Genomic DNA, 278,628 nt, shown 5'->3' on the forward strand with positions numbered 1-278,628 from the left:
ACCCACGGGGCTGCTCCTGGCAAACACACGCAGACTGGAATGACCCAGGCTGCTTCCTGCTCCGCTTCTCTTCCACAGCTTCCCCTCCCCCACGACCACCATCTTAAAGATCACAATTAATCTAATTTAATTAATGAAATCACAATTAAGCTAGCCTATGCAATAACCTTCTGTACCAGGGAGTCTGTAAACTGAATACACAGAGGTACACAACAACAGCCGGTACGCCCTGTTGCCACCATCAGCTTAGGAAATGAGCTCTTAACAGAACAAGCACGTTTGAAGCCCCTGGGAGCCCCTTCATGATTGTGACCCCCCACACCCCGCACACACTATAGGTTCCACACTCTCCTGAGCTTCCAGTGAATCTGAATTAATCATTTCCTGCTTTTCTTTAGAGTTTTCTAAAACTCACCCTTACAGGTGTCCCTGAACAATGATCTAATCCTGAAACACCAAGGCGCGAGCACACACCGAGGTGTAAGAGTATAATATTGCCCCAGTTGGACGGAAGCTCCCAGGAGAAAACAAAGAGAACAGTCTCCAGGTTACAGCCTGACTCCAGCCTCCCTGGGAATCCGCCAGAACTTCAACGTCCCCAGTAAGTCCCGGGGAACGTAGGGTATCCTAAGACCACAGCAAGGGCAGGAGTGCGGGTAGGGAGTGTGCTGCTCTGTGTTCATCTGCCGCTAAGGTGACTGAGTCTGGGGACAAATCTCAACACGACATTTCTGGAGAGAAGTAAGACTCCTCGGCTAATCAGAAGCAACAGCTAAGGCAGAGGGAGGAATCTATGACACAGCGAGCTCTGAATAGTTCCTGCAAAATGGGCATTAGGAAAAAGCTGTGCCTGGGTTTCAAAATGCTTTTGCACCAAGATAAGCTTATCTTTTAACTTTATTTTCATGTGAACTTTTTAAGTACTTTCTTGTACGGGTCAAGGTATGTTACAAATGCATTAGAATCTGGGTCAAGTTCTCCCAAGCATTTAGTCCTTGTGTCAAAGGAAAGGGGCAACGGCAGGGGACAGTGCTCGCTGCCTGGCTCCTGGGCGGCGCTGTTGCACTGACCGCTGGCTGCCCGGGGCGTGGTTGATGCCCAGGGCTCCCTGCACTGCCTCCGGGGATTCTGGGGATTCCGAGCCCCGGCCTCCACCTCACGTCTTCGCTTTCTTCCATCCTGTGTCCGCCTCATTCCTCCTTCACTTCCCGGTGGAACTCAATTCCTGGCAAAGTGTGCGTGGGAGGTCTATTAGCCTGCTTTTCTGTTACGACAACAAAATACCTGATGTAGCCCACCTTTTAAAGGAAGGAGGGTTATTTAGCGCAGAGTTGTGGAGTTCCCAAGTCCAAGATGAGGCATCTCTGACGAGGGCCGAATGGTGGCTGGGATCACAAGGGCAGAAGAGGGTGTGAGAGGGGTCACATCCCCAGACAGGGAGCCAGGGATAGCCTGGGCCTTCCTCCCTCCGGAGAGCCTGCCCGTGATGACCTGAGGAACCCCCTAGGGCCCACCTCTTAGGGGCTCCAGCACCTCAACACTGCCACACTGAGGACCAAGCTTCCAGCCTGAACTCCTGGGGACACCCTCAGCCCATCCCCAACCATGGCAGAACGTAAAGGTTTTTGAGGCCGTGCATGGAAAGCATCTTATCCTGGGGCCAACCTTGTGGTGCAGTGGGTTAAGCTGCCTCTTGCAAAGATGGCATCCCACCTGGGAGCGCTGGTTCAAGTCCTGACTGCTCCACTTGCAACCCAGCTTCCTGCTGTCACGCCTGGGAAGGCAGCAGAAGATGGCCGAAGTACTTGGGCCCCTGCCACAGAGGTGGGATGGCCAGGGTGGAGCTCTAGCCTCCTAGGTTTAGTTTAGCCCAGTCCTGGCTATTGTGGCCATTTGAGGAGTGAACTAGTGGATGCAAGAATCTGTCTCTCTCTCCCTCTGTTTCTGTCTCTCCCTCTCTGTCACTCTGCCTTTGAAAGGAAGATTCTACCCTGCACTGACAGATGACGTAGTAGGTGTGGAGGTCTCAGCTGGAAACCATCTCCCTTCTACTTTGAAGGTGTTGTGTCATCGTCTCCCTCACGCAGAAGTGCTGTTGAGGAGCCTGAAGTCACCCTAACCCCTTCTCCGTTTCTTGCTCATCCTGTGCCACCTGGAAACTGTGTCCTTCAACTCTGGAGAATTTCATTTGTGTATTTAAGTTTTACTCCTGTCAATGTTTGGACACAAACCTTTGTTCTGTGCCTAGGCCTTTTTTTTTTTCTTTAAAGGTTTATTTATTTATTTGAAAGGCAGAGTTACACAGAGAGAGGGAGACACACACACACACACACACACACACAGATTTTCCATCTGCTGGTTCAGTCCCCAGCTGGCTGCCACAGCCAGGGCTGGGCCAGAACGAAGCCAGGAGCCAGGAGCTTCCTCCGGGTCTCCCACGTGGGTGTAGGGGCCCAAACACTTGGGCCCTCTTCTACTCCTTCCAGGCCATAGCAGAGAGCTGGATCGGAAGTGGAGCAGCCGGGGCTCTCCCATTCCTTAGCATATTATTTCCTTTGTTGATTACCACACAGAAGCTTTTCAGTTTTGGGCAGCCGCCTTGCCTATTTCTGCTTTTGGTGTCATATCCAAGAACTCTTTGCCAAGGTCAGTGTCAAGAAGCTTCCCCTGTCTTGCTTTATTCTAGGAATTTTATCATTTTGGGTCTTGTATCTAAATCTTTAATGTAACCTGATTTGATGTTTGTGTGTCATGTAAGGTAGGGGTCCAGGTTCTTTTTTTTTTTTTTTTTTTTTTTTCAAGTGAATATCTAGTTCTCCCAATACCATCTTCTGGGAGACGACCCGGCCCCTGATCAGAGATCACCTGGCCACATGCGGTGGGTTTATCCCTCAGCTCTCTTCTCTGTCCCATGGGTCTGTGTGAGCAGCTTTCATTAGCTGCGTGTTTTGCATTCACAGTTTGTTCATGGCTCAGATTATAGGCTGAAAGTCTGGGAACTCGGAGCACAGGATTGGGTCTGGTCTCCCAAAAGGAAAGCCCAGCAGAAAGAGTTCTGTGGGGCTGGTCCATTTAGGAAGTGGCCGGAGAACTCAGGAGTGACAAAGGACGGACGGAGAAGCGATGCAGCGGTGTGTTACGGGGACGGCCACCACTGCAGGTTTCCGGCTCTGTCCCGTAAGTTCTGTCTTGGGAGCCGTGTCCCGCAGCTGTCCACGCAGATGGAAAGGGAAGCGCTTGTCCTGGAAGGTGGCCCACAGCGGCTATCTCCCGTGAGTGCCAGGGTGGCATGTGGCTAATGCCGATGCGAGGCTCTGTAGACTCTCATGGGTGAGGGCCAGGCTTTGGGAAAGCGGCGGCTGGGGGTGGAGTCAGGGGCAGGCAGGAGGGGGCACACAGTCCTCCCACACTGACCACCAGCTCACTGAAGGGTGGCCAGCTTACACCGCTTCTTGGGGGTGGCCCCCAGTGGCCCGCCCTGTGGTTTTGTTCTTGGGTTGATCTCATTCCTCAGAGCAGGGTCTTCCACGCCCCTGGCTGGACGAGGCCGGCCTCGTTGGTAGAAATCAGAGAACGGACGGGGGCGGAAGTTTCTCCACACATTTCTCCCCGCAGCCTCCTCCTCCAGCCTCAGTCCCGGGAGCCCTTGCGTGTGGCGATGCCGGTGCCTTCTCTGTGTGAGCCGGGTTGGCTCCCCGCTTTCCCGAGTTTGCTCAATCAGTGATCGTGCAGCTGCTTCCCAGCTTCTCAGCGCGTGTAGCTCTCCTCCCCTCTCCTGGCCTCCTCTGCTTGAGATTTTATGACTTAGAAGAAGAGTGCAGAAGAAGAAGTGCGAACGGAAAGGTGCGCGTGCAGCGCGCGGTGCCCTGCCTTGGCCCGCAGGCTGGGGGCCCTCCCTGCTTTAGCTCCATCGCTGCCGCCCCGGCCCTCCCAGGAAGTCGTCATGCCCTGTACCCCCGCCTGGCGTTTTCTTATTTATTGTCGGCACTAGAGTGTGAGCTCTGTGAGGACCACAGGCCCCGTCTCCCCCTGGAGCAAGGAGGAAGCGCACTCCTTGTGCCTGGGAGCAGCATTTTGAGTATCACACGGCCTTTGACCCTGTGTGCACCATACCCTGAGTGAGCCAAGGAAATGAAGGCTGGCGCAGGTGGGGCGGGGAGCGGGGCCGCAGGCTCAGAGCAGGCGCCTGAGTCCCCTGCCCTTGAAAGCTGGAGTTGCCCAGAGCCTCCAGGAGGGGCCGGGCTGCCGGCTCCCAGAGAGCAGGGCCGGGAAGACAGGCAGCCCAGAGGGGAGCACACCCTCCCGGAGGCCCCGTCTGGCCTCCCCCTGGAGCTGAGGAAGGGGTGCAGAGGCAGGAGCTCAGCCCCAGAAGCCTCAGGGACCCAGGGAGGACGGGTGGGGGGGTGGGGCATGTGCAAGGGAAGACTGCTGCCTCCTGTGTCACGTACCAGGAACCAGATCCCATCAGCCAGGAGCACTGCAGGGGCTGCTCACCTCCCTAGAGAGGAGAAGTTCCGCGAGACCTTTATTTAAAACACGCGCGCACACACACACACACACACCCCAGAACCCAGGTGCTCACTGTAACAAACTCAGACACCAGACATTTATAGAATAAAGGAAGAACAATTCTCCAATAGAGCCGCCATTTAGCACAGCCCTCCCTCCCTCCCGCCTTCCGTGTTTCCTCCCTCCCTCTCAGAAATGAAGAAAGGTAATAAATTCACGTCATTCAAAATGCGCAGCCAGGCCAGGAACAGAGGGACGGGGCTCTTCCTCTCGCTCCCCCACTCTTCTGCAGCTGCCTCCGAGGTCTCTCCTTTCAGGCAGCCAGGTGTAAACACGCTCTCTGCCCACCCGGGTTTCCTACCGGACGCTAGGGAACAGGAGCAGCACCACTCAGCGCAGGCACAGCCGTCCACCAGGAGCCCGGGCTCGGGTCTGGGCTGTTCGCTTCCTGTCGAGTCGGGGCTGGCCGAGCCGGGGTGGCAGCGGCTGCGTCTCTTGGGACTCAGAGTGAAAAGGAACACACAGGGGTCGGGGGCCTTCAGCCAGGTGTCAGGGGCTTTCCATTTAGGACGGAACTCTCCCAGCTGTAAGGAGGGCTGGCTCAAGACATCCGCTGTCATTTGTGATGAGAAACTAAGTTTCAAGGTGGCAGATGTGCACTTCAGAGAGGCAAGCAGCCCAGGGCAGGGGTGCGTGACTCCCTGGTCACCCCACAGCTGACCTGCAGGGTCCCCCCTCAAAGCAAGAGGCCGGGACACTGCCCCCAGGACTGGCAGCAGCGGGGTGGGGCCCAGGGCCCGGAATTCCATTCCACTGGAGGTGGAAGCCGCACTGAGGCAGGGGAGGAAGGAGCTGGCAGACCAGGAAGAGCCACAAACAGCTGAGTCCTCCATTCAGCAGGGGATGGTTTTGGGGGAACTCGGAGGGGCTCAATCCTGGCTCTGATGCTGCTCACCGGCGATGGCCGACCAGGTCTCTGGTCCGAGCGCCGCGTGACAACCGAGTGACTCCGCGGGGAGCGCTCATCTCAAGCAGCTCCAAGGATTTTCAGGTCCTTTTTGAAATGCAGACCTGTTCAGGCCTGTGTGGCTGGCTCAGAACCCCTTAGGGTGTGGGAAGGCAGAGTCCTAGCCCGGGTCTCAGGTATTTGGGGGGTGGGGGCAGAGGAAGGGGCAGGGGCGACGAAGCCGGGGGACCTCTGGGAGGACGGGGAGGGAGGGCCCGCTGGGGGGCTGTTTCCCGGAGGGGCCCAGCTTGGAAATTCAGCTGAGGGCGGCTCAGGCCTGTCGGAGCAGGGTGTGCATGTGCGTGTGCGCCCCGTACCCTGCCTAGGAGCGCGGCCAGGCTGCCCAGGAGGGGCCCACGACGCCCAACACGTCCGGAGACTCGGATCCCGCCCTAGCCCCGTCCCAAGAGGCTGGCGGCACGCCGACCAGGGGAACGAAGGCCCTGTGTGTTTTCCACAACGTGCCGGAGCCAGCTCCGTGTGTCACCCTCCCGGCATCTCAGCGAGCCCCGCAGCGGCTCCCCTCCCCCCGAGCACGTGCGGCTCCCTTCCGCCCCAGGCCCCGGCGAGAGTGCTCGACGGCCCGGGTCTCCATTTCTCGCCGCGGTGTGCCCGGGGCCGCTCTCGGGGGAAGTCGGAAGAAGCAAAGCGAGGTGGGCTGACAGGAAACCCGGCTTTTCCCCCCCCCCTCTGAGTCTCTGGGTGAAGGGCGGACAGGTAGACCGCGCTGGTGTGTTCAAGCCACTCCTCTGGCGAGCACTCCCCGCGCTGGTCCCGGCGGTGACCCTGACGGGAGGCCTGGCTGCTTGCAAGAAAAATCTGGAGGACATGGCTGCTTGCCCAACCGCTGTGGCCCTGCATCGTGTCTGCTCATCGCTTTTTATTTTATACGAAGACAAGAACCGGAACCCTGGAAGTCTGCGCTTTTCGCAGAGGCAAAGCCATTAACTGTACGAGTGGTTGCAGCCTGGCCAGCCCAGCCCTCACCAGAACCCCCCAGCAAGCCCGGAGGGGTCCGCACTGCGGGGCCAAGAGCAACATCCAGGCTCCGAACCCCAGGTTTCCTCGTCAGCCAATCGCGGCGCCGACACAGGAAACGCCTTCGGGTGGTGAGTGGCACCGAAGCGAGCCTATCGGCACGGAGGCAGCGAAAGGGGTGCGGTCAGAACCAGCCAATAGGATGGAGGCCGCTGCTGCTGGGCGGGAGGAAGACGGCGGGCGTGCGCGAGGCGGCGCCCGGGAAGGAAGCTCGCGGAGCCAATGGCCGCGGCGGGCGGGCGGCGGCGCGCGTGCGCCCTGGCGCCCCGGGCTGCAGGCGGGAGGCGGGGACGGTGGGGGAGGGGAGCGGGCTGGGGCCCGGCGGAGCTCCTGCCGCCGCCGCAGCCGCCGCCGCAGCGGAGAGGCCATGTTGTGTGGTGTGTGGGGCGGGGGGAGGAGGAGGAGGGAGTAAAGCCGAGCGAGGAGACGGCAGAGACACCACACACACACGGCACAAGATGGCCGGAGAGGCAGCAGCACCCCGAGCTGTCAGGCGCTCCGCCGCGGCGCGGCAGGGCCCAGCGGCCGGCGGGGAGCCGCGTCCGGCCGCCCCGGGCCCGCGGAAGCCGGGCGGCGGCGGCTGAGGCCGGCGGGGCGCGCGCGGGCTCGGGGCCCGGGGGCGGCTGAGGCGGCTGAGGCGGCCGAGGCGGCGGCTGAGGCGGCGGCGGCTGAGGCGGCCGAGGCGGCGGCGGGGCCCGCGGGGCGGCGGCGGGGGCCGCGCGCGCGGCGGCGGCGGCGACCGGAGGGCCCGGCGGCCGCGCTCGCACCGGTGAGTGGCCCCGCTTCCCTCATTGTCCTTTGTCCTTGGGAGCCGCGGCGGAACGTCCTTGAGCGCGCCGGGCGGGCGGCGGGGCCGGGGGCGCGGGCGGGCGGGCGGCGGGGGCCGCGCGCGTCTCGGGGTCCCCCGCCGAGGCCCCGCGCTCGCCGCGAGCTGGCTGGGGTCGGGAGAACAATGGCCGCGTCCGAGCAGGAATCAGCTTGGGCTTTCACCCCCGTTGGGTGGTGGCTTTTAACTCTTCGGCGGCCGCGCGGCGGGCTCGCGGGCCGGGGCCGGGGGTCCCGGGGCGCCCTGCGCCTCGCGCTCCGCGGAGAGGGCGAGGGGGCGGCGGTCGGGGGCACTGGGCGCCGCCTCGGGCCGGCCCGAGTCTGAAAGTTTGCGTCCATCGTCGCGTCGTGTTAAAGGACGGTGTCGCAGGGCGCGGCGCCGAAACTTCCACAAAGGGCGGCCGGCGCCGGGCTCGGGCGCGGCGCCCTCCCGGCGGGGCCCGCAGGGAAGCGGGGCTGCTCTCGGCCATGGGCGCCGGAGGGAGCCATGTTGGTTGCATTTGTTGCATGTGGAAGACCCAGACGTGCCTCAGACGAACTGCGCGGGGAAGAACAAATCGCAGCTCCGCAGGCGTCTGCGGAGCTCCCTGTGTGGGGTTTCTGGTGGAGAGATGGTCGGGAAGGGGATCGAAGCTGAAGGGTTGGAAGGGCGAGCCGCGAACGCAGCGACCTTTGTGTGTTCGAGACGACCCCCCCTCGCTCCGCGGAGCCCGTGTCGGGGAAGGTGCAAATGGTGGGGGCAGACCCACCTCGCCCCTCCGCGCCCGGAGCCGCCGCCGGCTCGACCGAGCACCTAGGGGCCTTTCGCCCCCAGTAAAATTGCTTTGTTGTTTTGAACAGCTTTCCGATGGTGGTACAGGTTCCATCAGTTGCGCATATCTTGATCTTACAGAATCTGCCGTTTAAGTGCAGTTCTGGGTTTGTAGATGGCCATTTTTGAGATTTTAAAACCCGAAAAGTGGTTTTAAACGGATACTCGGAATCTAGTTTTTTTTTTTAAGAGTCCTTTTGAATAGTAAAATGAGAAATAATTGCTAGCAGTTTAACCTCAAGATCTTTTCACATGATAAATGGGGGAGGGGAAGACAGAAAATATGCAAGACCCTGGTTTGAGATTGAGTAAAGGTCATAGATACCCTAAGTTCTAGACTTGCTTAAAAGACAAAGCTAATATCCCACTTGGCGAGATCAAATAACTTGTGCTTTAAAATTTAAAGTAACCAGTGGCCATTTTAACTTCACTAATGTTTCTTTGAGGAGTCAATTTTTAATTGTTCAAAATTGTAAAAGATCTTTCTAGCTGGCGAAGGAAATTTTCAGGTGATTTCATTCTATAAAAATAATGAACTTTACCCTTTGTTTTTTTCCTGTTATCAAAAGAGGGAACAGAAAAACAAGGTCATAATCTGAAATCAGTCTAGATATTCGAATTTTCTATAATTCTTTTTCTGATGCCTTAATCTATAGTATTTGTCAAAACAGCCAAAGAGATGAGGAAAGCGACTGCTGATAGATACTAAAGATAAGAAATGATTGCAACCTTCAGTGTATGTAGGTTGTGTGTTCTGGAGCTGATTCTTAAATTTGCACGTACATCTTCTCTTTCAGATGTTTTATCATTGTTTCAGCATACTGAATCTTTGGCCAAGAAATGTTTTAAAAATCGAAATGTTGATATCATCTTTTTTTCTTTTTTTTTTTAAAGGTAACTTACAAGATTAAAATCGATTTGATTGCTGATTGTTCTGAACAAATACATCTTTTATTTGAGGTAAGATTGGGATCTTTTTTATTGCTTTGACATAAAAACTGATTAGATTTTTGTTTTGCTCTTTGAGAAATTATATTTTAAGAACCAGTATTTACATACGACTTTTTAAAAATCTAGGGATTATGAATATGAGAAAATACTTGAAATAATAATACCGGGCCTTGAAACCATTTCACTCAGTGAAATGCTAAAAGTATATGAGCATAGCCATTGTAACAATGTATCCTTTAAATAGTTTAAACTGCTGAAGGCCCTTTAAAAGCCTTTGTTTAGTTTTGGAAATAGGGAAAAAACTGAATTATACTGAAGGAAACCATTAACCAAAGATACATTTTTTTTCTTTTTACGTCTGTATTACGCCATGCAGACAAGTTTAAATCTTTTAAATATTTATACAACTAATTTATTGGAAAATTTGAATATTTTGCTATCCATACCAATAGATTTTAAGGAAGAATATTTTAAACAGTTTAGAGGGTAGATTTTAGTATAAATTTTGTATAATTATGAAATTTTACAACATTTACTTCTGCTTGCTGTTGATAACTTCTAAAGTAAGTTATTTATAGAGTATCTTTTTTCCTCCAAAAGGGATGCCATTTTGAAGACTGATACCTTGACATTTTATCCTTGGGGATAAAGGAATCTTTGGGAAACCTGTGTTTCAAATAGCAAGTAAGTAAATGTTTTTACTCAACATCTGAAATTCAATAGTTACTAGCATTTGAGTAGAAAAATATCATTGTTAGTGAAACAAACTGTAGACTGTTATGTATGAAAGAGGATGAGAAAGACCCATCACATTACCTTACCTCCAAACACTTTGTTAATCCCGTGAAAGCAGCCAGTGTTTGTAATTTATGTCAGCAGTAGGACATGAAATACTTCCCAGCAGGTGCTGCTTTCGGATTACAGTTACGTCTGCATTAGAGTCCTTCGAATTATGTCTTGTAATCTGAAATGTGTGTTCTTTAGCTTTCTTTTAAGTAATACAGTTCATGTTTTAAGAGTGGGTGAGAATTTTACATTTGCTGATGCATTTCAAAAGCTAAATAGATAGGCTTATATTTATAGTTACTTAAATGGGCTTAAAATATTCATTTTGCCCATTTTCATGAGTTTTCCAAGAACCTAGAGTATTGTGTCCCAATGAGACCTTTAATTTAAAGCGTAAAAGGTGGAAAAATTCACAAGCGCGGTAGGCATTGGTGCCAGCATTCCGTGTATATAATACAGTGATGGCTTAAAATTAGAAACATGGAAAAAGAAGATGTCCGCTGATGTTTGCGGAAATGAGTCTTTATTCTTAACATTGAAGCTGGGAATTCATTTCAAGTCATTATTAGTGACTGACCAGAGAAAATACATAGTAATGAAAGAAACATCTTGGGAAACAGAATAGACATGACTAGTTAATTAAAAACAAAGGCAAGTTTACCATGGGGAAAAGTCTATATTTTAGTCTTTGAAGTTTATGTTGAAGATAAAGTGCAATCTTTTGTTGGTTGGTGTTGCCTCTGTATTGGTTCAAATAGATAACAGCAATATTTTTATTGCCTTTGTTTTATTTTAGCTTTTTCTTTATTATCCTTTTTGTAGTTTAATCAAATTTATGTCTTTTAATGGTGTGCAAAAGGAAACTAAAATTTGGGTTTTTAGTGATATTAAAAAAAGACAAAACGGCCATCATCTCAAGCTGCTTTGGCACAGATGTCAAGATGAAGCGTCCCTACTGATGAAACATGAAATTGGCATTCATGGCATTGGGCATTAGAAAGATTGAGAGTTGGGTTTCTCATGTGAAACATAAGTCACTTTGAGTGTAAAAGGCAACATATTTATAATGGACTACAAGAATATTTCCCCTCTTTAATGGACCAAATCATAAACGTCTGAAAGAATTGTTACATAAAGATTTTTATGTTTTTAATCCTAGTATCAGTAGTTAACAAAAAAAAACTTCTCTATGATAGACTATAATTCCTAGCCTAATGGAATGCATCTTTTTATCACCAACAAAACACTAGAAAATCATATTTTATGAAAATTTATGTTTACTTTTATGATAATACTTTATATAATATTTTCATATATACTGTTTGAGCCAGTCTTGTATTGTGGACAAAATTGGTTGATAAATAAGAACAACTGTAAATGTAGGTACTATTATAAGTAGGTAACATATAATCTGTAAGATACATGTGTATATATAGTAGATAAGTAGATACATTTTACTCTCAATTATTTTATTTCATAGGAAAAGTAAGTTGTTATTTACCACTGTTCTCTGCTTAAAAACCAGAATGATTGTATACTTAAATATATGCTTGTATTTTAGCATTTTGGATTAGTTGATCATAAAAATCTTTGGATCCTGCTGGTGGTTGGGTTAGATTGCATTTATTATTATGATAACTGTTTACAAAGTGAGCTGACATTCCACAGAGTGAAAAGAAGCCATGTTGTACTCATAAGGTTTTCATGAGCCATAAAATGACTTTCAAAAGAGTCTGGGTTATATGACATAGGTCAGCTCGAATGTAATTTTCTTTAAAACTAAGTTTACTGTTATTCAGTTTCATGATTTTTTAAAAATTGGGGTATGAACAATCAATTGATTTGCTTTTTGTCTGATTTTGCTGAAGTGTTAGGGAAAAAGTGGTACTAAGAGGACGCTTCTGTCTTCTGTAATCAGGTGTGTGATGGGAACATGTAACTGAGATTCAGCTTCTATGGAAGTCAGCCCTGCAGTCTTGACATTCTGCTTTCTCTAGACCTTCATCTGCTAATTTGTTTGAAGGCTTTGGAGAGTCCAGTCTTTTAGGATCCTTCTTAAGTTTTGTGATAAAAATAGTTGTAAGAAGTGTTTAATTCTAGTATACAAACTAATTTTTGCTTTGTAATTGATCATGGGTTATTTTTCTGATGAAACTATTGGAATAACGTAAGACTGAGATGTTAGTGTACTTGACTTCCCTGCTGATTTTTAGGCATTTGAAACTATATTAGTAAGTAGTGTAAAAGTAAGTAGTGTAAAAGCTGACATATTGGAAAATAGGCCTTAGTAGAGCAATTAACGTGTGACATATTTAAATAATAAATCAGCATTCTAAATTTCTTTTAATACTTCCTTATCTGATCTAAATTGGGGTATATTTTCATATATCACATTATAGTTTGCAGCTGGCCAAGACTATAAATAAGAGGACTTAAAATTTGCATGCCTGATATAATCTATTTAATTTTGTTTAAGAAATGTCTGCACTTCAAAGATAAGCATCCTCATTTTACCACCTATCTTCTCAAATGGAGTGGTTCATTGCAAACTTTTATTTTCAAATTGGCTTTTTCTACATGTAATTAACTTCTACAGTTTTAAGTGGAAGCATGTAATAAGATACGAGCTATTTACAGCATTCAAGCAGCCTGTTTTGTATGTTTGAAAACAGTTTTGATTTATACATTATGTAGTGCTCGATCTGTGTTTGGAAAATATTTTTTTGCTCTTTGAAACTAAGCCGTTTATTTGAAATTGCATATTTCTTAAACAAGCAATTAAGTCTTCAACATGTACTTCTTGGTAATGATACTCATTTTATTTTAGTTGGGGTGGCCCAGCTGAGTATTTTGTAACTGATGTTTTGTGAGTTGTCTTACAGCAGGTTTCTTGGAAACATTCATTACTTTATCTTTACCCTGTTTTTTGTAGATGTCTTATATTTCATAGTGCTCATAGCTTTAATTCTTTAATTTTAAAATGAGGAATTAAGGTGACAAATATTGTAAGAAGAACAGGAACAGGCTAATGATAATATAAGAATTGAAGACCAGCAATCAAAATTACATTATATCTGTGATTTATCATTGAATCAGAAACCATAGTATTTCAAGATACTAATGATAGCTGGAAATAGAAAATTATCAGCATTTAAGTTGAGTTCTGCAACCCTGTGCCCCTTTTCAAAGACTGGCAAAAAACTATTGCAAACTTGGTCAGGTTTGAGGAAGTAGGTGCCATGGTGGATTGCATCTCCACGAAATCTCTGACACCAATGCAAAGCGAGGTCAAAGTCCTTTTCTGTTCCGGTAGTTTGAGAACTCAGAGTCAAACAGTGCTTGGGGCCGGCCCTGTGGCAGCTGTGGTAGAAGCTTAAGCCTCTGCCTGCACAGTTGGCTTCCCGTTTGGGCGTCAGTTGAGTCCAGGCTGTTCCACTTCCACCCAGCTCCCTGTTAATGCGCTTAGAAAAGCAGCGGAGAATGGCCCAAGTCCTTGTGCTCTGGAAGAAGCTCCTGGCTTCGGCCTAGCCCAGCCCATCTGGGGAGTGAACCAGCCGAGGGAAGATCTTTGCCTTTCAATAATTAAATAAATAAACCTTTAAAAAAATCAAACACTGGTTGAACTCGTAGGTTACTTATTTGTAAGCACATTATCTCTAGCCTAATTCTATAAACATAATTTCCATAAATTTTTCAGGATCAGACCAATGCGATAGATTTATCAAAGAAATTTCTTACATCAGCATTTCAGTTAGTTTTAATTAGTATTTAAATTAATTTATTTTACTTCATTGGTTTAAGATTTGTTAACAAAATCCTGCCTCATCAGGTCAGGTAAAATTTGGAAGCTTAAAAATAATGTTTCTTTTCAGTTTCATTTGCTAACTTTTTGAGAAGGTATTTGAACACCTGTTCTTACAGTAACTTTGAAGCACCTTTGCTCTATTAATTTGAAGTTCTAAACTTACGGCATACTACTTTGCCTTCTAAAAATCTTACTTTTATCTTGAACTTTTAAATAACATTTAAAACATTCTGCATGAATTTTATTATTATTATCATACTTAGGAACAAGCTGGCTGGAAAAGCAATACACTTGCATGCAGAGGTATTTCAGATATGAGTAACAGTGTTTCCTTTTGTAGAGAGGAGATATTTAAATGTAGTGAAAAGTACAGCTACAATATTTTGTTATCAAGTACATGTCTTAGAATGGGTTAGTGTTGCCTTGGGTCTCCAGATCATTAGCATGCTAGTGGTAGATGACCACAATGATTGTGTGTATTGTGTTGATTGTAGTATGTAATGGTGGCAAATAATACTAAGTGGAAAAGTGACCTTGCAGATGGGTAATGAGAGCTCTCCTTTGTTTAGAAGGCTTGAAAATAGATTAGATGAGAACCAGAAACAAAAAAAAGAATGATGTTGGCTCTGTTAAAAAACAACTAGCTTTCAACCCTTGATGACTATCCGATCCCAAAGAGAGGGGGCCGAGTATTTGCATACTGTTTCAGAGTTCTTGAGGGTTGAGCCTGAAGCTTGTGGTTTTATAGAACTTGCTCTACACTGAGCTTCCTGTGCTCCTAGAGTTACAATCTTCTCAGCTTCTCTGTGCTTTGTTTGGAATAGGTTGTTCATCATACAGGTGTGCTTTGGTTTACTGATGAGTGAGCCTGACAGGACGCTGAAGTTCTGGTGGACACCAGGGCATTGCACTTGTCTTTGCCTGTGAGTAAATGACGTTCTTTTGTCTTCTGCAGGATGTCGGCACTCCAGCGGCCTGCACAGTGTAACGGACGGTGGAAGCCTTTAGTGAGTATTTAATTTGTATGCTTGATCTATTTAAATGAGTTTGGGAATTTTTGAGTAATTGAGGCAGAATTGTAAAAAAAAATAGAGGGATTTAGCAAAACGTTATAAGAACATCAAAACGGTTGGATTTGAAGTTTATTAATAAAATTTTGCTTATTAATTTATTCCAACCTATTTCTTCACGTAGATTCTGCCAAAATTCAAATGTAAACTCACTCACACTTGAATATGCGTCTAACACTGTCTTTGATCTGGTCAAGGCCCTTGATGTTTTTGTAAATAAAGTTTTATTGCAACACAGCTGCTGTTTGGTTTAGATAATTGTTCATGGCTACTTTCCAACTTGATAGTTGTGCTACATAGCTGTACAGCCTAAGACATCTGCCATATTGTTTGATAAGGAAAGCTTGCCAACCTTCACTGGATCTCCCCCAGCTGTCAGCTTTATCTGTAGAACTCAGAAGGCCTTTGGGCTTCTCTTTTGGTACTAGGACATGCTTTTAAGATTTTCAGTGTTATAATTAATTACTTGTAATAAATTAATTCTAAACTTTCCTAAAACTTGAAAGTTCATCAAAGAGGTATTTAGCTTGACTGACACTGAGATTTTACTTTGATACTGGGAAATATGTTCCTTCTACTACCATGGAGTGGGTTTTCTTTTATTTTTTAAAAGATTTATTTATTTGAAAAGATTATTTATTTGATTAAAGATTATTTATTTGAAAGACACTTTTAGAGAGATCTTCCATCTACTGGTTCATTCCCCAGATGGCTGCATCAGGCAAGGATTGGCCAGGCCAAAGCTGGGCCACCTTCCACTGCTTGCCCAGGACCATAAGCAGAGAACTGGATTGGAGGCCTAGCAGCTGAGACTCAGATGGGCATAAGAGATGCCTGTGTCCCAGGCAGAGGCTTACCCCACTGCACAATAACATGGTCCCTGGGAGTAGTTTCTCTAATTCCCAAGCTGAGAAACAGAATAAAGTATGAAGTTTTTACAAATGAGTTAAATTATTGAATTATTACTGACAGAACTTTTTTAAGTAATTGTATACTAGCTGTTTCATAGGAATAATTCTTTGTGAAACTTTGGGAATCTGAATTTTAGATGATGATTTTTGCCTCTTATTACTACTAAAGCTTTCATTGTATAAGTGGCTACTAGCCTGAAAAATGTTTTTTTTTTTTTTTTTTTAAAGAATTATTTTATTTATTTGAAAGAGTTACAGAGAGAGGTAGAGCCAGAGAGAGAGAGAGAGAGATCTTCCATTCTGCTGGTTCACTCCCCAAATGACCGAAACGGCCAGAGCTGAGCTGATCCGAAACCAGGAGCTTCTTCCAGGTCTCTCACATGGGTGCAGGGGCCCAAGCACTTGGGCCATCTTCTACTGCTTTCCCAGGCCATAGCAGAGAGCTGGATCGGAAGTGGAGCAGCCGGGACTCGAACCGGCGCCCGTATGGGATGCTGGTGCTGCAGGCTGGGGCCTTAACCCACTGAGCCACAGTGCCTGCCTCAGTTTTTTTCTTTTTTTATAAAATTTATTTGAGAGGCAAAGAAAAAGTAACAGAGTAAAAAAGAGTGTCCTTCTTTTCTCTGTGTGTGCTGGTTCACTGCTCAGATGCCCGAGTTGGGTTGGGCTGAACACAGGAGCAGGAACTCAGTTCAGGTCTGACACGTTGGTTGCGGGAACCCGTTTGGAGCTATCATCACTGCCTCAGAGATCACACATGAGCAGGAAACTGGAACCAGCAACAGCCAAACCCAGGCATTCGCGTGTGCACGGATCAAACACCGGCCCAAGAAAATCTTTGTTTTTAACAAGCAAAGGGGAGGGCAGAGATGAAAGTGTAACTAATGTAGTGCAATTATTAGCTTAATGTCTGATTTTATATATATATAACTTATTTTTGAAAGAGTGACAAAGCAAGGATAAATGGGGAGAAAGAGCTGAAGCCAAGAACTAGAAGCTGGATCTGCTTCTCGCCTGTGGCTGGCTGGGGCCCAAGGATCGGGCAGTCACCTCTACCTAGGCCCATCAGCAAGAACCTGGGTGGGAAGCTGTGTCCCAGCTGGTGGCTTCCTGTGTTGTGCCACAGTACCCACCCTAATAGTTAATGTTTTTGTTTTTTTAAAGATTTATTTTATTTATTTGAAAGAATTTCAAAGAGAGGTAGAGACAGAGAGGTCTTCCATCCGCTGGTTCACTCCCCAGATGGCCACAATGGCCAGAGCTACGCCTATCTGAAGCCAGGAGCCAGGAGCTTCTTCCAGGTCTCTCACGTGGGTGCAGGGGCCCAAGGACTTGGGCCATCTTCTACTGCTTTCCCAGGCCTTAGCAGTGAGCTGGATCGGAAGAGGAGCACCCGGGACTAGAAACGGTGCCCATATGGGATGTTGGCGCTGCAGGCCAGGGCTTTAACCCACTGCGCCACAGCACCGGCCCCCCTAATAATGTTTTGAAGAGATGATTTGCCTGGCACATAGTAGGTGCTCAGGAACTACTTGTTGATTTATTATATAAATACAGCTGCTGTTAAACATGTTTATCAAGTAGTGTTCTGGGTCTGTTTTTATAAAAAGCAAAGTGAAATTCACTATTAAAACAAATTTTGCCTGAAAGCCAAAATTTTAACTCAGTAAAATTAAAAGTGAGGAGAGCTGGGTCTTTCTAGTTGTTTCAAGCCAGTAGTGACAGTTGGAAGATTTTATTTGATAGTAAAACTTTTCAAAAAGATGATTTCTCATTTATAATCGAGATCGGTCTCTTAGAAACGAGCAGCTAGTTGGTCTTTTCCAAATCACGTTGTAGTTAGTTTTTTATTTAAGACCCAGATTTGTTAACACATGTTCTGTTGGGGATGCAAGGTAATAAGACAGACTGTATGAATTTACTTTTTAGGCTTCCATAAATGTCAAATTTACAGTAAGTGCGAAGAAGATTGAAATCAATCATAAGTACCAAGAATCTTAACACATGATTGGAAGGATGCATATTTACTATTTGACCCTTTAGTTTTAAAATAGGTGTTAAAAGTGTTAAAAGTTTCTTAAATAACACAGAATGCATCAGTTTAATAACAGCTTTATTACTAATTTATTTTAAAAATTAAGAATCATTTATTTTTCCTTGTACTCTTCTGTCATGTTTTTCTTTATTAAAAATGACAAAGATTGCGGGCAGTGCCACGGCTCACTAGGCTAATCCTCCGCTTGCGGCGCCGGCACCCCGGGTTCTAGTCCCGGTCAGGGCACCGGATTCTGTCTTGGTTGCTCCTCTTCCAGGCCAGCTCTCTGCTGTGGCCAGGGAGTGCAGTGGAGGATGGCCCAAGTGCTTGGGCCCTGCAACCGAATGGAGACCAGGAGAAACACCTGGCTTCTGGCTTTGGATCAGCGCAGTGCGCCAGGCGCAGCACGCCAGCTGCAGTGGCCACTGCGGGGTGAACCAATGGAAAAGGATAGACCTTTCTCTCTGTCTGACTGTCCACTCTGCCTGTCAAAAAAAATAAAGAAGGAAATAAAAATAGTTTAAAAAAATGACAGATTGCTGAGAACATAGAGGTAAGAAGGTGGTTTATTGTGGGAGAGCCTGCCTTAAACCCCGTGCTTGCATTTCAGCCAACAGCGTATTTTTATAATGTCGCAGTGTTTTTGGAACCAATTTACTGAAGTAGAATTTAAAGACCGTCACGCTGTTTCAAGGTCTTCAACTTGTGGATGTACCAGATGAGGATTTCATGTTTTTGCAGTTACTCATTACCTGTTGGTCTTCAAAGCTTTTACTTTTGTTTGTTGGAATTATCAGAGCAAGCAAATTTTCCTTAAAAAGGAGATAAAATCTACTGACTATCAGAGTGGAAAAGTTTCCCCAATCATTTATATTTTCCAATTGAAATGCACAGACGATCAAGGTCTGTCTGATGGGATTCTGGACCCCAGCCTGGTCTTCCGGGGTCTGCAGGAGTCCACATATGACTGGAGAAGGGATTGGAGTAGGGCTGGAATGCCTCATCCCTACCCATTTCTATTGGGGCACACTGATTTTATTTTAATTTGAAACCAGAAGGTCTTTAAATACTTGACCCCTTGTTTCTTCAGAAGATTCCCTTATTGCACTTTTTGCTACACAAAGTAAGGTTAGTTTGTAGTTAAGTACCTTGGCTGTTATGGCAGATCAGCATGGCAGTTCACATTTATTGAAATCTTTTTCTGTGTACCAGTGATATAATTGCTAGAAATGTACAAACTCATTTTACCCTCACTACTGCCATAAGAGGTAGATGGCGGAACTATTCCTGTTTTGATGTGAAGAACTGGATTTTATTGTCAGGAAAATTTCCAAGCCCAAAGAACTTATGCCTGATTCTGGTTTTTAAAAAAATTTAACCTAACTTGCTTATTTGCAAATTTCACCTTTATAAGAATTTGAAATTCCATGAAAATAAATAGATTACTCCTAAATCCCTCATGGATCTTTTACCTTTTTACCAACTTTGATGCTTGACTGAGCCCTTGTACTTGTTAGTAAAAATTCTTTCTTGGCTTGGATTGGCTTTGCAGGAATGTGAATTGAACGCCACTTGGTAGGCTTTTTAATGTCTAAGAGTTGCCTGCCTTTTTCAGTAGCATTCTTTTTGGTTTTTACCTTTTCCCCTCCATTTTCTTAAATATGACTGTGATAGTAGGACAATTTGCTACTATTTTCCTAATTGTCACATAAACCAGTGCATTTTATTTAAGATTTTGGAATAATTTTTAATATTAGGCTTTCTTTTGATATTACTGTTTTCAAATAATGGGTTTGGAAGGAAATTTTATACACTGTTATGGGAAGATTTTACTTCTTGTCCCATGACAGAAGAATATTAAGCATTGAGCTTATCATTTACTGTCACATTGAATAAATTGCACCTGTCACTATTAAAATTGAATAAAACATGAAATTAATGCATTCTTAAGTGTCATTGTTCACCATAAATAGTATTTATAACTCCAACTCCATTTAGAGCTTTACCACCCATTGTAACAATAGAGATTGAGGAGAAGTTTGTTTATAATAAGAGGAGGATGATGAGATTATTCTCAACATCTCTTAAGAAGTTCATGTCCCTTAATTTTAAGAAATGAACAAGGAAAATGGAAGGTATTTGACTAATACAGGGAATGATTTATTTACTTCTCCTTTTGAGGTGTTGGAGAAATCTGCAGAATCTATTAAGGAGAAATAGTTTGTTTTGATGTTTTATTGATGTTCTGACACTTTCTCAATCAACACTTTTAAACATGGATGTTTGTATCTGTTGGTTGAATAGTTTAGAAAAGTATATTGTATGTAGGGGATAGTATGTGCCAATTATAGTTAGGGAGGCAAGAAGGTTAACCTAATGAGCAAAAATACCCCAAATTTATCTTTTAGTCAGTTACAGTGTCTTAAGATATTCAGTAGGAAAGCTGTAAGATTTACAAGAGAGGACTAGAGTTTACAACTTGTTTTGGGTCTGTTTGATATGATGAATATAGATCATTTACTTAATGTTAAAATACCTGGCTTTACACTTCTCCCTTCAATTCAGATTATTTAAAGAACAGATTTTTCTGTAGGAACACATTTGAAATGCAATTTTATTTAATAGTCTGGAATTTGAAAAGTGATAGCCTTTTGGGGCAGGTGTTTGGCTCAGAAGTGATGATCCTGCTTGGGTGCCCACTTTCCATATTGTAGTGCCTGGGTCTGAGTCTGCACTAATTCCCATTTACCTTCCTGCTGTTTTGTACCCTGGGAGGCAGTAGGTAATGGCTCAAGTACTTAGGTCCCTCCCTGCCACCCACATGGGAAACCTGGATGGAGCTCCTGGCTCCTGTTTGGCCCAGCCCTTTGCTGTTGTGGGCATTTGGGGAGTGAACCAGCAGATGGAAGATCTCTTTTTGTGTGTCACTGTTCTCTTTATGTTGCTCTGCCTTTCAAATATAAATAAATAAAACTTTTAATGAAAAGTGATAGCACTTTATTTCAAATATCAAGTAAGCATGGCAGAATTTTCACATTTTGATATTTTTTTCTATTGGCTACATGTTTTTCTGCAGCCCTAGATGCATAGCTAATATGTTGCCTTCTTGTATTGGCCACTTGTGTTACCTAAATAAATTAACATTTGTTGTCTTGGAAAACTATGCTGTGATCCACTGCTTTGTTTTTTTTTTTTTTTTTTAATCCCTTAAGATTCTTTTCTATAATTAGTTTTCTTTGAAGAAGCTTGGAAAGTTTTCTGCATTGAGATTCAGAATCCACAGTGCTTCTGTAATGTAGCTTTCCAGGAATTTTGAATTTTAATTTTTGTTTTTACTTTGCATACACACAGTATAATGATGTTAAATATTAAAAAATTGGCTCTTAACTGCCACTTTTTTGTGGATACAAATGTATCTGTGACAGTAGAAGAACTTTGTTTCCTGTATATAGTATTTCTGTTGATTCCATCTGAGGAATTGTATGTGTGTATTGCATACTACTTTTATACAGTTTCACAGTGGAAAGCTGTTACTAAATTAAAATTGTGTATGATAGGATATCTTCAAGGTGGGTGGATGTTTTCTATTTGGAGGAGTAAGATAATTGGTATTCCAACAGCATTTTTTTCTTTTAATTTTTGTTTTATCAAGCACCCAGTCAGCTTGAAGAGTCTCAAATGGACCCTACTACTGAGAAATCAAGATGGCAACCCACTATGGGGAAGTGTGGAAAATGGATTAACACAAGAATGCTATACAACCAAGACAGGGCTCTTTTAACATGGATTCCATGAAGTGAATGAAGACAATAGGTTTCTTACCCAACATAAATGGACAGTGGATTTGACTTTCTAAAGACTTTTTGTATCATTAGAAGAAGTACATTTTTGACATTTGGAGAAGAAAGATGGCACATTAACATAGGTGGTAGTATCCTTGGAATTTTTTGCAATTTGATTTGTATGGAATCATGGAATGTTAACTTTAATAAAATTTCTAACACTTCAAAATTTCTCAGTTTGAGCCTTTTTTATTTGAAAGTGGAAGTTTCATTTTAAATGTTCATTTATTGCCTTCATAACTCTCTAACCTTTACATTTACCCAGCAGTAGAGTGTACTGAATAAAACTGAAAGTGGAAATGGCATGTTGGAAAATGGTGGATTTGATTAAGACTTGTGGTTTTTTTTTTTTCAGAGTTGTTGAAATTTATTTGTGCTTTGAGATGGTCATTTGGTTGCAATGCTGATATGTGCTTTCTTGAAACACCTGGGGCCGGGAACAATTTAGTTTATGAGTAATAACAATCTTTGATCAACCATGAGATTTTAGAGAAGTTTGTAAGGGAATGCATGTTGCCTCAAAATTGAGGATGAGTGATGTGTGTGATTTATTTCTGAATTGTTTTATGTTAATGTAAATGTTCCTTTTTACTTAGGGCTTTTAATATAATAACTTGTGGTAAGATATACATGTGAAAAATGAAACTGATGTCTCCTATAAGCTTACCATTGGGAAAAGGTATTAGATTTATAGGGAAATATCCTTTGAGTCAACACAAAACATTTTGTTGACAATAATGTATAATATATTTCATATACATTTGAAATAGAGTTAATATCTAGCATTTTCCTCACTCTGTACAATTGAGGATTTAGAATAAAAGCATCACACTATGCCATTTGACTTTCAGGGGCCAGGTTTTATTCATTTGTTGATATCAACTAATAGCATTTCAGTAACTGATGATGAAGTGGTGGGCTATTTTGGTAAATCAAATGAATCATTGCTTGTATTTTCCCGTTATTCAGAGAACAAAGAACAATTCAGGTTACTTTTTTTTAATCATGCTACTTGTAACTAATGCCAAATGTCAGTATACACGTCTGTGATCAGAACATGTGCCTTATTCCCATTGGCTGATGAAGTGGAGGGTCTTTGTATAAATTAAAAAGTGGAATTTTGGGCTTTGATTCTGTTACGGAAGTTATCTTTTTGTGTAAGGAAGTATGAATTCAAATAGATTTGCTGATGGATTTTATATTTATCTAGATTCAACTATGTTGCTTTTGTTGGGTGTGACCTAAAATTGATTTCCTCAGTGAGGATGGAGAAGGTTCTGGTAGATTATCATGTTGATTAAGGAACGTTGATTGGATTTGGGGAGTATGTGGATGGATGAGTACTTGTCTGCCTGAGGGGCTTGAGGATATTTAATTATTGCTTTTGGCTCAGTAATCATTTTGTTTCTGTTGATCTCATGGTTTTGGTAACTTACGGGAACTTGTCCTGTGATCTTTCCTGGATAATTTGCCATCAGATTTGACTGTTGTTAATAACTTGTTGCAATGGATTTAGTTTATTTGATTGAAATATGAGGGGAAGGTTTGAGTATATTCTGTTGGTTTTGGAGGTGGAGTTTCTTGGGTTTTTGATGTAAAGGTGACCATGGTTGGTTCATGCTATTGAGTTTGAAGAACGTTGTTGTGCTTGAATTAGTGTGGGAAATAAATATATTGTGGTTATGAGCATTTTTTGGGGGGTGACACTAACAGGATTTTAGATGGATTGAAGAATTTTTGTGAAAGTACAAAGAAATATATTGAGATTCTTGAATAAAAGCTAGTTGTGTTAACTTTTGCTGTAATGCAACTGAACACTAGGGAGGCGCTCTTGAGTTATAAAAAATTACCCCTTCCAGTTGGGATTGGAAATTCCCCCTTAAATTTTGTCTTAAGATGATTTTTAGGCATCATAAAGAAGACAAAACTTCAATTTAATTTATGAAATAAAGGTTTTGCTTTTATTTGGAAACCATTTTACCCTTGGGGGGGTTAATCTTTCAAAAGATTAGTACTTAATATGGGCTTTAGATTCTCAAAGAATTATCCCTTTTTCAAAATGGCTTGATAAAACACCACTTCCTGTCCAGGGAGGAAGTTATTTTAGCTCAAGGACTGAAATATTTAGCAGATCTTTAGACAAAAGGAACAAATTACATTTCTCTCTGGCTTAAAAAGGGTGCTTGAGCTAGAGGGGGTTAAGAAGCCCTCCCCCACCCCTGATGGGGTGGTCTGGAGGGACTGGGAGGTGTGGAGGTGGGGGTCCTCAGGCTCCCTGGGATGGTGGATTTTTTTTTTTTTTTTGGTGGAGATGAAGGGGTGGGTCTATGGTACATCACCTGAGTTGTGGGGTAAATGTAGAGAGTGTCAATCAAAGGCAGAGCTCTCAGAGCTGGGAAGGAGGCTCTAGATGGCGGCTGTGCCTTAGAGAGAGCGCGCTCTGCTCCCTGCCTTCGCCTCACTTTACGCAACTTTCCCTAACTTTCGGGCAGCCTCAGGGGGCCCCCGCAGCCCCCTACCTCTCCTAGTGACTTACTAGGGTCGATTCGGACCTTTTTTAGGGAGAAAAGCAGCTTTTAGGAGCTTTCTTTTCGTGCCTTGTTGGAAAGAAGCAGCCGTACTGAGAGCCCAGGTCGTTGTTTTTTCCAGCTTAGAAGCCATGGCGCACCTCCATTTTTGTGCGCTCGCCTAATGAGGTTTTTTTCCTTCCGGACTCGTTTTGGTATTAATTATTGCTTTATTTTTTTGACCAGTTAACATATTTGAAGATTATTTTATTTATTTTTCGTTTTTTAACGGAGAATTTTGCCTTTATTTTTAATTATTTGGGATCTGTATTTTTCTACTACTAGATAGGACTCTTGCTTTGGACATACTACATGGATCAGGTAAGTTCACGATCATTAATGATAATTTCAAAGATTTGTATGCTAAACTTTGCTTTATTTTTTGTAAATATGAGAAATTCCTGGATGACGCAATAAGATACAGAGATTGTTAATTTGTATCCAGTGTGTTACTTTGAGAAACTTTCTTTATTGATAGTGATGCTTCGACTGTTCGGTTTCTCTTTTTTTTTTTTTAAGGAAAAAATAGAATTATTTTGGTTTTTCTGGTTGCTTACCGCTGTTGTGTTATATCAGTATCGTTCACATCGTCAGGACTTTGTTCCTGATGATAAAAAACCGTCCACAGAAGCCGGAGCTTACCTTTCTTTCAACTTTTGACAGTAAATACCTGGGCACAGGACTTCAAAGCAAACAGATTCCCCCTCCCCCTTACTATTTAAGAATTAAAAGATGATGAGAAATAAGGACAAAAGCCAAGAGGAGGACAGTTCGCTACACAGCAATGCATCGAGGTATGAGCTATCAACTTTCTTCCTTTTTGTCGTTTTTTTGGGGGAAACCTCAGCTTACAGTTGTTTACCTTGACAGACATGGATTGTTGTCTGTGCTATTAAAAGTATTTTTCTAATTTGGATTCGTTTTTTAAAGCATGACCTTGAGATTGCTAATATGCCACACCCTAATTTTTTGGTAGCAATTTATGAAAGTTGAGTTGTGACTTAAGGCCTCTTACAGCAGTCAAAAGGTAAGGTACCTTTATTCCAAGGGGCCTTTCCCGTAAACTACAGTTTTTCTGTCAGTAAATTTCAGTTTTTAGGTTTTTGTGTTGCAGAAGAATGACCTTGTCGGTTTAGCCATTGCTGCATTGCACCATTTTACATACAAGGCAGATTTTTTCTTTGAAGAATCTAGGATATCCAGACTTGTAGCTGGGGCCACACAGGAGCCTAGCAGTAGTAAATTCTAGTAAATAGACGTTTGGGAAAGTTATATGAATGAAAAAATGTACATTTAAAAGTGAAATTGCAAAAAAGACCCTTTGACTGATGCCTCTCAGTTTGTATTTTTATTTGACTATTTCTTTTGATACACTTGGCATTTTAGAAAATTTTGATTTATCAAAACATTTACTTGATGGTTACAGTTTTTGCATTTATGAAATCAAACTTATAACCACAGAAATCCTGGAACACTGATCAGATACTTTTGTGTTTGTTTCTGTGATTATAATTGTATATATTATGTTTAAAATATTTTAGGGTGTGTAATTGTATGCATTATGTTAAGTGCTTTCTGGTTGGGAAATGTATATTGCATTTTAGTTTTAGCTGCTGTAAATTTACTGACTTATTTCAAGAGTCATCTGGAATGCTTTATCTTCTGAAGTTTACAAATAATACTATTTGTTCAAATCGTGATTTCTTTCACATTCCTGGGAGTACATTCTTAGTGACTAAGGAATAAAGCCTTAATCTTAAGATATTTTTGTATCATCTGTGTATATTAATTTTTAGTGAATGCCCTTGTTTTTTCTTATGAATTGCCATATTACAAATTTTAAATCCTAGCTAATGTGATTGACTTTTTCCCCCAATTTTGTTTTAAATACATTTTTGTTAGGTTAGTAAATTTTAAAGTTGTGGGCACAGTTTATCACAAATGTTGGATTTTGCCTTATTAGACCAAAACTGTTTCAGCTTCGCTTTGAAAACACATTTCCAATTCTTTGGCAAATGGACTTGTCCGGGCCTGGACTCGCCCGTCTTCTGGACCGAGCTGCCCTGCAGCTGCCGGTTCCTGTGTGCAGGCAACTTCGCTGCCGGCCCTGCGTGCTTTCCTGGAAAGTCGCGGCAGTTCGAGGGGCCCGGCAGCCCACAGCTGACTCGCCAACCGGCCGGGCGCCGCCGCTCCCGGCCTGTGAGATTTGCATGGGCGGCTGCGGCCGGCGGCGGCGAGCTGCGGCCAGCCCGCCCCTGACCGCTGTCCAGGGGGCCCGGCGCGGCGCTCCCGACCTCGACCGCGCGGCCCGGCGGGCGGGGAGCCGCTTCCTGTGGGCTGCCGCGTCGCGGGCCCCAGCTGTGCTGTGTGCGCTCCCGCGCGTGGGGCCGGCCGCTCCGGGCCCCGCGGCCTGACCCCGCTCTCGGGCCTCCCTGGCGGGCCGCGCGGCTGCGTGGGGCTCCGGGCTCGGGGGCGGCAGCCATTTTATGGCGCCGAGAACGCCCTGCAGTCGGCATTTTTGAGGAGGCCGAAGCGGGGCCCGGAGCCCCGCAGCGCCCAGACGTCCCTCCGCGCTGCCCTGCTCGGCGCCCTGGTGCCGGCTGCAACGGGCAGCGCGACGGCGGGCGCAGGCAGCAGCGCCCGAGCCCATGGCTCTTGGTGCGGGGCCAGCGCAGTCACAAAATGGCTGTTCCTTTGTGCCGCAGCGCCGACAGACATACTGCATCGCACCGTGCGCTCGCCGGCAGCAGGAAGTTGCCGTCCGGGTTCAAAGGGCGGCCGGGGCCGGCGCCGGCCGCTGATTGGCTGCGCGCGCGCCTGGCAACAGCCGGGTCGCTGGCGGCGCCTGCGGGCGGCCCCGCCCCGTGACGTCGGCGCCGGCCGCGGGAGGGGCGCGCTGACGTCGCCGCGAGCGCGCCGGGCGCTTCCTGCCGGGCTGGCGCGTCGCCCGCGGGCGGGGTCGGCCGCGCTTCCGGTGGACGGGTCGGGACGTGGGCCGGCGCGCTGGGCCTCGCCCGCGGCGCGTGTCCCCGAAACGGCTTCGGCTTCTGGGGAAGTGCAGGGCGCGGGTCGCACAGCTTCCAGTCGGAGAGCTGCCCGCCGTCCCGGCTCGCGGTCTCTCCTCGCCCCCCGCGTGTAGGTCGGCCCCGGCGCCGAGCGCCCTGGCCGGAGTCCCCCCGCGGCACGGCCATGGCCCAAAAGCGGAGGGGCGGGTCCCTGAGCTTGCCCCCGTGCGTTTTCACTTGGTACCGCACGTTCTCTCAGTTGGCCTTTGACGGAGACAAACTCAGGTCAGTACGTGCCGCTTGGTTTGTCTCAGGGTCTCGGTGGAGAGGCCCCCGCCCGCCCCGGCCTCACGCCCCCTGCCGCCCCGCCCCCTGCCGCCCCGCCCCCGGCTCGCAGGTGCAAGGGGGCGTGTGCCGTGGGAGCCGGCCGCAGCGGTGTCGTCAGCGGCGTGACGTCACGCGGCTGCTCGCCGGCCCCCTCCCCGAGGGAACGTGGACTCGGGCCTGTGCTCCGGTTGGAACCTGCGGTCCCGCCGGGGGTCGGCGCCCGGGGCGCGGGCTCAGGTTGTAGGAGCGGCCCCCGCCCACCGCCCCTGCCGGAGCCCAGCGACTTTGCGGCGCTGCACCCGGGCGCTCAGCCATCCTTGCCGGGATAGCGTTTCAATAGCTTTTAGCTCTGCTGAGGATTTTCCTTGTCGGTTGGCTTCTGGCAGAGCAACGTAAACCCGAGTGAATTGAATGCAGGGAGGCTGCTCTGCGGGTTTGCCCTTGCGGGGGCTGCGCGCCGCAGAGCCCCCAGCCCCGGGCTTGGCCTCCAGGTTGGCCTTGTACTCTAACGAGGCTGCAGGCGCGTCTTGGACGCAGAGCCGGCCCACCAGCCCAGGGACATCGAGCCCGGATCGTGGAGAGCGCGGTGTGCAGCTCCGCTTCCTTCCCTCGTAGTGCGCTCTGAACGTGGGGTACGGTCCCCAGCTCAGCCCGTTTCTGCGGGATACGGGTCCCCCGCTCAGCCCTTCTCTGGGGTTATGGGTCCCCCCGCTCAGCCCTTCTCTGGGGTTATGGGTCCCCCCGCTCAGCCCTTCTCTGGGGTTATGGCCCCCAGCTCAGCCCGTTTCTGCGGGGTTATGGGTCCCCCCGCTCAGCCCTTCTCTGGGATTATAGGTCCCCCGCTCAGCCCCTTCTCTGGGATTATGGGTCCCCCCGCTCAGCCCCTTCTCTGGGGTTATGGGTCCCCCGCTCAGCCCCTTTTCAAGGTCTCCAGTGCAGTTCACCCCGACAGCATTTCCTTCCCTTTGCTGGAGCCCCTGCTGTCGGGGAAACGAGACCCCCGTCTCTCGGGAGTCCCGGCGTTCTCAGCACAGCCCTGGATTTGTGCTCCCGCCTGCCTGGCAGGAGCCGCCCCCATGAGGGCTAACGTTCCGGTGTTTGCTTTCGCACTGAGGTCTCTGTCCCCAGCGAGGCCAGCCGGGCCCTCCTTGCTGGACCTGGGGTTTTCCGCGTGTGCAGTGAGCTCCTGGCACCGTGCATTGGTCGCGAAGGGGTTCGCGAAGCAGCCGCAGCGCCCCGCGTGCCGAGCCATCGCGCCGGCCTCGCTCTTGCCCCTTCCACCTCTGTCTCGGGGAGCCGGCGGGGGCACGTGGCTGAGCCGGTGGCGAGTGAGAGAGAACCTTGCGTGCACGGTGCGTGGTTCCCTCTTGGGTGTGCGGAGCGGCTCACCGGGCTGCGGCAGCCTCGTTGCCAGAAGGCGGGCACCGAGGGCCGCCCCCGCTCGAGCCGGCGCTGAACCCCCCTGTCTGCCCAGACGCCCTGCATCCTGGCGAAGCTGTGCGCTCAGGGTTTGCGTGGGGTTTAGGTTCCTCTTGTCCTTTTGGGTTCTGGTTTAGCTGAGTTTCCCGTTTCAGACCTCAGAGGGAGGCTGGGAATGGGCGTGTTGGAAGCTCTCCCTGTGTCTCAGGTCCGCGTGGTGGTGTCTCCTTGGTCTCCAGTCTACCGCGGGAACTTCCTGCCTGACTTTGCTGAGAACTCCGGGTCTTCCCGCCGCCTGCCCTGTTTTCCTACTCCCCTCCGGCCGGTTCCACCGCTGGCTTGAGTTTGAAGTTTTGTGAGGAGGCTGGTGCGGGGTGAGAGGGGCTCCAGGCGGTGCGCGGTGGCCTGAGGGCCGGCCTGGAGGGACCGCAGAGCGCGGGTGCTGATGGGTGCCGCCGCGCCAGCGGTGGCTCTTGCCCACCGTGTTCCCTGCTCACACCCTTCATGCCCGAGCTTGGATGCTAGGATTCTTTGGATGCAGTCACAGTCCATTGTGAGCCCGAAACCAGGGCTGCAGCCCTGACCCTGGGCTCTGCCGCTGCACTGGAATTGTTAAGCAGCATTAGAAACACAAAACCCCATCGTGGACTATGGGGGTACAGTGCAGGCTGCCTCCTCTGTACGAGATGTTTCCAAGTCAGGCAATCCCTGGTAGCAGGTGATCTTCCATCTTGCATTTTACCGTGAAAGAAAATTGCACGCTATGAATATCCTGCAGTCAGCACCGGAGTCCATTGAGTTCGAGGGTGCCTTCTCTTCCGTGTGTGGGGGGTGTGTCCGTCCGTGCAGCAAAGGTGTTGGTGACCTGCTTCAGCCAGCGGACTCCTGACCGCAGCTGCCTGCTATTGTAGCCCCTGTGGGGTTCCTGCCACCCAAGGGGGAGACCTAGTTCCCTGCTCCTGGCTCTGGCCCAGGCCAGGCCACTGCAGATATTTGGGAGAGTGAACCAGTAGAAAGGGAGCTTTCTCTTTCTGTTTGGTTTGCTCCTGTCCTCTCTGCCTGTCAAATAAATAAATTCTTTTTCTAAAAAATTTTTTTATTTATTTATTTGAAAGAGTTACACAGAGAGAGGAGAGGCAGAGAGAGAGAGAGGTCTTCCATTCGCTGGTTCACTCCCCAATTGGCCGCAATGGCTGGAGCTGTGCTGATCCGAAGCCAGGAGCCTCTTCCAGGTCTCCCACACGGGTGCAGGGGCCCAAGCACTTGGGCCATCTTTTACTGCTTTCCCAGGCCACAGCAGAGAGCTGGATCGCAAGAGGAGCAGCCTGGACTAGAACCAGCGCCCATATGGGATGCTGGCGCTTTAGGCCAGGGCATTAACCTGCTGTGCCACAGCACCGGCCCCCAAATAAATAAAATCTTAAAACAAAAGTAAAACCACGGAGGGGGCTGACGGTGGGTGGCTGTGGGGTCTTGGCGACCACAGGGAAGCTTGCCTTTGTGCCGCTGATTCCCAGTGCCACACACACACTCCGGGTTTGGCCACGGCTTAAGGAGATTTGTGCTCCTCCTCCTCCTCTTTTCTTTTTTTTAATGTTGTTGTTGGTGCTCGTAAGTTTATTTCCCTAATAGATTTTGCTTGCAAATCACTTGGAGTGTTTGAAAACACAGGCCCACACCCAGCTGGATTTCCAGGGTTATGCAGTGTATGAGGTTGAGAATACCCTCTGCGTTTTGGGTTCTGTGTACGCAGGTGTAGGTACGCATTTCGGCCCTCAACTGCACTTGCTAAGAATCACCTGGGTGCGCTTAATCCCGTCGGCAGCCTCTGCCTGGAAGCGACTCCCCAGCCTGTGCTGAGCACCACCACCCAGGAAGCCTGGGCAGTAGGGCTGGAGAGTGCGCACGGTTTGTTTGGGTCTTTGTTTTGCTGCTTTTCAGCATTAGGATCTTAGGAGCCTCTGAGCCTGCTTACCTTTTAAAAAGTAAGATGAAGAATGAGATTAGTAAGTTTTCCTTCCTCAGAGAAATTAAGAATGTCTCCAAGGCAGTGGTTTGGGACTCGGTGTTTCCGTTTTTGCAGTGCCTGGAGACAAGTTGGTAGTGAACATTTGGGCTTGAGGGTGCTGTGGGCAGCTGTTGGGTGAGGCCGGAAATGCTGCCACACACTTGCAGCAGCACCAGGAGTCATCCAGTCCAAGACATCAATAGCACCATGATTGAGAAAATGCCGGGAACAACTTAGCAAAGTGCTTGCCGCGTGAACGTTGGTGGCTCTTAAAGCTGAGGCCCCTCACCTTGCCATTTCTCTGCCCTGAGCCAGGAACTCGTCTAACTTCCTGTGACATTGTGGGCCTAAGTTTTGCATTGACTTCGGGTCGCTGTCTCGCTGTGTACCTTACAGCGCCTCAGGACAGGTTAGCCAGTCAGGAGCTGTGAGACTCCTGGGCCCAGGGGACCCTGCCCGTCAGGACAGTGCAGCTGAACACTGACGGGGTGGAGACGAGGTGTGGAGTTGGCTAGGTAGACCTGTGTTGGTGAGTTGAAGTCTAAGGAAAACCTGTGTCCTCAGAGTTGCCTCTCACCATGGGGTCAGTCCTGTTTTTACCACGGTGGGAAGTTGGGTCCTGACTAGGTACGTATTTCCAAAGTGGTCACTCTGGCTTATGCCTTATCCACGCTCCTTGCCATAATGGCTATAACGATGAGAATGCCTTTGTGTTTTTTTGTTTTGTTTTTGTTTTTGTTTTTTAAGATTTATTTATTTGAAAGGCAGAGTTGGAAAGAGAGAGGTTGGTCTTCCATCTGCTGGTTCACTCCCTAGATGGCCAAAATGGCCGGAGATGTGCTGATCCAAAGCCAGGAGCCAGGAGCCTCTTCCAGGTCTCCCACACGGGTGCAGGGGCCCAAGGTCTTAGGCCATCTTCCACTGCTTTCCCAGGCTGTAGTAGAGAGCTGGATCGGAAGTGGAGCAGCCGGGACTCGAACCGGAGCCCACATGGGATGCTGGCACTGCAGGCAGCAGCCACTGCACCGGCCCCTGTGCCTGGTTTTTGATTGCCATTTGGTCGGTGCTTCATAAGCTATTTAGGATGACTCAGATGTTCATTGTTCATTGTTTCTTGGGGAGCAGAGTAGCGTGGTAAAGCCAGGCTGACTTCTGCCTGATTCCAGTGGAGAGTTTTAGAAACATGTTTCTTAAAGGTAGTTTGATTGTTTTCCTTTTTACTACAGCTTTTTTCTTTTAACAGTTATTTGTTTATTTGAAAGGCAGAATTAAAAGGAGACAGAGAAATCTTCCATCCAGTGGTTCACTCCCCAGATGGCTGCAGTCACCAGGTGTGGGCCAGACCTAAGCCAGGAACCCCAAACTTCTGGGTCTGCCACGTGGGTGCAGGGACCCAAGAAGGTGGGCCATCGTCTGCTGCTTTCCCAGGTGCATTAGCAGGAGCTGGATTGGAAGTGGAGCACCTGGGAATTGAACCTGTGCTCATAGGGGATGTTGGTGTTGCAGGCAGTAGCTTAACCCACTCTGCCACAATGGCAGCCCCGCTACTGTTTATCTCTCTCTCATTTAATGATTTATTTTTTATTTGAAAGGCAGAGTTAAAGAATCTTTCATCCATGGTTCACTCCCCAGACAGCTGCAAGGGCCCCTGGCTGGGTTTGTCTAGAGCCAGGAGCTGCTTCCTGGTCTCCCATGTGGGTGCAGGGGCCCAAGGACTTGAGCCATCTTCCACTGCTTTCCCAAGTGCATTAACAAATATCCGGATTGGAAGTGGAGCAGCCAGGTGTGGGACCATTGTGCCCATATGGGATGCTTGCATCCTAGGCTGTGGCTCTACCCTCTAGGCCACAACACAGGTCCCCTACAGTATTTCCTACTCTGGGAGGTAATGATAGCAGTCAGCCATTTTACTTCCTGAAACCGTTAAGCCGCATGTGTGCATTTTTTGTTACTTGAGGTTATTGTAAAGTTTGTGGAAAATGGGATTAAAAGATCATTTTAGCTAAAGTTATTTTTAGAGATCCATGCACATGAGAAGTCTTCACGAAGTTTGTGGGGTGGGCACGTGGCCTGACAGCTCTAACACCTGCAGTTGGAGTTAGGGCGCCCGGATCTGCGTCCTGGCTCTGCTCCAAACTCCAGCTTCCTGCCGATGTGCACCTTGGGAGGCAGCAGGTGATGGCCCGGGTACGTGGCTCCCTGCCACCCCTGTGGGACACAGACTGAGTTCCCGGCTCTGGCTCTGGCTGGGCTGCTGCAGGCATTTGGGGAATGGACTAGTGAATGGGAGGTCTGTCTCTCCCTGTTTTTCTTTTATCTCAAGTAAATTCTCTTTACATTTATGGAAATGCACATTGTGGATTCCAACATTTTTTGTACCAGAATTAAAATACTTTTCAGTTACATTTTCCATGAACTTTTATTTATTTGAAAGAGTTGACAGGAAGGGGGGGGGGAGGGAGAGAGAGCGAGCGAGCGAGCGCGAGTGAGCTTCCATATGCTAGTCCACTCCCCAGATGGCTGCAAGGCCAGTGCTGGGCCAGTCCAAAGCCAGGAGCCTGGAGCTGCATCCGAGTTTCCCGTGTGGGCGGTAGGGCCGCCGTCACCTGCTTACAGGGAGCTGGACTGGGAGTGGAGCAGCTGAGCCTGCTGGTGCGCTGGCTGCACTGCACGCGGGGCCCCACCTGCCGTGCCCCAGCGCCAGCCCCTGCCACGAACTGCTGACGTATCCTTGTAGATGGGCCTTTTTCAACAAATGCAGTTTAAGGATCTGATTGGATTTTGTTAGCAATTCAGGGATTGATTAGTGCCCTACCTTTAAGGACATGGGGAGCAGTCTGTGTAAGGTAGTTTGAACAGGAATACGGAAACAGCATAGTGCGAAACAAGCCGGTTGGTGAACGCGAGGTGACTGCTTGAGGTTCAAGTGAGGACACTTCCTCATCCTCGCTAGGACTGGCCTGTTGGGGGTGGGCGGGCTGTCCTGCAGGTACGATACTTCAGAAGGCTAGCGCGAGTGACTGGTTTTGGCTTGGTCGTTGCGGCCTCCTGCTGGACTGTCTCCTGTAAGTCCGTGCAGCTCTGGGCAGACGTTCCAGGAATCTAGGCAGAGCCCTGCTCCTGAAACCAGGCGATCCTGTTGCTCTAAGGCACCGCGAGGAATTTAGGAAAGGTCCCAGGAGACAAAGGTGCAAAGTCAGACGTAACCAGAACTGCTGGTCACCCTCTTGGCAGTCTCAGTCCGTGAAGCTGGCATTTAAAAAATGTGCGTGGTTCTTGATGTAGTTCATAACTTTAATTGTTTTGAAATTGTCATTTAATCTAACTCAGTCCTAATTTAACTGCTCTATTCAGCTACGTATTATGAGTGATACACATTTTACTTTGCATTTTTATACATGAATATGTAGAGTATATTTTGAGTAGAAGGCCAAACATTTGTTTTTTTTGAAAATTTATGGGTAATACCTTTATTGCGTCATCTGGTTTTTGCTTGGAAACAGCTACTTTGAAATCCCAGCACTGCCTGAGCCCCCCTCGGTGTCCGAGTCTCACTGGCAGCCCAGCACAGGTACCTGCTGCTGCTGGGAGCGGTGTGGGCGCAGCTGACGCCCCGATTGCTCAGGGAGGCCGGCCTCCCGCGTCGGACCCGGACTGCGCTGCGGCATGTGCGCCTCTGTCTCGCGTGTAAGCGACCCCTTGCTTCATCGCGCTGCTGTCCGCTCCTTAGGCTGAGGCGTCAGGCATTCCCGCAGATGTTAGGCTCGGCTCCAAATGTTATTTATAAAAGAATGATTTATTTTTATTTGAAAGGCAGAGTGATAGAGGGAGAGACAGAAGCCGTCCACCCACTAGTTCATTCCCTAAAAGCCTGCAACAGCTAGGGCTGGCCCAGGTGGAAGCCAAGAGCCAGGAACCCCATCCAAGTCTCCCTGGTGGGTTGCAGGAACCCGGATTCTTGGGTCATCATCTGCTGCCTCCCATGGCCATTTAGCCAGAAGCTGACTTGAAAGCAGAGCAGCTGGGACTCCAGCCTGCACACTCTGTTACGGGATACAGGTATCCCAAATGGTGACTTAACCTTACTGTGCCATACAATGCCTCTCCTCTGTTGGATTATTTTTAAATTTATTTATTTGAAAGGCAGAGTTAGAGGAGAGACTGAGAGAGAAATTGTCCATCCACTGGTTCACTCCCCAAGTGGTCGCAAACCCGGGGCTGGGCTAGGCAGAAGCTAGGAGCTTCTTTTGGGTCTTCACGTGGTTGCAGGGGCCCAGGCACTGGGCCATTCGCTGCTGCTTTCCCAGGCGCGTCAGCAGGGAGCTGGATTGGAAGGAGAGCAGCTGGGACTCGATGACACCCGTAGGGGCTGCTGGCTACAGGCTGTGGCTTAACCCACGTGCCGCTATGCTGGCCCCTGGATTTTAAACAAATTATGTATTTGAAAGACAAAGTGATGGGGATTGAGAGGAGACAGATGCAGGTATACACACACAGGAGGTCTCTTTCCTTTGCTGGGTCACTCCCCGATGGCTGCAACAGCTAGGGCTGGGCCAGGCTGAAGCCAGCAGCCGAGAATTCTGTCCTGGTCTCCCACATGGGTGGCAGTGGCCCAAGTACTTGGGCCATCTTCTGATTCCTTCCCAGGCACATTAACAGGGAGCTGAATTGGAAGTGGAACTGCCAGTACTTGGTGCTGTGGTATGGAACGCTGGCATTGCAAGTGGGGGCCTAACCTTAGCACCACAATGCCGGGCCCCTCTATTGACATTAAAAAAAAAATTTAAGACTTATTTATTTATTTGAAAAGCAGAGTTAGAGGGAGGGAGGGAGAGAGAGAGAAAAAAAGAGAGAGAGAGAGAGAGAGAAGTCTTCCATCCGCTGGTTCACTCCTCAGATGGCTGCAAGGGCTGGAGCTGTGCCAGTCTGGAGCCAGGAGCCTGGAGCTTCTTCCGGGTCTCCCACGTGGTGCAGGGGCCCAAAGGCTTGGGCCATCTTCTGCTTTCGCAGGCCGCAGCACAGAGCTGGATGGGAAGTGGTGCAGCTGGGACTCGAAATGGCACCCATTTGGGATGGCACTGCAGGTGGCGGTTTTACCCGCTATGCCACAGCATCCCCCCTCCCCCCACTTTTAAGAAAGATTTATTTTTACTATTTATTTGAAAGGTAGAGTGATAGAGATCTTCCATTTGCTGGGCCAGGCCGAAACTCCGAGGCTGGAACCACATCCAGGTCTTCCATGTGGGAGGCAGGACCCCAAGTACTTGGGTCATCTGCTGATTTCTAGGTGCATATCCCGGGAGCTGGATTGGAAGTGGAACAGCCACTGACACTCCTGATATGGGGTGGTGGTGACGCAGGCAGCAGCTTAATTGCCATGCCACAACACCAGGTTCACTGGAGTTTTGATATGTAATTCTTCACATGTTATATGTATAACACCAACATACTTTGTTCTTGAGAATCATAGTACATGGGGTCTGGTGCTGTGGCACAGTAGGTTAATCCTCCACCTGTGGTGCTGGCATCCCTTATGGGCGCTGGTTCTTGTCTTGGCTCCTCCTCTTCCAATCCTGCTCTCTGCTGCGTCCTGGGAAAGCAATAGAGGTGGCCCAAGACCGGGAGGAAGCTCCTGGCTCCTGGCTCCTGGCTCCTGGCTCTGGATCTGCTCAGCTCAGCTGCAGCTCTTGCGGCCCTTTGGGGAGTGAACCAACGGATGGAAGACCTCTCTCTCTGCCTCTGCCTGTCACTAACTCTACCTGTCAAATAGATAAATAAAATTAAAAAAATCACAGTACTTGAATTAGAGGCGGGGATGGCCTTGGAGATGCACGTTCCTGAGGAGCTACTGCCTCCAATATTCTTTACTGATAACAAATTTGTGATTAATAATCTTTGCCTTTCCTTCTTAAGACACACAGAATTGAGAGAGAAAGAATAGTTGTGTATCGTGTTGGTGGGTAGCGTGTGTGAGGAGGCAGCAGTGGCGCTCGGCTGGTGCTGTGGAGTGAGGTCTTGCACACACAGAGGCTTCGTCTCACCTGCTCACGGAGGCTGGGTTTCTGCAGATGGCTCAGGCTGTCCCATCACCGATCAGCAAGTAGTCATGTAATTCCAGTGTAGGTTACTTTGTGTTTTTGCCAGATTTTGCTTTCACCCACCACAGAAATACCACACTCTGCCAAGCAGTTCAGCCATTTTGTAAATTGTTAGAGGAATAAGCCTTAGGAGAATGGTGAAATGGCCGCTCTTGGCAGAGAACCGGCGGGCTTGCTCTTAAATGGAATGTTGCTGTGCTGCCCCCTTGTGGCTGTTTGGGAAATTAAATTGGTGTTGTAACTTAATCTGGCATGCTTTCAAAGTCCCATTTTAAGAATTATTTAATCACTCCATTTTTACCTCCTTCAGAAAGCATTTTGAAGTGTACCAGATCCTTTTTATCCACAAACTAAACGAAACATTATCTTCTTACAAGCATTTTTTTCTGTCGGAACCTGAAATCCTAGTTTTGATTTCTTGTTTTCCTTTGTTTTTGTATTTCCCTTGTAGTTATTTGTTCAATCAAATTTATTTTTTTTATTTTTTAAAAATTTATTTGACAGAATTATAGACAGAGAGAGACAGAGAGAAAGGTCTTCCTTCCGTTGGTTCACTCCCCAAAAGGCCGATACAGCTGGTGCTGCACCAATAAGAAGCCAGGAGCCAGGTGCTTCTGACTGGTCTCCCATGCAGATGCAGGGGCCCAAGCACTTGGGCCATCTTCCACTGCCCTCCCGGGCCACAGCAGAGAGCTGGACTGAAAGAGGAGCAGCTGGGACTAGAACCCGGTGCCCATATGGGATGCCAGCACCACAGGCAGAGGATTAACCAAGTGAGCCACAGTGCCGCCCCTCAATCAAAATTTATAAAGCTTGTTTGCAACTTAGGTTTTATTATTTAAAAGAGATGTGTTTTATTTACTTGAAAGTTAGTAGAAGGAGAGAGAGAGAGGAAGAGGAAGACACAGACATTTATCTTCCGTCCATTGGTTCATTCCCCAAACGGCCTCAGTGGCCAGGGCCAGGCCAGACTGAAGCCAGGAACCAAGAGCTGTCCCAGATCCCCCACCTGCGTGTAGGAGCCTCAGCCTTCCACTGCTTTCCCAGGTGCATTAGCAGGGAGTTGGGTTGGAAGTGGAACGGCCAGGATTTGAACCTGTGCCCATAGGGGATGCCTGTGCTGCAGGTGGCGACTCTTCCCACTGTGCCACAGCACCAGCCCTGCACTTAAGTTTTGAGTAACTTTCAGGTAAGTATGTTTTTTTGGTGAGGATTCTGTGTGTTTTTTTTTTTTTTTGCACCAAAATAAACATGCCTTTTAATCCATTTCCATGAACTTTAAAAACAAAGATTTATTTATTTGAGAAGTAGAGTTCCAAGGAGAGACAGAGAGAAAGGTCTTCCATCTGCTGGTTCATTCCCCAAGTGGCCCGAGTGGTCAGAGCTGGGCCAATCTGAAGCCAGGTGCAGGAGGCTCTTCCAGGTCTCCCATGCGGGTGCAGGGGCCCAAGCCCTTAGGCCTCCTCTGCTGCTTTCGCAGGCCATAGCAGAGAGCTGCATCAGAGGAACAGCTGGGACAGGAACAGGCGCACGTATGGGATGCCAGCACTGCAAACAGAGGCTTAACCTATGCCACAGCGCCGTCCCCTCCATGAAATTTTTAAAATAAATTTATTCATGTCATTGAAGAGATAGGTACGCCATCTGTGGCTTCATTTCCAAGTATTGAGCTGAATCTCAGTCTGGGTCTCCTGTGCATCTAGAGCCCCAGCTGTTGAGCCAGCACAGGCTGCCTCCTAGGACGCAAATGACCCGGAGGCCGGAATTGGGGGTGGAGCCTGGTGGTGCTCTGATCTGGGACTTGGCAGCCCCAGGAGGCATCTCCCGTACGCCAAATACCTGCCCCTCTCAGACTTTCTGTAGTACTGTGTGTGGTGAGTCGTCATTCCCCCAAATCCTATTTTGGTTTCCTTACAGATATTAGGCCACCACTGGAAATTAGGCAGTTTTATTACTTTATTAAGTATTACCCACCAATGCAGTTTAATATTTTTATTTACTATGTTGTAGGCTCTTTTTACCTCTTCTCCTCTAAATCAGCTTGAAAACCACAATTTAGTACTCACAGTGTTTAATATTATAATTAAGGGTTAATAGCAAATTGACATCATCTTTCAGGGAATACTTTCTTGAGGAAATAATTAGACTACCCTCAATGTGGAGCATTTTCAGAGTTTTTCTTCTTGTCAGTGAAACTTTATACTACAGAGCATATAATGTTTCTTTAAAATATGTCCATATTGTTGTGATCCCTCTCCCCCTCTTTTAAAGATTTATTTATTTGACAAGAGTTAGAGAGATCCTCCATCTGCCGGTCCTCTCGCCAGATGGCTTCTGTGGCTAGAGGTGGGCCAAGCTGAAGTCGGGAGCCAGGAGCTTCATCCAAGTTCGTACGTGGGTAGCAGGGACCCAAGCACTTGGGCCATCTCTTCTGCTGCTTTCCCAGGTGCCTTAGCAGGGATCTGGATTGGAAGTGGAACAGCCAGGACACAAAATCTGGTGCCCATGTGGCATGCCAGTGGATTTGCCCACCATGCCACAATGCTGGCTCTGACACTTTTTTTTTCTTTAAATATTTATTTATTTGAAAGGCATAGTTACAGAAGAGAGGCAGAGAGAGAAAGAGGGAGGGAGGGAGGTCTCCCATCCACTGGTTCACTCCCCAAATGGCTACAGTGGCCGGAGCTGGTCTGATCTGAAGCCAGGAGCCAGGAGCTTCTTCCAGGTCTTGCACGTGGGTGCAGGGGCCCAAGGACTTGGGCCATCTTCTACTGCTTGCCCAGGCCATTAGAGAGCTGGGTCAGAAGTGGAGCAGCTGGGTCTTGAACTGGCACTCATGGGATGCCAGCACTGCAGGCGGTCACTTTACCACTATGCCACAGTGCCAGCCCTGACCCTGACACTTTGAAAAATGTATGTTGACTTTGATTGGACTCATTGTTAGATCCTCAAGTAAAGGGTCATATGCTCAGGAGCTCCATCGTTACTTAACTTGTTTTGTGCTTCCCATATCTTTACTTAGGCCTGAAGGCAAATTTTGTTGAAAATAACTATAAAGATTAATCCATTTATTTGAAAGGAGTTACAGAGAAAGAGAGTGGTCTTCCATCTGCTGGTTCACTCCCCAGATGGTCGCAACAGCCGGAGCTGGCTGATCTGAAGCAGGAGCCAGGAGCCTCTTCCAGGTCTCCCACGTGGGTGAAGGGGCTCAAGCACTTGGACCATCGTCTGCTGCTTTCCCAGGCGCGCTAGCGGGGAGCTGGATTGGAAGTGGAGCGGCCGGGACTTGAACCAGCACTCACGAGGGATGCCGGTGCTGCAGGCGGTAGCCCCAGGTTGACTGATTTTGTGACTATTCTGGAAAGCTTTTTTCCATAAGCTTCCAATGAGAGCATCCTGGGAGTATGCGTGCCCAGGGGGCCTGTTGTGCTGTGCCGCCGTCTGGAGGTGAGACCCCCCCCACCGAGGTTGTGGGGTGAGAGCTCTGCCGAGCAGTCAGCTCTCAGCACAGTTTCCTGGCTTTGTGACTGCGGTAGTCTTCATAGGAAGAGAGCTGGTTAGTGAGCTGGTTAGTGAGCTGGGCCATTGTTTCTCCAGGAGAAATTGAGTTCTGACCCTGCTAGCTGCTCGTTAGTCTCATCTAGTTTACTTGACGAGGTTCTTCTTTTTTTTTTTTTTTTTTTGACAGGCAGAGTGGACAGTGAGAGAGACAGAGAGAAAGGTCTTCCTTTGCCGTTGATTCACCCTCCAATGGCTGCCGTGGCCAGCGCACCGTGCCGATCCAAAGGCAGGAGTCAGTTGCTTGCTACTGGTCTCCCATGGGGTGCAGGGCCCCAGCAGAGAGCTGGACTGGAAAAGGGGCAACCGGGACAGAATCCGGTGCCCCGACCGGGACTAGAACCCCGTGTGCCGGCACTGCAAGGTGGAGGATTAGCCTAGTGAGCTGCGGCGCCGGCTGACGAGGCTCTTCTAACAGGGACTTCGAGATACAGTTGCTTGTATTTCTCTTGCTGGCTGGATTCTTCCTGAGCAGCTTTCAGCTTGGGGAGTTCAGAGTCCAGATCTTTGATTCTGTGCTCTGACTGCTTGTTGACGTGCGAACACGCTGAGCTTCCTTGAGGTGAAGCGTGCACCGGCTGCTCATGTCCAGGAAGAAGGTGCAGCCGGCTGCTTGAGCTGGAAGATGATTGTGTCCTTGATCGTGGTGCCCAGACAGCTGAACTTTTGCATTAGGGCTAGATCTAGGTCCATGACTTCCAGGACAGGGGCTGGCCACCTGCTTCCCTGCCTACACTCAACGGAGACACCACCACTGGGCCCAGGAATTGAAGGGGGCTGGCTGCCAACAGGTCCTGAAACCTGATCCTTTGGGGTAGACCCCAGGCCTCTCACCCCCTCCTGGGGAGAAACTCACCTACTCTGGGTGTTCCTCATGCCACCACCTGACGCTTCGCCACCTGCTGTAGTACCTATCCTTTTGCGTTTCTTTTTCTTTTTTTTAAAGACTTACTTATTTATCTGAAAGGCAGAGTTGGGGGTTAGAGAGAGAGGGAGGTATAGAGGTAGAGGTAGAAGTCTTCTAGCTGCTGGTTCACTTTCCCAGTTGGCTGCAACAGCTGGAGCTGCGCTGATCCAAAGCTAGGAACTTCTACTCACATGGGTACAGGGGCTCAAGGACTTGGGACACCTTTTTTTTGTTTTTTAAAGGTTTGTTTATTTATTTGAAAGTCAGAGTTACACAGGAAGGAGAGGCAGAGAGAGAGAGAGAGAGAGTCTTCCATCCCCAGTTGGCCACAACGGCTGGAGCTGTGCCAATTCGAAGTCAGGAGCCAGGATTTTCCTCTGGGTCTCACAGGTGGGTACAGGGGCCCAAGGACTTGGGCCATCCCCCACTGCTTTTCCAGGCCATAGCAGAGAGCTGGATCGGAAGTGGAGCAGCTGGGTCTCTAACCTGCGCCCTTACAGGATGCTGGCACTGCAGGTGGAGGCTTTACCCCTTGCGCCACAGCGCTGGCCCCTCCTTTTGCATTTCATAGTGGAGCTTGTCCTATAAGAAATATGAAAAATGAGTAATGCCTTTATTTTTTATTTATTTATTTATTTATTTTTTAACAGGCAGAGTGGACAGTGAGAGAGAAAGAGAGAGAGAAAGGTCTTCCTTTGCCATTGGTTCACCCTCCAATGGCCGCCGCGGCCAGCGCACCGCGCTGATCCGATGGCAGGAGCCAGGTGCTTTTCCTGGTCTCCCATGGGGTGCAGGGCCCAAGCACCTGGGCCATCCTCCACTGCACTCCCTGGCCACAGCAGAGAGCTGGCCTGGAAAAGGGGCAACCGGGACAGAATCCGGCGCCCCAACCGGGACTAGAACCTGGGGTGCCAGCGCCGCAAGGCGGAGGATTAGCCTAGTGAGCCGCGGCGCCGGTGAGTAATGCCTTTATTAAGACTTAAGATTTTCTCTCAAGTCTTCATCTGTCTTGATGGTTCTGCAGTAACTTAGACGGTCAGTGTTGACATGCATTCAGATCTCCTCCTCTTGTGTAGGTTTGAGGTGCTTGCAACCCTTGCCCTGGGGTTGACTTGGTTGGATTCTTTCAGTGAACTAGTTCGGACGTTGAAAACGTGTGACATACAGTGAACAGCAGTGAGCTCAGCCTCAGCTCAGTCATGAATGTCACCAGTGTCCTCTGATCACATCTGCCACTCGGCCCCCAGAGCTGAATCAGTCATGGGTTTAGTGTTTACGTTTCTTGGGGGTTGAGCGTCTCATGTATACCTCAGATAACCTACCCAGCAGAGACAACCTCTGCTAACCGCTGATTAAGTGCATTTATAGGGCCAGCACCGTGGCTCACTTGGTTAATCCTCCGCCTGTGGTGCCGGCATCCTATATGGGCGCCAGGTTCTAGTCCCGGTTGCTCCTCTTCAGTCCAACTCTCTGCTGTGGCCGGCTTGGGCCCCTGCACCCGCACGCGAGACCAGGAAGAAGCACCTGGCTCCTGGCTTCGGATCAGCACAGTTCGGGCCATGGCGGCCATCTGGGTAGTGAACCAATGGAAGGAAGATCTTTCTCTCTGTCTCTCTATGTCTTTACCTGTCAAATTAAAAAAAAAAATGCATTTACATGCCAAGGTATGCACTGATAGAAACATGGCTGTGTTTACCTAGGGCATGCTACTGTGTGCGTTGTGCATGTCTGAGGGCTGCGCCCCCGTGGTTACAGAGGGGAAGCAGAGCTGGAAGGTGTGTCTGGATGTTCGGAGTTTTCACAGTGAGCGGTTTGGAAGCAGTCTTCTGCCTGGTGGCATAGAAGTCTGCGAGTACATCAAGGACACTCGTGTTTTGTCTGTTAGGTGAGCCATTTGATGATACCCTAATGTCCCCTCGCTGGGGAATGGGAGTTACATGTGTGCATTTGTGCGCAGGGCTGCCAGGGCGGGTGAGGCACTCAGCCGGCCAGAGTGTTCCTGCCTGACCCCTGCGTTGCCGTTGCAGAGCCGCACGTAAGCACCGAGGCCTACGCCTGTGGTCATCAGTGGCCTGACGCTGCTCGCTCACGTGCTGGTTGAAGATTTGCAGTCTTTGTTGATGTTGGGCTGTTTGTTTGTTTCGTGGGAGAACGTGGATCACACGGTGGTCCTGGGGCAGTCTTAGCTGCTGATGGTTGCTGCAGTCGATTCTGCCCTTAAGCCTTCTCTGGAGGTCAGCGTTCTAGTGATTGCAAGACTAAACCAGCCATTCCGAAAGGTGGGCCGATTGGGTGCTCCAGCAAGGCAGCCAGCCCCTCCCTGCTTTGCCAGGGGCAGAGGACATTGAAGAAGTTCGGCTCAGCCATCAGGTCTGGGGACGCCAATAGGGGACCGGAGTGTTCTTAGAGGATGGGCATCCTGGAGGCAAGGTAGTGTAGCGGCTAATGGCCGGGTCAGCGCACGGCCTTGCTGAGCCCGGGCCTTGAAGCTGCAGCTCCGACTCGAGCCTGCTGTTTCCCTGTCTGGAAGCACCTGCTGAGGGTGGGCTCAGGGAGGGTGTTCTCCGAGAGAGGGTGCTGCTTGGAGTCAGCTGCACAGGCCGTGGGTGCGGGGCGTGCAGGGGACAGTGCAGTGGCCTGCTGGGCTGAGGGAAGGAATCGTTAAGTGCTGGACCTGGAGAAAGTGGCGGAGGCCAGGTTCAGCCGGGCAGGCTGAGGTGCCTGGGAGGTTGTCTGTGCGCTGGGACTCCGTGCGGGAGACGGCAAGGCCGGGCCTCTGCGGACACTTTACCGTGAGGAATTTCGAGGAGAGTCATAGGGCAGTTCTTCAGTGTTCTTCAATCTCTCTTTTTACCTTAAGTCATTCAGCCTCTGAAGAAGCCTCAGGGTCAGACTCCGGCAGCCAGTCGGAGAGCGAGCAGGGCAGCGACCCAGGAAGCCGACATGGCAGCGAGTCCAACAGCAGCTCCGAGTCTTCCGAGAGCCCGTCGGAGTCCGAGAGCGAATCCGCGGGCTCCAAGTCGCAGCCGGTGCTTCCAGAAGCCAAAGAGAAGCCGGCCTCTAAGAAGGAGCGGATAGCGGACGTGAAGAAGGTATTTCCCCTGCTGCTAGATGCGAGTGTGCTGCCGCCGTCGTGTCCTGTGGGACGCGGCACGCCTGACCTGACCTTGCTGCTGCCTTTCCGACCTGCAGGGACCCCTTCTGGATCGATAGGACTCAATTGCACGAGCCATCCTGCTAGCGCACAGCAGGACGCGGTTTTGTAGTTTTAGCCTTTACTTTTCAAGAAGATGGTTACTTTTTTTCTGTACTGTGCTGATAAAAGAAAAGTCATTGGCAGATAATGGTGACTGTCCTTTTGATCATGGGACACAGTTGTAGGGCTTAGTGACAGATAATCACAATCCAAGAGAAAAGATAGTTTTCATTATCTGATAGACAGGAAACACTTCTCACAGACAAAAAGTGACCTATAATTAGGCTTGTAGGGTGTTTTTTTTTTTTAAAGATTTATTTATTTATTTGAAAGAGTTACAGAGAGAGAGAGAGAGAGAGAGAGAGAGAGGTCTTCCATTTGCTGGTTCACTCCCTAATTGGCCACAATGGCCAGAGCTGTGCCGATCCAGAGCCAGGAGCCAGGGGCCTCTTCCGTGTCTCCCATGTGGGTGCAGTGGCCCAAGATTTTGGGCCACCAGGCTATAAGCAGAGAGCTGGATCGGAAGTGGAGCAGCCAGGACTGAACTGGCTCCCATATGGGATGCTGGCACTGCAGGCGGCAGCTTTACCCGCTACACCACAGCGCTGGCCCCAAGCTTGTAGATTTTAATTGCTTAATTGCATAGTGTCTTCTATCAAAGAATAAAAAAAAGCAGAGATTGAGTTGTGTAACATTTTCCCATCGATGCCTAAACTTGAGTGTGCAGCCATTTTGTAGGAGACATCATCAGAAGGCAGCAGAGCCTTGTCAGTTTCCATTTTCAGAGAACTGTGTTTGGGGTCGTTGTATTGCTTTACAATGTAGAATAGCTTAATGAAATAAAATGTTGTATGCTAGTTATTTTTAGTTAAGCCTTGCTTGTCTAAGATGTGTCTATATATACTTCTTACTCAGATCGTTGTAAAAATACAAACAATTTTAAATTATCTGCAAGTCCCACAGAATACCTTGGGAAACCTGAAATTAAAAGCGAAGCAAAACTACTTTTTTCACTTGAGATACACTTGGTATTAACCGTGTTGCTTTAGTTCTTACCTTTCTGGTATGATCGTTGATTAAGGATACGTGAACTTTAGGAGCTGGTGGGAGGTTGGCGAGTGCCGAGAGCTAGGAAAATGGAAGTTGTGCTTGCTAATAAATGTGTTCTTTGTTGCCTGCTCAGGTGTAGTGTACTTTTCAAAAAGACAGTTCAAGTATTGACTTTTTCCCAAATAACCCTGCATACAAAATACCACCTAGAGATCCTGCCCCATGAATCATTAAACTCAGAAATTTGCCACCCATGCACGTGGCAGGAGGCCCTGCTCAGAACTTGGTGTCTGAGCCTGGTTTCTAGTGTACATGTATTTTATGTTATTATTACATTTTTTATTTGGGAGACACAGAAAAAGAGGGAGCAAGGCGGCATATGGAGTTCCCCTTCATGGGTCACTCCCCATGTACCCAGACTAGCTGAGCCTGAAAGCAGGTGCTCAGTCCAGGCTCCCGGTGGGGACAGGCACCCAGCTCTGGGAGCCATCACAGCTGCCTTCCAGGGGCTGCATTAGCAGGAGGCTGGGGTCCAGACCTCACTGGGAATTGAATCCCAGCTCTCTGGAGCTCTCTGCTAAGGGACTCGGCACCCTACCTGCTGGGCTAAGCACCTGCTGTCTGGTGCAGGTGTTCTTCTCAGAAGACTCCAGTTTGTGTCTGAATGAGATGCGATGACTGCAGATTAGCCTGGGTATAATTTTCTTCTCTACAGTGTGGAGTTATTTACAGGTAGAGATGAAAGGACACTGTAGAGGCCGTGAATTGTAGAGTAAGTTTCCAGTTTCACTGAAGTCCTGGTTGATTATCTGGGATTCATAGCTGGGATCTCTAATACCGTAAATATTTAACTTTGTTAAAGAAGACATCAGGAAACGAAGAGCCAAGAGAAAGTGTTATTAAAATTGGGTTTCGAGGGCCAGGCCTGCACGCCACAGGGACGTGCTCTGGCGCCAGTGCGGCTTCTGGCTGGTGCACGGCCGGGAAGACAGCAGGCGATGGCCCAGTTATTGTCTCTCCCACCCCTGGAGGAGACCTGATGGAATTCCTGGCCCAATCTCTGCTGTGGCAGGTATTTGAGGAGTCAATAAATCAGGAGATGGGATCTCTCTGTGTCTGTATGCCTGCTTTTCAAATAAGTAAATTAAAAGAATTTTTTAGTTTAAAACTCAAAGTGTTAAGGAATTAAAAAATTCCTCAGTCAGTGCTGTGTCTTTAGAAGTAATTGCTGTCTTAAATGGCCATGTTTCTTGGTTGTGAGTATATTTTAATAATGGGTAAGCAGTATTGTTTAATAACCATTAGGTAATGAAGGACATTGGTAAACTTTGTCTTGTTGGATCATAAACAAAATCAGGGAAACAACCCTTTTGATACTTAGTTATTTCTCTTGAAACATCTTGAAGTAATAAATGGAGGTCTATTAATTTAACAGATGTGGGAAGAATATCCTGATGTTTATGGGGTCAGACGGTCAAACCGAAGCAGACAAGAACCATCACGCTTTAATATTAAGGAAGAGGTAAGAAAAACGATGCTGAAAGTCCTGCCTGTGTTCCCTCGTCCTTCCTGACTGCTAACTAGGCTGAGCTTGAGGCACGAGAGCCGAGGGACTTCGATATGGGCTTTCCGTGACAGATAGAGGAGGGCAACAAGGTTTACTTAAAAGACATTTATCAGCAAGTACAGTGTTAGAATATTATACAAAACTGGCCTCAAATTACTGTATTTTTTTTGAAAAGATTATTTAGTTATTTGAAACGCAGAGTTACAGAGTGGCAGAGAGAAATTGGTCTTGCATCTGCTGGTACACTCCCCAAATGGCCGCAGCAGCAGGAGCTCGGCCAGTCAGGAACCAGGAGCCAGGAGCTTCCTCTGGGTCCCCGACATGAGTGTAGGGGCCCAAGGACTTGGGCCATCTTTTACTACTTTTCCAGGCCATAGCAGAGAGATGGATTGGAAGTGGAGCAACCAGGGCTTGAACCGGCACCCCTATGGAATGGCGGCCCTGTCGGTGGTGGCTTTACCGGCTACACCACAGTGCCTTCCCAAAATTCATGATTTATTAAGTTGCTTATAGTGAAAGTAACCTCAGCGCGTTTACTCTTTTAAACCTCTAGCTCCTATGTTTTGTTCAATGAGTGAACTTGTTTGGTAAGCAAATAGAGCAAGGGACATACTTTTGCAATTGTTCCTAAGAAAGGAGGAGGGAGTGATTACTTATGTTGTATGTTTTAAAAATGTCTATAAATTTGGTTTCCTGGCTTTTTTAAATACGAGATAGAAAGGAGTTTCAGACACTTACTCTATGAACTAATTGTGAGATACTGAATGTGACTGTTAAATTGTTATTACTGGATTTGCTTGTCTGTAGAATCAGACTTGTTTTTGCCTTTCTGTGTGTGTGCTATTTTTGTGGATTCTTTGTTCTGTGTCAGGTTTATAGACGTTCTTGTCTCAGGGAAATGTCCCCTTTCTGCCTTCCATGGGGACTTTGCTGATAAGCAATACAGTAGTCTCCTGATAAAAGTTAAATATTCAGCTGAGGGTTCGGTTAGCTGGTTGGATGTGGGCTTTCGGTGAGTGGCCTTGAAAATCTCACGCACCCTCAGGTCTGTATCAGGCTGGGGGTGCTCTGCTCTGAGCGTCCCGAGCTGGCCTGCCTGTGCCTCCTGTCTCTGAGTGTCAGGCACGAGGTGACTGGGCCGTGTGTAGGACAGCGTCACGTAGCTGGCCAGGTCTCCATATGATCACGTATTCTCAGGGCCTCAGACCGACAGCGAGAACAGAGCTTGCCAGTCTGCTGAATTTGGGGGAAAAAGAGCTGTCGAGGTGTTTGTGACTGTAACGTCCCTCGGCCTAGTGCTGGGAGCAGAGCACTGCTGGCTGGGGCGTGGACACACGCTGTGATGAGTCAGTGTCTAGAGGCGCGCTGACTGAATGTGACATTTTCACCGGGTACTTTTGATCTGCAGCACCAGCCGCTGGGCACCTACGGAGTTTGTCGTTTAGCTGACATTACTTAAAACTCAAAGTTCTTCTCCATCGCACCCGCCACAGTGCAAATAATCAGTCGTCACCTGTGCCTGATGGCGCCCGCATTGGGCATTGTAATAGAGAGCATACACGTCACTGCAGACAATACTTTCAGATACCGCTGTTCTGAAGTCAAGCGTAGAGGTTTAGGTACAATTCAGTAATCACAGAGAGACTGATTGTCACAGCAGAAGAGTGGGCTCCACTGGACAAGTGCCTGAGCTGCCTTTTGTCTGAAAGCTCATGTTTAATCATGTTGTGTTGAGTAGGTCGTTAAACAGGAGGTGGTGTTGTCCCGAAAAGCTGTCGATTAACGTCTGTGATCGTTTCTCCCCCTCGTACGCTGAAGGCAAGCAGCGGGTCTGAGAGTGGGAGCCCCAAAAGAAGAGGCCAGAGGCAGCTGAAGAAACAGTAAGTCTCTCGTGGGGGAAATGCGCAACGTGTCAGCGGTTTTAGGACTGCCCTCACTGTGCCTCAGTCCATGCCAGGCTGCGTCTGCTGTCTCCGGCCAGCTCCCACTGCCTGTGCTGATCTGCTGCCACCACGGCAGCCTCTGAGTGCAGCCCGGGTCCCGCGGGACACATGCACGGCTCCACAGGCGCCAGGCTGCTGCTTGGCCAAACCCCAGCTCTCCCTCTGCTTAGCCCAGTTAGCCCAGCTGTTTTTCCCTTTAAAATGTGCATAAATGCCAACTATATATGTAGGCATTGGGTGTACTAGGAGAACAAGGAACAAATTTAGATTTGCCATTTTTCATTCCTTTTGTTTTTTTTTTTGTATTGGTGTGGCAGAATGATACTGTTTGGGTTCCCATTTTGGTCTGAAAATCCATGTTGTCATTTCTATATAGTTACAATGCAGTTTAGAGACTAGACAACTTGTGATTCTTGGGCTTAGTGTGAAATTATAACAGATTACAAGTTTGCTGTTTTTTAATTAGAAGACTCTTTCATTGAAAATTTATTTTGAGAAATACTTTTAAAAGTCTTTGTGGAAAAGATGTGGGTCTTTTAGACTATGAATTCCAAAGATCTCCCAGAAAAATAAAAATGGAGGTATTTAAAACTGCAAGCCATTTCAGGAGTTGTCATACTAAACAAGCGTGTGTTCATCTGTGATTCTAAGATGCTGGCAGTGTCTTTAATCAGTGACAGAACAAGTAATTTGAGTTTTTAAAACCCATTTTCCCCATCTCCAAACTGGAGGATTATTCTGCCTCCCCAGGAAGGTTCTTAGGAACTGGTAGACTGTGAGTCAGATGTCCGTGCTGAAAGAGAACTGCAGGGAAGGCGAGCACTGAATGTCCCCTGTGTTTTGAATGTGTGCTTAGCGTAGGAGAGGCGGCAGTCGTCAGCAAGCTCAGCTGTGCCGGCCCAGAGGCGCTTGTTCTGCCTCGGCCCCGTGGCCTGCCTGGGAGCCTGTTCTCGTGTTACTGCTGCTGCCTAGTAGCCTTTGAGGTCGCTTTGAGATGTTCACCTTGACCATGTGTCGGGAGCCCACGCGTGTCTCTTTCCTCTGCCATCTGGCTACTTCCTGCCAGTCTCTTGACTCAGCTCAAATGGTGCTGTGCTTGAAGTCCTTGACTTCCCGCTTTAGTGACCTTACCTGTGTGTGAGGCGGTCAGCGTTTTCCACCTGGTGTGCTGCGTACTAGGCTTAGTCCCGTGGCCAGCTTGTAAGCGTTCTCCCGAGTTGGCGGCCCTCTGATGTCTTCCTGGACTTATTTCCCTTACAGGACGAGGTGTGTCTTCTGGTGGTCTTGCTGCCTCCCCCTGGGCTTTGCCCCGGGAACTCGCCGTGGGCACAGGAGGTTGTGCTCATGCTCGGGTGTTTGTGCACGGGGCCAGCCTGCCTTCCCGAGTGCTGTCCCCTGAGTCTGAGAGAAGTCAGAAAGGCCCTCTCACTCTAAGACTAATGTAGTGTGCCCCAGCTGCAGGGCCACGTCTGATCTGAGGGAGCCCAGGTGAGACTCAGCACCGAGGGAGACTGACGAGGGCCGGACCTCGTGAAATATTGTGCAAGGAGCTGCTTTTCTGAAACCTTTCAAGTTGTACTTACACACTGTGGAGTTTGTAGGAAAAATATTTTATTAAATATTTTTAAAGTGATTACTTCAAACTTGAGAAATACTACAAGAATACTTTTCTGAGATTTAACAATGACTACCGTTTTTGCTGCATTTCTTTGTTCTTGTGGGTGCTCTCTTGATACATATTTATACATACATGCACACATACATGCTGTCTGAACCATTTGAGACTAAAATTCATACACCATACTTTTTATTTATTTATTTATTTATTTATTTTTATTTGACAGATAGAGTTAGACAGTGAGAGAGAGAGACAAAGGTCTTCCTTCCATTAGTTCATCCCCCAAATGGCCGCTACGGCCAGAGCTGTGCCGATCCAAAGCCAGGAGCCAGGTGCTTCCTCCTGGTCTCCCATGTGGGTGCAGGGGCCCAAGCACCTGGGCCATCCTCCACTGCCTTCCCAGGCCACAGCAGAGAGCTGGACTGGAAGAGGAGCAAGCGGGACTAGAACCCGGCGCCCATATGGGATGCCAGCGCCGCAGGTGGAGGATTAACCAAGTGAGCCATGGCACTGGCCCAATACACCATATATTTTAAAAAGTTTTCTGTGAGAATTTTTTTAGCATATAATGCTGTACACCTTTATGTGCACAAAGCGTGCAGTGTAAACTTCACATCGGGCACACGGTCAGCATGCTCTGCTCCCGCCTCCCGCCGAGTCTGGTGCCCGCCAACTCTCCCTCAGGTGTGTGTGCCGCGGTGGCCCACTGGGCTGGAGCCCTGGCGCCCGCTCCACCCGTTACCGTGCCTCCCTTGCCCTCCTGCTGCCACTGCTCCAGGCTGACTTCAGGTTGCTCCACCGCATGACGGAGAAGCGTGTGCATTTGTCTGCTTTCACAGTGGGCCTTCGTGGTAATGAAAACATTTTTTAATTAGCTAGCACCCTTGAAAATCGGAAGTCGGTGTATGTATGAGAAATCTGGCTTTCTGCCCTCTTTGAGCCTGTCAGCGCTGGCTCACAGCACGGTGGTGGGCCCTGAGTTCTCCAGTGGACTCTGTGTTCCTCACCCGTCCCCAGCACGTGTTTGAGATGATTTAGTCATATAAACAAAACTCTGATGTTTAGTCAGCCCATTCATGCTCTTTGATCATCTAATCCTTTTCCATATAGCACCTGCTGCTGCTTCCCAGATCTGGGCAGTGTTGTGTGGGGTTTCTGCTGACTCCCGATCCTGGTTCTAGACCTCTTCCCTAGTACAGAACCCTGTCTCCCTACCAGAATGCGAAGATAGTGAACGCATGATTGTGTGGAGCTTTTCACTTACAGTTGTTGTTACTTATTCCTTTCCAGTGTGTGTGTGTGTGTGTGTGTGTTTTAATGATTTATTTATTTACTTGAAAGGCAGCGTTACAGAGGCGGAGGCAGCAATGGCCGGAGTTGGGCCCATCCAAAGCCAGGAACCAGGAGCTTTTTCTGGGTTTCCCACACAGGTGCAGGGGCCCGAGGATTTGGGCCATCTTCTATTGCTTTCCCAGGCCATAGCAGAGAGCTGGATCAGAAGTGGAGCAGCTGGGACTTGAACCAGCGCCCATATGGGATGCTGGCACTGCAGGCAGCGGCTCTACCTGCTGCTGGCCCCTACTGTTTTGAATTGGGACTCTTACCACAGACCTGCGACCTAGTGGAAGGAAAGTCCTCCTAGTCCCAGATTTTCCTTTTTTATTGGAATTGGAAGCCCCTCCTTCTGTCTTTCCCGGATGTACCTGCTCATGTGTGGAGGAAAACAGAGGTCGTTTTCGGCCGTTAGGCTCCTGGAGATGTGAGCAGTAGACCCTGGTCACTCTTGTCTGAGGCTCGGGCCCCTTCTGGGGAAGAGTGGCTTTGTTCATTGTCGCGTCACTGTTGCTTCAACTTGGCTGTCTCAGGACAAGCATTCCTCTCACCACCCTTTCCCAATGAAGGAAAAAAGTACACCCAGGCCGGCGCCGCAGCTCACTAGGATAATCCTCCGCCTTGCGGCGCCGGCACACCGGGTTCTAGTCCCGGTCGGGGCGCCGGATTCTGTCCCGGTTGCCCCTCTTCCAGGCCAGCTCTCTGCTGTGGCCAGGGAGTGCAGTGGAGGATGGCCCAGGTGCTTGGGCCCTGCACCCCATGGGAGACCAGGAGAAGCACCTGGCTCCTGCCATCGGATCAGCGCGGTGTGCCGGCCGCAGCGCGCTGGCCGCGGCGGCCATTGGATGGTGAACCAACGGCAAAGGAAGACCTTACTCTCTGTCTCTCTCTCTCTCACTGTCCACTCTGCCTGTAAAAAAAAAAAAAAAAAAAAAAAAAAGTACACCCAGTTCACCTTCATTCTGACTTTTCCATGTCAGTTTACATTGCCTTGGGGCCTCACTGGCTAAATCTTGTTATTTTTCCCCTGATTCTTAAAATCTTGGAGAAAAATACGTACCTTCAGAACAGATTTATGTATTTGTTTGAAAGGCAGAGCTACAGAGACAGTTGGAGAAATAGAGATCTTCTGTTGGCTGGTTTACTCCCCAAATTGGGGCCGTAGCTGGGGTTGGGCAGGGGGGAAGCCAGAAGCTTCATCCTGGTGTCTCCCATGGGTGCAGGGCCCACCTACTTGGGCCATGTTCTGCGGCTTTCCCAGGTGCATAAGCCGGGAACTGGATCAGAAGTAGAGCAGCTTTGCACGTGCACACACACACCACACATTTAGTCTCTCTGTCTCTCCATCTGTGTTTCTCTCTCTCTGTCTCTCTCCGTCTGTCTCTCCCCCGTCTCCCTCTCTGGCCCACAACCCATTCTCACTGGGCCTCAGACCGGCTCATGTTGAGATTCTGAGTCTTCCTGGTTGTCTGTAAATCTTTAATTGGAAAACTCTAGGCTTAACATCGGTTTCCCTGTGTCTGCTTCTGTTTGCCTCCTGTGCTTGCGGAAGTGGGCCTCTTTGGTGGGCCTGGTTTGGATCTCAGCTCCTGAGGGGCTGGTGATTAGACCTGCTGCTTGCCTGTGGACCTTTCTCACGGCACTGCTCTTCTTGGGTCTCATTTGTTTGTGGGCTTTCAAGGTTGGTTTCCAGCTTGTTGGTGTGAGCTGCTTCTGGACTTACTCGAAGAGATACTGCAGACCACGCCCCATTCTCCCAGTAGCTGGAGAAATCTTCTACCTCCGCACCTGGCGATCATCTTGGATTCTTCAGCAGACATTTCCTCGGCTCTAGGGAAGCAGGTGCCTGGTGCTGGGGAGATGCGAGAGGTCTTCGTTCAGGAGAGACTGTCAGGCAGTACTAGCAGGCCTTGCTGTCTTCCGATCAGCTTTGGAAAGCCCTGTGTCTGCCTGACCGGTGAGCTGAGGAGACCGTTCCTTGATTGATCCATTGTTTGAGGAAGGAATCCTCCATTTGCCAGGCAATGTGCTGTGCCTCCCTCCCTCCCTCCCTCTCTCTCTCTCTCTCTCTCTCTCTTAAGATTTATTTATTTATTTGAAAGGCGGAGGGAGAGGCAGAGAGAGAAGTCTTTCATCTGCTGATTCACTTCCCAAATGGCTGCAATGGTTGGGGCAGGGTCAGGCCGAGCCGGGAGTTTCTTATGGGTTTCCCTCATGGGTTCGGGGCCCAAGCACTTGGGTCATTTCTGCTGCTTTCCCCGGAGCATTAGCAGGGAGCTGGACTTGACGTGGAGCAGCAGGGAGTCGAACATGTGCCCATATGGGATGCTGGCACTGCAGATGGTGGCTTAACCTGCTGCAGCACAACACTGCCCAACCACCTTCTGTAACAAGCTCTCATGATTACTTTGACCCATTACCCAAGGAGAGTATTGATTGGATTTTGCAGTTCTGCCAACAGGTATCTTTAGCATGACTTCTTTTCCCTAAATGCACTAACAGGCAATGTGATCATTGTTTTGTCTTCAGAGAAACCTTGGGCACTTGCCTGCTGGGTTTATTGAGTGTTCCATGCCCTGTAGCTCTTCCTTGTTCCTTCTTCCCTGCAGGTCCCTGTGGTGTCTTGTTTGGTCTTCAAGTAAACTACAAGTAGCTGGGTAGTAGGATATGTAGGTTATGTGTGTAGCAGGGTATGTAGGTTATGTGTGTAGCAGGGTATGTAGGTTATGTGTGTAGCAGGGTATGTAGGTTATGTGAGTAGCAGGGTATGTAGGTTATGTGTGTAGCAGGGTATGTAGGTTATGTGTGTAGCAGGGTATGTAGGTTATGTGGGTAGCAGGGTATGTAGGTTATGTGGGTAGCAGGGTATGTAGGTTATGTGTGTAGCAGGGTATGTAGGTTATGTGTGTAGCAGGGTATGTAGGTTATGTGTGTAGCAGGGTATGTAGGTTATGTGTGTAGCAGGGTATGTAGGTTATGTGTGTAGCAGGGTATGTAGGTTATGTGGGTAGCAGGGTATGTAGGTTATGTGGGTAGCAGGGTATGTAGGTTATGTGGGTAGCAGGGTATGTAGGTTATGGCTCTTCCCAGCCTTCTGAGATTCAGGGAGCAGATCTACCTTTTCTAAAAACCACTTCTTTAGCTGAGTAGATTATTTAGGTAGTGGGTTTATCATTGAAAAATGATTTTAGTAGCTGTTTTTCTTGGATACAGCCTAAAGAGTAACGTGTGATCTTCTCACAGAACTTCTAGCCCAGTGTCAGCATCATCTGTGAATTTGTTAAAATTCAAATATTTAGGTCATGTTTGAGACTCTGACTGTGCCCCGTGGGCGGTGCTGATGCCAGTTAATGTTGGGTGCTGATCTAGAATCTGTTATGGCTTGTATCTTGTCAGTGAGGGGGGGCATAAAATAGACCAGGAGAATCTAGCAGTCTTTCTCCTCGAGAACCAGTGGTTTAAAAATACACCTGCAGTTTCCAGTTTCACTAATTTTTGTTAACAGAGGTAACATGGGAGTAGACACTGTATAGTTTAGGAAAGATCACAACCAAAATTTAATAAATGGAGCTATAATAAATCTCTTTTAGCATATTATCTAGGACATGCATGTTCTGCCTTTTGGATCAGATTGAAGTTGGTTTTGTCATTGTTTAGCTTGAAGAGTTTTTCAAGAAAAAAAATTATTTTATTTTGCTTTTGATCGCAGAGAAAAATGGAAACGGGAGCCCTCAGAAGATGAACGGGAGCAAGGCACCAGTGCAGAGAGCGAAGCAGAGCAAAAAAAAGTGAAAGCCAGAAGACCTGTGCCCAGAAGGTGCACTGTGTGCTTAGGAGTCCTGGATGGGCTTGGGAAGGACGAGGCGGTGCCGGCCCGAGCGCCTTGCCGGGCTGTGTGTAGCGATTCTGGGTTTGGTTGTCTGCAGCTCGCTTCATGGCAGGCCTCCTTGTCGGCAAGGGCTCGCATGACCGGGCTCCTTGTTTATATCCGTTGTGGGTGTTTGTGTGGGTGTAGCTGTCTCAGTGGATCCTATGGTTTCCACTTCATGGCCAACTAGTTATGGGGGTGTTAACATGTCTGTCACTTTCATTTTTATTTTTTAAAGATGCATTTATTTATTTGAAAGAGTTACACAGAGAGAGGGAAGAAAGAGAGAGAGAGGGAGAGAGGGGGAACGTGTTTCCATCTGCTGGTTCACTGCCCAGGTGGCCACAGCAGCCAGGGCTGTGCCAAGTCAAAACTAGGATCAGGAGTTTCCTCCAGGTCTCCCACGCGGGTGGCAGAAGTCTGTACTTGGGCCCACCTTCCGTTGCTTTTGCCAGGCCGCTGGCAGGGGCTGGACCAGAGGTGGAGCAGCTGGGACACATGAGCACTCATGTGGCTTTACCTGCTGTGCTGCAAAGCTGGCCCCCGTCTCCCACTTCTGAAAAGAAACCCCCTGTATGCTTGTCGGTTCTTTTTGTAAGAACTACTTGTTAAATTTAAAAGTGTTGGGCTGGTCTGAAGCATACGTGCCTGCTCATTGCCCTGTTCCTGTAGCTTACATGTAACAGTAGGCAGAGAATCTGTGTAGGAGATGGCCAGGATCCAGTAGACTCTGGCATCTCCCTCCTGCTTCTTTCATCCTTTCCTCATTGCTGGAGGTTTGAGGCTTCCCCTGTGTGAGCCCCCAGGCTGCCGCTCAGTCCAGGTGGTGCGTGGCAGGTCGCAGAGCCGCTCCTCCATCTGCTCAGGTCTGTGGCACGGCCAGGCTCCTGGGGCGTCTCCAGGTGTCTTAGACACACAGTAGAAAGCTACGTGTCGCTCCTCGTCCTTCAGGCTCTCACACGGACAGTGGCGTCCTCTGCGTCTCAGTCTGCGGGGCTCCTTCTCTGTTGATCTTGGAAATCTTCTCCCATCAGTACGCAGAAAACTCCCCTTTTCTTTGTTATGACCACGTAGTATTCTGTTTCGTTCTCATTGGTGAACATTTAGAGTTTTCCTAACCTTTTCTTACTGCAAGTAGCACTACAGTGAGTATCTGATTTCTGTATGAATGTGTATCTGCAGGACTCACTCCCGTAAGTGAAGTCATCCTATTTTAAGTTTGATGTGCATTCCCAGTTGTTTACGCAGAGACGCATCCGCAACAAGATGCTCACGTGCTTCTGTGTAGGGGATTGTGAGGACCAGCTGGGAACCCTCCACTGTCTCCCCGTGAACACTGGGGATGATCAGCGCCAGAATCAACCACGTGCAGGTTTCAGGGAGTGCGACCCAAGAACATGCATTTTTAACCTTCCCCAGGGGACTCCTACTTATGTAGCACAGTTGTTTGAAATAGACACCAAATGATTGAGTAAAAACTTTGCCACTTTTTCCTCCTTATTTTAGAACAGTGCCCAAACCTCGTGTTAAAAAGCAAACTAAGACTCAGCGGGGAAAGAGAAAAAAGCAGGATTCTTCTGATGATGATGATGAAGATGATGAAGCTCCCAAAAGGCAGACTCGTCGGAGAGCGGCTAAAAACGTTAGGTAGGTGACACCTTGGAGCTTCTCCCTGCTGTTAGTGTGACATTACACTCCCTTAGCGTGAGTGTGGATGGGTGGCATCACCTACGTCTCAGAGTTGCTTTTGGAAACCGAGTCCAGTGATGCTGAGCCCAGGGGCGGGTGGGAAGAGCGGCAGCGGCTCGCTTCCGGCCTCTGTTCCCACGAGGACTCTTCACGCCTGCTTGTCTCGGTGGTGTGACTTCTTAGAACATTCTTTCAGGTGCCTGTTTATTCTCACCTCTTTTTTTTTATTTTTTTACTTTTGACAGACAGAGTGGACGGTGAGAGAGAGAGTCAGTCTTCCTTTTCCATTGGTTCAGCCCCCAATGGCCACTGCGGCTGGCGCGCTGCAGCCGGCGCACCGCGCTGATCTGAAGCCAGGAGCCAGGTGCTTTTTCCTGGTCTCCCATGCAGGTACAGGGCCCAAGCACTTGGGCCATCCTCCACTGCCCTCCCGGGCCACAGCAGAGAGCTGGCCTGGAAGAGGGGCAACCGGGACAGAATTTGGCGCCCCGACCGGGACCAGAACCCGGTGTGCCGGTGCCACAGGCAGATGATTAGCCTATTGAGCCATGGCGCCGGCCTATTCTCACCTCTTTTTTTTTTTTTTTTTTTGACAGGCAGAGTGGACAGTGAGAGAGAGAGACAGAAAGGTCTTCCATTGCTGTTGGTTTACCCTCCAATGGCCGCCGCGGCCGGCGCGCTGCGGCCGGTGAACCACGCTGATCCGAAGGCAGGAGCCAGGTGCTTATCCTGGTCTCCCATGGGGTGCAGGGCCCAAGCACTTGGGCCATCCTCCACTGCACTCCCTGGCCACAGCAGAGAGCTGGCCTGGAAGAGGGGCAACCGGGACAGAATCCGCTGCCCCGACCGGGACTAGAACCCAGTGTGCCGGCGCCGCAAGGCGGAGGATTAGCCTAGTGAGCCACAGCGCCGGCCTATTCTCACCTCTTAATTGCTCTTTGAATCCCACAAATTTTTCTCAGGTTCAGTTTCCTTATTGATACGTGGGTATGATCATCTTATCAGGCTGACTAATAGGATATGATCTGTTAGTACGAAGTAAAATAAAGTAATAGAGAATACACAGACATTGGTGTTTATAGAAATCAGTGACTTGCAGTTCTTTCAGTGGACTGCATGCAGGTTTCTGTTGACTTAGTGAGCGATGGTGGGACTGAGTCCTGAAGATAATCTGATAACTTGTCCAGGGTATTGGGTAGTCGTTCCTAGGTTAGCATTAGGCCTTGAATACACCAGTGCACGGCGCCACACCTTCTTCAGTATCCTGCTTCTGGGATTGTGTGTTTCTTTGGTGATTCCAAACTGTCTGTTGTTAATTATGGCATTAGGTTCCATTTCAGTATTTTAGTATCAGGAAGGTACGCTTGTTTTTTTTGTGTTTTCTTTTTTGGTTTTTTTTTTTTTTTTTTTTTTTGACAGGCAGAGTGGACAGTGAGAGAGAGACAGAGAGAAAGGTCTTCCTTTTGCTGTTGGTTCACCCTCCAATGGCCGCCGCGGCCGGCGCATCACGCTGATCCGATGGCAGGAGCCAGGTACTTATCCTGGTCTCCCATGGGGTGCAGGGCCCAAGCACTTGGGCCATCCTCCACTGCACTCCCTGGCCACAGCAGAGAGCTGGCCTGGAAGAGGGGCAACCGGGACAGAATCTGGCGCCCCGACCGGGACCAGAACCCGGTGTGCCGGTGCCGCAAGGCGGAGGATTAGCCTAGTGAGCTGCGGAGCCGGCCAGGAAGGTACCCTTGTTCAAATTCTCAACAGTAAAGATGTTCATAATCTTGTGACTGGGAGACAAAACGCTCACGGGGTTGAAACATTTAGTCTTAGAAATATTGTGTCCCTTTTGCCTGATGAGATAATGGCAATTATTTTCTTTCATTTTCTTCGTGGCAGCTTCGCTGTTTTATATACTAATGATTGGTAATGATTGGATACAAAAAAAAAGAATAGCGTCTGTGTGATTTTCTGTGTCTGGCTTACAAAAATCATTTTGAAATGAGAGTGACCTTTGCTGCAGTTTCCATGAACAAGCATCCGTACTTCAAGAAGGGAAGAGAAATGAACTTGAGCCCCTTGAATGGCTGATGCGGAAAACAGCGTGTAGGACCGCGTTGTGGTTCACCCTGGTGGTGGGCAGCACATCTTGGTGTTTGATTCTGAAAAGTTAGTTTCTCATTTATTCAGCATTATTCCTCCTGCAGTTACAAAGAAGATGACGACTTTGAGACCGACTCAGATGATCTCATTGAAATGACTGGAGAAGGAGTTGATGAACAGCAAGATAATAGCGAAACTATTGAGAAGGTCTTAGATTCCAGACTGGGAAAGAAAGGAGGTGTGTGTCTTTGAGAGGCAAATTGCCTTTTATATTTGCTCAATAAGGCCCAGATTTTATGTATTTTTAACTGTGATGTGATGAATTTCAGTGTGCGCCTCTGTTTGTGAAATGTAGAAATCTTTCTGTCCCATCTTCCTGTTTCAGGGCTGATGAAGAAGGAATTTGTTCAGTATGTCTTTGTGATTTTAAAATTAATTAAGCTGGGAAAGATAGTGTTTTGTAAAGAAGTGATGTAATAGAGAAAATCTGCCTTTAATTGTTTCTTTGTGAAACTGTCAAACTGGTTAAATACGTATCAGGATAATGGTAAAGAATTTTTACTAGCCAATGAGATAAATTTGTTGGTTTAAAGTAACTTTTGCATGAAGGAAGGAAATATCAGAATAATACTTAAAACATTTCCTTTGTCTTATTATTATCCTGGCTTTACTTGAGGTTAAGAGAGTTAACTGTGGGTGGGTGGGTAAGTTGGGGGTGGAGGATATTTTGTTTGGTTTTGTTTTGTTTTTTAAAGATTTATTTATTTATTTGAAAGTCAGCGCTTATACAGAGAGAAAAGGAGAGGCAAAGAGAGAGAGGTCTTCTACCTGCTGGTTCACTCCCCAATTGGCCTCAATGGCTAGAGCTGTGCCGATCTGAAGCCAGGAGCCAGGAGCGTCTTCGGGTCTCCCACGTGGCTGCAGGGGCCCAAGGAGTTGGGCCATCTAATACTGCTTTCCCAGGCCACAGCAGAGAGCTGGATCAGAAGTGGAGCAGCCAGGACTCGAACTGGCGCCCATATGGGATGGCTGCATTGCAGGTGGTGCCTTTACCCACTATGCCACAGTGCCGGCCCCATGGAGGATATTTTGGTTTTCTATTCTTACTCCTCAAGAGAGGGATTTGTATTCTAAGTTAGTAGGGACCAATACAAAAGGATGTTTCTGTTTCATTTTGAAATCGTGTTTGTACAGAGGATTTCTTTGATTTCATCTGCAAATTTTGGAATATGCGTCAATGTAGAAAAATTGGGTTTACATTTTGAAAATATTTGATATTATTGGTCATTTCATCCTGTGTTGTTTCTCTGTTTCAAGTCAGAGTGTTTCGGCGTTTCATCCAGGAAGAGACTCTTAGACAGTTGTCTGCGTGGGAAGCTTTGTGGTGTTTGGTTTAGTAAAACTGAAAGTTTAACTGAATTATTTTGCAGCCACTGGAGCATCAACTACTGTGTATGCTGTTGAAGCGAATGGAGACCCTGGTGGTGACTTTGATACTGAGAAGGATGAAGGCGAAGTCCAGTACCTCATCAAGTGGAAGGGTTGGTCTTACATCCACAGCACCTGGGAGAGTGAAGAATCCTTGCAGCAACAGAGAGTGAAGGGCCTAAAAAAACTGGAGAACTTCAAGAAGAAAGAGGACGAGATCCAACAGTGGTACGTTCTCCAGCACGGCCACAGGGACTTCGCGGTCTGGGGGGAAGGGCAGGTGTTTAGATGATGCTTGGAGAGCATGGCTCTCTCGCATCTCTGATTTCTCCTTGATCATGTGAGCTATCGCGATTCTGTGTTATTAAATTGTGACCTTAAGATGCTATGTATTTTTGTTTATAGTTTAGAGTTTATATTATATGATAGTAATCTTAACAGTAAAAGTGTGAAATTTGGGCTGTGTTTAGCCCTCTTTTATACATGGAAGAGTGAGACACAGGACAACTCTGCATGTGGACCCAGAATTTGAATTCTGCCAGCCTGAATCTGGGGCCCATTCTTTTAAGCACTTGGTTGTTTATTTGTCACGGTTAGACTGGGATGGCTGGGTTGTGATATATTTAAGGCTAACCTTGGTTTTACAGTCTGCAAAAATGACGTGAAGAAGGTGTTAACTTCTAAAACCGAGATCGTCTGTTGTGCTTTCAGTTTGCTTGTAGCTTTGCGTGTTTTGGGTTGCGTGTGAGAAGTGTGTGGAGCTATAGCACACACAGACGTAAGCCGAGTGACGAGGGTGTCGGAGGAAATGCCTGTCAGTGAGCATGGTCACGTTTTTGTGCCAGGGATACAGATAGATGGTTGCAACTCAGGTCTGCTTCTACATAAAATGTGCTGCTTTAGAAAGTTAAATATTTTTCCTTGGACCGAGAAACAAAAATATGTACCCCTAAGGTAGGGAGGGAGGTTCTAAAACAGAACTTTGAAGCACTCTGAAATGTAGCATTATCTAATTTCATGTTGCTGCTGTTGTCCTCTCCCAAATTTTTGATATTACCAGTCATAACTGGTTTTCCGATTTGCTGTATTTAATCACCCCTAAATCTGTACCCATCCGGGACAAGGTATGATTTCCTTTAATTCTGGAGGACAGTTTTATTGCCCTGATCTGTTTAGATGAATGAATTTATCACAGGAAGATGCGTGGATTTGTCACATGAAGTGGTTATTTTTAGTTTTTGTCAGCACGGTGAGTGACTGGAATGTCCCGAGTCTAAGGTCTCTGTTTTCTAAATGTGTGCTTTTGTAAAATCTCTGGCTTTTGACAGTGAAGGTTACTAGAAGGACAAATGGGAGTGAAAAATACGCTTCCTTTCCTACCTCGGGGTTTCTGCTATCTGATGTGTGGGTGCCTGGAATCCTATTACCGTGTTCTTTTTCTCTCTGTCATCGATCCAGGTTAGGGAAGGTTTCTCCCGAAGATGTGGAATATTTCAATTGTCAGCAGGAGCTGGCGTCAGAGTTGAATAAACAGTATCAAGTAGTGGAGAGAGTAATCGGTGAGTACACAGAACGTATGTTTGCCATCTTTGAAATCAAGGAATAAAGCATCTGCTTTTGGGAGAAATGTAAATAAAAACTGCATTTATTGGTTTATTATTTAAAAATATTTTTAAAAATATTTATTTGTTTATTTGAAAGTCAAGAGTTACAGAGAGGGAGAGACAGAGAGAAAGAGGTCTTCCATCCACTGGTTCACTCCCCCGTGACTGTAACAGCCAGGCTGGACCAGGGTAAAGCCTGGATGCAGGAGCTTCGTCTGGTCTCCCATGTGGGCGGCAGGGGCCCAAGGGCTTGGGCCGTCCTCTGCTGCTTTATCCAGGCCATAGCAGGGAGCTGGACCAGAAGAGGCGTAGCTGGGACACAGCTAACACCCATGTGGGAGGCTGGCATCACAGGCGGTGGCTTCACCTGCTACACCACAGTGCTGGTCCCTATAACTTTATTTTTTAATTAATTAACTTGAAAGGTAGAGTGAGAAAGAGGGAGGGGTCTTCCATGCACTGGTTCACTCCCAGAATGCCCCCAGCAGGCAGAGGTAGGCCAGGTTGAAGCCAGGAGGCAGGAGCATATGGTCTCCCACGAGGGTGGCACGGACTCACATCCTTGGGCCATCACCTGCACATTAGCAGGAAGCTGGAAGGGAAGTGGGGGCAGGAGTCAGTCCTGGGCACTTGATGTGGGATGTAGGTGTCGCATGGGGCAGCGTGGCCTGACTGCACCACAGTGCCTGCCCCTGTAGTTTTATTTTAGGAGATTAGACCGATGCCTAGATTTTTTTTGAAGGAAATCTGAGGATTTGCTGGTAAATTTGGGTGTGCGGAATGAGAGAAAGAGGTGTCAGAATGATGTGAAGGTGTTTGGATTGAACAACAGCAGAGAAGAGAGGTACCATTCAGGGAGTGTTGGGATGAGGGGAGGGCTTGGTCTGTTTGGAAGTTTGATGCACGTCCTTGTCATCAAAGTGGGATGTTGTGAAACTGGAGCACACGTGAGCCTGCAGTTTAGAACTCTTCATTTGGGCAGCAGATTAAATTTAGGAATTTAGATAGTATAGAAAGCCTGAGATATAGTGAGGTCATCAGAAATAGTGTCTCCACATGAGAAGAGGAAGTGGGAGGATGTTCTAGCTTCTGGACGTTTGAAAGAGGTCAGAAGAGACGGAGGTGAAAAGGAGAAAGTGCTGCTAGCGAGGGGTGGTGAGGACCTGGGCCTGATCCCGGCTGAGGCAGTGGTGTGGCGCTGGCGGCATGGACCCTGGAGCAGGGCTGTGCAGTGCTCCCTGGGGTCAGTTTGATGGAGGATTGGGGTGAGGGAGTCTAAATGTCTTGGGGGAGTTTTGCTGTAAAAGGGAACAGAGATGGTGTGACATTCTGAGAGGGAGGTGAGCAGAGGTGAGTTTTGTTTCATAACATGTGAGATCATTGAATGTATTTATATTCTTACACCTAGACCCCCAGATCTCTTTTTTTGATGATTATGGTTATAACTTTACTGTCTTAATTTTGCATTTGTTTAGCTGTGAAGACAAGTAAATCTACATTGGGTCAAACTGATTTTCCAGGTAAGTAAAAGAAATTGTTTATAATGTTAAGAGCAGTTCATGCTTTTGCAAAATATTTATCGTTGTGCCACTTGATGTTTGTTGATCACTCATAAAAGAGAATTTCCCTTCACACCTCTGGTTGACAGTTGCTGATGTGTGAATTTTTATATGTGAAATAGCTCACAGTCGCAAGCCGGCACCTTCGAATGAACCTGAGTATCTGTGCAAGTGGATGGGACTGCCCTATTCAGAGTGTAGCTGGGAAGACGAAGCCCTGATCGGAGAGAAGTTCCAGAGCTGCATTGACAGCTTTCACAGTCGGAACAACTCGAAAACCATCCCAGCGAGAGAGTGCAAGGTGCGGTGATTGCCGACTTCTGCTTTTCCAGTGGGAAGATGTACTGATAAGGTTTGGTCACATAGGCATTTGGAAGGGAAAGGTTGGTCACATAGGCATTTGGAAGGGAAAGGTTGGTCACATAGGCATTTGGAAGGGAAAGGTTGGTCACATAGGCATTTGGAAGGGAAGATACTAGCAAAGTGGACGAAGTGAAAGAGTGTGACCTGGATGTGATTACAAATAAGGCGCAAGGAGAGGGGAGTAGCAGAGCGGCTCTGCCGACTCCTCCATGTACAGTCCACTGGCGTAGAGGTATGGAGAATACCTGGGAGGATTAGAGGTGACAAGAAAGGCTGCTGTTTCTGAATTTTCCATTAGATACTGAGTGTATCAGCTTTTTTATTTGTTAGATTCCCTATATGGATCATTTTCTTTCTTTGGAATTTATTTCAATTGGAACATGGTGGATTGGGGTCCTGAAGTACTGAAAGTATATGTGTGACATGGGTGTGGGTCTTTTTCTGTGAGAAGTTGGCCTTCATGTTATCGTCTGTGAGAGCCAGTGTCAGATGAATGGACGGAGAGCAGGTGGCCGGAGACGTACAGAGGTAGAAGTCACGGAGCACCGAGGTGGTACTTGGACGGGTTTGACGGGAGGTGGTAGTGCCTAAACTGCTCCTGGCCCTTAAGAATGGTTGGTGCTGGCTGCAGGGAAGAGGAGGCCTAGGAGTGTTGCCTTCCACAAACAGTGTCAAGAGAAAGCCTGCGTGGTGCGGCAGACCCCCTATAGACCAGGGTTAGAGGGAGATGCTGTTGGTTCCCTCATTTAGGTGGAAATGCAGGCTGTTTTGACCGTGTCCCCTGGGTGTCAGCACCCTGTGAAGTGGAGCACCAGAGTGGAAGTGATATTTTGTTTACAAAGGAAGCTTCCTCTGCTGGCGGGCCTAGGAGTCTCTGGAGTAAGTGATCATTGAAGGCCAGCGGCCCACAGCCCACGCGCGAGGAGTTAGCCTGAGGGCAAGGATAGCAGTGGTGAGGGTGGGGACCCTCAAGGGCCGACGTGGCAGGAGTGGATGCTGGCTGTGTTTTTGAGGATGGTCTTGAGGAATCCCACTCCTCATTGTCGGGGGACCTCACCCAGGAGAGCGGGAACCATCAACAGCTACCCAGTGTTCTCTTCAGACCAGAGGTCTTGATTGGCTCTGTAGAGAACTAATCCGAGAAATGCTCCCTGAAGAGGGAGTTGTGCCTCCAGATAACTTTGGGGACACATTGTGAGTAAGTTTCTCCTGTAGAGATGTGTATGTTGGACTTTGATGAGTATGGAAATTTGTCAAACTTGTTGCTCCATTGTTTACCAAACTTACTTGGCCACAGAACCTAAATTTTATTCTCCAGAATTGTGGAGCTGAACGCTGCAACCTTTTCTTTAGGACCAAACGCCTCCACCTGGAGGCTCAAGGGAGGCAGGTGTCGGGATCTGTAGATCTCTGTGGTGGGGCTCTGCTGTAGCAGACTTCCCGGATAATTCTGCTTGTGAAAGTACAAGGGGACATGGAACTGAAACATACTTTAGTGTGAAAATATTGAAATCCATGAAAAGTTGTTTCCATTTTTCATGAACTCTTTGCATATTTTTTGTATGTAGGGACTTCAACATTTTTTGGCACCAGAATAAGCTTATTTTTAAAATCCATTTTCCATAAATTTTTCGTTTAGTGGGGTAGAGGTAAGTGGCAGTAGGGAGCTCTTGTATCCTCTGTGCCCTCTGGTCCACCTCCCAAATCCCTGGGCTAGACTGAAGCCGGGAGCTCCACGTTGGTCACCCACGTGGGTGGCAGGAGCCGTGGGTGTGGCCGTGTCCTGCTGCCTCCCAGGTGCTGCAGCAAGAGCTGGAGCTGGAGGCGTCGCAGGCACTGGGTGTGGAGTGGGCGTCCAGGCAGGGCTTCCCCTGCGCCAAGCCTGCCCGCCACAGCCCTTTTGAGGTGTGCTCAGGGAGCCTCCCACTGCCGCACGGGAGGGGGCGGCTGTTTAATGACTTTCACAGACTTGCTTCAGGAAAGAGCAGGTTAACAAACTGTTAGTTCCGGAGGAGCTCTGCTTTGTGACCATGGACCGTGAGGGACGAGGTGAGGAGCAGTGTTGATTCATCCGTGAAGCTGACATTTTGGGACCAGTGTGTGGCACAGCAGATTAAGCCACCACCTGCGATGCTGGCACACGGTCCCAGCTGCTCAGCTTCCCGGGCAGCTCCCTGCTGATGCGCCTGGGAAAGCAGCGGCAGATGAGCAGGTACTCGGGCCCCTGCACCCACATGCAGGGCCTGGAAGAAGCTCCTGGCTTCGGCCTAACCCAGCCCTGGCTGGCTGTTGTGGCCATTTGAGGAGTGAACCAGTGGATGGAAGACCTTTCTCTGTCTGTAACTCTGCCTTTCAAAAAAATAAATCAATAAACTTTTTAAAGAAATTTACATTTTTATGCTTTGGTGCAGAAATTGTGGCTGGCAGTTTAACACCAAAGCAGGCAGAAAACTTTATCAGACCTGGGCTTTGGTTTTTTTTTTTTTTTTTTTCAGGCCTTGAAGCAGAGACCTCGATTTGTGGCTTTGAAAAAGCAGCCTGCGTATCTGGGAGGGGAAAATCTGGAGCTGCGGGATTACCAGCTGGAAGGGCTCAACTGGCTGGCGCATTCCTGGTGCAAGTGGGTAGAGCAGGTGTCTGAGGCGGCCTGCACTTCCTGGCTTCTTTACTGATAGATGCAAAGAGACACGTTTCCCACTGTGCGTTACAGAAATAAAAAAAAAATCATGTGATTGAGAAATTAGATCCTAGGAGGGTCTGTGTATGTGTAATACCATTTTAATCTGAAGTGAAGAGTATTTTTAGCTTTATTTAGTTATTTGGAGGTTCATGTTTCACACCCGGAGACCTGTATCGTCATGTGGGTGGCAGTGTACTTGGCCCAGATCGTGAATATGGAAGGAGTTGTTTTCAGAACACAGAGAAAGAATGTCATCTGTGCGTGTGTTTCCGTTCCATGACAGGAGAGCTGTAACCGCCTTTCCTGCTGGTGTAGAGCAGTTTAGTCTGTAGTCGGCTCTACAGAGCCTCCTGCTCTGTTGCCAGGGTCAGGATGCTGGCCTGGCTCTGTGTGCGCCTCTTCGCCTGGCCTGGCCTGGAGCACTGTGAGTCTGCTGCTGTGGCTCTCTGTCCTCGCCTGCTCCGTGCTGCCGGGAAGCGTTGGCGTCACTGCTGCGTTTGCACAGACTGCTTTCCGGGGAACTAAAGATTGTTTGTCTTTTTTTTCTTTCTGCAGAAGTAACAGTGTCATCCTTGCTGATGAAATGGGCCTGGGAAAGACCATCCAGACCATATCATTCCTCTCCTACCTGTTCCACCAACACCAGCTGTATGGCCCCTTTCTTATAGTCGTCCCTTTATCCACCCTCACCTCATGGCAGAGAGAGTTTGAAATCTGGGCACCAGAGATTAACGTAGTGGTTTACATAGGTGACCTGATGAGCAGAAATACGGTGTGTAAACAAAACAAACTGGCATAGAATCTGTTATGAATGTATTTTGGAAATTGACCTAAAGCTTTTAGTAGAATTATTAGTAAAATCTTTAATAAATTAAGTATTCCAACACTGTGCTGTACCCCTAGTATTGGGAGATGTATAGATGACAAAAATATAGCTGTGCTTACTATTTAAAGTAACACATGAATGGGGATCTTTCTTAGCTGGTTTGCAGTGTCACATTTTTCTTCTCTCTGTCCTTTATACTTCCAAGACTACTTTTTGTAAGATTATAAGATGCAGTTAATGTCATACAGAATTTTAATATTACTGCTATTTGAACAGAGAGAAATCACTAAAAATAAGTGACTTCTTGTACTTTGTTTCCCGCCTCTTAAAACTGTAAGGTTGTGTAACTTAGGAGAGAGGAACCAAACCCAACCATTTCAGGCCACAGAAGTATTTTTCTGTTACCAGTCTTAATTGGCTGTCATGAATTTAGAACACAGCGACTTAAGCTCGTCTCTGTTCGACAGATCTTTTCTTGGTAACGGTAACTGTGTGAAGCGCCGGCTCTGGAGCAGGCCTTGTGTTGGGTGCTTCGTGCATCTTCCCTGTAACCTCAGGCTTGTCTTCAGAGTTGACGGCGTCACAGTCCCACAGGCCTGCCAGCGTGTGGCAAGTGGCCGCTGGGCACAGCTTCCCTGTGGAAACTGTTTCTGGGAGATTGCTTGTAAGAAGAGCGAGCCATCAGGAGTCCTTAAACCTTTGCGAGTTATGTTTTAATATTTTCATGCTAATTCAGATTGATTTTTTTTATCAGATACTTTCACTAAAATTATAACTTATACCCTGGCAGATTTTGTTCCCCTAAGTTTGGGTTTCTAATTATATCATAGTTCTTAGCTTTGTTAATTCATTTGTTCCCAATTACAAAAGAAAAAAAGAATTTCCAGATTATGCAAAAATAGCAAAAATAGCTGTGTGCGGTGCTTGCAGAGGTGAAGGCAGGAGGAGGCGAGCTGCAGCCTGAGGCCTGGGAGCCCCCTGCGTCGTCCCCACTTGCTGGTGACCTGCAGGGTCCCGTCCTGTTTCAGGCTCCTCACTTGACAGCCAAACTCAGGAGCTCCCAGGAGCCGCGGGGCTTGCCGAGGGCCTGTCCCTCTGCTCCTTCACGCCGAGGTTGTCTCCAGGCATCCTGCGTGTTCACCTGGAGGCCTCCCTTCTGCTTCTTGGTGGACACACCTCTCTGCTCTTGGCTACGATGGAGGAAAGTCCCGAGTCAGAAATTGGAACTTGTTTTACTTGTAGATAACAGTGTTGACATATCCAACTAGAGGTCAAGGGAATTTAAGAGATCCCTAGTGTAGCTCAAGTCACCAGGCTTCAACTGCTGACAAAATGTATTTTCTTGGTCAGCTGTGTCGGGAGGTTTGGGGATGGGCAGTTTCTTTGAATTCCAGCAGTAAAGTTTTTGGTGCTAATTAATTGATATTTTAATTCTGACTCTTACTACTCTGGACTGTGGTTACGTGGGTCAGTTTAGAACGTGTCAGGTATTCATTATGTTCTAATCAGATTTATGTTGTATTTGGCATGTCTCTTGTGTCTCTCAGAAGACTTGTGTGATGCAGAATGGTAGATGTAGAAATTGTGTCTTAATCACCATTTTCTCTTGTAGATACGTGAATATGAGTGGATTCATTCCCAGTCTAAAAGGCTGAAGTTCAACGCACTCATAACAACATACGAGATCCTGTTAAAAGATAAGGTGTGTAATCGGTCACTAAAAGGCTGGGTTTTGCCCGGTGTGACTTGTCTAGATGATAGGGTCTGTGCCTCCTGCTTGCCATGCTATTTTTCTTGCTTTGTTTAGAAAAGCAAGCAAATGAATGAGCAGACACATTTCCTCAAGGAATACTAAGGTTTAAATGGAAAATGGAGTCTTATGTTGATGGTGCCCTGTTGCCTTGTCCAATTGAACCGAGGAGAAAGCAGATCCTGTGGCCAGTAACGTGCCTGGGATTGAGCTCGGTCCGTAGACACTGGGCTCGGACGTCCTGCCAGGCCTTTCCTGTCACATTGCCGTGGAGGCGTTTCTCCAGAACAGATGCTGGAGACGGTCTCTGGAAGGAGACTGCCTTCAGCGTCTGCTTGGTGCGTTTGCTAGGGCAGTAGGGAGAGCCTGCAGGTGGTGCAGGGACAAGTTCAGGGTGGCAGCCCGAGGTGCTGTGCGCTTCAGGGGTCGGGTAGAAGAGACCAGAGAGGCACAGCGTCATGTGACTTTTGTCTTGTTTTGCTCAGCACACCAGTTTTGTGTTCTTGTTGAGAGGTACACAGGAATACCTCACACACCTAGATTATCACACGCTACTCTGAGTAGACTCCAGTCTGGCAGCTAACGCCACAAACAGAAGAGTCCTGATATATTTTAATTCGGTGAAGAATGAATGTCTGTGTACACCTTTGTGATGGTATTTGTGCAGAGATAATTAATACTTGAATCACTTTTGGGTTCCCTTCTGACTTGGTGGCTCGTTCTTTTTGTTTTTACTTTAGACTGTGCTGGGCAGTATTAACTGGGCCTTTCTGGGAGTGGATGAAGCCCATCGGTTGAAGAATGATGACTCTTTGTTGTATAAAACTCTGATTGATTTCAAGTCCAACCATAGGCTCCTGATCACGGGGACCCCTCTTCAGAATTCTCTCAAAGAGCTCTGGTCCTTGCTGCACTTTATTATGCCGGAGAAGTAAGCTCCTTCCTGTGTGTTTCAAAAGATGCTGGAATGTCTGCAATGCGATGTCTTTTTTTTTTTACCTTTTTTTTTTTTTTTTTTTACCTTTTTTACCAGACCTTAGGGACAACAGATGGCATGGTGTGGGGAAGCACAGCATCACACAGGCAGGAACAGCAGCAGTAACCTGCTCCGTAGTAAATGATAGGAGGCACAGACAATTGGCCTGCTGAGGGGGACGCATAACTATTGCAAGTTTGTGTTGGTTAACGCATTTGGGAAATAATTGTTAAATAGGAAACACTAAGCCTTCTCACTGTATGAGGCAATCAGTACACTGGAAATTGAAGTAATACGAGGCATACGATCTGATAAGCACTTAAAGTACCCCCAGAGTTGACAATAGAGGCTCCTGCTTCAGGTCTTACCCGAGTCTCTGCGTTACTAGAGAACCGTGCAGTGTCTTCATGGAAGAGATTCATATGGGACAAATGGTAGCCACTCTTCTTCTTTTTTAAAGATTTATTTATTTATTTGAAAGTCATAGTTACACAGAGAGAAGGAGAGGCAGAGAGAGAGAGAGAGGGAGGAAGAAAGAGAGAGAGGTCTTCTGTCGGCTGATTCACTCCCCAGATGGCTGCAATGGCCGGAGCTGCACTGATCCGAAGCCAGGAGCCAGAAGCTTCTTCCGGGTCTCCCACGTGAGTGCAGGGGCCCAAGGACTTGGGTCATCTTCTACTGCTTTCCCAGGTCATAGTAGAGAGCTGGATAGGAAGTGGAGCAGCCAGGAATCGAACCAGCACCTGTATGGGATGCCTGCAGTGCAGGTGGCGGCTTTACCCGCTATGCCATAGCACCATCCCCAGGCACTTTTCATTGAATTAAAGTTATCACCAGTGTTTGGTGGTATCTGGAATGGATTCAAACTCACTTCTCCAGCAGGAGAGAGCCTGTGCAGTCTGCCCCTGCAGTCTTCTGACTCCTCTCACGCCGCCTTGTCTGTCACTCACTGCGCCTCAGCCTGCTGGTCGGCGGCAGGCATGCCAGACCATTTCTGCTCTGTCTGGAATGCTCCTTCTCACTTCTTCCCATGGCCAGCTACCTTAATTTTTGCTTCAGCCTACGTGACCAGCTCCTTTTAGAAGTCTCCTCTGACTGCCTGGACGGACTCGTCACCCCCGCCCCGCGTTGTTTTGTGTGTAGCCCTTCTGTTGTCTGTTGGTTTCCTCATTTATCTCGTGTTATTGAAGTACACGTGTGAAAGTGACCAGGGCTCTGTTCGCTGTGTTCACCGCTGGTCCATGTTGTCTAGGATAGCTCCTGGCAAACAGTACACGGCAAACAGGCGACCACTTCACAAGTAAATGTGCCAGTCTTTTTTCCCTTATTTCAGAAAAAATTAAAGTGCTTGCTTTGTGCATTAAAATTGGAACGCTACAGGAAAGATGAGCATGGCCCCTGCTGAAGGAAGACACACGCTGCATGGGGTGCCCGCAGTTCCCTTTCCTTTTCTCACGTTCGTGGGTGGAGAAGCTGCGCCTGTGGAGAGTGAGTGCTCCCACGAGAAGAAAGCTTGAGAAGCCGCCCTGTGCCGCACGCTGAGCAGGGCCCTCTGCTCACGCGCGGTGCCTTTGTGCCGTGTCCTAACAACTTTATAGAGATATGGTTTATATGCCGCCGTCCTCACTATTTCTAAGTAAATTTATGCAGTTGTGCAGCCATCACTACAGTGCAGCTGTCACAACTTTCTTCTCGCCTCAGGAAGTCCCTTCTCTGCTTCTGCTTCTGCCTTAGGCCATCACTGTGTTAGCTTTTGTCTCAGAGGCTTACCTTTTCTAGAAATTCTGTGTAAGTAGAATCCTCATGTGGGATTTTCTGTTTTTGGTGTCTTTTTTTTTTTTTTTTTTTTTTTTGACAGGCAGAGTTAGACAGTGAGAGAGACAGAGAGAAAGGTCTTCTTTCCGTTGGTTCACTCCCCAAATGGCTGCTATGGCCGGTGCACCGCGCTGATCCGATGGCAGGAGCCAGGTGCTTCTCCTGGTCTCCCATGGGGTGCAGGGCCCAAGCACCTGGGCCATCCTCCACTGCACTCCCGGACCACAGCAGAGAGCTGGCCTGGAAGAGGGGCAACCGGGACAGAATCCGGTGCCCCAACCGGGACTAGAACCCAGTGAGCCACGGCGCTGGCCTGTTTTTGGTGTCTTTGACTTGGCATAATGTTTTTGAGACTTATCCATGTCATAGGAATGATCAGTAGTTCACTTTTATTGGGCCAGGCCAAAGTCAGGAGCTTGGAACTCAGTCCAGGTCTCTGTTGTAGAGGGCAGGCACCCACAGCATTGTATGAGCCACCAACTGCTGCCTACCAGGGTGCACACTGACCGGCAGCTGAATTGGAAGTAGAGCTGCTGACAGATCCCGGGCACTGTGATGCGGAATAGGGTGGTCCAAGAAGCGGATGTCCAGTTCCCACGTTCAGCCTGGGCTGCTGTGTCTTCCCGTGGATGCTCGTTTTTGTTTCTCTTAGATACTTAGGATGGTGTTTCGAGAGTTTCTGTTGGGCATTTTAGAAACTGGCATGCTGTTTTCCAGTGACTAGCCTTGAATATCTTTTCCAGAATTGGTTGAAAGTTCTGGTCTCTGTGTGGTCATGTGTTAGGTTAGTGTCAGTCTCTCTGATTCTGGCCTGCTGGGGTTGTGCCTCTCACTGGCTGAAACGCGGATTTCTGTGCTGCCTGTGCTGTCGAGCATCCTTCCATGTGGGCGTTAGCTATTTGTATGTCTTTGGTGCAGTGTCTGTTCTCATCTTTTGCTATTTTTAAAAATTGAATTGTTTTAGGAAAAGGCTTTTTTTTCTTAAGTATTCATTTATGTGAAAGGCACAATGACAGAGAGTGAGAGTGATCAGGTGAGAGACTGGTCTTCCATCCCCTTAGTTCACTCCCCGGGTCCCTGTAGCAGCCAGGTCTGAGCAGGGACTTTGTCTAGGTCTCCCTCGTGGGTGCAGGGGCTGCCTTCTGCTCCCCTGCCAGGTCAGGCGCCTTAGCAGGGAGCGGGACTGGAAGTGGGGCAGTGGAGCTTGACCTGGCTCTCTGATACGGTATGCTGGCATTGCCAGCGATGACAGTGCCAGCCGCTCTTTGTTTCTTTTAAAACGTGCTCTAAGTGGCCAGCACTGTGGCATAGGTTAAGCTGCCACCTGTAGTGGCGTCAATCAACAACTACAGCTAAAAATTTAAAAGACTTGGTGTGGGTATTTGGCCCGGCAGTTGAGGTGCCGGTTAAAAGTGCCCACATCGCACAGTAAGAGCCTGGGTTTAAGTCTCAGCTGCAGCTCCCGATCGCTGGATCCTACCAGAGCACATCTCAGGAGGAGCAGTGGACAGTTCGTGTGTTTGGGGCCCTGTCACCCATGTGAGTGGGAGACCTGGACTCACTTTCCCAGCTCCTGGCTCCAGCCCTCTCTTTCTGCCTCTGCCTCTCTGTAACTGCCTTTCAAATAAATGAATAAATCTTAAAAAAAGAAGAAGGTGGGTAGAGGAGCTGCACGTGCTAGCTGTGCTGCTGTCCCGGAGACAGAACAGGCTTGGCTTGGTTTTCCTTTTTGTTGGGGGTGCTCTTTCGTGCTTCTGGGACAGGAAGCACCCTTCCTGCTCTTTTACAGCAGTGTTTCTCACCGTTAGGCTGGGTGATTCCTTTTTGGGGAGCTGACCTTGGCCTTGGAAGAGGAACAGCATCATCGTCGGCCTCTATACACCACATACCTATAGCACCTTTGTCAGATAAAATGTCTCCTGGCATTTCTGTCTGTGCAGTGACTCTGGTGTCTGTCACGGTGGAACCTCCGTGTCCTGTCTCACTGCTGCCGTCTGTGCAGTGACTCTGGTGTCTGTCACGGTGGAACCTCCGTGTCCTGTCTCACTGCTGTCTGGCTGTGCAGTGACTCTGGTGTCTGTCACGGTGGAACCTCCGTGTCCTGTCTCACTGCTGTCTGGCTGTGCAGTGACTCTGGTGTCTGTCACGGTGGAACCTCCGTGTCCTGTCTCACTGCTGTCTGGCTGTGCAGTGACTCTGGTGTCTGTCACGGTGGAACCTCCGTGTCCTGTCTCACTGCTGCCGTCTGTGCAGTGACTCTGGTGTCTGTCACGGTGGAACCTCCGTGTCCTGTCTCACTGCTGTCTGGCTGTGCAGTGACTCTGGTGTCTGTCACGGTGGAACCTCCGTATCCTGTCTCACTGCTGCCGTCTGTGGTACTAGCTGCTCACCTCGGTCCTTCTGTGCCCCTCCCCCTCTGCCCCTCTCTCAGATGTGCTGCAGTGGGTATTGTAGTCTTCACACACTAGCATGAGCTAGTGTGGTTTTCAGTGAAATACGTGCTGTAAAACAGATAAGGTGTGGGCATTTAGAAATAATAGAGGTTCTGGTAACTGTTAATTTTTGTTTTCTGAAGTGGGTAAGAGAGTTTTTATATATATTACTTCACAGTTCTTACTGTTACTGTTCCTTGATCTTTTTGATAACACTGGGAGTATTAGCCTCATACTGCAAATCCGTATGTGCTGGCTTAGCTGATAGAAGTGTGTCCCATCTGACATGGTTTTAAGTGAGAGTTCTGTCATGACAGATGATGGCCTTTGAACTTCAGGTCCCTAGAGAAAAATCCTTCACAGCACCATGGAGACCGATGAAGGCATCCTGTGCATACGAATTGTGAGACGCGTTGAGAACATCTGAAAAAAAATGTGTACAGTTTCCCCCAGGGAGCACCTAGGGTTTACTTTTTATACCTGGCTGCTGAAGTGGCCTACAGGATTTGGGCTCCTAAATGGTATCATTAGGCTTTTTCTGCTGTTATGCAAATTGTTGTTTTTCATAAAGATGTATAAATAAAAAGGAAGCCATCAGTTAGAGTGGACATTTACCGGCTTTCTGCCGGAGCTTGCTGTACCCTCCGGGGTACTTGGCAGCAGTTCCCTTGGTGCCTTACGACTGCAGAGCTGCTGAAGAGATGCGCACTAAAGAGGTGGCCCTGTGGAGAAGAGCAGTGGTTTGCTCAGGTCGCTTTTGAGCCTTGCTGCTCAGGTGTTCCGGGCTAGTCCTCCTCACCAGCTGAAGTGCAGCTGCTTCCCTGGCCTAGCTGCCTGCGCGCCTTGCTTGAGTGTGGCCCGCTGGGAGTGTGTGGAGACCAGCCTACTGTTGTAGACGTGGGGCTGTGGTGTAGCCGGCAGACGCGGTCAGAGGGCCAGCTGTGTGCGGCTCGTGTTTCCACCCCGCAGCGAGAGTCTGTTTAGCTCATAGCGCAGAGATCTTGCCTCTTAGAAGTGACTTTGTTTTTCACTTTGTCTTCTGCTGTTTGGCCAGTTTTTGCACTTTCCCTTTCACATTTTTATGATATAACTCTCAGCATACCATTTTAGCCGCTTTGATTTAATTTTCTGGCTGTTGTTCATCACTAGAGTAACTTTCAGCTTTTGTAAAATCTTAACGTCTGGAAATTTTTAAAAATCAGAATTGTTTCTGCTTTCATGAGAGGAAGTATTAAGTACAGAAGTTGATAGCAGGGGTATTGTCACCACTGTGACCCTACAATTTCTATGTGTGTGGTATTTTAAGTGAATAATTGTCTCTTGTCAGGGACAGCACACTTACAGGCTCTGTAATCAGTATTTGAGGACCGTAAGCTCTAGGGTCTTTGTCACAACTACTCTGATGCGTAGACCAAAAGCAGCAAGGGACAGCGCACAAGCAGTGGGTGCTGTGGATCTGAGTTTGTGTATGAAAGAAGTGATGTCTCTGAGAACTCCTTCAGTATCGTATGGCTGTAGTAGGCAGCTGCGTATGTTTCTCGGCCCAAAATAGGAAGATAGAGATCTCGGAAATGAAGTTTATGTTTCATTTGCTTGACTGTTAAGGTTTTAGTTGATTATGTGGTAAATGAATCACAGTAGTCTTGAACTTGTCTCGCTGGTGTTCAGTAGATAGTGTGGCACAGTGAACTCCTGATTTTAGTGACTTTGCACATCTGTGTGTGAGGTTAGACCCCCGAGCATGGAGGCGGTTGTGAGCTTATGTTGTTCCTTTGGATCCTCTTGTTAATTTTCATTCCTCATTTATTTTATTTTGTGTTCTTGGAATATTTGCTTAATATCTTAGCAGTGTGACACAGTGTTGTGCACCTGAGGGTTCTCAGGCTGTAGACTTGAATGGTGACTTAGAGCTCTACCCCCGAGATGGTGGTTTTGGGTGTGACCAGGTGTTACTCAGGCTGATGTTCACTGACCCAGCAGTACCTGGTTGTCAGCTCAGAAGCCACAGCAGACAGGTTGAGCTGCCGTGTCCCTGGCAGTGCTGGCCCGTGCTGTCTCAGGCCTGCCGTCTTTCCAGAGGTGTACGCTGAGCCTTTGTGGTTCTGAGCTGCCAGTTTGCCAGCCTGGCCTCAGCTGAGAAGGGCCACTGGTATCACAGAGAGGCCGGGTCCCGTTCCGGTCTCTCCTGCAGATCCTTCAGTGAATCACACATAGTTGAATTAATATTTATACAAAGAAACTTATCTAGATTTTAGGTTGAGTTAATCTGAGTGACATGTTTCTAAATTTATTGGTGAAATTTGTGTCTTCAAGTTCTGTGAGTATTAGGTTGGATCACTTTTACTGACCTTGTTTCCTGGGCCAAGGTCATACTGTCGTGATTCATGAAGGAGTGCACTGAAGATCAGTGTGGATGTTTTATCATGAACATTTCCCTTTGAACAGTGACAGCTGTAATAATACTGCCACCAGTTTTATCTCTGAATTTTAGCAGCTTATTAGAAGATAGCTGATTAATTTTCTGTGTAACATTTCATGGCTTGTTTATTATATATCATTGCATGATTTACTGAAATATTTATTTAAAAAAAAAGATTTATTTATTTGAAAGAGTTACACATTACACGGAGAGAGAAGGAGAGGCAGAGAGAGAGATCTTCCATCCACTGGTTCACTCCCCAACTGGCTGCAACGGCCAGAGCTGCGCCAGGAGCCAGGAGCTTCCTCCGGGTCTCCCACACGGGTGCAGGGGCCAAGGGCTTGGACCATCTTCTACTGCTTTCCCAGGCCATAGCAGAGAGCTGGATCGGAAGTGGAACATCTGGGAGTTGAACTGGTGCCCTTATGGGATGCCGGCACTGCAGGCGGAGAATTACCTGCTATGCCACAGTGCTGGTCCCTGAGGTATTTCATAAGCACCAACTCTGGTGTGAAAATTGGAAGTCCACTGTTGTTCAGTATAGAAATTGATGGAGGGCCGGCACTGTGGTGCAGCGGGTTAAAGCCTTGGCCTGAAGCACCGGCATCCCATATGGGCGCTGGTTCTAGTCCCGGCTGCTCGTCTTCCAGTCCAGCTCTCTGCCGTGGCCTGGGAAAGCAGCAGAAGATGACCCAAGTCCTTGGGCCCCTGCACCCACGTGGGAGACCCAGAGGAAGCTCCTGGCTCCTGGCTTCGGATCGGCGCAGCTCTGGCCGTTGCGGCCAATTTGGGAGTGAACCAGCAGATTGAAGGCTTCTGTCTCTGTCTCTGCCTTTCTCTGTAACTCTTTCAAATAAATAAAGTAAATCTTTTAAAAAAATGATGGGATTCATTCAGTTGGTTTTTGCTTCTCTCTTGTTTCAAGAGCTAGTGATTGTTAAATTTTGTCTTATAGGACAGATTGACTTTATGTCACAGTTTTTTTTTCCCCTTATAAAAGAAAGTTGTAAAAGCACTCTTGCCTTGTGTTTAACCAATAACACTGTGCTGTTCCATTCCTAGGTTTGAGTTCTGGGAAGATTTTGAGGAAGACCACGGCAAAGGGAGAGAGAATGGCTACCAGAGTCTTCATAAGGTGCTGGAGCCGTTCCTTCTGCGGAGGGTCAAGAAGGACGTGGAGAAGTCCCTCCCTGCCAAGGTGGAGCAGATCCTGCGGGTGGAGATGTCGGCGCTGCAGAAGCAGTACTACAAGTGAGTGGGTCCTGGCCGGGCCGGGCCTGGAGCGCGGAGTGGGCCCTGTGAAGCCCTTAGGTGGGTGGTTGTGGGAGTCTCGAGTCCGAGGCTAGCCCCTGACCAGCAGGGGCCAGTGCAGACACTCCCCAGCAAGGCGAACGGGAAGGGTAAGGTTGACGGGTGATGAACTTACCACCAGCACCGTGAGTTCTGTGGAAGCAGGAGCCGCTCTGTTGAGGAAGCGTGCAGGCTTATAAAGCTTACGGAGGACATGCGCAGCAGGGGAGCCAATCAGAGAAAAGGTCACGCAGGCGTGGGTGGACCACGCACGGGGCACCTTAAGCAAAGTATAGGGATCACGCACTGTCCACTGTCCGGAACTAAAGGGGACCCATCCCTGCCAGTGGTCTGATCTTAGGTAGCTTAACCGTGGCAGCCACAGACAGCCCCTGGAACATCCGCCAGGCGCCATGTGGTATTGGAGATTTCAGGCAGTGCCCAACAGGTGGTTGTCACTGAAGCCACATCACAGAGTTAAACTGCAGTTCATGTGTGGTCATAACAAAAAAAAAGCTTTGTTATTGCTTTTCCACTTGGGTGAGAATTTGCTGCACTGAATAAGTTTGAAGTATGTGTTCATTCTTCATGCTAGTCCCTCTGAAATAAACGGGCTTATTTTATCTGTTCATGATGCTGCTTGTCATGCCCGATCCCGTAGTGGCGTCCTGGCGTCTAGGCCCCGCTCTACTCCTGGGAGGCAGTGATAACTCGAGCACTGGGGTCCTTGCCACCTGTGTGCATTGTAGGCTCCTGGCTTCAGCCTGACGCAGCTCCCGCTGTTGTGGGCATCTGGGGAGTCAGCCAGCAGATGCAAGATCTCTCAGTTTCTTGTTCTCTCTCTATCACTCTGCCTCTTTAATAATAAATAAATAAATACAAACATAAACGTTGCGTCTTTTTTCCTTGTTCTTATTCATTACTTCATCAGTGCTGTCTAAGCACTGTTTTTATAGCATTTACGTTGTATTGGTTGTATAAGTGAACTAGAGGGGTTTAGAGTTACACGGGAAGGGGACGGGTAGGTTATGTGCAAGTGCTACAGCATCTCACACAGGACACGAGCATCTGCAGATGCCAAGTGACTGCCTCACTGGTCTCAAACCCAAGCTGAAGACCCACTTCTCAACCACGTGTATGTGACTCACTAGATACACAGTAATCTTGGAATAACTGCCAGTACTGCCACCAACAGTATGAATAATAGCAACAGAATTAAGATTCTCTCTAACAGTATTTCTTTGCTCTTCAGGGCAAATCCCACTAGAAATGGATTGGAGTCTGAAAGCCCTGGAAATGGCTTTCTTCCGTATGTTTAGGGCATCAATGGATACAAAGATTCATGTATTTCATTTTAATTTTGATTTGTAGGGATTGTATTGTCAGTGTTTTTTGTAATTGATGATATTTTAAAGTTACAGAAGACAGAGCTGCAAAGCCTGGCCTGTCCTGAGAAACGTAGCTTCTGCCCTGCTCCTCCCAGTCTGGCCTCTCCTTCCCGTTGGTTGGTGCTGTAGCATTTCAGTGCTATCCTTTCTTTGTGTTTAGCTTTTACGTGTGAGCCAGTGCGTCTTACTGTGCAGACTGTCCCTGGTAGTGAGCAGGGCCCCGCCTCCTTTTCTCCCCAGAGCCCTTCGTGGGGGTGTGTGGAGGCGCCCCTTCCAGCTGTGCACTGTCCCACTGTGGATCTGCCACTTCCTGGGGTGGGGGGAGGGGAGGGCGTTACGTTACCTCCAGAGGTTTGATCAAAAATAGGTTCCTAAGAGTATGATTGCTGGGAGAAGGGTAAAGAAATTTCACTACTCAGAAAAAAGTACTTGTAATATTTTGGTTTATAGTTAAGGATTATGCTGGAATGTGCATGGAATTATATATATGTGCTTTTCTTCCCCTCATTCCAAACTTGACGTCACGAGCATTTTGTCAGACTTTTTTTTAAAGAACTATTTTATTTATTTGAAAGGCAGAGAAAGAAACACAGAAAAGAAAGAGATCTTCATCTGCTGATTGACTCCCCAAATGGCTGCAATGGCCAAGGCTGGGCCAGGCTGAAGCCAGGAGCCAGCAGCGTCTTCCATGTCTCTCAAGGGGGTGCAGGGGCCCAAGCACTTGGGCCATCTTCCACTGCTTTCCCAGGTGCATTAACAGGGAGCTGGACTGGAAATGGAGGAGCCAGCGTCCATATGGGATGCTGACACTGCAGGTGGAGGTTTAACCTGCTGTGCCACAGCACCAGCCCCCATCCTGCTTTTCTACAACATCTAATATGAGTATATAACTTACATCCTTATAATATAGCTTAATTTATTTAACTGACCTCGTACTGCTCAACAGCTTATTCCCATTGTATGTTTGAATACACAGTGTTTCAGTCTTCCTTTCCAGATCTGTAGATAGACAAACCACGCTTCAGGTAACTATGTGTGAGTTACCTGAATGTGTACATACAAGCGCATGTGGAGTGTGCCTGTGTGCACGGGGAGAGAACGGGAGGCAGGGGAAGCACCCGGTGGAGTCGTTAACATCCCACATGACTGACGTCTGCAGGAGATGCAAAATAAAAATACTTGCTTGTTTGTTTCTCTTCAGTAACACTGCCTTTTCTCGCAGTCTTGGAAGTCACAGGTCTCTGTTTTTGAACCTAGTAGCATCGGTATTGCTTTGATTCGCAGATGGATTCTGACCAGAAATTACAAGGCTCTGGCCAAAGGGACGAGAGGCAGCACGTCTGGTTTCCTCAACATTGTGATGGAGCTGAAGAAGTGCTGCAACCACTGTCACTTGATCAAGCCCCCCGAGGAGAGTGAAAGGGAGAGCGGCCAGGAGGTTCTGCTGGTGCGTGCGGCGTCCCCGCGGGAGCCTGGGCTCAGGGCTGGCAGCTTCTGCAGGTGCCCCTCTTCCTCTGGGTGACCTGTCAGGGAGCATCACAGCAAGATTGAGAGCCAGATGAGAAGAGTTACTTAATGAGAAAAATGCGGAAAGTGTGATTTCACAGATTCCGGCAGTCGCTGGGTGGCTGGATGGTCAGGGAGTCAAACCCTTCACAGTCCACGGGAGGGTCTGCGTGAGGGCAGATGAAAGTGTGTGCCTGACTACAGTGTGCGAATGTCTTTTCACCCTCAGTCCCTGGTCAGGAGCAGCGGCAAGCTGATTCTGTTGGACAAGCTGTTGACGAGGCTGCGGGAACGGGGGAACAGAGTGCTCATCTTCTCTCAGATGGTGAGAATGCTGGACATCCTGGCCGAGTACCTGACCATCAAGCACTACCCCTTCCAGGTGAGCTGGTGCAGCACTGGCCTCTCTCACTGGCCACATGCCCTGGCTGCTAAATAGAAAACTAGATTTTCTTGCTTAAAAACGATTGAGATTAAGGGTCCAGGAGGGTGTCAGGTTTTCCTTCCATGCCCTTAGGCTCTTGCAGGGAAAACAGAGTTGGGGGATGAGAAGATCATTTTTTGGAGGGTGGGTTGGGGAGGATGACAGAAAGGAGAATTAGGTAAGAGAAAAATACATTGGATGGTGTCTTACAAGTCTGTGGTTAGAGTAGAGGGGATGTGGGGAGCAACTCAGACTAGACTAAGTTACTCGAATTAAGACTTATTCTGCCGGCGCCGCGGCTCACTAGGCTCATCCTCCGCCTTGCGGCGCCGGCACACCGGGTTCTAGTCCCGGTCGGGGTGCTGGATTCTGTCCCGGTTGCCCCTCTTCCAGGCCAGCTCTCTGCTGTGGCCAGGGAGTGCAGTGGAGGATGGCCCAGGTGCTTGGGCCCTGCACCCCATGGGAGACCAGGAAAAGCTCCTGGCTCCTGGCTCCTGCCATTGGATCAGCGCGGTGTGCCGGCCGCAGCGCGCTGGCCGCGGCGGCCATTGGATGGTGAACCAACGGCAAAGGAAGACCTTTCTCTCTCTCTCACTGTCCACTCGGCCTGTCAAAAAAAAAAAAAAAAAAAAAAAAAAAGACTTATTCTATGCATCTGCTCTCCCCCAATATGGCGCTGGGAGAGGAGTAAACAGCTTCTACACAGCTGCCTCCAGTTCAACCAATAAACAGCAGGACCTGCTCCTGATTGGAGGAGAGCAGTGTACTCGGCATGTGGGTAGCAGAGTTGGGATTGGTGGAAGAGGACTATAAAGGAGGAGAGAGACAACATGCACCAGGAACATCTATCTGAAGGAGCACCTGAGCAGCCCCCGAGAGAGCCGGCCGGCGGTGTGCCGCTCCCCCGCGGAAGTGGGGAAAGTGGCAGGGGGGCCTGCCCCTCCACGGAGGTGGAGGGACGGCAGCCAACCCAGGAAGAACCAGCAGCAAACCCGGGAAGGGCCGAGCAGACGAAAGAACAGTGCAGGGTCCTGTGTCGTTCCTCCACGAAGAGGGGGAGCGACAAGGGGAAACGTGAACCTGATTGCAGAAGCCCAAATCCTGGAAAGAAAGAGACAGAGGTGGCATTGTCACAGGTCCACCCTCACGGTGGTGAGCCTGGCTGGCAGCCGGGGGCCCTGCCCCCACAGAATTTCCGTCTGCACTCCCTTGCCTCCTGTGGGAGGAGAGACTGTTCAGTGTGATACTGCTGACATTCTGTCTAAGGGAAACTTCACCTCTGATCTATTTATAGGGCATAGACGAACGCACTTGCTTCTGCTCTTGGGGTGGTATTTTTAAAATGCTTTTATTTTTGAGATTTATTTTCAACAGTTGTTTTTCTTTGTTAACTTTGAGTGGGTAGACCGTTCTGCCAACACTTGTCCTTACTCTGGTGTTGCGGAAATGTGAGGCAGTGATGATTGGCCGAGAGGCCCCCGAGCACAGAGTGTCTGGAAGGCACTGCTGCAGCCTGGCGCCCTGGGTGGTCTTTGAACAGCAGCCTTGGAATGCAGCGCAGTGCTGCGGTTATTTTTAAACACACAGGACCGTTTTCCCTCTCATTGGTCTCTGTGAGCTTTCATTTCTAGGTCATCAAGAACGCATCCCGGTCCCCTCTTGGGCATTAGGCGTCCTCAGGTGTGGTCGTCAGCCTTTCGTTCCTACAGTAAACCCCCGAGGAAACTCAGGTTTATTTGGCTCACAGTTTGGAGGCTCAGGGCCAAGGTCAGATGGCTCCACTGGGTTAACGGCCTACGGTGAGGGATCACAGGGCCAGCCGGAAAGCACAGAGCAGCTGGGCCCGTCTTGAGCTTTTGCACCCAGCCTGCCATGCCAGCTGCCTTCTGCGGGTGCCCTCCTGAGCACCATAACTGGGTCACATCTCCACCCTCGGAGTGCCAGTAACTCAGGACTTTGGGGTTTAAACGTCGGCAGGAGGTTGGGGCCAAATCCTGTTCATGGGTAGGCCGGGCCCCTCCCGCGTGATCGTGAGTTTTCAGTCAATGCTGTGGTGCCTTCGGTTGGAGGGAAAACCACAAGCACTCCATCAAGGTTTCCTGTTGCGATGTGTGGGCTGCGAGCTGGCCTGTGGCTGTGCATGGAGCTGGAGTCAGAAGGGAGAAAGGGGCTTCCTGTGCGTGAGTTTGCCTGGGTGCAGGCGGCTGTGTGGATCTGGTGCACCGGTCCAGGGAGATGGAGGTCCTTCCCAAGGCCGCTTGCTGCCAGCCAGGCACTTTTGGGCCACTCTTGCCTTCTGTAAATTGAGGGGATATTTAGTTCATCTCAGTTGGTGTTTGTGAGGGATGAGAGATGCAAATGATTTTAAATAGTGAGAAATTCTTGATCTATCCTGCACGTGGGTAGGATTTCTTTAGTGTTTGTTTCACTTACTAGTTGGTTTTCCTGTGATGTCATTTTTTTTTTTTTTGACAGGCAGAGTGGACAGTGAGAGAGAGAGAGAGAGAGAAAGGTCTTCCTTTTGCCGTTGGTTCATCCTCCAATGGCCGCGCTGATCCGATGGCAGGAGCCAGGTGCTTCTCCTGGTCTCCCATGGGGTGCAGGGCCCAAGCACTTGGGCCATCCTCCACTGCACTCCTGGGCCATAGCAGAGGGCTGGCCTGGAAGAGGGGCAACCGGGACAGAATCCGGCGCCCCAACCGGGACTAGAACCTGGTGTGCCGGCGCCACAGGCAGAGGATTAGCCTAGTGAGCCGTGGTGCCGGCCAGTGTGATGTCATTTTGTACCAAGAACTGACTCATGCTCTGATCAGCGTTGTGAGCGCTGGGCAGTGCCAGCAGCTGTCTTGAAGCCATGGCACAGGTTGCTGGTTTCAGAGGGTGATTTTTGGAAAATTATTTATATATCATCATTTTTTAACATTTTCAATATTTCTGCAAAGTGTTTTCCAAACCAAATTTCATAAGTAATGTTTTTGGTTTAGTAGTCGTGGTGCTTTCTGTCCCACTGGGGGAGAAGTATCATTTTTTGCAGGAGCTAATTACTAAGGGGCCAGCATTACTGCATCTTAATTTCTTCTACACCAAAATGTCAGAAGCACGTCAGGCCTCTCAGCATGGTTGGGTTTTCATCTCACTCCTAGTAGGTCCTGGCAGCCATTCCAGTCTTTACAGACCTAGGAAGCCCTTTGGACCTGGAGCGTCTAACCTTGGGTTTGTAACTGGAGAGCAGGATCAAGCAGGGGTGTCCCCTGAACACTGCCCTCAGGGCACTTGGCCGGTGCATTTGGTTATTTTTACCCAGTGGGTGTTGGGGTGATAAAGGTTGCACGGGTGGTGTTCTGTTCAGAGTGTAGCTGGTGTTCCAACCTCATGGCCTCCCTTTGGTTTGTTTTCACAGCGTCTGGATGGTTCCATCAAGGGAGAAATACGGAAGCAGGCGCTGGACCACTTCAATGCAGACGGGTCTGAGGTGCGTGCTGTGTGCTGTAGGCCCGTGTCATGGGCAGGTCTTTCCGGTTTGAGGTGCTTGTTTTCAGAAACCGTTTGCAGTAGCTTCCTGCCTGAAGAGGAAGTGAGAGATCCAGGACACAGAGCACACGCTGGTGCTTGTTGCCCCAGAGCAGTGTGCACGCGCCTGTGCCCTGTTTGATGAGTCACGGAGGGCTTCGCTGGTGGCTTTCGTGGCGTGGAGACGCAGCAAGGCCAGGGGAGGGGAGGGCTGGGCTTCACCCTGACAGGTGTGTGTCATCAGAAGGCTGTGATGTGCTCTGCTTGGTGACTGAAGCTGGGCAAGTGTTTAGTCGGGGTTCACGTTGGTCAGACTCTGAGAGGAGGTGGCTCCTGTCCTCCCTTTGAGCAGCACCGAGTTCAGACCCTGAGTGTCCAGCTTGGATTTGCTTCTGTCATTTTGTTTCAGGGGCACATGGGAACTGCTCAGGGCAGATGAGAAAGTGAAGAACCGGCTAGTTTGTGCCCCTCAGATTATCAGACCCCAGGGGGTTTCAGAGAAGTGGGAAAGACCTGTGTAAACAAGACTGTAGTGGTGTGGAGGTGGGAAAGGCAGCTGTGGAGAGAGCCAGAGGAGAACCGGGAGTCCTTGGGAGAGAATCTGAACTTCCGGAGCCTCGCGGATGAAGCAGACTGACGTCCTGCCTTCGCGAGCGCTTTACCAGCTCTGTGTCTGTACTTGTTACTGCGGAATGCCACCGTCAGCCTCCACCCCTGCAGACGGGGCTGCTTAGACAGGGTGAGTTAGGCTGTGCTGTAGCTTCCAAGTTTGTTTTTCCTTTGCTAGGATGGAGAATGTCTGGCCTGTGGGCCATTATAAGGCCCTTAGAATCATTTGGTCCGGTCCTGCCCAGGCAGCCATATGCGGGACTCAAAATCAATATATAGCAGGCTGATTTTTTTTAAGTTGATAATTTTGTATGGCCCACAATGATAGTATAAATATCCAAATGGCCCTTGGCAGAAAAAAGGTTCCCTACCTGTTTTAAAGGCTTGGGACATTAATCTTTTTTTTTTTTTTTTTTTTTTTTTAAGACATAAATCTGTTCAGAACCCAGGCTCTGAAATTGTTAAGGATAAGAGGAACTGAATTACTGAAAACATCTGTCTTCACCTACCTCCAGCCCGACTCCTAAGCCTTCTCCCTGTTTCCTCAACTGTAAGACCAGGGTGACTGCAGCGCCAGCTCCTTGATCCCCACAGAGCCCTGACCAGGCTGCCTGGTGTGCGGGAAGCACTCCACAGATGGCAGTAGCTCTGCTGTCCAGCGCTGGGGCAGCCGGTGTCGTGTTCCTTGCCCTTAATTTTAAAAATAGTATGGGACATGTTTCATATTGCGTTTTCTCAGAAAGAAACTAAAGTTGCTTTTCCCCTCCCTGGCTGTGTGGAGCATGCAGGTTTTCTACCATTCTGTAGTTTTTGAAAGATTTAAAAAAATTAAATATTTATTATTTGAGGAAAATATTGTATGTCCATTCGGAAGATGGTAAAGACTTCAGAGAAGAGAAGTTGTGTCCGGCCCTCACTGCTGGACCCGTGTGCTGAGGGTGTGCGTCCTTTCACACTGCCCAGGCCCGCCTCTCCTCACACGGTCACCTAATGCAGATCGTGTCGCGTGTAGTTTTTTTTTGTCTCCTTGTATTCAGAATTATACTTTGAGAATTTTCTCATGACATTGAATTTTACTCAGAATTTCTAATATTTCTTCATGCCTCTACCATTATTTAACCATTTTATTGTTGGGTATAGTCTAGAGAGTATAAACATTTTAAGAAGATTTTGGACAAGTTTTTATAAATTTCTGTCCTAAAACAATTCATATTCATATTGTTTGTGCATAGTTATTCCTGTCTTACTTCGTCTTTGGAGTGCTGAGTTTCTTAGCATTTTGGTCAGTTTGATAGTAGCTGTAAGTACCGTAATTTGTGGTATCTGACGAAGAGTGACATTGCAGATTGTGTCTGTGGTGAGGGAGCACCTGGATCTTGGCTCATCCTCAGCTGTGCTGCCGTGGACTGGGCGCCTGCACCTCGGGCCACGTGCGCGGCGTGGCGCTGCTGGGTCTTCTCCCGAGGACTGTGGGCTTTGTGCCTGTGTCTCAGCAGATGGCTCTGTGTGTGTGTGTGAGGCACAGGGCTGTGTCTCAGCAGATGGCTCTGTGTGTGTGTGTGTGTGAGGCACAGGGCTGTGTCTCAGCAGGTGGCTCTGTGTGTGTGAGGCACAGGGCTGTGTCTCAGCAGATGGCTCTGTGTGTGTGAGGCACAGGGCTGTGTCTCAGCAGATGGCTCTGTGTGTGTGTGTGAGGCACAGGGCTGTGTGTCAGCACGTGGCTCTGTGTGTGTGTGAGGCACAGGGCTGTGTCTCAGCAGGTGGCTCTGTGTGTGTGTGAGGCACAGGGCTGTGTCTCAGCAGATGGCTCTGTGTGTGTGTGTGAGGCACAGGGCTGTGTCTCAGCAGGTGGCTCTGTGTGTGTGTGAGGCACAGGGCGGTGTCTCAGCAGATGGCTCTGTGTGTGTGTGTGAGGCACAGGGCTGTGTCTCAGCACATGGCTCTGTGTGTGTGTGAGGCACAGGGCGGTGTCTCAGCACATGGCTCTGTGTGTGTGTGAGGCACAGGGCTGTGTCTCAGCACATGGCTCTGTGTGTGTGTGTGAGGCACAGGGCTGTGTCTCAGCACATGGCTCTGTGTGTGTGAGGCACAGGGCTGTGTCTCAGCAGATGGCTCTGTGTGTGTGTGAGGCACAGGGCTGTGTCTCAGCAGATGGCTCTGTGTGTGTGAGGCACAGGGCGGTGTCTCAGCAGATGGCTCTGTGTGTGTGTGTGTGAGGCACAGGGCGGTGTCTCAGCAGATGGCTCTGTGTGTGTGTGTGTGAGGCACAGGGCGGTGTCTCAGCAGATGGCTCTGTGTGTGTGAGGCACAGGGCGGTGTCTCAGCAGATGGCTCTGTGTGTGTGTGTGTGAGGCACAGGGCGGTGTCTCAGCAGATGGCTCTGTGTGTGTGTGTGAGGCACAGGGCTGTGTCTCAGCAGGTGGCTCTGTGTGTGTGTGAGGCACAGGGCTGTGTCTCAGCAGGTGGCTCTGTGTGTGTGTGAGGCACAGGGCTGTGTCTCAGCACATGGCTCTGTGTGTGTGTGAGGCACAGGGCTGTGTCTCAGCAGATGGCTGTGTGTGTGTGTGTGAGGCACAGGGCTGTGTCTCAGCAGGTGGCTCTGTGTGTGTGTGTGAGGCACAGGGCTGTTGACTGTGACCTCTGGTTAGAACGTGGAGACCTTTCCGTCACATGTGTCCTGTGTGTCTCTGTTAAATATGTCCACTTAGTAAGATGGTACCCAGTTCCTGGAGTGGTGAGTGAGGCATTAGCTTTTGACATAATCAAATTCTCTGAAAATACAACTTTTTGGCATCCATTGTTTGATTATGTCTTTCCACCTGCCCACATATTTTTCTGAACTCTGAGTCAGGCAGGTGTACCATGCCTGCCCAGTCTGAGCTGCTGTGGACACTGGAGCTGTCAGCGCCTGGGTCTGTGCCAGGCCGTGGCCTGCTCTCTGCCACCCAGCAGCTCCACCGTGGGACTTGCTGAGTGCGGTGTGGCTGCGCTTCTCAGCAGCCTGACAGATGGATGGACGCTTACGTCATCAGATGTCCTTGCTGTGCCAACTGCCATCCGTGGCATCATCTGCCTATCCTCAGAAAATCAGCCACCTGCTGGAATGATCCCCAGGGTTTTTTTTGTTTTGTTTTTGTTTTTTTATTAGACAGGTAGAGTTACAGACAGTGAGAGAGAGAGACAGAGAGGAAGGTCTTCCTTCCGTTGGTTTACTCCCCAAATGGCTGCCATGGCTGGCGCTGTGCCGATCCAAAGCCAGGAGCCAGGCGCCTCCTCCTGGTCTCCCATGCGGGTGCAGGGCCCAAGCACCTGGGCCATCCTCCACTGCCTTCCCGGGCCACAGCAGAGAGCTGGACTTGGAAGAGGAGCAACCAGGACTAGAACCCGGCGCCCATATGGGATGCCAGCGCCGCAGGTGGAGGATTAACCAAGTGAGCCACGGCGCCGGCCCATCCCCAGGGTTATTACGTGGTGTTTTGAGGAGTTGACTTCTTAGATACTGGCTTCAGCCAGGAGTTAGCACTAATTCTGTCGCTCCCCTTGCCTTTTTGGATTCTGTTCATTGCACTGATTCTTCCTCTTCATCAAATGAAAGTTCCCTCTGCCATCAAATTCCTGACCTTCTGTCAGCCTCCATAAGGTCTGTGCATCCATCGTCTCTCACTCACCTTCACACCTGCAGGGGTTGTTGGACTGTGAGCCTGTTTCTGGGAGGCCTGTGCATAATGCAGTGTGTTGTTGTGCATCGTGTACAGGACTTCTGCTTCCTGCTGTCCACAAGGGCTGGTGGCTTGGGAATCAATTTGGCATCTGCGGACACTGTCGTCATCTTCGACTCCGACTGGAACCCCCAGAACGACTTGCAGGCGCAAGCCCGGGCCCATAGGATTGGTCAGAAGAAGCAGGTCAGCGGAATGTGGGTGTGGGGCTGTGGGGTCGGTGTCCTTTCAGGGTGTTTGTAAAATGCTCTGTAGACCCCCTCGGCCTGTTCTATTTCCCCCATGTGTCAGTTTCTGCTGATTAAGTAGTCGGGAGAAGGGAAGCTGCGTGTGGCCAGGCAGAACCTCTGAAGGGACTTCGGTCTCTGAAGAGTGCGCCACCAGTGTGATGCAGAGACTTAGACGTGAGCCTTTTCCTCTGTTTTAAGTGCAGTTGTTAAATATTCTGACTTCGTAGTGGTCTCTATTTACGTGACGTTGTTAGCATTGGGGTGTGCTGGAAAACCGCACACTGGTTTCTTTTCTGTGTGAATCACAAGTCTGCTCCAGTCGTGGATAACTTACACTTTTTGTATTTGGCCAAAGATTCAGTTTCTGTGAAAATTTTCTGTCAGGGAAACTCAGCAAAATTTTTAAAATTCAAACAAGCCTGTAGGGAAGGCATTTGGCGTGCGGTTAGGATACCACTTGGGATGCCCGCTTCCCACACTGAAGGGCCTGGATTTGAGTCCTGGCCCTGCTTCCTGTTCCGGCGTCCTGCTTCTGGGTACCTTGGACGGCACCGAATGGTGGCTCAGGTGCTTGGGTGCTGCCCACATGGGAGACCTGGGTTGAGTTCCTGGCTCCTGCTTCTTTCTGGCCCAGTCCTGTTGCAGGCATTGGACAGTGAACTAAGGGATAGATATCTCTGTGTCTTTCAAAGAAAATGGAAATAAATGAGAACTTAAAAATGGAATTAGGCGGGACAGCACCCTCAGGGCAGCTTAGTTTGGATGTTTCGGGCGCAGGAGGGAGTGTGTGTGTGCCCGAGCGGCCCGGGATGGGGGCCCCCAGTCGGCTGTGCCTGAGGGGTGCGCCTTGCCGTCCCTTCCCCTTTCGGTTTGACGCAGGTAGCATTCTCCGTTTCATTTGCCATCAGGCCTAAGCAAAACGCTCCTTCCCCTGCAGGTGAATATTTACCGGTTAGTCACGAAGGGGACTGTGGAGGAAGAGATCATAGAACGCGCCAAAAAGAAGATGGTATTGGACCACCTGGTGATTCAGCGCATGGACACCACTGGGCGCACCGTCCTGGAGAACAACTCGGGGAGGTCCAAGTAAGGGCCAGGAGAGGGGGAGGGGGCGCGTGGGGTGGGTTCCTGGCCGTGTTTGACAGCAGCCACAGGAGGATGGCGTTGTCCCTCCCTTTGCCGTCCTGGTTCCTCCTTTGGTTGCCTGTCAGCCGGCTGCCGCTGGGCTCTCCCGGGCCTTGGATTTGACTTCCTGTGGGACCTGTGCGCAGTGGCCGCACAGGGATGTGTGTTAGGTTACAGCCAGGTGTCATCTTTGACTTCTCTGCAAGGGGTATCCACCAGGCTGTTGTTTTTCTGTCAGTAACAGTTCTCTGTGGAGGTTTTTTTTTCCCCCCCGTTGACCGTGAGAGTAGAGAAGGAAAGCAGCGAAGGTTCCGTTGGCTTTAGGAGGATCCAGCCATTCCTGCATGGGGTTCCCGTGCTGAGGAGCTGGGAGTGGGTTCCCGGTGGGTTCAGGTGCGCTTTCCCCAGCAGAATGCATTCCCATAACTCATTCAGCAAGAGCCTCAGCGAGAAAAGCTCTCTCCCGTGGACCGGAGGTGAGAAGGCCGAACGTTCTCGGTCGCGTTCTGAGTCCGGGGCTGAGACCTGCGTTGGTGGTGCTGTGCTCCTTGTTCCTGCTGAGCCGTCCCTGGGCCAGCACAGGACAGGGATGGGCTTTCTAGCCCTCTGCCCACAGGCTGACACTGATGAACAGTGGAGCGCTGCGAGACCTGTTTTCTTTGGGAGGAACTCCGCTTTCTCCAGTCACTTGACCTTTGATGGAGGACAGGTGTTCTGAAGTGGAACTCCTCAGGAGTCACTGGACGTTACAGCTGCGTTTGCTTCTACAGCTCAAATCCTTTCAACAAAGAAGAGCTGACAGCCATTTTGAAATTTGGAGCAGAGGATCTCTTCAAAGAGCTGGAAGGGGAGGAGTCGGAGCCGCAGGTACCGCCAGCGGGGAGAGTTTTCACTAGAAGGCGCCACCTGGGGAGTCCAGGTTCTGCGTCTGAGACTTCCATAAACGAGTTACCTGAAGGGTGGAGTTTGTGCTGTCTTCTTATGCACCTGAAAGCTCTTACCTAATGGGAAAGAATGAATAGGCATTTGTGGATCCTGTTGTGCCCTGCCCGCCAGTGTTACTTCTTAGGAGGGCTGAGTTGTCGCCCGCTGGCTTCCACAGCAGCCTGTAGCATGCGGTGCGGAGGGTGTGGCGCGCGATGGAGAGGAGGCTCAGTTCAGTGCATCGAACGTTTCTAGTAAATGCTGACTGTTGATCGTTTTCTTAAACCACATTTGTGTTGCTTTTATTCTTTCAGGAAATGGATATAGATGAAATTTTACGCTTGGCTGAAACCAGAGAGAATGAAGTGTCGACGAGTGCTACTGATGAGCTTCTGTCCCAGTTTAAGGTGGGAGGGCCTCCGCATCCATTCATTTCTTAATCCTTGCCGGTGTCTGTGCGCTGTCTCTGCTAGGCGCTGCCTTGTCCTTTACCTGAACTCAGCCATTTCTGGGATACAAGTATGTCGTGAGTGTGGTTCTGGGTGGGCCAGCCAGCCTTGTGTTGGTGGAAGGGGGCTGGGACTGGGGGTCCAGCAGGCTGTGTGGAGAACAGGAGAACCCTGAGGTGTTGCGCGGGATACCCACCTCCCGTATTGCAGTGCCAGGCTTCAGCCTGGCCCGGCCCAGCCCTGGGGTTGCAGGCACTTGGGCAGTAGACGAGTGGATAGAAGGTCTCTGTACTTTTGTGTTTTGTGTCTCTGCCTTTCATGTACACACACACACACACTACATATATAAAGGGGATGGCATTGTGGTATGATGGGTTTGGCTGCTGCCTGCAGTGCCAGCATCCCATATGGGCGCTAGTTCAAGTCCTGGCTGCTCTGCTTCCTATGCAGCTCCCTGCTAATGAGCCTGGGAAGGCAGTGGAATATGGCCCGAGACCTGGCCCAGTCCCGGCCATTGCATCCATTTTGGGAGTGAGCCAGTGGATGGAATATCATCTCTCTTATCTTTCCCTCTCTCTATCTCTAACTTGCCTTTCAAACAAATAAAATAAATCTTTAAAAAAATTTTAAAAATATATCTACAAAGTTGAATGTCTAATTGTATGAATCAGCAACATAAGCATATTTGTATCACTTTTCAGCATTTCTGCACGGTTGTTTTTTGTTTTTGTTTTTGTTTTTGACAGGCAGAGTGGACAGTGAGAGAGAGACACAGAGAGAAAGGTCTTCCTTTGCCGTTGATTCACCCTCCAATGGCCGTTGCGGCCGGCGCGCTGTAGCTGGTGCACCGTGCTGATCTGATGGCAGGAGCCAGGTGCTTTTCCTGGTCTCCCATGGGGTGCAGGGCCAAAGCACTTGGGCCATCCTCCACTGCACTCCCTGGCCATAGCAGAGAGCTGGCCTGGAAGAGGGGCAACCGGGACAGAATCCGGCGCCCCAACCGGGACTAGAACCCGGGGTGCTGGGGCCGCAAGGCGAAGGATTAGCCTAGTGAGCTGCGGCGCTGGCCGGTAAATAGAATTTAATGTGAAAGTAATAGAATATTTTTTCAAGTTTGTTTAAAGTTTTTTCCATTTTATGCTTTCATTTTTATTCCTGAGACTAAAGTGTGCCTTTGAGCATATGAAATCCTTAGGTAACTTAACTTGTTAACTTAACTTGTTAACGTGTTGGATGGATGATACACACTGTTTCAAATGAATGCTGCTCAGTAACTATTATAGAAATGTAAGATTGTCCTGGATTGTTATTAGGTATTGAACATTTTGTCTAAATTAAAATTTCCTAGGTAAAATATAGATTAAATAAATCTTAAAGCCTTTAGTTTGTTTCTGTTTCCTTCCTTTTTGGTAAAATTTCTGGTGAACTTGAGGGTTTGGCAGATTGGGTTTGGGTGGAGTAAAGGAAGCTGAGTGGGAAAGTGATTCTCTGGTTCTGTAACATCACAGGAGTCCTGTTCACAGTGTCTCGCGTCAGAAAAAGCCCTGGCGAGTTGGTGTTTCAGCAGACAGAGTTTGGAAAGAGGGAGATAGCAGTCTGACGGTGGGTTCGTTTGTTTTAAGGTTGCCAACTTTGCAACGATGGAAGATGAAGAAGAGCTGGAGGAGCGTCCTCACAAGGACTGGGATGAGATCATTCCCGAGGAGCAGAGGAAGAAAGTGGAAGAGGAGGAGCGGCAGAAGGAGCTGGAAGAAATCTACATGCTGCCTCGCATTCGGAGTTCCACCAAGAAGGTGACCCAGCCGATGAGAGACAGGGACACGCCTAGCTGAGAGAAAGGGGGCCCAGCCGATGAGAGACAGGGACACGCCTAGCTGAGAGAAAGGGGGCCCAGCCAATGAGAGACAGGGACACGCCTAGCTGAGAGAAAGGGGACCCAGCAGATGAGAGACAGGGACACGCCTAGCTGAGAGACAGGGGACCCAGCCGATGAGAGACAGCGACACGCCTAGGCTAAGAGAAAGGGGGCCCAGCCAATGAGAGACAGGGACACACCTAGGCTAAGAGAAAGGGGGCCCAGCCGATGAGAGACAGGGACACGCCTAGGCTAAGAGAAAGGGGGCCCAGCCGATGAGAGACAGGGACACGCCTAGCTGAGAGAAAGGGGGCCCAGCCGATGAGAGACAGGGACACACCTAGGCTAAGAGAAAGGGGGCCCAGCCGATGAGAGACAGGGACACGCCTAGGCTAAGAGAAAGGGGGCCCAGCCGATGAGAGACAGGGACACGCCTAGCTGAGAGAAAGGGGGCCCAGCCAATGAGAGACAGGGACACGCCTAGGCTAAGAGAAAGGGGGCCCAGCCGATGAGAGACAGGGACACGCCTAGGCTAAGAGAAAGGGGGCCCAGCTGATGAGAGACAGGGACACGCCTAGCTGAGAGACAGGGGACCCAGCCGATGAGAGACAGAGACACGCCTAGCTGAGAGAAAGGGGACCCAGCCGATGAGAGACAGAGACACGCCTAGCTGAGAGAAAGGGGGCCCAGCCGATGAGAGACAGGGACACGCCTAGGCTAAGAGAAAGGGGGCCCAGCCGATGAGAGACAGGGACACGCCTAGCTGAGAGAAAGGGGGCCCAGCCGATGAGAGACAGGGACACGCCTAGCTGAGGGAAAGGGGGCCCAGCCGATGAGAGACAGGGACACGCCTAGCTGAGAGAAAGGGGGCCCAGCCGATGAGAGACAGGGACACGCCTAGCTGAGGGAAAGGGGGCCCAGCCGATGAGAGACAGGGACACGCCTAGCTGAGGGAAAGGGGCCTGGTGGGGTTTTGCCCCCCGGGCAGAGTGATGCCGTGGGAAATGGAGGAACATGCCTGCAAGGCCCTGGACTTGGTCTTTGCAAGATGGCTGTGTGTGATGAGGCCTTGACAGAAGTTGGCATTTTGCCTTTGCGATTAGAATCAGGAACCCTAGCAATTTGGTTCTAATTGCCACTGCCTTTAACTTTCATAGTGGAACCTCTTTTTGTTTGTAAATGCTCACAGCTCTTGGTACAAATACTGAGGAAACGTACACAGGTTCCACAGCTTATTGGGCACCATCACAGCCACTGTGTGACTTGGTTTTTGCAACAGCGTTTTTGTAGGTAGAACAAGTTTTCTTACCTGCTTTGTAGGAGACAGGAGACTCACATATGCAGGTAACAAAGTCAGTGTAGGCGATACCAGCTGCCATGGGCGAGCTCTCGACTGCGTGCCCAGCCCGTTCTCTGTGTTCACCCTCACTGAGTCACTTCATCTTGACAACCCTGTGTCGTTGGTACTTTTATCCCCATTTTACACGTGAGAAAATAGACATAAAAGCCAAAGGAAGTCCGCATGAACCTGTTTTACAGTGGATGTTATCAAAACACCTGGCAGATTTTCCTTCATTCCGTGGCGCCGGCCTCCTGTGTGAGGAAGGAAGATAGTTGTGTCGGAGGTGGTGAGGGCTCGGAGCACTGGATTGTGAGGCTGGCTGGTCTCCGTCCTTCGCCCCCCTGGACCTGGCGCTTGCCGCAGTGTGACCCTGCCTCCCTGCGTTGCAGGCTCAGACGAACGACAGTGACTCCGATACGGAGTCTAAGAGGCAGGCCCAGAGGTCCTCCGCTTCAGAGAGCGAGACAGACGACTCTGATGACGACAAGAAGCCCAAGCGCAGAGGGCGCCCCCGGAGTGTGCGCAAGGACCTCGTGGAAGGGTTCACGGACGCCGAGATCCGAAGGTTGGTGGGGCTGATCTGAGCTTGGGGCCTGACGTCTCTGAGGGGTGGATGGAGGCGAGTGTTCGAGTGGGCGGGGGAGCTGGATTGCGCCCAGACCTTCGGGCGTCTCCTGCACGGTGCTCCGGGTGGAGCTCTCATCTCCTGTTTCCCACCCCACCCCCGTTCAGAACATTCTTCTCATAGTCCAGGCAAGGGGAGAGTCGAAACAGGAAGCAGTGTAAACATGAAATGCAGAGGTGCTGAGTGTGAGGCTGCCCTTACCGCCTCTCCCTCCCTCTGCCCAGCCCATTCTCCTTGGAGCTGGTTCTGGGGACTGCAGTTCGATGGTCCCCTGTCCGCTGTGGCAGTGTACGTGACGTCGTTGCCACTGTTTCTCCCGCTTGTAGTACATTTTGGGGCTTGCTGTGTATCGGGGTTTATCCCACAGCTGTTGGTGTTTGGCTTGCACCCCTTGCCCTCTATCAGGAGTTCTAAAATTGCTGTTTTCAAATCATTTTTTCCTAGTTTCCATGTTCCTGTACACAACACCTGCGCAGCCTCTGTACACACACAGACCAGCGGATAGCATTTGTGTCCACACACACACCAGAGCACAGCCTCTGTGTCCACACACAGATGACAGACCAGAGCGTAGCCTCTGTGTCCACACGCAGACCAGAGCGCAGCCTCTGTGTCCACACACAGACAGAGCGCAGCCTCTGTGTCCACACGCAGACCAGAGCGCAGCCTCTGTGTCCACACGCAGACCAGAGCGCAGCCTCTGTGTCCACACGCAGACCCGAGTTTGTATCCCCCCTTCACACTTGCCATCTGAACACTGTGCTATTCTACCTTCTCTTGCTCCCTACCCCCAGTGTTATTCTGGAAAATTTTTTTCTGCTGTTGGGCAGAAGTTTCCATAGAAAGCTGTTAGTGTCAGGTCAGTCTGATTCTGTCCGTTGTGGGCCGTGGAATGTTGACCGTTGTCGTAGTGTCTATCCCTTCGGTGCCGTCAGTGTTTGCTCTCTGTTTTGGGGCCGTTGCTGACGGCATGTTTAGAACTGGCAGGTCTTCTTTAGCTCATGATAAGATGTCTTTGTCAACTTTTTTAGCCTGATATTAGTGTAGCCACTTCAGCCCTCTTTGTGGTGGTTCAAATCAAAAAGGTAGTGTCTTTTTTCACCTTTTTATTTCAACTAATTTGTGTAGTTAAATGTAACTTGTGTCTCTTGTGGGCAGCATATAGTTGGATCATTTTTTACAAAATAAATGCTTTCTGCTAATCTCTGTCTTTTCGATTCTTTAATCCTTTGCATTTAGTTTTATTGATAAGGAAGGATATACATCTGTTTTGCTTTTTGTTTTCTCGGTCATGTGTCCTTTGTTCCTGCAGTTTTCATTAATTGCCCCCTTTTGTGTTAAATAAATATGGTTTCGTGTGACATTGTAATTATCTCACAGTTTCTTATTTTTAAGTTATTTTCTTGGTGGTTACAATCCCTGAAGGTTACAAGAAACTTTTTAAATTTAGGGCAGTGTACTTTGGATTAATACCAACCTAATTTCAATGGTTCCTAGAAAGTTTATATAAACTCCATTTGTAGTTCCTGCTTTGTGCTGTTACCACACAGCTCACATCTTCATAATTGATATTTACTGCTGTAAGTAGTTGTCTTTTAAAGTCACAGAGGAGAAGGGTTACCTGCAAGAGCGCAGTTATGCTGTCTTTATTCTTGAGGGCTCTTGTTTCTTCATGTGGCTTTGAGTCCCTGATTCATGTCAGTTACTGGGGAAAGAGCTGGAGACAGGTCTCCTAGTAACCAACTCTCTCTTGTTTATTTGGCAATGTGTTAGTTTCTCTTGCATTTTTGAAGGGTAGTTTTAGTTCTTTGTCTTTAAGATTTAAATTTTGTTTTAATTTTTATTATTTATTTTGACAGGCAGAGTTAGACAGTGAGAGACAGAGAGAAAGGTCTTCCTTCTGTTGGTTCACCCTCCAATGGCCGCCGCAGCTGGTGCTGTGCCGATCTGAAGCCAGGAGCCAGGTGCTTCTGACTGGTCTCCCACATGGGTGCAGGCGCCCAAGCACTTGGCCATCCTCTACTGCCCTCTCGGGCCACAGCAGAGAGCTGGACTGGAAGAGGAGCAGCCGGGACTAGAACCCGGTGCCCATATGGGGTGCCGGCACCGCAGGCAGAGGATTAGCCAAGTGAGCCATGACACTGGCCCCAAGATTTAATTTTTTTTATTTAAAGACGGGGCATCAAAAGAGAGGGAGAGACAAAGATCTGAGAGATACTCTATCCACTGGTTCACTCTCAATAACTGTAACAGCCAGGGCCTGGCTGAAACCAGCAGCCATCGTCTGTGCCTTCCCAGGAGCATTGGTGGGAAGCCGGACCAGAAGCAGAGCAGCCGCTTCCGTGTGGGCTGCCAGCGTCACCGCGGCAGCCTACTCACTGTGCCGTTCTCGTGTAGGGTTGTGGTTTTTTTTGTTTTGTTTTGTTTTTTTTTTTTTTTTTTTTTTTTGTTTTGTTTTTTTTTGACAGGCAGAGTGGACAGTGAGAGAGAGAGACAGAGAGAAAGGTCTTCCTTTTGCCGTTGGTTCACCCTCCAATGGCTGCTGCGGCTAGCGCACCGCACTGATCCGAAGGCAGGAGCCAGGTGCTTCTCCTGGTCTCCCATGGGGTGCAGGGCCCAAGTACCTGGGCCATCCTCCACTGCACTCCCTGGCCACAGCAGAGAGCTGGCCTGGAAGAGGGGCAACCGGTACTAGAACCCGGTGTGCCGGTGCTGCAAGGTGGAGGATTAGCCTAGTGAGCCGCAGCGCCAGCCTCGTGTACGTTTATAACTGCTGATTAAAGTCTGTCTCATAGATCAGGTTAGAGACTTCCCTGGCAGTTTCTGTTAACTGCTTTTTTCCCGTCTGTGCATCATTTTCTGTTTGCGTGTGTGTGCTCCATGATTTTTTGTTGTTGAAAACTGGACATTTTAAGTAATACGATGTGGCAATTCTGGAAATTAGATTCTCCCACCAGCCAGAGTTTGCCATGTTTGCTGGCTTACAGGTCTGTTCTGTGAAATCTGTGCTTTGTCATGCTGTCTGCAGGCTCTGCCCTGTTAGCTTCGTGGGCTGCTGGTGGCTAGCCTGGCTGTAAGTCTGCAGGGCTTGGTGTGAGTGCTGGGTGTGTCCCTGTGCGTGGTGTGAGTGCTGGGTGTGTCCCGTGCTTGGTGTGAGTGCTGGGGTGTGTCCCTGTGCTTGGTGTGAGTGCTGGGTGTGTCCTGTGCTTGGTGTGAGTGCTGGGTGTGTCCCCGTGCTTGGTGTGAGTGCTGGGTGTGTCCCCGTGCTTGGTGTGAGTGCTGGGTGTGTCCCGTGCTTGGTGTGAGTGCTGGGTGTGTCCCGTGCTTGGTGTGAGTGCTGGGTGTGTCCCCGTGCTTGGTGTGAGTGCTGGGTGTGTTCCTGTGCTTTGGTGGCAGCCTACAACACCGCCTTAACCTTCCGTTCCTGTTGGGTCAAATCCTCAAGGAGGGTCAGCCAGAACTGCGCAGTTAGGACCTCTCAGATCTTGCTGGTGTGGACACTGACCTGCTCACACGTGGTCTTCTGTATTCTCGGCCGCGTCCGAACTCTCCGCAGTGCACTGTGGATGTCTTTCCCCAGGTTCTCCTTTTCAGTGTTGGGTCAACTGCTCGTTATCCCAGTTGGTCATGATGCCTGAAGCCGCTGTGATGTTGCATCCCAGTGTTTCTGACCGGTCGGTGGACTGTGGGCAGGGTTGCTCACACGGGTGGGTTCTGAGTCAGTTCACATAAAGGCAGGCCCAAGATGAGATAGTGCGGCTCTCTGGGGAAGGGCCTGTGGGGAGCTGCAGGCCCACGCTGAGCCCTGCAGAGGCTGCCAGGCTGCTGGTCGCCAGTGCAGCAGCAGTTGCTGTCGTGGGGCTGGGAAAGGCGCTTAGGGCAGCAGAGGGCACTCATCAGCCACACTGGCCATTTTCTTGAACAAGTCAGTGCCTCTTGGATGGCCTCAAGCCTTTGTTTGATTCCCGACTCCAACAAGTCCACTGCTCTTGCTGTGTCGAGGAGCAGAGTTGCGAATCCCCTTATCCCACCATTCCAGAAGTGCTTCTCCCGCCAGTGTTACTTCTGAGTGGATCTCCGCATCGTGTTACTGCGTGCATCAGACATTTCAGTGTGTATCAAGAGGAGAAGAGTAGCATCAAGGCTTAACCCCCAGGGCCAATCTCTTTGTTTTTAAGATTTATTTTATTTATTTGAATGGCACAGTTAGAGAGAGAAAGAGATCTTCCGTCCACTTGTTCACTCCCTAAATGGCTGCAATGGCCAGGACTGGGCCAGAGCCAGGAGCTTCATCTGGGCCTCCCACGTGGGTGCAGGGGCCTCAGGACTTGGACCATCTTCAGCTGCTTATCTCAACTGCATTATCAGGGAGCTGGATCAGAAGTAGAGTAGCCAGGACGTGAACCTGCTCCCATGGGGACTGCCGGTGTTGCAGCGCCAGCCCCACTGAGCACGTTCCCAACCATCGTGTGCTCGCTCTTCCCTCAGTGTTCAGGCACTGTGTCCTCAGATCTCTTTGTGTCATGAACCAGCTTGTTGTCATGATTTGACATTTTACAGTGATGTCCTTTGTGTTGTGACGTGATTTTTACTGAAAATGCCAGTGGTGAGTTTGTGAGGGTGGGGGAGAGGAAAGCACCAGATGGCATGACCTGTGGGCATGAGGGCAAATGGCACGGCTTAGGGGAGAGACTTGGGGGTGGAGAGATTGGGTTTTTGGTTGGAGACACAGTTGGACAGGAGGAAGCACCAGTTTTAAAAATAATTTTGCTTAATAAAATGTTTTTAAAGATGTATTTGAGAGGCAGAGTTACAGACTGAGGGGGAGACGGAGAGAGAGGTCTTGCATCCCCTGGTAAATTTCCTACGTGGCTGCAACAGCTGGAGCTCGGCCAACCTAAAGCCAGAAGCCAGGTCTCTCACACAGGTGCAGGGTCCCAGGCACTTGAACCATCTTCCACTGCTTTCCCAGGCCATTAGCAGAAAGCTGGATTGGAAGAGGAGCAGCTGGGACACAAACCAGTGCCCGTATGGGATGCCGGCACTGCAGGTGGAGGGCTAACCTACCACACTGGCCCCAAGAAATAAGACCTACTTGCTTTACTCTGCCTCATTCCAAAGGCGAGCACGAGATGGTCCAGAAAATCTTGGAGCTGGATCACTGACCAGAAAATAATGAAAAATACTGCAGCGGGCACTGCAGGTGATGCAAGTGGGCTGGGGGGGTCAGTGAACCTCAATCCAGGTTTCATCATAATCGAGTTGTGATGGAGTCATTCACTGCATTTAAAAAGTTGTTTGTGAGGCAGAGAGACAGGGTGTATCCATCGATTTACTTCTTAGATGCCCTTAAGCTGGGAGCTGAGAACCCAGTCCAGGTCTGCCACACGAGTGGCTCGAACACAGTTCCTTGAGGCGTCCCTGCTGCCTCTCTGTGTGGCCATCAGCAGGAAGCTGGAAGGGGCCCGAGCCAGAGCCCGGCACTTGTCTGCGGGACACAGGTGTCCTGACCTCTAGGCCGGATGCCTGCCCCCATTGTTACATCCCGGGCTCCATAAGCCTGTGCCTTCTAAGGCGGTGGAGTGGAGGTGCAGCCCTCTGTTATGTCTCGGAGCAGTTTCATCCTGAGTCGCTTGGAGCAAAGTTGTTCTTTAATTTGAGTAGATCTTTAGCATTATTTTAAACCACCTTGTTTCAAAAACATGTAACATCTACTGATTTGTAAGGATTGGGCCCAGTCTGTTTATGACAGTTTGTATGGTGCGCGTTTCATCACAGAATATTTTTGCCTTAAGATAGCTAAAGCCTCTTTTTTTTTTTTTTTTTTTTTTTTTGACAGGCAGAGTTAGTCAGAGAAAGGTCTTCCTTTTCCATTGGTTCACCCCACAAATGGCTGCTTGGCCAGTGCACTGCACCGCTCCGAAGCCAGGAGCCAGGTGCTTCCTCTTGGTCTCCCATGCGGGTGCGGGGCCCAAGCACTTGGGCCATCCTCCACTGTAAAGCCTCTTTTCTAATGTGACTTTTTGGTCATATTCTTAGGTTCATCAAGGCTTACAAGAAGTTTGGTCTCCCTCTTGAAAGGTAAGCTCAGTGATAGTCCCATGTCTTCCTCCTTTGCTTCTTCATATAGCAGGTTCTCTTGGTGGTGTTTTCCTCTGAATACTAATACTGGGAGCATTTTTCTTTCTAGAAACATTTTTTTCCAAACACATACATGCTGTGTGCTTGTTTGTGCCTGGCCTTCTGCAGAGGGGTAACAGATAGAGACAGGCTGTGCCTGCAAGAGGTTACCTTCACAAGGAAGACGCAGCATGTCCATTCCACGCTGGCGTGAAGGGAACACTCCCACAAGAGTAGTCCATTCCACGCTGGCGTGAAGGGAGCACTCCCACAAGAGTAGTCCATTCCACGCTGGCGTGAAGGGAGCACTCCCACAAGAATAGTCCATTCCACGCTGGCGTGAAGGGAGCACTCCCACAAGAATAGTCCATTCCACGCTGGCGTGAAGGGAGCACTCCCACAAGAATATGTGTGGTTGCTGTGCGCATGCTGGTCCGTAGACTCAGAAATATCCAGGCTAAGAGGCCCCTCGTGATTCTGTTGTCTATTAATGAACAGGGTACCTTGGACATTAAACGTAAAGAGCTAGTCTCACCTTGCCAGTAGTCACTTCCTAAAGGGAGTTCATGAGCCTTCGATCAAGGAAGTCAGAGTTGGGTTTTAACAGAGGCCCTGTTTCAGAAAGGGTCATATTCTGCTTTACAACATCAGCAGTACATCCTGTAATCGGTAGAACAGATTTGAAGGAAATGTCCGCTTCCCTTCTCTTACTCCTGGTGAATTTCTGGAGTGGAAGGAAATGACAGCGCCTTTCTTTGAGCGGGTCACCATGAAAACCAGCAGAACTGGGGAGTGGATGTGGCCTCTTCGACAGCTTGCTGTTGAGTGGTCGTGTTCAGCTTTCCTTGTGACTTGGAGGTCACGTGGCCGTGCTGCAGAGGCCACTCAGGAACACCAGTGAGGGAAGGAGGCTGGAGAAAGGCAGCCTTCAGCACTGTACCTCTGTTAGCAGACAGCCCATTGTTGGTTTTTTTTTTTTTTAAGATTATTTATTTATGAGAAAGGCAGAGTTACAGAGTTACAGAGATCTTCCATCCGCTGGTTCACTCCCCAAATGGCTGCAATGGCTGAAGCTGGGCCAATCCGAAGCCAGGTGCCAGGAGCTTCTTCTGGGTCTCCCATGCAGTACAGGGGCCCAAGGACTTGGGCCACCTGCTGCTGCTTTCCAAGGCCATAGCATAGAGCTGGATCGGAAGTGGAGCAGCTGGGTCTCGAACCGGTGCCCATATGGGATGCCAGCACTGCAGGTGGCGGCTTTACCCACTAAGCTACAGTGCCAGCCCCAAGCCCATTTTTTTAATACACTCAGTTGAACCCTCTCCTTTGTGTTTTTTGGAATTACTTTGTTTTGTGGGATATTCCCAAGACACAGTTCTTTGTGATGGAAAATGATTGTATTAGCTTCTAGTCACTGCCCCAAGGTGGTTGTTAGAACCGTGGAGTGAACACAGGAAACTAGAGAGGGGTCTTGTATGTGAGACTGCGGTCCCTTCTGTGACCTTAGCAGATGGGCACAGGCACCTCCACGGTCCCCGTGTTTGTGCGTCCTCAGGCTGGAGTGCATAGCGCGGGACGCTGAGCTGGTGGACAAGTCGGTGGCAGATCTGAAACGCCTGGGCGAGCTGATTCACAACAGCTGTGTGTCCGCGATGCAGGAGTACGAAGAACAGCTGAAAGAAAGCACCGGCGAGGGTGAGTCGGCCGTCCCCGGGGCCTGGCGCGCACGGACGGCGTCTGTCGCTGAAGGGCTCGTCTAAGGAGCACGCTTTATCTCACACATGGCCGATGCTTTGAGTGTGTCTGAGCTGCCTGACGGTGAGCGCAGGGTTCTCAGAACCCAGATGCAGCTGGTGTCGGGAAGGTGACAGCAGAATGAAGCAGTCTCTTCTGTGTTGCTCTGCAAAGTCTAAACTGGGTGGAGTGCTGTGAAGACCTGAGGGGCAAAGCCAGGTGGACACCTCTGGTTTTAGTCTCACAGAGCACAGCATCGTCGGTGGCCGTGGGTGTACATATGATGTTGTGCTGTGACTAAGGTAAAGGATTTAGAGAACGAAGTGAGATAAGATGTTAGGCAGAGATTTTCATGCCTCTGGAATTTGTAGTAATCAGGTTGGATATGAAGGATGTATCTTCAAGTAGTTTTTTCTGTCTGGAGAAGTACTGAGAGGCAGAGAGAGAAAGAGACAAAACTGCTATGCTGGTTCTTCCCTCTGATGCCCGCAGGACTGGGGCTGAGCCAGGCTGAAGCTGGGGGGGCGGGGGGCGGGGCTCGTCCAGGTTTCATGGGGGGCTTTGTCCAGGTGTTGTGGGGGGCTTGCCCAGGTTTCGTGGGGGGCTCGTCCAGGTTTCGTGGGGGGCTCGCCCAGGTGTTGTGGGGGGCTCGTCCAGGTGTTGTGGGGGGCTCACCCAGGTTTCTGTGGCAGTGGCAGGGACACACTTGGTTGGCCTCTGTCGTCCTAGGGTCTGTACTGAGAGGAAGCTGGAATTGGGAGCAGAGCCAGGACTTGAACCCAGGCTCTGATACGGGATCCAGGCATCCTAACCAGTAGCTCGGCTGCTAGGCTGGATGCCCGTCCCTTCGATTGTCTTTGCCTGTCCTGTGAGACGTGTCCAAAGCAGGAGACGGGGCTCTGACATAGCTGCTGTCAAAGGATACTTCACAGACACCAGGGTGTGTCATTCCGGCTCTCCGGGCTGTGTGTACCGTGCCGTTTCCAACATTCTTGTCACCTTGCACTGCTAGGACGGGCTGCCCTGCGGAGACCTTGCTGAGTGTGCTTCAGTGTGCAGGCGATTCTGGTAGCCAGTTGTCTGGAATTTTGGTTCTGTCACTTCCTGTGTTCCATTTAGGATCAAAATTTTCAGTTTGAGAGGAGAGAGATCACTAATCTTATATTGGAGCTGAAGTGGCACCCTGGGCTCAGAATGTGCCGGCTCCCAGTACAGGCTTAGAGGAAACAAGTTAATGCCGAAAGGAAGCCATTACAAAGCAGGCAGTGAATGCCCACAGAAGCAGGACGAGGTACCTACGGCACCTGAGATCCCGTTGTTACCTCTCTTGCAGAACGGAGCCGTGGCACTTGCTCCGAGGGTCTGGATGGTTAATTGAATAAATTTCATACCTGTCAGGTGCTCAGTGCAGCGTCTGGCTTGCAGTGTTGGCTGTTACTGTTCAAATATTTAAAGATATATTTGTGCTTTGGAATTTTCAGGGATGTTAATAAAATTAGTGGAATTAGAAATATGTTAAATGTAGTCAAAAATTTGAAAGATATGTTTTCTTTTTTGTAAAAGAAAAATAACTTGAGGAGCTTGGACAATGGCCTGTGTACTGTTGAAGCATCCAGAACACAGCAAAAAGTAAACTTTTAAGTTACAGTATTTTTCTTTGTTATTGTTTTGAATAAGTGATGCATTTACTGCTTCTTCAGTACTGACAACATGGATCCATGTCTGTTCTTGCTATTTTTGAGACATCTTAAAATTCACGTGTAAGAAAATAATTTTTTTCCCTTTGAAACATAGAGGGCAGTGCACACTGACCTGTGCCATGCTTTTTCCACCTCTCAAATGCTCTGGAGGCACTCCCAGCTAATGGCCCCTGTCTTCACCTCCTCCTGTTTCTGTGGGCGTGCGCATTCCGTTTGGCATTAACTTGTGTCGTCTCTGCCTGTATTGGTATTTGGCATATTCTGAGCCCAAGTGATACTTTCAGTTCCAGTATAAGATTCTCCGTCTCTCCCTCCCTTCAAGCTGAAGATCTTTGTTCCTAAAATCGTTACCATAATTATGTATTAGCTTGACTCCCACAGTGTACTTGTGCACATACATCTCCAAATACTAATTCCAGTATTACTGGTTTTTTAAAAGATTTATTTATTTGAAAGACAGAGTTACTGAGAGGTAGAAACAGAGAGAGGTCTTCCAGCTGCTGGTTCACTCCCCAGATGGCTGCAACGGCCAGAGCTGTGCTGATCCGAAGCCAGGAGCCAGGAGCCTCTTCCAGGTCTCTCACACGGGTGCAGGGGCCCAAGGACTTGGGCCATCTTCCACTGCTTTCCCAGGCCATAGCAGAGAGCTGGATCGGAAGAGGAGCAGCCAGGACTAGAACCAGTGCCCATATGGGATGCCGGCGCTTCAGGCCAGGGCGTTAACCCGCTGCACCACAGCACTGCCCCCCCCCCCCCCAGTGTTACTGTTAACAGTAGAATACATCCCAGTAACAATGTACAGTGAAAGCACTGTGGGTTTTGTTTGTGGTTTTTTTTTTTTTATTTATTTATTTTTAAGAGTTTTAGAGAGAGGTGTGTATATATATAGAGAGAGAGAGAGAGAAAGAGAGAGAGAGAGAGGTCTTCCATCTGCTGTTTCACTCCCCAAATGGCTGCAATGGCCAGAGTTGAGCCCACCAAAGCCGGGAGCCAGGAGCTTCTTCCAGGTCTCCCACGTGGATGTAGGGGCCCAAGGACGGGCATCTTCTGCTTTCCCAGGCCGTAGAAAGGGGCTGGATGGGAAGTGGAGCAGCCTGGGCTTGGGCTGGTGCCTAACGGGATGCTGGAAAGCACCGTGTTTGTATAGTTTCTTGAGGGGCAAGCGTTGTGGTGCAGTAGGTTGAGTCAGCACTTGGGATGACTGCATGCCATACGGAGGTGCCAGTTTGAGTCCTGGCTGGCCCACTTGCAGTTCTTATCTCTCCTTCTCTGTCACTCTGCCTTGCAAAAACACAAGATAAATCTTAGTGGGCAGGCATGCGTGTGAATGTGCATTTCTCCTCCACACGAGAGAGCTTGTCGCGCAGCTGCTGATGTTGACAGCAGAGATCCCTCTGTCTGTCCTGGAGGTCCTCCTCCTTCCTCTGAGTTAGTTGCAGCACCCGCCGTGTAGACAGATGTCAGTTCAGGATTTTGTATTCCAGAGTGGGATTGCAGGGTCCTGAGGACTTGGAGGTGTGCTTTGCTTCGATATTGCCAGATTCCCTTGCATCAGGCTGGTGCCGTTCTCGTTGCCACCACAGTGTTTGCTGGTGCTTGTGGGTAGGCCTCAAGGAATGTATGAATATTGTCAAATGTTTAGGGAAGAAATCATATCTCTTTGTTTTTTAAAAAAAGTATTTTCATCTACTTGAAAGGTAGAGAGAGAGAGAGAGAGAGAGAGAGAGAGAGAGAGAGAGAACACTTCCATCCACTGGTTCACTCCCTAAATGCCCCCACAGCGGGGCTGGGCCATGCTGAAGCCAGGAACTCAAAACTCTGTCCCATTTCCCATGTGGGAGGCAGGGCCCCAGGCACTGTCAGGATGCCTTAGCAGGAGGCTGCATTGGAAGCAGAGTAGCTGGAGCTCACACCAGTGTTCCCATATGAGATGTGGGCATCCCGAGCAGGGGCTTAGCCTGCTGCCCTCAGTGCCTGCCCCTCGTTTTTCTTGAAATGAGCAGGTGGGATTATCTTGTGGGTTCATCTTAGGTTCTTTGGTTGGAATGATTGGATTTCATTTTTGCTTCTTATGGGATCATTTACATTTTAAGTTTGGGTTCCAGTACCTTTTTGTGCCACCTTTTATTTTTTCAAATGTGCTAGATGTTAACTTGATTTCTTTGAAAAAGACATTTATTTGAAAGTCGGAGTTAGAGAGAGACAGAGACGGAAAGAGAGGTCTTTCGTTTGCTGGTTCTTTCCCCGAATGGCCACAATGACTAGGGCTGAGCCAGGCCGAAGCCAGGAGCTTCATCCAGGTCTCCGTGGGTGCAGGGGCCCAAACACTGGGCCCATCTTCTACTGCTTTTCCCAGGGTGTTAGCAGGGAGCTGGATCGGAAGTGGAGCAGCCACAGCATGAACCAGTGCCAGCCACTCAACTTGATCTTGAACTTTCTCAGTAGCACTATTACAAAAATCAAGTATGAATTATTTTTAAAACACTTGAATTTTTTTAAAAGATTTATTTATTTGAGAGGCGGAGGCAGATAGAGAGAGAGAGAGAGAGAGAGTTCTTCCATCCGTTCATTCACTCTTCAAATGGCCACAACTGTTGGAGCTGGGCCGATCCGAAGCCAGCAGCTGCTTCTGAGTCTCCCACTTGGGCCTCTTCTACTGCTTTCCAAGGCCATAGTGGAGAGCTGGATCAGAAGTGGAGCAGCTGGGACTCGATTTGGAGCCTATATGGGATGCCAGTACTACAGGTGGTGGCTTTACCTGTTATACCACAGCGCCGGCCCCAAACACTGAATTTTTAAATATGCATTCAGAGTCATCTTTTATTAATTTAAGAACGCAGGTTAGTATAACAGAAAGATTAAGAGTTATAAACCACAGCATTTTTTTTTTTTTTTTTTTAAATCCTAAAATCGTGGCTGGCCTTGTGGTGCAGTGGGTTAAGGAGCTGCCTGTATCACTGGCATCCTAAATGAGCTTCAGTTTGAGTCCAGACCTCTCGATTTCCAGTCCAGCTCCCTGCTAATGCACCTGCGAAACTGGTGGAAGATGGCCCAAGTACTTGCCGCCCTGCCATCCATGCGGGAGTTCTGGGTGCCTGTCTTCATTCTGGGCTAGTCCTATCTGATGAGGCCATCTGGGGAGTGAATCAGCAGATGGAAGATGTTTGTCACTCTGCCTTTCAAATAAATATTTAAACATTTTAAAAATCTAAATCTTAACTGAATTTTTTTTGAAGGTGTATATATTTGAAAGTCAGAGTTACATGAGGCTGGTGCTGTGGTGCAGCGGGTTAAAGCCCTGGCTGAAGCGCCGACATCCCATGTGGGTGCCGGTTCCAGTCCCAGCTGCTCCTCTTCCAATCCAGCTCTCTGCTGTGGCCTGGGAAAGCAGTGGAAGATGGCCCAAGTGCTTGGGCCCCTGCACCCACGTGGGAGACCTGGAGGATGCTCCTGGCTCCTGGCTTCGGATCAATGCAGCTTCAGCTGTTGTGGTCCTCTGGGGAGTGAACCAGCAAATGGAAGACCTCTCTCTCTCTCTCTCTCTCTCTCTCTACCTCTCTCTGTAACTTTGTCTTTCAAATAAATAAAAATAAATCTCTTAAAAAATAAAGTGTTAGAGAGATAGAGAGGTCATCCATCCTCTGGTTCACTCCCCACATGACCACAATGGCCAGGGCTGGGCCAGGCTGAAGCCAGGAGCCAGGAGGTTCATCCACATCTCCCATGTGGGTGACAGGAGCCCAAACACATGGGCCATCTGCTGCTGCTTTTCCCAGGCTATTAGCAGGGAACTGGATTGGAAGTGGAGCAGTGAGGACTTGAACTGATGCCATATGGGATGCCAGTGTCTCAGGTGTTGGCTTAACCCACGTGGCCACAGTGCCAGCCCCTTACCAAATTTGTGCTTAACTAATGTGGCATTGATATTCTTTAGGGAAAGGACCTGGGAAAAGGAGAGGCCCAACAATCAAGATATCTGGAGTTCAGGTTAATGTGAAATCCATTATCCAGCATGAAGAAGAATTTGAAATGCTGCACAAATCTATCCCGGTGGACCCTGAAGAAAAAAAAAAGTGAGTGTATTTGGGTCTGTCGTGGGTAGTCAGCCACGAGAAGACAGCCGGAGTTCAGTCGGTGCGGCTGCCTGTGGTTCTCGTGATCTCTGCTCTAATGTGTCCGCGCCGCCCTCTTCTCTGTCCTCACTCGCACCCCAGGTACTGCTTGACCTGCCGCGTCAAAGCTGCGCACTTCGACGTGGAGTGGGGCGTGGAGGATGACTCTCGACTGCTGCTGGGGATTTATGAGCACGGCTATGGAAACTGGGAGCTGATTAAGACAGACCCAGAGCTCAAGCTCACCGACAAAGTAAGCTGCTGTGGCGCTAGATATTTCTGTGCAAGATTTATTTTGCAGTACTGTTATATTGATCACGTACTTTAAACTGTTTTTAACTAAATTGGAAATCGGCACAATAGCACATTTCCGGGACAGTGTGTTAGCGTCTTTGGTGGACTGCGGCACCGCTTCATGGATGGGAATCAAGGGAAGGGCAGTAGCAGGTGCGACTTCTGGGACGAGAGAGGAGAACTCTGAGTGCGCTGATAGCTATTGTAGGTCAGACCTCATTACAGCAAATACCAGGGGCGTTTTGCTTTTAATTAATAAAAGCATTCTCTGGCCTCCGCTGTTGGCACTTTGTTTAAAATATATTTGAAACGATCATGTTTCAGTCTTTAACACGAAGAAAAGGAGCGTGACCTTGGTGTTTTTTGTAGTGGAACTAAACACTGGCTGTACTTCTCCCACAAAATCGAGCCTCCCACCCTGTCTGTTGAAGTAGCAACGCCATGGTTAGAGCAAGGAAAGCTGACTGGCTCAGACTGCAGTAGGATTCACTCCCTGTGGTGCTCCTGGCACGTCAAACGATGCTCATCCCATCTGGGTTTAGGAGGGTGACAGCACCCAGCCTCAGGCACTGAGACCGAATCCAAGAGGTCCGCCTGCGGTAGCAGGAATGGTCCCATCCTGACAGAGCTCAGTGCTTTCCGGCAATGCTCTAGAAGCATTTTCAATCTAAATCGAAGCTTTAACCTAGCTCCAGGGAGTCCCTGCTCCTGGAAGGAGGAAATCCACGACGGCTGGGATCTCTAGCAGATGGAGCCACAAGCCCCTCCTACCTGAGTTGTTCTACCCTGTTAACAGCACAGGTAGGAGCCAGTGGGAGAGCTGCATTTCTCCACCCCATTTGTGCGATGAGAACAGCTCGAGAGGGACCTGCAGTGTCTGGGAGCCATGACATGAGCTAGGATCGGAGGCTGTATCGTGTTTCGGGTGGCTGGGGTGGGAAGGACCGTGCTGAGTGCGTTGTCTCTTTGTCCTGATCCACTAACTGGGCTGTGGGTGGTGGCGTGTGCTTCTCTCCTTTCCTGTTGAAGATTCTGCCCGTGGAGACAGATAAAAAGCCCCAGGGCAAGCAGCTGCAGACCCGAGCGGACTACTTGCTGAAGCTGCTCCGGAAGGGTCTGGAGAAGAAGGGGGCCGTGACAGGAGGGGAGGAGGTGAGTGTGCTGCCCGCTGTGTGCTCCTCGGGCCGCGGGTGGGGAGTCGGGAGAGGCACAGCCTGGGCCCGGGCAGGATGCTGCGCTCTCAGGGTTCCGTGTGTCCCGTGAGCTTCCAGGAAGAGGGTTTGGTTGGTGGTGATAGAAATGATCAGTGTTACTTGACCTGGACACAGTTCTGGTAGCACACTGAGGACCGGCGGTGCCTGTGGTTCCCTCGGACTCTGGGCTGCTTGCAGGGACAGAGTGTTCAGTTGGAATCCATAGTGGATTCATTCAGAAACTGCACTTGAGTTGTTATCTTACTCAGTGGTAAGTACCAGCTGAGTTGCTGGTGCACCCTTCTGAGCTGTATTTGCTGTTTTCCCACTTGATCGGTTCAGTTCAGGCCTAGAGAGGTGGAGAATCACAGTTGGGAGGCACCAAGTTAGGCCCTATGCTAAGCAGTCTTGGTGTGTGTGTGTTTCCTAAGTGCTTTTACAGCCAGAGCATTTGAATTTATTTCTCTGTATTACAAACAAGTAAATTTTAGGGGAAACAGATCTCCCTGATCCCACCTTGCCTTTTGCTGTGTGGCGTTGTGGTCCAGGTGCAGCGTGGTTCTCCAGGCAGCCTGGTGAGCAGGCAGCGTACACGTTAGGCTCTGGAGACATGGAGTAGGCTGTGTTTATGTTTGTCAGAGTGGTGGATCATGGGGGTGAGTGAATAGACAATATTTATTGCTTGTTTCTAACTTTTTTAATGTTTCTGATGTTCAGTGTGTTTGTATTTTTGAACACAAAGATTTTTTTCCCTTCATAGAAATTATATATTTAGGATGAATTCCAAAATCTTGAGTCAGTAGGTTCAGGGAGCATTGCGTCTAGTGGTGCTGGGGATGCAGAGGCTCACGCTGCCGATCTCCGAGTGTTCTCGTGTGCACTCCGTGCTGCTGCCTCAGAGGTGCTGGTGCTCTTGTCACGCCCTTGAGGCACAAGCTGTAGCTGCGTTGTCGTTTCTCTCCCTTTCCAGGCCAAATTAAAGAAGCGCAAGCCTCGAATGAAAAAGGAAAACAAGGCGCCGCGGCCAAAGGACGAGCCCGGGGCAGAGTTTTCGTCCCCCAGGCACTCGGACAACCCTTCGGAAGAGGGAGAAGTGAAGGTGTGAGGCTGGCTTTCAGCTGGGGCCGGGGTCTCTCTGGCTGTGTTGATTGTGCAGCGGGTGTGTGGTCACGTGGAATGTGTTGGCTTGCACGTAGTAGCCACAGTGAACACAGAGTGTGTCGGACTTTGCTTACTCTGTCAGAGAGGCCTCCAGTTGTTCATTTACGTCAGCCCTGCAGATCCGTACACAATGTTACTAAGCAAGGGAACCAGGGAGCATGCGTGGTAGACACTGAGTCTAGCTTGTTGTGGTGCAGTGGGGATGGTGAGGACTGTGGTTGAGCAGGGAGCGAGGGCTCGTGACTGACGTAAAGGGGACAATCACGTAACTGTTGGACCAAGAGCAGCTCTGTGGGTCGGGTTTGGCCCAGGGCCTCTAGTCTAAGTGGAATGAACATAAGTTGGTGTAGTTCCGTGTGTTGTTACAGTTAAAGGCAGCTTTATGGAATCCTGTTTCATTAACTCTTACCGTGTAATAGTGCTTTGAGATGAGCTCAGAGAGGGTCCGCAGGGGTGCGGGAACTTCGGCGGGCTTGAGTCCCACACACACGAATCCAGCTACCAGCAGGCGTGTCTGTTACTCATCTCCCTGGGTCTCAGCTTCCCACCTGTGAAACAGGAGTGAATGCCTGTGTTGAGGGGTTGCTGTGAAAATTAGATGAGCGGGAGCAGAAGAGAGTGCCTGTCTGTCCAGGCTTACCTGGTGAACACCGGAGAGTTGAGAGTTAAGGCCGTGTGCTTGAAAATCAGCTTGTGGACAAGCCTGGGGCAGCGCTCTGCACAAGTTGATAGCAGGTTTGTGGCAAACATTCATAGCGCTCTTCATTCCCTAGGATGATGGCTTAGAAAAAAGTCCAATGAAGAAAAAACAGAAGAAGAAAGAGAACAAGGAGAACAAGGAGAAACAAGTGAGTTCCAGGAAAGACAAAGAAGGGGACAAGGAAAGGAAGAAGTCCAAAGAGAAGAAAGAGAAGGTATTGACGCGTCCTCCTTACAGCCTGCGAGGTCCCTGTGCGATTTAGAAGTGGCATGGGGTGCAGGCCCTGGAATAATTGTCTCTTCCTGTGGGTGCAGCCAAGAAGAAGGGATAGGCTGTAGAAGGGAGGCATGTCCCATGCTCGTCCTCGGAGAAAGGAGAGGACTTGCAGATGTGGTTGATCTTCCATAGAGGGGCCTCACCTAGCTGCTACTGCCTATTTCCAGGGCTTGTGTCCACGAGCTAGACCAGGTGAGAGGAATCTGCATTTATGGGTAACTGCTTGAAAGATGTGCTGAGATTCACGTTAGAAGAGCACAATTCGCAAGTGAATTTGCATATTTGAAGAGTGGAAGATTCCAGATGAATGTTATAGCAAGAGTTATTGAGGTATAAAGGAAATAGATGAAACTTGTGGAACTTAAAATATGCAAGAGTTATTGAGGTAGAGATAAATGAAAAGCGTTGCTGTTAACTTCATCTTCACGCTTGGGGTTTGTGAAGTTCAGTACAGACCCCAGGAGTAGTATAGTGGTGGTGCATGCTTGCGGATTTGTGGCAGAGAAACTTCTGGTTTTTTTCCAAAGAGTTATTTATTTACTTGAAAGTCAGAGTTACAAAGAAAGGCAGAGAGAGAGAGAGAGAGAGAGAGAGAGAGAGAGAGATTGATTGATTGATTGAGAGATCTTCCATCTGCTGGTTCACTCTCCAATTGGCTGCAATGACTGGAGCTGCACCAATCTGAAGCCAGGAGCCAGGAGCTTCCTCCGGGCCTTCCCATGTGGGTGCAGGGGCCCAAGGACTTGGGCCATCTTTGGCCGTCTTCTACTGCTTTTCCAGGCCAAAGCAGAGAGCTGGGATGGAAGTGGAGCAGCTGGGTCTGGAACTGGTGCCCACGTGGGATGCTGGCCCTGTAGCAGGCAGCTTTTCCTGCTGCGCCACAGCGCCGCCCCAGGAAAGAAACTTACGCAGTTAGTCCATAGTCACTGCTAAGACGTCCAGATAGCAATTCTGCTGCTCAGTGACACCCCAGATTCCTTGATGTATCTGTCTGTCATTTTCTCTTACGCATATGCATGCAAAATGAAGACCAGGTCACACTGTTTGGGGAGCTTTTGTCTTCCTACTTAGCAGTGTGCAAACAGCTCTCTGAGTGAGTCAACAGGGAAGCTTCCGTGTGGCTGTGGTAACATTCTGGAAGCAGTTTAAAGCTTCTACATTAAAATCGCTTTCCAGTTTCTTTTTTTTTTTTGTTTTTTTGTTTTTTTGTTTTTGACAGGCAGAGTGGACAGTGAGAGAGAGAGAGACAGAGAGAAAGGTCTTCCTTTTTGCCGTTGGTTCACCCTCCAATGGCTGCCGCGGCTGGCGCGCTGCGGCTGGCGCACCGCGCTGATCCGATGGCAGGAGCCAGGAGCCAGGTGCTTTTCCTGGTCTCCCATGGGGTGCAGGGCCCAAGCACCTGGGCCATCCTCCACTGCACTCCCTGGCCACAGCAGAGGGCTGGCCTGGAAGAGGGGCAACCGGGACAGAATCCGGCGCCCCGACCGGGACTAGAACCCGGTGTGCCGGCGCCGCTAGGCGGAGGATTAGCCTAGTGAGCCGCGGCGCCGGCCTCCAGTTTCTGATGTCATAAGCTATACTGTGACAAATGCTTTGGCATTTGTACTCCTACAGAAATTCTTTTTTTAAAATGAAACTTTTTAAAAAAGCACAAAGAGCAGTTTAGCCAACTAAACTACTGTCCAGATACTGCGGCTGCTGAGAGCCATCCGTGTTTACTGCAGCCGACTTTCGGTTTCTGCCCGGTGGGTTTTGGGTTTTACAGACACTCACCGATGCTGCCGAAGCTTACTCTTCCTCCTTTCTCCCCACCGTAGTCCACTGCTCTGACCGTGTTTTTACTCTTAGACTAAAGTATGCTGTTAGCTTAGTTGGTACTAATTTCCAGATGAAAGAGTAAACTGAAATAAGAGTCTTGATATATTCTTGATAAATACTTGATCCTCTGCCAGTCGGTAATCCTCCCGTCTGCGCACGTTATAGATGAAGGAATAGAAGCCTACACTAGCACTGGTAAAATCAGCGTTGTGACAGTGGGGACAATGTGCAGTTAGCCTGTTACTCACGCGAGTTTGTCTCAGAGGACTTGGCCCGCTAGAGTAGTGCAGCGTGGGTGCGGAGTCCAGGCTGCAAGGCCGAGGGCACACATGGCGATGTTTCCTTGTACTCTTTTTGTTTTCCTCTTAAAGCCCAAAGGTGGTGATGCCAAATCTTCGAGTAAATCCAAGCGATCTCAGGGTCCTGTCCATATTACAGCAGGAAGCGAGCCCGTCCCCATTGGAGAGGAAGAGGAAGACGATCTGGACCAGGAGACATTCAGCATAGTACGTCTGGGGCTGGGGCGCCGGTCTGCAGCTGCGATGCTCGCTGGGCCCCCCTTGCTGCCGGTGCAGCCGCAGCACCCTTGGGAGAATTTGGAAGCACATCTCTGTAGCTGAAGGCCGCGTGCTCAGATGCAGGATGGCACGGAGGCGGTTTGCTAACTTGCTCTGCAGTGAGCAGAAGCCTAGGGGCCGGATTTCCTGTCTTGTGCTCCTGGGTGGAAAGGCGGCAGAGGCCCCAAGAGGCATTTAGGAGGCAGACACGTCCCTGAGCTGGCGCTTACTGGCCGTGTCATCTGCAGAGTTCCCATGTTAAATAAATACCTTTGTGTGGTTGGAGATTTTACGTGCGGGGGGGAGGGAGGCGTGTGAGATGACTCCAGAGATCGCGCTGGTGCCATGGAGGAGAGATGGCGTCCTGCAGAGGGACTGTGAGAGGGGGTTGACCTGGTCAGGAGCTGTCAGGGAGGCGTGTTGAGGGAAGTGATGTTTTGAATTGGGCTGCGAAGAAAGTGAAAGATGACGGAAGAGACGGAAGGGAAGAGCACGCCCAAAGGCCTGTGGGAGCTGGAGCGGCCCCACCGTGGGCGGAGGCCGGGTCCTGGAGGTTGTTTGCTTCCATGCCTGTGCTGAGAGCCGGGGCACTGCCTAGGGGATGCCGCTCTGTTCCTCACGTGGGGCGGGACGGCGTAGGGACCAGGTGTCTGCAGGGATTGGTGCAGGCCAGAGTCCTCAGGCCCCTTGAACCCTGGCTGGAGCTGTGGGCACAGAGGTTATCATGTGGCCCTCCCTCCCTCTGTGGCTTCGTATTGTCCCCAAACTTCACAGTTCACTCCGATAATTCCTTCAGACTTAAAGGAAAAGTGATCTTCCAGATCTGAACATGCCCCCATCCTGTGGCCGCGAGGGCAGAGTGTTGGCTCCATCCTGTAAGTGCTCCTTTCTTTTGCTCTTTTTTTAAAAGATTGATTGATTTGAAAGAGCAACAGAGAGAGGAAGAACAGAAAAAGAGACAAAGAGATTACTATCAAACGACTGCAACCTCCAGGTCCGGGCCAGGCTGGAGCCAGCAGCCAGCGGTTCCCTCCGAGTCTCCCTTGTGGGTGCAGGTGCCTAAGGACATGGGCTGTCTTCCTCTGCTTTCCTGGGCGCATTAGCAGGGAGCTGGATAGGAAGTGGAGCAGCTGAGACTTGAATTGGCGCTCCAGTATGGGATGCTGGCCTTGGCTTAGCCTGCTGTGCCATAATGTGGCCCCTCCCCTTTGTGTTCCGTAAAACCTAGACACAGAAGTATAAGTGCTTTTCTCTTTTTCACTATCCCAGTTTTCTTAATTCTATTTTCTTCCTGTGAGCTCTCTGAGGGCAAATATTTTGTTTTATATATAAAGACCATTTAGATGCTAGAAGTATGTCAATAAATGAGTAAATGAAGTAAGTGCATGAATTTATGACATAGCTGGCTGCCTCACCTGTTTCCTGGTTTTTCCTTTGTTCATTTTTTAAAAGATTTATCTATTTGAAAGTCAGAGTTACACAAAGAGAAGGAGAGGCAGAGAGAGAAAGAGAGAGAAAGAGAGGGAGGGAGAGAGAGAGAGGGCTTCCATCCGCTGGTCACTCCCCAGATGGCCGCAACTGCCAGAGCTGCGCCAGTCCAAAGCCAGGAGCCAGGAGCTTTTTCTGGGTCTCCCACGTGGCTACAGGGGCCCAAGCTCTTGGGCCATCTTCTGCTGCTTTCCTAGGCCACAGCAGAGAGCTGGATCGGAAGTGAAGCAGCCGGGACTCAAACTGGCACATGGGATGCCAGCGTTGCAGGCGGTGGCTTTACTTACTATGCCACAGCGCCCCTCAGTGTTAAAATAATAGCTAATGCTACTTTTCTTTATAGATTTGTTTCATTTTGACTTTATTTTTGTTTTTAGATTGTGCTTATTTAGAGGCGGAGCGGGAGACAGTGAGCTCCTGTCTGCTGGTCCACTCCCCAGATGCCCACGAGGGTCTCAGTCCGTGCTCCCACGTCTTTGGCAGAGGCACTGTTCCTTGATTCATGACCTCCCCTGCCCGGGCTCTGCATTGACAGGAGGCTGGAACCAGAATCAGAGTTGGGTCTCAGACCCAAGTGCCGACCCCTCCCTTGTTTTTCTGTTGTAAAATCTTTAAATGTACTGAAAACATTCAGGAATATATGAGTGGTCCTCAAAAAATTCTCCAAAAATGCGTATTATGAAAAATCATGCATGAATTTCAAAGTTTTTTGCACCAAAATAAACTTTTAGTCCCATCTTCCACAGACTTTTCAAAGTACTCTTGTAACAGGCATTGGTGCCATGAAGCGGTCAGATCTGAGTTTTGAAGCCGGCAGGAGCAGTGTCCCGTTCCCGAGGCCCCGGCGTCCCTCCCTCCCTTCAGCAGCCTTGATGCTGGGCCTGTGTGTGGTGTGAGTTCTGCTCCGCAGCCAGGCGCTGTGCGTGCTTCCACAGTGACCCTGGGCGGGCCTTGCTCCACGTTCCGTATGAAACAAGGGAGGGAGTAAGGGGCACGGCCTCTGTCACCCAACAGAGTTCTGACCCAGTTTGGCCTGAGAGCTCGGGTCCTTACCTGCTGTGCAGCACAGCCCCCGGCACGGCTGTCCATGCCGTGAAGCCGTGCGAGTGGCCGCTGTGAGGTTGTCCTCCCTCAGCATTAGTGTCTGACTTCGTCGTGTGGGTATTGTGGCTGTGATTTCAGTGCTTCCTGTCCTTCTGTTTTGGACTTCCTGGCTCATTTCATATTGATGGGCTTTGGGGTTTTCCAGCTCTGCTGCAGACAGGCTGTGGCGAAGTCACTGCGGATGTGTCCTGTGTGTGTGTGTGCAACTCCTTCAGGGGGTGTGGCCGGGTGCGTGCCTGCTGCCTGGGAGGCGAGGTAAGCCAGCCGCTCTCTGGAGCGCAGCCCAGCTGGTCGTCTCTTGCCCACATTCTGCCAGTCTGAGGGCTCTGCGGTGCAGCTGGAATGCTCTTTTCCTGTTTATCGGGCATGCGTGTTCCAGTGCCTCACGTGTGCACATCCTTTACCTATTTGGCCCTTTTGTCTTTTCTTAAATTTTTCTGTTGAGATCTTTAATACACTCTCGGCACTGATTTGTTTGTTTGTTTGTTTGTTATAGTCCTCTCAGACATTTTCCAGACTCTGTGTCTCTGAAGTGTGGCACTGAGACGTGCACAGATCCTCCGCACACAGCAACAGGCAGAGGCCACACGTGCCCTGGGTTCTCAGGGTTGTCTCTGGAATTCTTGTTTTGGGCTGTTAGACTGTGGGGTTGGTTCCTAGTTCTGTCTTTCATTTTCCTTCTCTGCGTTTTGCTCTGCCTCCTAGGAAGCTCCCTTAGCTTAATCTGGCCGCCCTCGCCCCCCGTTGAGTTCCTGCTGCTCTCGCTCTGCTTTATCTCCAAGACTCTTCTCTTGCTGTGGCTCTCCGCGTGTTTGCGTGCTGGTAGAAGACACTGGGTTGTCAGTGTGTTCAGGAGCAGGCCACTGGACGCTGGGCGGGAAGCCCCAAGCACGCGGATGTGGCCTGATGGGAAACTTGCCGTCTTGGTTCTTCCTCGGAGGTGGCCACATTCTGTCAAGAATCCCCCAGCCTTCACTGTGGATTCCGAGGCAGAGGAGCGAGCGATGACTCATCACGTAGCCCAGTTGACCCTGGCCTGTGTCCAGCTAGCAGGCCTTTCTTTGATTTTCTCCAGCGAATAAGCGTCTGCGTCTGATGTATCTGTTGACCTTGGCTCTCTGCACCTGCAGAGACACCTGGCTCTGGGGTGTCTTGTGGTGTGCGTCACGCTGGTTCTCAGCTGTCTGCACTGCTGGGTCGGGTTTCCTCCGTTACCTCGTGGCCCATGCTGCCAGTCTCTTGTTCCTCATGTTTTCTCTTTGAGGGCTCACCTTCCTAAACAGCCCCTTCGCTGTGGTCTTGGTGGGGTTGGAGAAGGAGAGGAAAAGATTTTCATCTGGAAGCCTTTCCTTCAAGCCTGAAGGGTTGGTAGGCGTTCCACATTGTGTTTCTGGGTGATTTGTGCTGGGCTGTCTCAGGCTAGGCCGAGGCAGGCCCTCTGAGGTGCTGCCCTGTGCAGACGAGGAGACTTCAGTCAGAGAGGCTCAGCAGGGTGTGCCGGGGCCGTGGACCCGCCTTGTGGCGCTGCAGCCGCTCGGGCCGGCCCACCGTGGGCGATTTTGTGGTGAGAGGGGCCCTGTCGGCTGTGCCGTGGGCAGCTGGTGCACAGTAATGAGGGCAGGAAGCTCCTGCGGATGCCTGCATGCGTCTTCTCTGTTGGCTTTTCCAGTGTAAGGAGAGGATGAGGCCCGTGAAGAAGGCGTTGAAACAGCTGGACAAACCCGACAAGGGCCTGAGCGTGCAGGAGCAGCTGGAGCACACCCGGAACTGCCTGCTGAAGATCGGGGACCGCATCACCGAGTGCCTGCGTGCCTACTCGGACCAGGAGCACGTCAAGCTCTGGAGGAGGTAGCGCCTGGTCGCCGCCGGTCTGGGTCCACAGGGCAGGGCCGGGCTCCGCTGCGCTTCGTGAGCACCTGGGGATTTTTCTTTTCAAAGATTTTATTTATTTGAGAGGTGGAGTTACAGACAGTGAGAGAAAGAGAGAGAGAAAGGTCTTTCTTTCGTTGGTTCACTCCCCAGATGGCCGCCACGGCCGGAGCTGCACTAATCTGAAGCCAGGAGCCAGGAGCTTCTTCCAGGTCTCCCATATGGGTGCAGGAGCCCAAGCACTTGGGCCATCTTCTACAGCTTTCCCAGGTTCATTAGCAGGGAGCTGGATCAGAAGTGGAGCAGCCGGGACTCGAACCGGCACCCTTATGGGATGCTGGCAGTGCAGGCAGCGGCCTCACCCACTAAGCCACAGTCCTAGCCTTTTGAGAGTTGCAGAGTAGTACTGAGATACTGTTTGGGTATGAGACGTACGATCCTGTATGAGCTGACCAAACCTGACGGGGATTGAGGTGCAGGAGCAGCTGGAGCTCGCCCGGAACTGCCAGCTGAAGATGAGGTGGTGGAGCCAGATGGCGCAGCAGGAGCGCCAAGAAGGCAGTGCCCACAGGGCGGGGCTGGGGGCTGGGGCAGAGGCCTTCTTCTCGCAGGCAGGGGCACTGAGTGGGATTCCTGAGGTGGGCAGTGGTCTTGGGCTTCGGCAGAGGCTGGACATATTTAGGACCATGAGGTAGTCGGGGTTTAAGAGCAGTCTGTTACGAAGACTGGTGCCCTTTATGGGATGCCTCAGAAAGGCAGGGAGGTGGCTCGCGCCCTCCCGATGCAGTCAGGGTGTCCTGTGGGGGCACTGCGTGGTGGCACTGCCTGTGTCGCCTGCTTCTGAGCTCCCCTGTTGCACAGTGGTGCCGTGCTGGGGGAGGTGTAATGGAATCACAGGGAGGGAGACCTGGGTGTTTTCAGGAAGAAATGACCGTAGTGGTGATGTGTAGGAGGAAAGGTGGGCCACTGCGTGCGAGCCCAGGCTGTGGGTCGGCGTCCAGAGAACCCTGGAGGACGGGAGCTCTCGCTTCCAGGAATATGGATTGAGGGTCTAGTCGTCAACAGAACCCCAGTCTCTAAGCCTTTGATCACTCAGCTGCACAGCATGCACGAGTGACCTGGAAGAGTCTTCCTGCAACTTGGCTTCTATACATAGATTTTCCATAGCAAAATTCAGTAGCTTGCTGTCTGTAAAGGGAATAAAAACTCATTGTTCTAATTCTGTAAATCACTGTAAATGTTAATTTCCCTTTTTTTTTCTTTTAGGAATCTGTGGATTTTTGTTTCCAAGTTTACAGAATTTGATGCCCGAAAACTGCATAAGTTATACAAGATGGCTCATAAGAAAAGGTCTCAAGAAGAGGAGGTAAAATGCAGATTTAATCCGAGTTCAACAAATGAGACCAATTACGCACAAAATTCCATAGCCAGTGTTCTTCCCTGGGGAGGCGGTCAGAGAACCCTGGCTTGCAGAGGGGCTGAGATCCCTGGCGTTTCCCTTTTGTTTACAGATGGCCACACAGGTCCACGACAGGTGACAGTGGCTACCGTGGGCCACAGAAGGAGCCACCCTATCGAGTGCAGTGTGTGTAGTCACTCGGTTAGCCGCACGGTCGCCACATAGCAAAGACTGTGTTAGTGGGAGAAGTGAAACTATGCTGCATTCTGACAGAGCTCACTGTGTGTTCTTGTGACCTGGAGTCATTTCTCCACCACGTCTTCTCTTCTTCCATTTGTACATGGGTTACAGTAGCTTAGTAAATTGGGATCCTAATAGGTAACAGGGTTGTGGGCAATGCTTTTCTTGCTGTTTTCTGGGCCATGTCCTTGCTGTCCTTCCAGTCTTTGTACGTAAAAAGATCTCAACTGCCTGCTTCAGGAGCAAATCCGAGAAGTGTCCGTTCGTGGCCTCGCCTTCGCTGGAATGGGGATGGCAAGGCGTGGCCTGGCTGAGCCGCAGAGGCCAGGCTCCCTGTGCAGGCACGCCCACTCGCTGGGCTGCCACTTGCCACATGGGTCCATCTGAGCACACTCGGTAGCCCCTCCACGAGCTTGCCTGCTCTCTGAGGGCAGGGATTCTGCGTCCTCTCCCCACTGCTGGGTCCTCAGTGCCGTGGAGTGGTGCCAGGGACAGGGCAGGTGCTCAGAAGTGCTTGTGCCCTCAGGTATCTGGCAGTCAACTTTGTGTGGAGGAACAGGCTGCTGCAGCAACACACGGGAACGCTGCATGCTACTGCTGGGTGTCCCTGCAGACCAGCGTGCTGTAAGAAGTCTAAAAGAACAGGCTCAGGAGGTGAAGCAGGTGGGAAGGCCCTTAGGAGGACGTGAAAATGAGGATGAGGGTCTGACAGTGGACACGTGGGGGCATTTAAAGGCTCATAGAAATATGAAGCATGAAAAAACTGTGTTCTTTTCAGAATTTTTTGCACCAAAGTAAGCTCACCTTTCATTTCCATTTTCTACTAACTTTTTGAAGCACCCTTGTAATGGTGAAAGGCTTAATTTAGTTATCGGAAGTCAGTATAAGTTGAATATCAGAAGTGGTGATCTTGTAGTAGTGGGAATACACACAGCCTGTCTAGAGGACAGTTGCGCAAGCTTTGATGAGAAGCTAAATGTGCAGTTCTGCTTCTGAGAACTCAATTTAAGGATTTAATTAAGGATGTAAACATATTTGTAATGGGAATGAATAAAAATAAAACACAACAGTAAGAAACAGTTAAATAGATCATATATCCACCTGGGGAGAACTGTTTAATCATTAAATGTAGGACTGTAGGAATAAGTATTCACCTGGGAAGATTGTCGTATTGAGCTAAAAAAATTTTTGTTGTAAAAAAATCTAGAAACAAAAACAAAGTAGCCATAGACTAAATGATCATCAGTAGATCCATCAGTGGTTAGGTTTTTGGGTCGCTCTGTATTTGTGTTTCTGTTTGCTGTGTGTGTGCGTGGGATTCATTGAAAGGGTTTTCCTTGCTGACTTTGGTGTCTGGTGGGGTTGTTTGTGGTGAGCCGTGGAGAGGTGCTGCTCACGGTTTGCACAGTGCAGGATCACGCCCTGAGAGTGCCGACAGCCGAGGCACCGGCTGCAAGCCGTGTGGTGTTCTCGTACCTGGCAGTGGAGGTGCGTTTTCTCGTAGTGACCCAGCAGGTTGAGCTCAGCACGTGGATTCCTGCTAGGCCGTGGGAGCTCTTTCTGGTAAGAGGGTGTAAGTGACATGTGCAAGTCAGGGAAACCAGGAAGGAAGTGGAGGGGATATTTATTATTTATTTTGCTCCTGGGAGTCGAGCCTGGGATCCTGAACGTCTTTGGTTTCCTCTAACTCTACAGGAGCAGAAGAAGAAAGATGACGTGACCGGTGGTAAGAAGCCGTTTCGCCCAGAGGCCTCGAGCTCAAGCCGGGACTCTCTGATCTCTCAGTCCCACACCTCTCACAGCCTTCACCCGCAGAAGCCTCATTTGCCTGCCTCCCATGGCCCACAGATGCATGGACACCCAAGAGATAACTACAGTCACCCCAACAAGAGACACTTTAGTAACGCAGGTAGGGCACTGAGCGAGTCTTTACAGGGTGCTGGGGAACCCAGCCGTTCCCTTCCCAAAGACAGCGGCTGTACAAGGTGATGGAGAACCCAGTTGTTCCCTTCCCAAAGACAGCGGCTGTACAAGGTGCTGGGGAACCCAGCCGTTCCCTTCCCAAAGACAGCGGCTGTACAAGGTGCTGGGGAACCCAGCCGTTCCCTTCCCAAAGACAGCGGCTGTACAAGGTGATGGAGAACCCAGTTGTTCCCTTCCCAAAGACAGCGGCTGTACAAGGTGATGGAGAACCCAGTTGTTCCCTTCCCAAAGACAGCAGCTGTACAAGGTGCTGGGGAACCCAGCCGTTCCCTTCCCAAAGACAGCGGCTGTACAAGGTGCTGGGGAACCCAGCCGTTCCCTTCCCAAAGACAGCGGCTGTACAAGGTGATGGAGAACCCAGTTGTTCCCTTCCCAAAGACAGCGGCTGTACAAGGTGATGGAGAACCCAGTTGTTCCCTTCCCAAAGACAGCGGCTGTACAAGGTGATGGAGAACCCAGTCGTTCCCTTCCCAAAGACAGCGGCTGGACCCTGTGCCCTGTCCTGCAGCACTGTGCTGGGGTCTCTCTTTCCCGAGATAAAGCGTGAAATAAAGATGCCGACGACCGTTAACTGCAGCTGTAGATGAAGAAGAAGTAGCTATCATAAACAAAAGACAAGTGACAGTCGTAGCGGGAAGCATACGTTCTGTATGACAGGTAGATAGTCAAAACTGCTAATAATGAAAGAACCCTCGTAAATTGTTAGAAAAATGGGCAAAGGATCGTCAAGAGTTAGAGCCTTCATATCGGGAGAAAAGGTACCATACCTCCGATTAGCCGTTAGTGTCCAAAATGTACAAGAAACTCAGTAACAAGAAACAGCCTAACTAAAAGATTGGTAGTGGACCTCAAGAGACATTTCTGAAAAGAAGACTTGCAGATGGCCAATGGGTATATGAAAAATGCTGGACATCACTAATCATCAGGGAAATGCGAATTAAAATCTCAGTGAGCTGTCTCCGCACATCCTTTAGAATGACCATAACCGAAACGACAAGGGGTAGGTGTTGGGCCTTTCAGTCAAGCCATCACTTGGGTCCCCCACATCTCAGATTTGAGTGTCTGGGCTTGAGTTCCAGCTGCACTCTGATTCCAGCTTCCTGCTGCTGTGCTTGGTCGGAGGCAGCAGGTGGCGGCTCTCACGGTTGAGTGCCTGCTACCTGAGAGGGAGACTTGCAGTGAGATCCTGGCTCCTGGCTTTGTTTGGCCTGGCCCGGCCTGACTGTTGTGGGCATTTGCTGAGTAAACCGGTGGCTGGGAGATCCCTTTCCATCTCTGCCTTAAAATGGGCAGATAGATTTTTTTTAACTAAGTGTTGGTGAGGATGTGGAAGGAACCCTTACCTGCTTTCAGTGTATCCGCTGCAGAAAGCAGTGTGGAAGCTCCTTTTCAGAAAACTAAAAGCAGAGCCAACATGACCCACCAGTCTCACCACGGCATGGGTAGAGAAGTCTTTTTTTTTTCTGCCAAGGCCACTTGAATATTTATAACACTCCAAATGATCAGCTTAAAAATTAGCCTGCTGTTGGCTGGCGCCGCGGCTCACTAGGCTAATCCTCCACCTGCGGCACCGGCACACCGGGTTCTAGTCTCGGTTGAGGCACCAGATTCTGTCCCAGTTGCCCCTCTTCCAGGCCAGCTCTCTGCTGTGGCCCGGGAGGGCAGTGGAGGATGGCCCAAGTGCTTGGGCCCTGCACCCCATGGGAGGCCAGGAGAAGCACCTGGCTCCTGCCATCAGATCAGCGCGGTGCACCAGCCGCAACGCATTGGCTGTAGCAACCACTTAGGGGGTGAACCAATGGAAAAAAGGAAGACCTTTCTCTCTGTCTCTCTCTCACTGTCTAACTCTGCCTGTCAAATTTTTTTTTTTTTTTTTTTTTTTTTGACAGGCAGAGTGGACAGTGAGAGAGAGAGACAGAGAGAGAAAGGTCTTCCTTTGCCGTTGGATCACCCTCCAATGGCCGCCGCTGCAGCCGGCGCACCGCGCTGATCCGATGGCAGGAGCCAGGATCCAGGTGCTTTTCCTGGTCTCCCATGGGGTGCAGGGCCCAAGCACCTGGGCCATCCTCCACTGCACTCCCTGGCCATAGCAGAGAGCTGGCCTGGAAGAGGGGCAACCGGGACAGAATCCGGCGCCCCCACCGGGACTAGAACCCGGTGTGCCGGCGCCGCATGGTGGAGGATTAGCCTATTGAGCCACGGCGCCGGCTTAAAAATTTTTTTTAAAAAATTAGCCTGCTATAAATTTTGAGTCCCACCTGCAAGTTGCCTTGGTAGGGCCAGACCAAATAATTTTGTGGGCCTTAGCTGGCCCACCGGCTGTGCTGTTGGATATATATCCAAAGGAAGTGGAATGAGAGTGTCGAAGAGATACCTCCACCGCTGTGTTCACTGAAGCACTGTTCAGTGTTCTAGATGCAGCACCAGCCTAGGTGTCCATTAGATGAGGAGAGAAAACGTGGCGGATACACTGAGCTGCACCGTGGAGTAGCGTTCCGCCGTGGCAGTGCATCCAGTGCTGTCATTGGCAGCAGCGTTTGCGCCTAGAGGGCGTCATGCTCAGGGAAAGAAGCCTGGCACAGGCTCTCACCCACAGAGTGTGACGGACAGAGCCTGGAGGAGCAGAGGGTAGGACAGTGGTCAGCAGGGAGAAGGTACACAGGAGGAGGTGTGCTGCTCACCGGGTGCAGGATCGAGCTAGGAGGCGGAACGGCACAACAGGTGACTAGTTATGACGCATTCTGGGAAATCGGAGAACAGCAAGTGTGTGAGGTAATGCCGATGTTAATTAGCTCGGTTTGGTCATTATGTACGTATTTTAAAACATGCTATGCTCGATAAGTAGATGCCATTTCTGTTAGTGAAAATTTTCTGAAAAAAAAAAAAAAAACAAAAAACAAAAAACAAAAAACAAAAAACAAAAAAACCAAAATCCTGAGGCAGGTGTTTGGCCTGGCCGTTAAGCTGCCACTTGGCGCTGCCTTGCGCGTTTGGGTCCTGGCTCTGCTCCCAATTCCTGCTTCCTGTTGGCGCCACCCGGAGGCAGCGGTGAGGGCTCCACTAGTTGGGTTCTTGCCACCCTCGTGGGAGTCCTGGATTGGATACTTGGCTCCCAGTTTTGTCCTGGCCCAGCCTAGCCCAGTCCTGGCCATTGTGAGCATTTAGTGTGGGAGCTAAATGGGAGCTCTCTGTGTCTCTGCCTCTCAAATAAATAAATAAAATCAAAGATTTTAAATAAAAACAAGCTCTTGAAACAAAGTTCAAAGAAAGGGAATGCAGACTGAGTTGAAGTCTTGGACCATTGATTAGAAGAAGAGCTGTGTTTATGTGTGGCAAAGAAAGTAGAGACAAGAAGTTCACCGATTTTCTTTTTTAATCATTCAGATGAGCAAAGAAGTAAGAGATACGCAGTTGCTAAAAGTGTGAATTGCTACCATCTTTTCCGAATACTCAGAGATGTCTAAAGGCATAGGCACTTTAACAGTGATTTCTGCTGGAGTCTCCAGTATGAGTGAAGACGCGCCCGTGTGCGGGTGCCCTTCCAGACTGCTAGTGACCCTGCATGTGCGTCAGTGCGGGGTGGGCGCATGAGCAGGAGGACGTCTTCACGAAAATACTGCTCTCAGTTGTTAGAAAGAACGAGTCGGCTCTTTAGATAAAGCACCGGAGGGCAAGAAAGCAGTAGTAGCAACAAAAGCCTCCCTGCGCGCGGACCTCAATGGCCGTCAGTGAGTTCAGTCTCAGTTCGCTCTGGTGGGAAATCCCATCCCCACAGCGCAGCCTCTCCCGGCTCACCCTCCCCTCCTTCTCTGCCCGCCACCAGCCTGCTCCCTGCCTCTGGTCACACTCCCCTGGATAGTATCACACACATGTGACCTCCTGTGTCTGCCTTCTTTAGCTGGCATAGTGTTTTCTTTCTATTTTTAGTTACTTTTTTTTTTTTTATTTGAAAAGCCAGAAAAGCAAATAGAGAGGGACAAAGAGAAAGGTCTTTGTCTGCTGGTTCACTCCCAAAATAACTGCACCAGACAGGGCTGGGCAGACCGAGGCCAGGTGCCTGGCACTCAGTCTGAGTCTCCCATGTCGGTGGCAGGGCCCCAAGAACTTGAGTGGCCCCCCGCTCCCTCCCAGGGTAGGTAGCAGGAGAGTGGCTCCGGAAGTGGAGACGAGACTTGAACCTGGATACTCTGATATGGGCGGCAGGCTAATATTCCATTGTTTGGATAGAGCACATTTTGTTCCTTCATTGGTAGGCATTTGGAGTGTTCTGCTTTGGGACTGTTGTGAATAGTAATGTGAACACTGATGTACAAATAGGTATTGAGTACCTGTTTTTGATTGTTTGAAGTATTGACCTAGAAGGGAGTTGCTGCCGGCACCACAGCTCACTAGGCTAATCCTCCACCTTGAGGCGCCGGCACACCGGGTTCTAGTCCTGGTCGGGGCGCCGGATTCTGTCCCGGTTGCCCCTCTTCCAGGCCAGCTCCCTGCTGGCTCATGCAGTGATTCTGTGCTTGGTTTTTTGAGATACTGCCAAACCGATCTCGGTGGCATGTGTTTGAATAACGCATTTACATGAGCACGGAGAGACATGAAGGCACGCACACCACGCACACTGAGGGCAGTGGCCGTTCCCGGGGTGCAGGAACGGAAGGAAGGTTGGCAGAAATGATGAAGAATCCACCCGCTGTCTGCTGCTGCCTGAGTTAGAGTGAGCGTGAATTAGTTGTTTTTGTTTTAAAGATTTCTTTTATTTGTTTGGGAGAGTTACAGAGATCTTCTGTTGTCTGATTCCCTCCCCAGATGGCCACACAGCCAGGCTGAAGCCAGGAGCCAGAAGCTCCATTGGGGTCCCCCACACGGGTGCAGGGGCCCAAAGACTTGGCCCATCTTCTGCTGCTTTCCTAGGTGCATTAGCAGGGAGCTGGATCAGAAGTGGAGCAGCTGGGCCTTGAACCTGTGCCCGTGTGGGATGCCGGTGTCACAGGCAGTGGCTTTACCCCTTATGCCATAATGGTGACCCTCCTTTTATTTTGTTAAATGAATTTTTTTAAAGATAAGAAGAAAGGGGAAAAAATCATAGGATGAACCTTAAAAAGTATATAACATATATAGACGTGTAGTGTAAGGTTGATCTTACAAAGATTCAAATATTCTATAATAATCAAAATGAAATATCCTTTTCTTTGTAAGCTTCAGTTCTAGAATTTCCATTTGAATTAAAACACACATTCCAGTCTTCTGGTAGAATCCTCGAGCTTTTAAAAACAACTGCTGAGAAGTCCTTGCCCTCCGACTTCCCGTGAGCGATTGCCGCCGTGAGCGTTTCCTCCCGCTTTCAGCCCTGTTCTGGTCTCGTGCCTGGGTTTGCTCAGAGGGGGACACCGCTGTCGACGTTGTAGGGCTCCAGGTGGTCCCTTCCTGAAGAGAGCGTTCGCCTGTTCCCCAGGGCGCCCGGAGCGGGTGACCCCGCTGTCTGCGGATCCCTGCTGCGGACGCTCCCCGGCTCCTCTGCTGGGCTGCCCTCTGGCGGCCTTGGCCGCCGCCCGCGTGTCCCGTAGCCGCCTGCTCCCTGCAGATTCAGTGGCCACGCACTTGAAGTCTCCCAAGGGTGCAGTGCCCCTGCCGTCCAGAGAGCCTACAGGAGCTCTGCTGCTTTCTCTGCTTATCCAGAGCAGTTGCTCGGCCCAGCCCAGCCCCAGAGAGGTCTGACACCTCCTGCTGTCGCCAGAACCACGGAACCGGGCCAGCCCGTGCCGGTGCTGCCTGCGACCCCGCGAGCCCTGACCGCCTGACCTGGGAGTGGATGCCCCCTGGTGTGAATAAGTTTTCACAGCCCTGGTAGCAGAGGTGTTTGACAGCTGTCTGGGATCTGGCTTTCCACTTGTTTGGAAGCCCCCTGCAGCTGGCCCTGCACATGAGATGTCTCTCCTTGCCGTCTGTTGAGCCTTGGGTTGACTAGTCTGAAGGTTTTTATTCCCTGATCCTTCGGCTGATCACCCAGATCAGGTGATTAGGCCTCTGGGTGACTGCATTCTGTTAACGATGACAGTTTCTAAGGGGCGCAGCTTTCCTGGTGCCGTCACACTCTGGGTCTGCAGGAAACGCTGGAGGGCCAGCAGAAGCAGTGGAGGCATTTACTTGGTGGCAGGATAGTGACGCAGTTGTAAGCAGGAACGGAGCTCCCCTGAGCCCACGTCTCTCCTGGGCTGAAGGAATAGAGCAGCACAGAGCCGCTGACTCGGAGCAGCAGACACCGGTGCTGGCATCGCGGCGCGGCTGGGGGAGCCAGGGCTTGCGCTTCGGGAGCCCGCTTCCGAGTGCCCACCTGAGTCCTGGCTCCTCTGCTTCTGCTGCAGCTTCCTGTTCATGGGCCTGGAAGGCAGTGAGGGTAGAGCAAGTGCTGGACTTGCGGCTACGTCACGCACGTCTGTCTCAGGCCTGCCTCTGCCTTTTTTTTTTTTTTTTTTTTTGGCTAAGATTTGTTTTGTTTATTTGAAAGAGTTACAGAGAGAAGCAGACCCAAAGAGAGAGAGGTCTTCCATCTGCTGGTTCACTCCCCAAATGGCCACAGTGGCCAGAGCTGCGCTGATCCGAAGCCAGGAGTTCTCTGGGTCTCCCATGTGGGTGCAGGGGCCCAAGGACTTGGGCCATCTCCTACTGCTTCCCCAGGCCACAGCAGAGAGCTGGATCAGAAGTGGAGCAGATGGGACTCCAACCATCACCCATGTGAGACGCTGGCGCGCAGGTGGCAGCTTTAACATGCTACCCTACAGCACCGGCCCTACCTCTGCCTCTTTCAAATGATGTCTGTCATTGGATTGAGGGCTCAGCTTAAATCTAAGGTGATCTCGCCAATATCCTTACTTTTTTTTTTAACATCTGCAAAAGCCATATTTCTAGGTGAAGTCACTCAAAATTGGATGTGCATTTCAGGGCTGCAGTGCAGCCTGGACGGCTTCCGCCCCTGGACTCCTGGGCTTGCGCTGCCTTTTCTGATGCTAGCGATTCTTTTCCTCAGGAGAGGAGGGGCAGAAGTCAAGTGGACCTTAGTTTGGCCTTGCCCTTGATAGCTAGCGTGCTGACCCACGTCAGCGTGCTGACCCACGCCAGAGCTAGCGTGCTGACCCACGCCAGAGCTAGCGTGCTGACCCACGCCAGAGCTAGCGTGCTGACCCACGTCAGAGCTAGCGTGCTGAGCCACGTCAGAGCTAGCGTGCTGACGCCAGAGCTAGCGTGCTGACCCACGTCAGAGCTAGCGTGCTGACCCACGTCAGAGCTAGCGTGCTGAGCCACGTCAGAGCTAGCGTGCTGACCCACGCCAGAGCTAGCGTGCTGACCCACGCCAGAGCTAGCGTGCTGAGCCACGTCAGAGCTAGCGTGCTGACCCACGCCAGAGCTAGCGTGCTGACCCATGCCAGAGCTAGCGTGCTGACCCACGCCAGAGCTAGCGTGCTGACCCACGCCAGAGTTGGAGGAGCTGCTTTCCCTGCAGGAGATTGAGGTCCACTTCTCTGGTACAGCCTTGAGAACAGTGGTAGGTGTGATCTGGAGAGCTGTCCAGAGACCAGGCATCGCACTTTACCAGTGGAGGGGCTAGAGGTGGAGCAGGTGGAGCTGCCGCCTGCAGTGCTGGCATCTCTTATGGGCGCTGGTTCAAGTCCCAGCTGCTCCACTTCAATCCAGCTCCCTGCTAGTGTGCCTGGGCAAGCAGCGGAAGGTGCCCTGGTTGTTGTGGCCGTTTGGCAAGTGAAACAGCAGACAGAAGTATTTTTTTAAAGATATGTTTATTTATTTGAAAGGCAGAGTCACAGAGAGAGAGACAGAGGGGGAGGGTAGAGGATCTTCCATCCACTGGTTCACTCCCCAGATGGCTGCAGCGGCTGGAGCTGTGCTGATCCAAAACCAGGAGCCAGGAGCTTCCCCCAGGTCTCCCACACAGGTGCAAGGGCTCAAGCACTTGGGCCAGCCGGATCGAAGTTCTCCTGCCGTGTCTGTCTGTCTCTCTCTTGCTAACCTTGCCTTTCAAATAAATAAATATTTAAAAAAATTGTGGGTGTGGAAACGGAGGGTGAATCTCGGGAGCTCATCCTCTGAATCGCTGGCCCCTTCTGTTTGCTTAGTGAAAACTTACTTTAAGGGTTTGCCATACATTGGAAGACAGAGAACACAGTAATAGTTGGTGCGGTCTTGGGAGAGAGGTGGTGGATTCTTAGTGCCCTAAAACACGGGGGCAGGAGTAGCCCGCTCGTTACCGAGGTGTTCAGCTGCAGCAGCAGGCCCGGGGGAGGGCTCAGTGTCTGTCCCTGCCCTGTGCCCACCTCCACCGGATTCGGCGAGTGTGGAGCACGGCTGCTTCCTGCAGTCACCAGACCTCTCTTCCCTTCCCTTCAGATCGAGGAGACTGGCCGAGGGACAGGAAGTTCAGCTACAGTGGCGGCGGCGGCAACCCGCCGTGGGGCGGTGACAGGCACCATCAGTACGAGCAGCACTGGTACAAGGACCACCACTATGGGGACCGGCGACACATGGATGCCCACCGTTCCGGAAGCTATCGGCCCAACAACCTGTCCCGGAAGAGACCTTATGATCAGTACGGCAGTGACCGGGACCACCGGGGACACCGAGATTATTACGACAGGTGCGGGGGCCTGGGAGGCGGGGGCGAGCCCGCGTCCATCCCGCGCTGCGTCTGCCACGGAGGGGCTGCAGGGGGCTGCAGGGGAGTCGTGTGCTGCAGGATGGTCAGGAGTAGGGAGTTTGAGTTTCTTTTGCCGTTGGGACCGGGGAGGCTGCGGATCTGGGTCTGAACCATCAAGAGTCGGAACTCAAAGTGGCATCCGGGAAGGGTGCCCAGAGACGAGCTGGAGGCGGGGCAGTGCCCTGAACGCCAGCGTGCGGGTTTATGTACAGACGTCTGGGTCATAGGAACCTCCAAGAAAATGTAGAGAAGTGGCAGCATGCATCCTGGAGTGAGCAGCCAGGCTTCCTGAGGTCTGTAGGGTCCCTTAGCTGCTGGGCATGCGTGGTTGGGAGTCAGTGGTAGGAGGGGCCGCGGTTTGAAAGCTGAGAGCTGGCAGTGCAGGAGGGGCCAGCGCACGTCCCCTGCACCTCCTGTGTCAGGACTGGACTGCGTCACCCTGCAGCGGCTTTGTTCTCCCCGGGTTTAAGTGGGAACATTTCATACGCACACCTCGGGGTCCTGCTTCCCTCTGGGAGGCCGTCTCCCTTGGCTGTCCTTTTCACAACCCTCATCGTCCGTGCCGCGGTTTGTGCTTCTTAGCTTGAATCTCTAGGTTCAGCATTTCTATACTGTTTGGATATTTTTACAGCAGTCTTGGGACAGCCTGTCTCTCTGGAGCAGTTGCGTCACACCGATGTGAACCTGCTTGAAGCTGCCCCTAACTCGCTCAGGATCTGGGTTTTGTTTAGTTGGTTGTTTTTTTTTTCTTTTGTAGTGATATTTTCTCTCTTTTGGTTGGTTTTTATTTATTTATTTTATTTTATTTTTTTGACAGGCTGAGTGGACAGTGAGAGAGAGAGACAGAGAGAAAGGTCTTCCTTTGCCGTTGGTTCACCCTCCAATGGCCGCCGCGGCCGGCGCACCGCGCTGATCCGATGGCAGGAGCCAGGTGCTTTTCCTGGTCTCCCATGGGGTGCAGGGCCCAAGCACCTGGGCCATCCTCCACTGCACTCCCTGGCCACAGCAGAGAGCTGGCCTGGAAGAGGGGCAACCGGGACAGAATCCGGCGCCCCAACCGGGACTAGAACCTGGTGTGCCGGCGCCGCAAGGCGGAGGATTAGCCTAGTGAGCTGCGGCGCCGGCCGTTGGTTGGTTTTTATTATTGTTTCTAAGTTTGCTAATGCAAGCAGGCTTCAGAAAGTTCATGGAAAAACTATGCATACATTTCAATGTTCTTTGCACCAAATGTCCTTTTAATTCCATTTTCCATTAATTCTTGAGGTGGTATTTTCAGTTTTAACTCCTGGTCCGCTGTGAGATGCATCCAGTGTGTTTGTGTTTCAGAAACTTAAATGTCTCTAGAAGCTGGATTCGAGTCTCTTTAAAAAGCCTGCCTGTCTGTCTGGAGCCTTCCGTGCCTGGGGGTGCGACGGTGTCTGTGCTTGAGCTCCTGGGCGTGGATTCGTTCCTGTGCCTTTGCTGGCTGCTTCACGGGTGTCCCTCGGGGCTGACCTCTCTGTGGAGTCTGGGCTGTCTCTGTGCCCAGGAACGTGGCTGTGTGCACACGCAGTGCACCGTGTTGAGTGGCGGCCACGCTGGGCCCACGAGTGCCCTGGAGCTGGGTCAGGGCAAGCGACCGCCAGGAGGAAGCAGCTGAGGCCTTGCTGTCAGCGGGGACCTGTCCTGCCCAGCGCCAGGCCTCGGGAGGCTCTGGGAGAGCGCGGGGCACTGCAGCCGCGTGGCTGCTGGGTGGCTCTTTCCCTGGCCTCGGGGGTGTGCGGGCACGACAGGGCAGGGTTCCAGTGCGTATGAGGGTGCCTTTCTCTGTGCGCAGCCCTCTCCTCTCTGGGCACTCTGGCTGCCGGGGTCTGAGGAGCCCGCTGGCTCTCTGGCTTTTCCCTCTGGCCGCAGGCCGGACGCTCCCAGGACAGGAAAGGCTGTCGGAGGCTCACCTCGTTGGCTTCCGTCTGAGGAGTCCCTGCTCGCGTTGCCTACCGTGTGGTGCTTTGAAAACCGTCGTCCATACGCTCTGTCCCTTTGGGAGGCTGTCACTCCCTGGGCTGGAGCTGCGCGCACCCTGTCCTCGCTCTCTCTGCCGCGGAACTCAGATGCAGCTGTCGCGGGGTGTGCAGTCAGCGTCGTTCAGTGTCGCGGCTCTCCAGTTCCAGAACTTGTGGTCACCCCGAGAAATCCCTGGCGCCGTGAAGTGCGCGCCCCACCCTCCCCTCTCCCCAGCTCCTGGCACCCGCCACCTGCCTGCCGTTTCAGGGCCGCCTGTTCCACGTCTCGATGTTTCCTGTGGGAGGAACCCCGCGTGACCGTCTGTGTCTGCCTTTGTTCATGGATGTCATGGGTTCAATGAGTTACTTTGTCTTTGTTTTTTTTAAAGGCAGCGTGATAGAGGGCCATACGTTCCGTCTGCTAGTTCACCCGCTGTGTGCCCCCCACAGCTGGGGCTGGGCTAGGCTGAAGCCAGGAGCCCAGAACTCACTGCACAGTTCCCTGGGTGGGAGTCAGGGCCCCGTCGCTTTAGCCGTTGTCTGCTGCCTTCTGAGATGTGCATTCCAGGGAGCTGGACTGGCAGCAGAGCCTGGACTTGAACCCAGGGACTCCAGAGTGGGGCGTGAGCATCCCCCGCGTGTTCTACCCGCTGTACTGACACCTGCCTCTGCTTCACTCTGTCCAGGGCTGCACTGTACCCCACTGATGCTTGGATCACAGTTTGTTTATCTGCTCACCACGGGTGGGCACTTGAGTTGTTTCCATCTTTGTGCCTTTGTGAGTGATGCTACCGGGAACACGGGCACATGAGTGTTTGCTCAGATACCTGTTCTCCGTTCCTCTGGGGAGAAGCGATCATACGGTTTCCCTGTGTCTAACTTGTGGAGAAACTTGCGACCTGTCTTCCACAGTCGCTGAACCGTTGTATATTCCTGCGTTAGCAGTTTTCCCACCTCTTCACCAATACTCATTTTCTATTTTTAAATTTTCTTTTCAACAGAGGCATCCTGGTGGGTGTCAGGTGTCTCGTGGATTTGAGTGGCATTTCTGTCACGATAAACGGTGTTTATGCAGTGCTTGTTACCAGCTGCTTGTGTCTTTGGAGAAGTGTCTGTTCAGGTCCACTGCCTGTTTGTTGTATTTGTTTACTTTCAAAGATTTACTTGTCTGAAAGGCAGAGTTAGAGGGAGAAGAAAGACCTTCCGTTTACTGGCTCACTCCTCCAACGGCTGCAGCAGGGCGGGGCCAGGCCGAAGTGGGGAGTCTGGAACTCCACCCAGACCTCCCACGTGGGTGCAGGGGCCCAGGGACGCGGGCGTCTTCCGCTGATGCCCAGGTGCTCCGTTTTCAGAGACGGGCAGCTGGGACTTGAACCGGCGTCCATCAGGGATGCGGCAGTCAGGCGGCGTGACCCGCGCCATGACGCTGGCCTCCTCTGCCTGTTTTTGAGTTGGGTTCTTTGTCCTGCTGCTGCTGGTTACACCAATCCTGGTTCTACAGTAGAACAAGCGGTGTACAAACCGTGATCCAAACTACAGATCTTAATGCTCTCACAGCAAGCTGATTTTTACATTCATTTTATCGTCCCTTCCCTTGTTCTCGAGTGTTCAGGTTGACTGTGGCCTTTGCTGTTAGTAGTACCTCAAACACTAATTTCTGTGGCCCTGTGGATCCTCAGCTGGGTCAAGAACTACAGTGATGACGGGCTGTGCCGGTGTTGTGCCAAGGGCAGGCGTAGGGCGGTCCGCCAAGCACAGCGCGTCCCCTCTGTACCACTGCCTACTGATTCCTGACAGTGGACATGCTTGTCCCTGCGTCCTGTGAGTGTGAGGAGAGGCCGCGGTGAGGGCGTCTGGACATGCTTGTCCCTGCGTCCTGTGAGTGTGAGGAGAGGCCAGGGTGAGGGCGTCTGGACATGGTTGTCCCTGCGTCCTGTGAGCGTGAGGAGAGGCCGCGGTGAGGGCGTCTGGACATGCTTGTCCCTGCGTCCTGTGAGTGTGAGGAGAGGCCTCGGTGAGGGCGTCTGGCTTTGCTCTCTCACCTGATCCCGCATCTCTGTTTCAGGCACCATCATGATTCTAAGCGGAGGAGAGCCGATGACTTCAGGCCTCAGAATTACCACCAGCAGGATTTCCGACGGATGTCCGACCACCGGCCCCCTATGGGCTACCACGGCCAAGGACCCTCCGACCACTACCGCTCTTTCCACACAGACAAGCTGGGGGACTATAAACAGCCCCTGCCCCCACTGCACCCTGCGGTCTCAGCGCCCCGCTCACCCCCTTCTCAGAAGTCGCCTCACGACCCCAAGTCCCCCCTGGGCCATCGGTCTCCCCTGGACAGGTCACTAGAACAGAAAAACAACCCAGATTACAGTTGGAATGTTCGGAAAACATAAAGGACGGCTTGAGGGGGCGAGCAGGAGCCAGCGCGCACGCGGCTGTTTTGGTCTGAGCCCCAGCGGCCAGCTTGGAGCCCTGCGAGCGCGGGCTGGGGACACGCGGCTGCCGTCCTCTCTCTGGCCGCAGGAGCGCTTCACGGAGAGCAGGCCCTTGCTCTCGGCAGCTCTCCCACACCTCGGCTCGCCCTCCTCCGTGCCGGCCTGCTCCGGCCTCCCTGACGGGTGCTGGGGGAGGAGGTGACTGTGTGCCCGCGTCGCTGGACCTGCTGCCCTGGGAAGGAACGGGGGCTCCTGGCCTTGGTGTGTGGAGGCTGCGGGGCCTGAGGGCCGGCGTGGGGTTTGGTTCACTGTGACATGACAGGTGCTGCTGAAGGGGTGAGGTCTCGCGGCGGAGGACTTGCAGGGGCGTCCTGGGAAGGATCCGCTCGGCCTCGCCGTGGAGACCCGGGGGTGGGCGGAGTGGGGAGCGCTGCTCCGTGGCCTCTCCCTGCCAACACTAATTTTTCCATGCTGTTTTTGTGCATTTCAAAGGTTTGCTCTCCTGAGTGGGACTGCTTTTCCCCCATGCCAGGGAAAGTGGGGTCCCCCCGGCTGACTTTTGAGTACTGTGATTTAGCCACACCGAAGTCAGCGTGGGCTGGTCTTACTGACTGCGGAGTGGGCTGAGTGAGGGTGGGGTGGGGTGGGGTCGTGTGGCCAGGTTCCTCTGGAGGGGCGGGGTGGAGGCAGAGGCAGGCCTGCGGGCCAGCACAGCACAGCACAGCACTGGTGGGCGCGTCCACGGGCGGCCAGCAGGGTTCCTGGTGGGGTTTGCCCTTGCCAGCCCTTGCAGCAGGTGGGGGAAGCTTTCAGTATTGAGTGGATCAGCCTCTGTAGCCGCCTGCAGCTGGGATTAATTACCCAGAACCCCACACCTCCGCACGGCGCGGCTGCAGGAGCGTTCCCAGCTGAGCTTGGTCTCCTTCAGAATCAGGTCAGTGAATGTGAACCTGGTGGGGAGCGTCCAGGGCTGGGGACCGAGTGCTGGGCAGCGAGAGTCGCCCTGGCGCGGAGCTGAGGACAGGGCCAGGTCAGGGCTGCCGCCATGCCAGTGAGGGCATCCAGCTGCCTGCAGGCGTCCAGGCGTCCAGGCGTCCAGGCGCAGTGCGGTGGGAGAGCCTGCGGAGGGCGAGTGCAGACTCCCGAGCTGACCGTGGGGCCCTTGGGGCCGGACAGCGCCGTTAATGCCTTTACCAAGAAATGCCAAGCCGTCCCGACGTGCCGCGGTGCTGAGCTGCCTGCAGGCCGCTCTGTCCCGGCAGCCTGGGTTGGGAGTCGGCCCGCCCCTCCCGCAGCTGCTCAGCCTGGCCTTGCACCACGCCTGCCACGCCGCCCCGGGGGCAGGCGGGAGGGCGCAGAGGCGCAGCTGCTGCTGGCACCGCTGACTGCTGAGCCAAAGAGGAAGGCGAGGGCGGCCCTTGCGGGGGGAGCTGGGGAGGGGGCGAGCCCCCGGGAGCAGCGTGAGCGGAGCGGGCGCCTTCCCGTACTCCACGTTGCCGACAGGAGACGTGCGTCACCCCCGAAGATGTGCCCTCATGAGAAGCCGCTTCCTTCCGTTCCCACTCAGGCCCCCGAGTGCCACGTGCCGAGCAGGAGGCGGTGTGGGCCAGATCAGTGTTGATTCCGTGTGACAGTATCAGCGCACGTGGGCTGGGGCGGAGGTCCGCGAGCCTCGCACGGCGAGGGTGACCGCAGGTGTGCGCACGCGGCCCTCTCACCTGCGGGGCGGCGCCCGAGGAGTGGGGTGCTGGCTGCGCCGTGGCCGGCAGGACAGGCGAAGCCCAGGCTGACCTCCGAGCCAGGCTCCAGCTGACGGCCCCTCTGCTTGCTCTCCCGCCATCGTTCCTTCAGCGCCGCCAGGGAAACCTGAGCACTCGGCCCGATGCCCGCCTGGCGGTGCAGGTGCGTGGGCGCGATGCCGCCGCGGTCCTAGCAGGCCAAGACCCACTGTCGGCCGGGTGGGCCCGTGCGGGCGGCTGTGCTGGGCGAGAGCCGTGCCAAGGGTCCAGGCTGCTTTAGTCCACCCGTGCCCATCTGTCTTGGGCACAGGTGGCTTTCGTTATTGTAAAATTGTGGACTTTTAAAACCTGTTGACTAAACAGTAATTAATTTATATTTGTGAAAAATGCCACTGTCCTAGTGATTTCTGATGTAAATAAGGTTGTTTATATAGTATGTATTAAATTTTCCTACATTGTAAAACTGCTCTACTTTTGATTCTTACACATTAAAAAGTGTTGCTAAGGATTTCTTAGAATCGGGCTGACACGTTGCATTGCATTGTGGTTTGAACGGCGCGCTGGAGAAGCCTCCTCCCCTCCCGGTGCGGGTCACACCCGGTTTACCCGGCCGGGGCCGAGGCCTTGGGAAGTTGTGTTTCTACCCCAGCTGCTCTGGGCCTGCGCCCCGACACCACCGGGTTCTGAGGTTTTCAGCCCCGGAGCCGCCGTCTGCAGGGTCAGTTCCCTGGCCACAGCCCGCGCTGCACCTCGGGAGGACCTGCGGCTGTAACCGCGTTAAGCAGGGCTGCCCGTAAGGTCCCCAGGGAGCCCCGGGGAGGGCTGAGGCCTGGTGGCCGCATGGAGCAGAAGGCGGTGTGGGCCAGATCAGTGTCGTGCTGTGCGCTATCCAGAAGGGAATGAAAACACCACGTGTGCTGGCCTCAGCGCCACAGGCGTTCTGCGTCCTTGACGGTGGAGACACAGACACAGACGTTAGCTCGAGCCGGGCCTGGCTCCCGCGGGACTCCCAGGTGCGAGGGTTGCTAGGAACTGGGGGCTGAAGCCAAACCAGGTCTCTGCGAAGCTCGTGGGTTTTGGAACCGTGACTGCAGGCGGAGGGGTGGGTCCGGGGGGGCCCTGGTCCTGCACGGAGCTCTGAGGGGAAGCTCGCGTGCTGCAGCTCACAGCTCTGCTGGGCCGAGGTGGGGAGGCAGAGCAAGTGCGAGGGGGGCCTCTGCCAGGGGCCTGCCTGTTACTGGAAGCGCAGACCCGGCGCCCGCCTCCCTCCTCCGCCGGCCGAAAGGTCAGCTGGCCCGAGGCTGTGCAGCTGGCCGGGGCGGAGCTGGGCTCGCCATTCCAGCTGCCCTGCTAGGGAGGCCTGGGCCAGCCCTTCCGTCCTGCCCGAGGCGCAGAATCCGGGGGCTGGTGCCCTCCAGCTGGCCTCTCTATTCTGTGATGGGCGGGAAGAAGCGCCTGGAGGCTCCTCCCCTCAACAGGTGACAGCCGAGCGTCCCACGGGGACTCTGCCTTCGCTTTTTGTTGTTTTATTTCTATCTGCTTGAAAGGCATAGCATCAGGGAGAGAGAGAGAGATGGATCCCATCCACTGGTTCACTTCCCTGCGATAGCCAGGGGCGGGGGCAGGCCAAAGCCAGGGTCCAGGAGCTCCACCCACAAGTCCCACCCAGAGCCCGGCACAGGCACCTCCTCCGCTGCCTCCCAGGGTGTGCTATCAGGAAGCTGGATGGGAAGTGGCGTAGCTGGAGCCTGATGCCAGAGGTGGGCCTCCCAAGCACCCTTTGGTTTGCCGTGCCACAGCACCCAACGCACTGCACTGCCCGGATCCTTGGTGGCCAGCGAGGGACGGCCACGGAAGCGGGAGAGGCAAGGAAGCACATGTAGGGCTCAGGGTCTGATGCAGACGCAGCCGGGCCGGGTTCCTGGACAGAGCGTGGGCTGGCTCTGCTGGGAGCTGGGACCCCACACCGTGAACACCAGGGACCCAGCCCCTGGGAGCTGATGAGCTACTGGGGTGGGGCTAGTGAGGCAGGAGAACAAACACACACGCAGGTGGGAGCAAACGGGGCAGGTGGGAGAGGGACAGGGTGGCGGTGGCTGAGCCACGCTGGAGGGGTCGGGTGAGGAGCACCTGGGGCGGGGGCAGGGGGCCAGGAGAGCAGGCCTGGGCTGGAACCCAGCTGCCACTGGCCTGCTGGGGTCTGGGCACAGAATGCCCCTCACTGGGCCTAGCCAGAGGTGAGTGAGTGATGCACCTGCTACTGTTATCAGAGGGCGCTGGGGGGGTCTCCGTGGAGACTGCTCTTCCCGCCCTGGGTGGGGCCAGTTCTCTGTGGCCGAGGCGCCTGAGGTTCCAGAACTGTCCTGCAGAGGGCAGCAGGTGTCCACAAATGGCCTAACAGGGGCGGCCGGCTCCCCGGTTGCTCTCTGCTCCGTGGGCTGTCCCTTGGCTGCAGCACCTGGAAGAGGGAGCCACCTCTTCTCTTCCCTGCAGGAGGTGTGCCAGGACTGGGGGGAGGTGGCAGGTGGGGGGCCGTGGACAGTGCTGCACCCAGGCCAGCCTGCCCCGCTCAGCCCAGCGTCAGGGCCTCTGCTGTTCCTCAATGTCCAGGCTCCCTGCTTTGGTTCCGAGGCCCTCTGGATCCTGCCCCTGCTGGCCACGCTGCCCTGTGTTCTCCTTGGGCTCCTGACCACAGCCTGCTCTTGAACTTCAGGGCCGCTGTCCCTGGCTCCCCGCCTGCCCGCTGAACACCTGTTTACCTTAGGAATCCATGCCGGGCAGCCTCATTCCTGCGGCTTCTCCCCTCCGGGCCCACAGGTGCTGCCAGGGCCCCCACTGGGGGCTGCACCCGGGGCCCGGTCATGCGTCCCTGGCTCTGACTTTGGCCGCACGGTGGAGGAGCCGGGAAGGCGCTCACGGCAGAAGGTGGGTCCGCTAGGCTGTGTCCTGGGGTTTGCTCTCGGTGCCTGGCGGCTGAGATCTGCAACTGTTGAGCTCAGCGCCTCTCCGAGGGTGGGGGAGAGGGGCACGGGGTGTGCGGGGGGGCAGGGGGGAGCGGTGGGCGTGGCCTCCTCCCGAGGGATACGGGAAGCCTCAGTAGCCGGCTCGGGGCTTGCAGCAGCTTCCGAGGGCTCCTTGTGCCCCAGGTCAGTGTTTTCTCTGCTGCACTGTGGAAGTGCCAGGGGCTTCCAGGGAGCCCAGCTGAGGGGGTGGGGGGGCCTTGGGGCCCGTAGTGGGCGGGGGCAATAGCTGAGGTGCCTCGGCGGCCCCGTGGGAGCCCCTAACCCAGGGCTCTGTTCCCGGGGGGCAGGTAGGTGGGGGGAGAACCAGGCAGCAGCAGAGTGGGAAATTGAGTGGCTCGGACGGGAGGACCCAAGGCCCAGGAGGAGCCCCAGGCCTGGGCTCAGAGACCGCGAGCTCTGGGCCCTAGGACCAGGCCAGCCTCCATGTCAGCGACCACGGTCTGGCTCCGTGGCCGCGGGCACCTGAGCCGCTCAGGTACAGCTCCGGGGGCCTCAAGCCTGGAGGCCAGGAGGGGGCTCCCTGAGGAGGACCAGGGCGTGCTGGTCACCTGGCGCTTACCCCACGGGGTCAGGACCGCCGGGGTGGGCGGCAGCCATACTGACCTGTTTGTGTCCCCAACACCAGCTCAGTGCTGAGAGCACGGGGCCTGGGACCAGCCACTTTAGGAGTGGCCTGGGAGTGCCTGCACTCCACCCCACCCCGCCCACGCCGCCGTGCCCTAAGGGACGGACCCCAGGGAGGCTGCTGGCCGGAGGAGACCTGCTCTGCCTGCGACAGGACCCCTGTCCTGTGGCCCTGGCCCTGGCTGTTGGGCCCCAGCTGTGACCTGAGGGCCACCCAGGGCCCAGCTCTGGGATAGCCCAGGCGGCTTGTGCCCACCCTGGAAGCAGACAGTGCCCCGCCCCCAGCACCCGGCCCTCTCCTTGGACCCTGGGCCTCTCTGGCCCATGTGGCAGGAGGTCATCCCAGCAGCCCTGGCCTCTCTCCCGTCCCCGTCCTCCTTTTGGGCCCAGCTCTGCAGCCGCTTCCCCCCCTCAGCCATGCTGTGGGATTCCCGGAGCCCTGCTAGGTCCTCGGTGGCGATGCAGGTGCAGCGAGGGGGTGGGCCCTTCGGTGTCCACCTCGGGAGCAGGTCAGCGAGGGAGCGGGCCCTTCGGTGTGTGCCTCAGGAGCAGGTGCAGGGGGCGGGCCCTTCGGCGTCCACCTCGGGAGCAGGTCAGGGAGCCCCCTCTTCACCCTCTGCCTCCAGGGTTGCCGTGAGCTGGTCACGGCAGAGGCAGGACTTCGGGGGATCCCCGTACTCTCACCTGAGACAACCCCGCCTCCTTCGTAGGCTGCCCCAGCCCCTTCTGGGGAACAGGAGCTCCGAGGGCGCTCAGGCTGCCTCCCCAGCCTGTGCCCCCCATAGCTGTGTCCCAGTCCGATGGGTCTGTGTGGCTTCGGCTGCACCGCCTGGAGACAGTCCCGTTCTGTGGCCTTGGAGTTCCCACGCGGAAGAATCGTGGGCTCCCCAGGGCTCCCTGCTGTCATCCGGGGACCACCCCACCGAGGCCCTGGGATCTGGGCTGTGCTCTGGCACAGACCACGCCCGGCGTGCGGCTGCTGGCCGCTTAGCGTGGAGGAGCTGCCGGTGGCAGAGGTGGCTGGGGAGGCGGCAGCACAGGGGCCTTGCGCTCAGGCCCAGGTTCACGGCCTCCCTGCCTGGGGCGAGGGGTCCTTAGACTCCAGACTACAGGATGGGGCGGGGTCTTTCCACTGGCCCTGGCCGGAGCACCACAGTTGTTTCGCTGTTCGAGCGCTGGCCACATGGGCCGGCGCTGTGGCGCAGTAGAGATGGCCCAAGTGCCGGGCCCCTGCCACCCACATGGGAGCCCCGGAAGTGGCTCCTGGCTCCTGGCTTCAGGCTGGCCCAGCCCTGGCTGTGGCGGCCATGTGGGAAGTGACCCAGCGGAGATCCGTCTGTCTCTCTGTAACTGTGCCTTTCAAATAAACAAAAAAATAGATCTTAAAGAAAAAGTTTGACAAGCAAGGCCAGCAGGAGGCGGCAGCCTGGGAGGAAGCCGGGGCGGGCCCACGAGGGTGGTGGTGACACGGGCAGGCAGGTAGCTGGTAGGCAGAGAGGGGCTGAGACGTCAGCAGGATCTGTGCGGACCCCCAGCACTGCACGGACCCCACCCCCTTCCATGCCAATCCAGGGTGGCTGCAGGCTCGGCACGCGCACTCCCCACACGCCTGAGATGCCGTGAAGACCCGTGTGCAAGAGACGCCAGGCCACTTCCACGATTCCCAAAAAATGGGACAGGGACGGAGCTGCACTCAAGCCCCGCCCACTTGAATATTTCATTAGGGCACCACCCCCTACCCTATAAAAGGACGCCCCCACTACCACGGGCAGCAGGCTCTTGGCTGGGTGTTTCCTGTGCACCTGGCATACGTGGAGACTGGAACAGGCCCAGCAGGGGTCCCGGTGGGGCCCGGGGCGTTTGCAGCCCTGCTGCCCTGCAGGGCTCCGGGCGCCTGTGGCGTCTCCTGGGCCCTCCATGGTCTCCACTCCCTGCTCCCCGGCTGCTCAGCTGGGCACGCTCTGTGCAGCGTGCTCCCGGGAGCCAGGAGGCTGAGCCCGCCAGAGGGCCCCGCCCCCACAGAGCAGCCCCGCCCCCTGCGGCCCCAGCACGGGTGCATCTCTTAGAACCTTCCGGGTCCTTCACTTAGCTCGGGAGCGGCAGTGTGCTCACGGTGGCAGGAGCAGGGGCTGCGGCCCTGCTGGCTCTGCCCGGCTCGGCGCCGGGAGCTGAGGATGCGATTAAAAGCTGTTTCCTTGGGTGCAGGACACCCTGGAATCCATGCAAAGGAGGGTGCAGGACACCCTGGAACCCATGCAAAGGAGGGTGCAGGACACCCTGGAACCCATGCAAAGGAGGGGCCTTCAGCAAGCTCACGGAGACACGATGGTGACCTTTCTTGCATCGAAGTAAACACCTCAGACACCCGTGCTGCGCCGGCTTTGGAGGTGCCCTGTCGGGCACAAGGGCGGGGCTCCTGGCTGCCCGCGAGGCAGTGCCCTCCTCCTTCCCTGGGCCGCTGGGGGTCGAAGGCTCAGGCCAGGAGTGGCTCTGCTGCCACACCCGCTGTCCCGTGCTCCTGGCAGGGCTCAGACCAGGCTGGCTTCTCCGGGCGGCTCTGCCGGGGCCTGGGACGAGCCCCCCTTCCTGTCCTGAGTGTGCCAAGAGCAACTCGGGGGCCGGGGAGGGGGCACCCCCGGGCTGCCAGGCTGCAACAGGCAGCTGGCTCACACCCAGCCCCCACGACCCCGTGAAGACACAGCCACTGTGGGGGACCACGGAGCTCCTGGCACCCCATTCATGATGGAATGCAAATCCTGGGGGCGGTCCTAACCCGGCACCTGGGACGGGAGTCTCTGGCCACACCTGGGGTCCTGAGAAGTCCGGGCCTGTGTGACCTTCCTGCAGGTGGCACGCAGCACCGTCCCCCAGGGGGCAGGGGCTGCCGGTCCCCTCCTGAGCCCCGCTCCTCGCGTCCCTGCCTCCTGCGACCCCTCACCGCCACCGTCCCGGGACGTGCCGAGGCATAGGTGCGCTTGGTCCTTCCCAGCCTCTCAACCCTGACTCCTGCAGGTTCCTAGGGAGCTGCTGTGAGAGCAGGGTTCTAGAAAGCCCTCCCCCCAGCCTGGGACAGCCCCTCCCCAGCATGCAGGGTCTGTGAGCCCCTCCCCTCTCCACCCCGCTGACCTCTCCCTCTGGGGTACCCTGGAGGGCCGCCCAGGGTCAGGCCCCATCCTCAGAAATGCACACACGGACCCATGGGACTGCCAGGCACCCCTGAGGCACGGCCCCCTCCCAGGGAAGGGGGTGAGTGACAGCCCAAGGTCTCTCGGCTGGCAGGAGGACAGGGCGCCTTGGCCCGGCTGAGCTGCACCGCACCGTTCTTCTGCCCCAGGCCCTCCGGTACCAAGAGCAAGGTCTGGGCCCTCAGCACCAGCGCACCCCCCCCCCCCCCCGGGCTCCGGGAGCAGCTGCAGTGCATCACCCAGCCTCGCTCCCCAGGGCCCAGATGTCCTTCCACCTGTGGCGCCGGCGTCGCCAGGGCCAGGAACCAGGCCCCACTCAGACCCAGAGAGCTCACGGGGGAGGGGGGGAGCACACGCACACAGCTGTACGTGACGCTCATGTGCTCACACGCACCACACGTGCACCAAGCATGTGCAACACATACGTGCACCAACTGTACACAGCACTGCTTCCTGCGTCCACCACACACACAACCTGCACGCTCACACACCACACAGCATTTCACACCCCTCGCACACACCTGTACCCGTGTCCGTAACAAGATCCCCCCAAACCCTCCCTAGAGGGGCCGCCCACCCCCACAGCCCGCCCTCGGCTCGGCCAGAACACAGACGCCAGCGTGCCATCTAGAAGGTAAGAAAACAAAACCACCGGACTTTACTCGCCCACAGCGTTAATAAATAATTTACAGTATGTACACGCGGTGACGCCACGCAGCCCGCACACACGCGGACGCGGGGGGCCGCTTCCAAGCAGAGCGTGATCAAACACAACCAAAATAAAGTGCTTCGCTTCTTGCTTCCGACGTGGGGGTCGTCCAAAGCCCGGCCGGGGGAGGGGACCTCTGGGAGGGAGGGGGCCGCGGGTGCGCAGCCTCCCGGCCAGTGTATGAGAGGTCCCGGACAGCGCTGCGGGGCGGGGGCGGGGGCGGGCCGGGGGCTCGGGACAGCAGCAGAAGTGGGGCCGGCCCTCGGTCTGCGGGGCCCCCAGCGCAGCCACAGGGCTTCAGGGGAGGGGCCGCCGGGGGACGCTCAGGGCCACAGGTCTTCCAAGACCCTGCCCCCCCAACCCTCATATTCCAGACATGGTGGATGGGGAGGGGGCGGGGAGGGGGAAGCGGAGGTCAGGGCAGGCCAGCTGGCCCTGTCCCCTGGGTCCCCTGCCCAGCGGAGGGGGAGGGACAGAGTGAGGGGTCTCTTCTCCGAGCGCGGTGACCTCCCAAGCAAGGGGAAGGGCGGGGCACCACCTGCGGGCCAGGTGACACCAGCTTGCTGGGAGGCGGGAGGCCCCGTGGGGTGGGGGTGGAGCCTCAGCCCCCAGGGGCGGGGCCAGGCGCTGGGCTGAGTGTGCGTGCGGCGGGCCAGTGTCAGTGCAATGCCAGGGGGTGCAGGGGCCGCCACCTGGCCCAGGGTCTCTCCTCTGCTGGGGTAGGGGGCTTCCCCAGGGGCTCCGCGTGGCCGGCTCATGTGGTGGTGGTGGTGGGGGTGGGGGGTGGGTAGAGGAGTTGTTCTCTCTCTCACCGCTCTACGTCACAAACCCCAGCGTGCCAGTTATCTCAACCGTGTCCCACGCACGACGGCGGCTGGGGGGCGACGAGCAGCCCTGGCCGGCAGATGGCCGGGCGGCGCGTCTGTCTCCACCCGCGCCCCAGCGTCCCGGCCCCGATGGCAGAGGCGCTGCCTAACGGAGCTCAGGCAGCAGAGGGAGGAGCAGGCCCAGGGCGGCCAGGAGAGGCCAGGGGCCCCGGGGCAGCCGCGGGGCGGCCCCGCCGGGCAGCTCCCGAGTCCTCCCGAACAGGTGCAGCCTGTCCTTGTGTGAGTGCAGCATCCTGACGTCCTCCAGGGCATAGTAGGCGGCCAGCGTGAAGTTCACGTCGCCTGTGGTCAGCAGGTCAAACACGCAGGCCTGGTAGTACAGGTCCTCCACGGGCAGCTTCTCCTTGCACTTGGCCGCGGCCGCCTCGTACGGGAAGGCCTCGGGGGTGGCGGGGGCGGGGCCGGCGGCCTGGACGTCGATCTGCTGGCTGAGGGGGCAGCCGCGCAGACACAGGTAGAGGCCCTGGCTGTCCCGGTCCTCCACCGCCTCCACCACCTCCTGCGGCATGCGCACCGCGAAGGTCAGGTAGCGGCCCACCTGGCGCACCACGATGGTGGTGCCGATGTACCTGGCCTGGATCTCCACGTGCTGGCCCGACACCTTCTCGGCGATCTGCAGGCTGCTGGCCCCGTGCTTGTCGCCGCCGTTCCTGGAGCCGTCGGCGAAGGCGGCCGGGAGCTCGCCCATCTCGGCCTGGTACACCTTCTGCTCCACGCACTCCTGGAAGCTCTTGAAGATGATGGTGAGCTGCGGGGCAGGGCACAGGCACCCGGTCAGGAGCGGCGGGGCAGGGCCGGACCCTCCTGCCCGCACACGGTGGCGGCTCGCGTCTCCCTTCACAACTTGTCCTTTTGCCTTCAGACAAACGCCTTGGAAACCCTCAGATCACCGCCCAACAGACGCTCAGCTCACTCACACATGGAGGCAAATCGCAAAGTCACCCCCTCCGCCGGCCCCAGGGGAAGGACCAGCGCCCCCGCCCCCACCCCCGCGAGCGCCACAGCGGGCAGAAAGGACCCCAGGCTTCCGGGTGGCCCAGCAGAGGGCGACCTGACGGCGCAGGAGCACGTGGTCCACGTGGAAGGACCCGGAGCTGGGCCCTCCCGCTTCCCGCCCTCAGCCGGGCAAGGGTGCCGAGCCCAAGGTGCTGTCCTGGCAGCAGAGACCCGGCCCCCAGCACCCCGGTACCCCCGGCCCATCCTCGGCTCTGCCTGTGTGGGACCGCGGGGTGGGGGAGGGTCTCACAGCCCTGCTGGGTGGGGGTCACAGATGCGGGGGTGGGAGGAGGGTGGGCAGGGGAGCAGAGGCCTGGGGGCAGAGGCCTCCAGCTGTCCCGGGTCAGGCCCTGTGCACACGGAGCTCCCACGAGGCCGTGAGGTCAGGGGAGGGTCAGGCAGGGGCTGGCCAGGCGCCGGGAGCCTGGGGTCGGGCCAGCTGAAGGGAGGAGACACATGGTGGGTTCCTGGGAGCAGAAGGGCCCAGGCTGGGGGGTTCCTGAGAGCCCAGAGGCCCCCACTACTTGGTACCCCCCGCAGTACCAGGCTGCCCTCCATCGGGGACGCCTCCCTGGGCACCCGTCCTGTCACCGTGTCAGTCAGCTGGGAGCTGCTGCAGAGACCCCTGCCCCTCCCTGCCCCCTCCCACGCCCGGCTCCGGGCACCGTTTGCTGACTCAGCGTGGGGACCCCCGGGTGGCGAGTGCTGGAGACCAGGACTGGGGTTTCCCTTGAGTGGCACCGAGGCCTCCAGGGCAGCTGCGGAGATCAAAGGCGACCTCCAGGCTGCTCAGCAGCGGGCAGCCCCCCAGTGACCCCCAGCACGGCGCGGCAGCCCGACCTCCCCTCCCCCTCTCCGGCCAGGCGGTGGCTCCGCCTCTCAGCCCCAGGGCCAGGCTCCTGTCTGCCCAGGCCACGTTGGCAGCCCCTTCCTGGGGTGGCTGTCGCTGGACCCCAGGCACCTGGCCTGGGGCTGGGGGACTCTGCTTCACGGGGAAGGCCCAGAAGGCAGCCCTGGGGGGCACGGGAGGCCAGGGGAGAGGCAGGAAGCGGTGGGGACGGGGCCGGTCCCCGGCTGCAGGTCCCTGGCCATCCTCCCTGGGTGTGGTGGCCGGGCAGCGACAGGAACACCCTTGTGGGCCGCCTGGCGTGGCCTCCCAGCGCGCTTCCTAGGCAAACAGAGCCCTTGCCCACCCGCCGGCCGGAAGCCCCAGGGCACTGAGGGGCAGGGTCCTGGTTCCCAAGGCCTGGGGCTCCGAGGGCCACAGCCCCCTCTGGGCCTGGACGCCTCGAGCTGCGAGCTGCGGCTCCGTCTGAGCAGGAGGTCTCGGTGGGAAGGGAAGGGGAGCAGGAGCGGCTGGGCGGGAGCGGCCCCACCCACCCCCGCCGGCTGGGCTGAGGGCCATGGCTGCGGCCGCCTCTGGCTGTGGCCCTGGCAGTAGAACTTGACTCCGAACGCCGAGGTCACCTTGGGTCAGAAGCTGGGCAGTCCCTGGTTGGGCTCTGAAGCCAGCTGGGCCCGGGACAAGTCCTACCTGGGTGGACCCAGCCGGGCACACGTGGGGCAAGACGCACCGCACCCTCTGCCTCCCGGGCCTCGGCTCCTCCCTCTCAGGGTCCAGGCGGGGCTGCCCCAGCATCCCACAGCCCTGCCTGCTGGCCCCGCGTGCCCATCCCATGCCCTACACGTGCTGGGGCCTTCGCAGGAATGATCTATGGGCACCCCACCTCCCCCGGAGAAGCGGGGTGCGAGGCGGCCCGGGGCATTTGTGACGTTTGCACACGAGAAGCCCTGGGCAGGCCGTGGCCTCTAGGAGGGAGGCAGGGCCGCCTGCCCGCGTGGCATCCGCCCCAGCCCACGTCCAGCCCCGGCAGGAAGCTCCAGGAGGCCAAAGTGTCTGCTGACCGGGGGAGGAAGGGCCATTCCGAAGGATGGAGCGCTTCTAAGCTTCCTGGACCGAAACCCCAGGGGGAAATCCACGGTAAGTCACAGCCCGGGCTGTACACGCTCACACGTGTGCGCACAGACACGCATGCGTGCCATCAGTGCGCACTCCCGGACACACAGCAGGGGCGCCACTCCCACTAGCCCCGAGCTGCCACCAGAATGGGACCTCACAGCTCGGCACCCAGCACAGGTGCCGCAGGGGCACCCAGCTCATCACCAGGACCCCTCCCCCGACACTGCCCACGGCTGGGCACTGGGCAGCCTGGGGGTCCTGCAGGCCTGGCCCCTTACCTTGCTGGTGGCGGTGGCCGCGGAGCCGGGCAGCACGGGCGTGTTGGTGACCTGCACGTTCAGGTAAGCGTTGTCGATGAGGGGCCAGGCGCCTTGCACCTTGCAGGTCTGGAAGCGGTCGGTGAACGTCCTGAGGTGTGGGTCCCCGAAGAGGCCGCAGTGCGTGTAGTTGGGGGCGGCCGCGTGCTTGTGGAAGCCCCTCTCGTAGTGGCAGGTCTCGGGGCTGTCCGAGCGCTCCTGGCTGTCGCCCGGGGGCAGCGTGCGCACGCGTGGCTGGGAGGTGGGGCCATCCTTGGAGCAGTTGTGCTGGCTCATGAGGTCCTCGATGCCATGGACGGCCGAGTGGTAGGCCAGGTCACCGCGGCAGGTGCGGGCCGTGCGCCGCGTGCACAGGGCGTAGGTGCGCAGGGCGGCGCAGAACTCCGGGGCGTCTTCCGTGGCCGGGGCGTGGCTGCCCGACGTGGCGCTCCAGAAGTCAGAGTTGCACTTGAGGATCTTGCATGGGGAGGTGGCTGTGGAGAGAGGGAGGGGCGCGCTGGTCAGGGCGGGGCCCGGCGCAGGTGCACACACGCGCTGGCTGTTCAGAGGGCGAGAGGTTTCCCGCAGGTGGTAGCGAAGGGTCGAGCCTGCCCCAAAGGTCACAGCCTGAGGTGACTCCGGGTGGCTGGTGAGGCCTCCCGCAGCCTCTGGCCAGCGGGACTGAGGGAACCAACAGGCCACTGGGGGGGGCCTCTATTGTCCCTAAGAACTCTGGCAGAAGCGACAGGGGACGTGACCCCATTTATCAATACATGCTTGCCATGGTGTGGCCTTGGGCGAATTCGCACCCAATCACACCCACCTGCAAACGGACTGCCACCCAGCCCTCCCCTCTGAGGCCAGCATTCAGCCAGCGACCAGCGAATGAGCTCAGAGAGTGCTGGCTGCAGTGACCAGAGAGGACAGGACCCCCCTCTCGGCTGCTGGTGCTCCAGCCCTTTCCATCTGGCTCAGGAATTGACCAGACGGGGTCACCTTGGAGCTGCCCTAATGCATGGATTTGTTTTATGAGGTCACTCAAAGCTCGGGGACTGATAATCAGTCAAAATGACCGGGACTACTCCCGAGGCTCAGCACACCTCAGTTGTGCACCTGGACACGCAGAACCCTCCCTGGGGATGCACGGCCACGGTGACCACAAGTGGCCAGGCACACACCTGTGCTGCAGGACAGCTGTCTCCACCCAGGCTCCAGAACGGAGGCCCTGTCCCGGTGGGGTGGCCTTTGAGGGGAGAGGCCATTGCTCCCGGCTGGGCCACGAACTTGGCTTGTGACCCTGGAGAAGCCACCGTGTGTAGAATATCGAGTTACACGCAGGATGTGAGAGTGGGCTGAGACATCCCAGTGGCACTCTGGGTGCGGCCCATTGGCCCTGCACCTGCCAGTGGGTGGGGGTGGGCGGACCCCACTGTCCTGGAGCAGGAGTAGCCCACCCAGCTCATACACCTGTGCCTGGAGTAGCCCCCGTGTCCTGCAAGTGGCCGCCACTGGAGAAGTCACAGGCTACTCAAATGCGCACTGGCGGGAGAGGCAGATTTTCCGTTTTCATAGCCTTGTGTACAGTGAAGATTGGCGCTGTGGTGCGGTGCCGCCCGTGACGTTGGCATTCCATGTGAGAGCATGGGTCCAAGCCCTGGCAGCTCCCTTCGTTTTTTTTTAGATTTATTTTGCTTATTTGAAATGCAGAGTTAGAGAGAGGAGAGGAGAGGAGAGGAGAGGGGAGGGGAGGGGAGGAGAGGGAGAGAGAGAGAGAGAGAGAGAGAGAGATATCTATGTCCTGGTTCACTCCCCGAATGGCGCCCATACGGGAGAATGCCAGTTACGGCACAGCGGGTTATGCTGCCACCTGCTGCAACACTGGCCCTTGCTCCACTTCTGATCCAGCCTGCTAATGCACCTGGGAAAGCAGCGGAGCATGGCCTGAGCTTGGGCCCCTGCCACCCCCATGGGAGACCCAGATGGAAGTCCTGGCTCCTGGCTCCGGCCTGGCCCAGCCCCCGCTGTCCCAGCCATTTGGAGGTGAACCAGGAGGTGGAAAGATCAATATCTTTGCCTTTCAATCAAACAAAACATCTCTTTTTTTTGACAGGCAGAGTTAGACAGTGAGAGAGAGACAGGGAGAAAGGTCTTCCTTCCGTTGGTTCACCCCCCAAATGGCCGCTACGGCCAGTGCTGCGCCGATCCGAAGCCAGGAGCCAGGAGCTTCTCCTGGTCTCCCATGGGGTGCAGGGCCCAAGCACTTGGGCCATCCTCCACTGCACTCCTGGGCCACAGCAGAGAGCTGGCCTGGAAGAGGGGCAACCGGGACAGAACCGGTGCCCCAACCGGGACTAGAACCCGGGGTACCGGTGCCGCATGCGGAGGATTAGCCTAGTGAGCCGCAGCGCCGGCCCAAACAAAGTATCTTTAACACACAAAATAATAAATCAAAAACTGGAAGGATGCGGTTAGCTAACAGTCGGGTGGCCAACGTGGGCGCGCTGGTGAGAGCCCCGCCCACAGGTGTGCTCTCCTACCTTAGGCCAATGCCAAGGGCACAAGCTCCCTCTGCGTGCTGAAACGTCCACTCTGTGGGCCGAGGCAGCCCCCAGCCCTCCACGGCCCATTAAGCCAGGAGCCCAAGCGCGCTGCTGACTCAGAGGCGCAGGGCAAGGGGGCGGCCTGGTGCTAACGGGCAGCGGTGCCAGCTCGGGTCCACCTCCAGCCCCCACCATGCCTGTGTTGTCCACGGAGGCCACGGTCACACACGCGGCAGCTGTCTGGCTGCAGCTGGACCTCGCTGAGCAGTGCTGGTGAAGTCACCACGGACTCCGAGTCCCGGCGCGGAGCCACGTGCCGCACGGGCCTCCCCTTGCCCAGGTCGCCCCGCCGTCTGAGGCAGGCTGGGGGTCCGGCCGGCCAGCGTGAGCCCCTGCCCCTCGCAGTGCAGGCACAGCCTTGTTAGCACCTGCACGACGCCCTAGCTGGGCCACGCAAGGCCAGCTTCCACCACGGGCAGCTTCCGCCTCTCCCGGGGGGACCCCCACCTGCCTCAGGACGCTACCTCCCAGGGGCTACGTCCAGGGGTGGGCAGGAGCTGGGATGGCGCCTAGGGCAGGGTCAGCACCCCCAACCCCGCCCCAAGGACATGGCGTGCGTGTGCACTGTCCCGGGCCTGACCCTTGTTTGTAGCTCTGTCTCTTTAAGGGAAAATGGTGATGATGACCGCTATCCCCATGGCTTTGAAAGTGGGCTCCAAGCTCCCTGCAGTGCACACAGCTCACACCCCAGGAGCCCCTGGGGGGCGTCCCCTCGTAGTCCACAGCTGGTCTGGGGCCCAGCCCAGGAGCTGGGAGAGCAATCCAGGTCTCTCCCATGGGTGGCAGGGACCACGCACTTGAGCCATCACTGTGCCCTCCCAGGCTGTGCAGGATCAGGGAGATGGAGTCCCAGGGGGGCCGGCCTCAGACAGGGCACCCACAGAGGGGCAGGTGCCCCGCCGTTAGCCCCAGACGGTCTGCCTGCTGACGGCCACAAGGGGCGTGGGGGCAGGGCCGGGAGCGGCCCTCCCAAGGACCAGCCAATCACAGCACGGCGCCAGGTCCCCTCCCCCTTCCACCAGGACAGAACTCCCAAGGGCCGGGGCTGGGTGGGGCAGGGGTCTTGTCCCACCTACACCCTGGAAGCCTGGCAGACCCCAGTTCCCGGCTTCAGGGAGTTCCCCACGCCCACCCTGGATGGGGCAGGAACTGAGGGGCCCAGGGAGACCCTCCGTGGGGGGGGGGGCACGGTGTGGCTGCTGGACCCTGTGGGGCCCTGGCTCTGCCTCAGTCACCTCGTCCACTCAGCAGGCAGATGTGGCCCGGGCCCCGGTGGGCGCTCAGCATGAGCTCACAGAGCGGCCGGCGCCGTGGCCTAATGGGTAAGGCCGCTGCCTGCAGTGCCCGCACGTGCGGTGGGCGCCGGTTCAAGTCCCAGCTGCTCCACTTCCCATCCAGCTCTCTGCTGTGGCCTGGGAAAGCAGTGGGGGAGGCCCCAAGTGCTTGGGTCCCAGCACCCACAGGGAGACTTGATTGAAGCTCCTGGCTTCGGCCAGGCTCAGTGCTGGCCACTGCAGCCATCTGGGGAGTGAGCCAGCGAATGGAAGACCTCTCTCTCTCTCTGTCTCTCCCTCCCTCTCTCTGTAAACCTACCTCTCAAGTAATTAAACAAAAGAAATATTTTCAGGGAGTCGGGGTGGGGTGGGCAGGGCAAAAATCGAGCCGGCCCCACCCTTGGCCACCTCCCCAGGGGGAGGCTGCAGCCCCGGCTGGCCCCACTTGCTGCCTGCCTCTCACCAGGGAGGGCCGTGGACCCAACTCTGCCTCCCCCTAGCTTGCAAGGCGATGGCCATCTGCAGGAGTGCCTTCAGGACTGGGGGTGGCCCCCAGGAAGCCATCACACCTCCCCAGGAGAGCCCTCTCTCCGCCAGGAGTCGCCGGGGCTGGGGGGACCTGGGACAACCCCCCCTCAGACTTGCAGCCTCTGGAACTGCGATGTTCCGTCACGACAGCTGGGTGGACACAGGACACGCTCAGCCCCTCCCAGGCCCCTTCTGGAAGCTTCCAGGCCAATGTCACCTGCCCCATTTCCCCACCCCCTCACCAGGGCTGCTCCCCTGGGGGGCGGATGGCAACACCTGGGCGGGACAGCGGCGCCCCAGGCCCCTGGGACCCAAGCCGGCTCTCAGGGCGGATGCTGAGCGGCCCTGCCCCAAGGCACCTGAGGAGCCCCCTGTCCCGGCCTGCGGGGGCTCCCCTGCCAGCCCAAAGTCGCAGGGACCCAGAGCCAGCCTCACAAAACGCAGGGCGGCGGGCAGCTGGGCGGGAGGCATCGCACAGACACCGCACCACCAGAGCCCCGCATGCGTGCGCAGGCGCTCCCGGAGGCCTCGGGATGCGGCCGACTGTCTCCGCGGGCAGCCAGCCCGGGGGTCCCGCGGCCAGTGCAGCTCATCACTGACCACGGGACCGACTGCACGCTGGCCCCGCTGAGGCAAGGCTGCGGCGCGGGGGGCCACCCGCACAGACCAGGGAGGGGGCTTTGTGAAAGCGGGGCCTGAATCCAGGCAGTGAACCCTGCACATCGGGAAACCAGGTGTGGCTGTGGCACAGGCCCCGGGGCTCCCGCGGTCCCTGAGCCCTGGCGCGGGCCGTAATCACGCACCCCAGCAAGCCGCAAGGGCGCCCCCACAGCTCTGCTCCCTGAGCCCTGGCCTGACCCGGGCCCCCGGTGCAATGTCCGCGAGCAGGGTGGGCACCCAACCTCTGGGGCGGCGTCCACCCTCGGACCCCGGGCCACTCACCTCGCAGCAGCGGGACCTCCACTCAGAGCAAGCACCAAACGGCTTCGCAGGTGCGCCAGGAACTTTGGAACCTGGGAGCTGGCAGGGTGTGTGTGTGTGTGCGTGTGCAGGGTGTGTGTATACATGTGCGTGCAGGGGGTGTGGAGTATGTAGTGTGTGTGCACTGTGTGGTGTATGTGTGTGTAGTGTGGGTGTATGTGTGTACATGTGTGTGCACATGTGTGTGGTATGTAGTATATGAGGTATGTGTGATGTACACCTGTGTGGTGTGTACATTGTGTACACGTGGTGTGGAGTGTGAATGAGTACATGCAGTGTGTGTGTGTGTGTGTACACGTGGTGTGGAGTGTGAATGAGTACATGCAGTGTGTGTGTGTGTGTACACGTGGTGTGGAGTGTGAATGAGTACATGCAGTGTGTGTGTGTGTGTGTACACGTGGTGTGGAGTGTGAATGAGTACATGCAGTGTGTGTGTGTGTGTACACGTGGTGTGGAGTGTGTGTACATGAGTGTGGTTTGTTCATGTGCAATGTAGTATGAATGTGTACATGCGTGTGTGTACATGTGTGGAGTGTGTAATACGGTGTGTACACGTGTGTACGTGTGCGTGCACGTGCTGTGGAGTGTGTGTACATGAGTGTGTGGTGTGTACATGTGCAGTGTAGTATGAATGTGTACATGCGTGAGTATGTGTGTGTACATGTGGTGTGGAGTGTGTAATACGGTGTGTACATGTGTGTACGTGTGCGTGCACGTGCTGTGGAGTGTGAATTGTCTGTGTGGGAGTTTCTCCCTGCAGCACCCCTCCCCTCCCAGGGCCTCTGGTCTCCCTGCCCCCACCAAATCTGACCTCTCGGGCTGCGGACTCGGACTCACATCCGCCCGGGCAGGTCCCAGGAGCCACCCTCCCTCTGCACCCGCCCTCCCCAGGGTCGTCTCTGCGGAACCGCAGGCCGGCCTGTGCCCAGCTCACACCCGCCCTGGCGCAGGCTCCATTTCACTCTGGGGAGGGGTGGGCTCCACACTGGCGCCCACGGCCGCTCTGTCCCAGTTCTTTTCCTTCCCCGAGCTCCCCAGCGCCGCTCAGGGATGGAAAGGCAGGGGGCAGGGGGCAGGGGGCAGGGGGCAGGGCAGGGCAGGGGGCAGGGGGCAGGGGGCCTGGGCGGGCCTGGAGCCGCGGCTGTGCCCAGCCAGGCCGGCGGGAGTATTCAGGCACCCGCACGGCGTTAGCCGCTCTCAGAGTCCTCCTTTGAACTGTTAATCAGGCCCAATCTTCCAGAATAATAGCCCGATTATTACCGCCCTGTTTGCATAACAAAGCAGCCCAGTAAGACGGACTGCGGCGTGCAGGGCGGGGTGTGAAGCTCAGCCCACGCAGAGCCATCTCAGGAATGCGGAGCCCTCCAGAGCCGGAGCCCAGGAATAAAGACAACGCAATTTGCCACCAAGAAAAGCCCAATAGACCAATAAATTACCGCCGGCACAGGCCCAGATCAGGTTTCCGCGCCTGCAGGAGGGGAGGGCGGAGGGCGGAGCCTGCCTCCTCCCACAGGGCTGAGGCTCAGTTTGAATCTGAGCCCCAGTCAGGCCCTTCCCGTCCGCCTCTGTGGCCCAGGTCCCGCTCTGTGCCGGAGCAGCCCCCGGAACAGGCCCGGGTCGGGCCTAGCTCAGGCAGGGTCGGCCAGAAACTTCTAGAATGCCAGGCAAGCAGGTTCTATCTGAACACGAACCCGGAACGACTGAGGGCTGGAGGCAGGACAGCAGGGATGTTTGATGAGATGCAGGGCGATCGGAAACGGGGACACCCCCGCCCCCAGCCACCAGTGGCTCAGCCTGGAGCCAGATGCCAGGCAACCGTCACCCTCCGTCACTGCCCTGGACGGGAAGGGACTTGGTGTCCCCTCCCTCCCCCCCTCCAAGAGACCTGGGCCCCACTTGACAGCCTTCTTGGAGCTTCTCAGTGCCACTGGCCCCGGGCCGGGCAGCTGCTCCCCGCAATCCCGTGCGGTGACCCAGGGGTCCTCCCAGCCCGTCAGCGACCCCTGGACTGAGTCCCGTGAGTGGAAATAGCCCAGTGGCCCCTAAATCCACAACTCCTGGGCAGCAGGGCCAGACCAGGACACTGGTTCAAGGAGCGGTGTGGGTAGAGGCCACAGTGGCTGGCAGGGGACAAGGAGGGAGAGAGGCTCAGAAGACCTCCACCAGCCCCCAGGAGGGGTGCCCACCCGGCCCAGGCAGCAGAGGCCCAGCAACCGGCCACAATGCGGAGTCACCCTCAGCGAGACCCGGGTCCTGGCCACTGCACTCCGCGGGTAGGGACAGGCGCTGGGCCGCCTGTCTGTCTCACTGCTGTCGGATTTGCCCTCCACCATCCTGGCTGCTTGGCACGGCGCACCGAGAGGAACACACCCAGGAGAAAGCTGGGTCGTCGCCAAGTGTGGCGGGGCCTACCTGACTTAGCCTGCAGCCGCCAGAATGAGGCGCCTGTCCTGAGGCCAGCCCAGCAACGCCCAGGGGGACCGACCAGTGGTGGGAGGCGACCTGCAGCTGACCCAGGCCGGGAGCTGGCTCCTGGGGGGTTAACTCTGCCAACGAGCAGGAGAACAGAGCTGCCCTACCCCAGCCTCCACACCACCAAGTGTGCAAGGCACCCCAGCGCGTGCCAAGGGGAGGGGCACACGGCAGATACCGGGAGGCGGGGCGGTGGGGGTGGCTGGAAGCGGCGGCGGTCCTGTTTAATTCCCTCCGCAAGCCCAGGGCTGGCTCTGGGACAACAATTTTCTACCCTGCCCGCATGCCTCTAGCTCATCTGCTCGGCCGCAGGTCCAACTGCTGGGTCTGGAGTGGCTTCCCTCCCTCACCACCAACGGCAGGCAGCCCAGCTCCGGCGGGGGAAGGGCCCGCACACACCTGGTCGGCACAGATGTGTGTGTGTGTGTCGCTGTTCCTGGGACACCCCGTACCACAGGGGCGGCAGGATGGGGCTGTGCCGGGTGTGTGACCGCGTGGGTGAACAGCAGCCACGCACCTGGCCAGAGACCCCTGCGCAAGGACATCCTGCCCACCCGTCTCCCACGAGGGGTGGCAGACAGGCCTCTGGGCGGAGGCAAAGGCGTGGGCCCACCCAGTCACATCCTCAAAGTGAGTTTCTCCGGGTGGCGCTGCGGTGCGTGGGTTAAGACGCTGCCTGTGATGCTGCATCCCCTGTGAGCGCCGGTTCAAGTCCCGGCTGCTCCACTTCCCATCCAGCGCCCTGCTAATGCACCTGCCAAAGCAGTGGGAGATGGCCCACGTGCTTGGACCCTTGCAGCCACGTGGGAGACCCGGACGGAGTTGCTGGCTTCTGGCTTCAATCTGGCCCCGTCCTGGCCGTTGTGAGCATTTGGGGAGTGAACCAGCAGATGGAAGATTCCTTCTCTCTCGTGTGTGTGTGTGTGTCGCTCGTTTCCAGCGACACAGGAGTGCAGTCCTCACTGGACACACTTAGCGCTCTCAGCCGAGTGTTTGGGACACGCCGGCCACTCAGATGACAGAGGCGCTGATCCCCCCTGCCCTGGCAGGGCTCGGAGGACGGTCGGGAAGTGTCCCTGAGGCACAGCCATCGAGGAACGGAGGGTCGCCTGCGCATTCTCGGTTATTCGTTCTGGCATTTAGATTTAGCAACGAGTGCTGCTTTTATAACCGGGGGGAAAAAGTTATTTTGGCACAAAATTGGGGCATCTGGGAGGAAAAATCTTGTGGGCCTTGTCCCTTGAGAAATGAACAGAAACAACTTGGGGCCTTGCAGCTGCCAGAGCCGCGCTGGGTGGGCTGGGCCGAGCGCGGAGCGTGGGGGTTCACGGAAGCAGAGACGGGGCTTCCGCCAAGAGCCACCAGGCCCAGGCGCCGAGTGCACGCGGGGGCTGCCTGGATCCCAGGGCCTGGGCCTTACCAAGAGTGGGGCAGGGCCACGGGGCCGAGGTCGGGGAGCGGAGGCGGCGGGGCCGGGCCTGACCTGGGCTTGGGGATGAGGCTCAGCAGGAGTGTGGGACGGGGGTCAGAGGCCCTCCCCTCTGGGCTACGCGGGGGGGGGGGGGTCCCCCGAGCAGCAGGGGTGTCGGTGCGGGAGGGGCAAGGTAACAGCGGGAACAGGCAGAGAAGGGTGAGTCCGGGTGCCTGGACTGCTGGACATGCCCACTTCACACCCAGGTTCCAGCCAGTGGGGTCCCTGGCACAGGTGAGGCCCAAGTCTGGGGGACAGGAAGGGGCGTGCCCAGGACTAGCAGGGGTGGGGGTAGGGGGCTTCTCAGGACACGAGGCTCTGGTTTTCAAGCTAAGCTAGTTCTAGGCCAAGTGGGGTGCCCTGGTTGCCCCAGAAGCAACGGTGCCTCCAACCTTAGGCAGGCTGGGCCCAGGAACAGTCTCACACACACACACACACACACACACACGTGTGTGCGCCGGCCAGGTGTGTGCGGGCCCTTCCCCCGCCCGAGCTGGGCTGCCTGCCGCTGGTGGTGAGGGAGGAAGCCACTCCAGACCCAGCCGCAGGGCCCAGCTGGCTGTCGGGCCAGCTTTGGGGCAGGCGTCTCCGCACAGGCCCAGTGCGGGACCTTGTACACTGACTTCACCAGAGCCGGGATCTTCAGCAGGCACCACGCTCCACCCACCCCCGACCTCCACAAGCCCCCAGGGACCCCGGCCCCTGGGTGAGGACTAGTGCTTCTCCCACCCTGAGGGCCTGGGGCCCGGCCACCCCAGGATTTCCTATCTGCCTGTGAGCGGCAGCTGCGGGCCGGCCCTGTGGCCACCTGGCCCTCCCAGCTGGTGGCATTTCCTTCCCAGTTCCAGACTGGGGCGTGTGTCCCCCAGGCTCTCAGGCCAAAACCCAATCCCACGTGATGCTGTTAGGAGTAAGGGGGCTCTTGGGTTGGGTGTGGAGCCTCCGTGGGTGGGCCTGAGAGAGCTCCCGCCAGCAAGGAGAGTGACAGGTGCCCTCCGTGAGCCAGGACGCGGCCCTCTGGGCACTGAAGCTGCCCTGGGCCAAGACGCGCTCCTTGCGGCACACGAAGGCTGTGGCGGGGCGGTACGGCCCTGCCCACACTTCCCCACGGCAGCTCTGAGGCCCGGTGCACGGGCCCTTCCACCAGCGTAAGCGGAGAAAGAATGCAGGACCGCGGGCCTCTCACCGGGGCGTGCACCCCGTGGGGGCTGTCAGAGCACGGACCAGGGCCCCAGCTAGGAGCCTCCACTGCGTGGGCCCTGGGTAGGCTGGCTCCCGGCGTGGGGAGCACACTGGGAGACGCCCTGTGCTGGACGGCAGCACCCCACGAGGCTCCCAGGAAGCAGGCCACCGTCCACACGCACGGGTCTCTCGGGCCTGCTGACGAGCGGCGTGAGGAGAGGCCACCCCACAGCACGCAGCTCCTCCAGGGCAGACGTGGCCGCTGCGTGTCTGCCCTCGGGCCCCACGGCGTCACCCCAGCAGACCCCGTTCCTGCCCGCAGGACCCAGGGGAGCCCCTCTCGCTCTTCACCAGGGTGTGGTCTGCCAGAGGCCCTGGGAGCTGTCACTGAGTCACAGTGGCTGGCTAGGCTCACTGCCAGGAAATGTAAACACCCACACACACGCACCCACACATGCACACGCACCCACACACCCCCCACACGCACACACCCACCCACACATACACCCCCCACCCACACACACCCACATGCACCCACACACACCTATACACCCACACACCCCCACGCACACACCCACTCATACATCCACACACACATCCATCCATGTACACACCCACGCACACACCCCACACACACCCACACACATACACACACCCACACGCACCCACACATGCACACGCACCCCCACACACCCACACATACACCCCCCACCCACACACACCCACACACACCTATACACCCACACCCCCCCACGCACACACCCACTCATACATCCACACACACATCCATCCATGTACACACCCACGCACACCCCCTCCACACCCCCCACACACCCACACATACACACACCCACCCACACCCACACATGCACACGCACCCCCACACACCCACACGCACCCACATACACCCACCCACCCACACACCTATACACCCACACCCCCCCACGCACACACCCACCCCCCCACTCATACATCCACACACACATACACCCATGTACACACCCACGCACACACACCCCCACACACCTCCACACGCACCCACACATACACACCCACACACCTATACACCCCCCCCACATACATCCACACACACACCCATGCACACACACCTCCACACGCACACACCCACCCACACACCCATGTACACACCCCCCACACACATGCACACCCACACATACACCCACACACACCTCCACACGCACACACCCCCCCCACCCACATACACCCACACCCACACACACCCACGTACACACCCACGCACACCCCCCACCCCCATACACCCACACACCTCCACACGCACACCCCCCACGCACACACACATACCCACCCACATACACCCACCCCCCCCATACCCCCCCACGCACACACCCACCCCCCCACGCACACCCATATACACGCACACCCATGTACACACCCATGTACACACCCATGTACACACCCACACCCACACACCCATACACCCACACACACCTCCACACGCACACACCCACCGTCTGGTGGGGCTGACATCTTTCTCTGCACACAACCGAGACGGCCCTAATTCTCACTCCCAGGGGCCCACCCCGGCAGCGTTCACCTGTGCCTGGGCAGCCCTGTCCTCAGGCCCGGGTTTGCCAGCTTTGTCTGTGGTCCAGGGCCCAGCTGGGCAATGACCTTGGCCGTCTGTCTCTTTCTCAGGAAACGGCCGTCTGGGCCCGACTGCAGAGGCCGTCTCCCGAGCCAGGTTTCTGGGGCGCACAGGTCCCGGGGCCCCCATGTCAGTGGCGGGAGGTGGCAGCTCAGCCTTCGGGGCGCTGGGCAATGCTGACCCGGCAGCGCGGTCCGGCCCCCGGTGACTTGGGCCATCAGCAGCTGGCGCGGCAGGCCCGCGGCTATCTGTCCCATCTGCCAGGTTTTAGTTACCAGCCTCGGAGCCAAAACGAAATGGGATTCTTGGAAACAGAACTGGTGGAATCTGGGCCGTGAATTACATAACCCACCCGCCTTCCTCAGCCCTCGCCGGGACTCTCCAAGAGAAGTTTTCAAGACCGGCGGAGAGGAGGATCCAGAACCGAGGACACCCCCGGCCGGGCCTCGCCCCCGCCCACCCTCCGCGGAGAAGCCAGCGGGGCTGCAGCTTCAAGAGCTGGAAGGAGCTGTTCCAAGGGCCTCCAAGCCCCTTCTCCATTTCAGCTCCGAGCTGAGATCACACCCCCCACGGAAGCCAAGGGACAAAAGCCATTTATCAACCCGTCTGGCGAACCCTGCGCCGGCTGCTTCCCCATCCAAGCCGGCCCAGGTGCACGCCGCGGCGCGGGCTCCCGCCTGCCCGGGAGGGGGCTGTGTTCGGACGAACGCGGCGGGTTCTCTTATATTCCTCTAATTCTGGGGAGGGAACCAGGCCAGCCTCCCGGCCTGTCTCCTTTTAAAGGCAACGGGGGCGAGCTGGGCACCCGGCCGCCCACCCCAGCAGGGCAGGCTGTCACCGTCCAGGACCTGCCGCCGCCCACCCCACGGTGTCCTGGGCTGGGGTTTCTCCAGCGGGATCGGGGTGCAGGGGCTGTGCCCCGAGCAGGGCAAACTGGAGGTGTCCCCGGGGCTGCGCCCTGCCTACGTGGTCAGGAGCTGGGCTGCTCAGGTCTGCCAGTTCCTTGAAACCCTGCTGGCCCGGGAGCAAAGCAAAACAACTCAATCCGAGTCCGATTCAAGTCCTTTCTTGCAAAAAAGCTCCGTGGCGCGCTGGGGGATGCAGCTCACGCCCGCGGCGGCGGCGGCGGCGGGGAAACAGGCTTTTTTTCTTTTTGCAAAAAGACATCTCGGAACCCCGCAGCCCAGCGCGGCGGCCCGAGGCCCGGGACACTGTTTATTTGTGTTGCCAGTCGGAGAGAATGGGCAGCGGGGGCTTCCCTGGAGTTTCCAGGCTGTGAGCAGCATATGGCAAAAATGAAATAAAGTTTTACGGAACTTTGTAAAGAAAACAGCCCGGGGATTTAAGGTTCGTGCTCCACTCCCCTCTCCACGAAGGGGGGAAGAAAGCGAGGGCCGGGAGGGCCGGGCAGGAACAAACGCTCCTCTGTGGAGCCCGGCTCCCTGCCCCCAACCAAAACAAGAGGTCCGGGCTCCGAGGAATTCGAAAGCAGCGATCTGCCAAAAACGCTGTGAAACACTATGGCGGATTCATTGGAAACAGATGGGCTTTCTCAGCTTGAAAGCCCAAAGTCTCCCCCTCTCTGACACCACGCACACGAGCGGGGGGCGCGCGGGGTTAGCCAACAGCGCCCGCGCGCCCGCCGGCCGTGGGCCTCCCCGCGTGGGCGCGCGCGTGTCCGGCGGGGCCCCGCCCCTGGGCGCCCGGCAGGTCCGCAGCCCCAGCGGAGCGCGGGGCCGGGGCCGGGGCGCGGCGACCTCCCGCCCGCTCCCCGCCGTCGGGCTGCGGCCCGGCGCGAACAAAGGCCCGGGGCGGTGGGCGCTCCGGGGCCGGGGGCGGCCGCTTACCTGCCGGGAAGCTGCAGAGCAGGAAGGCGAGCGTCGGCCAGAATCCCAGGGCTGAGCGTCCTGCCCCTCTCCCCATGCCCATCCATCCAGCTCGGCCTGCTGCCACGAGCCTCTCCCTGGAGGAAGAGCTGAGAAGAAAGGCACGGATCAATCGCGCTGCGGAGCAGGGGCCGCCTCGCTCCGCCGGCGGGAGCAGCGAGCCGGGAGGCTCGGTTCCCCCAGGCCGCGGCGCCCGGCGCGCCCCCCGCCCCGCGCGCCCCTCCCCCGCAGCCAGCACCGGGCCCCGCCAATGCGGACGCGGCCGCGCGCCCCGCCCCCGCGCGCTCGGGTTTCAGCGCGGCCCCGCGGCGCGGGGCGGGCAGCGGCGGCGCCGGCGCGGGGACCTGGGGAGCCCGGGACCCCCAGCCTCGCACCGTCCCCGCGCCCTTCCGCGCTCGCCCCCGCAACGTCCACTCCAAGTGGCCGCCGCCGCCGCCCCCGCCCAGTCCCCTCCCTGCGCGCGGCTGAACCCCGCTCCCGAGGCGTCGGTCCGTGGGACGCCCGGACCCCGCCCGCCGTGCCCCTGGGCCCTCCATCCCGACTCCGCGCGGGATGCGTCCCCGAACCCCGCTACCTCCCGGCGGCCGCTGCCCGGAGGGCCTCGGGGTGTGGCGGCCCGCGGCTCGGCCAGTCGCTTATTTTCCGCGAGAAGAGCGGCTGCTCCCCAGGCCGGCGGCTCTAGCGCCCTGGTGATCCTCCAGGAGCTGGCCGCGTCCCCCGAGAAACATCTTCTGGACGAGACGCACAGAGGCCCAGCAAGTGCTTTTGGTCAAACCCAGCGCGCCTCGGCCCCCCGCCCTCGCGCCCAAGCCTGCTCGTCTGGTTCTCTGGGAAAGATCTGGGGTTTCATCCAACGTGGCTGCCTCCGGAGCGCCCGTGGCAGCCCTCGCTCGCTCGCTCGCTCGCTGCAGGCCACACAGGCAGCCGCGCTGCGCCCGGGGCTGCGGGAGGCGCGAGCTGTGGGTGCAGCCAACAAGGCCCCGGGTCCTCGCGACACGACCCCGCCCCCGCCCCCGCAGGGAGACCTGTGGACCGGGCTGCGGCACCCCGGATGAGAAGGGCGCGGGAGGCGCAACACGTCGCTTCCCTGCCCGCAAACAGGTCTCAGAGCCCACCCCGAGTGCCAGCGCCCCTCTAGGCACCGGTTCGCCAAGTGCCAGTGTCTGCAGTACAAGCGCCCGGCGCCGAGGCTGGCCCAGCTGGAGCTGCTTCTGCAGACTGGCAGGTCAGCAGCCGGGCACACACCAGGCCCCCGGGGGCCCGCGGTGCTGCAGCTGCCCCCCTGCCTCCGAGAGGGGGCAGCAGCCTGGATACGGGCTGACCCCGTGCCCCCTCTCCAGGGGCGGACTTGGCTCAGGCCTGGAGAGGTGGACAGCCTTCAGCCCCACGGCCCTGTCCTCCCCAAAGGCCAGGCCCACAGCATGGCTGCCTCAAGACTGCCCCCTGGATACGGCCTGTCCGGGGCTCCAGGCCCTGGCATCCGGGTGTGTCTGCTAGGAACTGGCAGCCCCCCTCCCCACAGGAGACGCAGTCACTTGGAAAAGGGACGCAAAGGGCTTTTCCTTCTACGCAGGGAGGAACGCCTGAGGCTGAACGTGGGGGTCCCCAAAGTGGGGATTTGGCTGTTGCACAGTTTATGGACTGCGGAGAGCAGCCCAGCCCCACACAGCGCAGCACGGGCTTGTGCTGACCTTGGGCCATCTGTCTACACTGGCCAAGCCAACCAGCTTGTGGACAACTCCCCAGCTCTCTGCAGGAGTGACATCCTCCAAACGCCGGCTTCAGCGCAGAGCAGAGCTGTGCCCTGCACGAGCCGTCCACGCTCACCGAGCTCCAAGAGCGGCTGACAGCAGCAGCATGGCGGGGTCCCTCCGGCTTCCTCCCCCAGGCTGCAGCCCAGGCTGGGGCAGAGACCCGCTCCTGGGTCACGGAGGCCCCACGCTGTGGGGGTCTGGGGAGCTTCTGAGAGGCAGGCAGTGGTGGGCAGGGATCCCAACTCCGTGGACTTCTGAGTGTGCACACAGAGCTCCTAAATCCAGGGTGAAGTGCTCAGTGGAGACCCACTGAGCGAGGCGGTCCTGCTCGCCGACAGCCGCAATGGGCCCCGGGGCCGCGTCGGGCCACAGGGAAGGGGAGTGGGAAAGAAGAGGGGCTGTGAGCACCTTTTCCAAGAAGGCGCTGTTTTCAGGCGTCTGGAAGGACTCATTTTAGTAAGAGTGGCTGCCGTTCTGATGGACCCTTGTGCTGTGCCCGGTGCTAAGTGCACCCCTAGACGCTCTTAGCTGAGCTAGGGTCTCCTGTCACCCCTGTGCAGATGAGGTGTCAGTGCCCACCCCATCGCTGGCTGCGGTGTGCAGAGTGGGGGACCCCAAGCCCACGCCAGTGAGCCGCCTGCAGCGGGGATGCCCCACTGTCACTGCCCCCTTTGAAAAAGCAGAACCGGGCCTGGCAGGGGCAGCTGGGGCGCGGGGAGAGACCTGCACCTGCGCCAGGGCGTGGCTTGCCTGGGGACTGGCAGCTGAGCAGGACGGTGGCGAAGGCCGTGAGGCCGGAGACCATGAGAAAGCCGGGGAGGGGCTTCTGGGGGATACAGACGCCAGGCTCCTTCCAGAGCCCCTGAATTTGAAGTCCTGGGGGTGGTGGAGCCTGGGCAACCCCATTTTTAAATGAACATCCTCGGTAACTAACCTGGGGGCGTCTCTCTAGATCTGTGGGTTCTGTTAAATCGGGGCCTCATCAACCTTGGGCAGCCAGGTCGAGTAGCCTGCTCATCCTCTTGGGCCCAAGGTCAGGAGCACAGTGACTGGCATGTGACCCCGCTGGACCAGAACCTCTGCAGGCCACTGCTGTGGGGGAAGTCCCTCTGGTCTCCGAGCCCGAGGCAGGATGGGCGGAGGGGCAGGGAGTGGCTGAGTGCTGGGCTTCAGGCTGGGCGTGGCCGAGCCGCACTCCCGTTCCTTAGGGGTGCTTTATCTGGGGGCTCTTGGGGTCTGACGGAGGAAGTGCCTCCCCACATGACACCCCCTGCAGGTCTTCCTTGGACCCCTTGTTCTGGGCCAGCACCTGCTCCAGCCAGGGAGCCCCGGAAGTTCCCTCTCTGGCTGAGACCAGCCTTGAGTTACACTTCCCTCCCTGGGACGCACACACCCCAGCCAAGCTGGGACACGGCGCCAGCGGCTCTGCGACCATCATCCTGGTCATGAATCAGCATACTCCCACTCCTGACACCCCCCAGCCGTGCCTCCAGCAGCTCCACAAACCCACTTCACAGCTCCGAGTGGGAACCACCCTCATTTCCAATTCCACCTTCGAACGTCAAGGCGTCCTGGGGCCTGGCATCTCACACCTGCTGAGCTGGTCCTCCATCGCCACGACCCCACCCCACCGCTCCGGCTCCCCCATCAATGTCAACGCTAACGCCACGGCCTATGTGACCCTGCTCCCTCCTGCACCTGGGTGCAGCCTGCACGGGACCCTGTCTCTGGCTCCGTTTCCACCGCCATTTCTGATCGTCAACGCAGAGTTGTTCACCCCGGGGTTCTCCCCGTCAGTGGTAATGGCTGCGACAGTTTCAGTTTCTCTTCAGGAACTGGGACTTCAAGGCTTAGGAAGTGGCCATGAAAATGGCCGTTTCTGGTTAGGAGCCCGCATGCCAGGTAGCAGCGCCTGGGCTCCAGGTGCCTGGCTCTGGCTCCGACTCAGCTTCCTGCACACGTGCACCCTGGAGGGAGGCAGCAGGTGGTAACTCAAGTCCCTGCCAACCCCGTGGGGACCTGCATGGAGTCCCGGCTCCTAGCTTCAGCCTGGCTTGGCCCTGGCTGTTGTGGGCATCCGGGGACATGGACCAGCAGACAGAAGATCGGTCGCTCATGAACAGCAACAATGAAATGCTAAAATTTTTTCTGAATGACCCTTCGGGGGTGGAGGGTCAGGGGGCAGCAGGAGGGACAGTGGGTGCGCCACAGGCTCAGGTGCTCTGTGGAATGACAATGTCCCCATCGTCATCACCCTGCCCTCCCCTGCGATGATCCATGTTTGTGTCCAGGACAGCTTAGGGAAATTCACCAGGTCTCCCACGTGGGTGAGCGGCCCAAGCACTTGGCCCATTGTCTGCTGCTCTCCCAGGGCGTTAGCAGGGAGCTGGATCAGAAGTGGAGCAGCTGGGACACGAGCCAGTGCCCCAGAGCCACAACACCAGCCGGGATTCTGGGGAAGCCTACAGCTACTCCCTGGATCCTCTCTGGCTTCGCTCTCTCTGGATGCTCATCGTTTCCCGAGGTTTAGTGCCCCTCCCTCTCTTAGTAATTAAAACAGTTTATCCCAAAATTGTAATTAAAAACAGAATGGTAATGCAAGAGCACTCTTTAGAAACGGAGGAGGGGCCAGCGATGGGGCTCAGCTGGTTTAGCCACTGCCTGCAGCATCCCATACGGGCACCTGTTTGTCTTGATGCTCCACTTCCAATCCAGCTCCCTGCTGATGCATCTGGGAAAGCAGTGGAAGATGGTCCAAGTGCTTGGGCCCCTGCACCCACATGGGAGGCCTGGAAGAAGCTCCTGGCTTCTTGCAGCCATCTGGGGAGTGAACCAGCAGATGAAAGATCTCTCCCTGTCTCTCCTTCTAACTCTGCATTTTAAATACATCTTTAATAAATAAATAAATTTTAAAAAAGAGGAGTGAGCTCACTTTCCATTTGAACTCTTTGGCATGGACTTACAGCACAGTAGCAGGTCCGGCTGCTCGTGGCCCTGTCTGTAAATCTGTGTGACTGGATTCGCAATGTTTTCCCCCACAAGACACATTGCCTTTATTTATGATTTTCCCTTATACCCACTTAACAAGAGTACTCAGGTCAGGCAGACTGTGCGTGTGTGTGTTCGGGGAGAGAGACAGAGAGAGACAGAGAGAGAGAGAGAGGGAGAGAGAGAAATCTTCCACCTGCTGGTTCACTCCCCAAATGCCAGCAGCCGCTGGGGCTGGGCCAGACCAGAGCCAGGAACTCCATCCGGGTCTCCCATGTGGGTGGCAGGGGCCCGGGCACTTGGGCCATCCTCCGCTGCCTCCCAGGGTGCGCACCCGCAGGGAGCTGGGACTTGCCCAGGGCCCCCCACTGAGGGGTGCAGGGGTCCCCGCAGCGCCCTGACACCACTCCACACGCTGCCCATTTGAGGGCTGCAGTCTGGGGGCCCCTCCGAGGGGCGTGCGTGGGGCTCCTGGGCACGTTTCCTCCCACGCTTTGCAGGGTGGGCTGGGGGGCCACTTGTGTAGCACACGGGAGTCCACAGAGCTGGTGTCCCCACGGCCAGAGGTCAGGCTGGGTGGGTTCCCTGGCAGCGTCTGGAGCAACCCCAGATGCTTTCGGGACCACCTCTGCCTGGAGACCAGCTGGGCCTTCGGACAGGGTGCGTTCCCTGTGCTGCGAGCACAGAACAGGTTCCACGGACGAGCGTCCCTCCCCCGGCGCCCACCTGATTTTAAATGCAAGCAGTACGATAGGCACATGCCGGAGACACAGGAAACAGAGCCGGGCAATGCTCCCCGGAGGTGGCAACTGGTAGGGGTTGGTGCCTCTCCCAGGTAGCTGTGCGTGCGCGAGCCTACATGAAAACCAGCCACCCACCCAGCAGCCTACTGACGAAGTCACCAGCAGCCACGCGCGACTTCTGACTGCTCCCCCGCCCACGGGGCATTCCCTCCTGTTTTCTCTCCCAGTTAGAGTCCCCGAGACCCCTCCCCCTGCCGGGAGCTGAGCAGACAGAAAAGGGTGGAGTTCACCGACTAAGGACAGCACACACATGCATGTAACATGGAGTCGTGCCCAGGTAACACAGTGTGACACAGCCATGCGCATGTGACAATGAGACACAGCCATGCGCATGTGACACAGTATGACATGGAGCCATGCACCTGTAACACAATGTGACGCAGTCATGCACATGTATGTGACACAGTATGACACGGAGCCACACACATGCAATACAGTAACACACGGAGCCTTGCACATGCCTGTAACTGCAGGACACGGGCTCCCCAGGGTGGCAGTGTGGAGGCGGGGCCTGGGGCTAAGTTGCCTGTGGTTCTCCAAGGACCCTGTCTGTTCAGAGTGGGTGGCCATAGAGGAGCAAGGCTGGCCGCATGCACTCAGCCTCTCGCACACCTGCCCAGGCTGCATTCGCCCCTTGTGTTCACCCAGCCTCGGACACGGCGAGGGCGGTGGAGAGCCCCTGTAGGCTCCTCCCACCCTCCTGCAGCCGCAGCCGGCCCAGGGCCCACGTGCACCTGAAGGCACCGCAGGGGGTCGGCAGCCTGCCCCCCTGAGCTCTGCGGTGGCCTCCCGCCACCTCTCACCCCAGCCCGGGCCCACGCCGGTGCAGTGTGCAGCCCGTGAGCCGCCAGCAGCCTCTGGGGGCTCGTGTCCAGGGTCTCCGAGGGTCGTCCCACTCGGCTGCTGGGGGCCCTCAGGGGACGCCCCAGGGCGTCTCCCGGGAATGCTCCCCCCTGCTCCCGGGACGGTGGGTTGGGCATGGCCGGTGGGCACCTCACCCCGAGACCTCTCCCACTTCTTCCATTGCATCACCACCCGCGCCGAGCGTGCCCACTCTCCCGTATGAGCCGCTGGATGGCCAGGGTGGAGACGGGGGCCCTGGAGTCGCTGCAGTGAACACGGACAAAGACGGCGACCGGCGTGGGGATGCCCAGCTTCTCCGCCTGCGCAGGGGGTGCCCGATTCCAGGGGTGCGGGGAACGGACGCTGGGTCTGTAGGGAGCTGGCCCTGCCCACACCCGGCTCCGGGGCCGCTCCGTGCCTCAGCGGAGAACTTGCTGCGTCCCCAAGTGAATGTCGCGTCACCTGAGGGGTGTCGACTGAGTGTCAGAGCGCAGCCCAGCAGGCTGCAGTCCCCGAGACCACCCCTCGCGAACGTCCGCCCCCACCCTCGTTCCCAAGTGCCCCCCTCCCCTTCACAGCAGCCTCCCATCTTGGGGAAGCACCTCTGCCCATTCTAGAAAGTTCTCCGGCCTGGAGCCAGGTGTCGGCCAGCGGCCCCTGCGGGATCCGACAGGGAGTCTATGTCTCTCGCAAGCGGCAGACGGCCTGTGTGCTTGGATTAACGACGAAGTTGGTGCCAAGCACAATTACCACAGGCAAATTATTTTTAAAGATTTATTTATTTAGGCCGGCGCCGCGGCTCACTAGGCTAATCCTCCGCCTAGCGGTGCCGGCACACCGGGTTCTAGTCCCGGTTGGGGCGCCGGATTCTGTCCCGGTTGCCCCTCTTCCAGGCCAGCTCTCTGCTGTGGCCAGGGAGTGCAGTGGAGGATGGCCCAGGTGCTTGGGCCCTGCACCCCATGGGAGACCAGGAAAAGCACCTGGCTCCTGGCTCCTGCCATCGGATCAGCGCGGTGCGCCAGCCGCAGCGCGCCGGCCGCGGCAGCCATTGGAGGGTGAACCAACGGCAAAGGAAGACCTTTCTCTCTGTCTCTCTCTCTCACTGTCCACTCTGCCTGTCCAAAAAAAAAAAAAAAAAAAAAAAAAAAAAAAGATTTATTTATTTAGCTGAAAATCAGAGTTACACAGAGAGGCAAGTCTTCCATCCACTGGTTCACTCCCCAGTTGGCCACAACGGTCAGAGCTGCGCCGATCAGGAGCCAGGAGCTTCTTCCAAGTCTCCCATGTGGGTGCAGGAGCCCAAGGACTTGGACCATCTTCTACTGTTTTCCCAGGCCATAGCAGAGAGCTGGATGGGAAGAGGAGCAGCCGGGACTCGAACCGGTGCCCATATGGGATGCCAGCACTGCAGGCCGCGGCTTTACCCACTATGCCACGGCAACGGCCTCAAGCTGTTTATCAAACTCTGAACCTTTTATGGAGTGGCCCATCCAGGGGAGACCCCCAGCCAAGGGGCGGTGGGGACACAGAAACACCTGTTGCACAGGCTCCTCGTCCCTGAATCCCTGGAGGCGGCCACTTCTCCACCTGTCGGGCAGGGGTCCGGGGTCTGAGCCTGTGCCTCTCAGACCTCAGTGGCGTCCCCTGTGGCATGGGGACGTCCCCGCTGCTCCCTCGGAGGGCAGGTGCCCGGCATGGCGTGCGTGTTGCGACCAGTCGTCCGTGTGGTTTCACGTCTCGGAGGAGAGCCCTGTTTGGACCCCGTGTCTGCCCTGTGTGCGCGAGGGGACTCTCATGTGAGCAAACACCCCCCACGTACCCACAGGCTGGTGCTAACTGTGCGATGGGCGAAGCCATCTCCACTTCCTAAATGAGCCTGAAACCTGGGACAGCCACGCGACCCGTCCAAGGCCACCAAGATGCGAACGGCAGGGCAGAGGCTCAAACCCAGGCCAGGGGTGCAGCCCCCCAGCACGAACGCGGCGGTTCACGTGTGTTGAGAAGAGAAAATCTCCCCTCGCGCTCTTAGTTCTCAGGGAGCTGAAGCAGAGGACGGAATTCCGTCTTTTTAGGTCAAGTATTCTGAGTGTGTCCACCTGGGTTTAGCCTCTGGAGGACAGGAGCTGCTGAGGTCTGGCTGTCTACACCGTCTGTCTACACTGCAGCTCTCAGTCCACAAGCCAGAGCGCAGCTCCGACGTGCAGCTTCTGCCCTTGGAGACTGGCAGGAAGGGCCAGAGCCCAGCCCCCACCCCCCCTTGCTCAGGCCCAGGGGGCAGTGGCTTCCCTCCCTCCCTGGTCAGGAGACCCCGCCAGCAGCACCGCCTACTCTGGACGAATCGGACACGGACAGTGGTGCAGAAGTGCTCCCACAGAGACAGAAGAGAGCGGCGTAAATCCCGCGCAGCTCGCGGGAGCCGGCATCCAGTTCTCCTACCCAGGGTGCTTTAGTGACAGCGCATTTGGAAACCAGTGTTCTGAAAGCCGAGTCACACGACTGTAGCAGCACTGGCCGATCCGCGGCAGACTCAGCAGCGCGCGCTCCTGGCAGGGCCGGGCCTGGGCACGGGAGCCTCGGCACGGCACGGCTGGGCCAGCCTCCGGGAGCCCCGACTCTCTGCTTTGCCTCTCTGGGAAAATGAAGTTGCATGAAAAAAAAAAAAACCCACTATTATTTATAATCTGCCTCCTTCCTTACATGTAAACAGCACAAAAGCTTCCCAGAAAATGCTAATGATCGTTCTTTTCAAAGCAGCCCGTTATTTGGGGGGGCCCTATAGTGAGTCTCTGAACCAAGAGCTCCCCCCACAGCCAGGAAGCGCCCTGCAGGGAGAAGCCAGTGTCCAGGTGGATGCCTCCCTCGAGGCGGGAACTGTGCCCCAGCTGGAGCTGCACTGGCCGCAGTCCCGTGTCAGAGACGTCCCGGCCCGGCCAGCTGCAGCTCTGATACCCACAGGACTCTGGCCAATAGCCACTCTAGAGCCAGCACTTGAGCCGGTCAACTGGTCTCCCTGCAGGGAACCTCAACCAGCAGGTCTCAGGGAACTTACGAGCGGATCAAATTATTGAGGGGATGAACTTCGCACAAGCGCCTTCAACGGTGAGGGCAGAGAGACACACACAGGGCGGCACGGATCAGCTGGGAAGCGCACCCAAGTCTGGCGGGGCATGACTCCTGAGGCAGGGGTCTGTGCTGCCGCTGGCGGCCGGGACCCTGGCCAGGGCTTTGCAGGCGTTGGCCTCATCACGCTGGCAGGTGACATCGGAACACCTCCAGAGGACAAGGGGTTTGCACCCGTCTGGAGGAAGACAAGTGTGTCCAGGAGGAAGCAGCAGTACCGGGGTGCCTACCGAGCACATGAGCAGAGCGTGTGCGCCCACAGGACACACAGAGTCCCATGTTGACAGTGGAGTCCCTCTGTCACCCAGGGCAGGCTGCTGCAGCGACCGACGGGTCTGAGAGCCCCCAGCGGCCAGAAGATGGGTGGGCGGTGCCAGCCTGCCCTCCGCGGACGGGGCCACTGGGACCGGCCTCGTGGGACCGGGTCTGAGGGCTCCACCTGCTTCTCAGGAGCCGGCAAACCTACGTCTTGACTCGGGAGGCGCCTGGCACCCCGCATCGGCGCTGCTTTAAACCAGCGACTGGAGAGAGAAGGGGAAGGGAACCCAGCCAGCAGTTCTGGAGTCAAACGACTCCCTCCCAGGCCGCGTCCGCTCCGCTTCGGTTCTCCGTGGTGGTCACCCCACATAACTTCACGAGCTGGGCAGGGACACGGGACATCTGCCCGTCCATCAGCCAGCAGGGACCTGGGACCACAGAAGGCATTTGCGTTTACTTGGTCAATTTCTGCCCATGTTTTAAAATTCCTTCTTCCTGCTCTTAGAGTTGCAATGTTCCACGCCTCACCAGCCATTCCTGGCTTCTGACGCCGGGTTCTAATAACGCAAGTCGGCATCCCAGGGCCTGAACATCTCTCTCTCTGTTTCTCTCTCTCTCTCCAGATTTTAGTTACTTGAGAGGTAGACTTATAAATTGAGAGAGGGGTAGGTAGACTTATAAACAGAGAGAGGGGTAGATAGAGAGAGAGTCTTCCACCCACTAGTTCACTCCCCAGATGGCTGCAACGAGCAGTCACAGCTGCTCCGATCCAAAGCCAGGAGCCAGGACCTTCCTCCTGGTCTCCCACGCCGGTGCAGAGGCCCAAGGACTTGGGCCAGCCTCCACTGCTTTCCCAGCCCATAGCAGAGAGCTGGATGGGAAGAGGAGCAGCCGGGACTAGAACCGGCACCCATATGGGATGCCGGCACTGCAGACGGAGGCTTTAACCCACTGTGCCACAGTGCCGGCCCCCTGAGCGTCCTTTTCAAAGATGTTCTCTTGTTCCTCTGTCACCAAGGACACTGATGGATGCTGGGGTGAGCGGTCCTTCATTCCTTCCACTGCCCCCGTCCCTGGGCTGCCGTTTGCTCACAGTGAGAACAAGAGGAGCCTGTCATCTTGACGGGGCTGGACGGCGGGCCGGTGGGAAGGCTCAGGGCCGCCCTGCTCCAGGTTAAATCTGTGTCCAGTTAAGTTTGTTGAATGACTGCACAATGACTGCCCGAGAGCAGGCACCTGCTAGGGTGCAGGGCCCCTCCCCGCGACTGGCCTGGCCCGGTCTGCTTCTGCCCAGTCTCACCCGGCTCCCCAGCCCTCCATCCAGGTCCACACTGCGCACTCTAAGGCCTGACACATTCTGCAGCCATTCTTGGTCAAGGCAAGTGCCTGCACGCAAGTCACCGGGAGCAAGGCCACAGGGAAAAAAGCCGCGGCCTTGCCCCGCACCTCTCTGACCACGTCTGTGGCTTCTCCTGAGACAGGAAACAGCAGCAGCTGCGCCCCCAGCAGCCGGGCACCCCCACCGGGGGGTCGTCCCCTCCCGCCACCCGGCCCCAGGGTCAGGAGGATCAGCCACACCCCCAACCTGGGCGGCACCTCCTCTGGCACGAGGCTGGCCGTGCAAGCGCAGAGTCCAGGCACCGTCCACACAGGGAACAGGCAGCCAGTCTACACAACAGGGAGCAGTAAGCGGCTTCTCAGCCCAAGTCCTGGGACAAGAAGCCAAGCCAGTCCGAGACAGACCCACACGCGCGCCGGAGTGTAAGCACCTGTCCCCCCGGTGTCCTCGCGGCCACACCGGGATAACCCAGCCAGTGCTGGCCTCGGTGGCCCCGCAAGGCCGCAGCAAATCCCGCCTGAACGCGCGGGTCCCACCCGGGCAGTCTTTGTCCGCTGCGCCCCAGCCGTCAGCCGGCGACCACATCCCCGCGAAGGGGGCTCGCGTGTCCCTGGAGCAGGGACGAACGCGCTCTCTGCACGCGCGGACAAGCCGCCCTGGGGCACACGAGCCGCGCGCGCGCCCCGGCACGAAGCCCTCCCCCAGCTCTTGCCCCTGCCCCCGTGAGCTCTTCCCTGGGGATCTCGACTCCACACCACACCACCTGCCAAGTCCGCGCCCAGGCCTTCCGGACCTCGGCGACGCCAGCCGCGCGTGGGGTCGGCTTCTCCCCTACAGGTGACATCTGCCGGGGGATGGGGCGCCCGCGGGTCACTCCGTGCGGCCCGCACGCGGACACGCCGAGGACCCGCGCTGCGGGCGCCACCCGCTTCCCGCCGCTGCACCTGGAGCCGCTCGGCTCCGAGGAGAACCGCGGTCCCGCTAGATGGCGCCGCGTCCCCGGGCCCGCGCGCCGGACACCCCCTTGGAAATCAGCTCCCCGCGCCTCCCGACGCCGCGCGCAGAGCAGCGGCTCTCGGGCGCCCGAGAAAGTCCCCGTCCGCGGGGACCGCTTCCCGCTCCGAGCAAACCCGCCGCCAGTCCATCAGCAGGAGGCCGCCGCCAGCGGCTCCCGGGCGGCCCCGCGGATACACCTGTCCCTGGCCCCCGCGCGGAGGCGTCGCCGCGTCCCGCCCGCCGCCCCGCCGAGGACCCGGAGCCGCTCGGGCACTGCCCCGAGCGCTCCACAGGCCCCGCGTCCCGCTCCGCGCCCACGCAAAAGCCGCTCGCACCCACCCCCTGCGGCTCCGCAGACCCACGCGGGGTCCCGCGGTGGGCGCTGCGGCCGGGGACAGGGAGCCTGGAAGGGAACGCCGAACCCCGGAAACTTTCCCGCCGCCCCAGCGACGGCGGCCGCGGGCAGCCGGCAGCGAGACGGGGCGCGGCGCCGGCGCGCTTACCTTAGCGGCTGCATGAGCCCCTGCGGCCCGCGGGGGTGGCCTGCGGGGCTGCGGGCGAGCTGGAGCTGCCGAGTGTCGCTGGTCCGCTCCGGGCAAGGGGCCGCGGCGGGGCTGGCGCTCGTCCCCGCCGACCCGGCCGGCTCAGCAGCGGCCCAGGGCGCGCCGCCGGCTCCCGGGCTGCCCGCCCGCGAGCGCCTAGAGGAGCCGGCCCGGGAGCCCACGGCCAGTGCTTCCCGGCCCCGCGGCTCGGGCGCCGCACGCGCGCTCCGGAGACGACTGCGGCGCGGGGCGGCCGCCCGCGCTCGCTCGCCCGGCCCCCGCCCGCCGTCGCGAGCTCCGTTTGCGCGCGGAGGGGAGGGGGCGGGCCGGGCGCCCCTGGCGCGGGCGGGGCCGGGGGCGGGGCGGGGTGCGGCTGCGATCGCCTCGGATCGCCCCGCCTGCCCCGCCGCGGCCCCACCTTCCCGCAGCAGCTCCGCGGCGCGGGCGCAGGGCGCGGCCGTGGGGAGCCCAGACGTTCCCCGAGCGCTGGGCGAGGGGCGCGGGCACCGACGCGGCGACCCCCGGGTATTCCCCGACTCTTCGGAGCCCTCGGGCGACGCCAAGGACCGCACTTTTGCGACTTAAGGTCCGCGAGGGCCCCCGGGGACCCTCGGAGGCTCCGGAAGGGCCGGTTTGTCCCAGCGAGGTGGCACTGGTCCGGGGAGACACGGAGGCACTCTTATAGCACGCGTCACGCACGAGCGGCTTGTCGCTTGACTCCCGCACAACTCGGGCGAGTCCGGCGCAAGAAGACCGCCGCCGCCCTCGCAGGGCAGCCCCCGCCCAGAGGCGACCTGCGGCCGCCGTGCGCCCAGCGCCGCCGCCCACGCACGCACAGCGCCCAGGGCGTCTCGCGAGCTCCTCCAGAGACCGCTCCGCATTCAGTGCACGCTCGCGCCGGCGAGGCCACGGCCGCGTCTGCAGCCGCGCGCCCCGGAGGCCCGGAGCCGCGGGCGGGTCTGAAACCCTGGCTGGGTCTCGGCGGGCAGGAGCCGTCGGCCTGGACACGCAGCTCGCGCCCACGTTAGCCAGGGCCTGCAGCCTGTCCCAGACAGCGCAAGCTGTCTCTGAGCATTGGTCCGGTGCGAATTCTTTGGACTTGTCAGTGACAAGGGGGCAGCCCCGCGAAACACGGCCGTTGTGCACGCCCGCGGTCTCGACGCAGCGCTCTGCGTCCTGTGGGCCGAGCGTGTTTGGAGAATCTGTAGCCGCGATATAAGTAATATCCATGTGATTTCGCGGGAAGCGTGGCTGCTCGGCGCAGTTCGCTCTGACCTGGAACGACGCTTTCAGCTCTGCTGGGCCCGAGCCCCCTGTGATCCGCAGAGGCGCTGCCTGGTCTCGGCTGGGGAGCGTGTGCGTCTTGCAGCCCTGGCGTCCGTGAATACCCACTTGCTTCCCTTACTCATCTGCTCCTTATCCCCGCAGGGCACACCCCAGACTTGGCCCCTCTCCTTGCTGACGCCCGTCTCGCTCAGCGTGACCCTTCCCCAGGGCCACGCGGCTGGGAGTCGGCCCTTACCGCAGTGCCAGGCACCTAAGAGGCACACTCCGCCGACTCCCAGCGGATAGCTGCCTGGCTGCTCTCCCTTCCACGCGGCCTGGCATTCGCAAGAGATCTGTAAGCAGAAGCCTCGCTTTCTAAAAGGGAGCTGGCGGAAAGCTCTCTGGGGGGCGAGGAAGGACCATTCTCTGCCCAGCCAGCAGCCGCCCTGCTGGGTGAGTATAGATGCCACTCCTAACGCACTTGATTAGGTTGGAACTGCACACGTCTGCTGGGATACACACACAAAGGAGCGCCCGGATGTGAATGGGACTTCGGGGTGTGTCTAGTGTGCAGATGAACAATCCTGCATGCCTTCAGCCAACAGCCTAACACAGAGCTGCAGGGACCCTCGTCTTCCCCAGAAGGGCCCGCATGCTTTGGGGATGTGCACCGAACACAGGCTGCCCTGGGTTCAAGCGTTGACAGCAGCAGCCACAGGAGCAGCTAGGGCGAAGGAGTGTGATGTGAGCTGTCCCCGGCTGACGGCTCTGTGGCTTCTCCCTCTCCCCTGCGCGCAGCTGCCCAGGGGGACGTGAGGGTCTGGCCTCGAGTTCACAGAGGAAGAGAGGGACCGACGGCTTCCAGCTCTTCTTGGCCGCTTTCCCCTCCTGCCTCTGCGGACGCCGCCGGGTTAGGGGGATTTAGTGCCGCAGAGAAGGGGCCGTGAGCCCTGTGGGGGGCTCCCCGGGGCCATCACACCTCGGGGTGCAGTTTCTGCTGTGGCTGTGAGGGCGGCGCCTGCAGTGCCACAGTGCACCCTCGGGGACTCAGGGGTTTCTTCTGCCATGAAGCCACGTGCGAGCTGGCCCTGGGGGACGGCCCTTTGCGACAGGAGCTCTGCTGTGACGTCTTTCTGGTAAATTCAGGTTCAAAAGGAAAGGGTGGCTGAAGGGAGCAGCCGGTGCAGAAGGCTCGAAGGAGCCCGGGGACGAAGGTAGAGCCGATTGTCACCCCCCGGGTCTCGTGAGGCTGGGGGCAACAGGTGACCACAGGAAGCTGCGTCTCCCTCCAGCGTGGGGCCTCCCAGAGACACTTTCTCCTTGTCGGGCATGGGGCTCCTCACTGACTTGGGATGCAGGTCTGTCCTTCGGGGGCCCACAGCAGTGGGAGAAAGAACACTCGAGGAAGCTGGACTCCAGCCGGGGCTTAGCAAGCCCACCGTCCAGCCAGCCCCTCCCCATATCATTCTGCGGCTGTGATGTGTGTGCAAATGCTACGTCGAGGCCACCCTCCTGGGCTCCGTGCCCACCAGACTGCTGCGTGGGAGCCCCTGCGACTTCCTGGAGTGGACGCTGCAGGGAGGAGGGAGCGAGAGACAGGAGGAATCCAGAGTCGGGGGTGCAGATGACGGCTGGAGGGTTAGGACGTCTTCCTGGAAGAGGTGGTCCTCACTGGGCGGATCTGATCTGACGTGAGGCTGACGGAAGCAGGGAGGGACCGGCACCGTGGCACAGGGAATGAGCAGCCACATCCCCACAGTCGCAGTGCCTGCTCCCCTGCTACAGATCTGGCTTCCTGCCCATGCGCTGGGGGCAGCTGGTGAAGGCCACGCACCTGGGTCCCTGAGCCCCTGTGAGAGACCCAGGAGGAGCTCCGGCCGCTGGCTTCAGCCTGGCCAGCCCTGGCTGTTGCTGCCATCTGGGGAGCGAACCAGCAGGTGGAAGATCTCTCTCTGTCTTTCCTCTCTTCCTTCAAATAAATAAATAAAAATAAACCTTTACAAAAAGAGAGAAAGGAGCTGACTTATAAAGGGAAAGGGTTACATTGGTTCACGGCTTCAGAAGTTCAAGAAGTACGAGATCAGGCGACCCTATTGGCCTGGGGTCTGTTGAGGGTGTCGGATGGGGGAACCTATACAGAGAAAGGATCACATGACAAGCCCAGAAGGGGGCGGGAGGGAGGAGAGAGAGAGAGAGAGAGAGAGAGAGAGAGAGAGAGAACCTAGACCCAGATCGGCTTTTATAACCCACCCTCTCCTAAGAGCCGAAGGCACACCCAGTGATGTGCAGTTGTCCCCTGGGCCACCTCCCAGACACCTTAATTAGGCCAAGTCCCCAGCCCTGACCCAGTAAGCATCAACTCTAATCCATTAATCATGAACAGAAGACTTAGGGGACCAATACCTGGGCCTTCGGGGAGGTGGCCAAACTGTTATGCAAACTGTAACAGCGCCACATTTTGAGCCTTTATGGGGGCTCTCAATGGCTGATCAAAAGAACTTCGCACACCCACACCTCACGAGTAGAGATCTTTTCTTGATTCTGGTTGCCAAAAAACCCGAGATTTGGAGGTTCCTTCTCCCGGAAGAGCACCTGGCATCGCACCTGTCCGCAGGTTCCACAGATTCAGCCACGGGCGGGAGTGGGAGACTCCAGGACCTACCTGTGGTCTGCAGGTACGGCTTGCGGTGCGGGGTTATTTTTAAACAAAAGAAGTCACTAGTATTTAAAAATACAGAGATTGGCTGGCGCCGCGGCTCACTAGGCTAATCCTCTGCCTGCGGCGCTGGCACCCCGGGTTCTAGTCCTGGTCGGGGCGCCGGATTCTGTCCCGGTTGCTCCTCTTCCAGTCCAGCTCTCTGCTGTGGCCCGGGAAGGCAGTGGAGGATGGCCCAAGTGCTTGTCCCTGCACCCCATGGGAGACCAGGAGGAAGCACCTGGCTCCTGGCTTCGATCGGCATAGCGTGCCGGCCGTGGCGGCCGTGGCAGCCGTGGCGGCCATTTGGGGGGGTGAACCAACGGAAGGAAGACCTTTCTCTCTGTCTCTTTCTCTCTCACTAACTCTGCCTGTCAAAAAAAAAAAATACAGAGATCGTATTTGGGGGATGGCTAGGCTGCTGTGACAGAGCCAACGCCAACTTCGAGAACAAAGTTTCTATACCCTGCCCCCCATCAGTCTGAGGCGCTTGCCAGGGGTGCGCGCCCCTTAGAAGCCATTGTTCCCCCGCCCCCCCAGCCTTCCTGTGACTGCAGACTTGAGCTGGGTTGCTGCCAAGCCTGTGTCGCGGCCTGTGGAGGAGGCAGGGCTCTGCCTGTGAGATCACTTCCCCTCATCTGCGGCGGGGGGTGAGCCAGCCACGCCAGCTGCAAGGGAGGCTGGGTATCCAGCCACGCCAGCTGCAAGGGAGGCTGGGTATTTACGGCAGTTGGGCAGCCACTCGCTATGATTGTGGAGCCAGGGGGCACAGATGGTGGTGGTCACTGAGAGCCGGGTGCACCCTGTGGATTTAGCACGGCACAGCGGCAGAAGCGACGGTTCTGGACCGTGAAGACCCGGATTCGGATCCTTGGCCCCCTGCTCCCACTGGCAAGCTGCCATGAGATGTGTGCGCTCTCTGACCGCTGAGTCAACCGCTGGTCCCTCCTTAAATAGCTGCTGGGAGCGGATAGAGCCACAAGGGTCTCAAGGAAAGAAAAAAACGGCTTGAGCCTGTTTGGGGAAGGTGATTGAGGTCCCAGGCGTTGACAGAGAACCCAAAGGCAGGGAGTAGAGGTGAACGCGGGGGAGCGACTGGACTTGGAGCTGGAGGCCTCGTGGGGAGGAGAGGGGAACTCCTAGGGGCATCCGTCCATTAGCAAAGCCATGGGAACCTCAAAGGCTCAAGACGAAATGGAATTAAAAAGTTTGCTGTGGCTCAGAAAGTGTTAGAGACCCATGCAGTTTTTCATGATACACATTTTCCACGAACCCCTTGAAGCCCGCTTGTGCCGACTGCATCCACTTCTGTCTGCCCCACAGCCTAGTCTAAGCCCCTCGCTCTGTCTGCTCCACGGCGCTGCCCGGGGCTGGGTCTCTCTGCCGCCATCTCGGTGCTCTCGAATCCGGGTGCACTGAGACAGTGTCTCCTGCGCAAGACCTCCCAGCAGCCCACCCTGGTTTACCGTGCCCTTGCAGTGTGGTCTCCTGTGTCTGCCTCTCTGACCATGTCTCTGCCTTAGCCGCATGGACCGCTGTCTCTAGATAGCCCATCCACAGCCTGCTCCTGCCCCAGGACCCTTGTCTTAGCCATTCCCAATACCTGGGGAACCCCCACTTCTGCTTCCATCAGTTCACACCTTGGTGTAAAAATGCAGAATGGCCTCTCTATCATGTCACCCCACTTTAATTCCTTAATTATCAAAATTTTATTATTTCTTCATTGGCTTACTTGTTTATCATTACCCAATTCCTACAGCCTTTTACTGGTCCAAGGTCCGGCTGCTCCACTTCCAGTGCAGCTTCCTGCTAACGCACTTGCCCAAGCAGAGGAAGATGGCCCGAGTGCTTGGTCCCCGTCACCTGTGTGGGAGACCCCGATGAAGCTCCTGGCTCCTGGCTTCAGTCTGGCCAGCGCTGGCCACTGAGGCCGTCTGGGGAGTGAACCAGCGGATGGAGGACCTCTCTCTCCCCTTTCTTCTGTAACTCTTTCAAATAAGTATTTAAAAAAAAAAAGATGTTTAAACATCGGTATCAGGGAGAAACCCGCGAGCCCCAAAAGAAGGAACCCCCAGGCCCCTTCCCCAGCCACGGGGGACCAGGCCTCCCCCGGCTCAGGTGGGCTCCTGCCCCAGGCCAGCACAGCCAGGCGACCCCTCCCCAGTCTCGGCCTCTCCCCGATCCGATCCGATTCCTCGCCGCGAGGGAAACCGCTCAGGCGCCGCGTTAGACCGCCGAGGCTCCCGCTCAGGCTCTGGGCTCGGCATTGGACTCCGAGGAAGCTCAAAAATGAAGCAGAAAAAGAGAACTAGGAGGAAAACGCGGCCTCGCGATGTGCCCTGTGGCGGGAAAGACGCGTGGCGGCGCCGTGGGCGGGAAGTGGAGCGGCCGGGCCATCAGGTTCGCGGGCGACCCCGGCGGCGACCCTCCCTGGGCAGTGGCCGCACCCAGGCCCGTGCTGGACGCTGGGGGGGCAGGGCGGAAATCTCCCTCTGGCCGCCGCGGGTGGAGCGTGGGCCGCGGCCGGGCCTGGGGCTCCGAGGGGAGGTGCCTGGTCCCGTGCTGGGCAGGGTCCCGGGCTCTGGACGCTACCAGCGAGCGGGAGCAGCGGCTGGGCGGCCTCACCGGCCCTGAGCTCTGAGCTCCCCGCCCAGGTGCAGTCCTGGTTCCTTTTTTTTTTTTTTCCTTGTTTGATGGCTCCGGGGTTCTGACCTGGCGGATGTCTTGTTGTTTTTTTTTTTTTTTTTTTTTGTATTTATTTATTTATTTATTTATTTATTTATTTTTGACAGGCAGAGTTAGAAAGAGAGAGAGAGAGAAAGGTCTTCCTTCTGTTGGTTCACTCCCCAAATGGCCACTACGGCTGGTGTGCTGCCTGATCCAAAGCCAGGAGCCAGGTGCTTCCTCCTGGTCTCCCAAGCACTTGGGCCATCCTCCACTGCCTTCTCGAGCCACAGCAGAGAGCTGGACTGGAAGAGGAGCAACTGGGACAGAATCCAGTGCCCCAACCGGAACTAGAACCCGGTGTGCCGGTGTCGCAGGCAGAGGATTAACCAAGTGAGCCGCGGCGTCGGCCGGTTCTTGTGTTTTGACTCTGCGTGTGTGATGTGCACGGAATGCATGGACACACGTAATCCACACGCACCTTTGTGGGGTGCGGTGCGAATCCGTGTGCATCTGTGCTCCATGGATGTCTTAAGGCAAAAGCCCGCCTTTCCCGGGAATTCTGTGAGTCAGAAAGTGGGGCACCACCTGGATTCCCCCTGCTTCTTGGCAGGGCCTCCCGGGCCCCGCATCCGGCCAGCTCCCTGAAGCACCCCTCACCCCACCCCGGCTCTGTCCCCCACACACTGCTCAGCGTGGCACCTAGCTGGGCAGGGTGTGGCGCGACCCGATCACCATCCGTTGCCGGAGGGCTGCAGAAGGGCGGAGTTTGAGTTTCTTATAACCAAGCCCACTGAGCCAAGCGTTTGCCACCGGAGACGGGAAAGCTGGCTTCCCACACAGGCACCCCTATGCAGGGTCCACACAGCCTGGGAGATGGGTCGGCACACTGGCCCGGGAGTTCGGCTCAGCACAAGCAGCGACTGAGTGTCTGGGGCAGGCCGTGGAGACTGCCCTTAGACCCGTCTGGAAATGGGCGCAGCTCCAGATGGAGGTGGCAGGGCGGGAGGGAGCTGGTGTGGCTCTCCTGCTGGGGAGGAGGAGTTGGCCTCGCTCTCAGCCGTGTTTGCAGTTCAGCGGTGCCGAGTGCATGCACGGAGCTGCGGGGCCCTCCCCGCCCTCCCCCAAGGGAAACCGACCCCCCCATTCTCCCCTGCACTTAGCCTGCGCCCCGCCCCTGCTGGACTGCCCTCACCCAGGGCACACCTTGCCCTGGTGTTGCCTGCCCACCTGTTAGCTCTCCAGGGAGCTGTCTGTCTCCAGGGAGCTCCCTGCCTGTCCACCGGCCGCCCTCAGCCCTCACCACGCCCAAAGTGAACTCTTTCTGCAGTTTGCTTCTGCTGCGTATCTGCCTCGCAGACTTGCCAAGCTCAGACTTCCGGGAGCGTGGTGTCTTGCCACCCGGGACGACGTGTCGAGAACTCTCAGCGATGTCTCAGAAACTTGGAAGCCGAGCCTGAACGTCAACGCAGGGCCAAACCGTTTTCAGAACGTGGGTGGGGCGTGAGCATGTGGTTTTTCTTGGGATTTGGAAGTGTGTTTTGGAACGTTTCAGTAAAAGGAGTGAGAAATCACAGACTCCTAGTTTGGATGTAGATGTAAGCCAACTTATTTTGTTATCTTTAAATTTGTTTACTGGAGAACTGAGGTCAGTTTAGGTAAATTGAAGGAGGTGTGGACAAAATGCACTCAAAATTAATAATAGCATCAGTAGAACTCATTAGGGTCTTAAATCATTTGTTTATGTATTTATTTTATTAGGGAGAGAGAGAGAGAGAGAGAGAGAGAGAACTTCTCTGGCTGGTTCACTCCTCTGTACTCAGAACAGCCAGGTCTGGACCTTAATCGGGGTTTCCCCCGTGTGGGCGGCAGGGACCCAAGTACTTGAGCCATCACCCACACGGAAAGTGGACTGGGGCTTGTAGCAAAGCGTCTGATATAGGGTGTGGGGGTTGCAAGTGGAGTCTTTTTTTTGACAGGCAGTTAGACATTCAGAGAGAGAGACAGAAAGGTCTTCCTTCTGTTGGTTCACCCCCCCAAATGGCTGCTGCGGCCGGCGCACTGCGCCAATCCAAAGCCAGGAGCCAGGTGCTTCCTCCTGGTCTCCCATGCAGGTGCAGGGCCAAGGACCTGGCCATCCTTCACTGCACTCCCGGGCCACAGCAGAGAGCTGGACTGGAAGAGGAGCAACTGGGACAGCATCCGGTTCCCCAATGGGGACTAGAACCAGGGGTGCCGGCGACGCAGGATTAGCCTATGAGCCACGGCGCTGGCCAGTAAGTGCAGTCTTAACCGCTGTGCCAAGCTCCCACCTTCTGATATAAGAAACTGTAAAAAACATTTAAGAAATGTTCAAAGAAGCAATTCATTGAGAGAAAGATACTCTAATAGAAGTGGTGACTAAATCCTCAGGTTTTTTTCTTTTGATAATTCAGTTAATTAAGAGAAGTGAACCCTACAAACACTTTGGGAACAGAGTTGGGTTTCTTGCTGAGTTGCCTGAAAATGCTGACATTAACAAGACATCTGAGACTTGCAACACACAGCGACAAGGACATCCCTAACGAACTGGCCAGTGAGTCATGAGTTCCCACACCCTCCCTTACTCCAGAAGGAAACTTGACGAACCCTAGGAAAACCACAGCTCAGGTAAACTTGATTTTCTCCAATTGGATAACAGCCCTAAAAATTGGCACGTACAGGTCAGAAATTCGTCAGAAGTGGAAACATTCTGAAGTCTCAAGAGTAGAAATCACATCTCTGAAGTGTGTCAGAGGCAGCACCCAGTCATGTATTTTCTGCATAGCGAATGTTACGTGGTCTGGAGTCGGCTTCGTGGGCAGCCAGTGATGCTGCCGCCTGTGATCGGGCCTCCCACGTGAGCGCGGGCTGGTCCTGGCTGCTCCCCTTTCTGTCCAGCTCCCTGCTAATGCACCTGGCAAAGCAGCAGATCATGGCCGGAATATTGGGCCCCTGCACCCATGTGGGAAACCCAGGTGGAGCTCCAGGCTCCTGGCTCGACCTGCTCCGGCCCCAGCCGTTGTAGCTGTGTAGGGAGAGAACCAGAGAAGGAAGATCTCTTGATCTCTGTCTCTGAGTGCCTTTCAAATAAGTAAATAAATAAATGAATCTTAAGAAAGAAAATATTATGTGGTCACAGGAGGAAGCAATCAGAGAGTGTGCAGGGCACATAGTATGTGGGGAAGGGCAGTGTGGACGTGGAGCAGGTAGTTAATAAAAAGATGGGGTTATTTTTCTGGGTGGTGCAGTGTCTGTCATAGCTGATTAGTTTTTTGAAATTTGTAATTTATTGAGTCTTATTCTAAGTAAAATACTTTATACCAAACTTTTTATTTTTAAAATTTATTTATTCATTTTACCCTTTGAAAGACAGAGAGAGAGAGAGAGAGAGAGAGAGAGAGAGAGCATCTCCCATCCACTGATTTACTCTCCGAATGCCTACACTGGCCAGGACTGGGGCAGGCAGCCAGGGACTCAGTGTGGGGCTCCCACCTGGATGGCAGGGTCCAGGTACTTGAGCCATCACCTGCTCCTTCCCCAAGTGCACGTTAGCCGGAAGCTGGAATGGGGAGGAGCACCTGCACTCTGTTAAGGATGCTGGCATCCCAAGTGGTGTCTTAACCACTACACCAAATGCCCGCCCCCATGACTTTTGTACTAAAAGAAGGTCACCAAGTTTGATGAGCCTCAAGCCCTACAAAATCTGGATCTGCCATGGCCTGCTGTCCCACGGCCGTCTGGGCCGCCTCGCTCCCAGATGCGGGAGACGCGCTGGGGCGTTGGGAGACCCCTTTGTTCTTGCTTCTATGTCCCCAGCATCAGCGTCAGAGCACAGACAGCAAGGAGCCAGTGGGGCAGGCGGAGAAGTTTGACTTGACAGCTTTGTGACCTCAGGCAAACCACCTGCACTGCGTGCCCAGGCGACGGGGATGGCAGAGAGCCCTCGTGCGGCCGCGCCCAGCCAGGGGCTGGCACTCAGTAGAGCTCGGGCCCATCCGAGTCTGTGGCCTGCTCCACGCCGGGCTCAGCGGCGTCTGACCTCCAGGAAGTTAACTCATCTCCCTGGCCTTGGGCTCTTGCTAACGAAGACAGTGGGTTCCGACTTGGAGCTCTCTCTGCTCTGAAGTCCCATGACTTAACAGAGATAAAATAAGAGGGATTTCATTACCCACGGGGCGAACACTCAGGGAAGCCCAGTCCCCGCAGCCCTCTTGACAGTTTCTGGATTGTTCGCTGGTGACTTCGAGTCTTTAAATATTTTCTGTAAGCCGGCAGCGTGTCAGTGCAGCGGGGTCCCGACAGGTTCGCAGTCACCTTGTCATCAACAGTCGTCAGCCCTTAAGTCAGCAGTAGGCTCAGCATCTGAGCTGTCGCCAAGGCCTGGACTGCGGGGGAGCACGCGTGATCACGTGCGGCTGGGCGTCGGTCAGACATCAGACATTTCTGATTGGCTGTGCTCTGAGCAGGTGACCCCGCCTCGAGGGGTGGGGGCTTGTAGGCTCAGATGATGATGTGAGAGGGGGGCTGCTTTTCCCTAGGAAGGGGCCTGCCTCAAGTCGGCTCCAGAGAAGCTCTGCCCCAGTTCCCAGTCTGCCGGCTGCCCCGCGCGCTCTGCACTTGTTGGTCCTCTTGGTCACGTGACCCATTTTCCTAGTTTTATTTCTTTTCATTTTTTTTTTTAACATCTGGAAGGCAGAGACACAGAGATGGACACACACACACACACACACACTGATCTTCCATCTGCTGGTTCACTACTCCAGTGGCTACCAACAGCCAAGGCTGGGCCAAGCTGAAGCCAGGAGCTTGGACTTCCGTTTGGGTCTCCCTCGTGGACCAGAGATCCATGTGCTTGGGCCATCATCTGCCGCCTCCCGGCGTGTGCGTTGGAGAAGCTGCATCAGACTGGAGGAGCTGGGACTCGAACCCGGCACTCGGGTGCGGGATGCAGGGTCCAGGCAGTGACTTCACCACTGCGCCAAACGCCGGCTCCAGCCTTAAAACACGCCTGAACTGACGCGGCTGTCAGAAGACTCCGCCTGCTCCTCATCTCAGTGACGGCTCCCCGAGGTTGGTATGGACGCAGCTCCGGGAGGGACCTGGCCGTGACCTGGCAGTGCGATGGACACTCATGACGTCCCTGCCTGCGCAGCCACAGGGTGGCCAGGGTGTCGTGGGAGCTAATGGCCAGCAGAGCCTCCTGTCCCCCAGCCCAGTGCGAGGGGAGGAGAATGTTGGTTCCGGAACCTTCTCCCCTGGGTTCCGGATGGCACCAGTCTTCAAGTCTGGGGGTTTTAACCCTTTGTAACCAGCGAGGTGCTTCAACGGGGGAAGCCTGCAGGGAGGGGGAAGTGGGGGAGGGGAGTGAGAGAACAAAGCTGACCCCGTGACCCCAACGTGACCGGGCAAACCACGCAGCGGCTGGGCCCTTTTCCCTATGGCTGGAGTGAGGCTCCTGTGAGGTCACCAGTGGCAGGCGCCCAGAGCAGGGCCGTGAGAGCAGGGCGGGGGTGTGCCGGTGCTGCCGGCCCTTCTGGGTCTCTCCTTGTCTGTCTCGCGTCTGTGCTACCCTGCAGAGCAGAGCCGACTCGCCTTTCCAAGTCACAGGGTGAGCCGTGGCCGGGTGTGCACCGCGCCTTCCCAGGGATGCGTGCGGGGACAGCAGCCTCTCCCGCAGCCCTGCGGCCCCTGCTCCCCTCTTCGCTTGTGTCCTTGGGCCTGACGTCAGCCAGGGCACCTGGGAGAGCTGTCCTGGGCCTCATAGGCTCCCCAAGACAAACAGCCAGGCCTCCGGGTAGGAGGGACGCGCTTGAACCTGGCGCAGGGCTGGAAGGGCCGGCTGGCCATCCTCAGGGCGTTGGGACTAACACTTATGCCATGGAAGCTGCTCCCAGGCCCCTGTGGGGGCGAGGGTGGGGACAGGTGCTGGGAGGACAAGTGTGGCTGGAGCCCAGCGCTCTGCCTGGGTGACGTGGACCCCGCGGGAGCACACAGGCCCTGCAGAGATACAGAGTGACTTCAGGCTCTGCTCCTGGTCCCCAGCCTGCTCTGGCCTTGTTCCCAGCCAGCGTCCTGTTGCCGGCACAGCCTCCCAGGTCCTGCGCCGAGCAGCTGAGACACAGCGCCTCCCAGGCCGGACTTGGGAACATGCATTCAGAAAGCGGCGCAGAGCTGAGCAGGTATCGCACGGTCACGTTCACAGTAGCAGTACAAGCAGCCCAGGCCACGGGTGGATGAGTGGAAACGCAGGTGCGTGCAGGAGACGCAGACGGGGCCCTGGCATGGGTGCAGCGAGGACGCCCCAGAGGGGGCGGCACCCAGTGGAACGAGCCAGGCACGCAAGGACAAGGATGGTCCGTCCAGGCGCCACCCAAGCAGGCTTCTCAGAGACAGAGGCAGCGGCTGGGGGCAGCGGGGGAGGAGCGGGGAGCGAGTGTGCAGCCAGGCTGGACTCAGGCTTGGAAGGACGAGAGCCTTGTGGGGGCAGGGTGGTGACCCTGCAGGGCCGAGTGAGCGGACTTCACGCAGCCGGACCGCACACGGAGACGACCGCAAAGCGTGAGTCGGGGACTCGTCCCTTCTGCACGCGAATTTCCTCGTCTCACACCTCAGTTTCTCCTGCGTGTGCCCTGTCTCAGGGTGTCCACTGGGACAGGGCCGTGGCTGGCACAGGCGCGACCCAGTCTCCCCCGAAGACTCACATGCAGCGTTGCTGGGGCAGCTCAGCTGGGCGGGGGGCGTCCTCCCGGGCCAGCAGGGCCCCTCCTCCGGCCCGTGGGTCCTTTCCCCTGAGCGGTGCGTGGGGGAGATGGCTCCGCTCAGGTGTCCAAGGCCACCCTTCTCCATCCCTGAGGTGGCCGAGGCTTTGTCAGGCCTTGCATCCAGGGCAACCAGCCCGTGTGACAGTCGGGGACAGTGTGTCCCTCGTGGGACAGTTGGGGGCGCTTGGCTTTGCTCCTGGACGCCAAGTGTGGCCTCTGTGGGAGCCGAAAGGTCAGGAGGGCAGGGGAAGGTGGACCCCTGGGGGCCTGCTGCGGGCTGGGGTGGGGGCCCCATTCGGCGAGCGTCTCATCCCACGGGAGGCTGTCCAGACAGCGTGGGGGCTTCTCCGTGATCAGCAGCTCTCTCGGGGGTCTTCCCGGCTGCCTCTGTGGCTCTGGGGGTTCCTGCCCATCTCCAGGCTTTCTCAGGTGCAGCTGTGTTAACAGTGGACAAGCATGTGTGTGGATGCACTCGCCGTGCCCACGCGTGCCCACACCGTGCCCGAGCGGGGCTCTGCTCCCCTCTGCAAGCCACAGTGGACGCTGGGACGTCAGAGTCCGGGCCCCAGACGGTCTCTGCCAGGGTCAGGCCTGTGCGTGGAGCTTTGGTCTGAATCAGGCACGAGAACGTTCCGTTTTGTTCCACAGCTCTGAGAGGCGCCCGTCCCAGCAGACTTTAACTAGGGCAATAATCCATCTGCGACAAGGCGCGCCGGGAGGGAGGAATTAGGGAATGGAAACTGAGAGGTGACACTGGATCCAGCAAGGACACACGAGGGGGCAGAGGCGCAGGGATGGGAGACGCTGCTCCAGGAGGCACAGCTGGAGGCCCCGCCCACAGGCTGGCGAAGCCGAGCGGGGCCGGGCCGGGCCGGGCCGGGTTCTCTGCGCTGTCGCGGGCAGGGCACCAGGGCAGGTAAAGGATGCCCCAGAGGATCCAGGGCACTGCCGCGTCCGGCCCTGAGGAGGCGGCCCTCGGGCTGGCTCTGAGAAGGGGAGCGGCGTGTCGGGCCAGGGGTCCTGGGGGATTCAGCCACGCGGCTCCGCATCTCCCTGCTGTGTGCACGCATTGACGCACCCAGAGAAAACAGCACGCATACATTTGTGAGCACAGAAATTGGGGGCGTAGTCCGAGGGGTCTATTGGCGGTGAGCAGAAAGTCATCAGAAACGCAGAGGCTGAGACAGCTCTTCCCCCGTGAGTCTGGTGAAGACAGAAAGCGCAGCTGGTTCAGGCCGCACGGTGTGTGGTTATTTGCCGGCTAACAGGGCCTACACAACATTGTTCATAGACCAAAAATGACAGATTCTTGACAATGTAAAGAATGTATTTATTTGGAAAGGAGAGTGGCGGGGGCAGGGGGAGAGAGCTTCATCTATTGGTTCATTCCCCAAATGCTGCAACAGCCAGGGCTGGGCCAGGCTGGAGCCCGGAGCCCGGAGCCAGGGGCTCCATCCGGGTCTCTGAGGAGTCGCAGGGGCCCAGGGACGTGGTGAGAGACACCCTTGCTGTCCTCAGGGTGTGCGTTAGCAGGGAGCCGGCTGGGCAGCCGAGGTGGGGCTGCAGCCCACACGCTCCTGCGAGGCCTGCCGGTGCCCCCACACACGTCTGCCGAGGGTCTTGGCCATTTCACGCGGCTTCACCGAGCGCTCTGAGCCTCGCACGGCTGGAGTTCGGATGTTCTTCATGTGGCTGTGGCCACGTCCGGCAGCAGCCCCAGCCTCCAGCGGCCAGGGGCACGCCCCCACACCCTTCCCCTGCAGTGACAGTAAGTCTCTAGCAGGATCGGGAACTTAATTTGTGGGGCTCACAATCAAAATAAAAGGCGGGGCCCCGAGAGCAGAAACATCAGTTAAGTCAGTGTGGGCGGGTCCCTTCTAAGCTCTGTGTCCCACTCGAGTACACAATCCACCTAGGAAAGCGACCTTGGTCCCCAGACATCGCCAGTGTCACCAGCGCTAACCTGCTCCCCCTGGAAGCCTCTGGTTTAACCTGTTTAGGTCTGTACCACCTGTGCTCAGGGTCAGAGACTTTCAGGAATAAATACCCCAAAGAAAGCCTTAAAAAATGCTGCAGCAGGAGCAGTGTGGATGGCAGCCACGCCCTGGCTCACCGGCTGTGCTTGTCAATAAAGCTTTATTGGGACATGGCCGTGCTCGCCTGTGTGGGTGTGGGCTGGGGCCGCCTCTGCGCTTCAGCAGCAGAGTGGAGGAGCGGCAGCGGGGACCGCACGGCCCAGAAAGCCCAGGGCAGTTACCGCCCGGCCCTCGACAGAAAAGGTTTGCCAGTGTGTGCCACGTGACTGAGTCTTCAGCCGCTGCTCGTGGCGGCGGTGGTAGTAGAGCAGGTGGAGTTAGCCAGAAGCCCCTGGGGCGCAGGGTTCCGGAGCCCCCTTGTCCACACGGTCAGGAGCCAGGGGCGCAGGGTTTCGGAGCCCCCTTGTCCACACGGTCAGGAGCCTGGGGCAGGCGCAGGGTTCTGGAGCCCCTGTTGTCCACATGGTCAGGAGCAGTTCCCGGGAGCCAGGGGCGTAGGGTTCCGGAGCCCCCGTTGTCCACACGGTCAGGAGCAGTTCCCAGGAGCCTGCAGCGAGTGCCGGCTTACGGATGCCCAGGGCAGTTGCTAGGAGGGACCTGGGTGCTCAGGGCTCCGTGTGGTGGAGGGCGCAGGAGGAGAGGCATCGCATGCCGCTGGTGAGCTCCGTGGTCCCGGGGGCTGGGGGCTGGGCTGAGGATCTGGAAGACAACAGGGCTGCAGACGGGGCGGGGGCCCGGGCCTGGGTCCGCTGTCTCCTAAGGTTCTTTTGCCTTTCTCGGGGCAGGTGTTCCGTGAAAGCAGCCGAAGTGAGGAGGCTGGATGGCGGCTCCAGGAGCTGCTCCCCTGTGGGTTTTCTGCTCAGGCCTTCGCAGAGGCGAGCAGGGCTCGGTCAGCACCAGGAGATATTCAGCCCCTGGCCAGGGTCTCGGCTGCTTTGCATAATCCCCCTGCAGGGGCTCTGGGTGAGCTAGTCCCTAATTAATCATTAAACTCTCATCAGTGTGGGTAATGGGATCCCAGCAGGCCCAGCGTCTGGAGAAGGCCCGGCTTCCCGGCTTCCCGGCTCCCCCCCGGGGCTGGGCACTCCCCAGCCGGGGTTCCCTTCTGTGCTCCCCCACAGGCCAGGCCTCGCTCTCCAAGGAACCCCCCAGCCCATCCTAGGCCGGACTGTGGACGGCCCCTAGGGTTCGCTGCTCTCCCCCCAGCGCCTCATTTTCGGGGCGTTCTTCCACGTGGCAAAGATCAGTTTTATTCTCTAGTCCTTTGGCGAGGAGTTTAAAAGTCACTTTTCTTTCTCCCACTTTTTGGATAATCCTGTGACATTTTCTCTGCTGCTCTGGGCGTAGCGGGCACTGGCAGGAGGGGTGGACGGGCCCACCGGGGCAGAGGCTGAGTGGCCTTGGCAGGCCAACTGGCGGCAGGGGCAGCGGAGGGTTCGGATGCGGCACAGGCCTCCATACGCCACTCGCCACTTGTTCACCTGCAGGGTGAGCAGCCCGAGCCCCTGCCTGGGTCCCCGCAGGGGACGGTGGGTGTGCATGGAGTCTCTGCATCTGACAGCGTTGTCCTCACCCACAGAGGAGCGATCACACAGTGGCGCCGACTGAGCTTTCCTGGGCACACGGTCGCCCGCAGCCGTGCTCTGAACCTGCAGCAGCGTGGGCGGCCGGCGAGACGCCCGGGGACTGGCAGCACGCCGGGGCCAAGCTCACGTGCACCTTCGAAGCTTTCGACGTTGAGGCTGATGTGTGTTGACGCAGCTGGTTCAGGCCAGGCCAGTGGGGAGTCTTGCAACCCCACAGTGCAACCTTCCCAGGATGCCCTGCGTCTCAGCCTAAGACCCCACTCTGTTGTCTGATTAAGGCAGTGCCCCCTACCTCGTAAAGAGGACCACCCCGCAGGTGCTGGTCTTTTCGCCTGCCTCTCACGGGCAAGCCGCGGGCTCCCTCTTGACGGGTGGGTCTCTGCGTAGCCTGGCCCACGCTCACGTGTGGGTGGATGCTTCTTCTCTCACTGTGCACGGAATCCTGTCCTTGCTGTGAGCTGTACGTGGATGCCCTTGTCTGTGGGAGAAGCACCCGGAACAAGCATTACAATCCAGACCCAGACCAGGGGCGTGAGCCCAGCACAGCCAGCACCGAGCTCGGTTCTTGTGAGGATCCAGTTACTTCTGCACCAGCATCAACTTGGATTCCGACTGCACTTCAGGATCCTGGAAGTCCCTGCATCTCCAGGAGGCAGTCGCTGGGAACCCAGCTCTCAGCCGCCCGGAGGGGACAGGGAGCAGAGAGCAGGTGCAGGGGTTGGGAGTGGGCTCATCGTCCATTGCACAAGTGTGGAGCGCTCGCTCCTGTGCCAACAGTGTGAGCCTCTGCCTCTTCCGGGGCTCCTGGTGGGAAGGAGTGGGAAGTGTGGGGTCATCGAGCGCAAGTCCACTCAGACACAAATTAGGAAGCAGGTTCCAGCCGGCAGGGGTCCTGCTGGGGCCTGTGAGGGCCGAGGCACCGTGGACGGCAGGGAGTGAACCCGGAGCAGCCGCTGTGCTGGGCGGGGTCCTCTGAAGGCCAGGCCGGCAGAGGGAAGGTGACGGGGCGCCCCTGAGCTGCTCCAGCAGAGGGGAGGCTGGGGGGGCCCTGAGCTGCTCCAGCAGAGGGGAGGCTGGGGGGGGGCCTGAGCTGCTCCAGCAGAGGGGAGACTGGGAGGGCCCTGAGCTGCTCTAGCAGAGGGGAGGCGGTGGGGCGCCCCTGAGCTGCTCCAGCAGAGGGGAGGCTGGGGGGCCCTGAGCTGCTCTAGCAGAGGGGAGGCTGGGGGGGCCCTGAGCTGCTCCAGCAGAGGGGAGGCTGGGGGGGCCCTGAGCTGCTCCAGCAGAGGGGAGGCTGGGAGGGCCCTGAGCTGCTCCAGCAGAGGGGAGGCTGGGGGGGCCCTGAGCTGCTCCAGCAGAGGGGAGGCTGGGGGGGCCCTGAGCTGCTCCAGCAGAGGGGAGGCTGGGGGGGCCCTGAGCTGCTCCAGCAGAGGGGAGGCTGGGGGGGCCCTGAGCTGCTCCAGCAGAGGGGAGGCTGGGGGGGCCCTGAGCTGCTCCAGCAGAGGGGAGGCTGGGGGGGCCCTGAGCTGCTCCAGCAGAGGGGAGGCTGGGGAGGCCCTGAGCTGCTCCAGCAGAGGGGAGGCTGGGGGGGCCCTGAGCTGCTCCAGCAGAGGGGAGGCTGGGGGGGCCCTGAGCTGCTCCAGCAGAGGGGAGGCTGGGGGGGCCCTGAGCTGCTCTAGCAGAGGGGAGGCTGGGGGGGCCCTGAGCTGCTCCAGCAGAGGGGAGGCTGGGGGGGCCCTGAGCTGCTCCAGCAGAGGGGAGGCTGGGGGGGCCCTGAGCTGCTCCAGCAGAGGGGAGGCTGGGGGGGCCCTGAGCTGCTCCAGCAGAGGGGAGGCTGGGGGGGCCCTGAGCTGCTCCAGCAGAGGGGAGGCTGGGGGGGCCCTGAGCTGCTCCAGCAGAGGGGAGGCTGGGGGGGCCCTGAGCTGCTCCAGCAGAGGAGAGGCTGGGGGCCTTGTGCAGCTTGCAGCGCGCTTGCCTCTGCTCTCGGCGGTTTCCAAACGTGGTGACCTGCCGCCATGGAAAGCACTGAGGATTGCTGACCAAAGTCCAGATCCCGAGGAGAGATCCCGAGGAGAGATCCAAGGAGAGATCCCAAGGAAAGATCCCAAGGAGAGATCCCGAGGATGGATCCCGAGGAGAGATCCCGAGGAGAGACGGCGTCACCTTGGGCCCAGGCTGCGGGGTGCACCTCTGTGGGCGGGGCCCGGGGGTGGCAGTCTTCTCCTAGGGGTCCCCGTCCCACCCGGCCGGCCGCAGCGAGCCTCCGTGTTGCGTCCGGATTTTCTGCCTCTGTCCGGGATTTCTCATCCCGGCATCTGTCTGAGGGCAGAGAAGCTGTGTTCGAGGACCCTCTGCCCCCCGATATCTTCATTTCCCCAAAGCTGCCTCACAGCAGCCACAGGACCGCGATCGGGATGCCCAGAGCCCCAGTGCCCGGCAGGGGTGGGGGCTCACCTGCCTGGGACATGGAGCGGAGCTTACTCCGTCCCAGTCACAGCTTCTTGGTTTGTAGACCGGCAGCTTGTGATCCCAGAGATGCGATGGGAGGCGGGAGGAAGGGGGCTGAAGGCAGGGGAGAGAGGGATGCGGGATCCACAGTGGGCAATGACCGCAGACCCCGCCCACTATTGTGGGTGCCCCTCATGGCCGTGGCAGGTCGGCCCAGGATCCCCGTGGACACCCAAACCCGTGGCGCTCTGGTCCCTGTTGTGACATAGATTGGGATTAGTATGGGATTCGCACAGGACCTAGCACACCTCCCCATACCTGCAGTGACCCGTGGTAGGTGACGGCGCGCGAGCACTGTGCAAGCCGCCGAGGTGCTGTGGTATTTGGGGCAGGAGCACGAGACCCAGTCTGTTCAGTTTCGGTACAGATGCAGGCGGCCCCACAAAGGTCTCCCATCGACCAGGGTGCGTCTGAGGGTGAGACATCTTTGGATGCATGGGGCCCGCTGCTCCTGGGGGTTCGTGGGGGAGGTCCTGGGGAGGCGCAGGGGCTGGTTCAGCCCCGTGGTGGTGGGAGGTGCCCGGGCAGGGCTTCCTGGGGCCTCCAGAGCTGAGTCTCGCAGGAAAGGGTGGCCTTGCCAGAGGCCGTGGTGACAGAAGCGCGCAGGCTCCTAAGGGTGTGCTAGAAGCGATCCGGCACCATCGATGCTCCTCTGGCTGGGGACCGAGGCTGTGGCCCAGGCCCAGCTGCCGGCTCTGCCCAGCGAGGTCCACGCTGGCTGCCGGGTGGATGGCTGCATGGTCCCCCCACGCCTCCTTGGCCAGCGGTTGAGAAAGAGGCAGGGACGAGCGTTTGGGTAAGCGCAGGAGTGGCGACGGGGTTAAAAGCAGGCTTCTGGCCTTTTCCGTCTGGAACCATCGCTACGCGTTGATGACAGGAGAAAATCATGTCATGTGATTGCTCCACTGGGTCATTTCTGGGAAGATGAAGACGTTTTTCCAAAACTGGAAGTGCGTGTGCGTTCAGGGCCCACGCTGCCCCTCCCCCCCCCCCCCCGCCTCCTCGGCCTCCCCCTCCCCGGTCCCTGGCGGATGCCGGTGAAGCCGGGATTTCCTTCACTTTCTCAGCACCGAGCCCCCTTAGGGTTCAAGGTGCCCTTGACCTCTTGGGCAAACCCCAGCCCACGGCTCCTGTTGGCACTCGAGCTGGAGGGGAAGGCAGAGCTGGGTGCTGGGGCTTCCCTCGGCCCCGAGGCCCCGGGGGAGCGGGGCTGGGTGGGGAGGCCGCATGTACAAGTGGACGGGGGCCCGGCAAGGGGGCTCTGTCTCATCTCTCATCTCAGCTTGACTCCCGGGGTCGCACCTGTGGATGTCCCCAGAGCGCCCCTGAGCTTGACCTGTCACTACTGCAGGTGGACCAGACTCTCGGGGTGCCGTGGTTTGGATATGTCTCGGGTGTCCCCTGGGGGGTGTGGATTGGAGGTGTGGTTCAGGGGAGGAGGCTGTGGAGCCTTCAAGAGGCGGGGCCTGGTGGGTGGTCCTTGGGTCATGGGGCTGGAATGGGATGAAGGCATTTCTGTGCAACCCTGGAGTGTGGGGAGCAAGGGTGCCCCCGCCACCTCTCTGCTCCCTGCCTCACCGTGCGAGCCTCCCTCTGCAGACGCGCCCGCCGTCTGGCAAGGGGCCTTGGGCAGAGCCTGTTCTAAGTCGTGCACGTTCAGCCCCCAAATCCTAAGTTGCATCAGCCTTTTTTCTTCATGAGTGCCTGGTCTCAGGTATTTCAATGATGAAAAGCTAATACACGTGACCTGAGTTCCCCGGGGTGTTTTGGACTCCTCTTTGAGAGAGAAAGGTTACAAAGTTAAGTTCAGGGCCTGGGGGATCCCTGGAGCCCAGGCTACATGAGTGGCTGGTGCACCTGCCACACCGTCTCTGCTGTAACAGGTGGGACGCCCATACAGAAGACTTTAGGTGGGCTTTGGTGAGGAACCTGGGGGCACGCCGTTGTCCCGAAGGCCCAGAGGGCACTGACAGTGGGGCAGGAGGGGCAGGAGGCCAGGGGGGCCTGGTGTGCGTAGGGGCACCTGGGGAAGCTGCACACCTGGGGAAGACTGACGGTTCAGAGTCTGGAGACAAGGTCAGACCAGTGCAGTGCCAAGTGCTGGATAGCAGATGCGGCTAGCAAGGCCCCCAGGACCCAAGGACCTGGTGGGATCTGACACGGGGGAAGCAGGTCGGGAATGGGCAGGGAGGGGCTCGCATGCTGGGGCCAGGGTCGTGGGGTGGCCTCCAATGGCGCCCACGAGCTGCTCAATGTGTGACCCTCAGGTTGGCTCCAAGGTCAGAATTGTATTTGTAAGACTCCGTACCATACTTTAGGGGTTAAAGGCTTTCATTAAAAAAAAATTTTATTATTTAAAAGAGGGTGAGAGAAAGAGAGAGAGAGAGCGAGAGAGCGAGCAAGCTTCCATCTGCTGCTTCATCTTGTAAATGGCCGTAATGGCTATGGCTGGGCTAAGCCGGAGCCAGGAGCTTGGAACTCCACCTGGGTCTCCACATGGGTGCAGTGGTGCAATCCCCCGCCCCAGGAACCTTGAGGGGGTCCATGTGTGCTGGGTCACCCAAGGAGACACCCAGGGGACATCCCAGAAGCAGTAGAAGCCTCCAAGGCGGGGGAAACTGGACATCAGCTCACTACTGACCCCAGGACAGCAAGATGTCCCCTGCCAAGCCAGGTGGGGGAGTGGGCACGCCTGACCCCTCACTCCTCTCCTCCTTGCCCACCCTGATCTCCCCAGGGCCGAGGAGTTTCTCACCTTCCCAGCAAACCTAGTTCGCGGCCATGACCTGGTGTGGTTTCCATAGGGCCCCGCACGTGCTGTCCCACGATGCTTTCCCAGGAGCCCATGGGAGTCTCACGGGCCTGACGACACGCCTGGGCTCTCCCTGTCTCGTTCCAGGGAGAGCTCCTGTAAGAAAACATCACACACGGGCCGGTGCTGCGGCTCACTAGGCTAATCCTCCGTCTAGCGGCACCGGCACACCGGGTTCTAGTCCCGGTGGGGGCGCCGGATTCTGTCCCGGTTGCCCCTCTTCCAGGCCAGCTCTCTGCTGTGGCCAGGGAGTGCAGTGGAGGATGGCCCAGGTGCTTGGGCCCTGCACCCCATGGGAGACCAGGAAAAGCACCTGGCTCCTGGCTCCTGCCATCGGATCAGCGCGGTGCGCCGGCCGCAGCGCGCCAGCCGCGGCGGCCATTGGAGGGTGAACCAATGGCAAAGGAAGACCTTTCTCTCTGTCTCTCTCTCTCACTGTCCACTCTGCCTGTCAAAAAATAAAAAAAAAAAAAAGAAAAAAGAAAAAAGAAAACATCACACACGTGTTTCCCGACGTTCCTTTCACCAGGACAAAACCCGTGATCTCAAATCCTTGCACAAGTGCTTTGAGGACAACGGCTTCTTGGGTCCAAGGTCATTCACTGTTCCTGCTGCGGCCTGTGGCCGGGTTGCTTGTTTCTGATCACCCAGAGGTGCTAAGTGCTGTCAGCTCACGGCTGGCGGGCCGCGTGGAGGCACTTGGCCCCGTGTCTGTGAGGCCACCTTGAGCCCTGAAGACAACATGCAGAGCCCTGGGCAGCATCCTCGCTTGCAGGGAGGGTCTCAGCGGGGTCAGCACCGAGAGGTCTCAGACTGGGGGAGCAAATCCCGCCCACCGGGACACCGCGGGAGCCGGCTGCGCGGTATTTACCCAGCTGCGCCTACTAGGCTCTCCCTAATCTAAGGCAGTTACAGGGCTGAGCCCACAGCAAGAAGCCGGGACTGGGACCTCCAGGCCCGCAGGCCTTCCCAGGGCAGGGCCACCTCTTGTTCCTTAACCCTTCCTGCCCCGAGCGTCTCAGGCGCGCCCTGGAGCGAGGCTGCCGAGGGGCCTCGGAAGAGCTTGCCCAGCCCGGGTGCCCGGGGAACGAACGTTCCTCACTGTTGCAGCTCTCGGTGTGGGCCACCGTTTGGTGCTTCGGCGTGGGGTCAGATTCAGCAGGGGCACCACGGAGGGCTTGGAAACGCAGATTCTTAGGCCTGGCGCAGGGCCATGGGATCGGAAGCTCCGGGGGGCCCAGAGCTGAGTTTCGCCCCAGGGGACCTGGATGCGCCTTGGGTCTGCAGGCAGCTGGATAGGGGCAGGGCAGGACGCAGGAAGTGGAATTGGGGCTCAAGGCTGCTCTACGGGGTCCACCAGACTGTGAGTGGTGAGTCGTGTCCATCCTGGGCCAGCACCCTCCCCACAACCCCGGCTTCCAGGATCTTCCCAACGTGCCAGGCGCCAGCCCTCTGGCTCTGCGCCCAGGACCCTCCAGGCACAACCCCCAGTTTCACACTGGACGGGGGAGGTCTGCTTGTGTGCACACTGCAACTGCCAGCAGCGACAGAGTGACATTTGTTACAAAACGCAAAACGCGTGTTCACTTGCCACACGTCTCAACCGGCCAGGCCTCCCTGGGAGCCCCCATAGAAATCTGGGCAAGTGGTTTTTGGGAACCTCCCTCCCTCCCTCCCTCCCTCCCTCCCTCCCTCCCTCCCTCCCTTCCTCCTTCCCTTCCTCCCTCCCTCCCTCCCTTCCTTCCTTTGACAGGCAGATTTAGACAGTGAGAGGGAGAGACAGAGAGAAAGGTCTTCCTTCCATTGGTTCACTCCCCTAATGGCCACCATGGCCAGCGCCGCGCCGATCTAGAGCCAGGAGCCGGGCGCTTCCTCCTGGTCTCCCATGGGGTGCAGGGCCCAAGCACTTGGGCCATCCTCCACTGCACTCCCTGGCCACAGCAGAGAGCTGGACTGGAAGAGGAGCAACCAGGACAGAATCCGGCACCCCGACCGGGACTAGAACCCGGGGTGCCGGCACCGCAGGCGGAGGATTAGCCTAGTGAGCCGCGGTGCTGGCCGGGAACATTTCTTGATTGCACTCTGCTCTCTCGTGATGGAGCAATGATGGAATGAACAGTGTTTCATCCATCATCATTTAGGATGGAGCAGCATCTGTCACACACACACACACACACACACAGAGAGAGAGAGAGAGAGAGAGAGAGAGAGGACCTTAGCTCACTTTCGTAACAGAACGACCCCCTCATGCACCCCAGCTCTAAGGAGGCTCAGTCACAGCCCCCCCCCCCCCCCCCCCCGCCAGCCACTTAAAGTGCACAGTTCAATAAACAGGTCTTCACCCCCAGAGGAGACCCGGGACCCTTTCTCCACTTCCCCCCACTCCTGCTGCTTCCCCGCCCCAAGCCCCAAGCCAGACAACCACACTGTACCTTCTGCCTCCAGGGATTTGCCTATTCTGGGCTGTTTGGTACATTTCATCCACACGGAATCACGCGGTGCGTGGTCTTTGTGCCTGGCTCGTGGCAGGCAGCCTCATGCTGACGGCGGCTTGGTGCTGTAGCAGGTGGTGGCGCCGGGTCCGTCCACGGCGCTTCTCCGCACACTTGCCTCGCCCTCTGCCTGGGCCTGGGCCCACTCTGCTCATCACAATCAGCTTCAGCTCCCACATCCTCCCGCCCGCCGCTCCCCGCTCCTCCCCCCAGCCCCAGCCCCGCGCCCCACATTCTTGGAGCAGCCCGGTGAGGTGCAGCCTGGATGTCTTTGCCAGGCTCTCGCTTAAGGAACCAGGATCCAGGGTCCAGCGGGGAACTGTTTGGGCCCTGCCCTCTTGTAAACTCCAGGCGGCTTTGCCTAAAGAGCAGAGACGGTGACGGCTGTCACAGGGAGACGCCTCCCTTTCCGCCCTCGGGGAGAAGGCGGTGGCCGCCACCAGAGCACCAGGTCAGCCGCTCTCCAAGGCGGATGAGGCTCCGGCCTCTGAGACCCCCACCAGGCACCTCAACAGGTACTGCGCGCTCACAGCTGCCTCCTCCAACTTACGCAGAGGTTCCTGCTGGAGGCCTAGTCCCACCCCTGAGCTCCCCCAGACCCCGCCCTGGGGGTGTGCACCCAAAGACGACTGGAGCTCCAAGGTGAGGCACTGAAGGGACCTCAATGACATTGTCACGCCCACAGGTGCAGGTCCCCAGGCTTGCCCAGGCACCCGGAAATGGTGAAAGCCCCCCTGGCCCAGGGAGAGGGGCTGGAAGTGGCAGCAGAGGGCAACTCCCTCCCTTCCAAAGCCTGTCTCGCTTTTACTCGGAAGCCAGCCTGTCCCTCAGTGGGAACCCCAGGGCCGTCCCACATCTCTGGTCCCTCCGGGATGCAGGGCGTTCATCGTTTTTCTGCTGGGCAGTGTCTAGAGTCCTCTCTGGCTCTGCTCAGAGCCGCCTCCCCTCTCCCAGGCTTCCCATTTGCATGTCCAGCAGCTCCCCAGACGCCGCTGCGTGGAGGCCTCCAGTGTGAAATGTGATCGTCCCCTCCCCCAGAACAGGTGCTCCCTGCACGCTGCCTCCCCCTCCTCCGCCTTGCAGAGGGCACCGCGGCCCCCAGGCTGCACAGCAGGAAACCAGCGAGGTGTCCGGCGCTGGCCCAGGTCCACCTGAACTCCACCGCCTGTGCAGAGCCACCCTGCACCACCTGTCACGGGGCTGATCTCCCACGCCCCGCCCCTCCCTGCGGGGTGGCTGGCATGTCTCGCTGAGGGCCCCTGATGACTTCCGGTCACCCTGGGGATCGAGTCCAGGGTCTCTCGGCTTCTGGGCTCTCCCAGCCTGTGCCGCCTTGAGGCAGAATCGGAGCCCCTGGGCGGAGCCTCCCCTGCCTGTCCCCCACTGAGCCGCAGTGCCGGGCGGTGTAGGAGGTGGCACACAGCGCGGTGGTGACTGAGTGGCTGCTTCTCCTGCCCCCGGCCCCCGGTGGCTTCACCTCACCTCCTCGTGTGGCGCTGCTGCGGGCCCCAGGGCTCCAGAGCTGGCCGCCGGGTGGTGATTTTTGCTGCCATGAGCGCACGCTGTGGGAGATACCAATGCCGTGAGGCGGGGACGGGTGCAGTGACAGCACAGCATCAGCTGTCGCAGGCTGGGGTGGAGTCAGCCGAGAAGGGTTCATTCCTGCCTCTCGCCCCCGGGGTCAGCTTCAGCTGGAGGCTGAGCAAGGGCCCTGGGGTCGCAGAGGTCAAGCTGAGGGTCGCGGGTGACTTGGAGGTGAACTGGCCGCTGGGAGTGAGAGGCGCCACCAGCGCTCATGCGTTGGAGAAGAGCAGGGCCAAGCCTCGCCTGTCCCCGCTGATGGAGGAGGCAAAGGCCACCGTCCTCACAGGGTCAGTGACCTGGGACAGCAGCAGTCCCCACGCCCATAAATACCAAGCAGGGCTCCTTGGGGACCAGAGAACAGGCATGGGGGGAGGGGCTTGCGCCAGCCTCTCTTCCCCCTTAAAGGGCCGGTGTCCACAAGTGAACTTTGGAGGCGATTTTCTCTCCTTTGGCCCCAGGGTCTGCACCGCCCACGGTCCTGTCCATGGGGCTGTGCACAGGCTGCATTCCCAGGCCGCTTGGAGGCTCATCCTGGGGGGAGGCGACATCTTGAATGAGGCAGAGACTGGAAAGGGTTCTCTTTTCTTCTGCGAGATTTAAGTATTTGAAAGGCAGCGTGGGGGGGGGGCGGGGGGAGAGGGAGAGCGAGCCTCCACGCACTGCTTGGTTCATTCCTCAAATGCTGGCTGGGCGCGGGCGAGTTCGCAGGGCTCAGGGGCAGGGCCTGCGTGTGAGAGCCGTGAGCGGGCGGGCGCTCCCCGGCCGGCTGGAGACGGGACTTAGGTGGGACCTGGAAGGTCGGTGGAGGGAGGTTTTCTTTCCCGGGGAGATGCAGGTGCCTGTGCACTCCGGGGTCCCCCGGGAGAGGCTGCAGCCAAATATTATTTTTGTCCGAGAGTGCTTGCGAAATTGGGAATATTTTTAGCAGATGTGAAATCTTTGGAGACAACTCAGATTGCTCGGCGCCCTGCCGGGAGGGGCACCCCGTAAACCTTTGCTGGGTGTTCCTCAGGGCCACAAAGACCCTCGGGGGACGGGCACACCAGCAGCCCGATCGTAAAATGCCGCCGTTGGGGCCCGTGAAAGGAACGGGGACGACAGCTAGAACGTCGTCCGTGAGCGCGAAGACCATCTCCTGTGGCTGTCCAGAAGCCGCATCACGCGCGCTTTCCAACCCAGAACCCTGTTTGTGTTCGTGTGCAGCAGGGCCGGCTTTTTATGGGAAGAGATAACCGAGACCACCCTGTTCAAGTCCCCCTGGGTGGATGCTGGAGGCGCGAGCATGCGTGGAGAGCCGCCGGAGGGACAGAGGCCGGTGTGCTGAGCACAGTCGAAATGCAGTCGCCGAGGCTCCAGTGTGCTGTCCCTGCGGGCACCGAAAGCCCACGCACTTCCGATGCCGCAGCTCCCTGACCCACGTTCAGCGCGGGCTGGCTGAGCACGGCGTGGGCCTGGCTGCTGCTGGGTGCGGTGTGAGAAGACGGAGGCCCCTGGCCTGGGCGAGTGGGCGGTGGCGGTGGGCAAGACACGCCCAGGCCACTGTGTCGGGGGAGCAGTGCACTGTAGCTCTGGGGGCGAGGGAGGCCCTGGAGGATGCGGGGGTGCTGGCAGAGGGGACAAGGCCAGGGCGAGGGGCCTCTGGGTGCGCAGAACAAAGGGCAGCCTGTGGCTGGGAGAGGCGGGAGCTGAGCCCGGAAGCTGCCCTGGCCACTGCCCTCAGCGGAGTCCATCCTGACCCACGCGCTCAGCACCATACGTGATTCCATCATGGCTCTGGGGACGGCCGTGACGCTGAAGCTGCGTACAGCCGGCGCCGACAATGCCAGGCTCTGTCGCTGCTGACCAAACACCTCCCTCCTGCCGCAAACCCGAAGTCCACCTCCCTCCCGGCCCCTTGGGCTCCTGGAAGGAAGCCAGTGTCGACCATGAAGAGCAGAGGGGAGCTCTCTCCCTGTGGCCTTTGTGCCCAGTGTCGCTGGGGGCTGGAAAAGGACGTGCGTGGCACAGGTGCCGAGCCTGAGGTCCCAGGAGACGGAGCTGGGAGAGATGGTGCTCATGGGCACCTTCGCGTGGCTGGTGGCCGGTGGCCGGGCTTTGGCCAAGTGCTGTTTGTGCTGCACGCTGTGTCCTGCGACTGACGGGGGCGGGATCCTGGCCTCTGAGAGCTGAGCTCCTGAGCCGGCGGCCGCTGCAGGCGCCACCACCTGAGCCACCTCCCAGAGCTGCAGCCCCAGAACACGGAGCTGGGTTGGCCGCCGGGGGTGACATGCTGGCGGCCCCCACCGCCCCTCGCCGCACAGAGCGGAGGGCTTCCTCTCCCAGGCCTGTGTCCCACGGCCTCTCTGTCAGCCTCCCTCCACCTGTCCCAGCTGCCCGGCCAGCTTCTGAGGCCAGCGGGTCCACAGGCAGTCTCAGGGTCACGAAATTGTCAGGTGACGCCAGCTGTGGGCTGTCCCTCTGCAGTGGGATTTAGCATCAAGATGCAAGCGCCAGACCAGCCCTGGCAGGCTGGGCCTCCTCTGGCCTGGCTCATCCCGGGAGGCTGGAAGCTGTCCTCTGGGAGAGTACGCCTGTCTCCCCGAGGTGGGACGTCCTGGCACCTGCAGGACCTCATGCTGTTCCGTTACTCACGGCTCGCGCTTCCCTGGAGCTGCCGGGTTCGATGGGTGCTGGTACAGCCCCATTCCCGCGTGGCAAACCTCCTCTCCACGTGGTCCGGGCGCCAGCCACAATCTCAGTGTCTCCTATTCACAGAGTAGTGTGCTTACAGAAAAGCAGGAAAACACCAACGTTGGAACGAGAGACGCCTCTGCCCCGTGTGTGGCCGGACCTGCAGCGCTCACCGGTGTCCGCACACGTGGGTCCTCGGGCTGCTGGCATGCTCCAACCTCAGATCTCCTGCTCTGCCTGCCCAGGCTCCAGCTGAGACCCCTCGGTCAGCCCCTGCGCCGTGCCGGTCCTTCCTGGGGCAGCTCCTCCGGCGCCCTGGGCCACAGCAGGGAGGAGCCAGGAGTTGCCTCCACTCTGGGGTGGACACTGGCGCCCTCTTTCCTCTCAGGGCTGTGGGCGTCCCTGGGTAGGAGGGGGTCTCCCAGGGCCTGCGGTGTAGACGAGCCATTTGGGACCAGTCTTGGCTCTCCAGTGTGGAAGGCAGGTTCTGATTCTACTTTTACTTAACAAGTACTTGTGTGTATGTGCGAGGCACAGTGCAACAGGATAATAAAATCCAGTGACTCGACATGTGCACCGTCTCACACACTCATCACTTTGGTGAGAACGCTTGGAACCGACTCTTCCAGCAACTTCGAGCTGTCGGATACATCGCCGTTGTTAACCGCGTCTCCAGGCTGGGCGGTAGGTCTTCACACTTCATGCCCTTTTACCCACATGTCCTCAACCCTCCTGGCCCCTGTGGTCCCTGGGGACCCCTGCCCTGCTCTCTGCTTCCATGAGCTCCACTGGTTCACATTCCACGTGTGGCTGAGCTCCTGGGGTGCGTGTCGCTCCGTGTCGCTGAGCTCCTGGGGTGCGTGTCGCTCCGTGTCTGCCGTGCTCCACTCAGCACGGCGTGCTCTGGGTGCATGCGTGCCCTCGTGGTGACAGGATTCCCTCTTCTTCCTGGCTGAGTGGTGTTCCATCATGTGTGCCACCACAGGCTCCTTTTCGAATCTACTGGGGACACTTGGGCTGGTTCTACAGTTGCAGATGGAAGTCAGCGGGAAGGCAGAGTGGTTCGGATGTTATGGGAAGAGGATGGAGGCGAACAGAACGACCGTGGGACCCAGCTGTCCCACGAGGCGCATGTCCTGGGGCTGAGACGTGGGGACGTGGAAGACACATCTGTTCTCGTGGGCTCACTGTGGCCCTTGTGTGCTCACTGTGGCACCCACACATTCTCTGGCTCTTGTATGGTCACCGTGGCTCTCATGTGGTCACTGTGGCCCTTGTGTGCTCACTCACTGTGGCACACACATGTTCACCGTGGCACTCACATGTTCTCTATGGCCCTTGCATGGTCACTGTGGCACTCGCATGTTCTCTATGGCCCTTGTGTGGTCACCGTGGCACTCATATGTTCTCTGTGGGCTTTGTGTGGTCACTGTGGCACTCACACGTTCTCTGTGGCCCCTGTGTGTTTGCCGTGGCCCGTGCATGGTCACCATGGCCCTCGTGTTCTCACCGTGGCACTCACTGTGGCAGCTGCATGCCCCCCCCCATCACTCCCTCTCCCCTGCTCCGTGGCTGCCCTCCAGAATGAGACACCGTCTCTGTCGCAGGTGTCACCAGGGGTGCGGGAACAGGGATCCTCACGTGACAAGCGCAGGGCGGTGAGGTCCCCCTGAGGTCTCCGAGGGAAGCCCTGCTGCCTGCAGCCGCCTTGTTCCCACCGCCCCTGCCTTGTCCTGGGAGCCCGCACTGCTGGCCCCAGCTGGGTGCTGTGAAGACCTTCTCCCCGTCCTGGAAGGAACAGCCGCCGTCTCGTGCCCTGCTCTCCAGGGCAGCGTCTGCGTCCTCCCAGTGTTCCTGAGGGACGCAGGGCTCCTGGGAGGGCAGGGGTCCCTGCTCCTCCATCTTGGTTCAGAGGTTGTGCGGCGCTGCCTGTGAGGAGTCCCAGGTTCATCACAACTGGAGGGGGAGTGCTGCGCTGGGACTTCCGCCGGCTGTCAGTGTGTGGGTGGGGTTCAGCCGGGCTCCACCGCAGAGACAGAACCGTGGGAGGTCAACTCCGGGGTCAGTCACTGGTGGATCAGCAATACGTGAGGGCTGGAGTCGTGGCACAGCAGCTCGGGCTGCCACGTGCGACACCAGCATCCCCTGTGAGTGCAGGTTCGAGCCCGGCTGCTCCACTTCCAGCCCAGCTCCCGGCTAATGCCCCTGGGAGAGCAGCAGAAGACGGCCCAGGCACTCGGACCCCTGCTGCTCCCAGGGGAGACTCAGAGGACGCTCCTGGCTCCTTGCTTTGGCCTGGCCCCGCCCAGGCTGCTGCGGCCATTTGGAGTGTGGCCCAGCGGATGGAAAAATCTCTCTCTCTCTCTGACTTTCAAATAAAAAAAATTTTAAACTAAAATGTTGGAAAAACATCGCATCCGTACTGGACCCGTCCGGGCGTTTCCTCTTCATTCCGAGGCAGCGCTCACCGTGCCTTACGGAGCCGTGCGGAGGTGACTGTGGTTACAGTCACTTCCCTAAACACCACCAGCCTCCTGTGAGGGACCGCAGCATCTGTGGGTTCTGGTATCCCTGCAGGTCGGTGAGCTGGCAGCACCGGGGCTGGTGGGGTACCCCGAGCCCCATCTCCGTAGGGGCCCCGGGCCACGGCTCTGTATGCCCGAGCTTGTTTCTGGCACAGCGGGACAGCCGGGTGGGCTGTCACCCAGGAGGCCACCTTCCCCAGCCACGGATGTGCCCCGGGAGTGTCGCGCCGACTGTGCCTTCTGGTTCTCGAAGCACGCCACGGTGTCTTCCTTCTTTGTCTCTCCCAAGAGCGTCCTTGGCCACAGCCTCTGAAAACTCGCTGGTTTTGCCGCTGAGTCCCCGCACTGTTCCAGCCCGCCCTAGTTACAGCTCTCAGCTGCCGGGGGCCCGGGGGCCTGTGGGGGCAGACCCGGAGGTCCTCAAGGACCCCTGGGCTGGGGCCACACACGGGCGAGTCCTCAGGGTTCTGACAGGGAGCTGAGGTACAGGGAGCAGCAGAGATGGGGAGGGCGCACTCCGCCCAGGCGGGAACTGCCAGAAGCCACCGCCATCTGACTTGCAAGTCAGCCGGTAATGTTCCAGCAGGAGCTAGGACCCACGGCGGCAGTTATGAATGGCCCCCAGTAAGTCACTGCTTTGGCTGTTTAGCACAAAGTCTGATATCTGGGGCCAAGTCTTGGGCAAAGGGTGCTTCCTGGGCCAGTTAGTGCACAGGGCTCTGGGAGAAACTGGCCTGGGGGGGGGTGCTTATCTGTGAAGCCCCTGAGGCAGGTGCCTCATTCCAAGCCGCCCTCCCATTGGTTCCCAGGCACCCACTCCCATCCCGGCCTCGGCCTCTGCACAGCCCACCGGGCTGTCCTACCTGAAATCTGTCTCAGGCTCGGGTGGCAGAGCTGCCACAGGCCCTCAGCAGGGCCCCTTATCTGCCCGAGGAGCCCATGGACCCCTGGGCAGCCTGGGTTCCTGGGCGGACCTGGGCGTGGTGGCCAACAGCCAGTGTGTCCCCCAGAGCTCATGCAATGGGTGTGTTAGCTGGGAGGGGGAAGCGGCATGGTTTTGTCACCAGTGCAGTGTTTGGTGTGGACGAGGAAACTTCTCTCTCCAGGGTCCTTGGCCCTCTGCGCCCTCTGCGGTGGCCGTGGCAGTGGCCATGGGCCGTCCAGCCCTACATGACCCTGCCTTCCCTTCCCGCAGCACCGGGATGAAACGCCCTCTCCTGAAATGGAATTCACACGCATACAACGCACCTCACACCTCCTGTGACCGACTACATAACCTGCCTGTTGAATGAAAAGTGACAGCTTCCAGGAATAACAGGAAATGTTTTGTAAGAAAATATCTTGTGCTTACTCGTGAACTTGGAGAGTTTCGGCAAAGGAATCCGGCTTGCTGAGACACACGATCACACTCAGCGGCGTGATTGGAAATGGCACAGCTTATGGTCTCCTGAAATGAGGGCTGGCGGTATCTGTAGAGGCTGTGGGGTCGCGGGGCATCGGGCACCGCACAGAAGCAGCCGCTCTGTGCTAACGTGAGAGGCACTGCTGCAGGCCGTAGTTGTCTCAACGGTGAGCAAGTCTTGGCAAAGTTGTAAACAGAACCAGAAACGCCTCTGCACCGGAGTTGCACTTCTGGCTACACAGAAGGATCACCCAGGTTAGAGATCTGAGCTGGAGTTCTGTGTCGTCTCAGATACGGCGAGATCTCCCCTGCGTCTGTAAACGCCGTGGAAAGTCGTGCAGGGTAGGACCGTTCCTCACTGGGCAGCCATCGAGCTGTCTCACGTCTCTGCCTCTTGGCCTCTCAATGCCAGTGCCCCGCCCCCAGCATAATGCCCACGTGGCTGGCAGCCCCCTGGGGAATAGCGACATGGGCGCCCGGCCCCCAGCATAACCATGACCACAGTCAGCGCCCACGTGTGGCAGCCCCCTGGGGAATAGCGACATGGGCGCCCGGCCCCCAGCATAACCACGACCACAATCAGCGCCCACATGTGGCAGCCCCCTGGGGAATGGGGACATGGGCGCCCCGCCCCCAGCATAACCACGACCACAGTCAGCGCCCACGTGTGGCAGCCCCTGCTATGAGTTTCTGACCTGGCTGAGAACAGCTGTTCTGGTTGAGAGGACGGGTTAGGACCCGCATCACCTGGAAGGGTGAACACTGTAGTATTTCAGCGAGGGACAGTGGGTAAAGGGATGATGGGAGAGAGCGAATTGTGAACGTTTCTTTTCTTTCTTTTTTTTTTTATTTGACGGGGGTAGAGTTATAGACAGTGAGAGAGAGAGACAGAGAGAAAGGTCTTCCTTCCATTGGTTCACTCTCCAAATGGCCGCCACGGCCGGCACAGTGCCAGCCTGAAGCCAGGAGCCAGGTGCTTCTCCTGGTCTCCCATGCGGGTGCAGGGCCCAAGCACCTGGGCCATCCTCCACTGCACCTCCGGGCCACAGCAGAGAGCTGGCCTGGAAGAGGGGCAACTGGGACTAGAACCTGGCGCCCACATGGGATGCCGGCGCCACAGGTGGAGGATTAACCAAGTGAGCCACGGCGCTGGCCCCTGTGGATCATGAACGTTTCTACTGACACCCATCATACCAATTCGAGTGCCTGTGGCTGCAAGTAAAGAGAACTCCTTTAGAGCCCGTGTAAAACTAAGGAACTTGGCCGGCGCTGTGGCTCACTAGGCTAATCCTCCGCCTTGCGGCACCAGCACACGGGGTTCTAGTCCTGGTCGGGGCGCCAGATTCTGTCCCGGTTGCCCCTCTTCCAGGCCAGCTCTCTGCTGTGGCCCGGGAGTGCAGTGGAGGATGGCCCAAGTCCCTGGGCCCTGCACCCCATGGGACACCAGGAGAAGCACCTGGCTCCTGTCTTCGGATCACCGTGATGGGCCGGCTGCAGTGCGCCGGCCGCGGAGGCCATTGGAGGGTGAACCAACAGCAAAGGAAGACCTTTCTCTCTGTGTCTCTCTCACTGTCCACTCTGCCTGTCAAAAAAAAAAAAAACCCACAAAAACACGAAGGAACTTGCAAATTGTTACAACCGTGGAAAACAGTAGGAAAATTCTTCACAAAACGGAAAATGGCTCGGCCGTATGACCTGGCTCTCCCACTTCTTGGAAATGAAGTCAGCATATGACACACATATCCGAACGCCCAGGTTCCCAGGAGCCCAATTCACAATAGCAAAGATAATGGAGTCCACCCAGATGCCCATCAACTGCCTCTGTGTGTGTGTGTGTGTGTGTGTGTGTAGTGACATCCTGATATTTGCAACAAAATGGACAGAACTGGAGACCATTACGTGAGATAAGCCAGACCCAGAAACACAAATACCACGTTTTCTCTTCCATGCACAGGTGATACACATAGAGACAGCGGATAAAGAAGAAACATAGGGCACGGCACCGCGGTGCGTGAGGGGGCTGACTACTGCAGGGATGTGTGGACCCCAGTGGGGGCCCCGTGCACACTCGCTCCCCCCGCCCCATATGCGCATTTGAAACCTCGCCCCTTCTGCACAGTGTCCATAGCTCTGCCCACACGACCGCCAAGCCAGCACGGGTTTGTATCTCCTTCCTAGAGATGGCACCACCAGAGAGGATGCCCCCGAAGATCAGAGGTCAAAGGGAAGAGGGGCCAGGCATGTGCTCCCCAGCTCCCCCGCCCCCGCTCGTCTCCTGCAGCTGGAAATGGGCTCCGGTGCTAACCGCTCCGGGCTGCTGCCGGTGCCTCCAACACTGCACTCAGACAGCCCCTCCCCTGCGTCCACCCCCCCCCCCCACGCTGTTCTACATGCCGGGACTCTGACTGACACCCCCCCCACCCCAGGGATTTCCCCGAGCCCCACGCACCGTGACCCACCCTGCTGGGAGACAGGAGGCCACTCTGGGGAGACCCGAAGCGCTGGTTCATAGAACCAAGGCAGGTGGGAAATGCAGAAAAGCGCTGGCTGTCGCGGCTTTGCCCTGGGTAGCCCAACGAGGACACATTCTTAGCCGAGGTGGAAACAGACCTGGAGCAAGAGCGCGTCTCGGAGAGGGTCCCCTGGGGACCGCGGTGTGCCACTGGCATCTCTGGCGAGGTCATGACCTTTGTCCAGAATGCCCACTGAGTGCTTCACCCGACTGCCCATCCGTGCCTGGACCTCACACCCCAGCCCGACGGGGGCCAAGAACCAGGATTCCTCCCTTTGCTCTCTTCCCGCAGGCCGTCCGCTGCGTGTGCGGATCCAGGCCTCGCTGGGCTCAGGGGACGTGGTATGTGCCCGGACAGGGGCCTCGGCGGATGGGGCAGAGGTCTGGGTCTCTGACCACTTTTCAACGTATCTCTCCACGGTCAAACGCTTTCCTTCCAAGTATACTTTCACGTGTTCCATTGTGAAACTGGGCATTGCGTAGGGAACCAGGGGCGCCAGACCCCGCAAGCAGCGGATTCAGGAACAAGCACGCGGCCGATTCTATCCAGTGTGAGACGTGAGAGGAGGAGGCAGTCCGCGGGGGACAGACCTGTGGCCACCTGCTCCTCCGCCGGCGAGCCCAGGGGTGCCCAGCGGATGCGCCCCTGTTCAGTGAGCCGTGCCCGTCACCCTGATGCCGGGCGTGGGTGATCTCCAGTTGCTGATACGTGTTGGCATCCCCGTTCTCCACCCGCCGGCCCGTTAGGACAGGTCGCAGGCTGGCCCGGGGGCCTTGAGCGGCACCTCAAGCATCCTTGGGCTCGGGGACTTACTTAGGACCCTCATCATTTTCCCTCTGGTTTTCCTGCTTATTTGCAGACTCCTACCCCGGGGAGGAGGCCGGGAGCTTTCCTTGGCGGGCTCGCTGCCGGGGGAGGCCCGTGGGGACCCTGCTGACAAGTGGCTGGCACCTCAGCGGAGCCAGGCCGCAGGTGGGCTCTGCTCCAGGCTCCGGATCTCCAGGGGCCGGGAGAGCTGGGAGCTTCCAGCCTCTCACTGAATGCAAAATTGTAATAGTAGCCAGGCCAGGAAGCTTTCTCGAGAAGCAGCAGTCAAACCACACAGTCGTTAAACGACCATAACTGTGGCTTACTAATCAGCCCAGCTGGTCTCTGTTCAACATAATAGCTGCCTATTAAACCTAGATTAAGCACAGAGTTAAATGTCTTTAGGACACAAAACCCCCAAAATGAGTGCCAAACCCAGGAGGCAGGCGCGGGCTGGAAAGGGCCGTGAGTTGTGGGCCTGCGCGCGTGGTCGGGGTGTGCTCTGGTCTGGACGGAGCAGGAGCCCAGCCCACCGCCTGGCCGCCTGCAGTGGGTGGGGGCCGGCACTGGGGTCCCAGTTACAGCTCACGGCTTTCACAGGCATTCCTGACATCTGCAGCAAATACAGAACCCCCTGGAAGCAGCCCGCCCAGGTCCACCTGGCCTGCGGTGTGCCAGCAAGCTTGCAAACCTGCCCACCTGCACCCTCACGCCCTGTCAGACCTCGCTCCAGGCTCAGGCCACGGGAGGAGCTTTCTAGCCCCCCTCCCACCCCTGCTCACTCATGCATACGTCCCGGAACTGCCCTAGCAGCGCCGGCACCGTGGCACTGCTTCCCGCAAGGCCTGCATCCGGCGTCGGAGCGTCCCTTATCGCCAGGTGCTCTGCTTCTGATCCAGCCCCTGCTACTGTCTCTGGGAAAGCAGCAGATGATGGACCAAGTGTTGGGGCCCCTGCCACCCATGTGGAAGACCCGGATGGAGGTCAAAAGGCTCGGGGCTCAGCCTGATGGGCCCGGCTGCTGTGGCCATTTTGGGGGTGAACCAGCAGATCTCAGATCTCATTCTGCCTGAGACTCTGCCTTTTCAATAAATAATCTTTAGAAGAACTTTATCTGTTTGAAAGGCAGAATTATAGGGGGGGGAGGGAGGGGGAGAGAGAGGGGGGAGGGGGAGAGAGAGGGAGAGAGAGGGGGAGAGAGAGAGAGAGAGAGAGAGAGAGAGAGATCCTATCCAGGACGCAAGCCGGCACCCAGATGGGATGCTGGCTTTGCAAGCACTGTTTAACCCATTATGCCACAATGCTGCCCCTCAAATATCTATTTTTAAAGACTGCCTACCATGCGCCCGCCACGATACACACACTCACACAGCACAAGTGTGCAGCAAAGCAGACCCTGGAGGCTTGTGGCTTGGTGGGCGCTCAGCCCCTGTGCAGAGTGGCCACCGGGAGAAGCAGTACGCGGCTCTCTCAGCCGCCAGGAACGGGGCCCGCTGCTCCCTCCACTCCAGCCCTGCAGCTGCCCCCTCCCTAGGCCCCGCCACGGACCCGCACTTAGTGGGCGCCCCTACAGCCCCTTCTGGGGGCCACCTGGCCTGAGAGGCGTGTTCCCCCGTCCCTCCCCTGCCTTACCGGCTCGGAATTTTTTTGCTTCCACTTTTTTTGGGCTCCTTGGGGACCGTGTGCAGCCCCCGTGGCCTCTCTGACCCTGCCACAGCAGAGCTGGCGCTGTAGGGACCTCTGGCAGAGTCCCCCCCAGGGCCCTGAATCTGCAGAGCTCTGCGGTCCCCGGGGGCTCCCGGCTCCAGAGGCGCTGCAGGCGGAGGGGCAGTTAAAGCTGAGGCACCAAACCTGCAACCCCCTGCCCCGCCCCGCCCCGTGGCTCCCCGACCTGTTCACCTTTTTTTCTTTCTGTTTTGTTTTAAAATATTTATTAATTTATTTGAAAGGTAAAGTTATAGAGAGCAGCAAGACACACACACACACACACACACACACACACACACACAGAGTCTTCCATTCCCTGATTCCCAAGTGGCTGCAATGGCCAGGGCTGAGCCAGGCTGAAGCCCGGAGCCAGGACCTTCTTCCAGGTCTCCCACGTGGGTGCAGGGTCCCAAGCCCTTGGGCCATCTTCTGCTGCTTTCCCAGGCCACAGCAGAGAGCTGGATTGGAAGTGGAGCAGCCGGGACTCGAACCAGCAGGATGCTGACGTCGCAGTCAGCGGCTTACCCTGCTGTGCCACAGTGCAGGCTCCTTCCACTTGTCTGTCACCACCACTGTGACGCAACAGGGCTGTGGGGGTTATTTTTCTTTTTTGTTATTTTTCGGTTGTCCTCCTGTTCTGGGGGAGACTGGCAGGTACCCCTCAATCCAGGACAAACGGTGGTGGCTTTCCCCTCTTTCCCCGAGGACAGTTTCATTACATAGGGCAGGAAGCCATGTGCGGGATGGCGCGGACCAGTCCGCCTGGCTGTCTTCCTCCTGCTCCTTCCACCAAGCTCCTTCTTTCTCACAGCCGCCCAGTGCGGCCCCGTTCACGGATCGGCCCTTCTGACCCGCGGGGCTGGTGCTGGGAGGGTCCGTGGCCTGGCGGGCACCCTGCCTCTGCAGCAGTCGGTTCTCTGGGGGCTCAGCGTCGCCAGTGGCTCAGTGGGGAGCTGGTGCTCTCCCCCTCTGGGGTCCCCTCCCGGGGCTAAATGACGGATTCAGGAGAAGCACTCGGGCAATGCCAGGAACCAAGCCAGTGCCCGTGAGTGGCAGCCGTCAGTCGCTGTCACTGTTGTAATCGCGGTCCCCACTCAGCCGGGTGGAAGCAGAGACGTGGGAGCAGCACTCTGGCTTAGTGAGGGGCTGCAGGGCCCCACGGGTCCCCCTCGATGTTGGGACAGGCCTGTGCCCTGCCTGCTTCCCCTCCTCCTGGGATGGAGGACGACACCGGTGGCTGTCTGGTGGCCCCGTGTCCTGTGGGTGTTGCTGCCACCAGGGCTATTTGCCTATCTGTCCACTGCTGCCCTGGCCACTTTGAACCCCCCACCCCAGAGCAGCTCTGATGTCCCCTCTGGGGTCGGGTTTCTACTCTGTAGGGAAGGGGGCCTTGGGGGGCCCTGGCGCCCCTCCCTCACCCCCTGCCGAGATGCCTCTGTGCTTCTTGTTCCAAAGAAGACCTTGTTTTCAGCACAAAATGCAACTATGTAAATGATGTGATTTCTTTCCGGCAGGAATTCGAGGTTGACCAGGAGGCTGGTTTCTGCTCTTTGCACAGCACAGCAGCCCCTGGGGACTGGCTCAGGCCGGGGAGCAGCTGGGCCCTGGGGTCTTTCCCGAGGCTGCTACTGTGCAGGCCCTGTCGGGTGGGGCGGGGAGGCAGCTGGCATATCAGGGAGTGCCTCTGCCCCCTCCCCCCGCAGCGGCCAAGCTGGGGTGGGCGGCTGTGCTGCCCCCACCTCCCTCCCACAGACAGCAGCATCTGCCTTTGACTGGGGCAGGCAGGAAACACACCTGTGGTCCCCGTCCTCCCGCTGGGAGAAGCAGGGGGAGGAAAAACCAGACAGGAAGGAGAAAGATCAACAGAGCAGGCCAGCACCCTGGGAGGTAGGGTCTCAGCCTGGAGACAACAGGCGGCCAACACGGAGGCCCCCAGGCTGGGCTGGGCCTGGCTGGTGCGGAGGGGTCAGCAGGGAGCTGCCCCCAGCCCACCACAGCTGGCTCTGGAGCGGCAGGAGGGAGCCCCCCCGGGAGCCCCCCCATCTTTCCAGCTGCCTGGCTGGGCCAGAGTGGGTCAAATGCAAGTTGTGCAGGGCGGGGGGGGGGCAGCCGCAGCCTGCAGCAGGGGCGGGGGGGGGGTGTTCTGGCCGGCGGTGGCCCCAGGGAGGACGTCCATGGGGTCCTGGGTGCATCAGGCCGTCCCCTCCCTCGCTGCCCTACCTAGTGAAACGCAGCGCTTTTGGCCTGCTCATGCTTGGAGCTGCTTGCGGGGCGCAGAGGGGCTGCCCCGGCCTGGCTGAGGGTCCCCCAGGCCTGGAGCCTGCTGGTCAGGGGCAGTGCTGGCTGCGTGGGAGGAAGAGGAGACTCCTGGGGCCACGTGGCCGCACAACACCATGGGGCCAGCTCCGGGCGCTCCAGCTCTGTGCAGGTGCAGCTGTGTCCTGCAGCCATGTGGTCCCTTCCCAGCTGTCCCCGGGCCCCGGTGGGCAGACTTTACAGTGCGTAAGTGGCTGTTTTCTCCTGCAGACAGCCCACGTACCGACCCACCGCTGTGCGCGAGGGGGCTTGGAAAAGTTCACGGGAAGTGGGATTAAAAGTGCAGTTTATTTTGGGGCAGAAACTTTGAAATCCATGCACATGAGGGGTCTTGACGGAGTTTACGGGTTTTGAAAAAGTTCAGGAAACACGTGTGGATTTCAAATTTTCTGTGCATCAAAATCAACTGTCTTTTAGTTCCGTTTTTCAGAAACTTCGAAGTCTGTGTGTGTGTGCTCTGCATGTGTCCGGTCAGACCCTGAATTGCGTGGGAACTGCTCAGGGGTGCTGAGTTTTGCCTCAGTCCCCGCAGGGCCTTCTGTGCTAGGCAGGGGGTGGGGGGAAGTGGCTCCAACAGACGAGAAGGATCTGGAGACAAAGTGGTGCAAAGCAAAAAGAAACTTAGGGTAAAAATGGAGTCCGCGAGATCTCAGGTCACTGCCCGTCATGGTATTGAAAGAATTCCAGGGCCGGCGCCGTGGCGCAGTAGGTTAATCCTCCACCTGCGGCACGGGCATCCCATAGGGGCGCCGGTTCTAGTCTCGGCTGCTCCTCTTCCAATCCAGCTCTCTGCTATGGCCTGGGAAAGCAGTAGAAGATGGCGCCAGTCCTTGGGCCCCTGCACCCATGTGGGAGACCCGGAAGCACCTGGCTCCTGGCTTCGGATCAGCGCAGCTCCGGCTGTTGCGGCTATCTGGGGAGTGAACCAACGGAAGGAAGACCTTTGTCTCTGTCTCTCTCTCACTGCCTGTAACTCTACCTCTGAAGTAAATAAATAAAATCTTAAAAAAAAAAAAATTCCATTCTTTCAGATGAATGGCGCGTGTTCAAGATGTCGAGACAGTGAAGCAGTTGCTGAGCTGCTGCGAGGACACAGCTGGGCTCAGTGTAACGTCCAGCGGCGGGGGTTGGTAGATAGCGGCCGCGAGGAGCCGTCAAGGCAGTGACGAGAATGTGGAAACCTGCCAGGTGTCGCTCACCACGGGCCGAGAAGGCAGGCGAGCACGGCGCAGCGTCTCACATGTGTACACGTGGAACAGCTGGTGTGAAACACGGTGCAGCGTCTCACGTGTGTACACATGGAACGGCTGGTGTGAAACACGGCGCAGCGTCTCACGTGTGTACATGTGGAATGGCTGGTGTGAAACACGGCTCAGCGTCTCACGTGTGTACACATGGAACGGCTGGTGTGAAACACGGCTCAGCGTCTCACGTGTGTACATATGGAACGGCTGGTGTGAAACACAGCGCAGCGTCTCACGTGTGCACACGTGGAACAGCTGGTGTGAAGCACGGTGCAGCGTCTCACGTGTGTACACATGGAACGGCTGGTGTGAAACACGGCGCAGCGTCTCACGTGTGTACATGTGGAATGGCTGGTGTGAAACACGGCTCAGCGTCTCACGTGTGTACACATGGAACGGCTGGTGTGAAACACAGCGCAGCGTCTCACGTGTGCACACGTGGAACAGCTGGTGTGAAGCACGGTGCAGCGTCTCACGTGTGTACACGTGGAACGGTTGGTGTGAAGCACGGTGCAGCGTCTCACGTGTGCACACGTGGAATGGCTGGCGTGACGTCTGTGCACAGGGTCATCTTTCTCTTCCCCTTTCTGCGTTCGGACATTTGCTGCCTTATTCTGTTTTTGGTCATTTGCTGCCTTACTCTGTTTAAGTTTTTGTTTCCATCTGGATCGAGCCCTCTTCTTCTCTGATGATGTTCTGGATCACGCCTTCCTCAAGACGGTTAACCAAGTGGTTCAGAAAAGACCTGAGCCTGACAAAGGCTTTCCTTTGGCTTGCAAATTTATCTACACAAAAGTCACGTGCCAGTGACACACATCCCAGCTCGGAGGCTGGAGCGCTCAGCCCGTGGCCCAGTAGAGCCTGGTTAGTGAGCCGGGGCTCCCGGGGCTCCCATCAGCGGGCAGCTGGGGGAGGTTCCCTCAGGACCACAGGACAATTCTCAGGCAACGTGGCCCTGGCCATCTGCAGGCCTCCGGCGTCATGGACGGCTCCAGCAGGCTGTGTCGCTAGGCGCGTAGCAGGTGTCAGGACACAGGCGAGATCCGCAGGTGGGGCTCAGGGAGATCGCTGGGCTGGCCCACAAAGCAGGGCCCGTCGGAGCCAGGGCTGAGTGGGCTCCGGAGGTGCGCCTGTGGGCAGCTGGAGGAACTGGACTGCCGTCCACATTCCTCTTTCCGGGGGCAGGCTTGGGGGGAGGGAGGAGCCCCGTCTGCGGGGGCCATGGAGGGGGGCTCTGGCTCTGTGCATTCTGGTGGGCCACTCGGCCACTCCAAGACCTCTGCTTGCCAATGTGTGACCTGGGCTTCCTGTCGCTCCTCGTAGAGTCAGAGTGAGGACCTCGTGGGGGCACTCAGAGCAGAGCCCGGCGCTGCGCCGGGGAGACGTCCGGTGAGGCCACTCCCTGGGCCTGCTCCCGCCCCCTCCCCCGCTCTCTCTCTTTCTCCACCCCCACCCCGCGACTCCCTCAGCAGTGGGCCAGATCTCCCATGCTGAGAGACCGGCTGTTTCCCGGGGATTAGACCTCCCCTCTGGACTGCTCCTTCCCCGGCTGGCCGAGTGCTCATGGTTTTTCTCTGCTCCTGCACCCAGGGGTGGAGCTGAGCGTTTTGCTTCCCCTATGTCGTTTCATTGCGTTCCCATCCCAACCTCAGAGGGGCCGGGGACCCGTTCGAGGCCTGAGTCACCCAGGCACTCCTGGGCCTGCCACGAGGACCAAGGCCGGGACTTCCTCCCAGACACTCGGCAGTGGCCGCGCGGTGAGCAGCCCGTCTTCCAGGACACGCGGTTCCTAAGAACCTACCAGCACGCAAAGGAAAGGAAGGGTTCTTCTCTGGCATTGGGAGAATGTTGTTATAGTTCAAAAATTGTCGGAGCCAGCGCTGTGGCATAGCAGGTGAAGCCGCTGGCATCCCGCGTGGGCACCAGTTCGTGTGCCGGCTGCTGCACTTCTGATCCAGCTCCCTGCTCGTGGCCTGGGCAAGCAGCAGAAGATGGCCCAAGTGTTTGGGTTCCTGCACATGCGTGGGAGACCCGGATGAAATTCCTGGCTCTTGGCTTCAGCCTGGCCCAGCCCCAGTCTTTGCGGCCACCCGGGGAGTGAACCAGCAGATGGAAGATCTCTGTCTCCGCCTCTCCCTCTCTCTCTGTAAGTGTGACTTTCAAATAAATATACAAATCTTGGGGAAAAAATTGTGGGAAAACACACACACACAGACGTTCCGATGGTAACAATTCTAGGTCTGGTTCCCTCCTGCTCTGTGTGCTTGAATGTTTTCATCTTGCAGAGCTGAAACCGTCCTCGTCAAACAGCGGCTCTCCCGGGCCCCCACGCCCCGCCCCTGTCAGCTGCCCTTCTACTCTGCCTGTGAACTGGACCACGGTGGACGCCTCACCGATGGGATCAGGCTCTGCTGAGTGTCGCAGCCGGAGGCTCCTCGTCTCTCCCCTTCAGGGCTGTGCAGTGCTCCATCGTCCATACTCGCCGCATTGTGCCTCTTCCTTCGCCCACTGGCGGGCGCCTGGTTGCGGGCACCTCTTGGCTACTGCGAACGCGCTGCCCAGGACGTGGTGAGGAACGACCTCTCTGAGACGCTGCTTTCGACTCTTGGATCCGATCTCAGACGTGGGAATGCTGGATCCCATCGTGTTTGCGTTTATCACTTTTTGAGGATGCCAGGATTGTTTTCCACGGCAGCCGCCTCCCTTCGCAGTCCCGACGGCGGCACACGAGGCTCCCAGCTTTCCCCAGCTCTGCAGACACGTGCTACCTGATTTTTCTTTTTATTGCAGCCGTCCCGCTGGGCACGAGGCGACGTCTCACTGCGTTCCCCGGATGCCCAGCGGTGCTGAGGACCCAGGCACTGGCTTCTTGGCCATGGGCGTTTCATCTCTGCCAAAACCCCCATCCTTTGTCCGTTTTAAAATGGGTTATTTGGCTCTGTGCTGTGAGTTGGATGAGCTCTCTATATGTTCTAAATAGGAACCTCTTATCAGGTTCTATTTGCAAGCACGCCTGTTTTCTCCCACTCTGGATTACCCCTTCAGTCTGCTGCATGTATCCTTTGATGATCAAAGCTTTTGCGTTTGATCTTATCCCATGTGTCTAATTTTGAGTTTTTAAAAGGCATTTATTTTTTTAAAGATTTATTTATTTCAAAGGAAGAGTTATTTGAAAGGCAGAGTTAGAGAGAGAGTTAGAGATAGAGAGAGAGATCTTCCTTCCACTGGTTCACTCCCCAAATGACAGCAATGGCCAGGGTTGGGCTGGGTTGAAGCCAGGAACCAGGAGCTTCCTCCGGGTCTCCCATGCAGGTGCAGGGACCCAGACACTTGGGCTGTCTTCTACTGCTTTCCCAGGCCATTTGCAGACAGCTGGATTGGAAGTGGAGCAGCCGAGACTAGAACTGGTGCCTATATGGGATGCCGGCACTGCAGGCGGTGGCTTTACCCAATACGCCACAGCACTGGACCCTAGTTTTGATTCTGCTGAATTTTGCTGCCTATGCTTTTATGTCATAACAAAAAAAAATTCATTGACAAATCCCAACAGTCATGAAGCTCTTCATCTGAAGTTGAGTTTTCAAAACTTTTGATACCAGTTTATATATTTGCCAATGGTAACTCCTTGTGAGTAAAGAGGTTAGCAGTCAAGTGGGGAAGAATACGTGTCAGACAGCTGGTGTGTTTTGTATGTATGTGTGCGTGCTTTGTGTATGTGTGCATGTATTTGTGTGTTTATGTATGCATGTACGTGTGTTTTGTGTATGTATATAAGCGTTTGTGCATGTATGTGTATATGTGTTCTTTCTGTGTATATGTATGTGTTTATGTATGTGTTTTGTATGTATGTCTTGTGCATGTATATGTGTTTGTGCATGTATGTGTGTTTTGTGTATACATGTGTGCTTTATCTATGTTTGTGCATGTGTATGCGTATCTATTTTGTGTGTATGTGTGTATGTATGTGTGTTTTGTGTATGTGCATGTGTTTTTGTGTATGTGCATGTGTAAGTTGTGTATGTATATGTGTGTATGTATGTGTTTTGTGTGTATGCATGTGTATATATCTGTGTGTGTATTTCATGTGTGTATCTCGTGTGTGTGTGTGTGTGTGGATGAGCTGATACCCTGGGGTGCATCAGGTCTGCTCTGGGACACGGAGGTGAAATGTGGTGGTGGGCCCACAGTTTCCCACGGGCTTGGTGGTGTTCTCTGTGCCTTCTTAGGGGTGAGGGTTGAGGGGTCTTGGGCGAGGGGTCCCGTCCTGGCCCTCCCTCCTCCTCCGTGCGGGAGTCAGCTCTGCCCAGGGAGACGTCAGCAGGGCATCTGCACGTTTTCTCACGAGGACTTGCCGACTGGAATCTTTCCGACGGAAGACAATAAAGGCAGCTTCTGCGAGGCTTAGGAGTGTGAAGTTTCCGTCAGTCACGTTGATCGTCTCCAGAACGGATTTGTTTTTAACGGCAAACCCCTCCGTGCAGACACACGTCTTGCAGGCGGCCCCTTCCCCCTGCTTGCTGCTGGGTGCACGCGTGTGGAAGTCCCTCTGGAGGTGCACCTGCTGGACGGACGGCCCGCGGCAGCGCCGGTGGGCGCAGCCGGACACCTTCCCCAAATCCCGCGCCAGCGTTCCTCCCACGTCCGGCACACGTGGGTTCTCATTTTCCCATATTTGACAATAGTGTTAATTTTTGCTATTTTGATGGATTAAAAATATCCCACAATTTCCAATAACACTTAGTATTGTGATTGATCATCTATTCGTGTATTTGTTTTGCCTTGGATTTATGTTTTGTTTCTCATTTGCTCCTATTCCGCGGCCATTTTCCTGTGTGTGTTAAATGGTTATATCCTGGCTGGCCCAGTCCAGTCCCCGCTTTTTTCCTTTACTCTGTGTTTTTGGGTGACTGCTGCGTGGCTATTCCAGGCTCACCACTGGCGACTTAACGCACAGCAAGCTGACTCACGTTTCCGCCGGCTCATCGCGGTGGCGTGCACACACTTGGCTCGGAAGTGTCTTGTTTTCCGTCCTCGACGCGGTGACCTTCACAAATGCACATTTTGAGCCCAACAACACAAGACGTCGATCGTCTGCTTTCCCTCCAGCTTTACGGAGGTGTGACTGACAGGTAAAATCATCTACATGTAGTGTTTAATGCGATGTTTTCATATACAAGTATGCTGTGAGCTGATTACCATCATCAAGCTAACTGACACGCCCCTCACTAGTCCCCTTCTTGTGTGTGTGTGTGCGTGTGTGTGATCAGCCACGAGCGTGCACTCTTGTTTCTGGAGGGCATTACACCAAGAGAGCCAAGGCAGGCGGAGGAGCAGGTGCCGCAGGATCTCGCGTGTGGATGGACGCTGAAGTCAGAGTTGTAGAAAAAAATAGATGGGGGCGGCCAGGGTGGGTGGAGCTCACAGGGATGTGAGTGTCCAGGGTACAAACTTCCAGTTCTAGGATGGGCGCGTTCTGGGACCTAACGAAGGGCATCGCGGCCACAGTTAGCAATAACTGGCTCCGTCACGTGGCCCCCGGAGCCTGGCCGCCCCCTCTCCTTCTCTGGGTCCCCAGAGTTTTCTTACACGGACGGGGTGGACCACGCCAGGGATGTTTCCCACGGTGGCAGCCCAAAGCCGCGGTGGTGGTGGCGGTGGCGGTGGGGGAGGCCGGCCGAGCAGGTGGAAATCCTTGCTGCGTCCACTCCTGTGGCCCCCCAGGGACCCCGAATTTTTATCTGCGTTATATTAGGATCCCACAGAAGATTTTTATTTTTTTTTTATTTTTATTTTTTGACAGGCAGAGTGGACAGTGAGAGAGAGAGACAGAGAGAGAAAGGTCTTCCTTTGCCGTTGGTTCACCCTCCAATGGCCGCTGCGGCTGGCGCACCGCGCTGATCCGATGGCAGGAGCCAGGAGCCAGGTGCTTTTCCTGGTCTCCCATGGGGTGCAGGGCCCAAGCACCTGGGCCATCCTCCACTGCACTCCCTGGCCACAGCAGAGGGCTGGCCTGGAAGAGGGGCAACCGGGACAGAATCCGGGGCCCCGACAGGGACTAGAACCCAGTGTGCCGGCACCACTAGGCGGAGGATTAGCCTATTGAGCCGTGGCGCCGGCCTCCACAGAAGATTTTATTTGCATTTTTTTTTCTGCTGCCAAAATGTTTGAAAATGCTCAGAGCACATGATCTTTCAGTTCTCAAAAGCTGCTTTGTGGGGCCAGAGCTGTGGCATAGCGGGTAAAGCCACCGCCTGCAGTGCCAGCATCCCATATGGGTGCTGGTTCGAGTCCCGGCTGCTCCTCTTCTGATCCAGCTCTCTGCTGTGGCCTGGGAAAGCAGTAGAAGATGGCCCAAGTCCTTGGGCCCCTGCACGCACATGGGAGACTGGGAAGAAGCCCCTGGCTCCTGGCTTCGGATTGGCTCAGCTCCGGCTGTTGCCGCCATTTGGGGCCTGAGCCAGTGGATGGAAGACCTCTCCCCCACCCCTCTCTGCTCTGCCTCTCTGCCTTTCAAATAAATATTTTTTTAAAAAGCTGCCTTGTTTTGTGAAGTGAGCCCAGAGGAGGGGCGGTAGTGCAGAACACAGGCTGAACGGCCGGGGGACGCCCGCAGGTGCATTTGAACTTGAAGATGGCCTTTGTGCTGTGGCAGTGACTTCAGGTTTCCACCTGAGCGTCCGCTCGGATGACCTCAAGGAACGTCCCAGCTGACTTCGGGGCACGGCCCTTCCTTGCTGGCGTGCTGCAGCCGGAGAGGAGCCGGGCTCATCCTCTGTTCCTTTGCTGTCCTGCTCCCTGAGCCCGTGACCTCCTTTCAGGCTGGGAATTTAAGGTGTTCTGCCGAGCTCTGAGCCAACAAGGCTGCGGCTCACTCGCACGTTGAGCTCTGAGCGTTCCCCGGGGGCCAGGAGGGGGGAGGAGCCTGGAGTTCTGCAGGAAGGCAGTGGGAGAGCCGGGCCAGGCCTGGCGCGGGAACGCTGGGGTGGAGTGTTGGTGTCCGGGGAGCAGATGGGAGCCAGAGCCCGCCTTCCACAGCTGCAGGCTGAGGTTTGCCAGAGGTGAACGCAGATTTCTAAGGCGGCCAAACCTCCCCCTGCTGCAGCCCAGCCGTGGCCTCTTCCCTGGCCGGAGCTGGAGTGTGTGCGGGGACTTTTGCAAGTCAACGGCAGCATCCATGGGACAGGTTGGCTGGAGGAAGGATTTCTTGTGAACAGCCAGGGGTTCGGCGGGTTTTGTCCTGTGTTATGGTGCTCATTTCTTAGCATTGCAGTGGGGGTTGGGGGGACAGAGCCAGCCTTCCCCCGTGACCTCTCCTTGCCTTGCGGGGTGGGGGAGGCTGGCCAGGACAGGAGGCTCCGCCCCCAGAGCAGCCTGACCAGAGGGTGTTCTCTGGGACACCAGCTTCACCGGCTTGTGGTGTTTCCCCGGAGAGCTGGGCACCAAAGGGCCCGAAACGTGTCTCTGGCCTCACTGAACTTTCTGCGCTCCCAGACTTGACCAGGGATCCAGGGTTTCCTTCGGTGAGGGGAGGTCTTGTATAAAACGGTGTAGTACTGGCAGAGATCCACTCAATATCCTGTGCACTTGAAATTGTTTCTTTTTTAAAAAATTTATTTACTGACAGAGGTGGGAGAGAGAGAGAGAGAGAGAGAGAGAGAGTGAACTCTCTTCTGCTGGTTCTTTCCCCAGATGCCACAGTGAGTGGAGTTGGGCTGGGGCACTTGGTCCAGGTCTCCACGTGGGTGGCAGGAACCCGGTTATCTGAGCTGCACCTGCTGCCTCCCAGAGCTGCATGAGCGGGAAGCGGGCATCCCGCCCACGAGGCTACACGCCTCCCGCCGTCTCCCGTGCACTTTAACTCACGGCTGCATTACTTACAATACCGAATCCAGTGTCAATTCTGTGTGCACACCTGCCATGCTACCTTGTTTGGGGAATGATGGCAGAAAGCAACTGGCTTTGCCGGCATTTGGGGATGAACCTGCAGCGGAGCCTCTTCTTCGTCTGTGTGTCAAATGGGACCGAAGAATCAACTGCTGAGAGAAGCTTCTGGACTGGTCCCTGGGCTGTGAGATCCGGGTGAGACCCCTTCCAGCCCAGGGCGCGACGCCGTCACCCCACCGTGAGCACCAGCCCGTCACTTAGCACCGTGTCACCCTAACTGCAGCTGCACCGTGGCGGTGGATTCCATGAGGCTTCTGGTTCCAGTTCTGCATCTGCCCGCTGGTTGTTTGTAAACTTGACCGAGGTTCCTTAAGTGGGCGTTCCTATTATTCTCCTAATTTCCAGAAACCCAGCAGAGCTTCATGGACACTATGCCAGGTCTGATGGACACCTGCACTTCATCTTGCTGGCCAACTCCAGTGACTGATTTCCCTGTGTAGAAAAGCATTCTGAATTATGCCTGGGCTGGGAGGGAAAGTAAGCTGTGATTGATTAGTCATGTCTGCCATGGACGTGGGAGGGGAGAGTGAGCTCCTCCTGTGCTGGGAATGGAAGGCAGCTGGGCCTCCAGCAGAGGAGGCAGGCAGTGGCTCAGCGACACTGACACTGCGTGCACGTGGCTCTGTAGAAACCCACCGAGGGAGCCGTGGGTGCAGCCTGGGCAGCGCCGTGCTGGTGGGAGCGCCGGAGACTGTGAGGAAGTCGTCCCACGGTGCTGCTTCCTGTGGATCAGGGAGGGATTGGAGGAAGTCAGCAGCGAGGGAGGAAGAACATTTGCATTTAAAAATTATTTTTATTTGAAAGACAGAATTCACACACACACACACACACACACAGAGATCTGCCATCTGCTGGTTCACTCCCAAATGGCCACAGCAGCTGGAGCCCGGAGCTCCATCCGGGTCTCCTGTGTGAGTGGCAGGCGCCCAGGCACTTGGACCAGTGTCTGCTGCCCTCCCAGGTGCGTTAGCAGGGAGCTGGACTGGAAGTGGAGCAGCCGGGACTCAGACCAGTGCTCCTATGGGATGCTGGCATCGAAGGTGGTGGCTTAACCACTGTGCCACAGTGCCGGCCCCAGGAAAAACATTCTTTACGTGTGTGTGTGTTTCTTGGTTTGATATTTTTCTGTCAAAGTAAATGAAATTGGTTAATGCTAGCAATGAAATTCAGAGACATTAGCTTTTGCGACTAACAGAGATCTTGAAATCCACTTCCTACGACATATTCCAAGCCCCTTGCAAATTCTGCCCCGTTTTCATTTTCTTTTTGCCTTATTTTATTGTATTGCTCTTCCTTGCTAAAGTAAGGAGGCTTTCACAGACTGAGAACACAGGGAAGCAGAAACAGCCTGGCACGGAGTGGACGATGCCACTGCTGACTCCGCGAGTGACCATCCTCAGGTTGCCTGTGGATTTAGCATGAGCGACTGAGACCCTGCCTGCTATGCACGCACACACATCCATATTCCTTTCTATCCACCATCTATTCAGAGATGGGGGAACTTCGGAATCTGTGGAAGATAGAATAATAGGTAAGCTAATCTTGTTGCAAAAATTTTTTGAAATGCATGCAAACAAGGGGTCGTCAAAAAGTTTATAGAAAGAAAAGGCATATTATGAAAAAACTATCTGGATTTCACCATTTTTTTCACACAAAAATAAACATCTTTTTTTTTGACAGGCAGAGTGGACAGTGAGAGAGAGAGACAGAGAGAAAGGTCTTCCTTTGCCGCTGGTTCACCCTCCAATGGCCGCCGCGGCCGGCGCGCTGCGGCCGGCGCACCGCGCTGATCCGATGGCAGGAGCCAGGAGCCAGGTACTTATCCTGGTCTCCCATGGGGTGCAGGGCCCAAGCACCTGGGCCATCCTCCACTGCACTCCCTGGCCACAGCAGAGGGCTGGCCTGGAAGAGGGGCAACCGGGACAGAATCCAGCGCCCCGACCGGGACTAGAACCCGGTGTGCCGGCACCGCTAGGCGGAGGATTAGCCTAGTGAGCCGCGGCGCCGGCCTTGATGCACTTTTTGAAGTACCCTGAGTACATGTGTGCATGGCATTCATGCATGTGTGCAAATGAGTGTGTATGTGTGTGCACATGTGTACCCGCATGCATGTGTGTATGCGTGTGCCTGCATGCATGTGTGTGCATGAGTGTATGTGTGCAAGTGAGTGCGTATGCGTGCATGCTACATGTGTGTGCATGTGTCCAAGTGTGCATATGTGCATGCCACATGTTAATGTGTGCATGAGCATGTGTGCACATGTGTGTTGTGTGCACGTGCCTGTCTGCATGTGTGTACGTGTTCATGCGTGTGTGTGCATGTGTATGTATGCATGAGTGTGTGCAAGCATGTTTGTGTGCATGTGCGTGTGTGCCTGCCTGCATGCATGTGTGCACGCCCACGTGGGTGCTTGTGTGCCCGTGTGTCTCTGTAAAGCCGCGCATGGCGGTGGAGCAGGACAGCAGTGGGGCCTTCTCTCCTCACACTCAGGTCCCCCGGCTCTGCCAGAGCCGCCACAGGGGGATGCCCCCCCCAGCCCCCGCCCCCGCCCCCGCTGCAGGATGAAGCCCCCAGCTCCCTGCCCCCGCTGCAGGGTGAAGCCCCCGCGCCCCGCTGCCTGTGCCCTCGTGGGCACTGAACTTCCTGGAACTCAGCCAGGCTGCTGCCCACCCTGGGCACCGGACAGCATTTCCCCGGTGGAGCTCTCTGGCTCCGATGACCCCATGCTGGCCCTGGCCTCCTGGAGGGGTCCTGGCCCCTTTCCCGCCCCCCCCCCCCTCAAGCTGCAGTCGCTGGCCCCACCCCCGCCCCCTTCCAGGTGCAGTGACAGGCTGCAGGCTCCGCTCGCTGGGCTGCTGCTGTCTGCCTGTGCCGGTGCCCGCCCTGAAGCGAGGCAGCTGCCGCTTGTGTCTGCGCGGCTGAGGACTGGTGGGCGCCACGTGCTCCAGCCAATGTGAGTGAGCCGAGTCCCGTGAGCCGTGTGCTCAGCCTCAGGAACTGGGATGCCACCGCGTGCGCCTGCAGCCTGCGGCTCGTGACCCTGTCCTAGCCGCAAGGGTGCCTCAGCGAGCTTGCGGGAAATGGGATTCAAGCAGGAGCTTATTTTGCTGTCAAAGTTACTTTGAAATCCAAGCATATGATGGGTCATTAAGAAGTTCATAAAAGTGCCTAACAGGAGAAAATCATACATGGTTTCCAAAACTCTTTGCAACAAAATAATATTTTGTGAATTACTGGGGCTGTCATTGTGGCATAGCAGGTTTAGCTGCTCAGGTCACCTCAGTGGACTTTCTGAAGCACCTGTTTGTGCCCAGGCTGCTCCACTTCCCGTCCAGCTCCCTGCTAGTGGCCTGGGAAACCAGCCGTGCATGGCCGTAGCGCTTGGGCCCCTGCACCCATGTGGGAGACCTGGAAGAAGCTCCTGGATTCTGGCTTCTGCCTGGTCCAGCCCTGGCCTTTGTGGTCATTTGGGGAGTGAGCCAGTGGGTGGATGATCACTCTGTCTCTCTCTCTCTCTCTCTAACTCTGCTTTTTAAATAAATCTTTAAAAACCTTTTAAACTTCTGGGTTAGCACGTGATCCTTGTCCATGTTTGCGGGGTTGAAGAGTTAACACTCAGCCCATCAGACCCGGCCACTAGGCTTCCCGTTTCCACAACTTTCCTTGCTGTTTGGAACCTGCAGCCCTTCCCTCGCAGCTGTCTACAGCTCAGACGGCACCGGCACCGCTGGCCTGCGGTGACCCCGCTGTGTGCAGGGCACCAGGAGCTGCTGCCTCCGCCCCGCTGGGGTTGGGGCCCAAAGGCCGATCTCCCACCCTCTCACCTCCCACCTCCCCCTTCCCCCAACAATCACTAAATTCAGAAAAATTCTATTTACATCCAACTTAACTTCCATATGTAAGAAAAACATGTGGTTTTGTCTTTCTGTGTCTGGCTTATTTCGTTTAGCAGTGATCTCCACTTCTGTCCTTTTTTTGGAGGCCAGTGTCAGGGGTTCATTCCCCCAGCGGGGGTGCGGCCCCGTGTTCCTCACTCCTCCCTCGATTCCCGTCTTGGTCTCGTGGGCCGTGCCGGGGTGATCTCGGGGTGCAGTCTCTTACCTGCTGACGTCGCCTCCCCTGGAAACACGCCGTGAGTGGGACGCTGCTCACAGGTGGCGCTGAGTTTCGTGCGGAAGCTGCACGCGGCCTGCACCGCGGTCCCCTTCCCGCACGTCCTGTCTCGTTCTCACAGCCGCTGTAACTGGAATAAGCGGTGCCTCACTGTGGTGTTTATTTGTATTTCCCCGACGGCTTGTGACTTTGCTTTTTTTTTCACATACTTGTTGGACGTCTGTCTTTCTTCTGAGAACTATCTTCTCCGATCCCTTACTTACAATTCTTCTAGAACATTCTGGGCGCCTCCCGCACCCGGAGCGCTCTTTGCTGTGGATTTATTCACCACGTCACTCTGGCCTGTGTCTGCACCGACAGGCGCTCTCTTCTGAATTCCTTCCTCCCGGGCGGGGACTGGGCCGGACAGGAGGGGAGGCCGAGGGGGCTCTGCCACCCACCTTGTGCCGACACCGCTGGAGGCAGCGGCTTGGCACCGCCCAGGCCCAGGGGAAGCAGGTTTCTGTCTCCCTGCCACCTCCTAGGAGTCCCGGGTACGTTGCCATGGCGGCTGGGGTGGCGCGGGGGGGGGGGGGTCAGTCCTTTGCGGTTCAGCTCTGTCGCCGTTTGTCCCTGAGTTCTCCCCTGCCCTGTCTGAGCTGAGAGGGCACCTCGCCTGCTGAGCCTGTCTGGAGGCAACTTTGCTTCTTCCCACCCTCTCGCCTGCTGGGGGCCGCGCCCTAGCTTTGGGGAGGCGCGGACCACCTGGGGCACCCACAGGGGCTGAGGGGAGCCCCTGAGGTACTGGGACCAATGAGTGGCTGGCAGGGAGTAGGGGGCGGCGACAGCGTGTAGGAGAAGTGGGATGTGCACGGGGCTGGGGTGAGGTGGGCGCAGCCGAGCCCCGCACTCCTGCAGAGCCGCCTTTGGGAACACGGCAGATCCCAACATCCTGGAGTGCTGGGTGTGGAGCTGAGTATCCAGGCCCAAGGTCTGCCCGCCCCCTGCCAGCTCTGTGACCCCCAGCAGGTGCCGTGACCTCAGTGAGGAGGACGGCAGGTGAGGAGGGCTCCTCCACACCACTGGCCTGCTCGTCTGAACCAAGGCCCTGTGTACCCTCCCTCAGGGCAGCACTGAAGTACAGCCCTGAGCTCTCTCTGTAGTTCCCAGGGTTCAAGCTCGGAGGACGCGTCAGCGACCCTGGGTGCAGGCCGCCCCTCCCTCTCCACTTCCCCTCCCTCCCCCTGCCCATGCCCCGCCCCCCACTCTGGGTGAGAAGCAGCCTGTGGGAGGTGGGGAGGGTGCCAGGTCGGGCCAGGGTCTGCACAGGCAGCCAGGGACCTGCCCTGCGTGCCCGCGTGGCCATGCAGCCCGAGACCCGTGGATGAAACTGGAAAGCGGCTATTCTTAGTGCCACGCTGTCTTCCAGCCCTTTCGAAAGAGGGGAGAAACCACTCAGCCAGGATCTAAAAATACTTAGGGTCTGACCGCCCGCCCCGGCCGAGAGCTTGGCCCTGGAGCCTGGCCTGGGAAGCAGCAGCCGGGAACGCGCCCAGGGTGCCAGCGGGACCTCGCCAGGTCACAGAGCCCGGGGCCCCGGCGCTTGTCCGTGTCTGGGCCTCTGTCACTGCTGTTCATTACGATTAAAATCGTGACAGTGTCTCACAGTAAACACCCACGCCAGGCACTGTGTGCGCCTGTCTCCGCGGGGCGGGCGGTGTCCAGGGGGCTCTCAGGCGCGGGGAATCTGCAGCTCTCTGGTCAGCCTGCGGATACAGCCTGCTCCTGGGGTGTGGTCTGCACCAGGACGTCCGCTCCACCCCTGCCTGGCAGCTGCCGGCTGCTGGGCGTCGTCCACCAGCTTCTCTCATCCGGCTTCCCCGGCGAAGTCTCAGTGGCTGGACCTCCGGGGGAGAACTGGTGGTGACCTGACTTGGCGTTTCTGTGCGGAATCCGTGCCTCGTGTTCTGAGCAGGGTGCTCGGGTTCCAGGAGGCCTGTCTCAGCCTGCACAGATGGTGCCCCTTCCGCCAGCCAGGGGAAAGCAGCGATTTGCCGGCCACGGGGTGGACTGGGCTCGGCGCCAGGAGGCACCCTTCCCAGGGCTCCGCGTGCCCAACTTTCCCTGTGCTGGACCCCAACATGGGCCCAGCTGCAAGTCCCCAGAGCCTCCAGATGACGTGGCTTTGTGTAGGCGCACGGGGCCTCGGTATAGGTGGAGGTGGCTACTGTGTAGCATATGTGGTTCTGCGTAGGCAATGAGTGGCTACTGTGCATATGTGGCTACTGGGTAGGTGTATTCCTGGAAGTCTCTGTATTTTCATTTCAGAGTTCTTGGGAGAGACAGAAGACGGTGGTGGGTGGACCCAAGGCTGCCATCTTGGATTGGAAGCCTGTACCTCCTAGTCCAATCTGTATTTCATTGGTTCTGCTACTTTTTTACTTACAGCTTTTGGTTTGGATCCATGGGGTCCTCCCGTCCTCTGGGGTGAGCCCTGATTCCAGGCCTTGCTAAAACCAAGGGGTCCAGCAACATGGAGCCGAGGCCTTGGCACGGTCTCCTGGCTTCAGGTTGCCCTGACAGAGCCAGCTCCACTGCAGGCGTGTTCTGCGGGTGAGGAACAGGGCCCGGTGGGAGCAAACTCTTCCGGTGGCCCAGCCACGTGTGCAGCACCCCCTGCCCGAGCCTGGTGGTCGGCCTCACCTCTGCATGCTGCCAGCTGTGTGCAGCCGATATCCTGAGCACAGGGCCCTGCAGCTATCCTGGACTCACACCCTTAGCCGCTGGCCTGGTCCTGGCCTCTACCTGTTGCTGTGGATTCATTCTGAGAGGAGGAGCGTGGTGGGGGCAAGAGGCGTGGATTCACCACACAGACCCTGGGAGTTGGGTGAAAGCGGGCCAGAGGCGAGCAGCCCACAGACTCATTTATTTCAGATGGTGCAGCAGCTTATATAGCTGAGGCAGCCAATCTGGTCAAGGGGCGGTTTGTGTCGTAACCAATCACTGCCTGTTGCCAGGCAGGCTCTGTTGCCAGGTGGTTTCCCAGGGAGTTTCCCGGGGGTTTCCGAAGCCACTCCTGAGTAACTGATGCTTGCTTGCCAGCGGCCATCTTGACATGGCCCTCTCATTCCACCACATCTACCACTGTTGATGCTGCAGGCGATGCAGAGGGAGCTTCCTGGTCTCCACATGAGCTCCTGGCATCGCCTCTGCGACCCCCTTCATGGGGGCTTAAATGCTTAGAGACGTGCACTGCCCTTCCCCCATCGGCCCCCATCCCCACCCTCCACCCTGCACCCCTTCAGCCCCTAGCAGGCTCCAACTATCCTGAGCGACTTTCAGCCACGTCCTAGAGGGGGGATCTTGGGCAAGTCCATGTGGCTGCATTCGTGGGGCGGGGACAGAGTAGTGCCTGTGCGGATGCTGAGATGAGCCAGGCCCTGACAGTGTCGCCTGCTCTCACTGTTGGCACGTAAGCTGCCCCCACACTCTCTGGCTCACTACTGGGGTCTCAACTATGGTGTCAGCTCCACCTTGGCCACCCCGACTGCAGCCCTTCGGGGCCAGCAGGCTCTGCCACGTGCTCTGGGAGCGGCCGTGGCCACTCCTGCAGGACTAGCCGGGGGTGAGTTATGTCTGAATCTCTGCACCAGTCCACAGGCCCTGGAGGTCACGGAGGGCTTCTCAGGGGCGGTGAAACCGGTAGCCAATGCACCTTTGTTCTTAGAGAGACAACAGCTGGCTCGCCGGAAGGCTGTGCTGCTCCCCAGGGAGATGCCGGAGGCCGGGAGAGGCTCATTTCTCCTCCCAAGTGCTCGGTGAGTGTTCTTTAGTAGCCAAAGCAAACAAATTTACTGAGTTGGCATTTGGCCACAGCAATTCAACCTCTGAAGATGTTCCTTGGGCTGGGACTCAGAATGACCTTGCATTTGAAATGGTCATTGCGGCCCAGGTAGAGACACTGCCTGCGATGACAGCATCCCGTATGGACGCTGGTTCAAGTCCCAGCTGCTCCACTTCTAATCTGGCTCCCTGAAAATGTGCCTGGGAGAGCAGCGGAAGATGGCCCAGTGCTGGGGGCCCTGCAACCATGTGGGAGATCAGGACGGAGTTCCAGGATCCTGATTTGTGGCCTGGCCCAGTCCCCCTGGGCATTGCAGACATTTGAGGGGTGAACCAGCAGGTGGGCTATCTCTCTCTCTTTCTCTTCTCTTCCTTTCTGTTGCTCTGCCTTTCAAATAAATAAAATAATAAATAATAAGTATACAAAACAATTTAAGAAAATGTCCTTGCAAGGTTGCTGGATTCATTAGGCTGGCCTCCTACTGCCCCCTGTCCCCCACCTGCTTCCTGTCTCAGCACTGCCACGGCTCTGCCTGCAATGTCAAAGCTCCCCTCTTTGCCTGCCTTTTCCTCCTGGTCCAAGAGCAGTTGGGAGAACACACAGGATGGTGTGCCAGGGCCAGCGGCTGTGGTATGAGACACGGCAGAAGGAGCCCGAAGCCCAGTGAGCACGGCTCATGGCGCTCCCAGACCTGTGCTGCTCGCTGCGCCCTGGAGACGGAGCCCGGGGGCCTCCCCAGGGTGTGTGGTTTGTCCATGGCAGTGCCAGTCGCAGAGGGTGGAAGGTGGGGTAGGCAGAGAGCTGCTTCCCCATGGCTTTCCCGTCCTGTAGGGAATCAAGGAACATAGTGGGTCATCATTGCATTTAAGAATTTTTAAACATTTTCTCATTTAATAAGTGATGCCTGCTGTTTAATTTACTTTCAATTAATTATTCAAGATAAGCATGATTTGTCAATATACTCATAAATAACACAGTTGATCACAATTGGTCAAGAAACAATTCTGAGCTGTATTTCTAGGTGTTGACACGAAAGGGAAAATGCAGGCCACTTACCATGATTTCTCCAGAGTCCCCCATTGCAAGAGTGAGGAGCCTCCTTCCCGGTAAAGCAGGGAGTGAACTGGATGTAACTCCTACGGTTGTCTCATGTTCCCACTGGCTTCGGAAGTGCCGAAGAGAGCTTGATGGGTTACAGAGACCTTTGGCCAAATAAAAGAACCTCAGAGTTTAGGCTCAGAAAAATCTAGAGATGAACTGGTAGGGCCATCACTGCTTACAAAAGATTTATTTATTTGAATGGCAAAGAGAGAGAGAGAGAACGGAAGTGTGTGTGTGTGTGTGTGTGTGTGTGTGTGAGAGAGAGAGAGAGAGAGACAACGGAAGTGTGTGTGTGTGTGTGTGAGAGAGAGAGAGAGAGAATGGAAGTGTGTGTGTGTGTGTGTGTGAGAGAGAATGGAAGTGTGTGTGTGTGTGTGAGAGAGAGAGAGAGAGAGAACGGAAGTGTGTGTGTGTGTGTGAGAGAGAGAGAGAGAGACAACGGAAGTGTGTGTGTGTGTGAGAGAGAGAGAGAGAGAGAGAATGGAAGTGTGTGTGTGTGTGAGAGAGAGAATGGAAGTGTGTGTGTGTGTGTGTGTGAGAGAGAGAGAGAGAGAACAACGGAAGTGTGTGTGTGTGTGTGTGTGAGAGAGAGAGAGAACGGAAGTGTGTGTGTGTGTGTGAGAGAGAGAGAGAGAGAACGGAAGTGTGTGTGAGAGAGAGAGAAAGAGAGAGAGAGAGAGATCTGTCTGGTGGTGCACTCCACAAATGGCCACAACAGCCAGGCCAGGCCAGGCTGAAGCCAGGAGCCAGGAGCTCCCCCTGGGTCTTCCACACAGGCAGTAGGGGCCTGGGCACTGGGCCGTCTTCCGCTGCCTTCTCAGGTGCGCTAGCAAGGATCTAAGTAGGAAGCAGAGCAGCTGGGACTCGAATCAGTGCCGGGACGTGGGACGCTGGCGTGTGAGCTGCGGTTTAACCCACAGTGCCACGATGCCTCATACTTTGTAAGCTCCTTGGGTATGAGGGCATCTTCCAAGGCGGTCTCCTCCACTGAGTCTGGGCTGGGCTTGGCGCCTGGCTTGCAATGCAGCGGACGACGATGAGGTTATCAGGAGTGGCTTCGTTTTGCTCTTTCTTCCTCTTTTCTCACTTGCTCATGCTGATAAGCTGCTGTGTTGGGAGGAGGGCTCGGCCAGCAGCTGGCGGGAGCTGAGCTGACCACGTCCCACGCCCCACAAGCAGCTGACTTCCGCCAACAGCTGTGGAGTGAGCAGAGATGTGAAGCCTCCGCCACCCCACCGTGGAGCGGTCACATGACTGTTGCCCTGGCCAGCTCACGCCTTGACTGCAGACTGTGACCTTAAACCAGATGACTGAGCTAATGTGTGGCTGGAATCCCGACCCACAAAACAGTGTCAGAGGAAAACTTGCTGTTGGGGCTGGTGCTGTGGTGCGGCTCCTGTGATGCGGGCATCCAATTTGGGTGCTGGTTCAGGTCTCAGCTGCTCCAGTTCCGATCCAGTTCCTCGCTAGCGCTCCTGGGACAGCAGTCAAAGATGGATGGCCCAAGTGCTTGGGTCCCTGCACCCACGTGGGAGGTCTGGATGACGCTCCTGGCTCCTGGCTTTGGTCTGGCCCAGCCCTGGCTGTTACGTTCCTTTGGGGAGTGAATCAGTGGATGAAATTCTCTCTCTCTCTCAAAAAAGAATTTATTGCTGTTTTAATCCACTAACCCTTGCTGAGTTTCAACTGTGATTAACCAGTAGGTACACGTTAAGGGGTGTGTGCGTGTAAGGGTATCAGAAATTCACCACCATCGTTCACGCCAGCACCTGTGCGCTGGGCAGCAGGTGGCCAGAGGGGCTGAGTCACAGATGTCCTCATTTGCTCTCCCAAACATCTCAATCTAAACACACAAGAAGGCTCACAGACTGTTTGCTTGCTTCCTTGGCTGTTTTAAAAGGAAAAACGCCGTGTTAGGGCGCTGGTGTGAGTCCCGGCTGCTCCGTTTCCAACCCAGCTCCCTGCTAATGTGCCAAGGAAGCAAGTGACGATGTCCCAAGTGCGTGGGCCCCTGCCAGCCACCTGGGAGACCCGGATGGAGCTCCTGGCTCTTGGCTTCAGCCTGGCCCAGCTTGGCCGTTGCAGCCATTTGGGGAGTGAACCAGATGAACGATCTCTGTCTCTCCTTCTCTCTCTGCTACTCGTCTTTCAAATAAATACATTTTTTTTTTTAAATTGGAAAGAGTGCTGCCTTCCACTGATTCACTTTCCACGTGGCCACAATGGTGGGAGCTGGGAAGTCCACCTGGGCCTTCCGCGTGGTGGCAGGAGCTCACTTACTTGAGCCACCCCTGCTGCCTCCCAGGGTGTGTGACGAGGCCGCTGGAGTGAGGAGCCGGAGCCAGGAACGGAATCCAGGTACCCGAGTGTGGCTGTGCGTCTCAGCCTGCGCCTTACCCCGTCGGCTAAATGCTTGCCCTGAAGTCTGTTCTTTAAGATCGGTTACCATTCCAACACGATCTGGTTCGTACTGACGGACACAGGAGGGGTACTGCATGCTTTTGAAACGTTAGCCGGGCTGGCAGCGGGGCTGTGGCGCGTCGCTGCAGCCACCGTCTGCACTGCCCCAGTGAATAGCGACGTTGGGCACGTGTCCAGGTGCCTGTTTTCTTGCTGTTGGATTTTGAGTGGACTTTCTATATTTTGGGTAGAGGTCCTTTTTCAGCTTTTCAGCTGTTCTACCCCAGTGTGTAGCTTGTCTTTCCATTCTTTTAAGAGTGTCTCTGATGAAGTCCAATTCATCAACTCTTTCATAAATCAAGTGCTTGACGTCAAATCTGTGAAAACTTTGCCTTATTGAAAGTTACCAAGGTATTCTCCCATTTTTAGCAGTTTTATAATTTTACGTTGTATGTTAACTCTGTGATCTATTTTGAGTTAATTTTTATACATGATGTGGACATAAGCTCTTTATTTTGCATTTGCATGTCTAAATTTTTCAGTCATTTGTTGAAGAGACCATCCTTTCTCTTCTCTACAATTAGCTGTGGGCTGGTGCTGTGGGTAGCGAGCCAAGCTGCCACCTGCAAGGCTGGCAGCCCACGTGGGAGTAGGTTCAAGTCCTGGCTCTTCTGCTTGCGATCCAGTTCCCTGCTAATGGCCTGCAAAAGCAACGGAAGATGGTCCAAGTGCTTGGGCCCCTGAGGCCACCAGGGAGACCCAGAAGCAGCTCCTGGCTCTGGTCTGGCCCAGCCTGGCTGTTACGGCCATTTGGGGAGTGAGCCAGCAGATGAAGTGTTAAGGTCGAGATGCGTCCACCGCCCGAGAAACGACTCCAAGAGACTCTCCCATGCAAATTGCAAAGGGTTTATTATTTTTCTAGCATGCTGGGGCTCTCTGATCATGCCAGAACAGAGCAGCCCCGAGGAACTAAAGTATAGGGTTTATAAAGGCAAAAAACGCAAAATCGGGAGGGGGGATACACGGTTGCTAAAATCAAAAGAGAGTACATAGTTACTGGGGTCAACATAACCCAAGTCCTAAGTGAAATTTATATCTGTTATAATCTTGACAATACCAGTTACAATCTTACAATTATCAATTATGATCTTGACATTAATCCAAATTATAGGTAAGACGTAGACAAATCACATCTTTATCACTAACCCAGGTGCAACCTTTCTACTTTTAAGCTTGAGCAATCATGCTAGGGGGTTTTTGTGCGTTGCCAAGGGTGATGTAGTGCACTGCTATTGTCCGACTATTTGAGATCATAGTTTCAGACCAGAGTCTCACGGTGGGGGGGTGCTTTCCCAGAATGCAGTCTCAAGTGCTCCAAAATGGAGTCCCTACTGTCAAGGTGCTACTTCAATAGCACTTAGGAGGCAGCAGTTATCTAGCTTCGGCCCCCATTTACACCATCATAGCCACAAAAGTAGGGAACCGAAACTATGTGACCTCTGTCTTATTTTCACAGCTGCACTAGGAAAGTTTAAACCTTAAGCTTAACTTTTTACACCCACATATATACAATTTTAACTCTTCAGAAGGATCTCTCTCTGTAACTCTGTTTTTCAAAAAATAAAATAAATCTTAAAAAAAATCAGTTGATCATGTTTCTTTCTTTCTATATCTGGACTCCTTAACTTGTTCTACTGATTTATGTTTTAGCAATTCTTCCAGCATACCTCTTTTTTTTTTTTGACAGGCAGAGTTAGACAGTGAGAGAGAGAGAGACAGAGAGAAAGGTCTTCCTTCCATTGGTTCACCCCCAAATGGCCGCTAAGGCTGGCGTGCTGTGCTGATCCGAAGCCAGGAGCCAGGTGCTTCTTCCTGGTCTCCCATGGGGTGCAGGGCCCAAGCACTTGGGCCATCCTCCACTGCCTTCCCGGGCCACAGCAAAGAGCTGGACTGGAAGAGGAGCAACGGGACAGAATCTGGCGCCCCAACCGGGGCTAAAACCCGGGGTGCCAGTGCCGCAGGCGGAGGATTAGCCAAGTGAGTCACGGCACCTCTAGCATACCTCTTAATTGTGGTGGACTAATAGTAAGTTTATATGTAGTATGAATGCCTTTTCTTTTTAAGTAATGTTTTAGCTGTTTCTGCCCCATTTCATCTGTTTGCTCACTCACCAAATGGCCATGACAGCCAGGCTGTAGCCAGGAACCAGGAACTCCATCCGGGTCTCCCACGTGGGTAGCAGGGACCTAAGTGCTGGGGCCATCTTCCACTGCCTTTCCAGATGCATTAGCAGGGAGCTGGATTGGAAGCGGAGCCGCCAGGACTCAAGCTGTGCCCTGGTAGGTGACGCCTGCATAATACATCATGGCTCAACCCACCGTGCCACAATGCGGGAACCCAGTTGCAAAATTTTTGAAATCCACGCATAGTTTTCTCAAAAAATGAACTTCCCAAGAATTCTTTGAAGTGCTCTTGTACAATTAAGAGAATAATCTCTTCCCTTTTGGGCAGGCCTGCTAACAAGAAGCGACCTCCATTTTTCTTCAACCAAGAGCATCTTGACTTTGAATTAGCTCTGGAGGGTGTCTTTACCTGACATTCACCTGCAGTTGGCGGCCCCCTCCGCCCACCCCCGGCGGCTGTAAATGGTGCCCCACTGCCTTCTGCCCCCCATGGTTTTGGCCAAATCGTTCTTAGTCACTTACGTCCTCTTGCCATCATGTGTACACGTGGCTCCTGTTCTTTGGTTTACAGCCATTGATGTGCCTGGGCACAGCTCTCCTTGAGTTTACTGTCAGGATGCTCGGTGAGTTACAAATTCATGGTTTTCCCAGGTAGTTTAAGGCTATGATCTCTTCAAATCTTCTCCTTTTCACCAATTCATTTCTGCTCTTTTCTGTGAATCTAATGATAAATGAGTGATGGAGTGTCCCACGGGTCCTGAGACTGTTCATTTTCTTCCTTTACTTCTCAGATTTATTTATTTATTTGAAAGGCAGAATTTCAGAGAGAGAGACAGCAGAGATCTCCCCTTTGCTGGTTCACTCCTCATCAACAGCTGGGGCTGTACTTAGGTCATCATTTGCTGCCTTCCCAGGTGCGTTAGCAGGGAGGTGGATCAGAAGCAGAGCAGCCAGGACACCAACCAGAGCTCATGTGGGATGCTGGCACTACCCGCGGTGCCTTCACCGGCTGCGCCATACCCTGGCCCCTAGGCTGCTCATTTCCTAAAAGCTTTGTCTGTAGTCGTATAACTTTCACTGGTGTGCCTCCAAACCGACCGCGTCGTCTTCCAGCTCCTTCTGCTCCTCCCAACAGCGAATCTTCTACGTCAGTTCCTCTGGGTTACAGGTCAAGCTTCTCTTTTGGTCATTTTGCGCAGTTTCTACTCCTCGTCTCAGAGTTTCTATTTTTCCATTTATTTCAGGAAGGGTCTCCTTTACCTTGTAGAGCATGGTTACAATGGCTGTGTAGAAATCTTCGGTGATTCCGACCTGCGTCACCTCCGCGCTGGCATTTGGGATGATCCCACCCTGATTCCTCGTGTGCTGTGTGCTTTGGACTGGATCCTGCGTGGTTTTGACATCACGGTGGAGACTGGTTCCCACTGAAATCCCCAGGAGAATGTTGGCATTTTTTCTTTTGAAAGGTACCTGCTCAGGCCGGCGCCGCAACTCACTAGGCTAATCCTCTGCCTTGCGGCGCCGGCACACCGGGTTCTAGTCCCGGTCAGGGCACCGGATTCTGTCCCGGTTGCCCCTCTTCCAGGCCAGCTCTCTGCTGTGGCCAGGGAGTGCAGTGGAGGATGGCCCAAGTGCTTGGGCCCTGCACCCCATGGGAGACCAGGGTAAGCACCTGGCTCCTGCCTTTGGATAGGCACGGTGCGCTGGCCGCAGCGGCCATTGGAGGGTGAACCAACGGCAAAGGAAGACCTTTCTCTCTCTCTCTCTCTCACTGTCCACTCTGCCTGTCAAAAAAAAAAAAAAAAAAAAAAGGCACCTGCCATGCTTTGTTCAGGCTTTAAGCCCTGATCTGCCTCTGGTGCCCTGTGGTTCAAGTTCAAGTTCAAGTGTGTAAACATCCCTGGTGCTGTTTCAGCCCAAGGCATGTGTATCCTGTCCTGAAGTTTGTTGTGGCCCCTGGGTTGTGACCTGCACCTGCGCCCCTCCTCACTCCCTGCTCTGTGGGTTGAGTCCCCCACCCCCAATCCGTGTGGTTCCATGAGAGGCGCATGGCCTGACACCCCCACGTGTGGTCCGTGTCTAACCCTCCCTCCTCTTTGTGACCTCACTGACACCTCCAGCCGTGCCCCCGCAGTGTGTTCCACAGGGGCCTCCCCTGGTCCTCAGATCACAGACGGTTTCTTAGGTTTTTTGGGCTCTTTTCCCTCCATGCCTGCTGGCACTTCTGGGCCTTGGGCTGTGTAGGATTTGAGAAGGTCACCACGATGCGGGTGCGGGAACTTGGGGCCTCTGTGGTGACCCCGTACTGCCTGGCTGTGACGGACGGTCTGAGAGCCGTGGCCTTTGTGTGGAGCTGGCAGAAGCAGCTCCTGTTCACGGGCACTCGGGACGGCTCCTTGTGCCGTGCGCCGGGCCTTGTCCCCTGTGGGGACCCTGAGCCGGCAAGCCCCCGCCGAGGTGAGGTGACTTCGACGCCCCCTTGGCCTCAGCCCCCTCCCCCCCAGGGGCCCTGGGGGATTTCATCAGGCTTCAGACAATGGCCCTGCTCTAGTGAAACTGACAGAGGAAGAGGCTAGGGCCACAGCTGGCAACTCCCAGCTCCACAAACTCAAAGTTAAGTGGGAACACTTTGGGGAAGGAGAAACAGCCCCACACAGAAAGCACGCCCACCTGGTGGGTGGGGCCGGGCCACGGCCGCCTCGCTGGCTCTGTGCACCGTCAGTATACTTTCCAGTTTTTGCCTTATGAACCACTCACTGAGATTCTTCAATGACAGAGCGACCAGCTTGGACACGTTCCTGGGATCTGCTGCCTGCGACTGTGCCCCTCACCCCACCCCATTCCTTGGCCCCATGACTCGTTCTGATTTTGATGACCCTGCCATTCTGTGACTTTGGGTAAGAGGCCCTTATTCTAGGGATTTCTATCCCATTTTATGAACAAGCCAGGAGAATTCAGAGGGGCGAACTCTGAAAGGTTTGCAAGTGGAGCCGTCACGTCTCTTGTCCGATGCATCCAAGTCGGATGGCCCAGGTGATTCCTGGAGACAGCAGGATCCCCTGTCCCCCTCACCAGCCAGGGGAGCGCCACCCTCATCCTGGCCCTGGGGACCCTCGGCTGAGTCTTGCTTTTCTCCGGAAAGAAAGTGTGCAGGAGAGGAGTGCGACCTGGGACTCGTTCTTCCGTTCAGCGGATGTGGGGTGAGCGTGGTGCCGTCGGTCACTTGGTCTCCGTTTTAATGCCGCACCACAACATTGCAAAGTTACGTGTGTGTCCGCAGGGCTCGGCTGAACTGGCCGTGCTGACTCGGCGCAGAGGGAACAGCCACTCCCAAGTGCCCCATGGTGGGGGGTGCTGGGTGGTGGGCTCAGACGAGGTCCCACCTGCAGCCCAGCACCGCAGGAAGTTCCCTCCCCAGAGCTGGGGCATCAGCTGTGGCGGGAGGGTGAGAGCGTCAGTTTGGGACCTGCTGACGCCCAGCCGTGGGAGCAAAGAGTTTGAGCCTTGGGTGCGCATCCTTAGGGTGGCGATAGCACCACTCACCCCTGTGTTCATCAACAAGCACACGTGTGCCCCGCCGAGGACAGACGCTGCGCTCAGCTCTGGGGCCATGGCGCCCCTGCCTGTGCACAGCCTGGTGCCCGATGGAGGGGCAGACACGGAGCTTCAGGCTCCCCGAGTTTGGACCTCACTTGTGCTGGGAAAGTTTCCCAGGAATGAGACAGAGGGTGACGTCTGAGGTGGGGGCTGCAGGACGGGGAGGTGGCAGGGGGAGTGGGGTGGGAGGCAGGTGGGGGGAGCCATGTGCGAAGCCCCCTGGGTGTGGTGGTGGTGGGGAGGGCACAGCCCACCACTGGAGTGAGGCAACGGTGGTTTCCAAATTTGCGGGAAACTAAGAATCAGCCTGGGACACTGAAAAGTCCTGATGCCTGGAGTGCTTAGCCTGGGGCAGGGATGTGGCCAGGGGGGGCGGGCACCATGGCAGGAAGGGCCCAGGCCTTTGTCCTAAAGGCAGGCGGGGACCTTGTGGGGGGGGGAGGCAGTGGGAACACGGGTGCTTTGCGAGGGTCTCTGGCGGCTGAGTTGAGTGGACAGGGCTGAGGAGGGCTTGGTCGGGGGAGGAGGTAGGGACAGAGTCGAGGGGACGAAGGCTGAGCTCAAGGGGCCGGGGCGAGGGAGTGCCCAGGGCTGGGATTCTGTGCGTGTGCAGAGGTCGGGGGAGGCCGGCTTTGGGGAAGAGGGTTTGGCTTTGACCTGAGCTCGCTGCCAATGACCCAGCCCACGGCCCACTGTGGCCTCGGCAAGGGGCCCCCGGGTCTGGGGCCGGAGCGGGGCCTCCAAGACTACTTGGACACATAAGTTCTTCGTTCCTTTCCACGCGGTCACTTTCGTCCTGTTTGCAGCTCTGCTGTCCCTGGTGGCCACCACGCCTTCCGTTCCCATCCCTGCTGCGGGGGAGGGGGAGCAGGGCTGTGCATGGGGACCGGAGCCCTGCCAGGAGGGTGCCGGCTTCCCCGGGCCTTCAGCCCCTGTCTCCGCCGCTGTAACTGGGCCTGCAGCCACCCCGCCGTTCTGCTCGCCAAGGACGGGGACAGACAGCAGGCACCCTAATCATTGGCATTCCTGCCCGCTTTCCCCAGCCGACGGCCACGGCTGCTTCCGTGGCTCAGGGCCAAGGGCGAGACGGAGCTCCCGCAGCAGCCGCGGTTACGGGGAGCAGTGGCAGGGAGAAAGGGAAGCTTTGTTTGCTTGTGGCTCCTGGAGAGTCCAGGGCAAACAAATCTGCCTCCGCGGAGCTGAGCTCCCCCATAGACTCTCAGCCTTGTCCATCTCTGGGTGCCTGGCCGGGCAACGTGTCCTTCATGGTGCAAGTCCTGAGTGCCTGCTGTGCTGAGAGTTGCCATCAAACCCCTAAGGTACTGTGTGTGTGTGCGCATGCATGTGTCTGTGCATGTGTGTCTCTGTGTGTGCACGAATGTCCGTGTGTGCATGAATGTCTGTGTGTGCATGTGTGTCTGTGTCCATGCATGTGCATGTGTGCATGTGTGTCTCTGTGTGTGCACGAATGTCCGTGTGTGCATGAATGTCTGTGTATGCATGCATCTATGCACATGTGTGTGCATGTGTGTGTGCACTCACCTGTGAGTACATGTGGGAGACTGCATAAGATGGCCCTGATTCCTCTCCCCTGCTGAGTCACCTGTTTGGGAGTTGCTGCTCCTTTCCACCAGAGGAGGGGCCGTGACCTCGTGGTGTCAGCCCACGTGACGGAGGAGAAGGCCCACAGACTGTGTACGCTGAGGCCCACTCTCTTGCTGCTCTTGGGGTCCTGCTGGCCTATGGGATGCTACGTTCTCTCCTCTCCCCTCAGACAACGTCAGGCCAATGCCAGGTCCACCAGCGAGGTGTCTGCAACCAGCTGGATCTGCCACAGGTGACTCATTCGGCCGTCGCTGCCTCACATGGGCCCGGCCATGCACTAAAGATACGAGGCCACTGGAAGAGATGCACTGATGGCCCTGGTGGTCCGTGTCGGGGTGGAGGCCTAGGTAGGATCAGTCACCCACAGGATAAGCTAAGGCTAGGACCAGTCCAGAGATGAGAGGAGGTGCCACTCCACCCCAGGGCTCGGCAAGTAGGGGCTGGGGCTGGGGCTGTGGCCAGGGAAGATGGCCTGGGTGCTATTGGCATGGAAATCTGAGAGGAATGGGCCATCCCAGGTGGAGGAGGGGGACCGGAGCGTTCTGGGCGAGTCTTCGAAGGTCAGACAAGGGGCCTGTTCCATGGAGTCAGAGCAGGCTGGCAGGGAGGGGGCAGTTGGGGGCGAGGCCCAAGAACCAGCTGGGGCCCAGCGACCCAGGCCTTTCTCCACCCAGCCCTGGGCTGCAGAAGGAGCCTGACGCGGGGAGAGCAGCCCCTGTGCTGGCCAGGCAGCTGGCTGGGGCTGGCTCAGATGCAGGGCTGCTTGGAGGCGGCCGGCGCTGTCCAGGTGGGAGGGGCTGTCTTAGGTCAGGTGCTGAGTCTGGGAGCTCTGCAGGGCTGGATCGGACCCCGGATTGGGGGGCTGGGCCTGGGAGCAGGAAGCCTGCAGCCCGGTGCTGAGGCCTGAGGCCGAACCCTGGGGAGGGACTGCTGACGACACTGGCATCTTCTCACGCTTCCTGTGATGAGAACACGGAAAATCAACCCTCTCTTTTCACAAGTTGTTCACTTATTTGAAAGGCAGAGTGACAGAGAGAAAAGGAGGGAGGGAGAGAGGAGAGGGCCTAGGTGTCTACAGCAGCTGGGCCCGGGCCCAGTACTGGGACTCAAGTGCTTGGCCGTCACTGCTGCCTCCCGGGCGCGCACTGTCAGCCCCAGAAGCAGGTCTGGGACTCTGAGTAGGCTCTGCAGTAGGGGTACGGCTGACCCAAGCACCGTCCCAGCCGGGCACCAGGCGCCCAGCCCCCAATCTCTCTCTGCCAGCCTTTAGGGACACAGCGCGTTATCAGCTGTCATTCAACGTCAAGGCCGTGCAGTAACGAACCTCTTGAACTTGTCCGTCTGGTCTCTCTGAAGCTGTGACTGGCAGGTGCCAGGCCCTCTCTGCTTCTGTGGCTCTGACTGTCGCAGACCCCACGTCTAACTGGGATCATCAGTGTCTGTCTGTCGGGGCCAGATGTCCACATTCAGGAGTCTCCTAACCCGTCACCCTCTGCCTCATTAGGGCTTCGAGTGGACGGCATGGCCTTCCACATTGTACCCCACGGGTGGGGCAGGCGTTGTTGTCATCACAGCTCTCAGAGGGAAGGAGACCCAGAGGTCAAGGCTCTCGTCCCAGAGCTGGCAGAGCAAAGGATGTGCGTTGGCGTCGGCGCCTCCTGACTACCACCCGCCGTGCGCCCAGTGTGTGCGGGGCTCCTCTCCAGGTGAGAACTCCTGTGGTTGTCCTCCCGCTCTGGGAAATTTGGATCCCACCAAGTGTGATGGACGTGGGAGACACAGGAGCCTCCAAGCACGGGGCAGATCAGATTGGGCAACAGGTCAGGTGAGCAGAGACGCTCCTCCACTGTGGGGCTGCATCCCTATAAACCCCACAAATCGTGCAGCGTGAGTACCAGATTCAGAACGTGCAGGGAGATGCCCAGCCTACCCTCAGTCACCGCCAGCCGTGTGCTCAGCCCACTCCCAGGGAGCCTGTGTCTGCTCCACATCGTCTCACTCAGAGCCTGCTTTTTGTAACAAAGAATTCGCTGTGTCCTGCCGTGTAGCGAGGGCTCTGCTGAGAGTGGACAGCAGAAGGGTTGAATAGATAACGCTCTCGCACCATTGCAACGTCAGGAAATCAGAAGTCAAACCCTCGTGGCGCAGGGACGTAGCTGAGAGCCGCACACAGCCAGGTGCCTGGATGAGGCTGTTCTCTGTCGAGGTTGGGAGTCACCAGCAACCAGGGACGGGGGGCTGGCAAGGCAGCGGCAGGCACGTGGAGGACATTGGAGGTTCACCGTGTCTTCTGACCAGAGGAAACAGATCGATCGCCACCCAGCACACAGGTGGGTCTTGTGAACACAGTGCTTCGGGGAACTCCAGGGAGCCGACCGAATCTTTCATGCCGTCTGTGGCGATTAAAAGCACACTTCAGGAATGCGTCGTCCGTCGGGGACTACACGCAGACGCTGCACGGGTGGCAGGATGAAATGCTCGCCTGTGGGCCGGGAGGCTGCAGAAAGTGGAGCTGGGTCCGGAGTGAAAACGGCAGAAATAACATCGTGCAGGACTGTGTACGCCGAGCCATCGAACCCTCAGCAGCTGAGGTTCAAAAAGGCGCACAACCAAAAAGCCCTCTTTTTGGGCAAAGAATGACCTTCTGTTTGTGTGGCATTTTCCTGGGCTTGGGAAGGCGCCTACGCCTAAATCATCAAGATCCCCCATGATGCTGCTGGACTTCGACAGCCTGTCCCCCCAGGAGACGGGGCCCAGAGAAGTTAAGCGGCTTTCCTGGAGTCACAGAGCTGGGAGGTGGCAACCTGGTGACCCGGAACTGGGACTCCTGACCCGCGTGTGGGGTCTCAGGGCCCCCGGAGTCCCACTACACCAAAGGGACCTCAGAACTGCCCCTGATTTGTTCGCTCACAGCTGTCTCCCCTGCTTGTGTCTTGTGTAGGTTTCGTTTGTCACCGGGAGAGGAATTTTGCAATCTGTTGCAGGTTGCAAGTCGGTGGTTGCCAGCGCAACGGCGTGGTGTGCCGGGTTCTCGCTTAAATGCGCCTTTAGATGAGCGTTCGCAATTTCAAAATGAACCGAGGCTCGACTGGAGTCTCCTTCCCCTGCCACTCGGCGATGACTGCTGTGGGAGGCTGGCCCTGTTCTCCCAGATCCTTCTCGCCCAAGGAGGGAAAAGTTGGCTTCCCCCCTGCAGCGAGGAAAAGACGCGGCACCTGCCGCTGGCTGGGCTCTCGGCCGCTGTCATTCGGAGAAGATGCGAGGGGTCAGCCACGTTGGAGGAGGGGGCTCCCAAGCTGGGGGCTTCTGAGCGGCTTGCATTGGCCTCCGTAGAGCAACTTTGCATTTCTAGATGCAGCTGCACTCTGCAGGCCGGAAGCCGAGTTCCCTGGAGGGGGACACGCTCAGTGTTTTCGACATGTGTGAAGGCAGGACCGGGGGTGGGCGGTGAGTTTGCTTGAAGAGAATTCCAGTGACGGATTTAGCTCTGTGTCTGAGAAACATTCCCATCAAAGAGAGATTCCTGGTTGCCACAGGACCAGGGTCCCTGCGGGTTGCCCCTGTGCCGGTGACGAGGCGCCGTCCTTTCTGGGTGGTGGGACAAGAGGGGCGTAGCAGCAGCACTGGAGGCCTATGTGGTGTTAGGGACACGGGCTGGCTTGGGGATCCGCCTGCCAAGCACAGACACTGTATTTTTAGTGTATGTCCGTACCCTGTTTTTCTTCCAGTTTTCCGCCTCTACTGGGTTGAATAGCGCCCTCCCCTGCAGGATGAGGCTCGGAACGCGGGGTCCCGGCTGACGTCATTCGTGAGGACGTGGTCACACTGGACGCAGCCTGGTGCTGATGCCGTCATACAAAAGCCGTGCGAGGACACGGCGGGATCCACAGAGAGGGGGCGGTGGGGGCAGAGGTGGGAGGGACACAGGCACAGGTGGAAGCAGTGGCACAGCCGTACCAAGGTCTAGCCTGCCCCCCCCCCCCGGGGCCGGGAGAGAGGCCTGGGACGAAGCCCTTCAGGCCCTGCAGCTGGGTTTTGAACTTGTGGCTTCCAGGACCACGAGGAAATAGGCCTCTGTTGGGGAAGCCGCCTGGCTATGACCGCCCTTGGAACCTCCTGTTGGCCCTGTCTGGGTGGGGGTTGGGCCCCCTCCCCGCCCCTGGAGTGGACCGGGCACACAGGGCTGAGCAGGCCCCTCAGTGACAGGCGCAGCACCCACTCCCGCCCCAGTAAGAACGAGCTCCAAGACCTTTCTGGATTGTTCCGCGAGAGGAGCTTTGCTCAGCCGGTCTGGCCCACCTGCGGCCTTTTGGTCACTTCTGTGGCTGCACACAGAGCCTGCCCGAGAGGAAAGAACCGAGACGGGGAGGTGCGTTCCTGACAACCTCCCGCAGGCACCTAGGTCCCGCCGTGCCTGAACCAGACACGCCTCACAGTCGGAGCTGGGGTTTCTGTCAGCTCCTCCACGTGGCTTAGGGACAAACGTCGATGCCCATGCTTGTTCAGCCATTTCCCGGGGGGCTCCTGGTGGGCCCTGATGGGTTATAGTTACCACCTCCTTCCCAGAAAATCTTACTGCTCATGAGTGACAAGGGGTGGTTTGAGACTCAGAGCCCCTGGGTGTGTGGGGTCTGAAGTCCACACTGCCACACATGATGTCGCCACGCCCCAAACCCTCCCTGCATCTCCTCACAGGGCCTTCCTCTTGCTTTCTAGCTTTTTATTTATTTTTATTTTTATTTTTTGACAGGCCGAGTGGACAGTGAGAGAGAGAGACAGAGAGAAAGGTCTTCCTTTGCTGTTGGTTGACCCTCCAATGACCACCGTGGCCGGTGCGCTGAGGCCGGCGCACCGCGCTGATCCGATGGCAGGAGCCAGGTACTTCTCCTGGTCTCCCATGGAGTGCAGGGCCCAAGTACCACTGCACTCCCGGGCCACAGCAGAGAGTTGGCCTGGAAGAGGGGCAACCGGGACAGAATCCGGCGCCCCGACCGGGACTAGAACCCGGTGTGCTGGCGCCGCAAGGCGGAGGATTAGCCTAGTGAGCCGCGGCGCCGGCCGTATTTTGTTTTTTGAAAGATTTATTTATTTGAAAGGCCAAGTTATAGAGAGGCAGAGAGAGAGAGACAGAGAGAGAGACAGAGAGAGAGAAAGAAAGAGAGAAAGAGAAAGAGATCTTGCATCTGCTGGTTCACTCCCCAAATGGCTGAAATGGCCAGAGCTGGGCTTATCAGAAGCAAGGAGCCAGGAGCTTCTTCCAGGTCTCCCATGTGGGTGCAGGGGCCCAAGCACCTGGGCCATCTTTCACTGCTTTCTCAGGCCATAGCAGAGAGATGGATCAGAAGTGGAGCAGCTGGGACTCGAACTAGCATCTGTATGGGATGCTGGCACTGCAGGTGGCGGCTTTTACCCGCTATGCCACAGCACCGGCCCCTCCTTTAGAGGGGCCTTTAGAAAGCGCTATTAGGATGCAATTCAACTCCTGCCCTGGTGCAGTCAGGAGCCTGGCAGACTCCCGCCCTCACCCCGGGCACTGATGGCTGCTCCAGCTCCCAGACAGAGATAGGTTCAGAGAGGCGCATTGCTTTCCGGTGCTGTGCAGTCAGTACTGAGCCAGGATTCGGACACGAGCCCCGCCCACCAAGGTGTGGTCCAGGCACCATCCACCCTGGCATCCCCGGGGGGGGGGGGGGAAGGTGCGGCTGCAGAATCCCAGCCCCCAGCATCCCCGGGGGGGGTGTGTGACTGCAGAATCCCGGCCCCCAGCATCCCCCCCGGGGGGGGGGAAGGTGCAACTGCAGAATCCCAGCCCCCAGCCCTCCTGGCCCTCCCAACCCTCCCAGCCCTGCTGCACCCCCTCCGGGGGGAAGGAGACATTGGAGAAGCGATGGCGCCAGCGCCTTCAGGCGGTCTGCAGGGGAGGACCGTGTGCCACTGTGTGTGTGCCTGCAGGACCGAGCTCCCCCATGCCAGCCGCCTGCCGTGTCGCAAGGAGCAGAGTCCTGGGGAGGGGCTGGGGAGCCCCAGCCCCCTCGGCCCGCACCCTGGACAGCTGGGCCCAGCTGGAAGGCAGCTGCTTTCTCCGCAGGGGATGGTGTCCGGATGGCTTCCCAGGCGCTCCCTGGATTCCTCTGTGAGCTGCCCTGGGAACAAAGGGTTTGCAGAGGCCACGGTGCTTTCTGGGGGTGGGGGAGCAAAGTGGCAGCCACGTGAGTCCCGAGACACATGGGAACAGCTTCAGCCGGGAGCCAGGCGGGGCTGCGCCCGGGTTTGGCTCACAGCTGCTGCTGTTTATTTCATTTCTTAGAAAGATGTGACCATTTACTATTTATTTATTTGAAAAGCAGAGTTAGAGAGAGAGAGAGAGAGAGAGAGAGAGAGAGAGACAGCGATGCTCCCTCCGTTGATTCACTCTCCAAATGCCTGCAACGGCTGGGGTTGGGCCAGGCTGAAGCCAGGAGCCAGGAGCTTCTTCCGGGTCTCCCGTGTGGGTGCAGGGGCCCAAGCACTTGGCCCATCTTCTCCTGCTTTCCCAGCAGAGAGCTGGATGGGAGGTGGAGCAGCCGGGGCTTGAACCAGCAACCACGTGGGATGCCGGCGTTTCTGGCAGCGGCTTACCTGCTATGCCACAGTGCCAGCCCCTATTTATTTTTAAAGTTTCATTATTTATCATCACTTTATTTGTAGGCAGAGAGACAGAAATCTTCTATCTGCCGGCTTTCTCCCCAAATGCCCACACCAGCCAGCTGAAGCCAGGAGCCTGGAACTCCACCCAGATCTCACCCATGGGTCGCAGGGACCCAAGTACTTGAGCTGAGCCAGCAGCTCACCTGCTGTCTGCCAGGGTGTGCAGTAGTCGGGAGCTGGCTGGGAAGGGGAGTGGCTGGGCTCTGAGCCGAGGTGACATCGTGACGGCTGTGCCAGGCGCTGCCCTGCCATGGCGATTGACGCTGTCTGATTTAGGGCACCAGCCTCGCCGTGTTACAGGCCCACAGCCCCTGGGGCAGGCTGGGGAGGCCAAGTTAGGACGCGGGAGGGGCTGGGAAGCCGCGCCGCCGTGCAGAGAGCCCCGGCTGTCACAGAGCAGCTGGCTTCTAAGTCGCAGCTGTTTCTGTGCATGGCAGGCACCACTGTATGAAGGAATTCATTTGTTAAACGATTTACGTATTTACTTGGAAGGCACAGTTACAGAGAGAGGGAGAGACACAGAGAGAGCTTTTCTATCTGTTGGTTCCCTCCCCAGATGGCTGCAACGGCGTGGGCTGGGCCAGGCAGAAGCCAGGAGCCAGGAGCTTCCTCCAGGTCTCCGACTGTGGGTGGCAGGGACCCAAGCACCTGGGCCGTGCTCTGCCGCTTTCCTAGGTATAAGGAAGTGGAGCAGCCGGGACTCCAGCCAGAGCTCACGTGGGGTGCCGGTGTCACAGGTGGTGGCTTATCCTGCTGTGTCCAACACCGGCCCCAAACGGAACCATTTAAGATTCTTTTTTTTTTTTTTGACAGGCAGAGTGGACAGTGAGAGAGAGAGACAGAGAGAGAAAAGTCTTCCTTTGCCGTTGGTTCACCCTCCAATGGCCACCGCGGCCGGCGCGCTGCGGCCGGCGCACCGCGCTGATCCGATGGCAGGAGCCAGGTGCTTCTCCTGGTCTCCCATGGGGTGCAGGGCCCAAGCACCTGGGCCATCCTCCACTGCCCTCCCGGGCCACAGCAGAGAGCTGGACTGGAAGAGGGGCAACCGGGACAGAATCCGGCGCTCCAACCGGGACTAGAACCCAGTGTGCCGGCGCCGCTAGGTGGAGGATTAGCCTAGTGAGCCGTGGTGCCGGCCACCATTTAAGATTCTTTTCCAACCAGCCCCCCTGGGGTGCCTGGGGAGAGCCAGGGTCACCCTGGACCCCTGGCACCCAGCTCTGCCTCACCAGTTAGGTCCTCTGAGGGGCGGAGCCAAGCCTCTCGGCATCTGTCTGACAGTGAGTTGGTGCCCCGGCTGCTCACGCCAGGGTGAAGGCATTTTGGGGGTGACACCAATTCAAGCGCAGGTCGGCAACGGCTTTCACGTTCAGGGGACGTTTGAGACAAGCGTGAGCGTGCTGGGTCTGTCTCTTCCTGGCTCCCTCGTGCTGTCTTCATTGAGTTTTTGCCCTCTGTGCAAGTCATGCCACAGGGCATGCCAGACACCGGCTAGAGTTCCCGCTCTGCTTTTGGGGCCACCTGCCCGCCGGGAACTGGGGCCCGGGACGGCGGAGGACGGGCGTCTTTTTACCATAAACTGTCCATGCTGGGGTCTGCGCCCAGAAGTTTGCATTCAGCCCCTCCTCCTCGAATTTTTGCCCATGCGTGCTGTTGCGTTGCGTAGCTGGCACACTGGAGGTTGCTGGGTAACCAAGCGGAGGTGCAGCCCCCTTACTGAGGCCTGGGGCTCAGACCCAGGAGCCCTGTTCCACTCTGAAGGCCCTCTTCTGGGGTCCCCAGCTCGGGAGGTCTGGGAGGGGGCTCAGCTCACCAGGGTGAGACCACAGCAGGTGCATTACCCGGCCTGGGAGGAGGCTCGGTGAGGAGGGCTGGGAGGAGGCTCAGTGAGGAGGGCTGGGAGGAGGGCTGGGAGGAGGCTCGGTGAGGAGGGCTGGGAGGAGGGCTGGGAGGAGGCTCAGTGAGGAGGGCTGGGAGGAGGGCTGGGAGGAGGCTCGGTGAGGAGGGCTGGGAGGAGGGCTGGGAGGAGGCTCGGTGAGGAGGGCTGGGAGGAGGGCTGGGAGGAGGCTCAGTGAGGAGGGCTGGGAGGAGGGCTGGGAGGATGGCTGGGAGGTGGCTCAGTGAGGAGGGCTGGGAGGAGGGCTGGGAGGAGGCTCAGTGAGGAGGGCTGCACTCGGGAGGTGCTAACGTGTACCAGCAGGAGGCGGGCAGGGTTCTGGGGGATGGAACAGCCGTGCAAGGGCTGGGGGGCGGGAAGCACCGTCACTGTTGTAGGGACTTAGGCTTAGCTGCCCCAAGGAGGAAAGCAATCAGTGGCTTAAAGTAAGTGAGGGCTACCTCTTCACAAAGAAGTCCAACAGCAAGTGATCCCCGGCTTCTATGGAGGGGACCCCCTCTCCCCCCGCTTCACCAGCCCTGACATAGGACGTCTAGCCTCAAGGTCACAACATCACTGTTGGAGCTCCAGCCATGACGTCTGTATTTCAGGGGAAAGACAAGGGGCAAGAGGCTTCCCCTCCCAGCTGACCCGGCGCCCTTGAAAGCGACTCCTCAGCCGTCTCGCCCAGCACCGCCTTTCTGGCAGACCAACGGCACGCGGCACGAATCCCGAGGTCTGTTATCAGGAGAGAAGCACAGAGCGGACGCCGGCTCTGCCGCCATGGAATGTTTGGAGGAACGTCAAGTCCTTGGTGCTGCCAGACAGGGAGCGTGGTGCAGGCTCGGCGCCCGGCAGTGCAGGGAAGGGGCCGGCACGGTGGATCCCGCCATGGGGTGGGGGTCGGGGTGTGCAGGCAGCAGGCGGCATCGCCCAGCCGTCAGTCCTGATCCCCCTTCGCCCTCCTCCCCGCCTTCTCCACGTTCCCCTCTCCCTTCCCACCCCACCCTCTCCTTGAACGGCTGCAAGGTCAGAGGGAGGAGAGGTGGGGGCACCCTGGTTACCACAAGCAAGAGTGCGAGGAGCAGGACTGGGCTTGGGTACGGGGGAACTTGATGGCAGCAGGAGGGAGTGCGGGAGGCGGCTTCCACCGGGGGCCAGGATAGAGAAACCCACTTGGCGTAGGTGTGTGTCGGGGCAGGCGGTGGCGCAGTGCTGAGGCCGCCGGTTGCGATGTCGGCCTCCCACCTCAGCCTGCCTGGGTTCAAGTCCTGTCTCCGCTCCTGGTCCCGGCTCCCTGGTCGAGCACCCCTGGGGAGGCAGCAGGTGGAGGCTCAAGGAATTGGGTTCCTGCCGCCCACGTGGGAGGCCTGGACTGAGTCCCTGGTCCCCAGCTTTGGTCTGGCACAGCCCTGGCCGTTGCGGGCCTCTGGGAAGTGAGCCAGCGGATGGAAGATCTCGCTGTCTCTCTGCCTTTTATATAAACGAAATGCTTTGAAAAAAGAGGAGGTGGGGAAGGAAGAGAAGCGTTGGCTCCAGGCCATGGAGTAGCGGATGATGCAGGGACCTGTGACTGTGTCTGCAGGGAACTGGGCCTTCTGTGTTGCGTTTTAAAGATTTTATTTATTTATGTATTTATTTGAGAGGTAGAGTTACAGACAGAGAGGGGGAGAGACAGAGAGAGGTCCTCCATCTGCTGGGTCACTCCCCAAATGGCTGCAATGGCCAGAGCTGAGCCCATCGGAAGCCAGGAGCCAGGAGCTTCTTCCAGGTCTCCCAAGCAGGTGCAGGGGCCCTCTACTGCTCTCCCAGGCCATAGCAGGGAGCTGGATCACAAGAGGAGCAGCCGGGACACAACTGGTGCCCACCTGGATGCCGGTGCCACAGGCGGAGGCTCAGCCCACGACGCCACAGGCGGCCCTGCGCTCGCATTTTAACTGTGTCCCCTGGATGCAGGGCAGAAGCCGACAGCCCGGTCTGCTGGTACTCCTCCAGCGAATCCCCTGCTGTCCGCTGTGTGGAATCCCCGGAGTCATTTCTTCACGCAGCACTTGGGAGGGCTGCCTGCAGCGCTCCTCTTCTCCGTGAGCGGAAGTCACACAGCCGCCGGCCTGCCTTCCTGGCCAGGCTCCCAGGAAACATCAAGGCCCACAGCTGGGCTGCTCGTGTCCCATTTCCCCGGTAGCTAATGGCTCAGCTGACGTTTCTGTCTGAGCATGGCGGGAATCCCGGCTAGAAGGGATGAGCACCGGGTGCCTACACCAATGGGTACCTGGGAGTCCTCGCAGGGTGGGGGCCCCAGTAGCCACCAGGGCCTGGGTGGGAGGTGGTGTGGTCGGGGGAGAGGGCGGGCATTCACAACGTGACACCTGAATGACGGGACACCTGCTAGCACATCAATTTCACCAGCGTGAGGGCAGATGGCTGGGTGTGTGCATGGCCCTGGGGAAGACATTTACTGTCCTGGGAGCTGAGCCCTTGGGCTGCCTTTGTCAACTTTTCCCAGGCTTAGCTATTAACTAGGGATCAGGGTCAAGAGGTGGCATCACCCAGGCTAGTCTCTTTTCTGAAATCTTTTTTTTTTTTAAAGATTTATTAGTTTATTTGAAAGTCAGAGTTACACACAGAGAGAAGGAGAGGCAGAGAGAGAGAGAGAGAGAGAGAGATAAAGAGTCTTACATCCCAGATGACCGCAATGGCTGGAGCTGCGCTGATCTGAAGCCAGGAGCTCCTTCTGAGTTTCCCACGAGGGTGCAGGGGCCCAAGGACTTGGGTCATCTCCTACTGCTTTCCCAGGCCATAGCAGAGAGCTGGGTCGGAAGTGGAGCATCCGGGTCTCAAACCGGCGCCCATATGGGATGCCGGCACAGCAGGTGGCGGCCTTACCTGCTACACCACAGCGCTGGCCCTGACGTCTTTTGATTTCCGTCGCGATCGCTTGTCTCCCTCACCCTGCTCTTCCTAGGGAGACCTGTTGTCTTCTAAACAAATCGAAGCCTTGCTTTGGTGGGAAGACGCTGGTCACCGTGTCACCTTCGGGGTGACAGTAAGAGGATTTGGGGGGGGGGACCAGGCAGTCTCGGCTCCGCCCCACGCTGCCTGTCTCATCGCCCGCTGGCCAGCTCTGTCCTGTGGGCCTCACTTCCCTCCAGGGTGCAGTAAGAATCCAACAGCCGCAGAGGTCTCTCAGTGCCGCCCTGGTGCATTGAGGTTCTCCGATAACGTGTTTCCACGCTGTGGGAATGCATGACAATGGCAGGGCTGGCTCCGGGCTCACCGTCTGAGATGCCGTCTGGGACGCCCTGTATTTGTGGCCAGGCGGAACGGTGAGAAGCTGAGACGAAAGAGGATTTCTGGAAGTATGCTCTTAGTGCAGTCTGCTGTTTCCTGTTCCCTAACCCTGTTCTCAAACGTCTTTGGCCTTGAGAATCCCTCCCCCTACCCGTGGCACCTGCTAGCAACCCGGGCCACACCACTAAGGCTGTCCAAACACAGACCGGAGAGGCCCGTCTGGGATGGTGAGCCCCGTCGGCAGCTCCCTTCTGAGTGGCAGGAGGCGAGGCTGGAAACCCACACGTGTGGCTGCCACATGGTGTTGCTGCTGATACCACGGGTGAGTCCCGCGGGTCCGCGTTTGGGGCATGAGCAGCAGACGTGAGTCATGGGCGTATGGAAACCTTTATTCCTGTCTCCTCCCATTGGTCCCTAATCCTTTGTAATGCCCTGGCCTCCTGATGTCACTGCAGGGGAAGCACGTTTGGACAGAAAAATGATGTAACGCCTCGAGCGCAGCTTCAAGGAGAGGCGTCCACAGCCGTGACGTCTGACAGCGGCAGGTTTGCAGGGGCCAGCACGCCCAGCTGTGTGTGTGTCCTGCGGGGGAAGCCGGGTGGTTTGCCCGTGGGCTCTGCTCCCACCCTTGGTGTCGAGCTCCCTGGGCCTCCCTGAACGGCACGTTGTCAACACTTCCTGGCTCAGCCATGGACTGGGGACCAGGGTGGAGACCCGAGGCCTGGGCTGGGCCACTTTCTGGGTCCTCCCATGGCGCCCCTCTGTCAACAGCTACCTCTTCTAAGAGAGTCCCCTTAATTTATCAAAACGATGCAAGGACCTGCTTTGATGGGCACAAGGGGAGGTCGCTGTGTCGTCTCGTGTTGCAGGGGACGTGTTAGCTTAGGCAGAGGGCTGGGCGGCTGCAGGAGGGCCACAAACCAGGAGTGCCTGCTGTGCTTGGGCGACGTCCCCAGAGCAGCCTCACGTCCTGGCTCCAGGACCAGTCATTTCCTTGTCTCTTTTCTTCTCCAACCTGCAGTTAAAGAAGTTTCTGGAACAGGCAGATGCCTCCCCGTCCCGTGACACACCTGAGCCCGCCCTCGAGACTCGCTCTCACCTGCTCCTCTCTTGCGGGCTCTGGCCGGGCTGCGTGGGCCCTGAGCCCCCCACCAAGGGGGAAGAGAAGCAGCTTCCTATGGGGTGGCAGGGGGTGGGGGCAGGGCGTGGAGGCCCCCGGAGCCTCGGCTTTGTCCGGGTCCCTGAGGCCCTCCAGGTTGTGCCCAGGGCTCATTCCGAGACATTTCTGCCCCAGACCCCTGCTCTGTGTCAGTCCTGGGGCCTTTTCCCTGCCGGCCGTCCCGTGGGCCACGGGAGGCGTTTCCGAGTCCGCCGGCAAGGCATGAGGTTAGCTGATGTCGGGCTGGACCGGCCTAGGCCAGGAAGCCCCGGACAGACGTAGCTTCCCCGTAGGAAGGCGCTGCTGTGATCTCCAGGTTAAAAATCAGACGGGGAGCAGTCTAGCCTAGTGCCCAGGATGGCCGGCTTCCGGCCTGCCTGGGGTTCAGCCCCGGCGCTGGCTCCTCCTGACTCTGGCTTCCTGCGTCTGCAGACCCTCGGGAGGCAGCAGTGCCGGCTCCAGTAACGGGCCCCCGCCACCCACCTGGGAGACTTGGGTGGCGTTCCCAGCTCCTGGCTCCATCTTGGCTGGGCCTTGGCGGTTGCTGGCAACCAGTGGGAGTGCTCTCTGTCCCTCTGCCTCTCAAATCATAAGCAAATATGAATGAATGAATTACGGGAAATTGAAGCTTCACGCGTGTCTGGGCTTGGGCTGCCATAACAGCAGACACGCGGTCTCCTGGTGCCGAGAAGCCCATGAGCAAGGTGCTGGTGGACTCAGCACCTGCGGGGGCCACGTCCTGCCCCCAGGTGGTCTTGCTGGGCCCTCATGAGCCGGGATGGGGAGGCAGCCCCGTGCCCTAACACCATCAAGTTGGGCGGAGGATTGCTATTTTGGTCTGCAGAGGGGAGGGTGAGCTGTTCTCCCAGGGGCTCCCCGAGAACACGGCGGGGAGCAGGACCCCTTCACGCCGTGAGCATGTGCAGTGCATCTGCCCCGCACCGTCCCTGCCTGGCTCTGGAGCTATAGGACTGCGCAAAGCCAGGTGCGCGCTCTTTCTCCTTCAGCCTCTGGCAGGTGGGCAGTTTGACATCAGAGATCTGTCTGCCACCTTCTGTAACTTTTCCTTCTGTTCATTCATTGTTTCTTTTATTCTGTCTCGTCTTTCCTCACCTATCTACCTTTCTGTTGATCCATCCATCTCTGTATCTATGTGTCCATGTATGCATCTGTCCGTCCATCCATCCAGCTCTCCAATCATCCATCCCTCCATGCAACTCTGTATCTATATAGGTCTCTATCTATCCATCTGTCCATCCACCCATCTCTGTATCTATCTATGCAACCATCCATCCATCCATTCACCCATCTCTGTCTATCTCTTCATTCGTCCATCCATCCACCCATCTCTGTATCTATATAGGTCTCTACCTATTTTCCATACTTTGCTGGGCCTGGAGCAATAGGTCAAAACCACAGGTGCCTGTTCCCCCCAGGGACATCTGGCAAGGGCTGGGGACTGTCTCAATTGTCATAATGGGATGAGGCTGGGGAAGGCCATCACTGGCCTACGTGCACAGGACACGCCCCCCACAAGGAATTTTCTAGCCCAAATGTCAGCGGGACCAAGACTGAAGTGGAATTTCCAAAAGTTCTTGGTTGTTGGGAGCCAACAGCGCTGGGGTCTGCGTGGAGTAAACCAAAGAAAACAGGACACTCTATTAAGCTCGGTGACTCAGAGACATGAAGAGGAGAAAGGATTACTGGGAAAAGTCATTTTCCTTAAAGGCAGAATGTGTTCATTGCAGAAGTTATGAGCAAGAGAAAAGAGAGAAGACAGTCAGGCACCCAGAGAGCTCCCTGGGGCTTCTTTCTGAGCGCTGTTCAGTGCACGCACACACACACACACACACACACACACACTCCCCCTGCAGCTAAACAGCAGCGTATCTGCAAAAGGGGCTGAGTCTGGGGACAGACAGGCTCTCCCCGCTGTGCCCAAGGGTGGGTGGGGTGAGCACGTGTGGGAGGGCGGAGGCAGAGCCACGCCCTGTGTCCCTGGCACAGGTGAGATGTGCTGGGGCCGTGCAAGGCAGGAGGACCGGGAGGACCTGGGTGGTGGGGTGGCAGAGGGCCAGGGAGGGCAGGCGTGACACGAGGTGGCTCAGGCCCTTGACCGTTAGCCGTGCCACGGGGCCCCCTGGCCGGTCCCTCCATGAGAATGCTCAGTGTGCTTGGATTTCTTATGGAAAATGTGTGTGGGGTGGGGAGGGGAGGTCTGGGCTCCTGCTGAGCCCTGCAATCAGGTGCCGTGTCACAGGGGTGTGCACACACACATATGTAGGACGTGCGTGTGTGCATTTGTGACGGATACAAAATGACATTATGTAGTCTGTCAGGCACTCTTTACAATATTTTGTGACTATCTTTCCATCATATGAAATATACCACTGCATATTGATTTTTTTTTTACAGGCAGAGTGGACAGTGAGAGAGAGAGACAGAGAGAAAGGTCTTCCTTTGCCGTTGGTTCACCCTGCAATGGCCTCTGCGGCTGGCGCGCTGCAGCCGGTGCACTGTGCCTATCTGAAGGCAGGAGCCAGGAGCCAGGTGCTTCTCCTGGTCTCCCATGGGGTGCAGGGTCCAAGCATCTGGGCCATCCTCCACTGCACTTCCTGGCCACAGCAGAGAGCTGGCCTGAAAGAGGGGCAACCAGGACAGAATCCGGTGCCCCGACCGGGACTAGAACCTGGTGTGCCAGCGCCGCTAGGCGGAGGATTAGCCTATTGAGCCGCGGCACCGGCCTACATATTGATTTATTTATTTGCAAGGGAGAGAGAGAGAGAGAGAGAGAGAGAGAGAGAGAGAGAGAGAGATCTTCCATATGCCGGTTTGCTACCAAATGCCTGCAACGGCTGGGGCTTGGCCAGGCTGAAGCCAGGAGTCTAGAATTGTTCTGTGCATCCTATGTGTGTGGCAGGGACCCAAGTACTTGAGCTGCCCCCGCTGCCTTCCCAGCGTGTGTCAGCAGGAACCCAGGCTCTCTGACCTGGGACATGGGTGTCCCCCTGGTGTCCTCACCACTGCGCCAAGCTCCTGCCCTTATGTTGTGTGCGTGGTTGCTCAGCAGTGTGCCACCCTCATGAGATAAGTTCCCTACTCTGCACATCCGTCTTTCTAGCGTGTCCTTCCCTGTGGCTGTTCTCAGTCCCCGCCGGCTGGTGCCACTCCTTGCTGCGGGGAGAGCTGTATGCACTGTCGCAGGCTTAGCCCTCTGTGTCTTCGTAGCCAAGGGGCAGGCGGCCACTCAGTCTCAGGCAAGGCCGGTGCCCTTCCCTCTGTACCTGGGCCCTGGGTGTGGACCGGCGGGTAGATGCACCTAATTCAAGCCCTTCTGGGACCCCTCGGAGCACGTGTGAGCCCAGAGTCTGTAACTGACAGAGAGAGGGCCGCCCCCTGCAAGCGCAGGTGGGGAGTGCTGGGCTGGTGGCAGCAGCAGCCGGCACATCCTGGCTCCGCCCCTGCCCGCTGGTGCGCGGGGCTCCGACTTCTCAGCACAGTCCTTGCCGGGTCCACGTGTGCAGGCAGAGGCGGGGTGAGGCCACCCTCTGCTGCCACTCCTGCACGCGGAGACCTTGCAGTCACACAGGCTTGGGCGTGCTCAGAAGCCCCCGTGACGCCCACTGACGGGAGAGGCCGAGGCCACGCCTTCTCAGCAGCTTCCTACTGCCCGGTGGGGAGTGGCCTCCACATGCGGGGCCCCGGGGGAGGGGAGCACCGCCCCTGCCTGGCTGGGGGGTCTGGGCCTGAGGTCACAGGTGGCCCTGGTGGCTTCTGGTGTGGGGTTGCAGCTGTGACTATCCCCACAGCTGCAGCTTCTGCTGTTTGTCTCTGAGAGCCTTAGGGAGGGGGTGGCCGCCTCCACGCACCTGCTGGGAGCCGGCTCGGGGACAGTTCTAGGACAACGAGGGAGAGTTTCCAGTTGTGGACTAAAAATGTCAACAGGGCAGGCAGGGAGGGAGGGAGGGAGGGAGGGGGAGGACACAGGCAGGCAGGAGGACCCTGAGGGTCTCGGCGCTTGGTAAGGGAGGTGGGTAGCTCCGGCTTTGTCTCAGCTCTGACGGACTCGAGTTCCTTCCCACTGCTGCGGCTCACAGCTCGCTCTCCAGGGCTTCCACGAGCGCAGGGAGATGGACTCGCCTGGGTTCTTGGGGAATGCTGGTCCTGTGCTCAGCAGCCAGGCCGCAGGGCCGGGTGGGGCGGGGTAAAGGAGCTGCCCGTCGTGGGCACCAGCAGCACCCTGCGCGGTGAGAAGGCAGGAGAAGAGCCGTCTCCATGGAGACACAGGGGACAGGGCCTGGGATGGCCACAGTCAGTGCCGGGAGAGGCGGCCGCCCCTGGCGCCTTCTCCCCGTTCTTGCTCGCCCGTCACTTGTTCTCGGGGAAGCAGGCCAGTGCCAGGCGCTCCTCTGTCACCTCCCACCGCAGGTAGGTGCCGGCTGTCTGCCCAGTGACCGGAGGAGGTGCAGGTTTGGTGAGCGATGACCTGGAACCAAAGCATCGGTAGCGAGACGCCACGTGCTTGCCACGTCACTGTGTCTTGCCACGCTGTGGGGGGTGGTCCTCACTAGCACCATTCTAGACGCGGGGAGACTGAGGCTTGGAGGTCACGGCTCCCGCTCACGTCCACGTGCCCATGAACAGCCCTGGAGTTACAACTGCTTCACACCGGCTGCCAAGCAAGGGTTTGGTGGGTTTTGGATGTCATGGTTAAGCTGTTCAAAAGCCACAGCCTGGAAGGGCCTTTTCTTCGTGGACGGAAGGGGCCCTGGCCGCCGTCCCTGTGCCTCCGTCTGCCCTGCCGTCTGCTTTCTCAGGAAAACACCTCCCCGCTTCTCCTGACATCCGTCCAGCCCGGCACAGTCACACCGCGCCAGGCTGGGTGGGGTGAGGGTGACCAGCGCACCTGGAGCACACAGCTGGGTGGGCGCGGAGCTGGCTGCGACTTTGTCCTCAGTGTGGTCAGACCGTTGGGTCTGTGCTGTGGCCTGATTTAGAAGGAAGTGAGGGGACACAGACCGAGGCCGAGAGCCAGCTCCTCCCCTGCCCGTGACGCACGGCGGCGGAGCTGCGTGGTCATCCTGGAGGTGCCCTCTCTCTGACCCAGCGTTTTCTCCAGGGGAAGTCAGGGCAGAGCCAAGGCGTCCCCTGCCGAACGCTTCCTCCTCCCCCTTTCCCGCTGGGATCGCACCGCCTAACTGGCAGCTGGGAGCCTGAAGCGATAGAGGTGCCGTGGCCACACCCCAGGGTGCCGTCTCCTCCAGACACGTTCCAGCTTTGATTGACGGGCACAGTTCTTTCCCCAAAGTCCTTTTATTCTTTGTGACTGCTCAGAATGGAAGCTGGTGCGAGGCTGGAGACGGGTGCCTGCACACTGCCTCCCTTCTTCTGTCGGAAGACACAACGGCGACGAGTTTTGCCTAAAGAGCTTGAGTGGCTTTTCTTTACGATTCTAGAATCAGGCCGCCCTTGGGCCAACAGGTTCAGAGCTGTGGTCTGAGGCCTCTAGACAGCGTGCACGCCTGAGCGTGGGAGCAAGCGTCCGAGACAGCCCCGCTGGCCACAGCTCCGCGGTCACGGTCACGTCTCCACGGGCACCGTGATTGGCTGAGACTCGGCTGCTTGTTGGGAACCTGCGCCCCACGCTGGGCTCAGCTCCTTCATGCACCGACTCAGGCTGGGGCTCGTTTCACGGGGGCTGATGCGTGGGGACAGCGGGGGGCCGCATGTAGCCAACTGCATGTCGCAAATCCCTTACGGTTCTTCCCTGGGACCCTGCAGCTTTGTGGAACACACTTAGGGAACCCCTGATACACTCCAGCACAGGTTTCTGTCTTTCTTTAAGATTTATTTATTTGAAAGGCAGAGTTACTGAGACGAGAGAGAGAGAGAGAGAGAGAGAGATCTTCAATGTGCCGATTCACTTCCCAAGTGGCCACATGGCCAGGGCTGGGCCAGGCTGAAGCCAGGGTCTCCCACTGGGTGCAGGGGCTCAGGCACTCAGGCCATCTTCCACTGCTTTCCCAGGCACAGGAGCAGGGAGCTGGATCGGAAGTGGAGCAGTGGGGGTGTGAACCAGCGCCATATGGGAGATGCTGCTGCCGCCAGCCATGGCTTAACCTGGTGATCCACAGCACCGGCTCCATCAGCACCTACTGCTTAAAGAAGACAGGTGCGAGATGAGTCATTTCAGTCTACGTTGAAGCAATGCCTCCTTCCAGACCTTCCATAAACAGAGCTCCGAGCGGTGTAGTAGCCATTTTGCCCAGGCCCAGGTGGGAGGGGCTGCTGTGCTGTGAGCTGTGGGTGGCGACTCCCCATGCTGTGCGTGTGCGTGGGATGTGGCCAGTGTCAACCGTGCTGTGTCACAGGCCCTGGATAAGATGCAGCTGGCAGAACCCTCACCTCCGCGTCCTCCCATCCATCCCAGACCGACTGTGAGGTGAACAACAGGCCCCGCCCAGGCGGGGACCCTCTGTGGAGTGCCCGCTTGGGGGCTCTCAACTCTGAGTCGTCCAAACAAGGGGGATCTGGTGAGCTGTCAGGCCGGGAGCCTTGGGGGACAGGACGTCTGTGTCGCAGGGAAGGCCCTGCAATAGCGGGGTGGGAGGGGCTTGGTTAAAACAGAGGCAACCCAAACAGAGCCCGGGCTTTAGTCAGCAGTCACGCTAGTGAACGCTGTGCGTGATGGGGCTCTAGTTACTGTCGCTGCAGCTCCCCCTGTAAATCCCAAGCAATCCTGAAACTCAACGTTTATTTTAAAATGGCCGATGCCACGCCTTAATATTTCCAGTGTACAACAAGGGCTTACAAAATTCAGTCTGGACCTGTCTGGCCGTCCACGGTGGTGAAATGGATTTGAAATCCTGGGACGTGCACTCCAGGTCTCTCTCTCCAGCTTGGGGCCCTGAGCAAGGTCACACTTGGCAACACCTGTACGGGGGCATTTCAGGAAGTCCACGGCAAACGGAGCAAACATGGAAATTCATACATTTAGAAATCCGTGCATTGCAGAAGTCTTCAAAAAGTTCATGGAAAATAAGATTTTGGAAAATTACACGTGGATTTCATTTTTTTTTTTGCACCAAAACAAGCTTGTCTTTCAATCCCGTGCTTCCCCTAACTTTTGGAAGTGCCCTCAGGACAGTGGGAGGCCGGGCTCTCCCAGGCTGTGGCACAGAGCCTGGCATGGCAGAGTGAGCTTCTGTCTCCATCACCGAGGCTGGGTGGAGCTGGACGGGGCAGCCCCTCCCCTGGTCCCCGAGCGCCGAGTTCCCAGCCTGGTCCCCAACGGCCACCTGGACTCCCCCAGCACCCACCAGGCCGTGGCCACGTTTCTCCCAGGTGTCCCCGGGGTTCACGGTAGTTGGGTCCATAACCTTCTCTGGTTGTGGCTGCTCGAAGCCCTTGAGGCCTCCAGAGGGGAGTGAGAACCCTTCCCCTATTCCAGGCCTGTCCACTTCCTGCGCCCCCGAGTGATGTCCCTGCCCCCAGGGGACGCTCCCTGAGGAGGAAGCCTCTGTGTGCACGAGGGTGGGGGAGGCGAATGGAGTGGGACAGGGGCGCTCCTCGCCCCGGGAGGGCAAGAGTTACCGTTCTGGGCGGGCCCCACCAGCCCTGTGACTCTCAGAGTCCCCTGGCTCGCCCTGGACTTCAGCTTCCTACCTGCAAATCGGGAGGAGGGAGGGGGGCACTGCCAGAGACAGCCCTGCAGTCCAGCAGTGAACCAGGAGCACAGCGGGAGTCGGACACGGAATCCTGGCCGGTGCCCCGCCCTGGGGCTCGCCCGACCTGAGGGTGCTCACCTGCCCTGGGGTTCGCCCTGCTCAGACATGGAATCCTGGCCAGTACCCCGCCCTGGGGCTCGCCCTGCCCTGGGGGTGTTCACACTGCTCTGGGGGTGCTCGCCCTGCTCTGGGGGTGTTCATGCTGCTCTGGGGGTGCTCACGCTGCCCTGGGGGTGTTCACACTTCTCTGGGGGTGCTCACGCTGCCCTGGGGGTGTTCACACTTCTCTGGGGGTGCTCACGCTGCCCTGCGGGTGCTCGCCCTGCTCTGGGGGTGCTCGCCCTGCCCTGGGGGTGCTCACCCTGCCCTGGGGGTGCCCGCCCTGCTCTGGGGGTGCTCACACTTCTCTGGGGGTGCTCGCCCTACTCTGGGGGTGCTCGCCCTGCCCTGGGGGTGCTCACCCTGCCCTGGGGGTGCTCATTCTTCGGGTGTGGACTCAGGCTCAGGGCTGGGTGGGGAGGGAAGCGGGGAGTGGCGGTGGCCGCCCTCGGCGAGCTTTTCCGGATAGTGCTGCGCCTGGGGCCCCCAGCTGGGGCAGCCTTCCCTGCTTTGTTTGCAGATTCCCTGTTCCCCTCCGGAGCAGGAAGGCACAGGAAGGCTCACAGGAGACGGAAGCTGCCGGCCTGAGGACCTGTCCCTCCTCCAGCCCCGTGTGTGTGTGTGTGTGTGTGTGTGTGTGTGTGGTTTCAGTGTCAGAGGGCGGAAGGAAGGGAGTGAGGAGGAGGGTGACAGCATCCCCATGAAGCAGTACAGGGTCGTTAGCAAGGAGCAGGCACCTCCCTCCTGGCTGACGTCAGGCTAGGAAATGCACTGAGGGGGGGCTGGCGTTGGGTGTGGCAGGTAAGGCCACCACCGTGGTGCCAGCACCCCGCCTGGGAGCTGTTTTGTGTCTTGGCTGCTCCACTTCCCATCCAGCTCCCTGCTAATGGCCTCGGAAAAGCAGCCGGAGAGGGCTCGATCATGCACACGAGAGACCCAGATGAGCTCAAATGAAGCTCCTGGCTCCCGGCTTCAGCCTGCCCAGCCGGGGCCGTGGTGGCCGTCTGGGGAGTGAACCAGTGGACGCAAGATCTCCCCCCCCCCCACCGCTTTTGTAACTTTGTCTAATAAAGAAATAAATAGATCTTTAGAAAATACACTGGCATTTGGGGGACCTGAAGTCTCTTCTGAGCCACGTCTGTCTTCCCGGGGCCTCTGCAGATACAGAGCGAGTCAGTGAAGGGCACAGCGCTCGCCAGCCTGGTGGAAGCTCCGGCGTTCCGGGCGCCCTCTCGCAGCCTTTTCGTGGGCCGGGCGGCTGGAGTGGCCGGGAGTGTTGCTTCGTGCATCCTGTGTCCCTGTCAGCAGGTCCCCAAATTTGCCCAAACTTGGATTTCTCTGGGTCCACATGGCTTCCACCAGTTCCGTGTTCCTCCTGCTCTGGGTCGCCTTGCAGGGAAAACAGACGCTGGACTGTAGGCCCAGAGGAACCAGCACTGCCTTGATGCCAGCCTGGCCCAGGAGAGCACCCCTGGAAGAAACCCAGGGCCTGGTCCGCAGGGACCCAGCTTGGCCGCCCCGCTCAGGCCGCGATCGGCGGGTTCTGGCGGGGTGGGGGTGGAGGGGGAAGGTTTGTCCTTGCCGTGGCTTTTGAGATGATCCTACAGCAAGGCACCAGCCTCTCTGGGTTGAGATCCACGTTCACTGTGGTAAGACCCTTGGGGTTTGCGTCTGTGGCCAGCTTCCCTTCCTTTCTCTCCCTACCCTGGGGCAAGTGTGTGCTTTCCTCGCACGTCCATCGAGGCCTGGGCATTGCCATGGGAAGCTGGGGCTGCCTGGGGAACGTTTGGCTGCGGTCAGGACTTGGCAGCCCGCTGCCTGCTGGGCACTTGGCACGCTGGCCGAGTGTCCTGGAGGCCCTCAGCTTGCAGAGGGGCGGGGCCCTCTCCTGGGTCTCCTGTTCCAAGGGTACCCGGATCAGCCTCAGGAACGCCAGGGAGAACAGAAGCTGTTTGTAGCACAAAATGGGGTGCCGAAGCCACCAGCTCCTCTGTACCTTGTGTTCCTGCCGGTGCCTGGGGCCCTGGGGCAGCTGTGCCTGCCTGGGCCGCTGGTCCTGGAGGGGGATGGGAGAGCAGAAGGCTCCTGCCAGGAGGGGCTTGGGATGGGGGTGGTCTGTGCTGTGGCTCCTCCCCCTTGCTGGGGGTGATGAGAGACTCTTCCGGGAAGGTTGGGGATGAATCCTTGCCCGCCAGTCCCCCTGCCCCCAGTCCCTGGAGGGCGGAGCCTCACCCAGGGAGGTTCAGTGGGTTTGGAGCTGTGGCTACAGCTGGGTGGTGGGCGGGAGACCAGGAGGAAGTCGGTCTCCTCCCTTCCCCCACTGGCCCTTCCCCGCCTCCCACGGCCTCTGCACTCCGCACACAGGGCTGGACAGCAGCCCAGGCCTGCACTGGAGAGGGATGGAGCCCCACCTGCGGCTGCCCATCTTGCTCTGCAGAGCCCAGCCGTGCGGGGTTCAAGGACCCCCGCCAAGGTGCAGGGCTGCCTTGGCCTTGGCGAGAGCTGCGAGAAATTCTGATTGACAGGAGGGCAAGTTCTGAGCAGGGATCCCGGGAGGGCACGGAGCATCGGAGCCCTGGGGGGCACACAGGACCCCTGCTCGGTGGTGAACGGGCTGCTGGGGACACACGGGACCCCCGCAGCAGGGAGAGGCCCGTCGGCGTCAGCAGGGATCCGTTCCTGTGTGCAAAGCGCATCTTTAGCTTTCTAAGGCTCGGGGGGCGAGGGCTGCTGTGGGCCGGACAGCCCTGTGCTAATGGCGCTGACCGGCGTGGGTGGGCTGGGCGGTCCTCAGAGTGACTGGATCACCGGGGATTGCGTGGCCGCGTGTGCGGCTCTGGAGAGATGCCGGGGCGTGGGACATGCAGATGAGGCTGGGGTGACGCCCCCCGGGCAGGAGAGTGGCAGGGACCTCATCCATCACTTAATCAGCGGGCGGTTCCTCCACGGTTCTGGGAAGGAGCAGATTGGGCTCCGCCGAGCTGTCGGCTGTCGCAGAGGCCTCCTGGGGCCTCGGGAGCTGGCTGTGCAGGACTGGGAAGGCGCCGCCCAGGGCCTCGTGTGCTCCCCGCAGCGCTGGGGTGGGGGACTACGTGGGATCAGTTTTATGAGATGCTTAAGCTGCTGTGTGTGTAAAAATACCCACTAATCCTCCCTGGCTGGATTTATTCATTTATTTTTTTAAACTTGCAAAATTTTTTAAAAGATTTATTTATATATTTGAAAGGCAGAGTTACAGACAGGCAGAGGCTGAGAGAGAGAGAGAGAGGTCTTCCATCCGCTGGTTCACTCCCCAAATGGCTGCAGTGGCCTGAACTGCACTGATCTGAAGCCAGAAGCCAGGAGCTTCTTCTGGGTCTCCCATGTGGGTGCAGGGCCCGAGGACTCTACTGCTTTCCCAGGCCATAGCAGAGAGCTGGATCAGAAGTGGAGCAGCCGGGACTAGAACTGGCGCCCATACGGGATGCCGGCACTGCAGGCGGTGGCTTTACCCACTATGCCACACCGTCGGCTCTGAGGATTCATTTATTTTGAACAAACTGTGGTGGCGGAACACAGGTTAGGGCTGGGGGCTCCGGGCAGGGATGCTGACCTCACTGACCTCTAAGACCCTGCCTGGGACCAGTCACATCCTGGGGCTCATTCCACAGAAGAGTCCCGGGGTGGGGGGCACGGCTCCATCCTCAGCGGGGTACAGTTCAGTTTTCCTCCGTGGAGAACTCGAATGCAGGTTTCCAAGATCCAAAATCACGTGCTAATAATCAACACTTCCTGAAAGCAGCTGTGGATTTCAAAGGACTTTAAACCTGCACCGTGAGCACTTTGGAGGAGTGGGCTGCACAGCTCAGCAGGGCAGAGAAGCACGGGGCAGTCGTGGAGGGAGCCGGATGGAGCCCTCCTTCTGCTCCGGAGGTGCAGCCCTTGGTGGGCGGCTTGCTGACGTCCAGGTCTTCTCCACGAAACTTAAAGGGGGTAGCAGCGGTGGCGGCCTGGCACGCTGGATGCCCCAGGTGCCACCAGATCGCCACTTCACAGTGGTTAATTTCACGTCACGTGAAGTTGGCCTCAACAGAAAGACACGAACCCCAACACCGGAAGGGGGTCCTTAAGAGGGCGTGAGAGGAAAGATACACAGCAGGGAAGCCCAGCGCAGGAAAGACCCACGATCTAAGCTCTGACAGCGGCTTCCGAGCTGTGTCCAGCAGCCAGCCGAGTGCAAGAGGGAAGTTCTCGGGAAATGGGATTAGGAGAGCTCACTTGGGAGCAGCAGTTTTGAAATCCACGCATGCTGTTCTACTATCATACTGTACGTGTCCCGTGGACATTCTGAAGATTCCCAGAATAAAATGCAGCAAGACTGCACAGAACAAACTGAGGCGGGACAGGAGAGGCAGATCAAAGGCAGCAGAGCGAGACGCATTCGCGGAGCAGGGACGAACCTCGCAGCACGTGCACCTGTCTGCTTGCTCCCGTGGGGGGCACGGCTCCTGGAGCATGTCTTGTCAGTCCCTCGGCCCTGTTATTCTTGGTGCTATTGTTCTCCCATTTCACAGGAAGGGAGAGTGAGGCCGAGAGACCCTCACATCCAGAGAGCTCTCCAGGCAGGGGCAGGCGGGGGTGGGGGGGGTCAGTGCCCAGAGCTTCGTCTGCTTCTTGCACTCAGCTCTCAGCAGCCGCACCAGACATGCGTTCATCAGAAGCGGCTTTTGGGGTCCGGCGCTGTGGCACAGCGGGTTAAAGCCCTGGCCTGAAGCGCCAGCATCCCATACAGGTGCTGGTTTGAGACCCGGCTGCTCCACTTCTGATCCAGCTCTCTGCTGTGGACTGGGAAAGCAGGAGAAGATGGCCCAAGCGCCTGGGCCCTGCACCCGCGTGGGAGACCTGGAAGAAGCTCCTGGCTCCTGGCTGCGGATCAGCACAGCTCCGGCCATTGTGGCCATTTGGGGAGTGAACCAGCGGATGGAAGACCTGTCTCTCTCTCTCTCTACTCCCTCTCCTCTCTCTCTGTGTAACTATGACTTTCAAATAAATAAATCTTTAAAAAAAAAAGTGGCTTTTGGTACGAGGAGAAGGGCCCAGCCCGAGGTGGTTTCCATAATCACCGGCAGCCGGCAGACGTCACCGTAAGGCGCGTTGCTGAGCCAGCAAGCCCCGGGCTGGTGGCAGCGTCTGTCCAGGCGCCTGTTGGCCAGCTCCAGGGCTACGAGAACTTGAACCTAATTCTACCCAGTAAGCAAGACGCTGATCCCGTTACTTAGGCAATACATAGTAAGGTCATCACGCCCTCCCAACCACATCCACTTCCCTGATAGTTTAACTGGAAAGTAAGAACGAGAGAAAGCTTCCGACAAAACCGTTTGAAAGGTAGCTAACGTTCTACTTAGAGACAGAGCCGTAACAGAAAATGACTTAATGTTTTTTTCGTTTAAAAATAAAAAAGTGAAGTAGTCATTTTAAGAAAATGGGCAGAAGGATAGCAAGAGTACAAGGCCAACTGTAGGGAGGGGATTGCAAGCGGAGCATCGACTCTGATGTGGAAGACACAGAACCCCTCGCAGGGAGTGGCAGGCGCAGGGGCTGCTTTTCTGGTTCAGTTGCTGGAAAACGAAACAACAACAAACCAGTGGGAGGAAACAGATATTTAGAAAAAGAAGCAGCTAAAATCACAGCTTTGGACTACATCTTAAAACCGTAACGGAATAAATACTATGCAAAAAATGGACAGTTCCAATACAATGGCTGCTTTTCTGGGAAAATTTAAATGCATCTAGGAGAGAGGTGAAAAATCTCTCAACATACTAATGTACATGGAGGAAATGTAAAAATAGTTAAGGAATTTATTCTAAAATTTATCCCAGGGCCAGACACATTTCTGGGGAGTTATTTTAAGCTTATAAGGAAGAGTTGATTTCTATGATTTAAAAAAATCACAGAAAAAAGTGCAGTTTTATACAGCTGGCTGAATCCTGATCGCAAGACTTTTCACCGTGGCGCAGACAGGAGAATTATAAATAAATATGCCACAGGAATATGAATGCAAAATTGAGAATCTGGGAGCTCAAGCTGACACGGAATTCTGTCAAGAGCTTTGTGGGAGGAGGTTTTTTGAGCCTCCTGAGCCGGCTGAGTACAGGCTAAGGCTCACACACACACACCTGCGCCTTTGAAAGGCTGTGCCCATACGCAGTCTGAAGGCGGTAGCCTGGCCACGCACGCAGAGATTCTGTTACGCCAGCAAGCAGAATCCAAGCATCTTGGGGTGATGCTGGCATGAACGGTGCGGGAACCCCGAGATGGAGACCTCAGCAGGAGCTTCCGGTGTCGGGGCACCGTGACGTGAAGGTGGCTGCTCACGGTCAGGCGAAAGTCCCCGTGCGCTCTGTTTTGGTGAGAATCTGACAACTGGAGTCCACCGCACGTGGGCTGGGCGGGACGTGGGAGGAAGGGACCAGGAGCTGCCACGTGGCCTGTGCGGGTCTGTGGTCGACGAGTGACAGCCTGGTTCTGTCCTAAACCTGAGACCTTGCAGGACCTGCGTGGGGGAACGAGGTGCGTCGTCCACGTTGTTCAACCATTGCTGCTGACTCCCGGTGGGGTTGCGGGGCTGGGGGGGGCACTCCGGGCGGGATGGGGGGGTGTCTTTACTTCAGACACCAAAATAAATCCCAGATGGAGCGAAGATTCAGAAGCAGAAATATTCTCTGCCTAGGAATCAAGCAAATGCAAATGCGAACGCAACCTCGCTTTCCTCTGTTCCGCGGGCACGGCTTTGGGGAGTGCGGAGAAGCCGCCCGTCACAGGCTCCGCGAGGGTCGGACAAGCACTCGCCCTTCTGGGAAGTGGCGTCCCTTAGGACCCGCAAGGTCGTGACCTACAAATTCTGTGTCTTTGCTTGCATCCCAGAGACAGATAAATAGACAGACAGACAGAGACAGATGGCAGGCACATATGGAGACAAAAATCTACGCATTTCTATTTCAGTCACAATATGATAACGTAGGCCCAGTACTCAGGAAGTTGTTAAATTTCATGTAGGGATGAAATATTATATAGTCGAATAAAAATCTTGGAGTATTTACTGGTATAGTAAGACACCTACGATGTCACAGTAGATGGAGTAGCACACACAAAAGGGTAATACTCATAATTTTATTAAGAATAGAGTTGGGGGCCAGTGCCGTAGCTCACTTGGCTAATCCTCCGCCTGTGGTGCCAGCATCCCATATGGGCACTGGATTCTGTCCCGGTTGCTCCTCTTCCAGGCCAGCTCTTTGCTGTGGCCCGGGAGGGCAGTGGAGGATGGCCCAGGTGCTTGGGCCCTGCACCCGCATGGGAGACCAGGAGGAAGCACCTGGCTCCTGGCTTCGGATCGGCGTGGTTCTGGCCGTGGCAGCCATTTGGGGAGTGAACCAATGGAGGCAAGACCTTCTCTCTGTCTCTCTCTCTCACTGTCCGTAACTACCTGTCCAAAAAAAAAAAAAAAAAGAATAGAGTTGGACGTTCAGCCTCGCGGTCAGGACACCGACATTCGCTCTCGGAGTTCCTGGGTTTGATGCCTGTGAATGCAGACGCCGGGCGGCGGCGGATGTTGGCTCAAGTGATTGGGCTCCTGCTGCCCACGTGGGACATCGAACTGGGTTGCCCGGTCCTGGCTTCCTCATGGCCCCGCCCCAGTCGTTCAGGCTTCTGGGAAGTGGTCCAGCAGAAGATGTTCTCTGTCGGTCTCTCTGTCTCTATTTCTCTGCCTCTCACATTAATAAATAAATACACACATTGTTTGAAAGTATCAAAAACTGTAAAGAGATGTAGGAAGATGCAGGCAGTGTCTCCCCTATGTGTGGGATTATACAGATTCTATGCTGTTCATATTTTTAGTTAGTTTTCAAGTTTTATAAATTGAAAATGAAGTACTTTTGTGAATACAACGATGTTAAAAATAGCACCATGAAATGAAACAATGAAGAAAGTTGAAGGTAAGGAAAGAAGTTTAAAAACTGTGGAGTAAGGAGAAATAAGTGCCTAACTCTGGGGGAGTGGGAAGGACTTTGACGACAGGAAAAAGTAGGAAAACAGAAAAGCAACTGTTCCCAGGTGTGAAGCTCCCAGCTGAAGGCTGATTGTCTGAAAATCAAAACCAAATGAGACAGCATTAACAAGCTGGAAAAAATACTTGCAATAAAATTTACAAGGCTACGGCAAATAAGAAAAATGACTCTTTACATAACAAAATGGGCTGACTCCATTAGCAGCTAATTTAATAGAGGGAAAGAATCAACATGTTTGGTGAACTTTAAGAGAAACAACGTCCTCCAGAAATCAGAGTTGTATACGACAGCGACATGGAAAAGTGCATCTTCACTGGGACAAACACTCGCCACGTGGAATCAGGTGTTGAGGAAAAGGAGAGCGAACCTGTGCTCAGTTTCAGGAAAATAAACCCAAGGCTGGCGCTGCGGCACAGCAGGTTAAGCTGCTGCCTGTGACACCGGCGTCCGAGTGCCAGTTTGAGTCCCGGCGGCTCTACTTCCCATCCAGCTCCCCGTTAATGCTCCTGGGAAAGCAGCAGAAGATGGCCCGAGTCCTTGAACTCTGCCACCCATGTGGGAGACCTGGATGGAGTTCCTGGCGTCTGGCCTCGGTTTGGGCCGGCCCTGGTCATTACAGCCGTTTAAGGAAGGAACCAGCAGATGGAAGGTCTCTTCTCTCCTTCTCTTTGTAACTCTGCTTTTCAAATAAATAAGTAAATCTTAAAAAAAAATAGACAAAGGCAAAATGGATGGAAGGAAATCCACGTGATGAACTACACAGGCCACCCCTGGGTAGGTAGACGGGCGGTTATCGGTTATTCCTTAAGGAAGCTGCTGGGAGCCAGGAGCCGGTGTAGGTGCAGCATAGCTCCTGTCCCTCAGGGAGCCTGGCGGGACCTCCCAGCTACAGAGAGAGGGGAGAGGGGAGAGGGGAGAGGGCAGAGGGCAGAGGGCAGAGGGCAGAGGGCAGAGGAGAGAGAGAATCTTCCATCTGTTGGTTCCCTCCCCAGGTGGCCACGACAGCCAGGTCTGGGCCATCATCCACTGCTTCCCCGGCTGTGTTAGCGGCAGGAGCTGGATCGGCAGTGGAGCAGCCGGGACCTGAACCGGCGCTCTGACACGGGATGCTGGCGTCGCAAGTGGCAGGTCAACCCGCTGCGCCACACTGCCGGTCCCTAATTCCAAGCTTTTATAAAGAGTGTCTGGACCTCAAAGCTGCACTGCGTTTCTTGGAGGCAGAAGGATCGCGCCTGCTCCGTGGACGTGGCCTCTGCCGGGCCTCTCCTCCTGGGCCCAGCTCTGCACGGGAACCCCCCCCTCCCCCCGCTGGGATGGGCTGCTCCCTGGCCTCACTGCCTGCCCCAGCTCGGGCCGGCAGACACCCCCAGAGCAAGTCTCATCCCCCCCTTTGCATATTATGACACTTTTGTTGCAAAAAAATCTATAAAAAGGAAGGAAATGAAAATCACCTGTAATGCAGCCGTTTAAGCAAGGCTCACGTTGGCGTCTCTGGATGGTATTAGTTCTCTCAGTTTGCTCTTGCACAATAATGTCCACTTTATAAAAAAATTATTTATTTATTTATTTATTTGAGAGAGAGAGAGAGAGAGAGATAGAGAGAGGGAGAAACAGAGATAAAGATCTTCCATCTGCTGGTTCACTTCCCAGATGGCCGAAATGGCTGGAGCTGCGCTGATCCGCAGCCAGGAGCCAGGAGCCAGGAGCTTCTTCCGGGTCTCCCACGTGGGTTCAAGGGCCCAAGGACTTGGGCCATCTTCTTCTTCTTTTTTAAAGATTTATTTATTTTACTTGAAAGAGTTACACAGAGAGAAGGAAAGGCAGAGAGAGAGGTCTTCCATCCGATGGTTCACTCCCCAATTGGCCACAACCATCAGAGCTGCGCGGATCAGGAGCCAGGAGCTTCTTCCAGGTCTCACATGTGGGTGGCAGAGTCCCCAGGACTTGGGCCATCTTCCACTGCTTTCCCAGGCCACATCAGAGAGCTGGATCAGAAGTGGAGCAGCCCGGACTTGAACGGACTCCCATAAGGGATGCCGGCACTGCGGGCGGTGGCTTTCCCTGCTACGCCACAGCACCAGCCGCTCACGCACACAAAGCAGACGTCTGCGAGGAAGCCTTTCTTTCTAACGTTACCTCCCCTTGCTTGGTGTTTGACATCTCCCACTCAATTCCAGCCGTTCCCTAGTGCAAATGACAAGGCCCGCATGCGAATGCTGACCGGGGCTCTGCTTCGCACCACGTGACGTGGGTTACAGCTCCTGCCCGCCTCCCAGGGCCGCGTGAAGCCGAGCCGTGACCGGGGCTGCAGGCCGCCGTGCGTCTCCTTGGACTTGTAGTGGAGAGAAGGGCGGGAGGCCCACTCTCATCACCGGTGGGAGAAGCTGTGGGTTCTTTCACACACAGTAGGATCTCTATCGTGAAGGGCCCGAGTATGGGCTGCCAAGGTGGTCCCTTCTCCGTGACGCCCCTCCCCTGGTGTCAGCTCTGGGCCCTGGCTTCTCTGACGTCCACTGGGAAAGGCTGCCACCCAGCCTGACAGAGGGTCCCACCTCCGGGCTCAGGGTGCGCAAGTCTGGTGGCTTCATAGACACGGCATCCCGCTGTGCTATGGGTACCCAGTGCATAAGGAGCGCTCCTGGGGAGGAGCAGGGAGGCAAGGGGAAGGTTGCCACGCTGGTTTCGACCCACACGGGCTGTGGCTTTGGAAATTCTCCATGGAAGCCCTGCTGGGCAAGTCAGGAAGAGCAGGAACCAGGCCTCGCTGCGGGGAGGTGTGCGGGTCCCATGGGCTTTGATAACGCTGGTGATACACACACCGGCAGGCACCTGGCCCCCACGGGCAACGTGAAAGCCGGTGTGGGGGTGGCACCGCGAGGAGCTGCAGCTGCCGGCTGCATGCACACGGCTGAGTCACTGACGGAATCCGCCCTCAGCTGCCCAGGACAAAGGCACAGAGCTGCGCGTGCCGAAGCCGTCACCCGCCGAGGTCTGCTCGCTGTGGCGGGAGAGCCAGGTGGGAGACCTCGTGTGGTCAGTCTGATCACTGGACACCGTGTCACTCTCCTGGTGATGTTTGGGGTCAGGCTTTAGGTAGAATCACCCTTGATTTTTAAGGTGAGGATGGCAGGTGCCGGCTGGGGCTGCACTGGTTGTGCCGTGTGTTCCCTGTAGTGGGCTCCCCCCACTCCTGGGGCTGGGTTTAAAGAGAGGGGAGTGTGGAGAAGGCTCCAGGCTGCCGTGGTGTGGGACAGCAGCTCTCTGAGGGCCCCAGGGACCCCTGCGGGGATGCCTCCCCCGGGCATGATTGCCAGTGTCTCAGTGTCCCCAGGGTGCTGAGGCTGCAGGCGCCGGGTGGACATGTGCACACGTGTGGTGCTGAGACGCGGGGCCTGGCATCAGACTGCGTGGGTTCAGGTCCTGCTCTCGTGTTTGCAGTTATGCGTGGACACACGTGCGTGCACGCACGCAGGTTTGTGACAACAGTAACCGCCTACAGCCGTGGTGAGGCTTCCGTGACCTCACAGCTGAGTGCCCCGAGAGTGACCGCAGCGTGGTCAGCACGCAATGTTCTCACCCCGCATCCTGGCAGCTGTGTCGGGGCAGCCAGGCTGTGCTGTCCTGCAGCGGGTGGCGCTGAGCCGCGGGCATCACACCCGCCCCGGAGCTCTGCGCGGTGCTGCACTGGCTGGCGTAGTTGATCTGGCTGCTGCCTGATTCTCGCCTGGTTCAAGCGA

At 55.6% G+C, this 278,628-nt stretch overlaps 2 protein-coding genes, 3 long non-coding RNA genes and 1 other non-coding gene across 28 annotated transcripts; 3 read left to right on the forward strand and 3 right to left on the reverse strand.

Moving 5' to 3' along the window:
- Positions 1–449: 449 nt before the first annotated feature.
- Positions 450–21,758, forward strand: LOC138844589 (uncharacterized). 8 transcript variants are annotated; one of them, XR_011380530.1, is made up of 5 exons: positions 450–601; positions 9,084–9,149; positions 9,741–9,824; positions 14,687–14,738; positions 21,400–21,758. It is a non-coding gene; the product is annotated as an uncharacterized LOC138844589 (long non-coding RNA). The 8 variants fall into 8 exon arrangements; XR_011380529.2 differs by lacking the exon at positions 450–601 and adding an exon at positions 5,125–6,624; XR_016218657.1 differs by lacking the exon at positions 450–601 and adding an exon at positions 6,047–6,168.
- Positions 2,799–5,018, reverse strand: LOC149122914 (uncharacterized). The gene is made up of 3 exons (XR_016218661.1): positions 4,871–5,018; positions 4,449–4,498; positions 2,799–3,785 (listed from the first exon to the last, which is right to left on the reverse strand). It is a non-coding gene; the product is annotated as an uncharacterized LOC149122914 (long non-coding RNA).
- A 2,219-nt stretch (positions 21,759–23,977) lies between the features above and the next one.
- CHD2 (chromodomain helicase DNA binding protein 2) lies at positions 23,978–138,136 on the forward strand. 13 transcript variants are annotated; one of them, XM_051835173.3, is made up of 39 exons: positions 23,978–24,477; positions 24,820–24,950; positions 44,339–44,570; positions 47,160–47,246; positions 49,110–49,171; positions 55,894–56,001; positions 57,559–57,699; positions 59,940–60,073; positions 61,266–61,491; positions 62,722–62,822; positions 64,343–64,387; positions 64,549–64,727; positions 67,285–67,409; positions 68,025–68,241; positions 69,908–69,997; positions 70,786–70,976; positions 78,750–78,938; positions 81,650–81,812; positions 82,101–82,253; positions 85,696–85,767; positions 90,170–90,319; positions 91,301–91,449; positions 92,259–92,355; positions 92,727–92,819; positions 94,484–94,654; positions 96,448–96,623; positions 102,723–102,764; positions 104,356–104,495; positions 110,169–110,307; positions 110,449–110,599; positions 111,670–111,792; positions 112,804–112,932; positions 113,768–113,908; positions 116,160–116,294; positions 120,607–120,785; positions 122,073–122,172; positions 124,141–124,354; positions 132,823–133,069; positions 137,177–138,136. In XM_051835173.3, the coding sequence occupies exons 2-39, from the start codon at positions 24,889–24,891 to the stop codon at positions 137,508–137,510; spliced, it is 5,487 nt and encodes a 1,828-aa protein (XP_051691133.1). In that variant the 5' UTR covers positions 23,978–24,477; positions 24,820–24,888; the 3' UTR covers positions 137,511–138,136. The 13 variants fall into 13 exon arrangements, 10 of the variants coding, with proteins under 10 accessions (XP_051691133.1, XP_089167220.1, XP_069909582.1 ...); XM_089311094.1 differs by having other exon boundaries at positions 68,025–68,117; XM_070053481.2 differs by lacking the exon at positions 55,894–56,001.
- On the forward strand, positions 72,363–72,470 carry LOC127487977 (U6 spliceosomal RNA). Its single transcript, XR_007915355.3, has one exon. It is a non-coding gene; the product is annotated as a U6 spliceosomal RNA (small nuclear RNA).
- An 8,622-nt stretch (positions 138,137–146,758) lies between the features above and the next one.
- On the reverse strand, positions 146,759–177,892 carry RGMA (repulsive guidance molecule BMP co-receptor a). Of its 4 annotated transcripts, none has more exons than XM_070053486.2 (4): positions 177,597–177,892; positions 164,954–165,081; positions 150,954–151,465; positions 146,759–148,467 (listed from the first exon to the last, which is right to left on the reverse strand). In XM_070053486.2, exons 1-4 carry the CDS (start codon positions 177,608–177,610, stop codon positions 147,805–147,807), a joined length of 1,317 nt encoding a protein of 438 aa, XP_069909587.2. In that variant the 5' UTR covers positions 177,611–177,892; the 3' UTR covers positions 146,759–147,804. The 4 variants fall into 4 exon arrangements, with proteins under 4 accessions (XP_069909587.2, XP_069909588.2, XP_069909586.2 ...); XM_070053487.2 differs by lacking the exon at positions 177,597–177,892 and adding an exon at positions 165,567–165,974; XM_070053485.2 differs by lacking the exon at positions 177,597–177,892 and adding an exon at positions 165,367–165,399.
- A 14,461-nt stretch (positions 177,893–192,353) lies between these two features.
- Positions 192,354–201,638, reverse strand: LOC149122915 (uncharacterized). Its single transcript, XR_016218662.1, has 3 exons — positions 199,925–201,638; positions 197,116–198,085; positions 192,354–195,142 (listed from the first exon to the last, which is right to left on the reverse strand). It is a non-coding gene; the product is annotated as an uncharacterized LOC149122915 (long non-coding RNA).
- Positions 201,639–278,628: the final 76,990 nt, after the last annotated feature.

This window comes from Oryctolagus cuniculus, chromosome 12 (genome assembly GCF_051225735.1).
Source record: "Oryctolagus cuniculus isolate XC-2025 breed Fujian yellow rabbit chromosome 12, ASM5122573v1, whole genome shotgun sequence".
Classification (NCBI taxonomy): Eukaryota; Metazoa; Chordata; class Mammalia; order Lagomorpha; family Leporidae; genus Oryctolagus; species Oryctolagus cuniculus.

What these genes read in the sequence shown, in the direction of transcription:
- CHD2 (XM_008248876.5), top strand. Translation starts at nt 27,346, where the DNA reads ATGGCCCAAAAGCGGAGGGGCGGGTCCCTGAGCTTGCCCCCGTGCGTT. An exon ending in TTTGACGGAGACAAACTCAG is followed by an intron (nt 27,447 to 44,338) that starts GTCAGTACGTGC and finishes TTTTACCTTAAG; the next exon opens with TCATTCAGCCTCTGAAGAAG. An exon ending in GGGAGGAGTCGGAGCCGCAG is followed by an intron (nt 92,356 to 92,726) that starts GTACCGCCAGCG and finishes TTATTCTTTCAG; the next exon opens with GAAATGGATATAGATGAAAT.
- RGMA (XM_070053486.2), bottom strand. An exon ending in GCTCTGCAGCTTCCCGGCAG is followed by an intron (nt 151,466 to 164,953) that starts GTAAGCGGCCGC and finishes CTCTCTCCACAG; the next exon opens with CCACCTCCCCATGCAAGATC. An exon ending in CGGCCACCGCCACCAGCAAG is followed by an intron (nt 148,468 to 150,953) that starts GTAAGGGGCCAG and finishes CCTGCCCCGCAG; the next exon opens with CTCACCATCATCTTCAAGAG.